The 253,656-nt window shown below is 42.7% G+C and overlaps 19 protein-coding genes across 34 annotated transcripts in view; 10 read left to right on the top strand and 9 right to left on the bottom strand.

Annotated features, from left to right (window-relative positions):
* Positions 1-24,402: 24,402 nt before the first annotated feature.
* On the top strand, positions 24,403-29,185 carry kmt5ab (lysine methyltransferase 5Ab). Its single transcript, XM_079357883.1, has 8 exons — positions 24,403-24,577; positions 24,784-24,890; positions 26,661-26,808; positions 26,972-27,182; positions 27,273-27,360; positions 27,499-27,558; positions 27,825-28,015; positions 28,631-29,185. Exons 1-8 carry the CDS (start codon positions 24,568-24,570, stop codon positions 28,839-28,841), a joined length of 1,026 nt encoding a protein of 341 aa, XP_079214009.1. The 5' UTR covers positions 24,403-24,567; the 3' UTR covers positions 28,842-29,185.
* Positions 29,186-29,625: 440 nt separating this feature from the next.
* LOC306820710 (RILP-like protein 1) lies at positions 29,626-41,973 on the bottom strand. The gene is made up of 12 exons (XM_079338640.1): positions 41,485-41,973; positions 40,946-41,096; positions 38,712-38,830; positions 38,361-38,630; positions 38,086-38,259; positions 36,505-36,668; positions 36,272-36,373; positions 36,057-36,147; positions 33,416-33,721; positions 33,190-33,341; positions 31,580-31,702; positions 29,626-30,100 (listed from the first exon to the last, which is right to left on the bottom strand). The coding sequence occupies exons 1-12, from the start codon at positions 41,806-41,808 to the stop codon at positions 30,079-30,081; spliced, it is 1,998 nt and encodes a 665-aa protein (XP_079194766.1). The 5' UTR covers positions 41,809-41,973; the 3' UTR covers positions 29,626-30,078.
* Positions 41,974-42,730: 757 nt separating this feature from the next.
* hip1rb (huntingtin interacting protein 1 related b) lies at positions 42,731-70,093 on the bottom strand. Its single transcript, XM_079370051.1, has 32 exons — positions 69,612-70,093; positions 56,800-56,863; positions 56,294-56,436; positions 55,828-55,884; positions 55,531-55,611; positions 54,796-54,872; positions 54,545-54,606; positions 53,880-54,020; positions 53,721-53,778; positions 53,344-53,419; positions 52,600-52,761; positions 52,458-52,513; positions 52,268-52,340; positions 51,022-51,205; positions 50,850-50,938; positions 50,632-50,748; positions 50,046-50,147; positions 49,630-49,824; positions 48,817-48,964; positions 48,605-48,691; positions 48,150-48,257; positions 47,895-48,031; positions 46,720-46,830; positions 46,558-46,616; positions 46,391-46,421; positions 46,219-46,281; positions 46,014-46,114; positions 45,369-45,474; positions 45,119-45,242; positions 44,973-45,034; positions 44,668-44,898; positions 42,731-43,831 (listed from the first exon to the last, which is right to left on the bottom strand). The coding sequence occupies exons 1-32, from the start codon at positions 69,702-69,704 to the stop codon at positions 43,823-43,825; spliced, it is 3,207 nt and encodes a 1,068-aa protein (XP_079226177.1). The 5' UTR covers positions 69,705-70,093; the 3' UTR covers positions 42,731-43,822.
* A 4,154-nt stretch (positions 70,094-74,247) lies between these two features.
* Positions 74,248-75,264, top strand: LOC306820626 (hydroxycarboxylic acid receptor 2-like; the record flags this gene model as incomplete). The annotated part of the gene is made up of 1 exon (XM_079338518.1): positions 74,248-75,264. One exon carries the CDS (start codon positions 74,248-74,250, stop codon positions 75,262-75,264), a length of 1,017 nt encoding a protein of 338 aa, XP_079194644.1.
* A 2,965-nt stretch (positions 75,265-78,229) lies between these two features.
* kntc1 (kinetochore associated 1) lies at positions 78,230-102,380 on the bottom strand. 3 transcript variants are annotated; one of them, XM_079355292.1, is made up of 62 exons: positions 102,218-102,380; positions 101,837-101,989; positions 101,427-101,547; positions 100,784-100,899; positions 100,540-100,618; positions 100,279-100,356; positions 100,155-100,189; positions 99,954-100,064; positions 99,440-99,533; positions 98,312-98,364; positions 98,116-98,228; positions 97,973-98,027; positions 97,788-97,886; positions 97,641-97,684; positions 97,223-97,285; positions 97,059-97,134; positions 96,416-96,541; positions 96,113-96,279; positions 95,890-96,001; positions 95,467-95,610; positions 95,319-95,375; positions 94,900-94,971; positions 94,274-94,393; positions 93,705-93,848; positions 93,500-93,595; positions 92,883-92,986; positions 92,682-92,784; positions 92,455-92,589; positions 92,258-92,377; positions 91,678-91,750; positions 91,514-91,581; positions 91,118-91,419; positions 90,811-90,983; positions 89,864-89,964; positions 89,592-89,733; positions 89,433-89,489; positions 89,190-89,353; positions 88,972-89,076; positions 88,742-88,870; positions 88,141-88,257; positions 87,653-87,762; positions 87,342-87,549; positions 86,879-86,968; positions 86,634-86,799; positions 85,813-85,871; positions 85,512-85,728; positions 85,358-85,431; positions 85,069-85,279; positions 84,153-84,265; positions 83,845-83,900; positions 83,663-83,741; positions 82,821-82,945; positions 82,575-82,710; positions 82,195-82,290; positions 82,032-82,088; positions 81,313-81,367; positions 80,830-80,893; positions 80,158-80,287; positions 79,975-80,064; positions 79,386-79,540; positions 78,785-78,887; positions 78,230-78,641 (listed from the first exon to the last, which is right to left on the bottom strand). In XM_079355292.1, the coding sequence occupies exons 2-62, from the start codon at positions 101,972-101,974 to the stop codon at positions 78,606-78,608; spliced, it is 6,636 nt and encodes a 2,211-aa protein (XP_079211418.1). In that variant the 5' UTR covers positions 101,975-101,989; positions 102,218-102,380; the 3' UTR covers positions 78,230-78,605. The 3 variants fall into 3 exon arrangements, with proteins under 3 accessions (XP_079211418.1, XP_079211420.1, XP_079211419.1); XM_079355294.1 differs by having other exon boundaries at positions 102,222-102,380; XM_079355293.1 differs by having other exon boundaries at positions 101,837-101,978; positions 102,222-102,380.
* Positions 102,381-103,590: 1,210 nt separating this feature from the next.
* rsrc2 (arginine/serine-rich coiled-coil 2) lies at positions 103,591-110,668 on the top strand. The gene is made up of 10 exons (XM_079355584.1): positions 103,591-103,746; positions 105,660-105,804; positions 106,038-106,078; positions 107,200-107,363; positions 107,487-107,618; positions 107,741-107,857; positions 108,423-108,508; positions 108,600-108,865; positions 108,985-109,074; positions 109,219-110,668. Exons 1-10 carry the CDS (start codon positions 103,741-103,743, stop codon positions 109,399-109,401), a joined length of 1,230 nt encoding a protein of 409 aa, XP_079211710.1. The 5' UTR covers positions 103,591-103,740; the 3' UTR covers positions 109,402-110,668.
* Positions 110,669-110,858: 190 nt separating this feature from the next.
* LOC306825479 (uncharacterized protein) lies at positions 110,859-113,774 on the bottom strand. The gene is made up of 4 exons (XM_079346246.1): positions 113,566-113,774; positions 112,271-112,400; positions 112,039-112,172; positions 110,859-111,692 (listed from the first exon to the last, which is right to left on the bottom strand). Exons 1-4 carry the CDS (start codon positions 113,683-113,685, stop codon positions 110,928-110,930), a joined length of 1,149 nt encoding a protein of 382 aa, XP_079202372.1. The 5' UTR covers positions 113,686-113,774; the 3' UTR covers positions 110,859-110,927.
* Positions 113,549-120,123, top strand: zcchc8 (zinc finger, CCHC domain containing 8). The gene is made up of 15 exons (XM_079346240.1): positions 113,549-113,610; positions 114,305-114,660; positions 114,768-114,807; positions 114,887-114,961; positions 115,625-115,727; positions 115,807-115,887; positions 116,007-116,110; positions 116,361-116,426; positions 116,534-116,594; positions 116,686-116,822; positions 116,937-117,079; positions 117,227-117,339; positions 117,486-117,572; positions 117,659-117,779; positions 118,536-120,123. The coding sequence occupies exons 2-15, from the start codon at positions 114,444-114,446 to the stop codon at positions 119,471-119,473; spliced, it is 2,286 nt and encodes a 761-aa protein (XP_079202366.1). The 5' UTR covers positions 113,549-113,610; positions 114,305-114,443; the 3' UTR covers positions 119,474-120,123.
* An 812-nt stretch (positions 120,124-120,935) lies between these two features.
* Positions 120,936-145,850, top strand: clip1a (CAP-GLY domain containing linker protein 1a). 5 transcript variants are annotated; one of them, XM_079346201.1, is made up of 27 exons: positions 120,936-121,083; positions 125,708-126,050; positions 126,493-127,049; positions 127,941-128,065; positions 128,157-128,373; positions 128,470-128,667; positions 128,787-128,878; positions 129,078-129,138; positions 132,017-132,121; positions 133,348-134,244; positions 134,402-134,518; positions 134,605-134,662; positions 134,757-134,840; positions 134,927-135,083; positions 135,171-135,336; positions 136,031-136,246; positions 137,171-139,573; positions 140,732-140,869; positions 140,975-141,081; positions 141,197-141,317; positions 141,415-141,467; positions 141,594-141,614; positions 141,999-142,116; positions 142,358-142,508; positions 142,628-142,680; positions 144,512-144,639; positions 144,803-145,850. In XM_079346201.1, the coding sequence occupies exons 2-27, from the start codon at positions 125,963-125,965 to the stop codon at positions 145,029-145,031; spliced, it is 6,660 nt and encodes a 2,219-aa protein (XP_079202327.1). In that variant the 5' UTR covers positions 120,936-121,083; positions 125,708-125,962; the 3' UTR covers positions 145,032-145,850. The 5 variants fall into 5 exon arrangements, with proteins under 5 accessions (XP_079202327.1, XP_079202325.1, XP_079202329.1 ...); XM_079346199.1 differs by having other exon boundaries at positions 126,490-127,049; XM_079346200.1 differs by lacking the exon at positions 120,936-121,083 and adding an exon at positions 121,116-121,629 and having other exon boundaries at positions 126,490-127,049.
* Positions 145,851-147,463: 1,613 nt separating this feature from the next.
* Positions 147,464-154,113, bottom strand: LOC306823433 (leucine-rich repeat-containing protein 43-like). 2 transcript variants are annotated; one of them, XM_079342951.1, is made up of 12 exons: positions 153,896-154,113; positions 153,572-153,784; positions 152,591-152,701; positions 152,227-152,366; positions 150,720-150,958; positions 150,476-150,639; positions 149,894-150,056; positions 149,341-149,480; positions 149,159-149,248; positions 148,494-148,653; positions 148,246-148,348; positions 147,464-147,683 (listed from the first exon to the last, which is right to left on the bottom strand). In XM_079342951.1, coding segments are annotated over exons 1-11 (1,599 nt in total). In that variant the 5' UTR covers positions 154,073-154,113; the 3' UTR covers positions 147,464-147,683; positions 148,246-148,346. The 2 variants fall into 2 exon arrangements, with proteins under 2 accessions (XP_079199077.1, XP_079199078.1); XM_079342952.1 differs by lacking the exons at positions 147,464-147,683; positions 148,246-148,348 and having other exon boundaries at positions 148,358-148,653.
* An 8,382-nt stretch (positions 154,114-162,495) lies between these two features.
* Positions 162,496-179,774, bottom strand: mlxip (MLX interacting protein). Of its 2 annotated transcripts, none has more exons than XM_079358031.1 (17): positions 179,183-179,774; positions 174,945-175,051; positions 174,576-174,661; positions 174,313-174,402; positions 174,193-174,234; positions 172,966-173,137; positions 171,949-172,038; positions 171,654-171,748; positions 169,978-170,539; positions 168,922-169,028; positions 168,314-168,419; positions 168,114-168,235; positions 167,849-167,956; positions 167,633-167,760; positions 167,366-167,489; positions 166,204-166,333; positions 162,496-165,063 (listed from the first exon to the last, which is right to left on the bottom strand). In XM_079358031.1, the coding sequence occupies exons 1-17, from the start codon at positions 179,488-179,490 to the stop codon at positions 164,957-164,959; spliced, it is 2,484 nt and encodes an 827-aa protein (XP_079214157.1). In that variant the 5' UTR covers positions 179,491-179,774; the 3' UTR covers positions 162,496-164,956. The 2 variants fall into 2 exon arrangements, with proteins under 2 accessions (XP_079214157.1, XP_079214156.1); XM_079358030.1 differs by having other exon boundaries at positions 162,581-165,063; positions 172,966-173,206.
* Positions 179,775-181,068: 1,294 nt separating this feature from the next.
* On the bottom strand, positions 181,069-188,796 carry cfap251 (cilia and flagella associated protein 251). The gene is made up of 19 exons (XM_079347270.1): positions 188,461-188,796; positions 187,911-188,051; positions 187,338-187,447; positions 187,141-187,249; positions 186,292-186,372; positions 186,113-186,190; positions 185,992-186,033; positions 185,629-185,894; positions 185,359-185,535; positions 185,027-185,277; positions 184,785-184,936; positions 184,062-184,235; positions 183,776-183,960; positions 183,580-183,685; positions 182,774-182,937; positions 182,606-182,696; positions 182,145-182,288; positions 181,825-182,053; positions 181,069-181,208 (listed from the first exon to the last, which is right to left on the bottom strand). Exons 1-19 carry the CDS (start codon positions 188,614-188,616, stop codon positions 181,084-181,086), a joined length of 2,781 nt encoding a protein of 926 aa, XP_079203396.1. The 5' UTR covers positions 188,617-188,796; the 3' UTR covers positions 181,069-181,083.
* A 1,102-nt stretch (positions 188,797-189,898) lies between these two features.
* LOC306829243 (rab5 GDP/GTP exchange factor-like) lies at positions 189,899-195,814 on the top strand. 2 transcript variants are annotated; one of them, XM_079352193.1, is made up of 9 exons: positions 189,899-190,164; positions 191,035-191,218; positions 191,611-191,738; positions 192,434-192,585; positions 192,814-192,883; positions 192,986-193,121; positions 193,205-193,299; positions 194,232-194,488; positions 194,731-195,814. In XM_079352193.1, exons 2-9 carry the CDS (start codon positions 191,061-191,063, stop codon positions 195,139-195,141), a joined length of 1,407 nt encoding a protein of 468 aa, XP_079208319.1. In that variant the 5' UTR covers positions 189,899-190,164; positions 191,035-191,060; the 3' UTR covers positions 195,142-195,814. The 2 variants fall into 2 exon arrangements, with proteins under 2 accessions (XP_079208319.1, XP_079208320.1); XM_079352194.1 differs by lacking the exon at positions 189,899-190,164 and adding an exon at positions 190,547-190,795.
* An 888-nt stretch (positions 195,815-196,702) lies between these two features.
* On the top strand, positions 196,703-198,734 carry psmd9 (proteasome 26S subunit, non-ATPase 9). Its single transcript, XM_079366022.1, has 6 exons — positions 196,703-196,896; positions 196,986-197,085; positions 197,413-197,606; positions 197,713-197,814; positions 198,303-198,391; positions 198,599-198,734. The coding sequence occupies exons 1-6, from the start codon at positions 196,771-196,773 to the stop codon at positions 198,624-198,626; spliced, it is 639 nt and encodes a 212-aa protein (XP_079222148.1). The 5' UTR covers positions 196,703-196,770; the 3' UTR covers positions 198,627-198,734.
* Positions 198,735-199,348: 614 nt separating this feature from the next.
* Positions 199,349-203,376, bottom strand: gtf2h3 (general transcription factor IIH, polypeptide 3). The gene is made up of 13 exons (XM_079366013.1): positions 203,114-203,376; positions 202,721-202,800; positions 202,241-202,347; positions 201,931-202,073; positions 201,705-201,767; positions 201,208-201,237; positions 201,095-201,123; positions 200,935-201,009; positions 200,764-200,817; positions 200,548-200,616; positions 200,134-200,269; positions 200,006-200,042; positions 199,349-199,844 (listed from the first exon to the last, which is right to left on the bottom strand). Exons 1-13 carry the CDS (start codon positions 203,121-203,123, stop codon positions 199,775-199,777), a joined length of 903 nt encoding a protein of 300 aa, XP_079222139.1. The 5' UTR covers positions 203,124-203,376; the 3' UTR covers positions 199,349-199,774.
* Positions 203,377-204,643: 1,267 nt separating this feature from the next.
* Positions 204,644-205,546, bottom strand: LOC306828488 (Rieske domain-containing protein-like). The gene is made up of 3 exons (XM_079350994.1): positions 205,289-205,546; positions 205,134-205,168; positions 204,644-204,956 (listed from the first exon to the last, which is right to left on the bottom strand). Exons 1-3 carry the CDS (start codon positions 205,503-205,505, stop codon positions 204,666-204,668), a joined length of 543 nt encoding a protein of 180 aa, XP_079207120.1. The 5' UTR covers positions 205,506-205,546; the 3' UTR covers positions 204,644-204,665.
* Positions 205,547-205,658: 112 nt separating this feature from the next.
* On the top strand, positions 205,659-219,929 carry LOC306828380 (uncharacterized protein). Of its 5 annotated transcripts, none has more exons than XM_079350825.1 (15): positions 205,659-206,913; positions 208,500-208,604; positions 209,568-210,332; positions 211,148-211,310; positions 211,486-211,583; positions 212,613-212,831; positions 213,453-213,540; positions 214,393-214,514; positions 214,638-214,743; positions 214,943-215,014; positions 215,113-215,222; positions 215,330-216,870; positions 218,013-218,499; positions 218,703-218,796; positions 218,895-219,929. In XM_079350825.1, the coding sequence occupies exons 2-15, from the start codon at positions 208,546-208,548 to the stop codon at positions 219,054-219,056; spliced, it is 4,086 nt and encodes a 1,361-aa protein (XP_079206951.1). In that variant the 5' UTR covers positions 205,659-206,913; positions 208,500-208,545; the 3' UTR covers positions 219,057-219,929. The 5 variants fall into 5 exon arrangements, with proteins under 5 accessions (XP_079206951.1, XP_079206947.1, XP_079206948.1 ...); XM_079350821.1 differs by lacking the exon at positions 205,659-206,913 and adding an exon at positions 206,924-207,381 and having other exon boundaries at positions 208,479-208,604; XM_079350822.1 differs by lacking the exon at positions 205,659-206,913 and adding an exon at positions 206,924-207,398 and having other exon boundaries at positions 208,495-208,604.
* Positions 219,930-220,175: 246 nt separating this feature from the next.
* Positions 220,176-233,724, top strand: LOC306827726 (ubiquitin-associated protein 2-like). Of its 3 annotated transcripts, none has more exons than XM_079349740.1 (29): positions 220,176-220,276; positions 221,459-221,597; positions 221,874-221,951; positions 222,081-222,191; positions 222,341-222,500; positions 222,687-222,764; positions 223,728-223,791; positions 224,007-224,095; positions 224,304-224,356; positions 224,560-224,624; positions 224,725-224,947; positions 225,058-225,301; positions 225,428-225,565; positions 226,028-226,167; positions 226,524-226,765; positions 226,891-227,134; positions 227,548-227,587; positions 227,790-227,910; positions 228,127-228,184; positions 228,288-228,507; positions 228,857-228,948; positions 229,335-229,385; positions 229,641-229,719; positions 229,797-229,997; positions 230,582-230,752; positions 231,754-231,858; positions 232,271-232,344; positions 232,559-232,750; positions 232,868-233,724. In XM_079349740.1, the coding sequence occupies exons 2-29, from the start codon at positions 221,502-221,504 to the stop codon at positions 232,961-232,963; spliced, it is 3,525 nt and encodes a 1,174-aa protein (XP_079205866.1). In that variant the 5' UTR covers positions 220,176-220,276; positions 221,459-221,501; the 3' UTR covers positions 232,964-233,724. The 3 variants fall into 3 exon arrangements, with proteins under 3 accessions (XP_079205866.1, XP_079205865.1, XP_079205867.1); XM_079349739.1 differs by having other exon boundaries at positions 223,722-223,791; XM_079349741.1 differs by lacking the exon at positions 231,754-231,858 and having other exon boundaries at positions 223,722-223,791.
* Positions 233,725-240,008: 6,284 nt separating this feature from the next.
* Positions 240,009-253,656, top strand: part of pcsk5b (proprotein convertase subtilisin/kexin type 5b) — an 84,995-nt gene continuing 71,347 nt past the window's right edge. Inside the window, exons 1-2 of the mRNA XM_079338404.1 lie at positions 240,009-240,731; positions 248,622-248,726. Of these exons, the coding sequence (XP_079194530.1) occupies positions 240,552-240,731; positions 248,622-248,726 (285 nt within the window). The 5' untranslated portion in view covers positions 240,009-240,551. The remainder of the gene's footprint in view (positions 240,732-248,621; positions 248,727-253,656) is intronic.

Genomic DNA, 253,656 nt, shown 5'->3' with positions numbered 1-253,656 from the left:
GGCTAGCCCGGAGAGGCCCGGAGAAAAGCCTGCAGCTCAAGAGCATGAGAGGCCCGGAGCTGTGAGCGAGCAGGCTTTAGAGGGGAAGGTCACCCGGCGCTCATCCTTGTTTACAGCGTGGATAATAAACAGCAGCCACTATCTGCTGCAGGATTGTGACAGCAGCTCGTCCGCTGGTTACAACTGATGCCGAGTGTTTGAAGTCATTCAGTGTGACGCACGGAGACTCCGATTGTTTTACTGTCTGATTATCGGCATGAGGAGGAGCCAAAGTGCAACCAGATAGCACAGACAGGCACACCAGGAAGTGACAGCAGGTATGTGGAGAGAGAGAGAGAGAGAGAGAGAGAGAGAGAGAGTGGACGAGACAAACGGAGAGGAACAAGAAGAGGAAGTCCAACAGACGGACAGTCCCAGCTCGGAGAGGCGGGATCGTCGTGCTGCAGACGCAGAGGAAAGGGAGTTATCAAAGCGACAGAAAATTAAATATCACTTTTGGAAATAAATCTGTCGATGAGACGTTCCCAAACGTTCCCTGAATCCGAGCTTATCCATCCGTTGAGTTCAATCAACACACACTCATCTTCCAACGTCATGACTTCATATGAGGATTTGATCTTTTACTCTGACATTGCTTTAAAGTAAAGAAACATTTTATGATCTATTTGGATTGTGATGATGATTTTAGTGAGAAACAAACGAAAGGTTTTTTAGAGGAGCAGCGAGGTCGCCGTGATGAACCTCACGTTTCTTACAGGAGCTTTAAATCACGCTGGTGCGACTTTAAAGGCGTCTGTAGTTTTTTAAAAACATTAAAAATCTGATTTGCATATCAGGATTTTTGATTCCTGCATTTGGAAATCTTAGGAGCTGAAACATGTCTCCCTTTTTCCAGATTACTGGAGACAGACCCAAACAGACTCGGGCAGTCTGTGTGTGTTGTTGTCGACGTGTACACGCTGTAACCTGACCGAGACTTGAAGGCCTCGTCGCGTGTCGTAAAGCCGTGGAAATGAGCTGCTGAGATTCAGTCCTTAAATTGACTTGTCGTCGGTGATCGATGCAGATTCTGCAGGTACAACGCCGCTCCCCGTGGTGCACGATTCAGCAGCCGCCACGAGAGAGTACACTGGCACCGTGCTTGACCCAGAAAAAAAAAAGCACTCTCTCTCTCTCTCTCTCTCCCTCTCTCTCACACACACACACACACACACACACGGCTTAAAAATAGCCCGCTCACAATAATCCTAGCATACGCAAGCAGAGTGCCTGACGTTGTTTGTTCAGAGAATATGCTCATTCCCTTCTAAAAATACAGACTCGTCTCCCCTCCAGGCAGTGACGCAACAGCAGCACACCCCAGTGCACAGCATCCTCACACAGCTCCACACTGAGAAGCCTCTCCTGCTGAGGCTGCTTTCAGATTCATCAAGACGGCACGTTTTGGGTTTTGTTTTTTTTTTAAACGATACAACCTCCGCTTTTCTCTTTTAAGGAATATCAACGTTCACTTCATTTGTCCCCGGAGCGGAAAAGTCAGAACAATGACAGGAGACAAGTGCAAGGACATGAGCAACACGGTGACAATGACAGAGACACCCAATACGATATTCACAGAGGAGCGAGCAGTCATGATCGCTGACTGACCCTAACCCCATACTCAAGAAACAATTCGACAGATCATCAGTCCCATCTTTAACCCGAAAACTGCATGTTTGGCTGCATCTTTTGGTAATAAAAAAAAAACAAACAAGAAATGGGACAGTATGTGCGTTGCCATGGTATCATAAACAGTTATTGTCATTCTTCTATTTTTACTGTAACAGTGTTCAAGTTTAAAGTCTGCAGGACGCCTGTTGGACACCGCGTGTGGGAACACGGAGCGTCCCATCGTAACGGCAGAAACCTGCTCGGTCCGAATGATCAGAACGTTTCTGTTTCTACATGAGCAAAAGAGCACGACACACACAAACACAACCCATCCACAGAGAGCCAGGCTTCAGGACTCTGAGAGGTGGAAACCTCACAGCATCTCTGGGTCAGGTGAGACTAGGGCCAAGAACTGGTCTTTGAACACGTGAGGCTTCAGGATGAAGTCGTGGAGATGTTAAAATTGATTCTTAGCGGTTTTTATGCTTGCTGTGATTTGAGCGGCCTCGATGTTCATCGGAGCAGATCAGATCACTCTGGCCAAAAACAAAAAAACATGAGGTTGCTTGTTTTGTCAGAGGGGCAGAATCGGGCCCAAAGTGCTCCTGATGCTCTTGTGGTGTCGCCCCTGCAGCACAACCAGCCTGACTCTTGTCACGATGAGAGAACAGAGCATTAGCAGCTCTGTCCGTGCGAAGGTGCGACACACAGCTGAGGGTTTGAGAGCAGACCGGACAGAGAGCAGCAGCTGCTGACACAACGCCGAGAAGTGAGAGGGAGGTGTCGGCTCCGAGGACGCCGTTTCCCTGAAGGCCATAATGGTGGTGCCCCTTTATATTTAGCCTTGTTGTAGGAGCAACACAGGAGGTGGTGAATCCCAGACCGGGGGAGGGGGTTCCCTCATGACTGTCTCGAGGTTGGAACCCTTTGGACCACAAGTGGAAAATGTAAGACCCCCCCCCCCTCTCTCTCTCCGGGACCGCCTGAAATACCAGAGATCAGACTCACATGACGCCGCGCAGACAAACACAGCGTCGGCCTTCCGCCAACAATCCTCGATCGAGTTGATGGGCTTATGAGCCAATCCAGTTAAAATGTCAGAGGGCTTCAGACGAGAGCGTCTGAGCTGCTCTGCGGTCAGAGCGAGAGACTTTAACCATCCATCTGCGTTTGACCAAAGAAGGCTGTTCTGTCCCGCTGAGCATCTCGTAAGGGCAAAAAAAACCGGAGGCATCATTAATCATGGCTGTAACCCAGATAAACAGACATTATTCGGCACATAACTGGATATCAAATTGATTTATATCCTACTAAATCTGCCCGCCTTCGGGCTCATGAAAAATTGCATCTGCCTTCTTCCCTGCTGAGCGCCTACTTTAATCACTTCTATTGATCTGTTGTGTTAAATAGGATCCTCAGGAGGTTACATTAGTGAAGGGTGCATGCTAATATGCTTCTTACAAGATTTTTTATTTATTTTTTTGACCCTAAAGCCTTTCAAACACTTCACAGGCCTCCAGTGTTTGCACTTCTAAAGAGTCTGCAGGTGTGAGGACAGAAGGTTCAGCACTTCAGATCTTTCTTTAAAAATGATGCAATCTCCGTTTATTACATGCTCCACAAAATAAACACCACAGAGTCTTTAATTTCCCTCAGGATCAATAAAGTATCTATCTAGCTGGATGTTCAATCCTGTTTTAAATCAAAGCTGCAGCTGGGATAAAAAAAAAAAGAGAGGGAGAGGGTTCAGTGACATGATGAAGATGCGACGCTACGTCTCGGAGTCTTTCAAAGAAAAGAGAGCAGAGGAGGCGGCAGCGAAGGAGAAGCTGGCCTGGCTGCAGAAACACACTGCCAACATATCTGCACTTAAACATTGCCAATGTATTTGTGCAGGAGTTTGTTTCCATTAAAAAAAGAAATGCATTTTTTATTATCAAGGATTTTTATATATATATTTTTTTTGATAAGGTATTGAAACAAGAATCATTTGCTTGTTTTTTTTTTGCGTGTGTTGTATTAAAGTTGATAATTTTCGTGTGCTGACGAGCTCACACAGGTGAGTCTTTGATTGACTTCCAAAAAGCACCTGAAGGTGAACAAACATTTATCCTTTCTGTCTTTAAAAAAAGAAGGTCAGGTCAGGTTAGTTTGAGTCACCAAACAATGAGAGAGAGAGAGAAAGGAAGGTAAACGCTCTTATTGTGTCTGATTGAACTCAAGCTGAGCACACAGAAGAGACAAATGGAGAGGAAATGTGGGATCTCTCTGGATCAGATGAGAGACGCTCAGTTAGCACGAGTTAGCACGGACGATAAAGTCGGAAACAACAAAAGACAATTAGAATGAATCCGGTGTCTTTTTTTTCCTGTTGCAACACACTGCAGGCGTCCATGTGTGGATCTGACCCTGGTGCGTTTCGCTCCTCCACAGGTGAAGGCAGGTGGGAGGCACAACCTGGCCTTGTTCTTTCCTCATCACTGCAGCAGCACAGGGGCAGAGCTAAAAATACAGTGAGCAGCTTCTCCTCCATTGTGTCCCTCCTCCTTCTCTGCCTCCTACAGGAGCCCTGCTTCTTCAAACCATCCTTGTTTACACGGTCCTGTGTGTGTGTGTGTGTGTGTGTGTGTGTGTGTGTGTGCGATGCCACGAGAGAAAGCAGAACTTAGAGAGATAGAAAGGGCTGAACAAGTGAAGTTGAAGTCAGCGTTCGACAAACATCCACAGCATGTCACGACTGAGTCCTAAAAATCTTTTTTAAAAAGTCACGTAGTAAGATAAATGAGTCATGAAGACGGCAACAACTGAGACAAAGACAATCTGTCTTTTTTCTATTAAGACTGGAACACAAAGCTGGATGTCTTTAAAGACACATTCCCAATGCTAAAGGGCACTACAGGTCGGATTTGAACCCGAGCCGTCCACTTTGAAAGACGACAGCCGCCGTACTTGGCGCACACACTGAACACTCCACGCTTCCGCTGCTCCATCAATCAATCACCTGCTTTCAAACCAAAACAAAAAAAAACTAATCATCAGCATGCAGCGTTGGCTCAGTCACTGTTTGGACTCCTGAAACTTCACCGTCCAATGTGCACGAAAAAACGGAGAACATATTTTGCTAAATGTTGAGGCAGCGTGCAGGTGGTGTCGTTTGTTTTATTTTATTTGGTAAATATATTGAAACAGATGTGCATTTCTAGAGCTTTGGTTATTATCAAACTATTGATCATGAAATGGAGATTTTATCATTTTAAAAACCTGTGGCATCAAACTCAAGTGAAACGTGGTGATAGTGAACTGACAGCGATCCTCGTGCGTGCTGAAGCTTTTGAACTTGTGAAAAGTAAAGTTAAGATGGGACCCCCCCGCCCCGCCCGCCCCCGCCCGCCCGCCCGAGTCAGCATGTAATTAAAATTCCACATACATAAATCTGCTGCCCGGCGAGCGCTGAGAACTTAAAGCAGCTTTAATAAGAAGAAGAGCCATTGTTTTGGCACGCCGCAGTGATGCTCATGAGAGCAGCGAACTAGACCTAGAACATACCAGCGTTATCTCCCATCAGCACCGCGCTTCACTGTGAAATCCAAAATTAGATAACCTTATATGCAAATGACATTTGGATTAATCAGTTATGTGCCAAGGTTAAACGAGGATCCCCTCCTCGCTGGCACTGTGTGCGAGCGCTCGCACAGCCTGCATCAGGCGGGGCGGGAAGCAGACTTATGTAACTCCAACGGAGAAACATGAAAGCATCCCAGGGCTAGCACTTTGTCCGTCCCATTAGCTAATTCATGTAGCCCACATGGCCCAGGGCGGGACATGCTCTGTAGGTTTGGACAATCCCTCTCTGAGCGTCGAAGCCACAGCTTGTAAAAATCGAGGCCTTCATGCTAATGTCGAGCTACCAGCTCACCACCGACAGCACAAAGGCTTGGAGGAGTAACACTAATGGATCTCAAGCATCATTGCCACTAGCAGACTCTCACGTCAGTGTGAAAGCAGCTTTGATGCTCTGAAGTCCTCCAGTGAGGACGAGGCTGGGACATGACGACACCTCCAGCAGACGTGCTCACCTGTCGATCCACATGTTCACCGACCACTTCAGATCACGCAAAGTGCAATGACTGAATGTGAAGTGCAGCTGCATGGTCCAGGTGGACGACCTGGCTTCAGATCGGACCTGTGGCTCCTTTCCCCGGGTCATTCCCTGGTCTCTGTCTCTGATTGTTGACTCAATCCACCTTCCTGTTTTTCCTCCCGATTTTTTTTTTTTTTCACAACTACATTTGCACAAATTAATGTGAAGGTAGCTGCTATCTGACGCTTCACCGTACTGCAAACAAACGGCGCAGAAGCCTCGCCTTCAAACCACCGACCTGTACGAGAGGAAACTACGGAAGCCCTCGGTGGACAATATGCATCGACATACTTCCTGTGTCTCCGTTTACTGGGGCTCTTCAGTACGTTGATGTCGACTTCGCTAAACCCCGTGTTGATAAATCCTGAGAAAACACTCCAAACACACTTGTTCACTGAGCTGCACGTCCTCATACAAACACCTTATTCACGTTACGTGTTTGTTCGTGTGTATTTGCACTCATTCAGATGAAGTTTATTAAAACTGCTCAAATCCTGATCATGTTAATACTATGATTAGTTGTAGAAGCGTTGAATCGTTAAATATTTCCAATAAACGTGACGCGTTGAAGCATAGAAAGTGTTTTTCTCGTCATCGTTATAAAAACGGAAACTTTCTAAATAATGGCGTCCAAGATGAGAAATCAAAATGATTCTACTGTATAAAAAAAGTTAAGAAGAAAATGTTTAGTGTGTTCCCTCTCCATCATGGCCTAAACGATGGGGGGGGTTACCATGGCGACACGGACACGGCTCTCTCCTCCCTGGTTCACTTAATGAAGTCAGAGTGACGGTGAAAGTGGAGTCGAGACGCCGATACGTCTGTCTCCCGTCTCTTCTGTCTCCACTTTCCCCGCCGCTCTTCCTCGCCGCGGCTCTGCTTTCACCTCGCTCTGCCTCTGGCGACGAGAACGCTCAGCTCACTTCCCTCACACTTCATCCTAAATACACGGCCCTGCTACGTGCTCTCTGTATGTCGGTGATGATTCTCTCAACGGCAGGAAGCAGGATTATAAAGCAGTGGTGGGTGGAAGGCACACGGCTAAATATAGTTTGCTATATGTGGGTTTCACAGCTCTCGCATGCTGTTTAAGGCACTTTAAATGTGCTAATGTTTGAACTGAAGACAGGCTAATGGATACCTGCAACACTCGAGGGGTTAAATATGACTTACGTCCTCCCGAGTTATGATGCAACTTCTTCATCAAAATTAACCAAGTATGATTGAGTCCCTTTGAACGATGCAGCGACTGAGAAACACGGGAGAATACCAAGATTCAATTTATTGAATCCTTGGGAAGAAGAGAGTCTCAGCGGTGTCCCACTTTCTCAAACTCTGAGAGGAAAATGGATCTCATCATGTAAATCAAGAGAGGGGGAAGAGAAGTAGACAGAACTGAATCAAAGGTGTATCAACAACCAGCAGAAGAGAGGGACGTCGTCCAGCCGCAGGGACGTCGTCCCCTCGTCTCCAACTCCCGCTGAATGTCCTCCTCTGTATATACGGTGAGCAAGGCCTGCACCTCCTCGTCAGTCCAGAGGTCCTAAGTCTTCTTTCCCGAATCCATCTCCAAAATGTTTCCTCACAGCACGATAAAGAATGTAAATGACTAGCTTGCAGCTGCACTCTTTAAACATGGCGCCAACCACGGCCAATCAGACGTTACTGCTCTACCGGAGCCTGGCCAATCAGACGCTCAGTCCTGCAGGCCCCGCCCCCAAAAGTCCCTAGACCCTCAGAAAGTACATTTTTTTCAGGGTAGATGATTTAGCCGGGTCACTCTGGTCGAAACACATGCAGTTCTTTAAAAAGAGCAGAGTTCTGGGGGGGGGGGGGGGGGGGGGGGGGGGTTCCTCGTTACGTTATTGATCGCTTGTTGTGAGGAAGCGGAACAGTTCTAGTGTCAAAGGCCTTTCAAATAACTCATTCGTACTTTAGATGTTTTGGTTCATCCAGAAGGATTTTGGACAGGATTTCAACCCTTCACACGTTTTGGATAAATGAAAGTAAACGTTGTGTTAACTGGATGAATAGTGAACAAATGGGCCTTTTTTATGTAACCATGTTTATCCTTCAGATGCTGAAATTAAACAGAGCTTTTGTGGTCTTTTGGTTCTTTTTTTTTTTTTTTTTTTTAATTTATATAAAATTTTCTGTAGTTATTGTCGATATGATGCATGTTAAGGAGTGTTTTGCAGAGTGTGAAAGGAATATTCGTGTGTGAAATGTGACACAACAAAATAAACAAACAAACAAACGTCGCTCATCTTCAAAGTTAGTCTGCAGAATCACTGTTGTGTTCATCCAATGAGAAGGCCTGTTTTCTTATTCACAGGAAGCCAAGCATCGAGGACACTCTGGGTCCGTCAGCTGGCCTTCGGAGGAATACCTTAAAGCTTCTCGAGCAGCACCAATAATGCAGGCTTCCCAAAAAGTGCTCGACACAGAAACCAAAGAGCGAAGCTGTTTCTCACTTTTGACCATAAAAGGCCGTTTTTCAGCGACGCTTCAGGTCCTGTGACTCTGAGGTCACGTTTACAGCTCCGTGGAAAACCAAGCTTTTTCACCCCATCGGAGCCGGAGCCAGAGCCGGAGCCGTCGGAAAAAAACCCCCACAAAGTCTTTATCAGATTCACAACATGAAGGATTGAGATGGTTTGTGTCACACGGACGGACACACGCCACTCTGAGCGGAAAAGAAGCGAGGCTGTGAATGGGCATAAGGCAGAGAGAGACTTCCCTTTAATAGCCCGTTCACTGGGAGAGGAGAAAAAAAAAGGAAAAAAAGGTGAGGAGGGCAGCGGGGAGGGGGAGCTAGGGTCTGAAGGAGTCTATTTTTAGCCTCGGAGAAATCAGGTGTCTGTGGTGAGTGGAAAAGAAAGGAGAGTGCGGGTAAAGTGACACGTTCACTTCACATGATCCATGAGATGATGCATGTGGATCAAAAAACGCTGTAAGGGTCGCGGGGAGGGGGGGGGGTCAGATGAGACATAAACAAATATGAAATGACGTGTGTGATCCATACTGACACGAACACACGATAACATTGTGACTGACTGGACTGGTCAGCTGCAGCCTCACATGGGGACACGTGGCGTGCATCAACCTGCACGCCTTAATGACATTTCTTTAAAACGTCCTCCTGGATTCAGGACCTTGTCTCAGATTACGTCTGCAGAACAATTAATCCCAGTTTCCTCGTCGCGGGCGGATATGAGCGCACGCTCGGTAATTGCTTCGCTAAAGTCTGAATGCAATGAACGAGAAAAGTCGTTTCACGTAAACAATCATTTCTCTCCGAGCGTGTGCGCTAAAGCCGGCTAACTGCTCGGGACCAATTCAGAAAGAAAAAAAGAAAAAAAACCTTTTTAGATTTATTTTGGATTCAGAAGAAACGTGTACAGCGAGCTGTAACGTGCACGCTGTCACGTTTGTCTGCTTCATGTGGTTTTCAGCGTGTTGCTCCCGTGTCGCTCTCAGACGAGGCAGACTTTGGATTTGAAATCAAAAACCACCACTGACAGCTTGTTTTTCCACGTCATCACTGTGATAAGAAGAGAACGCCTCTTTCTAAAATAACACATAACTGTCATTCACTTAGCTAACGTAGTTTATCCCGTCTAACGAAACGTCAACATCTCTGAAGCTCGTGTTAACCACAGACCTTATTTCAGGCGTCTAACCACGAACACGTTCAACATCCTGCACGTTTGAACCTGTAGCGCTAAAATGCTAACTCACTTCCTGGTTTTAGGGCTCGTTGTGTCAGAGTGGCGAAGACCAGAAACCACTCTGCCCCTCTCAGGCAGGATGCACATAACTTCCATTAAATCAAACTAAAGTAAGGCCTCCAGAAGACGATCGACAATTATTAAAAATCCGTTGAAAAAAACTGGCGTCCAAAGGAAACAGAGCGTTTAAACAAAGCGTTGGGCTCCGTCTCGTTTCCAGACGCCAGCAGCACGCACATTAGCAGTGATGTGCCCTTCATCAGCGTGCTCATCATCAGGGGAGGGGGGGTGGGGACAGGTTGCCCCCCCCCCCCCCGTCGTCCCTGTCAACAGCTCGTACGCTACATTAGCATCATCCGCTCTGTTCAAAGGGAGCTGCGGCGGGAGTCTGTGGAGACGACACAATGTTCCATTCAGCGCTTGGTTTTGCACGCAGGTGCATGATGGGAGCTCGTCTGAAGTACTGTCATGACGCCTCCGATTGTCCGCTCGAGATGAATTAAAGGAGAAATCAGACCTTGAGATGAAACAGCCAGCTGGCAACACGTTCCTAAACTCCCCGCTAAACGGGACGCTAGGATTTGAAAAGGAAGTCACATGGGATTGTTTTAAACCCCGACAGACGCTCACATGACTGAAACAAAAAAAACATACAAATAAAATGTGTTACAGGGAGGTGAAAGTCATGAAAAAAAACTATGTGGGGAGTTTTGAGAGATCTCTATGAAGTGCAAACCTGGAAGACATTTCTTTAAGGCAAGAAGGGTTAAAGTTACTGTCATAATAAATGTAAACATCAATCACTTCAGCGTTGATAATCCAGGTTTAATCATAGATTGAGTGTGTGTGTGTGTGTGTGTGTGTGTGTGAATAAACACACTGAAAAGTGATGACCACCTGTCATTGTTATTCAAATCAGAGGTCAGGCTCGCCTCGTGAGGATCACAGGGTTCATTTGAATGAAAGATGATGATCCACAGTCGCCGTCAGAGAGCCGCCGTGAACATGAGCGAGGCCTCGCCTGCACGCAGAAACAAGTCAGAGACCGCCTTCAGAGGGGGAAACAGCTCAACATGTGTTCAGTGTCCTGAATCCTGCTTTAAAAACATGTTTGTTTGTTTGTTTGTTTGTTTGTTTACACATATTTCTTGGTTGTCTCTTCAAAAAGAGACTGAGTGTTAAAACATGGAGGTTCATTAAACCGTCGTCAAATCAACAACACTAGACGAGTGACTTGTGTACAGAGGTGTCTCTGACAGTCTATCCTTCAACAAACAGGGATGTTTACCCGTCGACGTGACGTCCTCCTTTTTTGTCTTTTTGACAAACACAGACGGCGAAATGAAACGAAGCAGAGAAACAAAGTCAGCACGCACACAGAAGAAACATCAACTTAACGACACGTAAAAAACCTGAATTAAAATATATCTGAACAGGGGGTCGCCGGTGGCGCAGCGGCAGTGCGCGCGACCCCACGTATTGAGGCTCAGTCCTCGCGCGCGGGCGGCCCGGGTTCGCGTCCGGCCTGTGGCCCATTTCCCGCATGTCTCTCCCCACTCTCTCTCCCCCTTTCCGACTCTATCCACTGTCCTCCCTCTACAATAAAAAGGCAAAAGGCCAAAAACAAATCTTTAAAAAAAAAAAATATATATATATATATATATATCTGAACAAGAGTGAATTTCAACTTCCTCCGTGTGCAGTGAAGGATCCACGTGACGGAGCTGTTGGGCCTCACACAGACGACGGTTTGAATCACGCCCGTGTTTATGGCGGTGACGCTGACGGGAGGTTGATACTGGAGATAGTTCATTAACAGAGTGTGTCTTTTATTACATCATTTCCTGCCTCCTTAGACCCCCTCCTTCCTCCTCCACGCTATAGGGAACACTTCCTGCTGTGACGGCCATGTTTGAAAGAGCATATCGGGGAGTGTGTGTGTGTGTGTGTGTGTGTGTGTGTGTAAAGTTCTCAAGTCCAGAGTCTGGTCTGAGCAATAAGAAGAAAAACTATAGCCGGCTTACATAAGCACGATGTGTTAACTGTAATGAACACGTCTTACACACAGGACGTTACGCAACACTTCACTTTGAGCTTTTTATGAAATCACAAACTGAGCAACAGGATTCAGAAAACGTTGAAGCGGCCTTGTCTCACGATCAGGGAAGTGAAACGCAGCAGTGTGTGTGTGTGTGTGTGTGTGTGTGTGTGTGTGTGTGTGTTTGCACCTGAAGTTCCTCTGCTCTTCCTGTGCAGCTCAGCTCGTCCGATAAGGCAGAAACACAAACGATGTGGTGAGCAGCGACACACGTCATCCCAACTCTAACTGACAGGAAGTGCCTCTTTTTTTTTTTTTCATGGTTTCCTCCACTAAGACTGTTGTAACTCGATGCTTTTCGGTTTGTTTCAAAAGAGTGATGGTTGATAATGAAAGGGAGGGTTGTGGAGGGGGATCAGAAGACGCGTCAGTGAAAAAGCTCAGCAGCAGCAGCTCCTCCGATACCCGGCCTTGTATTTACATATTCTCACCGTGTTTCCCTCCTGACCGTCAGGAGGCCGTCAGCCTCTCCTCCAACTGAGCAGCATCAGTTGGAGTGCTGGATAATTGCAGTCGTATAACGGAGAGCCGTGTGTGTCACCATGAGCGAGCGCTCGCTTCGTATCTGCGCGCAGGAGGAAATGATTCTCTCGTTTATCCAGCAGGTCATCGCTCCGTGTCTGCGCTGCGTTTTGCGTTGGCTTGAGTTAATTCAACAAACACGAGTGGATCACGTACAGAATAAAAGCTCCATCAGCTTAAAGCTCCCCCCGGGAATCTGACTAGAAACAATAATAATAAATGCAGATGGGATATGTATCATTAACCTCGAACAAACTATTAGAAACTGTTTCCCAAGAAGCTTATTTTGCAGCTTTGGTTTTTTTCTCAGGACTGGGAGGGCGTGGCGGCTCACGCATTATTACACATTGTAAACAATCAGACTCACTTCCCAAAGCATGCTGGGATACCTAGCTACGCTAACGGAGGGAGCTGCATCATTTTCCCCCTTGTTTCCTCCACGTGTAGAAACATACGTGGAGACATCTATGTATCCTCTTTCAAACCCGAGGACGAGGCCGGCGAGCAGGGAAGCAGAACGCTGCACGCGGCGCTGGACGAAGCTGATTGTCAAAGCCCAGAGCTCTCGGCACAGAGCTGTCTGATGAGCATCGGGGGGGGGGGGGGGGGGACGATTGGAGAAACATGCGGGAGAGCTTTTAGCACGACTCGAGCACAGCTGACCAAAAAACGCAGCCCACCGACAAGCTGTCGTTCCTGACCGGTGGCTGTGCCGCCATGCAGGACCGGGCACGCTCCAGCGTGACGTCTGAGACGTAGGAGCAGAGGAAGTGTTGTGGCTCTTGATTGGACGGGACATGTGTGTAAGTCAGTTAACTTGTGATTCTGTATTTAGAGATTTTTGGCTTTAAATCACAACATGTGCAGAAGGACTGATTCTTCACCTCCACGTTTGCTCCCCTCTGTGATACGACGGAGACGCCCGAGAGTTTCAGAGCGGTCGGCTCTCTTCCTGTCTCTGGACTGCATCAAACCTGTCACTAATAAAATGACTGATTCAAAGCAGACAGACGTGAAGCGTCCGTGTGTGGAGAGTATTTACATAAAAAGAGCCAAACGAATAAATGTGCCGTCCTGCAGCTTGACTTGAAATCATCAACCAATAAATAACACAGAGTAAATATTGAAATCTGGGGACGGACTTGGTCTGCTGTCTCAGCCTAAACTCATCACGCCCACCTGTCAATCATCTACACGCCTAACTATGGATAACATGTATCATTTATCAAATCAAAACAGAGCAGTTTAAAACAAACCCGCCCCTGTGCAGAGGACCCAGGATGACAGTCACTAATCGGACCTGTTCTTGCCGTATAAAACGGGCTTTCTGCAGCCAGCCTCAACTCCACGGACTTCCTCTTCCTCGCCTTCATTTTCTAACACCAGACGTCAACACTCGGTTTGAATCCCCTGACAAGAAAAGTCGACGTTCTCGGCATCTAATTGGGGGTCGTTTCTTGGGATTTTATTGGTACAAGATCGACATGCATGTGTCATTTAGACGGTGCGCTCGCTTTCTCTCACAGCAGCTTCTGCTTAAACATGAATCAAGATCTGAAGTTGTTGGTTTTTTTTAACTTTATGAATCATTTAAAAAAAATGGAGATGTATTAATATGATAGGTGTGATATTAAAAAATATCAATGTAACTACAATCATACAGCAAAGCCGTCTCTGATAGTGCACTCAATCTGAACACAACAGAGTAGCATCAAATAGAAGCCACTTCACCTCCCACATCGCTAAATATCTACGTTACAGCTTTAAGAGGAGCGACAAACTCGAGTGTGTGTGTGTGTGTGTGTGTGTGTGTGTGTGTGTGTGTGTGTGTGTGAGCTTGAAGTGATTCGACCTGTAGAGTGTCACACAGTCCGCACGTCCCCACACTGACGCTCACAGCGCCCGTTTATTCCTCCACAACACTTTTTTTTTTTTGTTATGCCCCGCGTGCTCACTGAAGCAAGACTGCAATGTTGCCCAACTTGCTTGAGGGCATTACCCACAATTCATAGCGCTCTAATGGAAGGAAGAAGTACAATTTAAAAAAATGAGTGAGGAGTTTTGGAAAGCGGTGTAAATCATCATAGCGGTCTTTGTGCTTCTGTGCTGGGACGGTTTTAAACTCCTTCAATCTGATTGGACACAACTCTGTATATTTAGAAGAACAAAAAAATATCTGTACTAAAAATATGATTTAATGACAAGCGCTGGTGTATTTTTCACTGAGTTCTGGTACGTTTGCCCATTCACACATTCTCCCTGACTTCAGCAGATACGCCAAATAAACTTGGAAGCTGGGCTTGTTAGGCTGAATATTACAACACAGCCCCAGTTCTGGCCCGATGCCACCTGAACAAGCTTAGAAATGCAGCCTGCTGAAATGCATCAGGTCATAGCACAGCTTCTGTTGCCACTACTTCTATGCTTTGACTCAGAGTAGGTTTCTAATCTGGGAGGTAATTCGCTTTCATTTATTCAGACGTAAAAAAAAAAAAAAAGATTTCTAAAGCTTGCAGCTCCCAATAGAGTTTTATTTGCATTGTGCACACAGCCCTGCCCATGTACATGCACACACACACACACACACACACACACACACACACACACACACACACACACACTTATGTGTGTGTATATGGTGTCTGTTGGGGGAGGGAAGAAAGTCCCCGTCACAAAACTGGTTTGGCAAATATCTTGAGGAGCTGCCATGTTTACAGGAGAGAAACCTCCACATCATGCTAAAGGTCAGAGCAGGAAGGACTGCTCGCAGAGGCGGAGCTCCCATACGTGCGTGAAGATGATTTGAATTTGTGGGGTGGTCACCAGTGGTGGTGGTGGTGGCCGTTGTTGATGTTGTGATCTGAATCATTGCAGCAGAACTTCCGCGGCTGTAAAGAACACGATGCGACGCCAGCAAAGTGTGTTTATGGCGTGACGCGGACGAACACAACAAGCGAGTCCCTGATAGGTCTGAAATCAACAACGAACGCAGTTTCATATCAGAAATAAAGAACACAGGGAACACGTCGGACTAAAAACAAAGCAAAGGAAAGAAAGCATGTTATCTACTCGTGCACTCGATTGCACTTGCAGAGACCTTCGCCTCTCTCTCTCCACAGACTTTTATCATGTCGCGTCAAACGTTACAAAGCCCAGGATATCTGTAAGATCACAGAGCAGCTGATTGTGCGAGCCTGTTACACAATCCTCACAACCGTAGAAGGCAGCGTGCAAGTTCCAACATGTCAAGGAGAGATTACACCCTGTGTGCACACTGGCACCGCCAGTTCTTCAGGCCCAGAAAGGACACAATAACCTCTTTTCGGTGTGTGTCGGAGTAAGTGCAGACTAGATGTGGCTCTCTGAGGCTGTTTCTCTTCAAACTAGTGTCAGATTAAAATCCTGATGCAAAGAGTTCATGGGGGGGGGGGGGGTTGGGGGTTTTGGCCTCACAGCACAGTCGTCATGTGGACAACAGAAGCTACAGCTTCCTAGTCAGCGCTGCCTCACTGACTCATCCGGACCCTGCTGAGTCAAGTGGAGTGATGCTGAAAACTCATAAAGTCAGATTTAAACAGAAAGGGGCCTGGAGGGGAGGGGAGGGGAGAGGGGGGGGCAAATACAAGCTTGTGGGGCAGCAGGTATGTAGTTAAGTTAAGAAATGATCTGAGTCAAAGGCACATGTGGGATCTTCTTAATTTCCTTTCTTTCTTATGAGTCCCTGACTCTCATCCTACGGGTCCAAGTCCATGACCTACTTTATTTATTAGAATTAGGTTGTTTCTGACCCTTTTGATGATTTGAGTCCCTGACTATTATAGTCTCGGTAAATATCTACAATATCTAAATATCTACAGCTTTTTTATATATACAACATTCCTCATGCAAATACTTGACGCTGCTCTTTCATCCTGCACTACAACGAGCTAATGCAATAAAATTTCGTTCTCATCTGTACTGCAAAGTTCATTTGAATGACAATAAAGGAAGTCTGAGTCTAATATGTGTTTGTGTGCCTGTAAAGCACTTTGGTCAGCTGAAGCTGTTTGTAAATTTGATTTGACTTTTGCTTGGATGATTCGTCTCCCCTCTTTTTGGTGTTGAAAGGCAGACACACCCCCTGATTCAAAGATACACCACTGATGATGATGATGATGATGATGATGTGTCCCAAGATTTGCATCTTTGGCTCGCTGAGATACAGCTCTCACGCCACGCTCTCAACATCAAGGCAAACCTCATGTCTAATACCACCCATTGGCACAACGGATAGTTTTCCATCATGTCCCGTGTTTCATGGTTCTGCATAAAGCTACTTACTGAATCGAATAGCATGCTTTCAGTTTACCCTCCTGCACATTACAGCAGGCTGGATGTTACTACCACAAAGAAAAGTAAGCGTGCAAAAGCCCAGATACCAATGAAATGAGTCCACTTATTTCCATGCAGTGATAAGCAGTTTGTACAACAAAGTCAGAAGAGATTACACTGACTATAAAGAGGGAATATTTCATCAGCTTTAACGAGCATGTTTGTGTTACAGCCACCAGAGAGCCAAGAGCACATGCTTCAACTTCATCCGGCCACAGGAGGAAGAGAAACCCAAGCCTGAACACATTTTAAAAAACCAATACTGACAGCAAATGGTTGGTGATAAAAAAAAATAATGCCCATAATAATAAAACATATTTTTTGTTCTTCCTTCTTTTTTTGTTTCTTTCTGCATTTATATTAAATGTAGGTGTTTTTTTTGTTGTTGTTGTGTTATTTTTACTCTCCTGCTCTTTTTTCCGGTTTGATGGTTTTATTTTTTTTATTTGTTTTTGACTCCTTAGTGTTGACTTGAAAAGATACCTGTAGTAATCATAACATTGGACATGGGACTAACCTGTAAAAACCTAAACAATTACTTTTTTGTACCACTTGTTTTGTTATCTCAAAATAAAAAATAAAAAAAATAATAATAAAACGTGTAAAATAATATTTACTGACTGTGACTTTGCATCTCTGGAAAAAGGGGATGATCGAATTTGAACTGGAGTAAACCCACCGTCAGTTAGTTACCTAGCAACATGAGCAGCACGGTAACGACAAATAGATGGCTTCCAGTTCTCTCAACACATACCTGGACCTGATCAGGGATCCGGCACCTCTGGCTTCCCCGCAACTCCAGCACCCAGCAAGTCCAAGTTCATCCACCTTTTAGTCCGGGTTTTAATGGGGGGGGGGGAGGTCACTGCTTTCACCTGAGACGCGATGTTTCCCTTCAGCCTTCAGCCCGGAGAGCGCGTGACATGATATCAACCCGCCTTTCTGCTCCTGTTTACAAAGTATGAACACATCGTTTGCACGCTGGATTTCCTCAATCGACAAAAAAAAGGCCGAAGTAGCTATGGCAACGTTAAAAAATGTCCTTGAATATCCAAAGCTGCCCTCGCGGGAGTTGATGGTCGGGCTCGTGCGGGACTGTCGTTGAGGTTTCAACTCACGAGGACTGTGACCTCCGTCCAGTCCGGAGAGGAAGAGCGAGGCTGAGAAGAAGACGGATGAAGAGCACCCGCCATCGTAAGTTGTCACTCCTTCAAGTCTGAACCGCTGCAAGACTTCACACAGTCCCTTTCAGCCACGGCCACGAAATAACATCAAGATAACGCGAGAACACACAGACTTCCGCTACACACTTCAAAATAAAAGCTTTTATTTACCTTTTTTTCTGTTTGCAAAATGTGTGATTAGTTCCTCTTAAATATCCATTTCTGTGGCTCCCATTCTTGTTGTTCTTTGGAGGTTAGCTGAGTAGAGCATATCATTTAGATTGTGTTTAGTTGTTATGCTGTTATAATGACACAGGCATCCAAAATTAAATTAGATAAACATATAAAAATGTAAAAAATAAAAATAAAAAAAGCATCAAAAGACAGTTAAAAAGAGCCAATAGTTTCAAGATGTAAATCTGTAGAAACTGTATGAACACTATCATGCACACAGTCCATATAAGGATGGAAGATGTGATCGCACAATTTGTCCCATAAATCATTAAATTAAATTAAAAATAAAAAAAACAGATAAGATCAGGTGACATCTTATGAAATAAGTATATTTGGCACTGTGTGATTTACTTTTGCTATCTTGCTTTACTGCTGTAACACTGTAAATTCCTCAGTTTGCGAGATGAATAAAGGATTATCTTACCTTAAATTGTTACATTTTCCCCTGTTGCTGCAGTTGTTGTTGTTTTAATTTATTATTGTTTGTCTTAAACATCACAAGTCTGCTATGTTATTTCATCCCCGTCACATTCAAAGCAGCACCAACGCCACTTAGTAGCCTACTTTATTTTGACTGCCTACTCGCTTTATTTCTGGTGTTTGTTTTTACATTTGCAACTTGACGAAGTTCACTCTCATACAGCCGTTCAGCTGAGCAGCAAGTAGAGTATGGCGCCCCCTGCTGGACACTGAATGTATATGGTCTCAATCGATATCAAGAGTGGTAGATGTGTTTCAGCTGACATTTACAGAGCATTTTATTTGAATTTAAAGGAACAAATGCACTTTCAGAGCAATTAGGGCCTCTGATGTTGCACTCCTGGAAATGTTTGCTTGAATTGTGGCTTCTATAGGGAAAGACAAAACACATTTACATCTGGATTGTCCACATTCTTTAAGCATGTATAGGCTTGGTGTCTACTGAAGATAGTAGATAGTAGATAGTAGATTTCAAGTTGGTGTGGCATAACAGCAGAACTACAATCACATTTTCGTAATCATTTTGTTGTCGTCTTCAGGTTCACAGCCTCTACATCTAGTAACCTAGATCATATTTTATCATTGTACTTTTAATATATTTCCTGAATTATTACACCTGGTCTGCTTCAAGGGCAGAATGCAGTCCCAACTTAGAAGACATGATATGAGCCTACCAACTATTTTTCACAGTGCAAGGAACCTTTATCTTTGCATTGCTTCCCAACTAAACAACTTGTCAAAATCGCTCATTTTAATTTCCAACACCTTCAATTTTACTTTCAGTAGATTCTTTTTTTTACAATAAATAATCAGACTTATACCATCCATGATGTGGTGGTCATGACAGGTGCTCGTGACCTGTCTGTTGACTATGGACCAGATGAGGGACCCATAACACCTGCACTGTTTCTCATTGCTGTTGCCGGTCCCTGTAACTGCATTCCATTTAATCTCAGAGGCAGCTTCGTCATTTGGTTCCAGAACCAGGTCTGGATACATCAGAGACATTTTTAGGATATTTATCTGACATGCGATTGATATTGTGTTGCTTTGGAGCAACATTAGAGTTTAGATGAAAGTTTTATTAAAAATGCAGGTTTCACTTTTCTTTTTCTTTTTTTTGGTTCGTCTGTAGTCTCGAGCAGAATCCACAATAATACCATAGTCAAGGTTTTAATGTACCAAAACAGGGCAAGACAAGGGCCTTGTTTTAATATGAGCTCGAAAGATAATTAATTTCAATTAATCAGAAATGCACCTCCCCCTACTGCAATTTCTTAGAAAAGCCATCACAGGTCATCAGAGAGATTGTCTTCTTCCTATGACCTACATACTTTCCTGATTCACTAATTATAATCACTGTCAAGAGAGGCGGGGGAGGGGGGCAAGAAGCACACGTCATTTTACCACTCCAAGTGATTAATGTTTGAAACAGGGTTTTTATTATTATTATTATCATTATTTAATTACATTTAAGTTTTAGTTTTTATAGAATTTGATGATTATGACATTTTATGAATCTTTAGAAAATCCTGGCATAAGAACAAGACTTCTTTATTGTTCAGATGTTGACATGATACATTTTTGGCTGCAGATTCAACAGCAGTTCCTTGATGTGTGTAAAGCAAACTCCACAGATGTTATGAAGAGAGTTTGTAGTTTTATGTGTGGTGTGAGTTAAAAAAGGAAATCATGACACGCAGCTACCTGCAGTGTCGGGTAAAGTGTTTATTCTTTTATACTTTTCACTGCATTAAATTCTCACTGCAGAAATGATGCATCCAAATAAAAACGTCAGCATACAATACACAATATTCATCCATGTAAACATGTATATATACACACAGACTGCTTTTAGATCTTAATAGCAATCCAGTGTCAGGGGGACAGGCCTTTTCGATCTGTCCCCCGAAACTATGGATCTCTTTTTGGCTCATGTAAATGAACTGGTAAAAAAAAAAAATGTGTCCCTTCCTGGTGCATCACCTCACAGCAACACATCTGTAACATTTAAAAGGTTCCCCTCAACTTCAGTGCTTGGCAAGGTGCCCACTGTCCCCTGGTGTTTACAACCAATACAGAAACAAAACAAAATAGAAAAATGGAAAATAACAACAACAAAAACACCTGCTGACTCCAAGAGATACAAAGAAACGAGTTGAGGTTTAAAGTTTGTTTATATAGCGCTGTTCAGACACGAGGCAATTCACAGTGCTTTACAGAAATACATTAAAACGACGTTTAAAGAAAGAAAAGGAAAGGACGTGAGAGGGCAGCAGAGGGTCAGCAATGCATTTGATATAGCCACGAAGAAGAAGATAACCCCTGTGGATTGGGTGAACGATGTGCAGCGAAGAAGAAAAAGAAGAAGAGGAAGAGGAACGCAAACATGACCGCACACTCATGACCGTGAGAATAAAAGAAGTACATGTAGGCGTCCTCCTCGCATGAATTGAATTCATATTTATGAATGCTTGCACACACTGTCATGTAAGACTGTGAGGTTTGTCTTTGTGTTTTCAGCACGTGTTGCCTGTTTCAGGGAGATGTCCCCCCTCTCTCCGTTCATCCGCAGTGTGTGCAGGTGGTCCAGCCGGGTCTTATGGACACGCCCCCCCTCTGACCCTTCATTTTTGGGGAGGCTGCCACGTGTTTTGGCCGCCGGTAAAAAGGACCTAATAGACCTCCCTGTCCTGAACGAGGACGAGCTTGAAGAGCAGTTTGTGAGAGGATCTGGACCTGGAGGACAGGCAACCAACAAAACCAGCAACTGTGTTGTTCTCAAGCACATACCCAGTGGAATAGTTGTGAAGGTTGTTTTTTAAATCTATATGTTAATAATATCCACATAAAAATAGATGTGATGTTGATTTTTTTAACCATTAAATGTATGAAGATAAATGGACAGGGAAACGGCTCCCTTGGAGTGAAGTCAAAACATTAAGAGCGCTCCTGCTGACTTCCTGCAGTTCAGGTCATAAACTGATCGATGCAGAGATTCACACATGACTCAGTAACTGAACATGCTGCTGTTATTCCTGGCAGGCCAATTTATCAAACATATGGCATAATACATTTCAGCTGCATCTGCGTGTGACAGGAGGCCAGCACCACGTACCGCTCCAGAATCGGCAGTCTTCCACCGCCATCATTCATATGTACATTACAGTGAATGTTTACTTTTAGTCTTTGTTGACAATGTGAGTGCAACATAGTGAAGTTATATACGACTTTTCACGTGGGCTCTTTTGAAGGTTTGTCTGGTATCTCTGTGATGAAAGTCAAGTAGTTTCATTTACATTTAGTTTCCGATGATGGATGGATTGATGAATGAATGGACGGACTTTATTGATTGTTGTTACAGCAGCAGGACATCAAACACACGATGTTAGTAACAAAACAAAACAATGATACGGAATACAAAGTAGAAAAGCACTAACATGTACACAATATAAAAACTAAGAAGGATATACACACCAGGATTTAACTTAAACATTCCAACGAGTCAAAAAACGGAGAAATTAACAGCGACATTTGTAAGTTATGTTTAAGTGAACGTAAACATATTTGCGGGAGTAGATGAACGTGCAAAAACAGTGACGACGAGCAAAAAGAGAGAAAAACATGATGTGACAGAAAGCTCGTAGCAGAGCTCATTTCAGCTAACAAGCTTAGCCTAGCCATCATAACCAGTCACAGTAATGGATAGCAGGAAGTGTGATTCTACTTCTATACACCATGTAAACCTCCGCCTTGAGGAAACAAAAGTATGACGAAGAAAAACTTCAAAATGGACCTCAAAGTGGATCCTTTTTTTTGGGTCAACCAGTTTTACTAACATTTGTTTTTTATCCTTCCCCCTGCAGTGCCATCAAACCAGGTCTGTGGACATAAACAGAAAGCGTGCACGGGACATCATGAGAGAGAAACTGGATGTTCTGTATAAAGGAGAACTCAGTGAGGTAGTTGTGAAGAAGAAAGAGTCTGAAATGAGGAAACAAGAGAAGAGGAAGAAGGTGAACGAGAATCTGGAGAGGAAAAGACAATTTAAAGAAACACTCGCCACATCCTCTGAACCTGGAAACGACAGCGTTTGATTTAGTTGCTTCAATGTGAACTGAAGATGTAAATACTGAAGTTGACCCTCATTCTGTTTACAAAGACTTTGGAAGCAGAACAGGATGGAATTGTATTGAACTTGTATTTGCAATTTATTTTCGAAGTTGAAACACGTACATGACTTGATACTGTCAAAGAGATAAAGTGTGAAAATAAATAAGTAATTTGGGTACGGTGTAGCACATCCTCTCAGTTCCTAAAGAGGTGTTTGTCCAAAAGGAAACAAAAATAATCCTAATCATTTAGATTCTTCAGGTCACAGATGAAGTATGCAGTCTCTACCTGTAGATGTCTTTCAACCTTTTTGTCACCAAGTGGACGTTTGGGTTGCAGCCAGGTAAAAACCATGAAACATAAAAAAAACACATAGGCACAGAAAACATTGAAATAGAGGAATACATTGAGTACCAAACGAAACCATCCTGAGAAATACCATCAACAGACAGATCAGGTGTTACAGGGAAGATTGTTCATTCTGGTTCGTGATTGAAATTCTGTTTTACAGCAGTTTGAGTTACACATTTATTTTAATCCTGTTGGACTTTTCTTTTATGTCTGCCATGATAACATTTCCTTTTTATTGTTAGTGTTGTAGTTTTAGTTGCCAGTGTTTCGTGCTGCTTTAGAGCATCTCTGGTTTGCTTGTTTGACACTGAAAACAAAACAGAAAAAACCTTACAGCTCAAACACGGATGTTTTAATTTGTTTTTAACTGCTTAGCATCTCACCCTCCCACATTAATCACTGGATGACTGCAAAAGCTCTCTACTTGAATACCTCATGAGAAAACACAATCTGTGTGTGTGTTCGTTTTCCCAGACTGGGGCCTACTCCCAGGACTCTCATAGTACCAAACATGTATCAGCAGCACACTTATAAATACACTTTTAACAGCCAGCCTGGGACCGTATCGGCCCAAAGGCTACATCCTACTTCGTTGGTAAAATATGTGGGCACAAAAAAACTCTGGCTCCAGTTTTACACTGAGCTGAATGCCCAGATTAACAAAGTGATATAAAAACAACCCTTGCAGAAAGGAGACATTTTGAAAAATAGTTGACAAATAGTGGAATAGAGTCTGCACTATTTCAATGAATACAAATGAAAGGGAGGGTAAATTAAAACCATTATGATGAATAAATGACATAACTATGGCTAATCACAAAAAGTCGTTAGCATCACCTAAACAACATTCTTGTCATGGCAATATGTTGCTATTGGTCAAAATATAACTTGAATGAAGCACCAGAGGAAGTTTGTGACCCTGTTTAAACAAGCTCTCTCAAAATGCTCCAGTAGACATCACTCCTCTGTAGAGAGAACAAACATGGCGGACCTGTGCAAAAGTTTTGCTCTAGGCTGGAGTCCATTGGTGGAGATACCAGGGAAGGGGATTTTTTTTAATTTTTTTTTAACAGAATCCCACTGTGACATCACAAGGAGACCACATTTGAAATGGAGCATTTTTCTCTGTTTTAAGACTCATGCAGACCACAGACATAAGGACTGGATGGATTTATTTCACATGTTGTGGGTCGGTACACACTGTTACCCAATAAATGTTGAAAAAAAACACTAGTGGATTTTTTTGACACAAGTCTTAAAACTCTCTTGAATTAATAATTATTTAAAACCCGTACGATTTAAAATATCCTATAATTTAAAAAAAAACCTTGTTGACCCTGCAAAATATTTTTGGATCCTTATTTTTAGAAAAATAATATTTAAAAAAGTACAGGAGTCCATTATTCCTACTGAGTTTGAGATTTAACAACAGAAATTATTAAAGGGGACCAACTTTGTCGCAGCCAGTTCGGTTCGGCCAATCAGACAGTTCCTTTTAAAGAGCAGCCACGCCCACATAAGCGAAGCAGCCAATGAGAGGAGCCGTACGGTTTTTAAATCCTTCACCATCTCGCCGGCGCAGCTCTGCTCCTCCGCACAGACTGAAGGGGGGTCTGCTGTTTTCTTTTTTCGTTGAAGAAACTGTGAATGAAGAAACTGCGAGGAATTTTAAAAGCCTCCTCGTCCTCTTAGGATATTATTCTGGTAACTGACATGGCAAAAGGTAAACTTTAAAGCTTTTTTATTAATTATTGCACGTCACGCAAATGAGAGATTCGCTCATTGACATGAACGTAAGCTAACAGTCGACGCTGTCTGTGTTGAATAATAACAAAAAAGCTTAAATAAACGAAGCGTATGTTTACTAATAGTTATTGTCGGCGTCTGTTGTTGAAATGTTTGCATTTCCTAATTTCCGTGTTTACACAGGCAAGAAGAGTGTGCAGGTAAACAACAGAAAGCCAGAGGAAAACAGTGTTGAAAACAAAGTCAGCTCGCGGAAGGACACAAAGGAAAACAAACCAGGGAGTAACAAGGTCAGCTCATCTCCCAACACAGTCTGTGTTCAAATATCACATGAAGTCTCCTCCTGCCTCAGCTTGACCTCTTAACAACCTTCATACAGTGAACTGGTCTCTACCACGTGACAGGATATCTGTGTTTTATACCCACGTCTCTGTCTGTCAGGAGAAGTAAGCAGCATTCACACATGGAGACAACTCTAGGGATGTAACTATTTCACTAAACTTATGATTTAGGATTTATTTTACAAAATAAGACAAGGGGAGGTGATTGGAGCTTCTCATCGTGCTGGCCATTAAACGCTGCATCATGATGGTTGTGTAATCTGTGTAGTTCCTCGTCTTCTTGTGATATCTGCACACAGTTTTTGTCACTTTCTGTCAAAATGTTTCCACACCTCTGATTTTAAAAGACGGTGGTTCAACCTCAATTTCTAACTCTTGCTCTGCAGCTTGCTGACGCTCAACGTGTTATATTGAGATTCATTTTTCAGCACACAAAAGTGAATCTTGACACCTTGGAATCAATTTATCACAATTTTACAATTAGCATTAAATCCCTATTCTTTACTCAAGTAAACAAACACAACTTGAAATGCATCATGCAACAAGACATTGCTTAAAAATGAACAATATTTGTCAAAAGAAACAAGAAACAATTTATTTTGGGAGAAGAATGAAACCTATTTACAGTAATTAATGATAAAATGAAACGTACGATAGTTACAAAATAATACTAGTAATATGTACACTTTAACTTGTGGAAAGAAGGAATGCTATTAAGATGTTTAACTTGGGTATTGAGATAATTGAATTTATTAAAAGGCAGCTGTAAACGGGCGAGTCTTGAAGCTTGATGAAACGAGCCGTGTTTCATCAGCTCTACAGACGTGTGACGTTTTTACATTTTCACCATAAATCTCTTTGAGTAAGTGAGTTTTTATTATTGTAGATACAGAAACTAACAGCAGCACACACACTGAGAGAACCCAACCTGTTTCACTGATGTGAAATCCAACAACTCTCCTTCGTATGTTACTAAATGTAGACGACACTGTTACCATGGAGACGTTTACCACTCCAGGTTGGAGTTGGCAGAGAGAGAGTGAGGAGCGTTTTCTTCTTTTCTTGGATTCAAAGCGGTTTTTTTGGGTTTTTTTTTTGAAACCTCCAGTTTTTTTCTTGTTTTTTTTCTTTTCTTCTGATGGTGATAAAAAAGAAAAGAGCTCTCTCTCTGCTACTATATATATATATATATATATATTATCTATCTATCTATACACAGAATATTAAATGGCAATCAATTCAATTCAACCAACACAATCTGGGCAGACGCAGAGAAACTTAACGCTCTAGATTTAAGCTTTAATTTTGACTACTTTTTCACAAGTTATATGCACTTATTCGTATATACTTATAGAATAAATTCACAGTTTAATTTGTGTTTTGAGTCGACCTACTTTAATAGTAAATAGACATGAGCGCGTATAGACATTCACACACTGATGGTCGAGGCTGCTGTGTAAAGATCACGCTCGCACACATCGGACATGTGGCTGAAGGAGCTGGGGATCGAACCCCTGACCTTCCGGGGCGAGCGCTGACCGGCTCTACCATCTAAGCCACAGCTGCCTCACTTTACTGTTTAAAAAGCGTTGGTGTGTTATCTGTGTCTTTGACTCTGTTATTGTGTGTAATGATGTGTTGTTACATCACACATGCTTTGCCCGTTTATGATTTTATTGACTTTTTTTAAAGGAGTTTATTGATGATTTATTTCTGCAGGACTTCTTGGGTACCTTGCAGACTCTTCCTCAGGGATTAAGGACTCAAGGCAAACCTAGATCCCCACTGAGCGACAGTTCAAGCATGCTGATCCAGGAGGGAAACGAATCTGATGCCATCAATCCTGAAGTGACAAAGCTGAAAAAAGGCAAGTTGGTTTTATATATTCGGATGTTTTCCATGTGTGCTCTGTGATGTCCCAGTTTGTGTTGTTTTCGTACCTGCGTATGGTTTTTAAAAACACCACAGGAACAGGCCTGGGATATGCTTGTGACAGAACTTTGTGTCATTTTCATCTTTTTTTTTTCCAGACGGCCCTCATGAAATCAAATCTGAGAGTTGTGAGTTCAAAGAGCAAACACCTGAAGCAGCGGTGCACGGCCCCGGCGTCACAGAAACAGCCGCTGAGCAGCCGAAGCAGAAAGAGACCAGCGCGCACGTCAACGTCAGACCTGCAGCCGACGGCAAAGTGTCGACATCCAAACCTCGGAGTCGACCCGCTCGCAAACCCGGAGCCAAGAAGTGAGTTCAGGACCGTGCTGCGTCGCGTCCTTGTCTCTTTCACAGGACGCAACATTTACCGTAACGCACTGATGACTTTTCTCTTTCCAGGACGGAGAATAAAGCTCCCCAAAACAGGAAGGTCACAGACTATTATCCCATCAGACGCAGCAACAGAAAAACGAAAGCAGAGCTGAAGGTCGGTATGAGAAAAGCTGCTGTCTGTGTTAAACCAACAGCTACAGTATGTTCTTGTATTGCTGCTGATCACGTGTGTGAATGTTTATAAGGGTTATGCAGCCGTGCTCTTTAACCCAATTATTTAAACTGTCAACAGAGTGAAGAACACCGACACATTGATGACCTGATAAAGAACGGCATCGAGGAAGGAATGCAGGTAATGTGTTCATGGCTGAAAAAGAAATTTGCTGGCAGATTTTCAGAAAGGTTGTCGACATTTTTGATCCCGCGTGTTTTAAAGCATCGGTTCCAAACCTGAGGTCCAGGAAGAAAGGTTGGGAACCAGTGATTTTAAAGGGGAAAAAATGCCTTTTTTTAAAAAAAATTCACGGCATGGTCGTGTCGACATCAAATGCCACCTCATAAATTCTCCTCCCAAACGTAGTGTTAGTTAACTGAGTTTGTGTTTTCCTCTGTTGGCAGGTCAAACACATCGAGGGAAAAGGACGAGGGATATTCGCTGACAAAGACTTTCAGAAAGGAGAGTTTGTGGTGGAGTATCACGGAGACCTGCTGGAACTAGAAGAGGCTAAAAAAAGAGAGGCAGAGTACGCTCTGGACCCCCAAACCGGCTGTTACATGTACTACTTCCAGTACCAGACTAAGACCTACTGGTGAGTTCAGCTGTTTAAAGTGTTGCAGGAGAAAACTTCTGCATATCCACGGCTGCTTTTCATGTCTGCAACGTTTGTAGGGCGGGTTAAATGTCTCGACTTTTCCTGCCAGTCAGGGTGAGCCGTTGTACGAAGGCAGCCGGGAACATTAACCGTGAGTGTGAAAGGTGTTCCCTTCCTGCTTCACACTCTTTTCCCACTCATTCGATTTGAATGGGGAAAACATCGCAGCATTGATGTAAAGGCGAACACAGGCAGGCATACTCTGGAAGCCATCTTGGATATGTTATGACTTCCGCAGCATCCTTTTTATGCCATGTCCTAAAGGCTGAAGAAACAGGTAGAAAGACGTGTATTGGAATTGTTTTGGGGGTGTAAAGATGCTCTGGTTAATCAAGAATCCCCAATACTTGTACTAATCAGTGACACCTTTTTAGAAATGTGTTACATCAGTCCTCGTAGACCAGACTTAGGTTCAGCTTTAGAGTGCAGCTGATTTTAAAATGTGACATTTTGTTCTTCCTTTTCTGACTTCGAGGGCGGGGGAACCTTGTTTGTGTTTTAATGACAGTTTAAATCTTTATTTGTTTACCTTTTTTTTTCTCCCCCCCCCAGTGTGGACGCGACAAAAGAAACCAGCCGTCTCGGGAGGCTGATCAACCACAGTAAGAGCGGAAACTGTCAGACGAAGCTTCACCCCATCGATGAGACGCCTCATCTGATCCTGGTGGCCTCCAGAGACGTCCGAGCAGGGGAGGAGCTCCTGTATGACTACGGAGACCGCAGCAAAGCCTCCATCATCGCTCACCCGTGGCTCAAACACTGAACCCTCCGCCTTCATTCAACTGGTGCTCTGTGTGTAAAAAGATGCTAAAGATGAGAAGTCCTTCACATGCCTTTTTTTTTTTTTTTTTCGTCTTTGAAGAGGCTTTAACATGAACTCCGTGAACTTTTTTTTGCAAAAGCTTTTATTGTGCTTTTATGACTTTTTATTTTATTTTTTTATGATCTAATTGTAGTGAATTGATGCAAGCTTGAAGAGTATATTTCTCCTGGATATGTAAAGTGTCATATTGTACACGAGGTTACATTTTGTATGACATTTCATTTTCACTATTGTAAATTATTCAATGTGTTGTAAATTGAAGAATAAACACTGTTGAGATTTCATTCAAGCTTCATTCATACTTGATGAGAACTGATACAGGAAAAAGGGTTTTTTCTTCCCTCCTGCTTCCTCACAGACAGTGTGGAGACACGCAGGAAGCACGGAGCCAGGCATGCATTACCTGCAACAAAGCTCCTTTTGTGGGAGCAGAGCGGAGAATGATATTCACGTCCATCACGCAGCGCCTCAGATGATGCAACTCCTCAGCACATTATAAGTAATCACAAACGAGAGTCTCGCTGAATGCTCACGGAGTCATTCGATCATTTAAAGGCGAGTGGGAGAGAGTTCTTTCCAATGTTTTGAATTTGGACTGCAGTACACATTTATCTTCTTTGACCACAGGGGGCGCCAAAGTAACAAACCGAAAGTTCTCCCACAGGAGCTTTAACTTAATAAAATGTTTAGCTATCATGTTAATATTTGAGGCTGAATATCCCACTCGGGTGTAATAACATTTTATTAATGTTTTATATCCTGGAGGGTATAAAATCTAACAGTACAGAGTGATAGAAAATGTTTTTAAGACTTCTTCACCAACATGGAGCCCCTTTAAGACCTGATCTTGATTATTAAAAATCAACTTTTCAGTCTTATAAATAACATAATTTTAGGTAAGTGCATTCAACATGAGCTCCTATGCTTGTTAAATAATACTTTCCAGTTTCATGAGATATCTTCTTCAAACCTTCCTTTTAAAATATATTTCTCTCCATGTCATCACACATCATCTGACACCAACACTTCCAGTATTACAAACACGGTGCTTGATTGATTGACAAACACACATCGTAAAAAATAGTCTTTAAAAAAAAAAAAAAAAAAAGTGGTTAAAAGAGGATAAAGTGGTCCCGTCCGGCGTCTCGATGGTCCGTTCTTCTGAAGAGTTTGTTTCTTATTTTCTCCTGAATGAAAACCTAAAAAGAGAAAAGGTCCAGAGTTAGTTGAGGAAAAACACAAGTAACAGTGCTCAGTATGAGAGAGAAACTTTGAGTCATGGAAACATGTAATTACTGACAGCAGCAGCAGCAGCAGCCGCAGCTAGTTTCCCACTTTCTGTGTGTGTGTGTGTGTGTGTGTCAGCGCTCACACAAACATCCTCATCATCAGCATGAATTCATTTGGTCACAAGCATTTCATTAGCAGACAGCAGACGGACTGTGAGAGCCGTCTTCCTGCCGTCATGTGCTCTCTGCTGAACTTCGACTTGAAACCTGGCCATGCTGAGGTGTAAAGGCTTGTGACGGTTTGTAGCCAGAAATAAATATCTGAATCACTTCACGATGACGTTCATTTGACTCAGAGAATTCTAGGGCGACTAAATAGACTAGATTGTGAAAAAAAAAAAAAAAAAAAAAACGTGTTTATGGACTGGACGAGGCTGTACACAAAAACAACAAATAACTTGAAGTGATTGAGGATTTAAAAGATCTGTGTAATGTGTTACTGATGGAGGCCACAAGCCGAAATGCATCGGTTTTAATCTTCATACTGCAAGTCATGCTGGAGCTGTTTGACCTCTTGATCCCTCCTAAAGTCGTAGGCAGAAATATTTACATCATATTTCATTTTACTGATACGACTACATTTCATTTCTTCTGTTGAGATCTCCACTTTTTATTTTACATGTGTTTTTAAAATCTTTCTACTGTTAGTTTACACCGTGGTTTGTCCCGCACATGTTGAAAAATTGACAATAAAGATGAATTTGAGTTTTAATTATTTCACTATTTCTGGATAGCAACGCTGATAAGATATAACCAGTTTGTAAAGGGCGTCGTTCTCTTGAGAAAAGGAAAAAAAAAAGAAATATGTCGACATCTCAAGACAACAACTGACGTTTATTAATCGTCATCACAGGAAACTACAGTGGATTAAAATGTATGGATGTTTGTCCACTTGAGGCTTCCGTAGTCTGCCGTACTGTGAGTGCGTCATTACTAAAGTGGTCACTCGAGGAACTGCAGGAGTTCACACTTCTGCATCTGCGTCATTTTACAACACCAGAGGTTGCAAATCGAACTTTGATAAGATACTATGAAAAAAAAAATTCACAATAATGACACAAAAATAAAATCCCTACACCCCCAATATTGGGTTACATATTGTTTTGAATGACCAAACGCTGCACGCAAACTCCTTTTAATTGCATAAATAAACTGGCCACAGTTTATTTCTTGGCAAAACACTCTCGTTGTCTCCTTTCTGTTCTTTTCGATAATATCGGTCATTTGAATAATGGAGATTTTATTGTTTTAAAACACAACGTAAATCTAAAAATAGCCGAAATTTGACAACATAAATTAAAAAAAGATATAAAAATACAAACTTATGATAAGTTTATAACCTCGTCTCACACTCATGTTTTCATCGACTCGCTCGAGGCAGTGACTCACAGTTTGCTGATGGTCGTCTTCTCCTCTTTCACGTCGTTTATCGAGGTCGGACTGCTCTCTGTAGCTTCTTCTGACTCCAGGTCCACTTCCACCATGGCTGGTTCCCCCTGTGGAAGAATCCCACTGCAGAAGAGAGGGGGAGCAGAGCGTCAAACACAAACAGCAGGAGAAAAAAACAAAAAAACGCTCATAATAACGTTGACTTGATCTGTTCGCCTTCAAAACTAAAGATCAACGTCGTCAAAATCATTGGAGACGACACACTTTATCGTTCCCTCTGAGACGTTCGTCTTCGACTCAAAGTGCTGCAAACGAGTTGACGTTTATTTCAAAAGGACATAAATCAATGAAAGGTAAACTAAAGGTGAGTCACGTCTTCTCATATTACAAACTCGGGTAGAGAAAGGTACGAGCACAGAGTTGTTCAAACACAGACGGCAGCGTGGAAATATCTTTGATCAAGCCTAAAACATGAAATAATTCATGGGGATTTTTCTGCCTCTGGATTTGAAATAAATATGTTGAGCAGCGTGAAGAGGGTAAGACAGATCACCATGAGGACCAGCTGACAGCTTCTCGAGCCTGCATCAATGAATGCACTGATTGGGCATCCCTCATGTTGTGAAGCAGCTCTGCTTGATTCCTTCCAGCCTTGGAGGAACAGCATGAAGCATAAATCAGAGTGCTTTTATTGGGTACTTACGTTAATCTGTCAGAATCGACAGTCCTGCAATAAATCCTGCTTGTGCAACATGTGTCCACTTCTGTTGATACCACAGACTGTCCATTTAAATTATAATTATTATTTTTACTGTATTGTTGTAAACAGTTTATGGTTGATACTTATATGAGAAAAAAAAAACACATTCATCCATCATCGTGGACATTTCTGAGGCCGTACTTAGAGGCGGTTTTGTATTTGATTACACAATAGTCATTTCTAAACAACGCTCCGTTTCCCCTCTTAAGTAAGTAGAGGTGAACAACACCAAACTAAATAATATGTGAAAATAAATAACACGATTTAATGCTCCTGATGTGCATCAAAGATGGGGAAAAGATGAGGGGGGGGGGGGGGGGGGGGGGGGGGGATTGACATGCAGGACAAGAGGCTCCCGTACATAAGGTGCAACCAAACCACTAGGCCATCTGCGCCCCAGTGCAACACATTTCAAACAATACAAGGCACTATTAGAATAAAAGTTAATGATTTAATTCCCTTTCATACTCTTGCTTCTAAATGTGAAGGTTCATCAGGCACTGTGCAACAAAATCCATGGTGTAACTAACTAACAAACACTACAACGCATTATAAGAAAACAGATGACATGCCCTGTGCTCCTCGTGCATGTACAAGGAGCTTTAGGAACTTTTTTTCTAAATGTATTTTTTCTATATATGTCCATAACATGTATATGTATATGTATATGTGTGTATATAGTCTTTCTTTGCTTTTTATTTGTATTCTTCTTTGATTCGGGTTTTAAGCACTGCCTGTAAAGCACTTACAGTCAGCTGAAGCTGTTTTTAAATGTGTTAAAAAAATAAAGTTGGACTTGACTAATGCTTGTTAAAGAAAAAAGGAGAGAGGGGGGGTCAGAGTGTCTGACCTCTTGTACAGCTGCAGCTCCTCCTGGGCCACCATGAGCTGAGCCTTCAGCTGGTTCCTCTCCTGCAGGACCTCCTTCAGCTCCTGCATGGTGAAGCGCGGTCTGTTGGGGTCTGTCAGGTCGATCACCAGCTGGTTTGGTCCTGCTGTTTGCTTTTAGATAAACACATATACATCTGTGATCTGTCTTTACTGGACTGTACATTAGAGGGGGTGCATACACTCACCGTGGCCTCCCCGGACGAGCTCTCCTTCACGATCCGGTCCAGTTCGCTCTTCAAGTTGTCCCGCTCCATTTTCAGCTCCTCCACAGATAAGTTGTACTTGTTGACCAAAGTCTCGAACATTTCCAGCACGCGCACTATCCTGAACTGTAAATCCGACACTTCCTCCCCTCTGCTGCTTATTTTTAACAAATCTCTTCCGACGACGTACGAGATGTCATACACATCTTCCACCGTGAGCTCCAGAGCGTCCTTCTCGAAAGCCAAAGCTGGCGACGACTCTTCACCGAACTCCATGACGGAAAGACTTTAACAATAACTGGGGGGAAAGTTGGTTTTCCTTCCCGAACTTCGACTAAAAACACTTTTAAGATAACGCTTACTATCTTATTGCCTCCGGCTTTTTGAAAACTACAGACAGAAAGTAAGCAGCAGCACTTCCCCCTCCATCACTCATCCACCAATAACGTGACTGTGTGGACAGCAGAGGAGGGCAAAGTATCCTAGCGACAGGTGAGTGCAAAGATCGTGTATGTGTGTCGAGATGATTCACTCCACGCTGACGCCGTCACATTTACAGACAACAGTGTACCGGCAGTTTGAGAGACAGCTCACGATCAGGTGAGAAATCACGTGGTAGGTTTTTTTTGTTTGTGTTCTATTTCCTCTTTTTTTCATTCTTTTGTATTACTTTGATTGCATACAATTAGAGAGGGGAATAATTAATTTTATATTATATATTATATATTATATATATAATAATATATAATTATTATAATAATATAATATATAATAATATAATAATATATAATATTATATAATATTTATATATTATATATTTATATTTATAATTAATTTTTACATTAATGTAGTATTTACAAAATAAGGTGCAGATATAAATAGATATAAAACAAGAGCTATGTGTGAAATTACTATACAGATAAAACATATATTGCACGTTTAATGATATATTGTCTTATTGTGTTATGTCTAAAACAATGCAAACTCGTTTAATAATTAGATATCGATATGAAGTGCGATACTTCAGTACCAAGACACCAAGTCAAATTCCTCATAAATGTAAATGTACTTAACAATAAACTGATTCTGAGTCTGTTAAAGAAATGAATAAAAGGAGTGCACATCGGCTTTACTCAGTTTTTCCTCCCCTCGTGTGTTGCTGTCTTGTTAAAACGTAAATATAAAATCTTTTTACACATTGTTTTAATTGAAGCACATTTCAAAAATGTATTTGTATTTTTGGAAAGCATTTTGCGACCCCTCCACTCTTGGGAAACCATGTCATGGATTATTACTACTTATATGTTATAGTGATAAATGGTATCCACTTTTTAAAGTAAAAATAAGTTCACTAACCACACTTGATGTTCTAATGCCATTTTTTAATGTATTTGTTTTCTGTCATTAAAATTGTCTTTATAAAGTCATTCCTTCTTAAGATTTGTTCTGTGTGAGTGCAAACTGCAAAGTCAGTGTTGTTGAAGGTTGGAATGATGTCACAATAAAGTTAAAAACATGAAGGAAATTTTTTTCAAAAAAATGATAAATGGAGCACCTTATTGAAACATGACCTCTTCGACATCTGCTCCACTCGTCTAAGGCTGCTCAGTACTTGACAGTCACACAATAACAACATCAACAGATTGAAAAATAAACTTTATTTCATTTCATTTTGAACAAGCATTATTTTACAGGTGTATCCCAGCATCATTAACAGCCAAGAATCTAAAGCTTTATCATCTTATGGTAATAAGATCATAACCAAAGAAATCAGGTCAGCAGACATTTCATTTAATCACCTTGATTTGTAAATAAATAAATAGTAATCAAAATTATGGAAGGATGCTTTTCAATTAAAAGTAGATAATAAAACAGATACTCTGTCAGGACTTCTTTAGTGTTCAGTATTGCAGGGATGGATTTGACCAGTGTTTAAAACACAGACAAAGGACTTTCAATAAATAATACACATTCAAATGACAATTTAAACGTCACAAAAGATTCTTGGTTGCAGTTTAGTCAGGATCTCGAGCAGACTGAGCTCCCCCAAACCTTCAGCGAGGTGATCGGGAACTACGACGTCGACGTCTCCGACGCCCAGCCTCCATCATGAGACCGCATCGTCCCCACAACCACCGCCGTCCTCATTCATGCACGACCTGCTCCGACCTCCACCTCAGCGGCGAGGAAGTGAGGACGACAGGAACAAAGGAGAAATCCTTCCTGCATCTTATCCCATCTCCCACCAACCCCATTTTTCTCAAGCGTCTCGAGATAACAGTGTGATGAATTGATTGATATGATTTTGTTGCATGTATTAGAAGTTCAATGTGAAGCTACAATTCCAATTCAGAAAAGACTCCCAGTAAGAAATGCTACATGCAAAACTGCCAGGAAGACTTTGTACACTATGTCGCACCGTGAACACATTTGGCTTTTCAAGAAAACATTGTTAAAGCTGAAACCAGCAATGAAGGACTGAAGCTGTTCAGGACAGTTTTTAAATGTAGTAACACCAGAGATGTTGCCATTAAACCAAGAAACAAATCTACGTTGACCTGGTTTTGTTTCACAAGCAAAGAAAAAGCAACAAGAACAAGTTCACATTGTACACACTGATTCATACAAAATAAACTAGTCTTCTGATTGGCAACAACGTGGGGTCGTCTGCAATCAAACCGGCCGCCACCATGGGCATGATGGCCGTGAAGATCCTGTCGCAGGAGGAGCGGAGAGAGAATGAAAAATAAGCAGCAGACTCGTTTATGTAATCTGTCTGACATGTTTGTTTGTTTCTTTATGTATGAAAAACAAAGTCGTGTCAAAGTTGTTACTCACAGGCGTTTGATTCCTGATTCGGGCTGATCAGTGGAACTGGAGGAAGGTGGAGGAGGAGGTGGAGAACAAACCCAGGAGCTGACGTCATCCTCGAGCTCCTCGCTGGTGGAAGAGAAAACTGTCAATGAAGTCAAATGGAAGTTCAAACATGTGCTGTGTGCTCTGCACTTTATACACCAGGGATTCACGTATCAACAATCACGCAGTGCAGCTGACCTTCATCCTGACTGTACCTTTTATAATAAGCCAGCTCCTCCTGCAGCACAAACACTTCAGCCTTGAGTTCATTCCTCTCCTGCAGGACGTCACGCAGCTCCTGCAGGGTGAAGCGAGGTTTGTCGGACTCCTCCTCGGAGCTGTCCGTCTCCTCCGCTGGCTCGACATCGGTCCACGCCTCCTGCAGCAGAGAAATAGTTTCAGCCTTTCCTCCCTGGAGTACTGCATGCACATACAAGGTTCAAGGTTCAAGGTTCAAGGTTCAAGGTTCAAGGTTCAAGGTTTACTTTATTGTCAATTCCAAAATATGTCAGACACACAGTGAAATCGAAATTACGTTTCCCCCTCCCCACGGTGCAATGTAGTCGAGTAAGGTAACATTAGATAAAATAAGGTACGATAAAAATATGAAATATAAATAAATATTTACGCTAATAAAATCTAAATGTGCAATTAGTACAAAGTTAAATAAAATAGAATCTAAAACAAGATTGGAGAAAAAGTGAAAGTTGTGCAAGCGTGCAATGTGCAATACGGGAGGGAAGGAAGATACACCGTCACTAATGACACAGCCAGATCAGTTTCTTTGTTTTTGCACTTTTTAAAGACAAAATAAAAGACAGCTATGTGGCTATAAGAAGACTGTAAGATGATGTAAATGAGCAGTGATGACGTTTTGTGTGTGTGTGTGTGTCTCTGCTATGATCTCAGTTCAGCTCGCTTCACACGTGTACGACTGGTCTGCTCCTGAATTTTGTGGAGGTCTTAGTGTAATGTTAACAACACATCTAAGATGATGGATATGACCGCAGCAGAGTCTGATCTCATCAGGACGATGTAACGCGCGAGAAGAGAAAGAAACGGCTTCGTCACGACTCATCATCCTCGTGTATTTGCTTCGCCTCGGACAGATTTCTTGCAGACATGTTTCCTGGGCGGAAAGACTCAAGATGAGGTCGTGGTCAGACACACACACAAAACGTTATCAATGTCATGCTCATTTAAAGGGATACTTCACCCATTTACATGTAGCTGTGAAAAACATATTTTTCTCGTCTCAGGGCAAAATGAGAGTTGGATTCACGACCAGTCAACACTACTACCATGTTTCTAATGATACACAGCTACATGCAAATGGGTGAAGTATCCCTTTAAGAGCTGCATTAAAAAAATCACAGAAAAAACTCCCAAGTATTCACTCACTCATTCTCTTCAGTCATTTACTCTTTACCGTTTTTCATCTCACTCATTTGTTTTTGTTTTGTTTTGCTCCCTCTAATCCCTCCATGGGGCTGACGAGGCCTGTTGTTGGTGTGTGTGCGTGTCTAATGCTATTTGTTACTTGCTGAGTGATGTATGCTTTTATATATGTCGTTTTGTTGCCTGCCAACAGGACTGCAGATGTAAATTAGCCTCATGCTAACGCTGGTGCAATGCATCAAGTGGTCACATTTATGTTTTTTATTGCACATTGTCCCTCACAAATAAAGGTGAAATTGGAATAAATAAGCCGGCTGTCTGCGTTCGAACATGCGGCCCAATCTGTAAATGTGTGTAAAAAAGGGCTTCAGATTCTAGCCGCTGTGCACCGGTGTTACCGGTGACATCGCTGCTGTCTTGTCCTCCTCTGCGTTTCTTCTTTCGTGCGTCGACTCCGTGAGAAGAGAGGAACTCCTTTCATGCACAAAGGAGTTCGCCATGAAGTCAGGGTCTCCTCCACACTCTTCCCACACTGAGTTCGGCTCGATGGCGATCCGTACCGCTGCTGAGGACTGGATGGTTACACGCCAAAAAAGAAAAACTCACTCAGACACGAGAAAACCAAAACATGATCATCTTGATTCCATTCTTGGTTGCAAACGTCGGTCATTACCGTCCTCTGTGGAGATGATGACAACACAGATCTGCCAAACGATGTTTCTTCTATATCAGTGACCTCCCTCTCCAGCTCCCAGCCTCGGAGCTCCTCCTTTAACCTCCTGACCTCCAGCTGCAGCGCGCCCAGCTCCTGCTGCCTGGCCTGGGCCGCGGCCTCCAGCTCCGCCCGCTGCTGAATCAAAGCCTTCCCCTGAGCCTCCATCACGCCCGTCCTGTGACGAAGGTCCTGGTTGATTCGTATCAGACGATGCTGCTGCATCTGGAGCTGAATACGGAGAAGTTATGAATTTATCATTTCTGGATATAAAAAAGTGAATTATAACCTTTTGTTAAAAGTTGTCCTCACCGCCTCGACGTCCTCGTTTTTTAGTGTCAGCTCGTGGTCTTTGGCCCGGAGTTCATCCCTCTGTTTATCCACTAAGTCTTTCAGCTTCTTCATCATCTGCCTCTCCTTCTCTGACGTTCCTGCAGCCGTCATGAAAGAGGCACACTGATCATCTTTACGCACGCAACATCAGCAGATTACAACCGATTTTTTAATTTTTTTTACAGTGCCAGCTGAATGCAGCCGACCTGCGACCAAACTCAGAAACACTGCATCTTCAAAAGCTGATAATAAATCATCGTCTGGTCTCGCTCTTCTGTTGTGAAGACTCGATTTGCAATCAGGTATTCACATCTGGTGTGATTTGGATTTGCGCCGCTTGTTTTTTTCCCACTTGCAGCACGTCTCCATCATCATTGCATTTGTTTTGATGTTTTGCACTCTTTTTTTCTTCACATTTACAACGAACATGAATTTTCTGGCTCGTTGTTCCCTGAAGCAGGTGAGGAAGCCGCAGAACCCAAAGCTCCCCTCTCTCTCTCCTTCACAGAGCGAGCTACTGATCGGACAGAGACTTTTTTTCTGACCTTCAAACACAATAAAAGACTTGAAATGGGAATGTTTCCATCTTTGTTACAAATAGGATCCAAATTATAACAAATTAAAAAAGTTCGGCGTTCAGAAAAGAAGGTCAATAACAGCTGATTCGTTCTGTTTTGAAGGCTTGGTGACTCGAATGTATGAATGTATTTTCAAGACGTGCTTCTTCTAGCTGATAACAGTGTCATGCAGAGTCTATTTATGTGTGTGTGTGTGTGTGTGTGTGTGTGTGTGTGTGTGTGTGCTGTGGCTCTGACACTAAGTATAGCTTTAGCCACCGTTAACGTCTCAAACACAAGCTGTACTTCTAAAATCGTCTCTCGTGTGCACGCTGCTGTCTGCCTCCCTGCACGGCCTCCTGTCCTTTTCCACGCCAACACGAGAACATCCTGCACAAACTCACTGCAGCCGCACGCCGTCAGTAAGCGTAACGACCATCGACCAGCAGATGTCTGTGTGACACACTTCACACGGTCTGAACTGGAGCTCTTCCGCCGTGTCTGAACTCATCGTTTCTGGATTCATCACGAGGAAAACATGGCAGACATCATCACACATGATCAGAGAGTCGGGCAACTTAGAGCTTCATACGCTGTTACGTAAAATTTTAAATAGTTCAGTTTAGTTTATTAGTTCATTTGAGCAGCAGATAAAATAACAGAGAACAAATTTACTCACAGGCAATAAAAGAAACAGGGAGAAAATGCTCTCAAAAGGAGTAGGGTGAAGTTCCCAGAACTTATGTGACCCCCGACTTATCAAACATGAAAAAGCATTTTGGGACAATTAACTTGTGATCGTTCAAATTATAAAGAAAGAGAGGTATACAACATTTTTTACCATCAATTAATCCTTTGATAGGTCCTTAATGACACCTATTTTATCATTTATGATCGATCTGTATAATATGTACATATTCTGTATATTATCTGTACACTAGTATACGCATTTTCTCTGCACCTTAATCTGTATATTTAATCCTCTGAATACACTTATATTTATAGCATTTATTTATATTTATAGCATCCCAATAATCCATCCAGCCATATATACCTAATAATTCACTTTTTCTTTAACTACATCTGTAAATGTTTGTAATCACTGTACATAGAACGAACTCTTGCACTTTCTGCTTATTTGCACTTCTGGTGAGATGCCAAACCTCGTTTCGTTACCCTATACTTGTATATGTGTAATGACAATAAAGTTGAATCTCATCTCATGATCGTTCAAGTTTTAGAAAATGAAAAACAGAAATACAAAAACATTTACCAAGTATTTTCTTAGACATTTGATAGGTCCATAATACCACCTATTTTATCGTTTTTGAACGTGCAAATTGTTAAAGTAGAAGAGAGATACCAAACTTTTACCATCGATTCGAGCAGCATCTAGACTCATGATTCATGTTTTACTCGTTTTGTTCAGATTTGAGAAATATAAACTCTTTGTAAACCTTTTTAAAGTGTGCCAGGTTTTTTTGCAAAGTCTGATGTTTTCATCAAGATTATTCCACAGTTCAAATATGTTGTATGTAAAGCATTATGTGTTTTTCTGTTGGAAATAAAGGTGTTGTTAAAATGAAGTTGAGTCAACATCATCTTGTAAAATACCCAACGTCATGTGTCACACTCTGGTGAGGAGTCACAACTCACCCTGGTGTTTCTGCAGCTCCTCCTCTGTGATGGGAGACTCTTTGAGAGAGAGGCTCACTAACAGCTTCTTGTTGTCCGCCTGAAGCTGAGCGATTTGAGAGAGCAGGTCCTGAACTTCTCCTCTCCACACGTCCTCCACCTGCTCCAACTCCTGAACACAGGAAGAGCACAACGAACACAAAGAAGATCAAAGACCAAATCATAAGAAAGGGTCCGCTCGTAGTCATTGTAATCACTTTCTGCAGTATTGCACATTGGTAGTATTGGGAAGTTTAGTTCACTACATTATGTACTACAGTATTTTACAATACTATAGTACATAATAGATTCATTTTTAGAGGCAGCACATTAAAGAGTTAAACATCAGGGAGAGAGATGAATTGGTGAATGACATACAGGAAAGAAGCCACAGGTCGGATTTGAACCCAGGTGGGCGACAGTACAGTAAATCCTCTGTGGGTCGCGCATGGGCAGCAGGTTAAGGTGTAAAGGTATAGAGAGAGACCCACACACACATGCACACACACACACACACACACCTCCTGGTGCTTCCTCTCCTGGCTGAATCTGTCGCTTCTCTCCTGACGCAGCCTCTCCAGCTCCCTCCGCAGCTCCTCGGCCTCCTGCCCCGCGCTCCCGTGGCTCACCAGCGCCTCCAGCAGCTCCAGGACCCGCACCACTTTGGGCACCACACCGACCAGAGACTCGCACCCGAACTTGTCAATGATCCGCTCGAACTCCTGCCCGAGCACCGCCGCTATGTCGTACACATCCGTGACCGTGAGCTCCGCCGCGGGTTTGTCCAGCGCGGTCACGACGCACGACTCCATGTCTGCCCTCTGCGCGAGCTGCACCAGCGACATTAAACATACCTGTCTGCGGTCCTCTGACGCACTGAGACCAGGTACCTGTCGCGGAAAAGAACCGGTTCAGGTGAGCTAGTCGGAGCCTGTTTGAACATGGAGACAACTTGTTGAAGTTTGTTGACAGCTCAACTTCACCCACATCACTGTTACCTCTGATGCTGCATTCAATGTCTCAAAGAAAATCGGAAAAACGGATAACGAAAAGACTTCAAGTCCTATAAGACAAAATTAACAAACTTATCGAAACATAATTTAAAATCAGTAAATATTAACTTTTTTTGGGGACTTGTGTCATGATGAAATAAAGAAGAAGTTGATAGAGAAGGAATGTAATAGTTAAAATAATGTTACTAATGAATAAGTAGTTGAATTGCTGTTAATGATGCAATTCAACTACAGGTCCTGTTTCATGTTTACTGACTTATCAGGAATTGATGGTCGAATGTGAAAAAACAAAATTCGTATTTACAACTAAACCTGAAGGCAGCATCTCTCCCCACATCGAGGCTATTTAAAGACCTTCTGCGCATGCGTGATATAACGCGAATATGACCTTTTATGCAAAACAACCTAAATTTACGGTTTTAAAACGAGTAAAAAGTAAAAACTTAGTTTTTGCTATTAAGATATTTATCAAAACATTTTACATTAAATTAGAATTAATTTGAATCTAAATAAAAGTCTTGGTTGAATTCAAAAGTTAAGATTTAACTTCACCAGTACTTATGTTCATGTATAAATTAAAACAAACAAAAACACCTCAATGCACAAAAAAAATAGTTTGAAACTAAAATAGCAGTCTATAACATCTTCAACATTTGGAACTACATTTAAAAAAAAAAAATTACCATACAACATAAATGTCTTCTAATTTTGTTAAAATCCTTAATGAAGTATCAAGTACAGCTTGAACACCACGAGACTTTAAATCAAACATTTATTGTTTATTTTTGTTGGACATTTACACTTCTTACAAGGAGAAACCACCATTATCTTTACTAAAATATATTAAGAGATCTGAGTGTATAAAGACATTTTTAAACAGAGGAAAGATAGAACATAAAAAGATGCATTTTTAAGACCCTGTATGAAAAGCTCCCAGAGGCAAAGAGGACTTTAAACACCATCATATTATTCAGCACACTAACCCTGACGTCACCGGATTTAGCCTAAAAGAAGCCTTGATAATTACAGACGCCTACACCCATTAATTATGTACAAGCGTCGGTTCTTCATGCTTCAACAAAATGATGCTTGTGATGTGTGTGATGGTCACACGCCTAGACAAACTAAGCGTCTTTACAGGTTTCATTCAAAGCTGTGAGTTCAGTACTTTGCAAGGCCTCGGAGACAATCTTGTAGTGTTGAAAAAGAAATATGAGCGGGTCGTAGTTCGTCATGAAGGCAAAGCAAGAGGTATGTTAAAACTTTTGCAACAACATGTACGCACATTATGTGATTGCCTAGTTTCCTATCATAATAATAATAATATATAAAACATGAATAGAACACCTTTTACATTATGAAAAATGTTATGTGCTCTGCGCTGAATACCCCAAAGCAGTGTGCAAAGATGTTGTACAAAGCTCGATGAAAAATCTAGCGACAAGATTTGCTCTCATTTGTGATTATTAGACTTTTAAAATAAATCAGCACATTTAAATTTTACATTTTAATAAAGAAGAAAAACAAAAATAATTTCACACATCCTCAAAGTAAAAACGTTAACCTTTCCTCTCTTTGTTCTTGATCCCACATACTTACATTTAAAAAAAAAAAAGACTCTGTTGTGATGGCATACAGCGTAACTTTAAAAAAAAAAAAAAAGGAGGGGTAAAGACATTGTTTTCCCCTACAGGCATCCATCAGGCTTCTTGGCAGAATAAAAAGGAACAAAGAGAAAGGAAGATGCAGCCTTTAACTTAAGGAACAATCATTCACAGAAAGGCGTTTTGTCCTCCGTCGAGTCACACATTCGAGAGTGGAGCTTTTTTCCCTCTTCTGCTCGGCATCACTTCAACTGCAACACGAAGAAGAGAGGACGTACTTTGATTATTCACACACGGCATAAAGACACATTCAAGACACGTTTCCGACTGCCCACCCTAAACCGTCTGCACATCAGATCTTGGTGATGTGTTCGAGAGGTGTTTGCAGAAGTGGTTCTCAACGGGTGGGTCGGGACCCTAAAGTGGGTCACAGAGCTGTTGTCAGAGAGTCTGTGAAGGGCTTTTTAAACATGTTTGTTTCTTTTCTCTGTTTTGTCCCTTTTTGTGCCGTCTGAGGTCCAAACTATTTTTCATTAGATAATAACAGGTTAAAAAATGTCGATAAAGTCGGGTTTGGATTTTCCATGAGGGAGTTTGGTGGAGGGGTCCCGAGGCTGGATGCTCTTGATGCTTAAGTTATGATATGGTACGGTAAGAGAAACTTTATTGTCCCCCTAAGAGAAGAAGATTTTGACTCCTCTCCCTGATAGCAATTAAATGAGGTTTCATTTTGTTGGATTAATACTGAACTTTGATTAGACTTGTCACATTTTGTTTGTTTGGCACGTGTGGAGTGCTGCTCGTGTCGTGGTTAGTGTGTCCTATGCACAGTGCGGAGGCTGCAGCCCCTCGAAGCAGGTTCAAAGACGACCTCTCATGCATCTCTCTCTCTCTCTCTCTCTCTCTCTCTCTCTCTCTCTCTCTCTCTCTCTCTCTCTCTCTCTCTCTCTCTCTCTCTCTACAGGAGGGTTTTTCCCCCCTTTACAGGAGGGTTTTTCCCCCCTTTACCGTGTACCTGGACTTCTTCCTCATATGAAACATGTAGATTCTAATAAACAACATGTGGTCTGCTCGTTACTGCTCTCACCGGGGTTTTGGGTAGTATGTTGGGTTTCTGAGCCAGCGCAGGTTTTCTCATGACAGCAGGCTTGCTGGGTTTTGGAGACATGGTGACAGGATGGCCCAGCAAGGACGTGTCCCCGTTCCCCTCAGGAAGCTCCTCCAGAGGAACTCCGGCCAACTCGTAGTGCTTCTTCCTGAGCTCGCCCAGACGCAGACGCTCGTTCTCCAAACTGCTTTCTAACTCCAGCAGCTTCACCTGAGGAGCAGGAAGATTTACTGTCAACACACTCTGTATAAAACCTCACACACAGGCCAAGGATGAAGTCTCACCTGTGACTCCATTTCTTCTCTGCGTAGTTTGATGAGAGACATCCCGGAGAAGTCCATGGTGTCTGCACGGGAAAAGCATTACTGGACCAAATTCGCCAGCCACAGCCCCGTAAATAATTTAAGTAGGCATAATAATCTGCACTCACCTTTTTCCTCCAGGTGTTCCTGACCCGTCCTCGTCGAGGCCACCACATTAGCCGCCATTTCATTCACATGGCGAGAAGCCTGCTGGAGCGACGTCAGCTTCTTGCTGTTCCGGTCGGCCTTCACCTGAGAGCAGAGGAGAGACACGAAAAGACACCACGCTAAAACAGAGCGATCCAGAAGACCAACATGAGGGTTCATTAAAAGTCAGAGGACGCTGATTTAATTTCTTCCTGGATATGACGACGATACCTTTGACGCAGCGACCAGCTGGGCCGTGCTGGCAGCGATCTCGTGGGAGCAAACGATCAGCTCTTCGTACTTGCCGGTGTGCAGCACCACCTTATCAGCAGACTCCCTTTGGGGACGGAGGAGGTGAAGACAAAAAAAAAAAAAAATCACATCAATCCACTCAGGGCCGAAAAAACAGACGAACACTTTCTGGATGAAAAGGAATCACTCAGGAGACTTGATACTAAAACTGGAGTGACGTCTTTATCATTCTTGGCATGCGTTTGAAGAACTCTGCGTCCTTCAACAAACGATGGTGGACTGAAAGGATGTCAAAGACTTTAAGAGACAATCCAAGGACCTGAGGAACCACCGACTCGAGTCATACTTAGAATAAACACCATGTGACGAAGTTCATTTGTTGTGAGATGGCATTTTCTTTTGCAGTCAGCAGTGAAATACAGAGAGCACATGCAGCCCGCAATAAGCACACAACATATGACACCGGATCCTTAATAAATACAGCAGATAAAAAACAGGCTGCCAGGTGGAATCTGCAGCCTGATGGCAGCGACTTTAACTCCTCGGACCGAGGTTCACTTCACTCTGTATAAGTCCACTCACTGACACACTCCGATATAAACCGTAATGTCTTGTTTAACTTACACCATCTCCGTGGCTCCCCATCCCACAGCCTTGGCTGCAGAGATGAGCCCCTCGGTCCAGCGAGAGTTTCTGGCGTAGAACTCCTGCATCGATGCTGCACCCTTCATGACACAAGCATTACAAAAACCGTCAGTCCACATTGTTGTCGTTTTTAAAAAAAAAAATATATTTTTTTTTATTTCTGAATGAAGCAGAGCCGACTCACCTTTCCTCCCTCGACGATCTCCTTCTGCAGGTCCGTGGACGCTATGATCAGCATGCGGATGGCCTAACCGAACAGAAGAGATAAGAACAAAAAAAACAAAAAAAACAATGTTGATTATGATGTTATTTCAAAGTACGTGCAGTGTGGACAAGGGGAAACTAAACATGCGTACCTTCATCAGGTCTGTGCAGCTGTAGAGGATTCTATAAGAGAAACAGGAGAGAGTTAAGAGTCACTCAGGTGAAGGTAAAAGCAGTTAAATCATTTTGAAGAGACAGATAAAACTTTTGATCCCGACTTCAACGAGAAGGAAAGATGAAATAAAATGATTGAACAAACCTTTCATTGACCTCCAGTTTGATTCCCGACGTGTCTTTTCTGGCCTGATTCATCATTTCCTGAACACAAACAGACATTTATGAGGAACAGTAGCTGAGCCGTTCATTCCTGCAGGTACATGTGCTTTACAGTCCTCGTGCGAGGTCGTGTCACCGCGCTCACATCAATCCTGCGGACCGCCTCTTCTATAGCCGCCGAGGTCGCAGCCATTTCTTTATCGACCAGATCGCCGAGCTCGTCCTGACGAACGTCCATGCCTTTCGGTCGCAGCTCCTGGAAATAAGAATGATAAGTGTCAGCAACACCTACAGATATCTGTGCACTTATTGATCCGACACGTCACATGACCCTCAGTGGCTGCTGGAACTGAAACAAAACGCCAACTTCAACAAATCAAACCTGTCTACCGCCGGTCTCAAGTCAATGCAAAGAAAAAGTGAAGATTTTCAACATGACAAATAAAACATTTAATGAATCTTTCCTTTTTTTTTTAGAGAGAGATTAAAAGACAGTTTGTGCATCAGTGTTCATGTTTAACACCCACTGAGCCGAGTCCAAGCCAGAGGAAGAGTCGACATTCAGCGTTGCCCGTTTTGGAAACAAACTCGTAAAGCTGCTGTGAGGAACTTGTCCTTCTTTTTTGACCCCCCCCCCCCCCTCTCCCCCTCCTCCCCCCGCCGTGGACACAAAGCGGTGCGTCTTTTCTCTGTCCTGATTTTGTCCTTTTGCATTTCAAAGTCGAGTTTTCTGACAGCAAAAAAAAAAGTGTCTGCAGTGTAAAAATGTAAAGAAGCTGCGTCTTCACAGGGCAGAACATCCGTCTGACACCGTGTGGCAAAAACTACAACATACAAATATTCAGCGTTGTCGCCGCCGCCGGTCTTGTTTGCGTTTGTAAAATCATCACAACTATTCATCTCAGTCTGTTGCATAACCAGATAAAGAGTCGTCGCAGGAGCTTTAAAAACAAACACTGAAGGTCTCAAATGTCCTTTAAACAAACAAACGCTGACAGACAGTTATGTCACTGAGCCAGGAAGGAAAGGAAGCATTTAAAATAGGAGCTCGATCTAAAGCACTGTGCAGCATCTGTCTCTTTGTTTGGAGCTAAGCCACAGTTAGGTTTATGCACAGACGAGAAGAGCAGCTCAGTTCTGGCACTAAACCACAGATCGACTATGAGGGCGGTGTTTGTAATAGTATTTTTATCTGACACAAACGTCCTGCTGTAGCTGCCAGAAAAACACACTTTTAAACAGATTCAGAAAATAAAAACACAAAGCTTCAAGTCTGTTTAATTAAAGCTGAACACTGATTTTCATAGTCGTGTCTCCCACCTGGCCCAGGTGCAGGATCTTTTGAACAACGAGGCGGATGGAGGCCGGGTCTGCCCTCTGGAGGGAGGACTTGGCCTTCAGATCTTTGAAGAACTGCAGACTTTCAGTGGCACAGCCTCTGCAGTTCTCCGTCAGTCCTGCAGGGGGTCACAGAGCAGTCAAAAAATAAAACCTCACACGTGGACAAATGTCCTTGGAGATAAAAACACAAATGACAGGTGAAATGCCGAGAGCGTAATCTGAGGTATCTCTTACGGTCTGCTTGGTCAGTGGGCGCCATGTGTGCAGTGGCGCTGCCGTTGATGATTGTATCCGCAGCCAAGTGGGAGAACTGGGTCAGAGCCCTGAGCAGCCCTCCAGCATCTGGTTACCAGAGCAAACACATACAGAGAGAGAGCATGATGCCACATTATAATAATTACAACAGAGCAGACTGATAACATCTGAGAGAGGATTAATACTGAGAGTAAACACGTGCAGGAAGTGGGTTTTTTTTCCATTTTGTATCATGACGAGGCTGCTTTTTATGTGTGTTATTTGCTTTTCTCTTTTTTTTTCCTTGTATCGTTTTCGTCTCTTGATTTTGAATCCTTCATCACATCTGCATCAGTTTTACCTTTGTTTGAACCTTTAAATAAACTAGAAGGACACAAAAGCAGCTTTTTTTTTAAACAGTGAGCAGGATGAAGTCGAAGTCAGAGCAAACTTACCCCTCGTGTTACTCAGATAATCTGCATGACCCTTTTTCACTTTGTCTATGGAGCCCAGTGTGGCCTCCGCCCGACTTATGAGGTAATCTGCGTTATGAGGACAAACAGAGGATAAAAAAAAAAAAAAAAAAAGTAAGCTTTGTTTAAGTCTGCAGAATGAAAAAAAATGAAGAGTCTTTCTCTGCTGTGCGGCGGTTCAGCGGCGGTCGGACCTGGAGAGCTGGTGCAGCGGACGTGGAGAGGATCATCCAGCTTAGCTGCAGCATCCTGGATGATGTTTTCAGCCTCGGCGATGGTTCCCTGCAGCAGAGCGAACTGCTCCTCCAGGAGCTTCTGCTTTAGCTGCTCCTCCTGACTCGACTACATGTACGCAGAAAAACAACAACAACACTGAAAACATCTGCCTCGGAAAGTCTCACCAAACACATCTTTACAATTTCAGTTTGACGGTACAACAAATACACAAATTGTGTCGGACTTAAAGCTTCATCACTTTTCCAATTCAGGTGAAATGAAGAAACGAGAGAGCAGGAAATACTTTCACCGTACTCGTCTAATTCCTTATAAACAAATCGACACGTTTCAACTACGGAGGTTTTCCTTTATAAACACAGTTTACGTAGGCCGAGCTGAGCGCTTCACAGCTCTTCAGTTCATGTCCGGATGAATCAGTCAAGATTGCACTGCTGGCTGCTTCTCCTGCAGAGCACACAGAGCGTCCTGCAGCCATGTCGTGTGAGATAATGTACATGTATAAAATAATCTGTCACAGTGGAATCAGATGGAAGATTTGTCAAAGCACGTTTTCCAAAATGAGAGCAGATGAATGAATGAATGCATCATCTCGTGTTGCCTTGAAACTATCAGAGCACTGCAGTCCAGCTAAGTGCACAGTCACCCCTTGTGATGATTGTATTTCTCTATCTTGAGGAGGCAGACTACACATTCTGCTGAATGTAAATGAATGCACGCAGCAGAACAGAGCCGCTCATACTGCTGAGCTGGGCTCCACCGTCCCGACTGACCTTCTCCTGCAGTTTTCCCTGCAGCTCGCCAACCTCCCTGCTGCTCCTCTCCCGCTCCTGCAGGAGTGACGACTGCTGCACCTGCGCGGCCTGCCGCAGAGAGGACAGCTCAGCCTCCTTCTCGCTCACGGAGCGCATCAGACGCTCCTTCTCCGCCTGCAGAGACGTCAGCGAGCTGTTCACTTGCTCCGAAGTCTGGCAGAGAGACAAACAGAGAGAGAGAGAGAGAGAGAGAGAGAGAGAGAGAGAGACGAGGGAAGCCAGAAGAGGCAGATGGCATTAAGTGTCAAAGAAAACGTCCATCCGGAAATGTGTGACGCGCCTGAAGCCTCCACAGAGAGGAAGGCTGGAGGTGCGTCAGCTGATCTTGAATGTTGCAGACGCGTCGTTGTGAAGCAGCCGCGCACAGCGCTCACCTTCTCGCTGCTCTGCAGAGTCGCTCGGATGCGCATCACCTCTGCCATCTTCTCATCCAACTCTCTCCTCAGCTTTTCCATCTCAAACTTCTGCTCCTCCAACTGCAACACACACACACACACACGCACACACGCACACCATTTTAAACAAAACTCTTTGGATGCTTTTTACAGTACAAAACACCAGGGACGAAAACGAGGGGTGCAAGAGCTTTTTTTTTTTTTTTTTTTTTTTATCCCCGTTGCCATTGACAACCTACGATTATTCACTTTTTATTTCATCTTGATTATTCATTGTTATTTATTTAACCGGTACCCATTTCCACTTGGTTTCCTCTAAATGATGTTTTCAGCCTGTGAAGCTCTGTGTGCTTTGAATACGTCAGTGTTTAACATGAGCTGCGTCTGTTTTCACATTTCTGACGTCTTTTGTTTGTCTGTCGTGTTTTCGATGCCTGCTGCAGAAGTTAAAAAAAAAAAAAGTGCTACAGCTGCCGCTTAGATCGGGCATGAATAAAACCAGCAGCTTATTAAAGAACCTGGACGTTTTTAACTTTGAGTTAAAGGGAAAAGTTCGTTCACAAACCTTCATGTCCGCGTCCTGTTTTATTCGATCGACCTCAAACGACAGCTGCTGTTTGGTCCTCTCCACCTCATCCTGGGTCTGCTGGGTGGCTGACAGCATCTTCACAGTGTCTGCACTCTGTCCACACATGAACACGCTTATTGTTACAGCGCACAGCCGGGGCGATGACATCTAATTAAAACCACACATCTGTGCTCTGGTCTGCGGCGTGTCTGTACCTTCCTCAGGAGCTCAGCGTGGCTCGCCACCAGCTCCGTGTGCTTCTCCTTCAGCTTATTGTAGCGCTGCTCGGTGGCCTGCGCTCTGTCTGCACGCCAAACACAAATAAAGATTGTACAGCGTTCGACCCACATTTTGTCATCATAAATGTAAGACGGAGGTGTGCCTCACTTTCTGCCTCCATGAACGTGAACTGCGCACTCTCGTGCTCTGCGTTCCGGCGACGTGTGGCCTCCAGCTCCATGCGCAGTTGCTCGTTTTCCACGAGCGCACGTTGTTTCTGTGCACGCTGTTCTTCAAGCTCCGCCTCCAGGCTGTTGATTTGGGATTTCAGCTGTGTGATGTAGCGCTGAGCCTTTAACAGGGGAGAGACAGATCAGCATTAAGGAAAAAATCTACTGCAGTCAGTGCCAACTCAGTTAACAAGAGTCCCCTGACTCCCTTTAACACCGACTTTTGGAACATTTAACGACTTTACAATCTGGTGCTGCCCCAGTATTTGTTCTGCTAAGCCCGGTCTCAAAGGTCACATATTCTCCTCCTCTTCAGCTTAAATAAGTCTCAGAACTCCCCAAAACACATGTGTGAAGTGTGTTGTTGTAAATCCACTCTGATCCTGTATTTGATCATGTCTATAAACCCCTCTATTTCAGCCCTGCTCAGAACAGGCTGTTTCTGTGTCTGTAGCTTTAAATATGTAAATGAGCTGTGTCTGACCACGCCCCCTCTCTGGAAGGGCTCAGGCTTTCTCCCTATTGATAAACACTGTTGTTTACAGTGAGAAGGCAGACTCAGAGGGCAGAACAAACCCCTAGCTGTGGGAGTGTCACCCACCTGGGGGAGGGGCTACTGCCCTTTGTGATGTCATGAAGGGAAAATCTCTTGTGTCTTGTGCTCGACCTGTTTGAGCTCACATTTTCTGAAAAGTGGAGCAGGCAGAAGACGGAGAAGATGGACGTTTCTCATCATTGGGGAGTTTAAAGACATTAGTGTTTAAAAAACAGGGTGATATGTGTGACCTTTAATATGTTCAGTTACTTTTTCCTCTTTCATAAATATTTTTTTCCTCAAACAAACCTCTTATGATGTTGTACCCAATTTATCTATTATGTTTTTCTTGATGTCTCTTTTCAGGAAAGAAAAGATGACAGACAGCGACAGACAGCAAAAAAAAAAAAAAAAAAGAAAAAAAAAGACCTCATGACTCAAAGCAAGAGCCGGAAAAAAAGGTTTGGAGTTTGTGACATCAGTACTCCCAACTATCCGCCCTCGTCTCCTTCAGAGGTTACTCGCCACATTCCACACGTCAGGAGCAGCGTTTACATCCGCCCAACACATGACCCAGATTCCTAAGCACATAGATAGTCGGGCCACACAAACAAAGTCCGACACGCAGCACCACCACGTAATAAAGTACCTCTGCTTTGACTCTCTCCAACTCGGCTCTCAACAACTCCATGTCCCTCTTCAGACTCTCAATCTGGAGATCCCTGCAGACAACACACACACACACACACACACACACACACACACAGTCACGATGTGCTCAGACAGGCAGCGCTGAACAGCAACAACTACAAGTAACAGTGAAGGAAGGCATCACTCACCTGTCATCGAAGCCTCCGTTTGGAGGACCAAACGCCTGATCAAATATGTCCAGCTGCTGTGAAGAAAAACAAATCACATACAAGATGATTAAAATGAGTCCTTTAGTTTGATGCTTCAGGCCTCTGTGACTGAATGTCCTACCTGTGGTTGCGACTGGACGCTTGGTGTGTCGCTGACCATGATGAGCGGCTCGGGGTCGTCATCGTCGTCTTCTTGTTGCTCCGGTTCGTCCTCGTCGGGAATCACCACCACCGGCTTCACGTGTTTCGCCAACGAGGCCGCATGCAGGAAGTTGGGAGGGGACTATGAGAGCGAGCGAGCGAGAGGGAGAGAGAGAGAGACTTGTAAGTACGAGGCTGTGACTCAGCACTGGAGTTGTCCCCATGTTCCCCGCTCCCAAGTGGTCTGGTTCTGTTCAGCACTGTTGGGTCAGAAAACTCTGATCCCGTTTGAGTTTTCGGTAGATTTGAGGACACAAGCGTTTTCAATTCTTTGTTCTCGGCATGTGGACACAAGAATTTCTAAGCGCTGATATTCGCAAAAAAAAAACGAAAAAAAAAACAGCCTTAATATGACTCTCTTGCAATCCATGGGATATTTATATATGTCTTGAATTCCCCCTGGGGACAAATAAAGTTTTTTGAATTGAATTGAATTTAAACATGGCGCCTTTTGTGTCATGGACTGCAGAGCATCCAGCTCCACCGTTCAGTGCTGGTTCGGCACGCACTTGGGACGCCAACAGAAGGATCGTTAAAAAGGCAGGACGGTACAGATCGGTTATTTTGGTATCATTTGAACCTCTTGACGGTGAAATTCCCAATAAACGGGTACCGTACTGAACAAGACCAGGAGGTGGAAACGGGTCTTCTTCTGTGCTCTTACATCAGGCAGCTTTGGGATCTGGATCAGCCTCTTGAAGTAAAACATGTCTCTGGCTTTGTTGAAGAAGGTCTTAAGGCTGCGGGACAAAAAGGACAACATGTTTCACATGACAGCCAACGTCTCCGGGATTTTGTACTCGGACTTTTAAAGGAAAATGGAAAAAGCTATCACATAATGTTTGATGCAGTGAGACAGACCGACGCGTCACAAAGGCAGGAGGGAAGGAAAAACAATGATTGGAAGATTTGCATGTGTTTAAAGTGCTGTGGTGACTGGGCGAGGCTGGATTGTGTTTGCACACTTCCTTTAACAATAAAATGATCCCGTCTGCTCTCCTGTGCTGATTTAGTTATGGCCTAAAGGTGTGCGTGTCGTACCTGTGGAACTGGTCATGGAAGCGATCACGATGTCCTTGTAAAGTGTCGGCAGGTAGACCTGACATCACAGACATGACACAGAGTTAACATGCATCCAAAGTGCTAGCACAGCGCTGGCAGGCTCGACCTGCACTCAGACGAGCAGGAGGCGTTTCTTACAGGCGTGAAGCTTGAACAGCAGCTTGACGGTGAAGTGGTAGAGGTGACTGCAGTCCTGGATGACCTGGATGAGCGGAGACAGCCGGCACTGGCCTGACGTGAGGGTGGAGATGGCGATGGACGTGTTGAGCTGTCGGATCACTGTGGGGGGGGGGGGGGGGGGGGGGGAGGTTGTGATTCAGATTTCTCCAAGGAGCTTTCTCAAGAACACATTTAAGGGGAAACTTTGAAGATTTTTGAGGAATCTGTGCAAATGACACTAAAAGAATATTTCTGCATACTGAGAGAAAAAACTAGTTGGACCACAAGTTTACTCCTCTTCGAGTTCAGCTGCAAAATGGTGTTGAAACATGATCCTTGGCCTTGAGCCTGCAGGCCTGTGTCGTCTCATTTAAACTGAAGGAAATCAACTATGTGGTCTGATTACAGACATTTCCTACTGGGAGAGGAAACTAAACAAAGTGATGAAACATTAAGTCACGTGGTTGAAACTTCCTTGTAGCGGGCTTGTGAATTTAAAAAGGCCTCCTCTCTTTTGTACATGAATAGATAATGTCAGCAGGCAGCGGGCCCTCTGCTGTCGCTCAGGTTTCTCTTCCTTGTAAAAGAGACGGCTGAGGTAAAAAAAAAAAAAAAAAGGTGGGAGGAGGAGTTTTTGTTTTCACCTGTCTCTGCCAGCCTCAGCTCTGCGTCCAAGTAATCGAACACCTCCACTGTGAGCTGGAACCTGCGGGAGAGAAGGCGATACCTTCGGTTAGATAGAAAAGAGGCCCCACTGTGAGACACAAAAGACCATGTGACCTTGTGAAATTAAAAACCGACGGGCAGCTGATGTGCTTGAGGCTGACGATTGAGATCGAGATTTATGGCTGCAGTTACCTTGAAAGAATTTTTATTTATTTTTTTAGACACTCACACATTATTAATATCGGTTCCTGCAGTGCGCTCCAGGACTTCATCCGTGACCTCCAGGTTTGGTGGGATTTCTGAGTGCTGCAGAGAGACACATTTGAGGTTTCAGGGCTTCGTCCCATTCACATTTCACTCATTTCATTTCATCCATGACGTGTTTTTAAAAAAGGAACCCTGCATACCGAGACACACTGACCTTACTTATTTGCAAACGAGGCAGGAAAGCTAACACCTCTCTCCTCTCCTGACCTCTACTCAGGCTCTCACACTCGTGAAAAGCTTCTGATACTTTGAGGAGGAGCCGAATGTGTGAACGCAAACATCCGCATTTCTCTCCACTCAGACTTTATCGGGAGTTTGTCCTGGCAGCCATTCCTGCTAGTTTTTTTTCCCCCCGCAGAAAGTCCGGCTGAGCTGATGTGAGAACGCAGCAGGAAATAATCAGGAGAAGTCCCGTCGAGCGCGTGACAGAGGGTGGTGACATTTATATCCGCTGCACGAGCTTACTGTAGACCGCCTGCACTCCTCCACCACTGATCTCTCCACTAACACTGCACTTGTGTTCAAATATGAAACGGGGAGAAGGATCCAAGAGAAGAAGAACGCTGTGGTCTTGCAATGTAAACATTTGTATACGACATGACGTGTATTATTAATCCAGTAAGGTCAGCATGCTGTAACATACGGGGCTCCTTTTAACGTTTCATCAGGTGCCAGACATTAGACGGGATGCTCTCACCTTCACATGAAACTCCATTTTGGTGCAGAGCAGCTTGGTGTAAAGACCCACCAGCTGTCCGTATTTGTCGTGGAGGTTGCTCTGCAAGGAGCAGACGGGAGAGAAAAATGACATTTAAAAACAGTTTTTAAATACTAATAGTTAAAGCATCATTTGTGCCGTTCCTGAAGAGGAAACGGGACATCCAAGTTAACAACAACAACAACAACAACGCTCCATTTTTATGCTTTTTAAGTCAAACATTTAAAATAAAGCAGCGGCAAATTAAATTAAAAAAAAAAAAATGCGATGACTCACCCATAGTTGTCCAATTTCGACTAGAGAGCCGTGATGTCTCATGCAGTCTTGGAGGACCTGCGGAGGCGGACAGCTTCAATAAATAACTCGAGTGACAACGTACAATCAGTGCAGATTCACCAGGGAAACAAACGGCTACACTAAAAAAAAAAAAAGGGGGGGGGGGGGGTTCCTTTAGGACATGTCCTTTCTGTGCAAGTAGAACTGAAGCCATGTTCAATGAATGATGAGACGTAATGTTACATTCTGTTGCAGCACTAGGTGTCTGATTTTGCAGGGAGGTCACAAAAATGGAGGACTTGCAGACATTGATACTTCCTGGAGGGACTGATTTATTTCATGTCATTTTTCCCAGCTTCAGCTTGAACGACGGTCACTGTTTGCCGTCTACTCTTTGACAACCCTAAACTTCAACAAATATCACCCTGGCAACAGAGACGGTGAACACGGGCAGTGGTGGTCTTACGTTGCGGTGGCCGTCCCGCAGGACTTTGTGCAGTACGTGGCAGAACTTCCAGCTGAGGATGGAGCTGCTGGCGAGAGGGAAGCCCAGAGCGTAGGACCAGAACGTGTAGGCTCCCTTCTCCCTGTGGGTGCCGAGGATGATTCCTGATGTTCTGTTAAGGAAGCACACACTAACAAAGAGCTGATGGAAGGAAACGATTGCGTGGCTTTCCAGGAAGTTTTTATCTCTCGTATCAACTTACTTTTTCCAGCTCTTAATCATCACCCTGTTTCATGTAAATCTGCCTTTGTCTCCCTTGCTTTGTCACTTGACACAATACACCAAATATAAAAAATAAAAAGTGCTCTAACTTGCTGTCATGTGATCATTTCTCTGTGTGAAAAACAGAAACAAAAGGAGGCCTAAAATATAAAATGAGCTTACAGGTTGTCATGCAAAAGCATGAACCGATGACAAGCATCAGAAGAGCTCCATCAATCATCAGCAGTTTTTTAAAAAAAGGATACGTCGTGCATGTTTCTCCTTCACAGGCGCCTCAGAGGAGTTGATGGCTTTGCTGATGCTGCTCAGCTGAAAGAAAAAAACAAAAAACAACGTCTTAGTGTCTCCTCACCCATCCAGGCGTAAACTTGTAAGGTTTAAAACAGACGTTAAAACAAAGAGCAGGAACCAACGAGACGATAACAGGCTGCACAGTAACGACTGTAATGAATTAGAGAAACAAAGACTCAGGCACTGTTCACACTTCATTCTTCACGTCAGTTCAAATCATTTGGTTTTTTTTAAATATTCTTTTTATTTAGAAATGTTGACAGAGATGAGAGTACAATAAGCATGTACCGTCCCTGACATTTCCATTTTTTATTTTATTTTTACACACACACACACACACACACACACACACACACACACACACACACACACACACACACTTAACCGCCCACCCTCATGCCTACCTAAAAAAAAAAAAAAAAGTTCAAATCATCTGTGTGGAAAGATAAAGCTCAGGTCACAAGGTGGTGAATCCAAAGTTAGCATGTTTTGAAAAGTCGAACAGAGATAGCGAATGTCACCTGAGGCACAAGACACACAGCGATCCGCTCTGTAACCGGCTCGGCAGGTAGAACGAGTGTGGCTGAAAAGGAGCGACACACACACACACAGTCTGGAGTCTGGATCTCTATCCTCGTTTTAATAAAGCTCAGGTACACGTCACCGTGTGACACCAGCCTGCCTATGTCACACTTATTTCATTTCTCCTACATCGAAGAAAAACACCAAAGCAAACCAAAACTCACGGAAGGAGAATGTATCACTGAACGTTCAGAAAACAAAGAGAAACTTAAAATATGTGACCACGGTTGAAAAGTGGAGGCGTAAAGAAGGTACAGGTCAGCTCGCAGACTTTAAATCCTTCTCCAAAAGAAGAAGGAGCCACTGCGCATTGTGTTCCTTTTCCTGTTTGTCGAGTCCACACTGTGATTGGGCGTTTGGTTTTGCTGCCCCCAAAGAAGGGGACGTTCTCCTGAATGACTCGAAACTGGAAGACCTCCTCTGGCTCGATCCAGTCGATGTCACGCTTGAGCACCAGCATTAAACCAAAACACTCTTTGGCGACACCTCCGATATTCTGAAGCCTCCAGCGACCTCTCTCCACTGGCTTTTGACTTAAATAGTTATCCATTTGTTGGAAGCTTTTTGGAAAATGGTTGTCCATACTTTAAGTAAAATCACAGGTATTCAGGTACCCTGCTTAGCAAAACTTTGTATCTTAGGGATATATCCAAATAACTTTCCTTCTAACTCCCAAGTGTAAAACTCGGATCAACTCTGGCCTCCTGCAGGTCAGGAGGATGGTCGCTCTGTCTTGGAGAGAGACTGAAGTATCTTCTGCACAGTCCTGGATTAGAGACATGGCATTGTGTGTTACATTAGAAAAGCTAACCCAGGGGTGTCCAAAGTGTGGCCCGGGGGCCATTTGTGGCCCTTGAGTAGATTTTTTGTGGCCCTTGACTTCAAATCGAAGAATCAGAAGATTTTGGCCCCAGGCCTCATCAGATGGCATATTTCGTTCTTTTTCATGTTAGCGAGGGAGACCTATAAAAGCCTGACTATTCTTTCCAAAAAATTAGAACACAACAGTTTCCCACTGCAATTAGTTATTGTGTATTTACATAATTTTTTGAAGAGGTCAAAATACAAAAAGTTCCTTCCAATATTTAAAAAAAACAAACAAAAAAACCCAATGGCCCGTGAGCGATTGTAACGTGACAATTTTGGCCCGCAAGAAAAAAAGTTTGGACACCACTGAGCTAACCTATGTAAATAGGGGCAAAGCACAAGAATTTGAAGGTGTGGACACCCTTAAATGGACTTTCTAAGGCAACTATAGATTCTATTTAGATGCATGGCTGTTGGGTGTGATGACTTTTTTTTTTTTTTTTTAAATTGTTTGTATTATTTATTTATTGTATTTATTTAGTTTTCTGTCATTTACTCTTTTGTGTGTATACGCAGAAAGACTAGCTTGCACTCCATTGAACAATCTGTATGGTGCGTGTTGATGTGTTTTATATGTTGTTCCTGAAAATCAATAAAAATATTGTTAAAAAAAAAAAAAAAGTTATCCATTTGAAAACACCATCATTAAGAACCACTTCCAAACTTCATTTGATCTGCAGAGTCCCTTTGCACCTTTAAGACACAGCTCTTTGAAGCATACCTGCGACCTTAATGACGATGATGCTTTTGTTTGATGAAGACTTTTAAGATGCTTTATAAACTGGTTAGAGCTCTTACGATTGTTAAAGGCAAAAAAAAGCCCCAAACACACTTTCAAAAATGGTTATTCTACATCTTATATTTCTATAATCCCTGAAGGTTGTTGATCTTTATCATCATCCCTGATCCTGACTTCTCATTCAGATTTGTTCTAAGGCTTTAAATCTCCTGCTCTGATCTTCACCCTCAGCAGAGCAAAGTGATGTTGCCTTTGAGATCTGAATCGGCGACTCGCTGAAAACATAACAATTACATAACGATCAAAGCTGAAGGCAGACGGAGCAATTACCCCGTTTAGTGTGCCCCGCCTTGAGTCTCAAAAGGGTGCTGGGTTGTGTTTTGTTGGAAGGAAGTCAGCTAAAAATAAATCGAGTTTGTTTTCATAAAAACTTTAGACAGGTGCTGTTAAGGAAATCTGAGAAAATCCCCGTGATGCTCAGCGTTGATTATTGTAAAGAAATATGTTGGTATTTCTCCTTTAACACATCTATCTGACCTGAATGTGTCTGTATGATGTCAACAAACCAGCTACAGCAGCAGCATTACGTAAGAGATTAATCCAGCGTACAGTCTAAGCGCTACAGCAGCCACATCTTCAACCTCAGCTGCTGTTTCTGAACACTAAATCTCTGTGTGTGTGTGTGTGTGTGTGTGTGTCTCTCTCTCTCTCTCTCTCTCTCTCTCTCTCTCTCTCTCTCTCTCTCTCTCTCTCTCTCTCTCTCTCTCTCTCTCTCTCTCTCTCTCTCTCTCTCTCTCTCTCTCTCGAACATTTGAAAACAACCACGCCCCTGAAACGTTCCTCTTTCACACAAACACGTCCCTTACAGCCGGAGATATTCACACTCTCAGGAGAGGAGACATGGACTATCAAAGATGCTGCAGAAGTCATAAAAATCTCCAAGATGGCAGACGGAGAAACAGATTCTGACCCCCCTACTGTATGATGACTGTTTTTGCATTCATGCTGGTGAGCATCTAGATCTATACTCACCCGGGGGGGGGGGGGGGGTAATTCACACAGGCCGTAGGTGTTCAGGAGTTTTTGTGCATGTGTGAAAGTCGCTTTAATTTGAAGAAGAGGCTGCACACAGCAGTGAAGAGGAGACCCTTGTTCTTTGATATCAAAACAAAGGCAATCTGAAATCTGTCACGGTACAACTTCAGAGTATTCAAAGAAGCTGGACGGACAACAGGAAATAGTTTTGTGAGAACTTTTTTTTTTTTTTACTGATACACGTAATAAAATCTAAAAAAAACTATCGATGAAGTCATGCAGACAGGCTGATAAAGGGCTCTAAGCTCAAGCTGGAGGTAGGAATTCTTGGTTTCAATTGAAATTCAGTTTCACAGCCAACTGAGTCACTGAAAGTAGCCAATAAAAATAATCAGTAAACAAACAGTCACAGCAGCAATCAGACAATCACACGCCAGGAACAGACGACAAGGTCGATTAATGATAAAGCCAGAGAAAGTAGAACAGCAGTAATACAAGGCCAGAAACGTATCTCATGTGTGTGTGTTTATTGTAGAGATAGGACAGTGTAGTCACAGAGAGAGAGTGATAAAGAGAGTGAGAGAGAGAGAGAGAGAGAGAGAGAGAGAGAGAGAGAGAGAGAGAGAGAGAGAGAGGAGAGAGAGAGAGAGAGAGAGAGAGAGAGAGAGAGAGAGAGAGAGAGAGAGAGAGAGAGAGAGAGAGAGAGAGAGAGAGAGAGAGAGAGAGAGAGAGAGAGAGAGAGAGAGAGAGAGAGAGAGAGAGAGAGAGAGAGAGAGAGAGAGAGAGAGAGGCCACAGGTCTGATTAGAACCCAGGCCGTCGGCTTGGAGAACAATAGCCTCAGTACAACAACTAACAGTTGTCGCTAACCACGACTAAATATTATTACGATTTCAATGTATGCATTTGTAGGCACAACATAAGACGCCATAAAACACCTCACAGGAGAAATCTAAGACTGCTCATCTTTAGAACCATCAGAACATCGTGACCTCTCTTCGTCTGGTCGAGGAGGAGAATGACGCCTGCAAGCGTCCTGATTATCTTTGTATTGTGTGTTCATCAGGCCCACGTCACATCTTTGAAATGTAATCACATATCAGAGGCCCCTAAATGCACAACAGAAACCTCGTTCACACACACACACGAACATAACCACTGAAACATACACGAGCACAGAAGGGCTTCTGTGGCGTTCAAAGCGAGAGAGGGCTCCGCCTGCTCCTGACGCACATGCACTGCTCGTTCCTCGTTTACTCAGGGCGAGTGCAGTTGGGCGAGCGTGCAGGCCCCGTGTGACAATGAGGGGTTTGTTCTGAGGAGGAAGGCCGACAGCTGGGGGAGAAGATTGGGTTGGATGGGGGCCGCGGTCTGGCACACAGAGGCTGGCACTGAGGCCTCAACAGATGGCCGCTGAGCAAGGGAAGGCTGCGGGGAGACGCTCTGGGTACATGCAGGACGCCCGTCAAGTCAGAGCGCAGGGAGAGAGAGAGAGCGAGCGAGAGAGCGAGGAGGACAGAGAGGAGGAAGACGAAGAGTGAAGGTGACCATATACTGCAGACAGTTAATAAAGCACAGACACAACATATCCCCCCCAAGGGTTGAAAATATCATGACAGAGCAATTTATCATTGTCCCGACACGTATGACGCCATTACCAAATCAATGGTGCCAATGATCAATCATTTCATTGAGAAAATAAAATGCTTGTGTCATCACTACTTCATGAATTTAAAACGGCTCTTCCTCACTTAAACTGTCTGATCCAGGTCGACACGCCGTCCCGCTCTCGACGCTCTGATACAACTTCACAACACGAAGACGCCAACTCCACTTTTCTGCTCTGTTCCTCCCTGGTGGGGGAACAGACTCAAATCTGCAGAGTCCCTTTTGCACCTTTAAGAAAAAGCTAAAGACCCAGCTCTTTAAAGGATATCTACGTCCTTAATGAGGATGATGATGATGATGGTTTTGTTTGATAAAGAACTTTAAGATGGTTTCTATCCTGGTTAGAGCTCCTAAGAACTTCCATCAATGTTGTGCTTTGTCTCTGATCACTTCCTGTCACTTCCTTATATGATTGTCTTGCTATATATGAATTATCGAAGCATGGCTGTTTCCTCATATTATTGTTATCCATGCATTTACTGTCCCATCTTGAGTTACCGTGTAAATCCCACTCCTAATGTTTGCACAGGGGTCAAATGGGATTTTTTGGCAACACTACAAAAAAAGCCAGCGGGGGCACCGGAGCCCTGGTGGTTGGTTTGCACGCCCCGTTGGGCAGCTGTGTCTTTGAGCAAGACGCCTAACCTCAAAATGCTCCTGCTGTCATGTCAGCACCGTGTGGTTGTTTATGATTGGGATTACGTTAGTTAAGACTGATGAACAATCGAGATAGCGGCCTCTGCCTTCACTGTGTGAACGTTCAGGTGTGACCTACAGCGTAAAAACTTCGATACGTCAGAAGAGTCGAAGAGCCCCGCCCAAGCCCCATTATCCAACGTACAGATGTCCAAGCGGGCATCCTGGGTTCAAATCTGACCTTTGACCTTTCTTGCATCTCTCTCTCTCTCTCTCTCTCTCTCTCTCTCTCTCTCTCTCTCTCTCTCTCTCTCTCCCTCTCTCCCTCTCTCCCTCTCTCCCTCTCTCCCTCTCTCCCCCTCTCTCCCTCTCTCTCCCTCCCTCCCTGACAAAAAGGTACAATAAGCCCAAAAAGAACAAAAAACACCACATTCGGCCCCGGCTCAAAACAACCTCAAACCACGACAACCCCAAAAATATAACACACTGTAGATAGTTCGAATAGTTCAAAAAAACAGTTGCTGTTAGTTAAACTTCAGAATGCATGCAGTCATTTATGTTTATTCTATGTGTCACTCCTCGCAGAGAGAAACTTCTGACTTCTCTTCTCCTTCAGGCTCGAATCATCCCAACGCCTTCGTCAAGTGGCGCCCCGACACCACACATGCTACAGGTATCTGACTGGTACGCAGGCAGCTGTATTCTGTCACACGCACGTTTTAACCAACCCTGTGAGAAGCCTGTGAGAGAAAGTATGAAAGGGAAAACGTATACTGTATGTTTGTCACATTCATTCATAAGAAAGCTATAAATGCCAAAGATTTTAAGATGACCCAAAATGCTAATTTTATTATTTTACGTTTCAGCCCTCAGTAAAAGGTTGTTTTATACGGTGCTTCGTCAGATTGGTCAATCCTCTAAATGTCACTACTCAACCTGTTCGATGTTACTTCCATTATTTTACTTTGACTGTCGCTGATCAAATTCTTTAAACCTCTGCGTTCACACAACACAAAGTGTCACATCTAGCTACACACAGGTCAAACAAACACTCTGATACCGTCTCCTTCGTGCCGTGTGCCAAAAAGTAAATCCAAAAGTTTGTACTAACAGAGATTGAGAATTTCCTCCGAAGCTTTTCAGACATGCTGACACCGTCGACCGTGTGGCAGCCGGACAAGTCAATGCTGCATCTGGTTCAAGCGTCGGTAAATCCCCGAGCAGCAGAGAGGAGAAGTGAGAGGGAGGGGAAAGCCTGGACTAATCCCTCAGGCCCGCCATAAGGTCTACTGCCAGCGAGCATTACTGTATCCACACACTGACTCCACAGTCTGCATCCAGACCTCCCAACGCCTCCGCGTACCTCGTCACCTCCGCCTTTCACCGCGTGCTTTTAAACCCCGGTGTGACTGAAGCTGAGGTGGAAGCTCCAACGCTACACCTGAGCTGCTTCACGTCGGACATAATGCACCAAGACAAGAGCACTTATTGCAGCTCCTTATCAGCTTAATTCAACAGACTGCTGCAGGGGATCTGGCCGACAAGGACGCAAACAGACTTAACCGCCGCGGCTCACAAACACATAAGGTGAAGCAGCTACATATAGCACAAAGAAGAAAGCCAACAATTCCATCAATTAAGGGAAGTATGTAAAATTAAAAAAAAAAAAAAGAGTCAAAGTTCCTACAGTGTAGGTCTGTCGAGTGACTCAAGACTTTTACAAGTATTTCATTCAACCTTCACAACTATTTCATCTTTATTTACAAAATCAAATGTTTGCACTCAGATGTTTTAAAACATGGACGTAGTCTCAGTGTTGGTTTCTGAGGAGGCATTTCAAAGCCCTACGACTGCAGAAACACTTTCTCCACCTTTTTTTTTATTTTTTATTAATCTAGATAAAAGGATAACGAGCATCAAGACATCTGATAAACAACTACAACACCAATCTGTCAGCCAACTCTGTCATGCCCCTTAACATGCAACTTTAAACATAAGATGACATGGTGAACCAATAAAATATTAGCTATTTATACCAAAACCATATTTTTGTTCCAGGCTGTAGTAAACATGTCCTTTCTGGTGTAAAAAAAAAACTAAATGAAAAAAAAAAAAAAATCACTTTAATACTGGACCAGATCGAGATTCTTCAAGTAGAGCATCAAGGAACCACAGTTTGTTTTTGTTTTTTTTGCACTTCCACATCGGCTTCTCTTTGAACACCACAGGTTGTCCCTCGGTTATTTTCTTACTTTATTAAATTCTATTTGTGGCGCTCTCGCCTCTCTTGTATCCGCTCCAACATCCCAAGCAATTTATAGAAAACTGTTGAGCATCCATATAAAACTGTTTCACAATCAGGAAGGACACAACACACATGAGATGTAATATTTATAGCAGAGACATTCCTCGTCTGTTTTGCAGGTGAACGATCCTGAGATGATGCTAGCTGACTTAATGCTAAAGATGCTACCAAAGTGTATGACACGCACAAGCTAAATCAACAAACACACTTAAATATGACATATTTATTTGAACACTTGGCTTAGCTAAGACGACCTGTTGAACGGCGGACAAATAAGTCAACAGCTACAACATTAATACACCTACTGACATGCTAAATGAGATGTTTGCAAAGCTTGTTCATGTTCCTGGGATTCATTTCTCCATGACAAAAAATGCTAAATGGAATAAACCATAAATTCAATCACTGAGCTCAGTAAAGTGTCCGTCAGTATTATTAACCACGTTCACACGCCGACCATGAAGCAGCAGGAGCGAGAGGTTAAGAGTGGTTTCACATCCGGGACCGGGATCAGAGTATGATGGACCCCCTCAATGTCCGGTTTATTCGATCAGTCAGTGTGAACCGAACCAGACTCAAACAAGGAAGTCGTCACGATATGATGTAATTCTGTCACGTTAAAAAAAACTGTTGCATCTGCGCGTCATCCTCTGAGCTGCACGGTTACATGTGGATGCAGAAAGCGGGTCGCTTCAGAAACTACAAACACACCCACAGCTAGTAGGATGGACTCATGAGTGGTTGCCATGGTTACTTCTTCTTCTGTATATGGCGGATTTGCAAACCAATTATGTGCATGCCGCCACGTGCTGAATCAGACTGTGAATATACGCAAATGTACTCTGGTACAGAACAACATTTCTAATGCGAGCAACTGGCTCAGATACGATATGAAACAAATCGCACCTGATGTGAAAACGCTCCAAAAGTGACACATCATGTCACTGCAGGAGTTGGGGATCGAACCCCAAACCTTCAGGTAGAGAGACGATAAACTCAAAACAAAAAACAAAGTTTGAGCTGTCAAGGTTCAGATTGAACATAGATCAGGGTAAACGACCGCTAGCTTCACATATTCTGGTCTTTTCTTCTTCTAAAGTGGTGCATCACTTTGGATGTCTGATTTCATTCTGATATTTAAGGGGAATACTCAACAGAAGATTAACAGTCACCAGTCACCAGATTGCTTGTTGGCCCAATTAAAGGGGCCGTCAGTTAGCTTGTGATCCACATGATGTTCATAATTAGGAGCCAGGGCACAAAAATGCACACTGGAGCGTGATTATGCTGCGATAGCATCTTTGATGGGCGTTTATTTTCAGTGAAAATACGAGGACATCATGAGAACATGTTGTGTAAATAATGCACGGGAATTACACGTGGACTTTAAGTTAAAGTGTGACTCTAAAACAAATGTAATCCATGAAGGTGTGGTGCTGTTGGAGGCAGAAAGATGTGTAAAACTTTTTTTTAATAAAGTGTTAAAACAACAGTCTCTTTATTAGCCGGTTAAACGATCACAGGCAGAGTGCTTTTAATTCACCGTCCACTCCCACACTCAGTAGCTTTCTGTGTTTACCCTCCAGTGCTCCCATCCCCCCTCCATCTCTCATGGGCGCTCTCTCAGGCAACATGAGCGAGGGAGAGCAAACACTACACACACACACACACACACACACACACACACACACACGACGCTGTGTGGAACGCTTCACCTTGGTATCGAGGTCGATGTAAAGAGCAGCGAGCACAGGAGAGGGGGGGAGAGAGAGAGAGAGAGAGAGAGAGAAGTTCAGTCAGCCTGCTGAATGAATCAGCAGTTTTGCCAAACTACCAGAAATAACAAACCGCAGTCCAGTAAAAAAAATAAATAAATTGCAGTTTATAATAATTAATGGAAGATTTCCTTTTTCAACAAGACGCATGTTAGCTGTTTTAATCAGCAGGTTTAACTCCTCCATACTTATTGCAGTGAGATCCTGCAGGAGGTCTCCACATCTACTAGAATACTCTCAAAATATGCATACTTTACTTCAGTAAAAATACAGACACTACTGTATCAAAAGAACTGCCCTGCAATCTTTTCAACATGAGCACTCGCAACTTTATCTCAATAAAAAGTGAGATGATTTAAGAGATAGAAATTGTTTTAAAAAAAAAAAAAAACATACATTTTTAAAGGCTTGTTGGGGGGGTTTATTTAAAGACAGGACAGAGGAAAGAGTCAGAAAACGGGGAATAACATGTAGGATTCAAACCCGGGCTGTCCACTTTCAAGGACTTTAGCTTCTGTACTTGGGGCCACGCACTGACCCTGTAGGCTATCGTCGCCCACCAGCATCTAGATCTATTGGATGGGTGTTTGGTTTTAATGGTCGTGTTTTCACATCACATTAATTCTGTCAAATTAAACTCAAACTACCTATCTAGATGTGGAAAAAAAGGACATTATTTTCGATTCAAGAGAGAGACTAGTCGAGTCGTGACTGTCTACAATGAGCGAGAAGTCTCGCTGGCTGTGTTGATGTCAGGCTCGTGTTTACGCTGAGAAAAGAAGAACATACTCACTGCTTATTTGAATGTCATATAAGTGTTCTTCACGATCATACTGTGTCAGTTTACATGCAATGTGGAGCTACAAGCTAACTAAAGTGTGCTAACATTAGCATGCTAACGCAACAACAACACGCAGGCAGCTAAGAACGAGTTTCTCAACGCTAGCGCTTTAAAAGGTGCTTAACCATTCGATCGCTCCTTGATGCGAGGGCGACTGGAGAGGTCGTCGGAGGCGTGTCGCTGGAGGAAAGCGGAGGCTTCAGAATAGCGGAGGTGTCGCCAAACAGCAGTTTGTTTTGGTTTCATGCTGGAGCTCATTTACTGGATCAAAAAGTCACACATTCTTCCTTTAAACAGATACACCTTTTTTTTTTTTTCAATTTCGCAACTTGAACTTGACGTCACGGCCAATAATAAATAAATAACTACATATTATTGACAGATTGGAAATAAGATCACACCCCACAGATTAACACTATAGTCATATGCTGACCAGGAGGCCGAACAATAAAGCTTCTGCTCTACTGTTTGACAGTAGCCAATCAGATGCCAGGATTCGTCCTTACACTGCACACTTGATTTGAATGTTTCCCAGTGAGAACATCCAGCTGAGCAAACTGCACCAATCAGTCATATTAACAAGAACAACCACCCAGAGCAGCTGATCCAACTAGTTGACACACAAAATGCCCTGTGAAACATTCGTCACACAGCATGGGAACTATTGAGGCAACAATGATTAGCCATTTACTGTTCTAGTTTTAAAAACAGGACAGAGACTCAGGGTTTGAACACCACAGATCCACTTCTTTTCACTCGCTTCAAAAACAAATACGAAAGTAAGTGATGCGAAAGCTCGGCCGTTCTTAGATAACAAAATAATGAAAGTGTGTGTGTGAACTCCAAGGCAGCTGTTTAACAGTTTGTTTAGTTACTCAACCTCGTCTGAGTTTCAGGTTTCCAAGTCAAAGTGGGGTGTGTCGTGTGTGTGTGTGTGTGTGTGTGTGTGTGTGTGTGTGTGTGTGAGAAAGTGTGCTTCATTTGAAACTGAAGCTCCGAGACAGGCTGATCGTCTTCAACAGATTCAAGCCTTCCCTCAACAATCCAGTCAATCTTAAAGCCTGTATCTCCTCTATTATTGGAGGTCAAAGCGCATAATTTACTTGAATGACTGCAGTGAGGAAAAATGCCAAAAAACAAAACAAAAAAAAGCACAGCACAGCACCTCCTCCATGATCCTCATTCCTTTTGTTCACATATTTAAAGGCTGACTGAATGACATTTGATAGTACACCAAAAGGGTAACAATCACAAAATGAAAGCTCTTTATCCAACAAAAAGAGGTTTAAGAAAAAGGTGGTCAAACAGGAAGGACTTGATCAGCATGACACACATGGACACACTCCAGTGAGGAATGAATGGGGTGAATATACAGGATTGACGGTGTTACACTTTAAATAGCTCGATCTCTTGGAATCAAACATTTTAGCAACATTTGGTCTCTATGATTAACCATTTTCTCCTCATTTTAAGCTTTTTAAAATCACACATTAAGGCTCCTGAGGGGAGTTTTTTTTTTTTTTTTTTGACCTCATTACGACTCCAATTAATACTGTTCCCTCCTTATGGCCTACAAAAACAAACACCACCATCAGCCAGGGTGATTATTATCAATCTATGTTGAAAACGCCAGCCACGAGGCAAGTGTCAGACAATGCCATAAGAAAACAGCCTTTTTAAATATATATATTTCATGTCAATGATTTTTATTGAGTGTCATATATGACTGATAACGTCACTAGAAAACAAACTACAAACACATGACAAAAACAGCAAACAGACCCAAAAAAAAGGCAACCTCGTTGTCCACCTGGGGCGCCATAATTCATAAAAAGCACCAAAAAAAAAAGTTCATCAGAGGAGCTTTAAACAATTTTCCCACCAGGTGTTTCGCTTTAACTGGCGACCCTGCTAAATGGTGACTTTCCGCCGAATTCGACTTTGGTTGCCATAGTTACTATAACACCGAAAAGCGCGATCATCTATGCCTACCTGTTTATTTTTGTCATCGAAGACAAACCACATGAGTAGCCAAGCTATATTTTGACATTACAATGCTAAAACTAAGCAAATAGCCTCACACAAAGACTTTTTTTTGTTTGAAACGGGGGAGTCTTGAAGTTCGACGACCACAGCAGAAAGTCACCAGTTAACAGGGTCACTCGTTACAGCGAAACACCGGTTCAATTAGTCAGGTGGATATTTGGCCTATGCGGTAGGTAGGCTCCGTTTACAAACGCAGACATATCTACAGACACCACAGCAGGCCTGACTAAACTCTTCATCCCACAGTGATAATTAAATGTGTCATAAAATTACCTGCTGTTTGTCAAAATGCTCCCTCTCGGCTCCCAGGTTGGCCTCAGTTCGTCTGCTTTTCACCCGACCGGGCACATGTTTCATACTGTTCATCCTCGGGGTTTGTTTTTTCTCACAACGACGGATTCAGTAAAAAGGAAAAATAAAAATCGTCCACAGAATATCAGCTTTTTATCTCCAGCACAGGTTACATGTGTGAAGCATCTCTCGACTGCGGCTGCATGAACGCTGGAGCTGCAGCTTCTGCAGAAGGAGGAAGAACGAATGAATGCAAAGCGAGCGTGAGTTTGCGCTGCGTTACGTTCACGGATCCTCCCCCAAGGTGGAGGCAACCATCATCATCATCATCGTCATCATCTATGATCATCATCATCATCATCGTCCGCGTGTCTCCTGTTTACACCGACCTCCTCCCACACGGATGTAAGTTTTTTTCCATCCACCTTCAACATGTCAAGTGATTCAAATCGGTTTTCTCATTATCACACCGCACTATGATGACATGGTCGCTCTTCAATTTGGCTGTTAAACAGTGACGTCACTTCAATGAAATCAAAACCCCATGAGGATTATTTCTCTCTCTCTCTTTTTTTCTTCTTCTCATAATCCGCAGGTTGCATCTACTTTTACAATAACAACAGAGGCAATGATGCCAAAGGCTGAAGCAGGAAATGAAGCAGAGATTAAAATCAGAAGATGAGCTCACATTTGGGTTGGACTGCTGCTGCTGTGATGCGCCAAGCTATTTCATCAAATTGTATAACTTCAAGGCGGATCTTTCTTCTTCAGGCATCTTTACAGCATAAAATGAAAACTTTTACTTTGTTTAAGTTGTTAAAATGTGACGCATGGAGTTAAATTAATTCATTGGGTTGTATACATGTGCTCCTGCTAGGAGTTTTTTTTTCAGATTATGAAATGTGACTCTTTATGAACTGTAAAAGCAAACAAGACCATAATTCAATCGACAAGGACCCGGGGCCCCTCAGGAGACAGGACTTGGCGTAAAAAGGATCAGGCAAAAAAAATGATGACGATGCAATGATGACAATTATTTTTATTTTATATGTTTTTATCAACGCTAAAGGCTGCATATGCCGCCTCACAACATGCACAATGATCGCCGTTGTTGTTGTTGTTGTTTGATTTAAAATGTTTTTCCCCAACAACGTTCAACACATTAATTCACCTCCACCTCACGCTTTAGTTTTATTTCAGAGGCTGGCGTTAAGTATTCTTGGTAAATTCGGGGGTGAAAAACTTGGTGCTTTGCGTTCACACATGCAGTTTTATGCATGTGTGAAAAACACCACGAGACTCATTAGGTGACTCTGTTTTTCCATCTGTTGCTGATTTCTCTCCAAAGTCAGAGCATTTAATTCAACTTAATTCTGTTTGTGTTAAAATGACCTCCCCATCATACATTACTAATATGTTTTATGATGCGTCTTGTGCTTTGCCTAACTTGTCTTGGCTGATATACCGTATGGCCTCAGGTATGTGGAAGAGCCAGTTTTGTTTTCTTGATCCACTGCTTCCTTCATCTGTTATCATTTCACTGCTAGAACTTTCAGATCAGAGAAACGAGATACAGATTAATGAGAGAGCTATACGTTTGAGTAGATTAATTTACATTTTGGGTTCAGGTATGGACAGAAGGTCAAGGTTGTAAGACAGGAATTTCACGTCTGTTAGGACCGGCGGTGCAGGGACCATGATGCTTTGTTCCAGTGTTCAGGTGGAGGAATCATGAGGGCGGATGGGACAAACAGGAGAAGGGAACAAAAGGGCGAGTTTGCCCTGCAGGCTGGACCAGCTCTTTCACATTTTTCCACACTTCAACACTCTATCTCACACACACACACAGAAACACACACACACACACACACCCCACACAGAGAGACACACACATTCTCCAGCAGTTTGTGAACCAACACACATGCTTTAATAAGCATCAGTCACACTGAGTTAAGTCAGTGTGACTGATGTAATAACATCCTGACTGATAAGTCATGTGACAGTAAGTCTGTGTGCAGCTGCTGCTTTGTTTTTGTCTGTTTGTTTTTTATGTTTTAACACCTTGTCGAGTTAACTGCTTTATTTTACAGGAAGACACTCAACATTTATTTTTTATTGTTAATTCAGGTTTTTATTCCCATTTTGTAACTTCAACACCATAAGTATAAGTGTTCTTCCTCCTTGTATAGTAGGGCTGGTTAAATGCATTGTAATAGTTATTTTCCCAGTTTATCATCGATTAAGGGAAATCCAGAGATAGATTTGTTTATGTTGTAGTGACGCCCCTCTCCACTAGAGGGCAGCTCAGGCACTTTAGATCATACTGTACTTTAATGTTTTATTCTTTCTTAAAGAACAATGCAATGATAAAATACATTTTTGGGTCAGTTTGTTCTACACATTTTACAAACAAATATTCCTGTCATCTGTGTTATTGAATTAATATCAAAGCATATTAATCGATATCGAATCCAATCGTGACCGAATTGAATTGTGAAGTTGTGGATAATTACCCAGCTCTATTGAATATGGTTTATTATTAAAAATATATATTTAAAATTAATGTGAATCAAAACTTTAATCCATGCTCAATGCTTTGAATAAATCCAAGAAATAATAATAATAAAAAAAGAGAGAAATAAAACATTTTTTGGGAAACAGGAAGTGTTTGTGTAGAGGAAGAATTCCATCTCGTATTTTAAACACCAACTTAACTTTTTGTTTGTCTGTTATCTTATCCAAATTGTCTTTAAACAAGAATCTCTACACTTGTCACGTGGTCTCTTGAAGAAGATTATTCATCCAAAAGTGACTCAGGAGACAAAAAGATCATGCCTCACATGACGCAGTTAATTTAAATAAATCTCCACTAGGGGGCAGCAGAGGTTCAACAAACTGTGACTGTGAGCTCCCTGAAAATGCTACTTGAGTGAAACGATGATCATTTCAAACACCAGGGGCCTGTAGTGAATTTATTGATTTCTAAAAACCAATGACCGCTGTTCGACTTCACAAAAATATATTGAATTCAAAAGAAAAAAATAATAACTTTTTTCTAGTTGGATTTTTTGCCTTTACTGGAGAGGACAGGTGAAGACAGACAGGAAATGTAATGGGGAGAAAGTGGGGGTTGATCTGCATCACAGGCCCGTGTTGATTATTAAATTATCCATAATTAAAACATACTGCTGGATCATATTAATGATATATGCACACCATGGTTTTGTGTCCTTATCTTATTTATTGGTAGCCCATGTCCCCACATGTGTGAATGCTTAAATTGGGATATGGGTTCTGTTATTATTTGGAAATGTTTCCATCCAAGTACGTCACAAATATATCCCAAAAGTAAAAATGGGTTTGACGGCTGATCCCTAAATCCTGAGCTGTCTCCCAGTTTGTTGTATTTTTGTGCTGGGATGCATTACAACTGCATGATGCGTCATCGCAGGTGGAGTTAGGGATCATATCTGTTCTTCTGTTTTTGGCTTATTTGTTGTTTTACAGTTTGTGGTTTACGCATTAAAATACGAGTTGATGTTGAGGCTAAAATTGGTCCCAGAAGTTTCTTGGTTTCTTGAATTGCCACCCGGGGACAAATAAAGTTTTTTGAATTGAATATTTATTTTGTCACGTTCTGAATATCCGGCTGAATGTGACAAGTGGTGTATTAATAAAACCACGTTGGTCTCTTGTGGTTGTTAATGCACGAAAGAAAGGCAGCTTCGCAGAAGGCGTAATGGGCCTGAATTTAACAGGAAATGCAGTTGAATTAATATGCATAGAATCGGTCTCATAGAATCTGTCATATAAAATGTATCTGAAATGTCTTAGAACACTACATGCACAGCATATTGGGTGTTTTGTTTCCCATCATTTCGTTCCCTTTATTCTGTTTCTCACACTCTGTACATGTGGGAAGAGTCACCCAGGCTCTTCCTCACTGGACTCCAGCTCCTTCTCAGCCTTGGGAGATGAGTAAATAGTCATGTAGTCTCTTCTCTCACACTAGGGGATAGATGGTGCCCTGCCAGGTGGGCAGGGGCTCTATGTGGCGTGATGGGGGAGTGATCTGTGTAATGTGATGGAAATGTTTAAGTTTTCATGTTTGCCTTTTCTCAGGGGCCTCTTTCTTCGAATAAATGTTCATTGAGACCAGATCGATCTTGGGGTTCTTTTCTGAACAGATCTTCTCACTCTTTATTTTCACTCTTTGGTAAACAACTCTGCAAAACAGGTTATGTCTTTCTCGATCTGAGGATGCTGCTTCTCCACAAAAAGGAGTGAAATCAAGATAAGAGCCCCGTGCTCTGGTGATCACAGACTTAAGTAGATTGCTCTTCGATGATATGAGTCATGAGATAAACATTGAGCTGCGTTGCCACAGTGTTTAGTACCTTTGTAATTTGACACACACCACACAAACCTTTAAAAAGGAGAAGCAACTATAGAAAACCACAAACACCTTTTTTTTTTCAAATTCAAAAAAACTTTTGGTCCCTGCAGTACAATGCAATGATTCACTTCTCTCTTTTTAGAAAATCAGATAAGGTTGCTCCCTCTTCAAAGCGTCTCTTTATTCATTTCTGCAGACATGACAGGCAACATCTCTGACAACATGAAATGCAACTTTAACGGGACTCTGCTGATCAGTGTGCTCCCTCCACTGCTGGCGACCGAGTTCGTTTTGGGAGCTGTAGGAAACGGCTTGGCTCTCTGGATCTTCTGCTTCCACCTGAAGCCGTGGAAAAGCAGCACCGTGTTGCTCTTCAACCTGGCCGTGGCTGATTTTCTGCTCTGCATGGCTCTGCCTTTCAGGGCCAGCTACTACAGCTCTGGGATACAGTGGAGGTTCGGCGAGGCTTTTTGCAACATCTGCCTCTTCTTGCTGGCGATGAACCGCAGGGGCAGCACCGTCTTCTTGATGGCCATTGCCTTGGACAGATACATGCGTGTGGTGCATCCACATCACCCCATCAACTCTCTGAGCGTCTCTAAAGCCACGTGTGGAGCTCTGGCACTGTGGCTTATCACCGTCTGCATGACCGCTCATGTTTTGACCTTAAAGCACGTCAATACAACGTACTGTGAGAGCTTCATGATCAACAGTGATCCCAGCCGCAACCTGACCTGGCACAACTTTGAGTTCATCTTCTTCTTCTATTTGCCTCTGCTTGTGATTCTCTACTGCACGATCCACATCGTCGTCTACCTGAGAGGGAGGCAGCTGGCCAAGCATGCAAAGATTAAGAAGACTCTGTTCTTCCTCTCAGTGGTGGTAGTTCTCTTCATCGTTTGCTTCCTCCCGAGCAACATCATGCAGCTGCTGATTTGGATCAAGACCAAGGAAGCACACAGCACGCTGCAGAAATCGGAAATCTGCCCGGCGATGGAGGACCTGACCACAGCTTTTTACCTCAGCATCAGCCTGACTTATCTCAACAGCGCCTTGGATCCTGTGGTTTACTACTTCTCCAGCCCTGCCGTTAAGAACAGCTGCAGGAAAGCGTTTCATCAGCCCCAAGTGGACACGGCAGAGAGCAGGGAGAGGAAAACTCGAGAGACCCAGTCACTCAGTCAGCTGGCTCACAGAGAAAGTACTGACGGGATCATTGACATGGAAGCAGTAAGATGAAGAGCACCATTGTGAGCTGTACTGCCGGGTTGGATGGCCTGCTTTGGCGACCCGTATAGGCTCTTACAAGGCAATTCTTGGTCTGCTTCCCTGTTGTCTATGTGTGTTTATCATGCAGACAGTATTCTTTGCGTTCTCAGGACCTTTTTATGCTCTCTGTCCCAAACGCTCGGACTGAACTTGGGAAAAGGCTCTTTGGGTTTTCTGCACCTTCGGGCCTGGAATCTGTTGCAGAATGACTCAAGGAGCCTTAAATGTTTTTAAATCTAAAATGAAAGACTTGAAGCGGACTCTATACGTTGTCATTGTTTTAGTCCGGCTGTCTGAACACCTGAAAACTTTTTGATTCTTCGATGGTTCTATTTTAATCCATGATGCTTTTGTATCTCTTTGTGTCTCCGTCTGTAACTTCATGTTTTTTTTTTTTTTGCTGCTTCCTGTCTTGGTCAGGTCTCCCTGGGAAAAGAGGTTTTTTAATCTCAATGGGACCAACCTGGTTAAATAAAAATAAATAAAAAATAAAAAAAAACCTAAGAATAGATCGTTCTGACATTTATTTAAGTTCTGCAGCAACAAATGAGAACATTTAACATTTTTCATACAGCACATGTCACGTAAATATTTTCTGCACTTAATTTAATTTCCTTTGCAAAACATGCTGGCAGGGTTACTGATAAGCTCAGCACTTTAAGCAGACCAGTGCTGGGTAATAAGACACTTTATCAGTTGTGAACTTCTGCAGGAAGCAGCCAGCAAGCTGTTTTATTCAGCAGTATGAAGAATGGTTACACAGGAACACGAAAAAAAAGTTTTTTTGGGGAATTCCTTGTCAGCAAAGCGATAATAAAGATAAAATAATTTGTTTCATAGAGGGATTTAGTGAACACGGAATCACAATAAAGTTCCTTTTTGGAGCGTTTTTAAAGAAATCTTTGATCAGTTATATCAAACATGATGAAAAACATGAGACGAGAGTCTGAGAGCTTAAAGAAATTAGTTTTGGTCTGAAAATATGTTTCAGTCATTGTTTAGTTTTCTTTTTCAGAGTTTAGATTTCTTGTCTTGTTTAAGTTCTCAGTGTTGTTTTTCTGAGTTAGTTGTGTCTTTAATAATGTGGCCTGTTTTACTTTTAGTCTAGCAGCAGAAGCCCTCAGATTTTGATACACAAAACACAACCATGTTTTTTCTCATCTTTAGGGTCTCCCATTAATGAAATGGATTGTTGTGAAATTTCATTTTGGTGCAAAATGTGTTTTTTGGTCTATTGTTTAAACCTAAGCCAATCTCTGAAAAAATAGGCCAAAAGTGACAAAAAAGCCTATAACTTGAGAATAATCACTCCTATCTTCATAAAAGCTGCTGAGGTATGTACCATGTGTCTATCCTACATCACCAAACAGTTAGAATGTAATTTATCTAAAGAAATATTGAAATATAGTCCTTTAAACATAACATTGTTTAGGCGGAAATTGTACTTTTGTGGTGAGGATACCTGTAATTTCTCTCATTTACAAAAAAACAAACATACATTCATGTCAAATAAGCTGTTACTGCATTGCCTAAGATGCTATGAAACAATAACCGGTGGTTGTGTGGATATATCTTGTACAGTTTTGTTGCAAATGAGACTTCTTTAGCTATTCTCTGAAAACAGCCAAATTAAGTCACTTGAGATGGAAGACAGTTGGCATTTGTAAGTTTATAAGCTGCTGATGATGACGGTCATCATATTTTGCTAAAGAAAGTCCAGGTGTGTGTGTGTGTGTGTGTGTGTACACTCAGAATGTGAGCAACCTACTAAAACGTATCTCTATTTAAGATCTATGAAACAGAGAAAATTACAAGGCATAAATAGAATTAGAAGTTTTATTGAAAAAAGAAAATCAGCGTCTCGACCTAAAACCCAGTTTGATGAAACATTTCAGAAAACAAAAACAGGAGAATGAACTGAAAATGGACAAGTCAAATATCATGCTCTTCACTGTCTTCTTCAGCCACATCTGGTGACACATGTTGACATTTTGCACAGCAGTTGCAGAACTCCATACAGAGAGGCACTGGCACTTTCCACTCTCTCTACAATTTCCACCTTTGCAGGACAAATGAGTCATGTCTCTCACCTCTGTAGGTGTGTGGGGGGGGTGGGGGGGGGGGTTCTTAAATTGGACTCCACAACGTGGGTTTAGGGATGTGACTGTGGCGCCATATCGCTGTCTGGTACATTGCTCTTCGTACATGTTGTTCAAATGCATCCTCTGTTGGTGGAAGATTTGCAGAGGCTGCATCTGTTGAACCTCAGTTCATCCAAGTTGGTGCACATTCGTCCATTTTCTTTTTGCCGTAAAGTCGAAGTGCAAGGATGTAAAATCTCCAAAATGAGCCAGATCTTTGAGTTGGCTGAGATGGGTATTCAGTTTGTTGAATGCTGTACTTTTTCCAATCCTGAACAAACTGCTACTGTATGGTTTTTTTTGTCAATACAAATAAGAACATTACAGTCTTACTGAGTTATATTATAGCTATAGATTGTCCTCACCTGTCTCATTTGTCTCACCTGTGTCTGATTACCCCATGTCAATTAAGTCTCAGTGTTTCTTCCCCTGTGTTGGTTCATTGTGTTTCGTATCCTGTCTTTTGTAACCCAACCGATCTGCTCTCTCGTAATTGGTCAGTGACGCCGTATTTTTGTAGGCCAACCCGGAAGTGTCTTCGTCATGGGTTCGAGCGAGAATTCACCTGTAGGATTTTTAATCATTGCAGAAAATAATCTGTGTGTGATGCGTAGCTGTTTTGTTCAGCTGGATAATCTTCACAGATAAACACCACTTACATGAAAGTTTGAAGCGTTAATGCAGCCGAGAGAAGTGAAAAGCTGAAGTGATGCTACAAGTGAACCTGTTTTGTCAAGGTGGGGAAAAAAAAGATTGACTTTGCAAAGAAAAGACATTTTTGTAGGAACAAAGGCAACATTTATACAAGCTTTATTTGATGTGCGTCCTCCTAAGAGGAGAAAAAGCCAAGCGGTCCTTCAAATATACGTCTGACCATACGGTACATTTTATCACTGACATGATTGTTGTCCTGTTTTCTTCTTACTTTACCTCACTGCTTCTCCACGCCATGTAAGTCGTCAAACACAACACACACACACGTTTGAACAGCCAAGAGATAATACAATAGTACGTTTTCTATACAAGGTGGGTTTTTTTTTTTTTATCTTCCTCTATACAATGAATAAAGAACATCTGATTAAATAGGACGAGAACAGGAGAGGTGCAAATATTGAGCCTCAAACAGCAAAAAAAAAAAAAAAAAAAAAAAAAAAATCTGCAGGAGGAAGTTCAGCTGGAAACGCCGTTCTGCATGTTGAGAAACTCCTGAAAAAGAAAGAAGAATTTAAAGATCGGACGAGTTAAGAAGATGACACTAAATGTCTTCCATGCATTCGAGTATAAATATATTTGACTGTCATAAAGCCACTGGTCATCTGCGTCTCAGATTAAGGCGGCTGATTGGTTACCTTCATGCTGCTCAGTGAGGGCGGGCCGTTAGTCGTCGGTGTCCCTCTCTGGTGCTCTCTGTGTTTCATGAAGTCACGAGCGAGCGAGTTCGCGTCGTCCTGACTGAGAAACAGTTTGACATGTCGGACAGTGAACACCAATACTGAGTATAAAGACGGAGCACTCAAAAAGTACGGTGGCTGGTAAGGCAAAACCAAAACGTCAAAGTATGAGACACTTTTGCAGAGCTTGAGAGAAATTTACATTCAAAATAAATGAAACAAAAAGTAAAAACACTTTCAACAAAAGATTTAACAAATGTACATTTTAGAAGAAAAAAAAAAAAGAGTACAAGATCTCCTTCAAATTTAAAAAAAGGCAGAAACTTTGCAGAAAGGGAACGTACTAAACGCCAGGAGTGAGCAGGAAGTGACACCTACTCTGCGGCTAAAAAGAAATGAACCCGTCTTCTATGGGATTTGTCTCCTTTGCTTTTCTGACTCATAGAGAGGCGTCAGTATCAGTTTAAGTCTGTTTAATCTCATTTATAATCTCACGTGAGAACAAATCACAGATCAGAAAACTTTGATGGATAGTCATGAAAACTGCAAAAGAATTTACCAGTTGTGGCTGATCAGGAAGTCCACCAAGTCCTTCACCTGGTTGGGTTGTCCCCGCGACACCACCAGCTGCTTCAGGCGCTCCAGGTGTCGAGTCTTCAGCAGCTTCTGGTAATCTCCGTTTTGACCGATGAAGGTCATGACGGTTTCCCTGATCTGAGGAAACATGAAGGTGATCATGTCAAACGAAGCAGACGCAGGGAGAGAGGTGCACGGGTGTCGAAACGTTTCCCTCTGGACAAGAACCTCACACCTTTAAAACCACAACTGTTAAGATCTTCACACCTTCACACCATCGCTGCAGGAGGATAGCAATGACACTGCTCCTTAAACATTTGAGTCAGCAAACAGGAAATGATGTAAAAGTGATGCTGCAGAAGTTGCAGGGTAATAGGGATAAGATGGGGGTGCACAAAGACCGCACTGTGACCCATCGTAAACCCCCCGTCCACATCTTGCCGAATTCGCACATCAGCTGATCTCAACCCAGAAACTTTAAGGACGCTTCCAGGAGTGAATGTGTTGAAGGGATGTGCGTGTAAACCCTTCTTTTACTCTGAAAAAAAAAAATCGACTAGATGTCGTCTGACCTGTGAGGGGATTCCTGCCAAGTCTCCCGTGTTCATCAGCTCTTCCACCTGCTCCAGGACGGCCACAGGGTCACACACTGACAGGAAGCCCTGGAAGCAACGACGACACACCGATGAAGGTCACAACAGCTTCGTTTGAATTATAACTTCTGGTTTTTTTCCTTCCCCCATTTCGGTCCTCACCTTGATCTGCTGCGCCTTTTTATCAGCACACGGGATGAGCAGCAGAGTTCCCAGAGCGAAGGCGGGAAGATTGAACTGTGCAAAACGATTTGCTATTCCTATCAGGTCCAGATTTAACAGGAAAGGACACCTTGGGAAGAAGGCAAGTTTAGCGTTGTTTGTACCTGTAGGGTGAAAAGCCCTCCTTCAAGAGTAAGGAAGGATCCCGTCTGTCTGTCTGTCGGAAAGATCCCAGAATAAAGTGCAGGAGTTTTTTCCTTCCAAAGTGCCGGTTTGATGTCCTAAGCACCTGCCTTATGAGAAAGTCAGACGTGTGAACGCCTCCTTTAAAACATTGTTGGGGCCGAGGTATGAGTCGTGATTCTCAACAGGTGAGTCGAGACCCAAAAGTGGGTTGAGCTGTTTTCAGTGTGTCACCAATTTTTGCCCCCCCAAAAAGGTCGATGAAGAACAGTTTACACACGTTAGTTTCTTCGCTCTCTTTGTTGTCTGAACTCCACTATTTAGATTTGTGTTGACATTTTTTTGTGAGTTGGTTCCTGAGACGAGACCAGCTGATCTAAAGGACTTGCAGGAGCCCGATCAGAGGCTCCATTTTGAGGGCTTTCCCAGCGTTCAGAACAGTCGGCTGTAAATGGTTCTGATGGCAGAAAAAAAAAAAAAAAAACTTACTTGAGAAGAAGAACAAAGGTCCGGTACAGTGTGGCTTGTTGATCCGGACTCAGAGGAACAGAAGCTGTTGACAAGAGGAACGTTAACTTAACGTCATAACGTTCGATCCACCGGAAGGTTCAAAATTTCAAAATAAAAGCAGGGAGGACTCCAAACAGTAGCTACTCTCAACTTATTCTAGATAAAACAAATCTTATTATCATTATGACATGTAAAATAACAATCTCAAATATGAGCTTAGAAATTGAAATCATTTAAAAACCTTTTTTTCTCACGTCTTTTCAAGGCTGCACAGGTGACACATTTTTGTTATTAAATTTAATGCAAATATGAAAATATTCACATCCTGGTCTTAATGTATATAAAACTGAAACATGAGATAAGTTGGAAAAGGAGTCTGATTACTCCTTTGTGGATGATCATCATATTTTAAATCCTTTTGCTGAACAACATTGATCATGAATCCACACTGTCAAAACGTACCTGAGACAAACGGTGCCAGGATCATACTCCTCCACGTCCTGGAGAAACTAGAAATCTGAAGAGCAAACAATAACAAACTGTAAGTTTGATTTTTGATGTTATAACGAGAATGACATTTAGTGTCACGCTGTAATACTCCGGTCTTAGTTTGGAGACGACTCTTTGAAGGTCTCATTTCAGAATCAAAAGCATTTCTTCTCGGTCTTGTTTCAGACGAGGTGGACTCTGGATCAAACCAGTCAAGACCACGACTGAAAGGCCTTTTTTCCCCCCACATCATTACTGTGACGGAAAACGCCTCTTTCCAAGAGAAGAAATAACTTCAATTCATTTGTAGTTTGACTTTTATCCCCAGGTGACGTCTTATTGTCTTACGGTCTTAAAGTGACGGAAACGCCGCCTGCACACCAGACGATGATTTTTTCAGAAATAGTTTCAATCCTGGTGTTGCCTCAGTCTCGCCATACCTCGGTCTTGATTCCTAAATGTCTTGGTCTTGACCCGGTCTTGGAGCACTCTGGTCTCAGGTATGTCTTGGTCATTGTCGTCTTGACTACAACACTACTGTAATGTTTAAACTCTTAAACTTTCATTTTACCCGACTCATGAAAACTCAGTGGGATTCGTTGGCTTGGAGTTTGAATAACAATGTTCCTCAACATGTTCGTATTATTTGCGTGTTAATTTTATGACAATAAATATTCAGTCCATCACGTTACCTCCCACAGAGCGGGCACGGCCGTTACTGCCTCTAACACCCTCTGAAGGTGGTTGATCTGCAGGGGGGGGGGGGGGGGGGGGAATCAGAAGGATGAAACTTTACTCATCGTACACCTTTGTTTTATTTGAAGCACTTCAAACATAAAGTTTCTGTCTCCTCACCAAGTTGAAGCCCAGCAGCTTCTGCAGCAGACTGTTCCACAGCTGGGCGTCGTACACCTGATACTCCAAACACAGGTCTGCAACCAGCCGCACCGCCTGAAATGACAAAGAGGCTTCAGGCTCCACGCTCGCAGTTTTCACAAAGAGAAGATCAAAATGAAGCGACCAGGTCGTCGGCCTGCAGTACGGCACAACAAAAGATCTGACATGCAAGAACATGGTTCAATATTATGAGAACAAAATGAAGCGATACAGACACACAACAGACGTGAATACGAGCTGGAACTCTTGGTTTTTTTTTTTTTTTTTTACAGACAGTGAGCAGAGAGAGAGAGACGTGCAGGAAAGGAGCCACAGGTCGGACTCGAGTGAGAAAGTACCTGTGGCTCATGGCTGTGGTTCTTCCACAGCCCTTTGACCAAACCTTCTTTGGGACTGTTGAGGAAGGACTGCACTGTGTATGGGATGTTTAAGGCCTCCAGTTGAGAAACAAAGGTGTAGCACTTCAGGTAATATCTACACGGAAACATGGCAGACATTAGAACATCCTGCACTCTGACTTAAGCTAACCGTCAATTCATTATAAATGCAAGCATCACATTTAAACAGGTTTCCTGTTCTCTTACTGGATTTTGGTGCTTGGGATCTGCAGCTGAGCCTCCAGCGTTGCTGCATCGGCGAGGCGGACAAGACAAAGCAGCACTCGAGTTCGATGGCAGAAGGTGAGACGAGGCCCAGAGGTGCTGAGAGGCTGCAGGAAGTGAAATAAGACACTTAGGATATGTGGGTGTCTCAAAGAGTGAAGGCCTTGTTTTGGGATCAAGCTTCTGAACTGTAAATTGACCTTTCTGGGTTCTAAAAAAAGAAACTTCTTAAAACATCTGGAGCCTTTCTGTCTTACCTTCCTGCTGGACCTAATTTATCAACATATTAATTCCAATGCTTGTATTTGTTTTTTTTTTTACTTATCTTTAAGTTTCACATAGAATAAGATTGATGCATATAAAAGATCAAGATTCTTATCTTCTGAGGTTTTGAATTGGTTTCCGTTTTTTTTTTGGGGGGGGGGGGGGGGGGGTGTCACTCCCTGCTAAGTGTTAAGACTAGCTCTTTAAATGCAGCCAGTCTCACAGATGACTGGACTGGACCCTGAAGTATGAACTCATTCAAAAGTCTTTGAATCATAAATCCAGAATCGATAATAGATTCTCAATCGAATCGTGACCCCAAGATTCAAAACAAATCATGAAACACCTAAAGATTTCCAGCCCTAGATGTTTATTTGTTGTATATTTCTTCGTCCTCTTGGTTCTTGCACTTCATTAAAAAAATAAATAAAAACAGTTTGAAGACAAAAGTGTACCGCTCATCTGCTGAACTGTATAAAAAAAATGATCCATGATTAAATAATGAGTGACTTTCTATGAAGGATTCTTCCAGTGTTGTCTCTGTGCAGTGGGTAACTCACCCAGGTCTCTGCAGACAGGATGGGGCTTAGAAGACGCACAGCATCCTTCATAGAGTAGGACCGCAGCATGTACACCACCCTGTGGGCGTCAAACACACAAAAACCAGACACCACAGGAAACAGAACATGAAGTGATAACTTTCTATTTTAAATTCTGCGGGAAGTGACGGTGACGTCTTTACCTCATTAAGTCTGGATCCTCCTCGATGTTGTTGACACATTCATAATTCCCGACATCCTTCATAAAAGACAAAGATGGACTTGGTGAGCGGACTTCAGCTCGTGTAGTACATTCACACACTGATGACAGAGGCTGCTGTGTAAAGTGACCATCACTATTAGCTAATCCCATTAATACGCCGGAGAAACTCAGGACACGTCGGACATGTGGCCACAGGAGCCGGTGATTGAACCCCTGACCCTCCGGTCACAAACCGTGACCCGCTGATGCAAAAGGAGGGTTAGCTCAGGGGGGGGGGGGACGACAAACCTTGGTCACAGCAGGTCCTGTTTTGCAGATCCACTTCTCCAACATCATGTTTCGGATTTTCAGGACGTCCACGTTGTTGATGGAGGCTATTTCCTTCACGGCTGCATGGATATCTGTTTATTTCAAAGGGCGTCACACACAAGACATTAAAGGCATCGGTGAAGAAGAGGGACAAAAGAGACATTAAAATAAGACGTTTGAAAAGAATGGACACAAAGCAATAATCACATTCAAACGGGATCAATGTTAAGTTGTAGAACACGGAGGAACTGCAGGATCCAAGACGGGGCAGGAAAGTGAAGTGATGCATTTAAGTGCATCTTGTGATGTTTCCCTGCAGCAGCTTCCTGTTCAAATGATCCGTGTAACGCTTTCATACTGTCAAACCGTTAAAGCGACCATTTACACGACAAAAACTGTGAAATTCTTTGCTGTGTAAATTGAGATCAGCTCATTTATTCCCATGAACACATTTTCCAGTTGTTGCTTTTTTATTGTCGTGTATTTTGGCTTCACAGCGAATGATGCCTCTTCCTGCACAAGCAGTCTAAGTTAACGATCTATTCAAATTCAGCCCAACATCATGTCCCGCCCTCTGTCTGATGACTGGCTCTATCCCGTTTCTGTTGTCTCCGGCTTTGATAAAAACATGAAGCCGATACTGAAGTACAGCTAGAGACCTAGAAAACTAAATCCCATCCCATTTGCAAATCTCTGCCTGGTTCAAATCTGATGTATGGGGAATGTTTATCTTGTACTCGGCCTGTTCGATGGCCACGTCTGGCCCACACAAGAATCACGAGTTTGGTATAAATGCACATAAAGAGGGGTGTGGCTGAGTGTGTTGCAGCTGTTTGCAGGGAGGTTTAAGAGCCGCCTCTGCAGCCACCACAGCCAGGCTTCATAACGTGCTCACCCGGGTAGGTTTGACCGGCTGTGTCTGTGTATCGCTGCTCCACACTGCTGTGTTCATACAGGGCCACGATGAGCCGGGCCGGCAGCCCCGTCAGCTTGAGATGCTCGGGGCTGTTGAGCTGGCTGGAGATCAAGGTGTTCTCAGTCGCAGTGCGCTGGAACTGCAGCTTCAGCTTGGACAGGAAGGTCTCCCCTCTGTCCCTCGCTGCCTCCTGCTCAGGATTTAAACGGGTTAAGATGTTAGAGGCTGTTCTGTTGCACTTCTGCAGATGAAAATCTGCTACACCCACCTCAAGGTTGGGATCTTTCAGCCAGGCGTCTCCCAGGGACAAACAGAACTTCAGTGACTGGGTCTTCTCGTAGCCTGGAGAAAGGAGAAAAACATTTAATCACTACATAAGCACAGCAGCAGTGAAGCCGTGGTGTCGTATGTTCACGTCAGACCTGCCGGCAGCTCCTGGGTGATCTTGTGCGCTGTGGCCGCGGCCCACTCGGGGCTCTGGATGCAGTGGATGTACTTCATCATGGTCTTGGCCACCTTAAACGTCTCCTTGTTGTAGCCGTGACCCTGACCCTTCTTCCTCTGCTCTAAGAGTAACGGCTTCATCTTCTTCTCACACACGTGGTTGGCTGCCGACATGTAGAGTTTGTCGAGGCTCACCTGGAGAGAGACAGTCGGGTTTAAATAAAACATAAACAGAACAGCTGAGAGATGTGCTGGAAAGGAGTCTTCATTTGCTTTGACCTTCATCAGTTTGCTGATCAGAAGAAGTGTAGGGAAGGTCTCCTCGCTGAGTTCAGGAGCTAAACAAAAGAAAAAAAACATTTACATTTCCTCTTTACTGAAAAACTTTTATTCACTGTTGAAACCAAACAAATTAAATAATCAATAACAGAATGGAATTTAACACAATGAGCTTCAGAAGGTGAGCACAGTGACGCATGTTTAAATCTTTGTCTGTCAATCGTTTCAGTATCTCAGCTTCAGGATGTGAAAAGCTCTATTTTAGTTTAACTAACTCAAAATAACTAACAGAAAAGTAAAAAGTAAAACAATGTTTGAAGGTTTATTTTGGGGGATTTTCATGACTTTATTTTAGAGAGAGAGAGAGAGAGAGAGAGAGAGAGAGAGAGAGAGAGAGAGAGAGAGAGAGAGAAACAAACATTATTTGGGGTAAATTTCAAACATACTTGTATATATTGTAGAATCAACCCTTCATAATCTTTGTTTATTTGTTATTTCGTCAAGTAAATAAAGGCTCAAAAAACTTTATCCGGACGTCTGAATACTTGCTTTTTTTGTTGCAGGTCACTACGCTGCAGAAAGTAACGTAGCTACTCTACAAAACAAGAACTAAAGAAGGATCCCTTATTAAAATCTGCAGCCTAATTTTGTTTACAGATAAATATTCTTACAGGATTGAATCAACCGTTTTATAATCGTTCTCCTCTTTGCTGTGCGTGAGCTTCGATAAAAAAATAATTAAAATGCTGGATGATGATTTTATAGACAACAGCCCAGCTCAGTGAACGTGTTGAGTTGAACAAACCTGCAGTCTCACTTACAGATAATCTTCCAGTAATGTTTGGTCTGCATGAGCAGGTGGAAGGGCAGCCTGCTGGTGGACAGCAGGTTTGGCAGAAGGCTGTTTTCTAGAAGATAAGTGCTCTCCACGTCTGACAGGGGAGAGACTCGCTTGTATGACTTCAGGTGCTGAAGGAGGCCCATTGCCTGTGGATTACAAGAACGATATATAAGATACAAGCATCTGCGTACCAGCTCATGTGCCACTGTGTTGTTGTTGTTTTACCTGACTAACAGAGAAGCCGGTCACGTTCTCGTCTGCCGCCTGAATGATCTTCAGCACCACTTCAATCCGCTCGTAGTTGTAAGGGCTGAGCTGGAGGATGGATGAGCAGCTTTGCATTTAGTCTGAACACTTTGAGCACAGTGCTAAATGTTTGTTTTAACCGGGGTCATCTGTGTTTTCAGTTTTTGGTTTCACGTTGTTGTTAATGTCGTCTTGATATAGAAGGGCACACTCACACTCAGCCGTGAACGCTTCACCCCTAAAGTCCAGTTTTGACTAGTGCGAGCGCTCCTCGCACGCTTGGAAGTGGCGAGGTTCGACGTGGTACAGTTCATGCACGAGCACAAGCACGCGACTCATCAGACAGACTTCATTATGCAGTGGGTGAAGGTTGTAACGACTACTCAAAATAACTTGCAACAAAGAGTTTGTTTGTTTTCTGTTTTGTTGTTTAGACACGAACCTTGAACAGAGCAGCACACAGGCTGTCCGTGAGCTCGCTGGTGCTGTGCAACATGGGGATGACCTGCAGGACTCGCTCCAGTAAATCTGCATGACATAAAGGCTGCATCACTTCCTGGTCTGTGCTTAAAGCCTCCTCGTCCTCCTGCAGCAGCAGTAAGGTGATGATGTACTGGTTGATCACGCCGTCACGGTCCAGACCGAAGGTGCTGCAGATTGAGTTGGAAAAAAAAAAAAAAAAAAAAGGATTTATATATTTTACACTAAGCGTGATTAGGGCAGGTTTTTGACGGTGCAGAGCGTGCAGCTGACCTGCAGTACTGGAGGATAATCTCCGGTGTGATCTTCCTGTTTTTCACCAGATCTGGGATCAGACTTCCCTTCATTTCAGGCCGCTGACGGAAAACTGGCTGGATGGAAATCTGGAGCAGAGCAGGAGTAGACGTGGTAAAATTATCATCTCAAAGCTTTGGATATGAAAAAGTTGATCAATCTATCTATCTAGATCCACATATAGAATCACATAAAACACATTTAGAAAACATAGCAGCTTCTTATACATGCTAAATATTAGCTGTGGCAGGTAAAACCTTCAGAGCACCTTCCAACATGACAGGTCACTTTTTAAAAAAAAGGGTGTCTGATGTATTTCACATCATTTTACACGTGTTCTTACTGTAAAATCTCTTCAAACAGTTTCTCATATGAAAGTAAAAAAAGCATTCAAAAAGGGATCAGTCTAATCAGTCACACTCACTCATCATGAGAGGAAGTAAATGAAAAGCTTTCTAACTTCGTACCTCCAGTTTGCCGAGCTTGATGCCCCACTCAGCATCGGTGATCACCGAGAGAAACTTCTCTCGTTCTTCTTCCTCGTTGTAGAGGCAGCTGAGATTGGCCCCGATCCTCGCCACAGCCTGAAATCCCCCAGACGCAGTCAACCCGTTAGAAATACTTCAGAGTTGGGATGCTACACAGGGAACGCTCGGTGCCTTGCTTAAGGTCGGGAAGTGCCCCGGCACCTCTTCAGCTACCAGAACAACTTGAGCGGGCGACCCTCCGGTTCCCAACGGACTGAGCTAACGTGGCTAACTGACACACAGCTGGAGTTACAGGTCTCTGGTGTTTCGAGCAGCCTGAGCTCTGAACACCGAGGGATCACTCAGACGTCACTTTAACTCACTGACGTGAAACTCCGCCCACATTTTGGTTTGAAAAATGAACGTTGTCTCAATGAATTTATGTGAGAAAATATGGAACTGCCTAATACCACGCTTTAAGTCTTTAACTTAGCCGTGTACAGAATAACTGCTTTCAGGAGTCTTATTAGCGTTTAGCACATTGACCTGATTCAGTACAACAATAAAAGGTTTGTAGACCGATAGACGTGAAGATGCCTACCAAGATTTTGTCGTAATTTTGCCAGGTGTTGTCAATAACCTTCCACAGTATCTTGAAGACTTCTGCGTTGGAGAGGAGCGTGCAAAGTCCAAACGCCAAATCACAATCGACCACCCTCCAGTTGAACACCTGTGGCCCATTGGGGAAAAAAGAGATACGGTTATTCTTTAAAAACGAAGACAAAACAAAAAAGTAAAAAAGTTACACAACATCTGACTCAGCAGACTCACCTTGTTCAAGAGAGCCACAGCCACAGTGTTCAGAGACGAACAGGTCGTCTTTCGGAGATTAGTCAAACATTTATTGTAGTTCTTGAGCTCTTGGGTGTCGTGAAGCTGGAAGAAAAAAAGGTTACGGTGAAATGTTCAGTGCACACACACCAAACCCTCCCTGATAAGCATTTAAAAATATCACTGGCTTCACACTGGAGCGCCTTATCTATGGGCACCTGCATACTGAGCGTCACGTCCATAATGTTGGAGGTGACGTGCTGCAGGCAGCTGCCGTACGAGTTGACCAGCACTCTGAGGGCCAGCTCCAGCTGACTGCACTCCTGTAACATCTGCAACATGTTGACCAGGGGACCCAGGAGGGGCCGTAGATGATTCGAGCCTGCATGAGAACCGGTGAAAACACGAGGTCAACTTTTACAATAACAGCGTCCTGGTAAAAAATATAAATGTATACATACCATCTTCAAATGAGCAGTGTGAGAGGCAGGAGCAGTCCAGAGGGTAGAGCTTAGTATCTGCAAGATTGGGAATATTAACACATGACATCCAGACCGATCTCGTTCGGTGGTTTAACCGTAAATCAGACATTAAACAGACGATGTATTTGGGCATCCTACCGTGAGAAATAGGCAGCAGGCAGTTGGTTATTTCATATTGGACTGGAAGCACAGACACCGGGTCCAGAACAATGCAGTCTTCGTTAAAGACATCCTGAAAACTCTGAGAATATGGATCTTTTTCTGCCCCCAACGTCATATCCTGTAACAACACATCATTGAAAGAATAAATAAATAATAAATAAAAAAAACACACCTGGTAGATCTCTCTGATGTTTTTAAAAATCGCTCCTTAAATTGAAGCCGGTGACGTGAATCCCACAGATACTGACCTTGGATAGAAAGCCGTAGTTGTCTGATAACTGACACTGATGATACACGTCCATAGCTATGCGTGTGCACTTGCAGAGCTCCAGACAGTCCAGCAGCAAATCTGCAACAGTCATCAACACTTCAGGATCAGCTCGAGGACAGAGAGCAGCCGAAAGCTCAGGACTCCGATTTTTACACAAAGAAGCATTTATCTCATGTGGACTCTTGATTTAATTATGGCTAAATAGTTGATGTTACTGCAGGTGGGTTCCAGATTTTGTCAGCGGATTGCGTACCACCTTCTCTGCTCTGCACACACAGACTGTTCGTCACTTAAGACGCCTCTAAGTTTGGACAAAGGGGACATTTTAAGTCTCGTTTTAGCTGCAAAGACGTTTTCTTTTTGTCACTGCAAAATCTCAGCACATCTGAGAAAGACCCAGGATAGATTCAAATGATTATTATTATTATTATTATTATTATAGTTTGCCATTTCCTGTTATTCCTTCAGGTAGAAGCACCAAATGAAGACATTTATAGGAGCAGCCAAAACCCCCCCCCCCAAAAAAACACATTTTTTTCAACCAAGGTTAAAAAGATGATTTGCATCGTGGAAGATGAACAAAATGGAAACTACTTTAAAAGCGTGCTTGGTCAATAATAAAGGTTCATCCCCACAACTTCAAATGTCATTTCCCCTCGTCTGCCATCTGCTCTGACAATCGTGCAAACGATGAAGTGCTGTATACCGAGCCCGTCTCCTCGAACCTTCAACTTAATCTATGAAATTGTAAATATCAAATCATGTTGCTGTTCTGTAACAATATTTATTTTTTTAAGACGTGCAGATGGTCGCTCAATCCCCGCTCTCTCTCTCTCTCTCTCTCTCTTCTCCGTCCTCTTTAATAAAAGAGGCCTCAAATAATTCCCTAAACATTCAGACAGTTTAAATGTGCACGTTCCTCACCAGAGTGGCACACGGTGATGGCCTGACATGCCAGGTTGTGGATGACTGCTGGCAGGTCCATGTCATCAGGAAGCACCATGGGATCGTCTGCCTCCAGCATCTGGCATAAGGTCTTTGCAGCAGTGAATAAAACCTTCCCTGTGCTGGTGTTGTAGTGATGTTCATACAGCTCACTGAAGACAAACGAGAACGAGAACAAAAAGGGAAAAAGGTTTTCTGAAAACTCAAGAATAAAAAAAAAGAAAAAAAAAAAGCATCTCAATCCGTTTCCCACCCGGGGATTCATTCAGCAGCACATGATGCAAACCTGAGGATCTTGAGGGCCTTGTCCACCTTGCCCACACGCAGAGCTCGCAGGGCCAAGTCCGACCAGAGCTCCGGCTCCGAGCGCTGCAGCTGCCTGCCGAGACGACGTAAGCCAGCTTCCGTAGAGATGGTCTTGGTTTTGCCATCAGGGTCGTTCGCCACCACTGGAGTTGCCGCGGCCTTTGCTTTGGGAGGACGGCGGCCTCGTGTGTTTTCATAGGCCGTGATGTGATGCTCCTGGATCTGTTTTTGGATGTTTGGATCCTCGTAGTTGGAAGGGGTGAAGAACACGTCAAAGTCCTCCTGGGGGAAAAAATAAATAAATAAATAGGGGAAGGTTTAGAAACGGATTCGGGGACAGATGGAAACACTTTCAAAACCTTCATAGGAGACGTACTTGTAGGTGGGCGATGGCCTTGAACATAACGAGGTTGTTTTCACACTCCATGCTCTTAAGCACATCATCTGCAGAGGACATGAAAGCAGCTCTCACTCCTGGATATTCTCACTGAGAGCAGTATTTACAGTCTGGAAGCTCACACACTGAAGTACAGTACTCACATTTCTGAATGTTATGCAGGTATTTCAGAGCCTCCACCATCACCTGAGCGATGACCATCTGCTGCTTCTTGTGCTTTTTAAGACACAACAAGACAAAGTTCAGATCTCGGAGATACCCAAACTGTATGTCACGAATGTTGGTATCATGTATCAGGTATCAGGTATCACACTATAAACTGTTTAAGTATAATCACAAGAGCTCAATATTAGTGCAAAGGGAAATCACGTGATTCAATTCAAACAATTTTACCAACACAGTGAAATACAGACAACAAATTAAAAAGAGCTAAAAACATGAAACAGGACCTAAAAAGATTACTGATAATAAAAAAGACTGAGTAAATAAACGCGCTGAATAAAAACAAATAACAGGAGGATAATCTAAGTAAAACATAACCACATCCAGATAGCACGAGCAAAAATGAAAAGCAGATGACCAGAACAACTTAAGATACATGCAGCTTTTCGGTTGGCAACAAAAAGTTACCAAATCTCTCTATTTCAAAAAAAAAGAAAAAAAGAAAAAAAAGAAGCAAGCTTTAATGCTCAAACGAGACTTTAAATCTCCCCTTGTCCGAACCTCGTCTGATATGTGACGTTTGTCCTCCAGCTGCAGCCGAGCCCACGACGTGAGACGCTCAATCACACACTCCGCTTCTGCAGAGGACAGCTTCTTCAGGACGGTCATGCATTCCTCCGTCTGAAAGCAGCGGTGTGTTACATACAGGGAAAAAGAGACGACGATCAGATTGCACGTTTGAAGGTGCGAGAGCAAACCTTTCCGAGGCCGATCAGCTGGACGAGGTACAAGTAATTTATCTGAGAGGTGGGAAGTTTGTAGGCTTCGGCTAAAGTCAGCGAGTCTCCCAAAGACATGGGCAGGTCTTGCTTCAGGATGTATCGAATCAGTGTCTGTGGAAGATACGCAGTTTGTGACTAGAACATCAAAAAGGAAGACACAGCTGGAGTCATCTGTCACTTAAAACATCAAAAAACTAAATTACCATAACTTGGGTGCTGTTGGAGAGGTTGAAGTTTCGGATCCCGTATCCTCGGAGAAGTTTCCTGATCTCCATCAGACGGTAGCTCTCCTTTAAAAGCTCCTGTCTGATGAACATACAGGGTAAGAGAAACGTATAAAGACACGTTATTATTATATATTTTTAAATATTAATTAAAAAAAAGTTTGGAAAACGGAGACACACTTTGGTCCGTCCATCTCGAGGTACTGCTGAACCAGTTTTTCTATCACATTACTCCAGGGCACCACGGCTTTCTGCATGATCTCCAGCACAGCGTCCACCATCAGCTGCCGGGAAAAACATCGATGTAAGATTCAAAGAGTCAAGTCTTGAGTTTACGCCATGCTGCTGTTGCTTTTCATGAAAATGTTTGTGCTCTTTAAAGTGCACGCACGTTGCAAAATGATTGAGTGAAACGGGGTCAAGGAACCAAATATTTGCAAGGGAGCGTGTGAGCTCTCGTCTTGTGAGTTCTTTGGGACCGTTAGTGGGGAGCCCCCTCCACCCTCGCTCTTCTGTGCGAGTGTGTTAGAAGCTCAGGACTCGGGCGGCCTCGTCCCAGCAGCAGAGGCTCCAGTAAAGCTTCAGCGAGGTGATCTACACCTCCTCATTCCATGCACGGCCTGCTCCGACCTCAGCAGCAAGGAAGTGAGGACAACAGGAGCGCGACGAATATGAAAAGGAGAAAACCTTCCTCTTTCTTATCCCATTTTTCCCAACGATGACTTACGAAGCCCCTCGAGATAACCCTTCTTGTGAATTGGCCCTTTACAAATAATGATTGATTGAGAGAAACTTACATCTGTGTCAGACATGCAGCCGAGCACTGCCACCGCTTTGGCTTCCCATTCAGTGAAAAGTGTCGTTGTCTGAGAGCTGCAGCGCTCCAAGAGATCCTAGTGAAACAAATCTTATTATTCATTCTTCACTTACGGTATTTTAATGCCCCGCCCCCCTCCCCTCCCTCCCTCCCTCCCAGTTGGCTTCGCAGTGGTGTAGTTTTACCTTGATGTACTGTAGAAGAAGCTCGTCGAGAGGAATCTTGTGCTCTTCAGTGTACGGCAGGATGCGGCTCTCCACAGTGGCGGCGATCAGCTCTGGAGCCGGCACTTTGTCCAGCATGAAGAACGCCACACTCCGTACACTTCCCTGTCAAAGTCAGTTCAATTGAAATGAAGGACAGTGAAAGGATTACGTCCAAAACAGTTTAACTCATGGATACACCACCACGAAGCAAAGGTGGGCATAAATATAGATTAAGAATTCATGTGGGAGTAATTATCTAATGGCAGACGCTGCTGATATCAATATTTCAAATCTAAAACAAAAACAAAAAATGAGATGCGCTGAAAAGATTTCTCTTATAACTTTAGTGAAAGGAACATGAACAGAGTCGTCTGTTTCCCCCTCGGTGTCTCAGTTAGGAACCAGCCATCACCTCCAGACAGAGACCATCTTTGATGACTTTTTATAAACACCTCAGCTCTAGTTTTCCTGCTGTTGATATCACATATTTGTTTGAATGTGTCATATTAGATATCGTAAAAAAAAAAAGAAGAAAAAAAAAGACAAACCTTCTCAAAGACGGACAGTGAAAGTCTACAGTTGTATTTCTTGTGCAGGTCCAGGAGCTGACGGAGGTGGGACACCAGGGTCTTGAGGTTCTCCACCTCACTGGAACCGTAACTATCCTCCTTAAAAAGAACAAAATTAAAACATAGGTCAGAGAATCCCAAAGTCACTGCGGTTTCATCGTGATCCCGATCAAAGGAACAAATGCATCGCAATAGAACAGAACAAACGATGCTTTCTCTCTCAGCTTAAATGTTCCTCATTGGATGGTCCAGACCATGTGGTTAAATGTCAGTCGCATACATCGTTTGCATTGCTCCACGTGCACAAATAAAGTTTTTTTATAATTTAAATCATCCCTCGCTTGACGGATACTTTCAGCAGATATTAGCATATTCAGTGCCTATCGGTGTCGGCTAATTTTATCACCGATATAATAAAATAATATTTGTATTTCGTGACCATATTGTTTATATCCGTCACGAGTCAGGCCGAGCACCGTGATGTAATTCAGGGTCAGGGTTTGACTCTAAAAAGGCTCTTTGCCCCATTTTTAAGCTTCTCAGACCCAGAGATAAATTACAAATGTGAGGACACAGGCAGACAGAGAGAAACGTGGCGTACTTACAGATCTTATCCAGGTCCACAGAGAAGGAACTCCCAGCATTGCCAAGTCTAACCCGTTCTGAGGCCAAGCACCCTTCAACGAGATTCAAGATCTTTGGTTCAACTATTGGGATTAATATGTTTTAGTTTATAAGACTCATGATTGAAAATACCAGCAAAGGGAGGCTCATTTATGTAACACATTCAACAACAAGATCATTCAAAGTGCTTCATATCAAAACAAAGAAAAAAACCCGTTGAATGATTAAATGACTGCCGAGTCATGTTTTTGTAATGTAATCTCTGCGTGCAATACTTCAATACATCACAAACCATCCAGAACTTCAGACAAACTCGTTCCAATCACCTCTCGGGTTTGACCATCATGTCATGTTTTTACTTTAAGAGTTGAGTTTGTGGTTTACATGAGTTGGTCTGTACCTTTTCCGTTAGCTCAAGATTCCTTGCCCTCTGCTCCAGCCATCGAGCCAGCAGTTTCTACAGAGACATCAAAAATAAAAAAAACTGTTCACAGGTTCTGCATGGAGAGGATGACACTGACTCAGGTTTCAGAGGATAAATCCTGTACCTGTCCTGTTGGAATCTCTCTTCTCACGAAAGGAACAAAAACTGTCCTGAACCACGGACAGAGGTGCTGAGAAGGCAGGTCTTCTGGGATGGCGCCGAGCACGGCTTCAAGCTTGCTCTCGTTAAATTCTGCAGCGATTTGTCCCTGTCAAAAAAACACAGCAGCATCCAAAAGGGCTGTCTGAAATTCTGACTTCAAAATGAAAAAATAAAATAAAATAAAATAAAAAATCGAAAAAAATACTTAATTTTGTTTCAAATATACATGAAATATAAAACTGTAAAGTCAAAGAAACGATGGCCCTACAGATGAATGATAAATTCAGGAACAAACTTAATTTAACACACATAAAACGACATAATTGATGCATTTAAATAGTCATATTCAGAGGAGTGATTTGACGACACAAAAAAGCTCCTTCACCTCATATCTGAGCCAGAGGAGTTGTGCACCCTTCATGTCTCCTTCCCTCAGGTGGGTCAGAATGTCTCCTAGGTCATCCGTGCTGTTCAGAAACTCGATCCAAGCGATGCCACTAAGGATCATAGAGAACTAAAAGTCACACACACACACTAGTGTGAACGATAAACAAGTTTTAGAAAATGCCATTTAAAAACACAGGAGTCCACTGAGACTCTGGGTTTACTTGAAATGTTCTGGGCTGTGCAGGCTGCAGAAGGTTGCCAGCCTGGCTAAAGCCTCTTGGATTGGTAGCGAGGAGTATCGTGCAGCAGCGTGGTTCAGCATCTTCTCTGCCGTCTCAAACGTCGGCCACGGTGCTTTGAGGCAGTACTCCACCACGTAGTGCTCATCCTAGATAACACCATTTATTAACCTCTATTAATCAGGAGTTAAGACTCAATACGTGTTGAAATTAAAAGACGTTCAGAAGATTCATGTTGAGGCTAAACTTCATAATAAAAAAATATATTTTATTGGTTAAACTGACCGTGATCTTCATCAGGTTGGTCTTGGCCTCCTCCACAAGTTCAGACCACACGTCCTGTCCGTAACCTCCCACTGACGCAGAGGCCAGCTGCTCCAGCACGAAGTCCAGCTTCACCTTGTAAACGAGCTGAACAAAAAAAGATACATGTCCACAGCTGATGCAGCATGGTTTCTACAGTAACAAAAAAATGTATTCTGCTTTTCCTCACAAACAAGTTTTAGGAGTGAGGAAAAAGTGTATTTCCCTTTCCCTTCTTTTGTTGGGATCTTTAAATTTTAAGGTCACATATTATCCTCCCTTTCATTAGATTTCATCAAAACATGCGTGAAGTGTCATGTTATTTGATCATGTCTATAAACCCCTCTATTTCAGCCCTGCTCAGAACAGGCTGTTTCTGTGTCTGTAGCTTTAAATATGTAAATGAGCTGTGTCTGACCACGCCCCCTCTCTGGAAGGGCTCGAGTGTACTCGGTGCTTTCTGGCTCCATGTCCTATTGCTTACGGTGAGAAGGCAGACTCAGAGGGCAGAACAAACACCTAGCTGCCTATAAGATAAATCTCTCTCTTCTCACACATCAATATTATTTTATTACATTAAACTAGAAGGCTGAGACGGACAGCAGTCAGCCACACAGACGCTTACCTCTAAATCCAGCTCAAATGCGATGGCAAACTTTTCGGCCTCTTCAAACATGTGTTTGTGCAGAAGCCTGCTGAGTCTGGGAATCAACAACGAGTAAACGAAGTCAAAATAATCAGATCATATTAAACAAAATGGAAGAAATGCATCCACATAAAGTTAAGTACCTGTTCTCGGGCAAAGCCTCTGTAAAGCATCGGACGATGACAGAAGAAATTGGCTCTGATCGACTATTTGTTGAGAAACAAAAAAACAGACAATTGTAAAACTCTCATCACATTGTTGAATAGTTATTGAGCAGGTGAGGAAAGTAAAAAAAACATTCTGCACACCAAGAAGCCCTCTCGTTAGAAGGATTTATTAAGTGGTGTTTGCAGCCAACATGCTCTCCGTTAGACTTGAGAAAGCGTCACTTAATAAATCCTTCAAACGGGAGCTTCTTGGTGTGTGGATCTTGGTTTTACTTTCCTTACCTCTTCCTATTTTTTTGGATCCAGCACCCACTGAGGGATGTGCACGTACTCTCCCCCCCCCCCCCCCCCCCATCATTATTGAGCAGCTCATCAAAAATAAACCACATCTTACCTTTCTGGGTTCTCACAAACACCTTCAACTAAATAAATGGTATCCTGAAACCAGAAAGAGTAAAATATGTTACTTAAATGTGCAGACATATTTTGATTTAATGCATGAAAGATCCATTTAGCACTGAAATACGTGTTGATTGTTTACCATGCTTATTTTTGTCTGGACAAGACAGGAGACTGAGGACACATCCAGACTGTAACAAACTGTCATCGAGGGCAGGAATCTAATTTGGAGCGAGTTGATCTGAAAATAATCACAAAGCTTTGAGTTCAGAACAGCATTGTAAAACTCCCACATCAACGTTCTTTAAAAAGATTTGTAAAATGTACCTGACAGTTGTCTCGTTTGGTCAGTGTGATCATCTTCATGCTGCTTTTGTCTTGGCTGTGAAACAGATATCTGATCATTATTTGAGTCCCCCCTCCTCTGCATTAATCACAGCAGTAGTATGTTTTAAAAAACTGATACATACGCCACCATGGAGGCAGAGCCGCACTCTGTGGCAAGTTCAAAGTCATGAACGACCAGATCGGGCCAACAGTGAGTCATGACCAGGAAGTGAAGGTCCCAAACACTCAGGGTATCCTTAAGCAGCAGAAACAACAACAACAGGCTCAAAGAATAGTCCAGATGTGAATCCCAGCATCATGTGAGAGCACAGAACTCACCTCACTGTCAAGAACATACAGAAGATTATCCACCACCACCATCTTCCTCACTCCTTTAAAGTAAACCCAGAAAAAGAAAACAAGCGTCACACAATCTTTCCCAAGAGGCCTTTTAACTTATTTTTGTTAGACTTTCTCTTTTACCATTAACATTTGTATTTATCAATAAGCATGAAGACACAGAGAATAAAATGGAAACTAGTGAAACAAGTGGTGACTTAAGGAGACTGTTGCATGTCTGGCAGGCGGTCTGAGACGTGATGCTCTGCTAATTCACTGCCAACTGTTCAGTCAGGCTTCCCTGCTCCTGCCAATCAGCAGCTGGGAAGCTCATAAAAAGGCACACTCATCCTCTCTCAGTCAGTCTCACTGTGAACAGTACGTGTTGCCGGTTTGACGGCAACACGTGTGTTTTTAAAAAAAAATTCAGTTTTCACTCTGCATTAATGGAGATGTCTCAGAGTGAGGGGGCTGCCCACAGAGAGCGCTCCAGAGCAGTTTTTGGGGTTCGGTGCCTTGCTCAGGGGCACCTCGGCAGTGCTCAGGAAGTGGACTGGCACCTCTCCAGCTACCAGACCAGTTTCCGGACTTGGTCCGTGCCGGGACTTGAACCGGTTCCCAACCCAAGTCCCTACAGACTGAGCTACTGCCGCCTTGTTGAGAGGTTGGACTCCGGGACGTTAGGGTGCCCCGACATTTATCCATCGACTTGTTAGACGCACTCGGTAGAAGAAGTACATAGTCAGACCTTGTTTTTCTTTTTTATTTAAAATCTGTGTACGTTTGTTTCCGGGAGTTTTTTAATATCATAAACTCTTTGGCAAAGTTAAAAGTAGACGTGCAATCATTACAGTTTCTTTGGTTGTCTTATTATTTCACTGTATTTAAAATAACTTCAGCTCGAGTAAAACAGCATGGATAACACGTCGTTAAAAGAAGATAGTGACGTTGGCAGATCGTTTCACAGCTGCAGAGCCGGAACAGAAAATGCTCGTCTCTTTTGGTTTTAAGGTTTGTTGAGCCCATTAAATGTGTCTTTTTGTCTGTTCATAAGATGATAATAAATGTTCAGGAGTCAAAAGGGAAACATCGTTTAGCTTTATACTGTACTTGTAAAGAAGAGCGTACCTGGAATTAAGCCGTCGCTGACAGTGTGAGTGAGACGCATCTTGGCCTGATGAGGGTCCATCATCCAGTGAGTCAGGACATTTTCTTTGTCCCCCTGTGAAGACAACAATGATATAAAAATCTACACCAACAAATACAAGATGGTTTTCAAAGAAGCAAACATTTAAATTCACTTATTTATCATTACTAATTTAAAAAACCCCATTGTTTCACTTTCAGTTAGCATGCACATTAATTTGTCTTACACGTGTTGATTTGAGGAATATTTATATTTTATGTCTAGAGACAAAACATTGTAAGAAAAAGAAGATGTCCTTTATCAATCCCACAGAGGGAAATTACTTTTACTTTTATTATTGACACGTTGACCCATCCAGACTCGCTCTACACCAGTTTTGGAACCAGCGACCCTCCGGTACCCAACCTAAGGCCCTAAAGGTTGAGTTCATGCTGCCCAGTTACCACATGGATCATAATTACAGGCGGTTAAAGAAAAAGAGAAAAAAAAACTGACCCCGATCACCAAGTGGATTTCACGGCCCAGACTGAACATCACCGCTGTACTGCAGCCCTCGTCGTGGTAATCCTCAGTCGAGCAGAAGTCAATCTTGATTTGAGACTGCAGCTGAACGTGTGGAGAGGTGGGAAAAAAAATTCTGAGTATCAGAAACTAAAATTTGCTCTAAAAAAAAAAAAAAAGAGGGTCTCAACTAACCTCTTTTAAAGATCCCACATCCATTTTTTCTACAGCTGTGATGACAAAAAGAGGAATCAATATTTCATTTGGTCAACAATGATGCTACGATAAAAACAAAAAAAATCTAAAGTGTCTTTGATACCTGTCTCGATCTTCGCCAAAGCAAGCTTTGAAATGTGGAAAAAGCCGTCCTTTACAAGTAAAAACACATTGTATATCCCTGTTGACAAAAAGATAACACATATTAGTATGACGTCACACACTAACAAAACCGTGCAGAGCAACGATTCAGAGAACAACCCTGAAACACAGATGGATCAGATTCTTAACTCCACAGTGTTACATTGTTTTTTTTGTCTTTTCTTATTAGTACAGGGGTTTATCAGAATCATAAAAAGTTTACCTTCAGATCCCTCGTCCTCCTGTGTGACGAGATAGCGGTACGTTTTCACGTCACTGCTGGATGGTTTCTCTACCAAAGCCTAAGAAGAAAAAGAAGAAGAAGAAGAAGCCACATCTTCAGCTTATGAAATCCTCTGGGATCATTTCAACTGGTGACACCCTCAAAGCCACAGGTGAAATCAGACAAACGTTTCATGGCCAGACTCAGGCCTTCACCTGTACTGTGCCTTATAAAACACTGTTACCCTGGTGAGAAGGATTCTCTTCTGGGGGACATAGATCAAATGGAGGTTTCCACTTCTTTCACAGACCAACAGAAACTGTCCGTCCAGGCAAACGTCAACGGCGTCCACATCCGTTTCTGAAAAGTAAAGAATGTGATTCTTCAGTCATCATTTACAGAATCCTAAAGAATCAGTTCAATGAATTATTTCCAATACTAATATTTTTTCAATAGGTACTGTATAAAGAAGAGGAGAGATCACTATCTCTGGTTAAATTGTATAATTTGAGTATTTATTTTCTCTGGTACGATAGCTGTTCCTCTTTTCAACCTCTGATATGGTGCTTTGCATTGTGGGAAATCATAAGTGAGAATATTGCCCTGATGCATACTGTAGATTTCTTCCGAATCTTGGCATTTTTTTCGTTGTACTTGTACCTGTAACAATGACAATAATTAAACGATTCTAATTCTTTTTGCAGACTGCAGATCTCAAATCTGTTCACATACTGCATTTTGGCCAAAGAAATCTGTAAGTACTACTAATATAGTAAATGTTTCAAAAACGGCCTGAGAGTTTGTTGAACCCTTTTGGTGAAACGGACCGATGCCAGATAGCCAACAGTGAGTCAGAGACCAGAGGAGCATACTGAGATGACGCATACCGAAGTGAAGAAGCAGCAGGATGGTTTGATAGCTCTGATCAAACAGGATAACCGTCTTATCAGCAACAACAATACTCCAGTTTGAACCACTGGAGGAGGAGAGACTGGGATCTGCCTGCACCTAAAAAACAAAACAAAATGAAAACAGCATTTTCACACAACTACAAATCAGCACAGTCACTCGTGTCTACATCAATTTGATTAATGATCAGGCTTTATTGTCAGACAAAATTTGAATTGTGTAGCATCTCAGCAACTCTGCAAATGTAAAAACAACATTAAACATTCAAAAACCAAAACCAAGGACACAAACCTTATATTTGGACCAAAGTACAGCACGTTTCATTTAAAGCACAGGGGACTGTTTAAAATGTGAAAATGGGGGTATAACACATGTTGACATGCATTACCTGAGTGGTGGTGGAGATTTTGACCAGAGTGTCCACCTGGTACAATCCGCTCCCATTCTCCTCCCGCGACACTCCGCCCACACGGACCGTGTTTGTGTCCTCGTTAGCGAGAAGCTCCACGTCGCTCCACATCGCCATGTCACTGTCACAGAGCTATTAAGTTATTTACACACACAAACAAACAGAAAAAGAGAGAAATGTAAACGTATGTTAAGTTTTCCACGCGCTGATTCAGCTCTACTCAGTCGTTGCCATGGCAGCAGAAAGTTACGAGACCGACACGATTAGCCGTTTATGTCTGAAAACATTTGCTTAAAACTTGAAGAACACAATGTAGATAACGATTAGAGTAGATAGAAAACGTTAGACTAGATAGAAAACTCACCTCTTGTGTTATTATTGTGTAATATTCATACAGTTTACATTACAGCTAGGAGTAGAGCATCAAAACAGTGCTGACAGCTTTATAATTTGGCGGTTCTTCTTCTTCTTCTTGATGCTTCTTGACGGCTGAAAATAAAGGTCAAGGTGCCACAGCGCCACCAGTCGGTATGGAGTATATTTAGATATATTAAAAAATAATCCTTCTACACATGATGTAGTGACCATAGACATAAGTATATGATAATATAATATACGTATGTATATTATGTCTATGGTAGTGGCCATCTGATGCCCCTGGTTTCTTACAAAATAAACACATGTCCACTATTAAATTACATAGTGAAGTTCCAGGAAACATACGGATCAGACAAACCTTGATGATAATGATGTGATGAGTTGTATATATATATATATATATATATATGGTGATTCTTCTTGATGATATTTCACCTCTTAAGTAAAAAACAAACAAATAAACCAGATGATAACCACACACAAGAACAGATCCGTTACATGAAGACACCAGACCGTACACGTGGAATATACAGAATAGCACAAGATGGCAAGGTAAGACACATCTTTTTTTTTGCTCCATGTCCTATTGTTTACCATGAGAAGGCAGACTCAGAGGGCAGAACATACACCTAGCTGTGGGAGTTTCACCCACCTGGGGGAGGGGTTACTGCCCTTTGTGATGTCATGAAGGGAAAATCTCCAAATGGCCTGTTTGAGCACACTTTTACTGAAAAGTGGAGTAGGCAGAAGATGGAGAAGATGGACTTTTCTTATTTTTTGGGGACACAGATTATGAAGGGTTGGTTCTACATCATATACAAGAATGTATGAAATTTACCCCAAATAATAATGTCTGCAATGCTACAATAACCAGCTTCGGAAATCAGGCCAAAAATGTTTACAATCACAAAATAAAAAACCTTTTTAAGCTTTTGTTGGGAGGTTTGTTGTTAAGCTCCTCACACAGAGGGACGGGGGGGGCTGGCCGTGTTGCCAGGTTGGAAATCCTCTTTCTAATGATTTATATTTCAAGTAAAAGCACATTAAACAAATTAATAAGATCCTCTAAGAAATTCAACATTGACAAAGCTCATAATCAGCTTTATTGGCCTTACACGCGTACAGCTCTCTTATGTACAAAGTACAACATTAAATATCAACATTAATACAAAATAAACACAATAAACAACTACAAACATGTAAAATACTAAATAAGATGCTGTTTCTTCTATTGTTTTATGCATGGGTGCATACATATTATATACAGCCTATGATCTACACATTAATCGACCACTTTTATTCGTTTATTAGCACTTTTAATAAGGGTTCGTCGTCTTGTGGTTAACTGTATTAAGGGGGATGTAAACGGACCTGGCAACCCAGATCAACCTGACTCGGGGCTCCTCACACAAACGGCTGATCTGCAGCTAGCTAGCTAGCTAACTCTCCTTTTTCACGGTGAATCAAAAAACATCCTCGACATAGAGTCAACGCCTTCGAGGATCATGTCTGTAAGTATTACTACCCAAACGCTGAACGAGGCATACATTATTCTAAACAAAGTAAATTAGAGTTTTGTAGTTTTTCTGTCGCGATGTTTCTCTCTCTCTCTTAAAGATGGCGGCTAGCTTCAGTTAGCTTTAGCCATAGCCATCTGGTATGAATGGTGCGCTAATGTGGTTAGCATAAATGCTAACTTTAATCTTTCGTTTCGGGCTCATGTTTCGTCTCTTTCTTCAATTCTGGCCACACGTTTGTCTTGTTATTCACTATGTGATCAGTCACTAATGACCTGAGAGTGTGTGTGTGGGTGAATAAAAACATACTTTTTCTCGGGGATTTCTGTAAATGTTATTGTTTACATGGATGTAGTGGAAGGAGTGTTAGTATCTACTGATTTTAAAGTCTCCATAGAGGGTATAGCCAGCTCTAAATCCTCTATGATTCACACGTTTATGCTGTATTTTTTAGGATGGGGAAGGGGAGACCCTCACTACTCAGTCGCCAATAGTACACAACAATCAATAAACAAAACATAAACAATCAATGTAAGGGGGAAGTTTGAGTTTTTAAAGGTACATTAAGCATATATGTGAGGTTAGTCTGACATGTCACTGTTTATCCTCTGCTGTATGAGCCACTAAATAAAAAAGAAAATAAACATTTTCTCTTATCACGTCTTTAGGCACCACTACAACACTTTCTTTAGGTAATCAGTGTTTTGACGTGGCAGATTTTAGACCCTTAGTCACTAACTCAAGTTTACCAAACTCTTAAGCAGCTGCATCTGTTTGTTTATCAGTTTATTTGTCTTGTACTTTTGTAATACGTTTGTATGCATTCATATTATATTTATATTCTATATATTGCATGGCAGCATAACTGAATATTGCATTTATTGCACTATATTATACTTTATAAGTGTCAAACTGCCTCTGAATACACTCAACTTTAAATCATCACTGGTCACTTTAACCTGCCATCCACTGCACATTATTTCTTCATTGTCCTGTTGAGTTTACCCCACTATGTATATTCGTCTGTATAAATCCTTCTACTATTTCTCAAATTGTATTTATGTTGCTATTTTATTCAGTTTTTGACTTCTTGATATCTGTATTGCTGCTGCAACGCCAGAATCAATAATGTTTCTTAATTATCTTAAAGAGACAATGCGATTTAACACAGTTTCACTGATTTTCTGCAGAGTACCGGTATATAGCGTTCGGTAATTTCCAACTCTTGTCTCGAGTTGGATCCTGACCTATCTGTCAGGGACAATACATGTTGTCATTGTTATGTCTTATTAAAATGAACTGCTGCAACGTTTATAGGACTTGTAGCCATGACTAATGTGCAGATCTTGTCCCTGGTTAGGCCTTTAGGAAATAACAACACTTTAAAATAGACATAATAAGGGATGGTTGCAGCAGATGTAAAATTAGCAGTAACATTGATGCATAAAAACAAAAAGTAAAGCAGACACAGACGGGCAGATTGACAATGATGGCTAAGAATTAAAATAAGATGCATAAATCAAAACAAAAGCAACCTGGTTAACATTACGGTTAAGTAAGTTAGTTACCTTACTGAGTAAATAAGCGTTGTATTTCAGCACAAACCTAGCTTAGAAATAAATCTCATTGTAGTAAAAACAGTCTGGATACACTGACATGATGACACTGTGCAGACCGTTATTATTAATATGTATCTGGTTTGCATTGAAAAGATTGATGCAAGGAATCAGTCCATAGTCACAAAGTCATCATCATTCCTCTCTATTGTTGGTGTCATTCATGTTAAGGTTTTCAAGCGGGGCTGCCTTGCCTTTGGGAGGATCACTGAAACTAGGACATGGATTCTTGAGCGTACTGTACCTCGTTAATTTGAAGACTGGTGTTTCCTTTTTTTAAATTTCTTTCAGGCCAGTGACAATGACTCGGACGAACTGACCAGAACAGAGTCCCCCGTTCATCACCGAAAAAAACACAGCATGGAGGCTTCTCGATCTCCAAGAAGCTCCAAACACCACCACTCACGGTCGAGGTCACGCTCCCGAGACAGAAAACGTAAGACGTAACGTGGGATGAAATCAGTCACACTCTCATGAGAGTTCAGTCGCCCAATGATTGAGCCACAGATTTAATTGCATCACAGGAAATGTTATTCCCAAACTACTCTATTTTAGACTGTGGTCAACCAACCACATCAAATACAATGTGAGACAGCTTCAGTATATGTTTTTATTTGTGAGTTTGTTGGAAAGGTCCGGTGTGTAACGCTCCTTCTCTGCTGTCTCCAGGTGACAGAAAAAACAGACGGAGTCGCAGCAGGAGCAAAGAGGTAAATAAAACATTTCTCTCTATGACTAGAAACACATTTGATGTGATTTTTAAGGTCATAAGTTGTATTTCTTGTTAGTTTTTTTTTTTTGGTCGAGGTGAGTATGTTTTGTGACATCATAAAAGCTACCATAACCAAATTTAAAAAAACAGAAGACATAGAGGGGCTTGTTCAAACGGAGGGGCGGGGTCCTTTTTGACCCTCCCACTGTTGACATGCCTCCTTCTATATCGCTCATCATTTGTATTTGCTGTATGAAATGGTGAAGAGTAGATTTTTTTTTTTGTTAAATCTTGTGTGTAGATCACATGATAACATTTCTACAATAAATCATACTCAGCGTGCTAATGCACGAAGAGACTGAACAGAAGACCCTCCTGACATAGCAAAATAATATGTCTACTACTGGGACAGGTAACTATCTGCCATTCAAACTCTGTATGCCTCACACTTTTAGCACAAACATGATCATTTACTCTTTAAGAAAGGGATGGGCTTAATTATGCTGGGAGTGATTCATAAAGTTTCCCTGTCAGATTAATTCATCCATATTGAATTTGATGACCTGTTCCAGCTCACCTGGGAAAATGATTGTGATCATTTCACTGAAGATGTAACGGAGGAAAGTTAGAACTGAAAAACAGGACGAATTTTGTAGTGATAGATTTTTGGTAATAAAGAAAGTGATTCTTGTTTTTTTTTCGGTGCATGTGGTTTGATTTCGGTGAGATGAGTTAAGCAGCTGTAAAAGTCCGCTGAATGCCCATCCCTATGTCTCCTCTGTGTGGGTTGAGGTTCAGAAATGTAGGTATCGTTTTCCCTGACTGGATTGGCACATGTTAAGGTTTGCATGCACTCAGTTTAAAGACCTGAGAGCTTCAAATCCTGATGCTTTGATCGATTCCTGTAATTCTGCTGATATTTGTGTAGTGAAAAACTCGGAGCATCACAGACCTCTCACTCTTGCTATCATGGTTACAGAATGGTATCCTATAAATGTTTTAGCAGTAGGTTTTTTTTCAGCCTCTCAAAACTGATGACATACCTTCTGCTGTAAGCCATGGTACTAACTCTTTTTGTTGCACTATTTTCCTGAAAGAGACAACTTCTTCTTAAAACAGGCACGAAAGAGGGACTCAGAGAAGCCAGCCAAGTCGCACAGAAAAACAGACGAGCAGGAAGAGCCCGAGAGACTCTCAGCTGAGAGAGGCGAGGAGCGATCCAGGCGCAAAGACAGAAAGCCCTCCAAAGGCCGAAGCACGTCCAGGTCACACTCCAGAGAGAGGTGAGCGTCGAGCTGTGAAGATGAAGCTCCTTCTTCATGAGGAGGGATGGACTCAAGTTTCTCTGTCATCGTTCAATATAGTTTTATTCTCCGCAGTAATCACTTTGATTTTTGATTCTTCAGGCGGCATCACAGCAGAAGTAAAGACAAGCGGCGATCAATATCACGCAGCCGGGACAGGAAGAAGAAGGCCCGGTCTCGCTCGGGTTCGAGGAGCAAACACCGTCATCACAGCCGAAGTCGCAGTAAGAGCAGGTGGGTTGTAGTGCGTTAAGTGTTTGTGAGCTTCTTTCACACAATGATTCCACATTTAACTAACAGGTTGGGTTTTTTTGCTTTGTGATTAACTTTAAAAAAAAAAAAAAATTCTCCACCAGAGAGCGAAAGAAGAGGAGCGAGAAAGTCCGGAAAAAGAGTCGCAGCACGCCAGTTAATCCGCCAGCCTTCCGAGGCCGCAACACGGCGATGGATGCACAAGAGGCTCTGGCCAGAAGGCAAGACAACAGCTCGCATGACCTTCCACTGTGCTGGGTTTTGCTTTCCGTTTTATTGAATAAGAAAAAAAAAGTGCACGTTTAGTTTTTTCTTATTCACAAAGAATACACCCTCATAATAACCCACCCAATAACCAGGAAAAAGCAAAGCGTCAAGTCAGTTTAACCGAGGAGTTTTTCCAACATGAAAAGATTAAACTGTTTAAATCGGCCAGGTTTCTTTATGTTTGCATCATTTTGAAACCCGACAAGAAGGAAGCCGGAGTACAGATGAGGCCGAGCTTTAATCCAACCAAAATACCTGAAGTTAATCTGATTTGTTAACAAAAGAATTTTGTGGTTGATTTATAACTGTGACACTGACAGTACAACTTACACATCCACATCTTTAGTTTCAATCCATTTCAATTCTGAACTCTCCCCTGTTCGTTAGGTCACACATTGTGTGCGTCTCCAACTTGTGAGGCTTTGATTTATTTTATTTTTTTTAGTGTAAAGTTGTATTTTGATGTAATGTATGTTAAAATCCAATGAGTAAATGCTCTTCACTTTTTTTTCTGCCCAGACTGGAAAGAGCCAAGAAACTGCAGGAGCAGAAGGAGAAGGAAATGTTTGAGAAACAGCAGCAGCAGCAGCAGGAGATAGCTGCAGGTAAGAGGCGATAATCCGCCTACGTATTTAAAAATCCTCCATTACTCGAGTCTGTCACTTATTTATGCCGATCCATGCATTTTATTTCCAGTGACTGCACCCATTGCAGTCGCTGCTGCTGCTGCAGCCGCAGCTGCCTCGAACCCAGGCCTCAACGTTGCCGCCCTGCTGGCCTCTGGGACGCAGGTGACGCCTCAGATTGCTATGGCGGCGCAGATGGCGGCCCTTCAAGCGAAAACACTGGCAGAGACCGGCATCGCTGTGCCCAGCTACTACAATCCATCGTCCGTAAATCCCATGAAGTTTGCAGAGCAGGAGAAAAAGAGGAAGATGCTATGGCAGGGAAAGAAAGAAGGGGTGAGACTGGGTTTTCAAATTTCAATATGTACTCTGAAGATGACGGTTCTGAAAAACATTTAAGGAGATTTTCAAACATTTGTATATGAAGCTCATCATTTTCCTTTTTAATCCGTAAGGACAAGTCCCAGACAGCCGAGCTATGGGAGAAGCTGAACTTCGGAAACAAGGACCAAAATAATAAATTTCGCAAACTCATGGGCATTAAAGTAAGTACACGTTTGTTTCTTTCTCCTAATCAGCGAGGCGTTACACAAATCGTGTGTTTTAGCCTTTCAACATTAAATTCACAGAGCTGTTTTTTAAAAAAATAAAAAAATATTTTTATAATTTGCGTCTCGTTGCCTTTGCAGGACGATGAAGCTGAAATTCCCAAACCACTAAACGACGAGGGCTTGCAGACTCTTCAGAAGCAGGAAGAGATGTTCAGGAACCTTGACGTTCAGTACGAGATGGCTCGCTCGCAGACGCACACCCAGAGGGGAATGGGCCTCGGCTTCTCCTCCTCCTTCTCTCGAGGGATGGATTCTATCTAAAGCCAGACGTCCGTCGTCCGCAGTTGTTGCCACCCGTCTGATCACATAGGACCATAAACTCATCGCTAGCCTTCAAAGCTTGCATGGATGTCGCTCTGAATCTGCAAATAATTTAATGACAAACGTCTCACACATTGGAACATTTTCATGTAAATAGCCGGATGCTGAGTTTGTCTCGGTGCTTGTGAATCTGTACATCTACCAAAAGAACGCATCAGTTGGACTGCTCGATGCTGCTTACAGTTAGACATCTGTTTGAATAATGTGGTAGCTTTTTTTAACCTCAAATATATGTTAATGTGTGATTGTTTGTTTGAGACTGAATATAATGTGCACACTGTTTACATCCTTTTTAAAGACGGCCGCTGAAGTCAACGTGGAACAATGTGGCGCCCGGAGGTTGGCGTGTTTCCTGTTGGAGAGAGGGGCGGGCGACAGAAGGTTATAAAAGATGTTGTCTTCAGGACTGCTGCAGAAAAAAAGATGTGCGGGAGAGGAGGAATCACATGTTTCAGATGTTGAAAAAATAAATTAGTTTTGTGTCTAATAAGGTTTTTTTTTTTTTTTTTCATGCATAATCTTACTTCATCCTTTGTGTGGCGTCCATTTTTCACCAGCAAGGAACCACGCCACAGCAATACACTTTTAGGCACCATGTCTTTAAACAATCTAATTTTAATAAATCAATGGTATCAAAAAGTACCAAAGCTTTAAAAAAAAAAAAAATCTTGATTCTTATTTTGTTATCCAAAGCTGCAGAAAGAACGAAGGCAGTGGTGATTCTGTGTTCAAGATTCAAAGGTGGAAAAATCTTCAATCTTTAAATCCTTATTTTGTCCAATAAAAGAACAGAAGTTAAGTTTATGTTTCTTACACAGCAGAGGAACTAACAAACAGGTAACATCACAGAACTGTGAATTTGTATTTGTGCTATTCAGATCGCATCCACAGGCGTGCCGGTCCTTTTCTATTAATTCATCTGTTTAATCAAAAACTTTACATGTTAAAAACCAACACGAGAGTCGTGTGGTCAAAGTGTTCGATACTCAGATACTTTTCTGTACCGTGTTTTTTTTTTTTTTAAAGTGCAATCTCTTAATTTGATGAGTTTTAAAGAGTATCCAAGCTTTAGAAAGAAACCCATCAAAATAAAAGCATAATAAGAATAGCACAAATACATTGGCCACATGTTGGTATGTCGATGTGCTCACATGTTTATACTTTTAAACAGTCTGCATTTTATGATCATTAAAAACAACCCATGATATTTGTTTGTTGCTGTGGTATCCATGACATCTGAGATGTACTTGTATTACATCACAGGTAAAAAATGATGGTATCAAGACAAAACTGCAACGTAATAGAATAATATTGGTTATGGTAACAGGATCCCCCAACATCTCACCAGGCCGCCCCTCGTTACAAAACAGGGTTTAAGAATGCAGAGAATAAAGACAGAGAGAAAAAAGCAAACGCGTTTATTAGAATAATCAAAGTGCAAATCTTTCTGTTTTCTAAGTCCAGCTCTATTTACATATAAGACTTGAGTAGAGCACGTGAGCCACGCCAGTGATGAGGTTGCGGTTGGCGAACTCCAGGATGAGGAGCAGAATCGGGTACTCGCTGCGTCTCTTCTCCACGGTGGACTCCTCGCTCAAACCCATCCAGTGAAGCAGCAGCGTCTGCATGGCTTCTGGGAACAGCTCCGCGGTCAGCTCCTCCGCGGGAGGCAGGTCACTGATCCTCTCGATGTGGTGCACTTTAAAGCCCTCCACTTTGTGACTGATGCTGTTGTTGGCTGCGTGAAACTGCTGCCCGAGCCAGCGTCCGATACAAGCGAGCAACGAGCTGGAATAAACACAGCCCCAGTCTTTGGCCTTGAGCAGCGCTAACACCGTCTCTTTCACATCTCTCTCTTCCAGGTTCCCATTCATGCATTGATCAACAGTCTCCAAAAGCAGCAGTATCGTCTCCAGAGAGTCCGTGCGGCTTTCAGAGAGTTTGTCACCCAATTCCTGCAGCTTGTGTCTCACTGTGGAAACTGCTTGACTGCACGGCTCAGTGTGCAATGTTTGCTTTGGATGCGTACAATAATCGTGATCTGCCGATGCTGATGCGTCACCGGCGCACGCCTCCACCGGGTCTTGGCCGACATGGCACAGCTGAGGTAGTGACACTTCCTTCTTTGGGCGTGCATCGTGCATGTTGATGGACGGTGTAAAATCCAGCTGCACGCTGAGGCTGTAGCTTGTTTTCAGAGGGCTGGCATTGATCTGCATTTTCCAAACATCCTAATAATGAAAAGCATGAATTAACATCAAAATGTATTAAGTATTTATACATAATATTTCTGCAATATTTATTTATATTTCTGCAATAGTTTACATTTCATACTGTGCAAACATTTATTTTAGATTTATGCAATATCTATCCATAATTTACAATGCTGATACCTGTAAATAACTTTACCATACATGGCCCAGGTAACCTTAATTAGAGTTTTTTTTATATTCTTCTTCAGTTGTTTTTCTTTTTAGCTGTGTGCACTTTAAGGTGAAGCCAAATCCTTTCGTTGTACAAATGTATAATGACGATAAAGACATTGTATTCTATTCTATAATCTCAGCTGCTCTGTACCTGGAAGGTCTCTAGCACAGCGAGCTGCTCTTGCTTACTGTACATTTCGAAGGCGACTCGAAAAAGTCCTTCAACACTGTAGAACCAGAGGCTGTTATTTACAGTCGGCACCTTCAACCCATGGAACCTGAAATCTGACGCAGAGGGAGAAAAAAAAACAGTAAAATGTTCCTGTGTGTAGGCGTGTGCATTGATTTTATATGTATTTGTTTTGCCCTCTTGTGCATGTTACCCGAGGAGAAGTGAATCTTTGTTGCCAACCCTTTTTTGGCAAACTTGGCATGGTGTCTCGGATGGTTCTCTGTGCGGATGTCAGTGTTGGAGAAGAGATCGGCTCCTAAATAAAGAGGGACGGCAGAGCTCTGAAACAGACACAAGACATGAAACGTTTAAATCTGGTATGTGCCATTAAGAAATGGAGAAAAGTAAAATCATGTACGAGATCATTTCAGGAAAAGCAGCTAGGAATTACATGAAAGTTGTTGCTTACAGTTTGTATACATGAGATCAATGATAAAAATGTAAATGCTCCTCAGACAGTCCCAGTTTCAGATTTGGGATGTCAAGTTATAAAGTTGGAAGACCTGCTTCTCATCTAGGGAAACTGGAACCGTCCGTGGAGTACTTGAAGGCAGCATTGTCCTGTAAAACGTGTTGGTCGTGTATTCCGATGAAAAATCTCATCCTTCTGTCTTCAGTGAATATCACTCATTATCATTATTTGCTACGGGAACTTTCGTAGGCTGTAACCGGTTATGATAAATAGATAGATAGATAGATAGATACTTTATTGATCCCGAGGGAAATTCAAGGCATCCAGTAGCAGTATACAGACAGGCAGGACACAAGACATTATGTTTACTATGCTGTGTTTATTGACCTCTGAACTTGGATCTTGGCACTGGGTAGGAATGACCTCAAACACGAGTTGACCAGTCAGAGGAGCAACATGGACTCCTCCAGGACTGCCTTTGTTTTCTTCGCTAAAACTAAAATATAACATCAACATGTCCACAGACAGAACTGGCACGACACGACACAACATGTAATCATACAAAAAGAGGAAAATACAGCGAATAAATGTGACAGCTGATTCATGTAGCAACCAAGTTGGATTTTAACTCGGGCTAGTGAATATTTTCAGACTTTCCGAGACGGATTCCAGCTTCAGAGGGGAATTAATGATGGCGTTTCAGACCGGAAACTTGGAATTTCCGACTTTTGAGAAGAATTTGAACGCAGCATTATCTCTTCTGACACGACCCGTGGCAGCAGTGAACAGGTTTAAAAATTAAGTATGTAAACATAATCAATCACACTGCTGATGGTCATGTTTGTTTTTCTAGCTCATGCAGAGGCATCAATGTTAATTTCAGATTGTTTCATAGCGTGCAAAAAACTTCCTCACAGGAGCTTTAAGTGAAGCGCTCAGGCTTCTGGGAAATGAAGTCATACAGAACAGAACTATCCCCTTTCTTTGCAGATTAAGGAACATTTTAAGGTCTGCAGCAGGAGCACCAAGCTCACCTGTTCGGGACTCTTTGTCAGGCTGAAAGAGGTGAGGTTCACCAGGTAAATGAAACGAACTTTCCGCGTGCCCCCCTCCCACTGAGGTAAGGTCAGGTGGATGGTTGAGCTGCTCGACATCACAAAAAGCAAACAAAGTTCCTTACTTCGTCATGAATGCGTTTGAATGGGTTCTGTCAAGAAGAAAAACTGCGCATTTGACAAAGCTAAAGAAGTCAAACCGAAACAACAGCGCAAGGAGGAGTTGAGTATTTGTGTGCCCTCAGTGCTGTCTTACAGAGCTCGTAAATCTTGATAAATTAAGCGTTTGTATAAAAAAAGGGAAGATAAATCGTATCAGACGAAGAACATACATCCATGCATTATATTTTAGTCCATGCAAACAATTTTTTACTCGATATTTTAACGAATGACTTTCATTTTCTCGTGCTAAAGAAACTCTGTTTCCCTTACATTTGTTGAAGAAATAGCTGCAATTAACTCCTAATTACAGGAAACCCACCGTTCCCCCAGTCCCACCCCCTAATTTCAACTTTATGTCTTATAGTTATGACTTTTTATCTCATAATTATGACTCTGAACTCATTATTCTCAATCTCAACATTGCCTTTTTTTCATTGTATTTTTTTTAACTGGCAGAAATTAACTTCTATAAATGAAGCAGTCATGAGTTGAATTTGGAAAATAAAAAATAAAAAAGTTATTATTTTATTTTTGTTTATTTTTTATTTACGTTAAGTGAATCTGGAATACAACGTTGAGGGAGACACTTCACCTCTTTTTCTACTGGCTGTCTCGTGACACCAGGAGGACCAATGAGCGCGAAGTGCCGTTGATTTCACCTCTGAACTCTGCTGCGTGTTAAAGCGGAATAAAAAATGGCTGAAGTTGATTTCGGGGACAGTGAGCTCTTTGAGCAGCTCGAGGATGACTGCGCTCCTCCACTCGTCCCGACACATATCCGCTTCACAGACGACGATGAGGAGGAGGAGGAGGAGGAGGTGCAGGAGGAGGTGCAGGAGGAGGAGAGGAGCCGGCTCCAGAGTAGACTGGACGAGTGTGCTGAATACATTGAGAGACTCACCGAGGAGAATATCCTGCAGCTAGCTAGCTAGCCTGTCTGTAAACACTAACAAAACAACCTGAAAATGTCTGTTTTTATGTACGCTTTGTGTCGTTTTTCTTAACTCTAAGATCACATAAAGGTTTGAGAAGAAAGTTAAACATCCTCACTCGACCAAGGTAATTTCATTAACTTCATAATTTAAATAAAACAAACTGATGGATTATCACAACGTTAAGCGTCCTCTCGACCTTTCAGCGGGATCACAATCGAAGATGTCAACACTGACGGACCGGTTCTTCAAATCCTTTATGCAAACAACGTCATTTCCAAGTAAGCATCTTTAATTTGACACATATGTTAAAATAAATCTATAACATTTAACCGAGCCATAACTACGGAGGCCCTGAAGTCCCAAAATGTAAAAAATAGAATAACTTGTGCACTCATCTTAAGTCCAACCAACCGAATATTAGGCTAATTTGTTTCTTTGTGTTTTCTAATGCAAGATAACTGCTGCACAATGTCCAGATTGCACAGATACATCTGCAGCATTTTGGTACTAAAAAGATTGGCCATGTATTTGTGATAATTAGACCTTAGTCTTGTGCATGTTAGTCTTTGATTACCCATTTATATTTTTAATCGTTATTATTTAATCTACATTGTACAGAGAGAGCAGAGTTTGTCAGAGACTTAAAGGAAACTCTTCATGAGTTACAAACGGAGCAGCAGGCAAACTTTGAATTAAAAAAAAACCCACTCTTCTCTCTCACAGCAATTTTGGATTAAAATATAACAGATTTTTTTTTTTTTTAAATTTTGGGTATTTTTTGACGCTTCAACCATCAAAATCCGAGATTGTATCATTCTGAAACCTGTGGTACTGAAAAGTATCGAACAGTGACAACCTTACACAACCCTAATAAGCTGGTATTACAACATATATTAATTTAGTATAGTGTAATTAAACAACATGACATGTCTCCCCTTTAGAAAGTGTCGTCAAGAAATTGAAGACGGTATCTGCAGTGTGATTTTGAAGCATCAGCAGCTGGACAAAGAAACGAAAAAAACCACCTATCAAATAAAGGCTCAGGTATGAATCTGAAATGTGAAATGTGAGGGAGAAAAGGTCAGCTCTGAGTGATAAACAACACATGTTCTTGTCTGTGAAGAATTCAGCTTTTGCTTTTGATGAAGAGCCACAGAAGTCGTCGTCTTCCGGTGGTGTCAAAACAACAACAGAATCCTATAAAGTGAGTTTATTCTTGTTGTTTTTGGTGGTTTGAAATTTCACAAAATGTCTGTGTGACACAAAAGGGAGCTTTTAGAATAAATCAACATGTCTAACTGATTTCTTCTTTTTCTGTCTCAGGTGGTTGGGAGCGTTTTACATTTCACTACATTCAGTGTCGACAAACTTGGCCAGCCTCTGGTGAATGAAAACCCCCAAATGACGGATGGCTGGGCTGTTCCAACGTATCTTTAAAATCGGAGGAATTTACGCATCATCAGAAATCGGAAGCTTCTGTCTGTCAGATCATTTCTTTACCAGTTGTAACGCCAACATAGAAAACAGTAGAAACCGTGAGGAAAGAGAAGACGTCAGTCTTGTTTTCAAACAGTGTACTATAAGATTTAAAGTGTTAAAATAGACGGGAGGACGTATCGTTTTTTGGAGGTTTTCTCTGCACAAGTGTGATTAAAAACTTCCTGAATTGTCAAAAAGCTATCACCAAGTTTTCAACCAAGTCATTGGCACGGATGGAGTGGATGTAGAAATGAAAGATAGAAGGTACGTCTGGTGTTACTTAATGAGCCTCTATATATGACCTGCTTTGCTCTGTGTGTGTGTGTGTGTGTGAGCATATAATAAGTCCAACACTTCTCTGTTCACTGCAGACCAAAATCGATTTGTTTCAACTGCGGTCTGAGCAGCCATCAGATGAGAGACTGTCCCAAGGTAAGAAGCGGTAAATATTTATTTTGTGAGTCGAGCTCAATCCAAATGTCATCACCGTTTTAACCGTTTGTTCACAATGTTACCTTCCCAGCCTAAAGACATGGCTGCAATTAATGAGAGAAGAAAGGAATTCAATCAGGGCAACAACCAGGCCATGCAGAGTAACCAGAGATACCACGCTGACGAAGTAGAGGAGCGCTTTGCTAAATACAAGGCTGGAGTCATGAGGCACGAGCTTTATTTTATACCATCACACAAATCTATGAAACACACAGTATCCACTGTATGAGTTTAGGTAGATCTTGGTCATTGACTGTTGTACACTGTTGTGCTTTATGATAGCGAGGAGCTCTTGACTGCTCTGGGACTTGACGGCAAAACCCTCCCTCCTCTGATTTATCGCATGAGGCAGCTCGGCTACCCGCCAGGCTGGCTCAAAGAGGCAGAGATGGAAAACTCAGGCTTGGCTCTTTATGATGGAAATGGTACGTTTATTATTATTATTTATTTTTTTTTTTAAGTTTTTGGAGACAGATGTTTTCCTTTTTGAATAAACTTGTGTGAGTCATTGAGTCGTGATTCTGGAATGTGCAGAGGTTGAGCTGAAACTTTATTTTTTCGTTTGTTTCTAGTTCCCAATGATGGTAATGCAACTGATGGTGTCAGTTCCCAAAACATCTCCTATGATGTTTCCAAACTGGTGGATTTCCCAGGTTTCAATGTACCTGCACCAAACATAAAAGATGTGAGTCTGACAAAGTGACCGTTTCTGATACGTCGCTGAGTTGAAGCTGTTTATTGGTCCGTTCTGTCGTCAGCCCTATTCAGACTGCTGTTTCAAGGTGTGATATTTACGTCTCTGCTCAAACTCTCTCTTCTTCTGACCTGCAGGAGTTTATGCAGTACGGCTCTATTCCAATGCAGGGCAGCCACTTGAAGCAAAACTACGCAGCCTACCTGTCCAACAACTTCCCCATGGTGATTATCTAATATGAGGTTGTGTGATGAGCTTAGTCGTGACTTCAGTACTTAAAGTCGACATATTCTTCTCCTCTTTGAAACAGCCTGGTGCCAACAGCAACAAGAGACAGCTTGAATGTGACTCATCTCCCCAGCGGAGGAAGAAGACGAGGTCCAGTCCTGATCGGACCTCTGACAGAAGCTCAGACATGGATATTGAATCAGGTAACTGTTTATCTAAAGACACCTTTTTATCAGCAGTCAGATCCTTATGTGCCATCCCAAGTCCTTCAAAAGAATGCAACACAGAGTGTGTTTATTTCAAGCTAACTAAAAGGCAGTTTGTAGTCTTCCAAAAAAAACATGATTGTGAAAGAAGCATTCACTCAGTGCCCCATCTACACCCACCCCCTCCCCTTTGTGATCCCTCAAAAGCCACGCCCCTCATTTTCATGCACCAACGCCATTGGATCTAGAATTGGATTTTCTTCGCTCCTCCGAGCACACGTCAGGACCTAAAAGACAGTTTCAACCAAAATCTTTAAAATGACCAACCCTGCCTATAAGAGCCCCGTATTTTTTAGATAAAACATGTAGGTGCTAAATATACTGTATATAGCAGTTGTCTACCACAGGGGGGAGTGTAGCTTGGTGTGGCAGGGGATGCAGGATCATCACTTCACCATCACGTAAGAAACCATAATGTTGTATGAGATCCGAGTTTAAATTAAATGGGAACCTCACCCAACAGCAGACAGTGTTTGGACATTGATTCATTCAGAGCGTCAAATCCCAAGATCTGTTCCCGCACCCAGCTGAGTGGCCGATCATCTGATCGTCACTACAAAACAATTTATATTTGGAATGTGTGATTCGATAATTCCAGATATATTCCAATATGAATACTTTCCCCACCCCTGTTATAAATGTATTTTGACTTCTTTGATTGTCTGACTTTGCACTCATGTCTTCCACTCTCAGACCCAGGAACACCTTATCATCCTGGCTCAGGTGACTTCCAGTTCCAGACTCCTCTACCCCCTGGCTCTCCTTGCTTCAGTTCACCTCCTCCTTTACCCCAGGGCACTCCTCCTGCTACACCCACTCCCCCCCCTCTCCCTAAAGGCACACCTCCTCCCACACCCACCAATGGCTCTCCTGCTCTGCGCGGACAGAGCTGGACAGTGGTTGATGACGCTACGGATGGAACGGAGGATGAACTGTCCCTGGAGGAACTGGAGGAGCAGCAAAGGTTGATATGGGCAGCTCTAGAAAACGCAGACACCGCCACTAACAGTGACTCTGAGACGCCGGCGACGGGAACTCCTGTACCCAGTTCACCAAGCGTGTCCACACCTGTGCATGTGGACACCGAAACGGAAGAGGTCGAAGACGCGATGGACACAACGAAACCTGAGGAATCTTGTCAGAACAATGACAATCAAAGGGAACCGGAGACTCAGAGCCCTGGACCAATCAAAGTTGAAGAAGATAGTCCTCAGAGTCCTGAACCGGTTAAAGCGAAAAATGACAGACCTCAGAGTCCAGGTCCAGTCAAAGTCAAACATGACAGCCATCAGAGTCCCGGTCCCATCAGAGTCGAAGATGACGGCCATCAGAGTCCCGGTCCCATCAGAGTCGAAGACGACAGCCCACAGAGCCCGGACTCGATGAAAATCCAGGAAGACATCCAACAGGAGCCGGATCAAGGTCTCCTGCACGGGGGTGCTGGAAATTGTGCTTCCCCTGAGCATTTGGAGAAGATAGGAGCTGTTCCTCATCGGAGCAACTTCGCAGCTGGTATTGTTCAATTTGAAGACACGCCAGAATTCATTGAAGTTGCAGAAGCCACAGGAACGTACCTCAAGATCAGAGACTTGCTGAAAAGTTCCCCTCGAAATTTGGCAAAGAAAAAGTAAAAAAAACAAAAAAAAAACGTTCATGATTTGGAACACCAGGATACCATTTTTAAACAAATACTTTTATTTTCATGACCATTTTGTCGAGTTTTAACTCTTTATTTTTTTATCACACTGAATGTCTGTGATTTATGCATTTGATCTGTAAACATACAACAAGGGGGAGGGATGTTGTAACAGCAATGGTTTAGTAGCCTGGGGCCAATTAGTTGATTTTTATTTTTTAAGCAGTAATGTAACTCATGCTGTTCATTTTATTGTGAAATTGTCAATATCCCACCTGCATTCTTTTCAGAATCTCTGTAAATGTTTTTTTCTATTTGTGTCCCTCTTACATTGCTCTTAAACCATAAATCAAACATGCTTGTATTTCGCTTGGGGCTCTACTTCATTCAGCAGACATTTTTAAATACAGGTCGGATTTCATTTACGTTATGTTGACTGGACAGATTACCACATGTGAGCTAATGGCTTGATTGTTTTAGCCATTTTAAGAGCTTCGTGTACAAGTTGATGCTGTATTGCTGTTATCAGCTTGTGTTGATTTTCATGCACATCAATGTATGGGGGAAATAACCAGCCATAATTGTTAATGACATAATACTACAACCGTTTGCATTTTTTCTATGGCATTAAACATCTGGTCTTTATCCTTTTTGTTATGCAATTCATCCAAAAAGGGACATAAAGTCATTATCCTCCTTTCAACTGATCAACCAGAATCACATTCAACATTCAAAGTTTTAATACAGATTTGTACACTCAACAAAGCCAACACAAGCATGCACACAGCTCTTGCACCTCTTGTCATCTGTAAATGACTTGCACATAAATGCATACTGAATGCTCACACACACACACCTACAAACTATGCATACTTATGCAAATGTCCATTCAGAGGCTCATGTGCATGGGTGTGCAGAAAAGGTCAAGACAAGGGTGGAATAATTTTACCATGAACTTAGGACATTTAGTTCTACCTGTGCATTCAGTCTTACTCAAATTTAATAGTTAAACGCAATTTCTGTTTAGTTTATTTGAAAAGGGGACAGTGCACAAATTGGATTAGTCTCCGAAGAGAAACGATTCTTAGTATCAGATTTGTGTAACTCTTTCCATACAAAGGTGGTATAATACATATCAGCTAGTTATGCATGCACACATTTTATTGGAGAAATTAACGTCTGACGGTTTTATTGGAGTTTATATTTGTTTGCTTCTCAGATGTAGTTTATACATGAAGTTTAAGCGATGGGAATCTGCATTACCCCAAAAGCCTAAGATTAATCGTGTATAACTTTGTCAAATCATAGCATTATTTCATGGCCACAAATGATAACATTTTCACCAATGTCACCAGAGGGCTCTGTAGAATCGTATCGTGAGTTCAGTGAATCGCTACATCCCTAGAGAGTGTTTCTGCGTAAAATCGTTCTGCTCTTTTTAGAAGTGACGGAGTGAATCATCTTCGCTCAACATACAATCTTTGGTCGGCACCAAAGCGTTGACGTTCCGCCGTTGGCCAGCCTGCTCTCGTGCACGCTGGGCTGGGTCTGATCCGCGAGCGGTAGTCGCTACTCACACAAGACGGAAAGAAGAAGCACATCCAGGTCGGTATTACAGCGGCTCACATCGGGGGGGGTCATGTATTTTATTACTCAAAAAACTTGCGGGTCATTTCGCCGCTGATAAACCAGGAAGCTTAACGCGAGGTGAAAGTTGTACAGGTGGTTACTTAAAGGTGTTAAGTTAGCTTTACTAGCTAACCAGCCCTTCTTCTCCTTCTCACCGGGCCTTTTCTGCTAACGTTACCTAGCAACTAATCACGTCTGGTACTTAATGTCGCGATAACAAACCGGGATTCGTTAAATGGTTACCTATAGCTACCTTAGACGTTAAATCGCATTTCAGGTGATGCAACCTTTCATAAACAGTTTGTTTCGGTGACTCCTCTGAACTTGGAGCAGCAGTGTGCCCTGCTGGATTTTCCGTGACATTGCTGAGACTTTTGGTCTAGTAGTGGGGGGATTTGCTTCACACTCTTTCAGTCGGTCAGTGTTTGAACATGTGGAAGTACGTACACGCCGTAATTTCATCCTGAACGACACATTAGCTCACCAGGAAAAAAAAAGGCGTAGAAGAAGATAGAGAGGAAGGTGAGTTATCATGACACTGTTTGTTATTTTAAAAATAGGCTGTGCTCCTCCTTCCAGATGTTGCCACCTCATCGACAGCTCTCAATCCGTTAGCTAGTGGTTGCGTTGACAGGGCGAGGAAGGTAGGCAGGCTGGCTGGCTGCATTTACTGGCCAATTCGTCGGACCAGTCTATTGAGTCACAGCGCAGGAACACCTTGTATTTATCAGACAAGCTGCTGTGCTAGAGTCGAGTCTGCGGTTTTAAAGGTGTGACCGAGGCTATTATGACCGAGGCTTGTTTTTAAATGGAGACTAATAAAGGCAGTTTAACTTGTTTTGCGGTGGTTTTGATCACCTCAGCTTTGATGACATGCCCGTACTTTTATTTCTGCTTAGTGCTAGAACTTATTTGAACGGTAGAAATCAAGCTCAGGATGTGTGAGACAATGGGCTTACAGTTGTGGGAGATTTTAGAGTACAATGGAAGAGAACAAGAATAACATCCTTTTTTGTTCTCCATATGTGGATATCTTGCTGAAGGCTCTCCAGATATAGAGTATCATCAAAAGAAATCATTCAGGCAGAACACAGAGCAGGTAAACATTAGACATGAATAAAAACCTTTCATGTCATGGTTTGGATCTCATCAGTCATTTTGTAAGGTAAAGAAAGCTTATTACACTTAAAGGACTTTTTAAATACATGTTCAGTCAGACCCAGAGGGACTTTATTATGTCTCCCTGAGCTGAGAGGCTCAAATGGCAGAAGAGAAGAGATGAGAATTGTCTGCGAGGATACTCCTCACTTTCTTCCTTGTTCTTGCAATAAATAGTTGAGACAGAGGTTTTTTGTGCTTCGCCTGCTATTTACATTTATAGAGAGTTTAGTTCTTACATCAAATACAACAAAAAGAAAAACGCCAACAAATTCAGAGCTGTTGATGAGGGACTGTCTCTCTCCCTGTCTTGCATGACACACACACGCACAAGCTGTGTTTTTTGATTACAGACCATTGTAGATGAAACCGTTATACATGGTTTTACAAGTACAATCCATATAATTAAAGAGACGCTACATTTAATGAGGCACTAATAGAGTCGATGTCATTGACTTTGGAAGTCACAGTGGAAAACCTTGACTTCTCTGGTGTATCATCTATCATCGTTTCTGCTCTCATCTCTTCTTTTCTGGGATCAGCACCTGTGGCGGACAGAGCATTGTTTATTTATGCTTCCTCTGAAATAGACTGAGTACTGAATATCAGGTGGTCCAGTATTATTCACACAAAGATGAGGTGCAGGATGCCTCTGGGTCTTACTGTGCAGTTCCGTCCTGTTGGTGCTTTTCTGATCCGTCCTCTGAGTGTCTGTCTTAGCAGAGGCCTACGTTAAGCCTCCCAGCAGATGTTTCCTCAAAAAGGAAAGAGCAGAGCTTACTTTGGCCTTTTGAGGGCAAAAAACAAGAGTGTCAGAATGAGGCTCACATAATTGAAGGCACACTTTTTTTTACAATCCAAATCAATTTTTCATCAGAAAAGTCGCCAACATTTTGTCTTCTGTAATACAGATCTCTGTCCAAAAAGGCCGACTGACTCTGTGTTGAACAATAATTCAGAGGGATGGTTGTATTATCCACCGAGTCACAGCTGGACCGGCTGTAGAAAAACATTTCAAGGAGATCTGATTATGGTTTGATGTTCTTGATGTCAGAGGCTAATATTAGACCGAGGGCCCGCTGGCTTGTGTAACCAGTGACACCCTCACATCAGTTGACAAATGCTTCAGAGGCCGACGTGCGAGGAGAGTGTGAATTGTTAGAACAAAACATGCAAGCAGATTGAGCTGACGTTGTTTCGTATGTGGTTTTAAACTCCTGCAGTCAGCAGAAAGGCTCAACAGACGTTTAAAGGCGCTGAATATCCTCGTCAGTCACTTACTATTTTTTTTATGTAGAAGTGTCGCACAGATGTTTCTCTGCAGATGAATTTTTAGGGTGAGGCTGGATGACCAAACATGCACTGCTTGGATTGACCCGGGTTACCAAAAAGGGAAGCTGATTATGTCTTTGCTTTCATTGTGGAGAAGTAGAGCAAATGTCAGTTCTGTTTTTAAGCTTCCATCTACCCGTTTCTGTGTATTTATAAAAGACAAACAGTAACGCCTGACTACACACAGGTATTGGAGTCTCGCTCAGCACCGAACACAGTGGAGTTTGACTTTTTAGCATGGCTTCATTCATTTATTTGAACTTCTGCGACACGTCGTCATTTGGCTTTCTTCCGAGCTTCAGATTAGAGTAAGGCTGAAGATTAACGCTGCTGCAGTGGGAAATTCTCCAGACTAAGTGGATCATTTTCAGCTGACTGCTCTGGAGCACCAATCACAGATGAAACCTGGTTTTGTAAATGTTTACATGATACTCTTAGTTAAGCCCGGTGAGGCTCTACCAAAACATCAACATGCGTATGATTTTCGTGACACAGGCGTATCCCTCAGTTGGAATAGATCCATGTCACACACTGTAAAGGCTCTTTTTGTGTGACTTTACTGTCAGCTGTGCAGCCTGCAGGCAGTCAGTCTTTTCTTTCTACGGCCTCCTCCTGACCCGGGGCTCTAATCAGCATCATTCAAAGTCACAGCGGGACAAAACTGGAACAAGGAGTCTGAACTAGGTCGCTGTCTTCTGATGGCCACCCTGTATTCACTGCTCAGAAAAATACATGGAGGCTATGTGTGTGTGTGACAGAATTCTTTGTGTTTGGTGAAGCTCCATGCTGAAGCTCTTAAAAGCATGTAAGGTATGTTGAGGCTGTGTGACAAGTTGTGCATTAGATTTCCACTCTGTGTGAAGTCGTGCGTCTTGGCTTACTGAAAACAGTTTGACTTTGCAGGAGCTGTAACGTTACGTTCAAACTGTCTTCTCTTTATTTTCAAGAAGATTTGAAGGGAGAATGAAGTCACTGAAGCACCCGCTTCTTTGGAAACATTTCTGTTATTTTGCCCCGGGACCTGAAAGCCCTTTTTTAATCGATGTTTGTGCTAATGACAGAAAATAATGGAGTCATTTTTCTTCAAATAATGCATAAAAGCCATTTTCATTTTGTGTACAGTCGTGGCCTGTGGCAGAAGTCATTACAGGAAGAAGCAGAGCTTTTAGTTACAAACCTTTAAACCCCCTCTCATCCATAAGACGCAGAAACAAATGTACATGAACTCTCAAACTGTCCACCACTATCTGTACGTGCTGGTTAATCTCACACTGTGATGTGTACGTTTACTTCATGTTTGTACATTTCTGTGTTTGACCACAAAGCAGCTCATGGCACCTTCAGGCTGCTTGTGTGTAGTGAGCTGTCACTGACTGTGGTCGCTCGGTCTCGTCGCCTGCTTGCTTTATGAGGCTTCTCCTGCACCTGTTCTGTTGGTTTGATCTAACCCACTTTATTTATTTATTTATTTTTTTGTCATTGATGAAAGAAATGGGCTTCTAAAAACAGTCCAAAACCACACTCGCAATTCATTTGTCAAACTGCCAACAACATGGGGAGCGTGTTGGGTTTCCTCGGCCAATCAGTTTCTGCGGTGAGGTAATCTGACAGAGAGGATAATCTGCTGCTGCTGGTGGTGGTCTTGTTTGTACTGTAATCCTGTTTTAGAAAAAGCTGCCAACCAGATTTATACGATTTTGTGTGCCTGAGTGATAGATTGATTGAGACATTGTTTGTGGGAGGTGCTTCCCCGTGCGTTTTGTGGTCAAGGTCGTAGGTGATAAGCCAATCGCGGGTTCACGATGGGGGCGGCATAGACGGCATATCGGCTGGCCTTTTGACTGTGTATTTTTAGGTCAGTGACGTGGAGTGTGCCGAGGAGCTTGTTGTCATAACAGAAACAACATTCTCCCATTAACAGAGCAGTGCCATTCACAAAGTCACTGAACATGTCTCAAAGGCAGAACTGTACCGGCCTTTTATTAAGTCAAAATGAGATGATTGCAGCGTGCAGCTCGCAGCAGAATCAGAGGCAAGACAAGCCAACTGAAGTGCTGCGTGGAGACAGTCCACTCAATGTTTCTCTTTTCCTTTTTTTGTCTCCAAACAGGGTCCTTCTCGTGAGCAGCACTTCTTCCTCCCTTCTCCCTTTTTCCTCTTTTTACTTTTTGCTGTACTTTTTTTTTCTGTTCTCTCTTTTTTTTTTTTTTTTTTTTTTTTGGGTTGGTTTTTTTTCACATTTTGGTTTCGGAGCGAACAACTTCACCTGACAGAGTTGCAACCAAGTAGTTTTCATGGTCTGGGGTCAGTCTGCACCCACTGCCCGACACGAGCCTGGTGAGTCTAACAGATCACAGGAGGAAACATGAGCACAGCGAAGCCCACGGGGATCAAAGCGCCCAGCAAGATCGCTAAACATGGGACAGGAGCTCCCAAGACCAACCCCAGCACAGGTAACCACCTCCCAACACCTCATGAGGCACTGCACTGTTTACACATGAATCTCTGTGGCAGCTGATTGGTTATTGTATTACCAGTGATGTGAATGTGACATGCTCTAACATGCTGTGACACTCTGTTTATACGTGTGTTGACACATCTTTGTGTCACGGCAGGTTACGGTTAAAGTTATTAAGCCAATGAACAAGTCTGTTAATTCATCAAATAATCGATCTCTTACAAACCATGTTATCTGTCATCAGAAGGGATTGGGAGTGGTTTTAAGATTCAGCATCACCGCTTCGAGGTATCTCACCAAACAATGAGTTTTAGAAGACTTTGAAAAGATGTGTAAACCAACACACTACAAGTCTTTTTGAAATGTTGACCTAGTCTCCCTTATGAAGATATCGTGGGATTACATTTAAACGTTTCTCCTTCATTATTTCTCAGCAGGAGCTAAAGTTACTGCGTCTGACAAATCAGCTGCAAGTGCCAGTGGAGGAGATTCCCAAAGTGGCGGCGAGAACTTCCAGGTTGGGGAGCGAGTATGGGTGAACGGGAATAAGCCCGGCTACATCCAGTTTTTGGGAGAGACGCAGTTTGCCCCAGGGCAGTGGGCAGGGATCGTACTCGATGAGGCAATCGGGAAAAATGACGGGTCGGTGGCAGGGGTGCGGTACTTCCAGTGTGAAGCGCTACGAGGAATATTCACACGTCCATCCAAGTTGTCTCGCACCGAAGGCGAGGCGAACGGAACCGAGACGGCGCCGCCCTCCCGCGCTGGATCTCCCACTCCGTCGGTCGGCAGTGTGGCCTCACATACGCCCGCCACCAAATCAGCATTACCAACGACAACTGCAGCCAAGAAGGCCTCGGCCACCGCGCCAGCTACGCCGGCTACACCGTCCTCCAACCTCGCACGCACAAACAGTGAATCCGTGTCCAACCTGTCGGAGACTGGATCAGTGAAGAAGGGGGAGAGGGAGCTGAAGATGGGCGACAGAGTACTGGTAAAGTTACTTTATACGACAAAACTTCAGAGTATCAGCAAAGTGACAGAATCCCAAAAAATCAACCTTTTTGTCCTGGCTTCATTAAAACTAGCAACGAGGATTCTTTGATTTAAGGGTCTCAGAAACCTTTTGAGTAGTTGTCACATAAAACATGACCACGTTATGTCATCAGACGTCCACCTTTGAGTAAACAGTAGCTCTCGTTCTAACAGTTGTGTGCAGTCCTTCTACCTCTACCTCTTCCTTAGTCGAGCAATCACCCGCCTGCGTCCGACCCCTGATAATTCCATTTTGTTTGTGGCGTGCTGTTCCAGCTCGTGCCTCGTAGAATCTGAAAGGTCACTTTTTGCACAAACAACACTCTTCCATCTGCCCGTCGATCCCACCCTCTCTTGCAAAACACACTTATAATTAGACGGCCCACGTGTTTACCCAGATCAGTATAACATGACTGCACAGTACACTCTCAGCAGAGTGTAAGAACAGTCATGCTTTTGTGCTTTCCTCACCCTCCACCTGTGCTCGGTGTCGACTGGTGCACAGGCCCAGCTTGTCCTTACGGATAAATGTCGACAAGAGCATGGCGTCCATGATTATGTACAGATATAGAAGTTTTTTCCCAGAACATGCTTACACATGAATGTTTTTCTCTTTTCTTCAGCCTAGAAACTTTACCGTATAGAAAATAATAAATAAATAAATCAACTTCATACATGTCCAGTTTGACATTTTCAACATTACGTTAATAGCTGGTACGTTTGATCCTGTTCTCTTTGATGGTGTTATCTCTCTTAGGGTTTATTACCAGGGAAAGCTGATTACTCTTGAGGCCTCTCATATCGGTTGAGGAGATTAAAACCTGGCTGATGTTTGGTGTTTTCTTCCTAGGTTGGGGGTACAAAGGCGGGAGTGGTGCGTTTCCTTGGAGAAACCGATTTTGCAAAAGGCGAGTGGTGTGGAGTGGAGTTGGACGAACCCTTGGGAAAGAATGACGGGGCCGTCGCAGGCACGAGGTACTAAAGCGATCAGATCAGTGAAGAACCTGAGACCGTTGTGATTCCTGTTTCTTGCTTTCACACCGTGACTTCAATGATCTTTCACCAGGTATTTCCAGTGCCAGCCCAAGTATGGCTTATTTGCTCCCGTGCACAAAGTCACTCGCATTGGCTTCCCTTCCACCACACCGGCCAAAGCTAAAACAACCGTTCGGAAAGTGGTGGCCACACCGACGGGGCTGAAGCGAAGCCCTAGTGCCTCCTCCATCAGCACCATGAGCTCTGTGACATCATCAGCCAGCGCAAAGCCCAGCCGCACGGGCCTGGTGAGACTTCCACACTCTTTAGTACCGACAGCCTCAGAAAAGTTGGTCTCGTCTGTTTTCAATGCTGTGCTCACTCATCATTCTCTTCTTCCACAGTTAACAGAGACGTCATCGCGCTACAACCGTAAGATTTCAGGCACCACAGCCCTGCAGGAGGCTCTGAAGGAGAAGCAGCAGCACATTGAGCAGCTGATGGCTGAGAGGGACATGGAAAGAGCTGAGGTTGCCAAGGCTACCAGCCATGCCGGGGAGATGGAGCAAGAAATCGGCCTGCTCAGGGACGATCAGGAGCAGGTCAGCTCGCCATGGCTTTACTAATCAACTATATACAAATGTCCATCGTAATTAGGATCTCTCTTAAACGCCCTTCATATATATTGATTTTCTGTCTGATTTCAAACTCTCCGTTAAAGATGGAGGCTAAGATGGACCAGTTACGTGCCTTGGTAGAAGCTGCAGACAAAGACAAAGTGGAGCTGCTGAATCAGCTGGAGGAGGAGCGTAGGTAAGGACCAGGACCTGACAGAGACGCACACTGGTACAGGTTCAAGTCGACTGGCTGCTTAGATCATGATGCTCTTACAGTGTTATTAAATCATTATGAAAGCTGTGTGGCTGAGTCGGCTCAGCCTGGCTCAGTGCAATCACTTCCCCAGTCATGTTGACTGTACAGTGAAGGTTTCTGTTGTTTGTCTGTCGAACAGGAAGGTGGAGGACCTTCAGTTCCGTGTCGAGGAAGCTTGCATTACCAAAGGAGACCTGGAGGTAAAAACCACAACACAGATTCACATGATTAAAAGTAGCTTCTTCTTCTTTCTTTCTTTTTTTTTTTTTTTTTTTTTTACTGTTCCATATCAAGATTCCAGTTTACCATACACAAGCCTTGTTCTACGCCTTTAACTGTGAAGTGATCTACCTTTTCTTTACCTTGTTCTGTCCTCATGGATGAAGGTCCAATTATCATTAAGGACTGCAGAGCTCTTCTTATTTGCATTATCTCTGCCTACTGTTAGCAATATAAGGCCGGCCCTCTGCAGTCCCAGGAGGCTGGTTTGCATGGGCAGTTTGATACTGGCTTCATCTCGCATTAGATGACGTGCTGTCAAATGTACCCAATGCTGCACGAACACTGTGCCTTTGACGACAGTGCCAGGCCTCGTCTGAAACCAGAACAAACCGAAGCCCAAAGCCTGAAATCCATGAGGCCTTCTGAATTGGCACATTGTAATGTTGCATTAGGAAAAACCTACTAAATATCAATGTGTCACTTAAAGGTTGAATGACTCTTCACAAGAGCATTTGGCTATTTAATTCACCTTTCAGGGTAAAAAAAAACATATTATGGTGCTAGTTTAATACAGCAACTGGTGGCATTGTTCTAAAAACCTGCTTTTTCCTTTTATAAGTATTTCCGCACCAGTTTAACACACTCTGTTTATGTTCTCAGGTGAGTCATGTCCTCGTCCATAGTTACATGATATGCAAACGACTGGTGCAGAGTGGTGTTTACGCTATTATCTGACCAGAGGATTTGTCATTTATTCCACAGTTCTTCACAGGGATCATCTCAATTACCCTTGAAGGCGTCCGAGCTCTAAATAGATGTTAGAAAATCAGGGTTAGAAGATCCCTTTCTATTCTTTTCACTGTGTAAACTAACAGATTATTTCTAACTCACAGCTGTGGATTTATTAAAAACTTGCATGCAGCTTGAAAAAAGCACCACCACCAACAACAACAAAAAGGCCCATACTAAAAAAAACTCAAACAAGTGCTTTGTTGACTTGAAGCTGTTGAAGGTGTACTAATGTTGTGCTGTAACCCTCAGTGCCTCCCTGTTTAAGTGATGTGATGTTATTGCTTCTTCTTCCTCCTCCTCGTCCTCGTCTTTCATGTCGGTCCAGTGCCCAGCATGGAACCACTAGAGATGCTCCCTTGTCATTTCACTGCCCAGTCACAGACCTGTATTCTGTTTCCCCTCAGCAGCTAAAGAGGAAGAACACTTTACTTATGAAAGGTTATTATATACATACAAAGGCCGATCTGCCAGGCTTCATTCACTAAGAACAGCAGGTGTTTGATAATGTTTACTAATCACGTTCTTATCGCCCTAATTATTCAAAGGTAATGTTTAATGTACTGTAGTACATCAGTTCAACACGAGACAATACAATTACAATAGTCAGATTGTACCCATGAAAGACTTGAAGTAAGTTTGGTGTTTTTTGGTAAGTGGGCTCGTACGAGGTGAAAAGTGTTTCACCCACAGGAGATGGAAATGTGTTCCCTGAGCCCAACACTTCACAACCTCGTGATCACACCTGCAGTGTTCCATAGCTGAGACCAGAGGAGTCCCTAAGTGACGCTGTTTAAGAGGAGGGTGGGCGGAGGGGTCGCCACATTCTTTCCAAAAACCTATAAAAAAAGGAAAATGGTTTTTAAAATACCATTATTTCTTTTTTTTTGCCTATTATGGGAAAATGTATTTTTTTTTTTTAAAAAGAGAGAGAGACCTGGGGGGTCCCGAGTCTCTTGCTCCGTTATATTGAAACGTTTTGAAACCCCGACACCCTAGATCTGCTGACCATCATCTCCTTTGAGTGATACACTTAACATGGATTGAGTACCTCACACAGCCCAGTTTAAAACACATCATCTATTTAAAGCTTTCTGACTTGACGATAGCATCTTCAGCGTTCAGCGGTTTATAGCAGCTAACATTTTACAACAATTTATATTGGGTAACACAGAGCTCAAAGTCGTGTCTGGAAGTGCTTTCATAAGTTTCCATATAAGCTCTTATTCATCACACACGGAACAAGGAGTCAGATGAGAATCCTAAACCGGAGACTGATTTCTATGAAGTCCTCCACCAGTCCTGCATATGATGGTCTGATCACTGGGGGTCTCTTCTTGGTCTTACAGCCACAGAGAGAAAGCAGTCAGGGTATTGATTATTATCTTTGGACACTTTTATGAAGACGTGATGAAGTCTTTGCTAAATAAAAGATAAAATGCAAGAATTTAAAGAACTTTAAATCAGATTTCTGTTGATAAATCTCTTCTGTGTGACAAACTGCAGTGAGCTCAGAGTGAAGTGTCTGACTCAACAAACATCCATCACTGCTTTCTCTTGATCATGTGGGGAATTTTTTTTTTTTTCTTAACTGACTTGCTGGCTTGACACACATTTGAAAAACTTTCTATGGATGGTAACAATGAATGTGCTTTATTCACCAGGTGTCAAATTTTTGCACGAGTACATCCAAACTGTCTCCAAACGCATACTCACATCCACACACATGCCCCGCCCCCTCTCTCTCTCTCTCTCTTTTGCTGCTTGTCTCGTATTTTTCCACCATTCTGTCACAAACTCTCGTCCCCGTCTGAAGCTGTTCATGGCACAGCCTGAGAGTTCTGCATGGGGGTGTCTTCCCATTTCCACTCATCCACCACTCCTTGCTCCCACCCAGTACCTCACACATGAAGACACACACATTCAGTACATACACACACATCCCTATTTCCATTGTCCAAACCCATCCATCCTCTCTCCTGTCCCCCTCCCTCTCTGTCTGCGTTGGGCTGGCATGTGATGGTGGCACTGGTGTGTTCTCTTCCTCTCCCCCTTGTTTACTAACAGACGCAGACCAGACTGGAGCATGTCCACATTAAGGAGCTTGAACAGAGCCTGCTCTTTGAAAAGACCAAAGCTGAGAAACTCCAAAGAGAGTTAGAAGACACTAGGGTAATGATTTCTGCTCTGCAGTGTGCTGCGCTGGATTTAAACCAAAAAAATAAAAAATAAAGGGCTGGGAAGGTGGCCCCCAAAAAAGAGGGGAGAGAGGTGCAGAGAGGTGTCGAGCAGTAGAAGGATCTTTTGCTTTGTTTGGGCTAATGGTGAACCCTACAAATGCATTTTAAAGGCTTTACATAGAAAAATAATCCGACTAAAATAAGAATCAAACTGGAGTATACGGCTTATTGAAACGCTTGAATCAGAAATATTAGCACCACAGGTTTGTGGTTGTGGTGACGGTTACATCTTGGATCTACCACGTCCCTAATATTTCTCGTTGTCCTTCAAATAAACTTGCATCAGTCCGTATTTTTTTGGCAGGTAGCTCTTTTTACTCGTACTATTTTCCCCCTAAGATGCAAATCTGAACTCACTCTTGCTTAACTGGCATCACTGCTTAACCAAGACAGACAAATGTCTCCTCTGTCCCAGCTAATCATGTTCAGTTATCCTATGTCCTACTTCCCCAGTCCTTCCCAGCATCCATTTGTCCTGCTTATTTGGTGTCCCTGCGTTTGGCTAGTCTAAAATCAGACCTCAACGCCTTTTGCTCCCAAAGGCTTTTTAGAGCTGTGAGCGACATTAGGATATATATTTGATTATTTTAGTTTCACTGGGATGAGGGCGAGAGCTTTTCCAGCTTCTGTTTTGTGTAATTAATTTATAAAGAAACTGTTGACATGTAAGAAATGATTCAACTGTCCCGACGAAGCTTCAGATGTTGACTTGAAGCAGAAAATGAGAAATCATAAATTAGACTGATAAATACATCAATAGATATTAAGATGGATTAATAATCAGGCCTGATCCTGAGTTCATACTTCATCTTTATCAGGACATCGAATGAGGTAGAGTTGGATATGTTTGAGTCTATTGGAAGTCTTAAAGTGTCCTACACACTGCCTATAGCTCCATACATGCTTTCAGTGTTCACTCCCATTATTTGGACCATACTCTCTTTAACCACAAGAGGTCAGTATAACACCTTGGTTTTAGGATCGCTAGATTAAACAAATTGTTTCTGTCAGGGTTATCACCATGTGCCTTGTTATCTATAGCTTCAGATTTTCATTAGTTCAGTCCTGTAGAATATGATTAAGACTTTTGTAAGTACACTGAGGCTCATTGTTTCAGATTTGGACATGTTTTTGACTACAAGATTTCTCCTTTTAAAGGTCGTCACAGTGTCCGAAAAATCGCGTATTATGGAGCTTGAGCGGGACCTTACGCTGCGAAAAAGAGAAGTAGCTGACCTGCAGCTGCGTCTCGGCACCCAGCAGGGCTCTGAAGACTCAAACTCGGCTCTTTCTCCCCTCCTGGAAGAGATCACCTCTCTGAGGGATCAGCTGGCTGCCCAAGAAAGCAAGCAGCAAGAAGAGCTGGCTAAATATAAGGAGAAGCTCGAAGGTCAAGAAAAGAGCCACACGGAGGCCATCGCCCAAATTCAGGCCACATCTGTAAAGATCTCCGGTGACAACGAGCAGCTGCAGATGCGCTTGAGTCAGGCGGAGAAGGAGAACGCTGGAAGTGTTGATCAGTGGCGGTCCAAGTTGGAGTCTGCTGTCGCCTCTCACCAGCAAGCCATGGAGGAGCTGAAGCTGTCCTTTAGCAAAGGTGCAGGAGCTCAGGCAGAAGAACTCGTGGAAACCAAGAGTGCGCTCGAGAAGCTGAAGTTAGAGCACCAGCTGGCTCTGGACGAACATCAAGCTCACGGGGCCGCTTGGACTCAGGAGAAGCAGGCGCTGAAGACCCAGCTGCTGTCTTTAACCGAGGACAAGGAGCGGCTCGAGGACTCGCTGCGCTCCAGCGTGGAGAAAACGGAGGAGCAGCACCTGGTGGAGATGGAGGATGTTCTCGGGAAGCTTCACGCTGCTGAAATTAGAGTCAAGGAGCTTGAGGAGAAAGAAGCCGTTTCTGAGCAGGAGGCTCAAAAGAAGGAGAAAGAAACCAAAGAGCAGATGGCAGAAATGGTGGCTCTGCGCAGTCAGGTAGCACAAGGTAACCAGGAGGTCGAGACCCTGAAGAGTCAGTTAGAGGCAGTTCAGAGCCAGGGAACCAACCAGGATGCAAAGGTTGGTCCTTCTTTCACTACAGACTCTATTTTTGATTATCTCTGCACGGCGTCCCAAGAAAATGATCACCAGCCATCATTTGAAAATGTTGTGTTAGCTTCCTGTTTGTTGTTGCTCTTTCATTCACTGCATGTTTTCCCCTCGACATGTGACATAGGTGAGTGAGTTGAGCTCTCTGCTGGAGAGCAGACAGCAGGAAGTGCTCTCTTTGCAGAAGAGTCTGACCACCACACAGCAGGAGAAGGACTCCCTGGAACAGGAGCTCGGAGGCTTGGTGAGGCCTTTAGTTTCACGTTAAGATGTCTGTACTGTGCTTCCTTTCAGATCACATTGAAGTAACTGTCTTTTTTTTCTCCACAGAAACAAAAGCTGACTGAAAGCACAGAGCAGCAGACGAGTTCATCTAAAACTATGCAAGGTAAATGATACAGACAGGTCAAGTAGTTTTCTTTGTAAGATTTCACCTTTTTCAGCCTACAAAGCTTTTAAATGTTTGTTGTTTTTTTGACCAGAAACACTTGAGAAGCTGAGTAAGAAAGAGGAGCAGTGCACATCCCTGAGCACAGAATCAGAGTCCCTCAAGAGTCAACTTTCTGGTGAGGACACTTGAGCTGTTTTCTTCTTTGTGAAACATTTTCTCACTTTCACTGATCCTTCAAACTCGTGTTTTGTTCTCACTCAGGGCTGGAAAGGAAACTGAAGGCTGCAGACGAAAAGCTTGAGCAGCTGTCAAAGGACAAAAGCAAGCTGGAAAATGACATTTCAGACATGATGAAGGCATCCGGTGATAATTCAGTGCAGCTGACCAAAATGAATGAAGACCTCAAGCTGAAAGAAAGGTTAGGCGATGTTCCCCGGCATGCTTCACTCTCAAACTCCAGTTTGTTTGACTCGTTTGTTTGTTGTTGTTGTTCTTCATCGCTCAGGAGGCTCGAGGAGTTACAGAGTCAGCTGTCAGAGGAGAAGGAGAATGTGGCACGCTTGGATGAACAACTCCAGCAGGAGCGATCCCGCAAAGAGCAGGAGCTGAAGGACACCAGAGAATCCCATCAGAGTGAAATCAGCAGCCTCCAGGAGAAGATCGCAAACTTGGTTAGCACTTCTAAACTTAGAAAGCTGTTTATATTCAGCACATTGAAATAATAATTTATACTTTATTAATCCCTCGAGGGGAAATTCAGTTTACACTCCTACTAATGAACACACACACACACAGGCCGAGATACACACTCACGCACAAACAGGATCCTCATGACGTGCATTAATGGAGAGGTCTCAGAGTGACGGGGCTGCCCACAGCGAGCGCTCCAGGGCAGTTTTTGGGGTTCGGTGCCTTGCTCAAGGGCACCTCGGCGGTGCTCAGGAGTTGGACTGGCAACCTCTCCAGCTAAAAGAAGTCGCAATGCATGCGACCCTCCGGCTCCCAGCCCAAGTCCTAACAGACTCATTTATTTAATTTAACCTGTAATTTACCAGGAACTTACAAAATGTCCCAAACAGAGAGCAGAAGTGACGTGAATCAAAGATTTAGCCGTGGTCAACATGTTTTAATCCTGCTTTTAAAATCATCCACCTTAAAGTAATCCTGGAGTTTAATGTTATTCTGTGTCCCGCACCAAACAAGGATTCAAAAACATATTGAAGGTTACAGTTATTAATTACTAATAAAGTCACTAAAATAACTGTCTACCTTGCAGAAAGACTTATAAATGGTTTACTTTAAGAGAGCCTTTTCCCCAGGAGAGGATCAATATGTTCTTATTGGCTGCTCTTCCCTGTGTTCCAGGAGAAGACTGTTGAACAGAGTGGGACTCGGGTCGAGGAGCTGAAGGCCTCACACCAGAAAGCCACCTGTGACGCCTCGGAGCTCCACGTGAAGGAGCTGGACGTGCTGAAGACTCAGCTTGACAAGATGACGCAGGAGCTCACCTCCTCGAAGAACAAAACCCAGGAGCTGGAGAAGTCTGTGTCCGAGCTTCAGCCGTACAAGGAGCAAGCTCAGGTAAGCACCGAGCCCACCGAAAGCACGGGGACATTAGCCAATCACAGACGACGTCATGTTTCGTGATGACTCGTTCTCTAAAGTTCATCTTTGAAATTCACCAGAAAAAAAGGTGATCCCTCCTTTTTCTACCTGAAAAATGTCCACTTAGAAGATTTGACAATGGATTCTTAGTCGTCCTTTAACATCCACAATAAGTCTACATGATCCACAACATTTTCATTGTTCATAACCATCAGAAGGATTATTTTCTGTCGCTCATTTCCCCTGACATTAAGCCAATTAAGATCTTTTTTTCATCTTCCCCTCCCCGCTGTATTTCATGGTGTCGGGGGCTTTTCATGCTTGCAGGGATACAACTGATGAAATGATTCGCTCTTGAATTGTCCAATCAGATACCTGCTTGTCATCCTTAACAGGGATGTTGGTTATTTATTTTCAAAGAGCTGGATTCATCTGTATCCCTGCTGGCATTATTTATGAGCCTGACGTTTCAGCGCAGTGGAACATTTTCACTTTAAAACAGTTTAATTGAGTCACTGACAGAAGTCATTGATGTCTATTTTAATTGATTTAAATGAATCAAATAAACAATAATTCATACATGTCATTAAGACAGAAAAAGGAACAGTACTCATGTCCGCTGCAGACACTTTTTCTTTATGACTTATTTGTTAGTGTTTCAGTCATTAAATCACCTGTTAGACAAAAGTGAAAATGTTCTACCTTTACTGTATTTTTAAAAATCATTTCAGAGTGAACTTTTACCGTTTTGAGCTTTTCCCTGCAGTTTAACCTTCTTAATGCATATCACCTTTGACCATGTGCGCTTGGTTTATTTTTGGATTCATCTTACTTTGTCGCTGTGTCCACATTCCCCTCTTCTTCTTTTGTTTTTTTTTTTCTTCATCTTTATTTCCCCAGTGTCTTTCTGCTGAGCTTGACTCCTCCAAGCATGACGTTGAACATTTGCGCAAACAAGTGGAAAACCAGAGTCTAGATCTGGACAAACGGTGTAAGGAGTCTGAGGACGTTAAGACGGAGAGAGAGCGTCTGGAGAAACAGCTCTCAGGTTTACAAACGCAGCTCTCCGCCCTCGAGTTAAGGCAGCAGGAGCTGTCAGTCCAAAATGAAGAACTCGTCGTCACCAGAGATAAGCTATCCAAAACTCAGGAGGAACTGCTCGCCGACATAAAGCGGTCAGATGAAGGAAAGGTTTCTTTGAACGAGGAGCTGGAGAAGCTGAACAGTTGTCTTCAGGAGGCGCAGACTGAAAACAAACAACTGAAACGTGTTGAAGGAGAACAGGAAGCTCAGATTGAGGAGCTTCGAAGCAAACATGCAGAGATGAAGGACTCGCTGCTGAAGCATCAACAAGACATCAAGCAACTCGAGGCTCAAAATAAGCAACACCTGGAGGACTATGAGCAGTCCTGCAAAGAGAGGACCCGCCTTGAAGAAGATCTCAACGAAAGCAAGTCGAAGCTCACGTGTGAGAAGGACAATCTGGTGTTGGAGAGAGACTCTGCCAGAAACGCAAAGAAGTCTCTGGATGAAAAGAACGCGACGTTGCAGGAAAAGATTAAATCCTTGAACTTGGAAAAAGAAGATCTCACAATGAGGAACACCCAGCTGCAGGCTCTCACAGAAGCACTGACGAAAGACAAGTCAGAGATGTCCCGTGAAATCAGCGCGGCTGCGTCGGACAAGGAGAGCCTGGAGGCCGCGAAGGAGGAGCTCCAGAACAAGCTCGGCGCCACAAAGAAAGATTTGGAGAGCGCCGCCCGTGAATGTGAAGAGCTCAAAGCCTCAAAAATGAGCTTGACCAAGATGCTGGAGGAGTTCAAGACGAGCAGCCAGGTGACCGACTCCGAGAGGCTTCACCTCCTGCAGGAGAAAGAGAACCTCCTCGCGATCCAGAGAAAAGTCTGTCATGAGAAAGAAGAGCTCCTCAGCGAGGCACGAGACCTCCGAGAGAAGCTCCAAGCCGCAACAGAGCAGCTGTCTCAGTCCAGCCAGAAACTGAAAGAAGCACTTTCATCTTTTGAAGAAGAGAAGAAGAAGTTTCACCAGCAGCATCATGAGACGGAGATGGCTCTTCACGCCGCGAGGAAAGAAAAGATGAGCGTAGATTCAGCGCTGGACCAGCAGAAGATGGATTACGAGCGTTTGGCGGGAGAGAAGGCCGAGCTGGAAGAGAAGCTTGAAAAAATCCTGTCTGAAAAAACGTCTCTTTCTCTCGAGCGGGATAAATTAGCGAATGATATCCGAAACACTAAGGAACAGTTGGACAGTTTCTCCAAAGATAATGCCGCCTGTGTTCAGGAACAATCTAATCTAACGGCAACGCTGGAAGAAACAAAGCGGCAAAAAGACGAGGTGGAAGCAGCGGTCGCGTCTTTGAAGCAGGAGAAAAGGGAGCTGAAAAATGAAGTGCAGAAACAAAAAAGTGATATTGACCTTCTTGAGAAAGACAAAAGTGAACTGCTTCAGGAGCAGACCAAACTGAAAAAGGATCATGAAAAGTCTCATTCAGAGTTTGTGGAAAAGGTTGAAGAGCTCACGAGGGATCGTGAGCGTCTGCAGACGCTGCAGACTGACGCCGAACAGAGAGCGCAGGCCTCGCAGACGGAGACGCAGACGCTGCTGCAGCAGATCCAGGAGTTGAAAAAACAGACCGAATCCGTGTCCGAGGCCAAGATCCTTCTGGAGAGCCAGTTAAAGGCCGAGTCTGGTGAAAGGAGCAAAGTGATGTCTGACAAGGACGGCCTTTCCAAACACATCGAAGAGCTGCAGAACAAGCTGTCCAGCGTCACGCAGGAAAACAAAGAGATCTCCTCCAGCCTGAAGAGTGTCGACGAGCTGAAGACGTCTTTGGAGGCCGATGTGGAGGCACTGAAAACACGACTGCAGCAGCAAGAACAAGATGGCCGCCAGTTGACGGACGATAAGGAGCGGCTGCAGTGGAAGCTGGAGGAGATGGGCGAACAGATGAGCTCCCTGACGGCAGAGAAGGAGGAGCTGTTAGCCGGACGATGTAAACTGGAGCGAGACATTTCTACCGTTCACCAGAACGAAGAGAACTGGCTCGGCGAGCGCTCCGCACTCCTCGGAGAGATGGAGAAGTTGCGCGTCGACCAGACGCAACTGGAGACCGACGTGAGACGATACAAGGATGAGCTCGCAGCGCAGCAGAGCTTACACGACGACGACATCGCAGAACTCCGTGCGAAGAGAGACGTCTGCGAGGCGGAGAGAAATGAAGCCATCCAACAAGTCGGCCAGCTCGAATCCAAACTAAAACATACCGTTTCTAAGCAGCTCGAGGTACTCTTCCTCCTCCTCCTCCTCCTCCTCCTCCTCCTCCCCTGTAGTAATCACTGACGCACAAACAGAGCACCTTAGAGAGGCTGGGGCTTCAGCACAGACTCACTGCATGCTTGCTGGTTCGTCTCCCTCTCCTTTTTGTTTTTTCGTATCTCACCTTCATCTTCCACTCACTAACAGCTGCTCGCTCCTCTCGGCTCCCAGCCTGCACCTGTGGCTTCATAACGTCGGCTAACTTTCAATCAAATCTCAATGAATAGGTTCCCGATCACACTCACCAGCTGATGGGGTTGGTTTCGTGTTTCAGTAGACGTCCGTGTTATTTGTTAGCTCCAAAGGTAGATGTGGGAATTTCTCAACTTATTTTATTTTTTAGTACATCACCATCTTTACAATTGAGTCCAACTTTTAAGGTTTATGGATTCAAATATACAAATTCACAATCATTTATTTTTGCGTCTCCTCAGCTTGCACAGTTGGTGCATGAACACAAATCTAAATGAGTGAACGTTGTAACTCGAGCACGAGAACACGCAGAACAGAAAGACGTTTGTGAGGAGCTTCAGTCACTCGTTTTGTGACGGGCCCTCGGAAAGTTCAGACTTCTGTTTCCCCGACAGGATCGTAGACTCACGGTGTAACTAAGTCCAGGATGTGACACAGAGATTCATTTATCCCTTTTATCTGATTCAACAGAAGAATTTAAAAAAGTACAGAGCAGGATGAACGTTTGATTTATTCACTACAATGTGCTGAATATCTTTTCTTCACTGCGGTCGAATATCATCTTCCGCTTCCTGCGTCCATGGCAACGGATGTTATCACCATGAGAAACTCCCACAGACACGACCTTTTTAAAGCCACTAAAAACACCATCACTGTAGTTTTCCATCAGAGCCCAGTGTCCGTAGTGAGGCCACAGGTTGTAGAGTATTGTTCACATCATGCTAAATGAGTTTTCCTCCTCAGTGTAATTCTTGTTGACTAGTTAGTCGAAATCCGTCATTTAGACGGCAGCATGCAGCTAATTCATTCAATCTTGAGACTCCATGATTGGTTGAGGTCAAACGATGGATTGTTCATGTTCTGTTTTTTTGTTTCTTCTTCTTGTGATTTTAAAAGTGTTCTGAGAAAATAACCCGCTTGTGCACCGTTTAGGCCGTCGAGGCCTCCGGCAAGACGGCCGAGGCTCTCGAACAGCTGACGAAAGAGAAGTCCAGTTTGATGCAGGAGAAGAAGAAAGTGGAGTCGATGCTGAAGGAGCTGAGGAGCGCCAAGGAGGAGGCGGAGACTCAGGTGAGAGTGTCACGACACTGCGGTGAACTGTCCCCCGATCAAGAAATAAATCAAGTAGAATCTGTGGTGTTTAAGAGTTAACCGTGTGTGTGTGTTTGTTTTCAGCTCAAACATTTGAAGGAAGAGAATTCAAAGTACCAAGAAGATCTGAACGCATCGAAAGAGCAGCTTTGCACGGAAACTGAGAGGACGAAGAGTCTGTGCCAGGAAATGTGAGTTCATCATGTGCTGCTGTTTGAATCCAGAGACGAGGAGGAAGGACGACGTCTTTGTGACCTATTTCTGTGATGATTGTGATTTTTTATTTTTGTTGTTGTTGTTGTTCAGTGAGGAGCTCAAAGAAGCCGTTTCTGTGAAGACGCAGTCCCTGCAGTCGCTGCAAGACGACCACAGCAAGCTGACGCAGGAGCTGGACAGCAAACACAAAGGCCAGAGTGACGTCATCAAGGTGCCACACTTTGTCTTTGTTTACCAACCTCCACCATCACATATCTGTGTCTGAGCCTTTGAATTGCTCACTGTGTTGTTGTTTTTTTCCCCCCCAGCTCAAAGACGAGCACTCCAAACTAAAGAAACAGCTGAAGGAGATGAAGCAAAGGTAGGAGAAGGTCTTTTCATGATTGGCTGACATTTGAAGTTTCCTGTTTGGGAAACATTCAGTAACGTGGAAATATGTCGTGCATGTTTGAGGAACGATATTTCATGCTGTTCTTTTCCTTCAAAGCCTGCCACATAACGCCTTCAGGTACTGCACACATTTTAGTATCCTCTGATAGGATCATCTGCCACCACATGATACGACACATGTTGTTTATGTGAGCAGATATTAAAGAACATGTACAGACAATGTTTGTATTTCATACCGGCTTCCTTTTAGACCCATGAGTGCACATGTTTTTAGGTTCGAAGCATCGTTTGACTGAAGTCACATGCTATTGAGTTAGCATGCATGTTTGTTTGTATTGTGCGTCACAGCTCGTGCTTTAGTCCCCCGCTCACAGTATATCATATAAATATAATAATGAAGTTTAAAAAGTGACTGTTTTCAAACTAAGGTGAAGAGCATGAGAGTGCTGAGTCATGATGTCAGCCTGAAGCGCTCGTTGAGTTTGTCTTGTGCGTTTGACAGTGAGAGCACCTTGAAGGAGAAGTTCGACATGGAGAAGGGCGCCCTCCAACAGTCCATCAATAAAAACAGTGCCTTATTATCAGAGAAGGACCAGCAGGTGGAAAACCTGAAGAGCGAGGTGAGAATGTGTGACTGTGCTCGGCTCATGTTGGTGCCTTATCACAAAAACACAAACAACCCCGAGTCCATGCAGACGAGGACGTGACGGCTTGTCGGAGTGTTAAGTTTGTGTTTGTTTGCTTCCTCTGAAGTGGCAGATCGAGGAACGACAAAAATGCGAGCGGGTGATGACATCAGCATGTGCTGTTTTAAACGGAACGTTAAAAGGTTTTTTACTTCCTGTGTGTTCCTCCTCCCAGCTGGCTGTGCTGCGTGGAGAAAGTGCCTCTGTGAAGACTCTGCAGGGTTCAATCAAGACCTTGGAGCAGGACAAGGCCGACCTCCAGGAGCGGGTTCAGAGACTGGAGAAGGATCTGAAATCCGGGCCTGGAAACAGTGACCAGTCCTCAGGTTGGACCGCCCTCCGCTTGTGACTCACTTTATCTTTGTGATATGGATGTCAGGTAACAAACGTAAAAACAAAATGACCCCCCCCCCCCCTCTCTCTCTTTTTTTTTTTTTTATCCAAGGTGATGCAGTTTTGGATCAACTAAGGGAAGATAAAGAGGATGCAGAGAGTCAGGTTTGTGCGTCTTTCCTCTCTGGTCTGGTGTCACACCGAACAAAGCGTGGATAGATCAGAGTTTGTTTTTCGTTCATACATTAAGACTCTTCCCGACCACGGGCTCGATCCTCCTTAAACCATGATCAGCGGGGTCGGTGGTGCGGAAACGGTCTTACTGAACGCCGTTTGTGAAATGACTCGTTTACTAACAAATGCTTCATCTGATGCAGCATCAGACTCTGGAGTTTGTGTTGCTTTTACAGTATAATGTTTGTTACGGAGGTGTAATTCAATAAAGAGTAGTGAGCGCCTGATAAAGCCTCAGCTCCTCCAGGAGTAGTGACTATCTATGTGTGTGTGGCGGGCAGGTAACAGGGCGTGTCCTCCTCTCCTCCAGGCGCTCTTCACTCTGAAATGATATACTGTATTGTTGGTGTCAGTGATGACTTGACTGTGTTGTCTGGCGGGAGTCAGGTCCTAATGTGTTTTTTTTTTTTCTTCTCCTCTCCTCTGCCCTGTCTCTGATGTTGGCAATGCTACACCACCATCAGGCAGCGGTTTGTTCATGTTTTTCATCAGCTTCACTTGTGCATGTTTTGTCTGTCACTGTTTCGTCTCGTCCACTAGATCACGTTCAAGTCGGTGTCAGAAAACACTAAACTGTCTTCCAAAGAAAAATCAAGCTCGATCCAAGGACCTCGTTGTTTTTTTGTTTTTTTTATGCCGCCTTTTTTTCAGGCGGAGGACGATGTAGAGATTTAAAATGTCCCCTTCATGAGTGTTCTGAGCAGCACAGGTGGCAACACACCTAAATAGAGCAGCAGTACATACGGACATGATCAGGATACATGATCAGGATACATGGTCACCATACGTTTTAAAAAGAGCAGCTTCTCTACATTCATCACAGGCGCTGAGCAGACAGTTGTGTTGTTGCTTCTTTTTACTTGAAGAGGTCAAAACGCTTCAGCAGCATTTGGAGTATGAAGTTTAAAACATTAGAGCCGTGGTGTCCAAACTTTTTTTTTTTGTTTGGGGCCAAAATTGTCGTGTTAGAATCGCTCACAGGTTTTGTTTTGTTTTTTTATAATGTAAGGAATTGTTGTTTTTTTATCTCCTATAAAAAATAACAAAAATACACAAAATATAATAATAATAAATAATTACAGTGAGAAACTATTGTTCCCATTTAAAAAAAAACAAAAAAAAACAGTAAGGCATCAAAATTAAAAGGTTTGCTAAAGAAACCCTTTAATATAAGGACATCAGATTTCAGACTTCAATTTTTCTTTTTTCAGAATGTTTTTTTTTTTTTTTTTTTTTTTGCAAACAAATATGCAAAGGTTCATTTTCACAGTTAGCAAAAGTTGAAAATCTGAAAACCTTCTGATTCTTTGATTGAAGAAAGGGGGGGGCATCAAATGGCCCCCGGGCCACACTTTGGACACTCCTGCATTACACGGGCGTGTTTCTTGAATTTCCCTCGGGATCAATAAAGTATCTATCGATCTATCTTCAGCACGTGGCCTTCACCAGGGAGCTTTTTGACCTCTTCAAGCCTTTCACTCTTCATGCACCTCGATAGTCAGTGAAGAGTCAATCCCACTGCTTTTTTTTTTTTTTTTTTACTGCTTCGGTCAGTGATCCATCCCAGGCTTCGGTTTTTCTTTGGCTGACACCTCACTGTGGCATATTTCCCATCTGACTCGTTTTGTGTTCTTACTTCGGGAAGTTGTCACAGCACAGAGGCCGAGTGCTTGCACATAACACATTCAATGTTTAGAAAGGACTTTGTATCAGATAGATGCTTCACTGACGCACCTTTTTTTTTTTTTTTTCTCCTTCACAGATTGAGTTCCTGAATTCAGTCATCGTCGACCTCCAGAGAAAGAACCAGGAGCAGAAGGAAAAGCTGGAGAAAATGGCGGAAGCTGCTCTCAACGGGAATAACGCACGTGAGCTGGATAACTACGATAGGTGAGTCCCACGCATGGCCGACTTTCTCAGACGTCCTCAAACATCAGCGTGTGACTGGACGCTCGTGTTGATGAATCTCCTGCGTCTGTGTTGCGGTCGTGAAAAAGGAGCAGCCGACACGTCGTGCTTACACTAACATGGAGCTTCTTTAATTCTCCCGCAGCCATGACAAAGAACCCGTGAAGAAGAAGCTTCCCCCGAGACTGTTCTGCGACATCTGCGACTGTTTCGACCTCCACGACACCGAGGACTGTCCCACGCAAACGCAGATGCCCGACTCGCCCGAACACAGCACCTACCACGGCACCAAGGGCGAGGAGCGGCCTTACTGCGACATCTGCGAGGTCTTCGGCCACTGGAACGACTCGTGTAACGACGACCAGACCTTCTGAAAGCTCCCTTTTCCTCCCCACCCTCGCTCGCACAATCAATATATTTGCACATCTTCTTCGATCATGCAGTGCTTCTTTGGGGTTTGTTTTTTTTGAACGTGTGCGTTTGGTGTGCTCGTTTTTACCAAGCGTCATTATCGTCCTCGCCGGTCCTTAAGCGCTCTAAAAGGAGAACACGTTACGATCTCTTTCAGTCCTCCAGAACAAATAACACTAAGCTGTTAACACTCGTTATTGTACAAAACTTCAGAGGACAAATGTTTGTGTGAGTGAGGACTTCCTGTCGGTGGGTGGGTGCACGTCGAGGGAGAAGCGGCTGTCTGTTTCAGACTTTTTAATTTATCAGTTCCCCATCAGTGTTTGTTGGGGGATTACAAAGAAAATAAAGTATCATAAAAGGTGTTTATTTCAAACTGTAAATGATTGAGTGGAAAACAAATATCAGTTCACGCAAAAAAAAAAAAAAAGAAGAAAAAAAGCGAAGGTGAGCCATAGTTTATTTTTTTAAGCCTGGAAATATGATGTACTCTTTGAAGCTTTGATAGGATGTGTGTCTTTTTGTGAATGTTCAAGGGGAGAGAAAACCCAGGGCTATGTGGCTTTAAGAGGAACTTTTTTTTATGGTCTCTCTATGGAGGAGGTGCTGGATGATGGGGGAGAATTTGAGCACTTCGCACTTCCTGTAACCCCTCAGTTCCAGTTAAAGGGCCTTTCCTAAAAATGTGTGTCAAGAAATGGTTGAATACTGAGGCATTTCTTCAAAAATGGTTTTGAATATCTGTAAAGAAATAAAGGAATTTATGTATAAATTAAATCAAATATCCCTGTGTTGACTTGTCATTTAGCCGTCTGAACTGAGGTTATTAAAAAAATGATTAAAGGAGCAAAATGAAACAGTGACACCTGGTGTTTAAAATGAGCACTACAGGCCAAATTCATCAGAGAGAGCCGTCTCTCCCTCCTTTCTGGAGTCGACGCTCACGCAGGTTACTGATATAAATAAAAGTCTGCTCTATTGATTTAAATTTTACTGTATGCACTTCATTCTGCTGGGATTATTAGCCACTAGTATCACTTTTTTTTTTACTACAGATATCAACTTCTCTACTGTCCCTAAACCTTGACTTATTTCCTCGAGGTAACCTTTTTTTTCTCAAGGAAATATCTCTATGACAACGTTCAACATGACTGACACAGCTCTCTTACTTTGTACTGTTTTTTTTTTTTATGTTAGATTGTTTTTTTTCCCCCCCAGTCAGACAAGGAAAAAAGAGGATGAGGGTACGAGACTATGGGCCTTTCTCAGTTCCCTTATTTGCACCGAGTGTCCTCCGAGTTGTCTCCTCCACTTGCGTCTTAGTCCCGCCCACCAGAGATGCACGGAGGAAACGAAGCAGAGGAGAGAGGACCGAGGAAATCGGCTTTAAGACACCTGAGACGTCGTTTCCTCGACAGCGTCACATGACGCGACTTCAGCTGATCACGTTCAGCTGTCAATCAGCCGAACAGCTGTTTATGTCCACACAAACACGCACTGTATTATTTCTAATCAAACACACACACACTGTATTATTACTAATCAAACACACACAGTTACAGTGTTTAGTGTCTTTACCTGATAAAAAAAACACCTGAAGAACAACCTGCAGTCTGTTTCAAACCAAAAGGACAGTTTCTACTGACTAAAAGTTTTAATTTGGAATTGTCTATAATTATTGATTATTATTAAACAGTTTGGACTGAACCTCGCCTGTATTTAGACAATGAACTCTGTATTTTATAAACACAGATATTTACGTGTCAGGATACTGAAAATGATTGATTAGAATCTAAATGATGAAACGTTCAGAAGATAAATAAGTGAGAATATAAAACGGACTCCTCTTCATGTCAGACTCTTTTTAATCCCAGCTCATCACAGACCGACTCTTTACAAACTCACTGATGTTCATCATCTGTTTAAATGTCCCACGCTCCGTTTCGCGTCTTTTTAATGTCCGTCTTTTCTCCGGTATTAAACTCTAGTCATGTTGAGAAGTTTCACTGAAGTCTGATCCTCTGCAGCGTCCAATCAGTGAGTGATATACGAGAAGGGGGCGTGTCTGTCAGTGAAAAGACTTCCGTGAAGTCAGCTCTCGTGTCTCCTCGGTCATCGCTCCTCGGATCAGCCTCCTCTCTCCTCGATCCTCTCTCCTCGATCCTCTCTCCTCCGTTCGCTATAAGAGCTTTGGGACGATCCTCAACATGGCGGCTTTGGAACTACTTCCGGTTCGGCCGAGGACCGAGGACCGAGGAGACTGCAAATAAGCAAAGTGAGACGTACCCTATGTAGGGACGATAACAGTGCTTTTCTGAACACTTGTCAACTTGAAGCAGTCTGCGCAGCCGCACAAAGAAGCTCTCTACCCATTAAAAACAAGGGGAAAAAAGCCTTGGTGGACAGAAGGCCTTTATCAAATATGTTGACACGTCTGAAGCCAAGTCTAAAATCTGAACTCGGGATGAGTCGACTGTTTTAAGAGTCTTGGTGTGAGCTCAGAGCTCGCTGAGCTTCAGACGCTGACTGCCATTTGTCCAGCTGCACTCTGAACTCCACGCTCAGCGGTTCCTGTCGGTCGTCCTTCTCGCTCTCCTTCCTTCCTCTTCCTTTGCCTACGGAGAGCGACGAGAGACAGGCATCGCATCAAACAGCACCAAAACGTATTCATTCATTTAAAGTGTATCGTTTTCATAGGACAGGCGTTCAATGGAGGAATGAGTCCATCTAGTTTGCAGGTGAACTCCTGCACACATGGCCAACTTTTCACTGTTGGCAATTTTGACCATGTGCAACAGGAGTTTGTTTGCAATATGTGGAAATAAAAACAAAGAAATGGCCAAATATTGGGCGCTTAGGACTTCTACTTTCGTGACTTGGTCCACCCATTACGTCTCCGTACGCCTCCTATACGTAAACACTTCACCTTTGAACATGGTTATTGACCTCACTGACACTCCTGGTGTCGAAAATGGAAACATATACAGCCATAAATGATTCAACCATCAGATCAAATCAGGAGACGAATCTTTACTAAAGGGAGAAACAGCTTTATTAACCAGCGTCACCAAGAAAAATCAGTGGAGATTTTGAGAAAGCATCATAAATTAAATCCTCATGTCTGCTCAGGGCTTCCGTAGAAATCCGATTTAATTTATTATCTCTGATTTTATTCACCTTTCGAGGCGGCTGAGTTCCTCCGTCTGTTGCTGCTGCCTCCTCTCTGCTTGGTTTCCTTTTCGTCCTCATTCTTGTCCTCCTTTGTTTTCTTCACCAGGTCCTTTAAGTGTGAAAAATAAACAAACGGAAAAAAAATTATAAATTCCTCCTGATCTCTGCTCGTACGGTGAAAACGTGTTCGGCATGTGAACTTGCCCTCTTAAATGTCCCCAACTCTGAGTCCGCGTGCAGAACACCAAACTCACAGAGGACGTCGACCCTTTGACCTGCTTTGAGCAGGTTTTGCAGGGGGACGTGGACAGACGCCAGGACTCTTGTGACCGGAGCGTCTTGGACCAGCTCCTGGGCTGATTTCTTCTTTTTGTCTTTACTCTTGTCTTTGTTCGGACCAGCTTTGTTCAGCGTCTGAGGAAAAGATGCTCAAAGGTTGTCCCAAACCTTGTTTTTATTTATTTTTTAACTTTTATACTTTAACTCTTCTCAAACAGCAGAATGAACACTCTGAGGTTCATCCCTGTTTGCTGTGTGCATGCCTTCCACCTGTGCAGCATTAACTGGAAGATCAACACTGCAACCTACTGGGTGTGAATGAAGACGAATGAAGAGGCAGGAAAGTGAACTCTGACCTCAAGTACTCAATGAAGGAACATTGCTAAGCCACTTGTCACTTGTTGTCACATCACCTGAGATGGATGGGAAGTTGTAAATGACCTCGATGTGACTCTTCTACCACTAATCTCTCTCTTTCTATCTTTCCAATTCGTGCAGCTTTGGATTACACGTTGAACTTTCTGTACTTTTTGATACCATCAAATGAAAGGAGATAACTATTTGTTCCACATTTTTTGACCAGTTTGTGGGTGTGGGTGTGTGTGTGTACACACTGACTAATACCGTTTGTGACACTCACTTCTTTTCCTTTCCCGCCTCTCTTCTCTTTCACAGCTGGGTTTGGTTTGGCTGTAGGTCCGTCCTCCGACGCTGCCGGCCACGACAGGACCTGAAGTGTAAAATCCCCAGATATGAGTCCATACCACATTCCTCCAAAAACAAAAACAAAACTTTAACCCCTCAAAACTTTGTCTCCTGTACCTTCTCCTCCTCGATCCTAAGATGAAGTCCTTGTTTGAGGAATCTCTTAAACCTGCTCAGATCCCCGACGGCGTGCGTCTGCGCGTCACTGAGGTCCACGCATTCGGCCCACGGCAGTTTTGATGTGCGGCGTCTCGACACTGTGAAAGAAAGAGGATATAAGAAAAGCACACAGGTGAACGTGTGTTGGAGCTGCATGCACGAAAACACACATTTAATCGAGGCCTTTAAAAAACACACGACATTCAAAAACCACAGACTGACTTTTAATCTCGATATATGATCAGTCAGTTAGTCGAAAGCTCTCCACTGGCTGGTCTTTTTCTCTGAAAGAAACCCTCTAAATTCCTTCGAAAGCGATAAGAAATCACAGAAATACAGGATGCATGACTAAGTCAAAATAAGTTGTCATAACTCTGACATTGTTTCCAAAGTGAATGCTGAGTAACTTTATCTTCTTGCGTAGAGTGACTCGGCTCTATCTGTGTTTGATGGCGGGGCAGGCGTAAAGGCTGCTGTGCAGGTCACAAGGGGAAGTTGTCCGTGTTGTTACCATGAATCATGTCACAGCAGGTTTCCTCGTCTGCATCCACCTCTTCCCATGATCCTTTTCCTTGTGCACAGTTTCTCTTTGACGCCATGTTGACGTCGCTGGAGATGTTTTCTGCAGCGTTGGCTGCGGATGCTTGGAGAAAGTTAGGCTCACGGTGCGACGTCTGTGAACAGCAACGCACACACACACACACACACACACACAAACTATTTTAAGACATTTAAAGTGGAAAACATGTTGCCTCTGTGCTAGTGTCGCTTTTTTCTCTTTTAAATGATTCTAACATGTTGAACGTTGTCTCAGATTCCTCAGAAGAGTTAAAAATAGAATTTAAAAAGGCATCTCAACCAGATCGAACACGTTGTTGACATTGTGCCAGGTAAAGGCAGGCAATGCCCCGACATTTTTTGAAAGTTTTCAGGAGGTTTTTTTTTGCACGTGTGAAAAAACTACTAAAGAGGATTTCAGGTAGAAAAGTGTCCTGAAATGTTTGAAAGATTTTAAGGAACAAATGTGGGTAAAGTGCTCCTCTGTGAAACATCCAAAGCTGCAAAGAGACAGGGAGGATGTACTGTACTTCACCAGTGTGACAGCACTTTGATGACTAAAGGAGTCGTAGGAGACGTAGTAGCTGTAGGAGACGATGGGGAACTCGGGAGCATTTTCATCCACACTCATCGCGGGATCTGGGATTCCCCTCATCCTGCCCACGGTCACTGTGGCTGATGCCCGCTCCTCCATCAGATCTGCAAAGGAAAATGACGGTGATGAAATAAATGCAATGACACATCACAAGCACGCGCTCGAAACTCATCCACAGTCCCACCTCTGACATCAGCCAGGCCCCTGTAACGACGCCTGTCCTCCAAGGAGATCCACGAGGCGTCCAGGCAGGAGAGCTGTGGCAGACTGTCCACGGTGAAGCCGGGGTAGCAGGACGCGAGAGTGAAGGGGTTTCCCTCCAGCGCCAGCGTCCTGAGGCGGGGCAGCGTGCTCAGAGCGGTCACAAGGGCCCGCTGGTCCTGAAACTGGCAGTCGCTCAGGTCCAGACACACCAGCTGAGGCCTGAGGTACGATAAAAACAAGTGTTTTCTTCTGCATGACTGACAACGTCTCACAAATGTATATGAAGAAATAGATTTACTCTTTTTTTTTTTCTTTCTGATCCCAAATAAACCCTGTGACATAGACAGAAGATTTATTTTTCCCGCTATTTTAGAGGTCGGGCCGTGGAAAGAGTCAGATACAGGGCAGAGAGAGAGAGAAAGAGAGAGTGAGGAACGACATGCGGGAAAGAAGTCCCTTATCGGATTCAAACCCAGGCCGTCCGCTCTCAAGGACTTACACCTCTGTACACGGGGAGCAGCCACTAACACTCAGCTACTGTTGTGTGCAGACAGAAAGGAGTTATTTCAAAGTGTTACTTCGACATTTGTTGATGTATTTCAATAAAGAAAGGCGACTTCAAAGAGACACATTTAAAAAAAAAAAAAAAAAGCACCAAAAAAAATCACATTTTGGATGTCGTCATGAGTCAAATTATTTCCTATTTATTAATTTGTCAAACTAGTTAAATATCTTGTAATTGTTTGTATTCGTGTACAGGGTAATCACTGAGGCTCTGTGAACTCTTTGTAAAACAGTATTAAAGTGTTTTCATGTGATGATGAGCAATAAACTCGATGAAGAACAACCTGAACTTTTTGGTGCATGTTGATTAAAAAAAAAAGAAAAAGCATCAAGGTGCCACTCAGCTGACTAATGGGAGAGTGGGAGTCACTGATTTAAACTTCTCACTGCAGGGGAAACCACATTTAGCTGATGCGGTTTGAAGTGAGAAATCTGTGAAACGCAGACATGGTAAAGGGTAAATGGACTTGAGCTTGTATATCGCTTTAACAATAATAATAATAATAATAATAATAATAATAATAATAATACATTTTCTTGACATTTTTGGCAGAGACATTAAAAAAGGAAAATGTTTTTTAGGCCCTTTTCAAAGCGTCCACTGACTGTGGTGCCCTCACCTGATCGTCAGATTCCCCCCCCCCCCCCCCCCCCCCCCACACACACACACACACACACACACACACACACACGTGGCTGATGCATAAACTCTCGGTTCAGAGTCTTGAACCCCTTTTATTTATGTCCTTCACAGCGGGGGATTTTTGGCAGCAGGGTATTAACGCCATCACCTCTGCGTGATGACGTTTCCTGCTGTGGTCACACCTGAGTTCATCCTGACGTCTTGCAGAAATGTTACTTTGAGACTAAAAAGGGGCTTATGTTTATTATGTGTGTGTGTGTGTGTGTGTGTAAGAGCTAACCAGTGGCGTCCTGTAAGATGGGAAGCGTCCTCATGGGAGCCCAGTCTGTTTGAGCCGAGGCCGAGGTGCTGCAGACGGGGAGGCGGTCGACTGGTGAGGGCGTTCAGAGCGGACACCTCGTTGGCACAAAGCTCCAAAATCTTTCAAAAGAAAATACTGACGACAATCAAGCAGCTTTCATCACCACACTCGCGACACCTCGATGACCTTTAGTCATGCCGTACGATGACGTAGATAACCCAGTTACTTCAAAGTAAGTTACTGGTGACACGTCTGTTTGAGTGTGGTAACTTCCTGTTTGTTTCGTGAGTTAAACCACCCTCACTATGAGAGAGGACAGGATCTTAGGCTCTACTGGACTCACCTTTAAAGTGCTGGGAAGGTTTTCTGCAGGGACTTGTGAGATTTTGTTGGCGCTAAGCACCAACTCCTCCAGTTTCGAGAATCTCAACAGGCCGTCATCGATGACCGACACCTGAAGGACGACACAGGAGAAACATCAAGTTTAGTAACATTCAAAAGCGAGTGCTTTGGCACCAGGAATAGGAGCATGTTGTTGTTGTTGTTGGGAATAACTCTTACTCTTCACAAGATAAAAAAGTAGAAACATGAAACACGGGACGTGATGGAAAACATGAGGTTTGCCTTGATGTTGAGCGTGGCGTGAGAGCTGTATCTCAGACGTGGGAAAGATTTTTAATCTTGGGAATCCGAGCAAAAGTCAAATCAAGTTTATATGGCAGATTTACAAACAGCTTCAGCTGACCAAAGTGCTTTACATGCACACAAACCAATACCTACCTGGACTATCAGTCAGGGACTCAAATTATCAAAAGGATAAGAAACAACCATTCTTATAAATAGACAGAATAGGTCATGGACTTGGACCCATAGAAAAGAGTCAGGGACTCCTAAGAATCATGAATCACGGGACACATTATCAGTAGTGTACCTTTGGGGTGTTTCGGCCTTTTAACACTAGACGCCCTCATCAAAGGCGGCCAGCTACAGGCTGATCAAACCTCAGCTTGTGTCCCATGCCCAATCATGAGAACTGCCCAGTTGTTTTAACTGGTGCAGCTCATGGCACTATGCGAGGCAGGGGACGCCCTCTTCCCTGAGTCAAGCTTGGAGCTGAATTCAGGTTTTATTTCCCTAACATCCTAAATTTATTTTTATTTCTTGTACGTCCTATACTTTTTCTCTTTTAGTTTCTTTTATGGCTTTTAGATTTTACTTTTTTTTTATGAGCCCTCAACAGCAGGAAGGATGATGATCGACCGGTTTTGACAAAAAGCTTGAATCTGTTTGAGCAGGTTACATATGGTCACATAAGGTAACTCACATTCTTGTCCACGATGCGAAGTGTGGTGAAGTGTCTGTGGACAGAGTCAGTACGCAGGCGTTCAGGTGTGAGCACAGCCATCTCTCTCAGAGCAGAAGCCTGAGGGCTCCATGATGCGTCGCTCCGCCACGGAGAGTGACAGCAGCTCAGCATATCGAGGAGGGCGTCTGTCTCCTCCGTCTCTGCAACCTCTGCATTTGTATTTGTTGCTCTCTGAGAAAAAAAAAACTTGATTAGTTGCACTGTAACAAGCATGCATGCATGCAGCAATGTGGACATAGGAATGTTTTATTATCCATAATTCAAATGCTGACAACAACTCACCCAGCAGCCGTATCCACAGGGAAAATCCTCCAGACACAGGCGGTGAATGAGCTTCTTCAACACTGTAGAAAGTGCGTTAGAGGTCATGCTTGTACACAGAAGTGTTTTTTTTCCCTTCTCCTGCAACGTAGAGGAGAAACACAGCATAGCATCAGTATGTAATGTATGGTCAGTCATGAAGGGAACAAGCCCCTGGTGTTTGTTTACAAAAAGCTGCCTGTTGCCTGGCAACAGCCTGGACTCTCTCAAGGAGAACTGCACTTTGACTCTTTCATGCGGTGACAGTTCTGCACTGGAAAAAGTGTTTCTTCTCTACTATTCCTACTTATTATCTTGTCTATGTGAAGTCATCACTAGCATTTTATTTATCCTTACTATTTACATGAGAGGAGTGAGTCTAACTTGACGAATTGTTTGTGATGTTTTCCTCGTCTTTCAGGTGTGTGAAACATCCCCTTCATTGAACTTCAATTGAATAAATAAACATGTGTTTCCATGACTGAAGTATCCTGGATTGATTTGTGCATCCTGACTTTAAAGCCCATGAGGATAGTCACACCATGAATCTACTTAACACCCTTTGTGAGAAAGACTTTAGCACATGCTAACAGCTCTCGCTGTCTGTTTTGTGTCACTTTTTCTTTGCACCAACACCAGCTCGTTTACACGCTCACAGATACATTACTGTTTGTGACAAAGTCCTAAGATCACTACGTTAAAGTTTGGAGTTAAGCATGAACGCACACGATTTTGGCGCCAAACTAGCTTACACCGAGGTTATGAGTTCAGTTAGCGTGCCTTTCATTTTCTGTTGCTTTGAGCTAAACGCTAACATCAGCAAATGTGCTTATATTGACTTTACTAATAAGTTTTTTTGAAGAAAGTAAGGAATGACATGCAGGAAAGGAGCCCAGGCCCCTGGCTTAGGATGAAAGCCTGAAACGTAACCTGATAGGTCATCGGCACCTCAGCCTCATGTTTGAGTAAAATTAGCATCTTAAGCGTGCTAAAAAACAACGTAAATTGGAGATCATAAGTTTAGCATATTAGCACGCTGAAATATTTTAAGTAAAACTGTATCCAATGAAAAGGCAAAACCAAGGCACTCTTCTTAAAATAGAAAAGCTTTATGTTAATTCATCATGGAAATGATCTAATTAAGCCAACATGTTACAGTCGACCTTCGTCAGGGCTAGCTTAATTTCATCGGTTCCACGATGATCTATCCTTTACAATTAAGCTTTTATTTATAAGGAGAGTGTCTTGGTTTTGCTTTTTTAAATTCATTTTTCTACCAAAGATCCCATTTTTTATTGTTAAGTTGTTTCACCTCACTAAATAAAGCCAAGCTCTCCTATTGTGTTTCTAAATAAAAACTTGGTGAAGATTCAGAACATTTTGAAATGACTTAGAGGGACATATGGACGTCTTTCCTGACCATCACAAACGTTTGATGATTTACCAAAAATAAATAAATACCATTTCTTGTCTCATTAATTTTTTTTTTTATGTTTATTTGACAGGGACTGATGCAAGTGAAAGTGACAGTGGTAATAGCTGATGCTATCTTGCTACTCCAGTCTCTAGAAGGGCATCTGTGTGACTAAGAGATTCAAACAGTAAAAGGTAAAAACAGCTGAAGAGAGGTTATGATACCTTAAAGCCATCTAACGCAATCCATCTGATAGTTCTTCAAGCCTTGTAGTCCGGTTTAAAAGAGCTGGAGGGAAAGGTACACCAATGTTTCAATGATTTGGTTTCAAAATAAAGTTGATAATACAAAAGCTATGAATCATATTTCTAACCTTTTCATCAAATTGTGGATTTTGTCATTCAAAGTTTTACCCTAAGTAATGACTGCGAGGTGGACTTTTTTAACCAACAAGAATTAATCATTTCCACTGTGGAGTGCAATGTGTGTCTTACGTGACTCCTGCATCAGCTTATTGTTATCTCGGTTTGCTGTTGACAGTGCTGAAATGAATGATGTAAACATCCTGTAGAGTTGATTATCCAATGTAAGGCCGTTGATCTTGACTTGTCATTAGGAAATGTCTTATCGGATAGAGCATCTTTAAAAACCTTGCATCATGGTTTTGGATGTCGTCATGGGTCAAAGGAAACAAGAATTTCTGAGACTAAAAAAAAGGAAATAAGTGAAACAGGCGTATGATCAAAAGAAAAGGATACGATTAAGTATGACTTTAACCACTTAATAGTAACCAGGGTGACTGTGCCTTGCTTCCTCAACTTTGATCTGAATGTTTCAGGCCTTCTCTTGAAATATTTGAACGACATCGACAGTGTGATTTAAACAGAACAAAGTTAAGTGTGTCAAACCATACGTTTACTTCATACTCCTTTTAAGCATCATAAAAAAACATTTCTGAGTCAAATGAGAGGACTGAGCAGAGGTTTCCTTTTTTTTGTCAATCGACTGATAAGCATCAGAATTCTTACAACTCTGTGCGTGGCATCACCACAATGAGCCACCGCCTGGCCTTTCTCGAGAAGTTGCAAACTAATAATCAACCAAATGAGGGCATGCTTGGAAAAAGTTACATGTGTACTCTCTCACACTGCATATATACATATATGATGCCAGCCAGTGCCAGTGTAGGAGCAATCAGCAATAAGACCAAATATATATGATGTCTCGTGGTAAAGGTAAGTTTTCTTTAACACTAAAATGTTATTATAGGTGTTGAGAAAATGAAACGCGTCACTCTTCAGTGCTCATGTAAATAAATGCTTCTTTGGTCAAAGATTGGTTGTAGAGATTACACGAGTATTGAACTGTCGACAGTTACTCTTTCAATCCACAAACACCCTGAACAAGTCAAATACAGTTTAGCTCATGGTTAAAAACTAAACAGTTCTTTCAGGAGTGTTGACTTCATTAATCGATTATTCTGTGTTATTTCAATCTCGACTTTTGACTCTCTGATTTTGACATAATTATCACTTGAGAAAATGTACCGTTCACCTTCTATGCAGATGACAACGTCTTTTCGGTCTTTATTGCAGAACACCTGCTATGTTGCATCGTGATGCTGCACGTCTCATTTGTGGCCTCTCAACCAATTCGTGGAGCAGAAGAAGTGGAGAGTGCCGTGGAGAATCTTCGGAAAAACATGAAGAAGGTGGCGATCACTTGGTGTGATCTACTGATGGCAGAAAATGATTACGTATGTACACACACAGCATATTTTATTAGCAAATATTCTTGATAAAGTTCACAGAAAGTGATCCTTGAGGTCAATAGATCTTGACTGGTTTAGCTTCGGGAGGACCAACCACAAAAATCACAACCCCCATTTTTAAAATATTTCAACCAATCAGATTTATTTAAAAAAAAAAAGAGGTAAACTTGAGCTTGTATAGTGCTCTTCTAGTCTTCTGACTTCTCAAAGCGCCTTTATAACGCACGCCAGTCACACCGACTTATTCACAGGAGCTGGGGATCAAACCCCTGACCTTCCGGTTGAGAGACGGCGGGCTCTACCAGACAGTAAAAAACACGTGACAGAACAAAGAGATGAAACCAAACAAGCATGTTTAAAAAGACCTTTTGGCTCGATTGGTTTTCCCATATTGGCGACTGCCTAAAAATCCCTCTGCAGCCCACTTTAGGTTCCCAACCCACCACTTGAGAACCACAGCACGAGATTGTTAAAGATGCTGCTCTGCATTTTTGACTTTATCATTTTGTCCTGTCTCTAGGTGAAGGTTATGTTTGACGATGATCCACCGAATTACAAAGCAAATGGGACAGAGCCTCCCGAGGGAATAACGTTTCCAGTGGGAACCAACGCCACAGAAGTCCTGGACTCCGTCTGTGAAATCAACCACTACTTCAAAGACCATCTGCCAGAAATCATCAAGAATCTCACCAGGCAACCCGAGAAGGAAGATCTCACTCAGCAAATCCTCGATAACATTACAATGTTTTACCACCAATTCAAAGCAGCAGTCCAAAAGACAAGCAGGGATTTAAAAACCTCTGACAAACTGAGCTGTAGTTACAGAAGTTTAGAAATGAAAGATGATTACAGTTTGAAAGTGCTTGGCATTAAAATAATGTACTTTTCCAGACAATGGCTTATGAGTTTCACAGGCAAACATCCCTCCTGTATAAGTCAATGAGTAAATGTGGAAAATGTTAAAATGGTCTTCTGACTGCTCAAAGCGCTTTTACACCGCAGGTCACAGCCGCCTTTGTGGTTAATGTATTTATTTATTTATTCATTATTTATTTGTTTGTTTTGATGGTATTTAAGTGTTTATACTGAATGATCTGCCCTGTATTGCTACATTTTGATGTACATAATAAAATAAAGGCATTAAAAAATAATTGGTTTTTTTTCAATATTTGTGAAATAATTACACACAATGCTAACAACTTAGCTCCCACACACCCATTGATACAAAGTGGCGTCAAACTCCCTAACCTGAAATTAACTTCATCAATCAATCAATCAATCCATATTTGCAAAGTGTCAATTCATAACAAATCTAAAGACACTTTACAAAAGAGCAGGTAAAAGACTTTATTCTTTGATATGTTACAGAGACCAGACATTAATCCATCATGAGCGCTGAGAAACATTTAGCAAAAAGCAGAAAGCAGGCAGAAATGTCCAGCAGAACCAGACTCATCATGAACAGCCATCTGCTATAAAAGTGGGAAAGAGAAGGATGCAGGAAGAAGGATTTACCTTGACACTTGTACAACACATGTAAACATGTACAACACATGTAAACATGTAGGCTTGACCTGCAGGTTGTACTCTAATACAAACATACCATTTAATTACAGGTTATTTGTATAGCACATTTCATACAAACATAAACTGTGCTTTACAAACAAAATAACAAAGTCATTTAAAAAAAAAATCAAATCAACACAAACAAAGGCACGAGAGAAATACAATGTCATAGCACTAATGTCACTTTATTCATCTAGTTTTATATAGCTCGAGTATATATTTAGACTTGTTGTCACACAGCTCTCTTCCATATATATGTGTGTATATATATATATATATATATATATATATATATAGAGAGAGAGAGAGAGAGAGAGAGAATTGCCTTTAATTTACTTTAACTTCAAGATGGGTGAGTATAGTGAAAGAGCAGATCATTTTTTTGACATGCTCACTCTCTTCCATGTAGGTTACTGCGCTTTTTAACAACACAATGTGCGTATATCTCTGATATGTCGCGTGCCTTTGCAAATCACATAAATAATCATGATGGGCTGCCATGGTCAAACATGTCAGGGCCTTTTTTTGGTCCCAGTCCAGCCCTGTCGGACTGTATGTCAGAAAGATACTGAGGTGTTATTCCATGTAATGCTCTGTGAACCAGCAGTAGTATTTTGAATTCAATTCTGTTGTGAACCAGAAGCCAAAGGTTTATTAGGATTGGTGTTATGTGTTCTTTGTGCTATAGCACTCTGGCTGCTGCATTTTGGATGAGTTTGAGTTTCTTTATGGATTATAATCACAAAAACAACATATCTTTTATTTTATTTGCAAATCTGTTTTACTTTTACTAGTTGTGTCTGAGGGACTGCAGATGTGAACTAGCTCTGAGCTACCTCCGGTGCAATACATCAAATGGCAACATGTATGTTAATATTGTGCATGGGTTTTTTTTATTTTTTTTTTACAAATAAAAGTTAAATAATAATAATAAATAAAATAATAATAATTTTGAATTCTGAAAAAACTATCCAGAACATGTGAAGCATGAATCTCTTTCATTCTTTTTTTATTATCTTTATTTGTTTCCTTTGGCACCTTTTGGATTATAAAGCTGCATTCAGACTTTTGATGAACTCCCACGCGATATTAACGTTTCTCATTTTTCCCCACGAGGAAGGGATTCCTAAAACTAAGAGGAAACCCCCCATAAAGTCAAAGTGAACACCCCCTTTCTGCGTAATAGAAATGATCAAACTTTGATTTTTATCTCAGGATCACTTATAAAAGTGATCCTCGAAACATGGAGGACAGAAAGTGTCACATTAGAATAAACCTGCTGCTGACACACCAAAGCACACCAGCGAAATGGATTACCGTAATACAGGTAAGAGAAGGGCAGCTGTTTTCATTCTCGTTTCCAGGCAGACCTGGACACAACATTCAAACTCTCTGTGGTGACTCTCTCTCTCCCTTCATTCATCTCCTTTGTCTGCTGTTGCATGTTATTCTTTTTAGTGCTCTTCTTCATGTACCTGCTCGTTGCAAAAGGCACCTGCGGACCTGTGAGAGAAAGACGGGACACCGAGGACGAAACTATCAAGATGATGCATAGAAGCATTAAAACGACTCTGCAACAACTGGTAAGATTTCTTTTTTTTTTTTTTCTTCTTTTATTATAACAGGAGATTATGTCCAGAGTGTGCGCTATTTATACCGAGGGTTTTACATTGAGGGTTTCACTGTCCTTGATGGAAGAACATCCAGGCTCCAAACGTGTTTGCAGTAGTTAGAAAAGAGTTGATTGCGTTTATTAAGCTCTCGTTGGGGAAAAAAAGGGAAATTGCCGCCGATCAGAAAATTGACCACAAATATCCTTAAAGTTGAAAAGTAAACTTTTTAATGATGAGTGCACATTTCTTTACATGGATTTGAGCATCTCGGGTTATAAGACCTTATCCCGGTTTTGATCATATTCAGAATATGACGTTTACATGCTCACAGAGGAACCTTGATTAGTCATAACACTCGTGTATACATGATCAATAATACTATCCTGGTTTCTGACTACTGCGTCTTATGTGCACAGGTGCACAGGATGTTTATTTTTTCACAACACAAACCGCGACATTTAGAAATCTTAGAAACATGACAGCGCGATGGCTTATACATTAAAAAAAATAAATCATAAAAAAAATAACCCTTTACTTTCCCCCTTTATGATCCAAAATGAACTAAAAGTCTCGAGCAAACAAAAAAAAAAGATTACATTTGGTTAGAAAAATGAGGGCATCCGCCGAACGCTTCCGTTTGCTCATCCAAAACAAACTCAGTCCATCCAGTAAAGGTCGATCGATCACTGATATGCAGGGATAAACAAAGAAGAAGAAGCGACCTCACCAGGACAGGGAGGATGGATGATCTGGCCGCTCAGCCTCTCCGTGCGTAAATGACGCGCGTGAGGAGACGCGTCTCTTTCAGACACTGTCACGGGCCTTCAGCGCTCTTTTCTTTAAAATACACAACTTTTAAAAAAAACAAAAAACAAACAGACTATGAACACAGGCTGACAGCAGCTGCATCAGCGTTTTTTCTGGCGCATTACTTTTCTTAATTCTCTGCTCTTTTGCGCAGCGCCACATCCTGCCCTTATAACCTCTGGATTCATTAAACCGGGATTTTTACATTATTATTCTGAGGACATTTTGCCCCTGTGTGTTCTATACTATAGCCAAACTTCAAACTATATTCTAATTTGTGTTGGCGAAACACAAATCGCATTCCTCTCTCCGGAATAAGACACTCTCGTTGCCGCCGTCATGTTTGTTTTACGCGTGCGTCACTTGGCTGAGTGTGCGCCTGCGCAGGTGTTGGCAGCGCTGTCACAAACTGGGGTTAAGAGCGTGCCATGCAGAAATCAGGATATAATGTTTGCATGCATAAATACAGAAACGGGATACTTAAAACCCCCAATCAAAACCAGGATACTTAAGTCCATGTAAACGCACTCAATCGGCCTATAACAAAGCCTTCCTATAAGTTATGACCTTCAGTATTTTAGGCTATGTGATGCTGTTTCCAAAAAGTTGTGATGATATGAAAAACGGTGACATATTTGTGAAATAGCACAAAGGCCCAATGCTCCAAATGTTACTACTATTGTGTTTTACATCCATTGAGAAATCCATTTTTACTGGGTGACAATTCCATGGAGAACAGTTTATCAACCAAACTGTTTTTGTTTTGCTGTTAATCAGTAATTTAAACGTCAAAGTGAATCCTATGATCTGACACGATGAAAGAGAAATCTAAATATGAGACACAGAACGATGCTCCTGTGAACGTCCTTTAGCGAGTTTGAATCCTAAAGAACGTCTTTTGTGTCCTGCAGACTTCTTCCCCACAGCTCCCCAGCACCCCCTGTCTGTCCCAGCAGTTCACAGAGCTGGTCGGGGACGGTGATCAGCCCATCACTGCCAGGCACCTCTCCTCCTTCAACTGCCACCTGCTGAAGATATCCGAGCTGATCCAGGGAAAAATGTCAGAACCCCTGGACTACATCTGCCAACTCGCTCTGGACCTGCACAAAGACGTGCAGGCAATGGAAAACTGCAGTCTGCCCACCTTTCAGGAGCACACAGAGCGTTATGTGTATGCGACGTGTCTGCTGCACACCATGGACCGGAGGCTCAGCTCAGCCACTTATAACTCCATCTAATACAAATGATCACTGTTTGAAATTGTTGAGATTCAAAATCCAGAGAGAGGAAACGTTTTCTGGAAGACGTTCTTACCTTTCACTGTCAGTATCTGATTATAAAGTCATGTTTATTTAAAACAAGATATTTATTTAATTTATGCAAAATAAAACAATAAAAAAAAAAAAAAAGATTTGTATCGTTGTTGCTTTTATTGGAAGACATCCTTAAACCTGAAGACATGAACTCCAGAAGAGAAACAAAACAAAACACTCAGATGCAGCAATAAAAATATCTTTACTTCTTCAAAACAAATAAAATACTAAAATCTGTCTGCAGTGTTATACTGTACATCATCGGTTCAAAAACAAACAAACAAAAAAAAAAACACAAACATTTGCACAAACAGCAAATGGAGGTTTGAAATACAACCAGGTTTGACTTTAACATAAAAGAATGAGAGAAAAGAACATCATGTAAATGCACATCTGAGTGGGCAGGAGGCGCTACGTCATCACGTTTGATCATGTCTTACAGAAGATATTAAGAAAAACTAACAGCTTAAAAAAACTCATTCATAACACTAATAGCTACATTCAGATTTCCTTTTTGTTAACGTAGTTTCATTAAGTAATTGGACTTAACACAACTGGACTTTTTTAAGATTCATTTCACTTTTTTTTTTACACTTTAAAACATCAATGCAAAGTGTGCAGCCTCTATGTCAACAAAGACATTTTTAAGATGTATTAAAAAAAAAAAAAGAGTAAAATCTTCTGTTTAAAGACATCTGCATCCACATTTAAAAAAAAGAGCTGCACATTCGTCAAACAGGAACCAATGGGAGGTTCGCTTTTTTTTTTTGCTACCGTAAAACTCAGAGTAAACTCAGTAGTTCTGCAGAAAAAAAAACAACTTAAACACCAGTCACCAAATCAATGTCTGCCTGAGGAGAGCTGAACCACACACAAAAAACAAAAGGACACAGACTGACTGATCACCCTGCACAGAGACGAGTAAGGCCACTTCATTGTTAACACTCCCGACCAAATCTGAGGAGGCCGATCAAATCTGAGGAGGCCGATTCTCCAGCAGAGAGTGAAGAAGTGAGAGGACGGGTGCTCTGCTCGTCTCATATGGCTTTTTGTTCCGTTTCTCGTGTCTTCCATCAAGGCACACCGACGGCTCTTTTCTGTCATTTCCAACCTTTATAAATTATTAACAGAATAAAAAAAGTGTGGTGTAAACCGTACCCTCGCAGAAGAGAGCGATCCTCACTCCTTTTGTTTATGAAGGAGAACGATGACGCTGACCAGCGCAGCCCTGAGTGCTCGACAAAGACCCTTAAAGACCCCCTACAGCTGCTGTGCATTCAGCTCCGCTCTTCTTAACACTGTACATGTAAATGTAGGTGATATAATAAGTATCTGTACTGGACTTTCATTTATGCTCCCTAAGGCGGCCTTGTCCATGTGTGAATGAGAACAGACGCAGTTTGGGAACCTTGACTTGAAGCACACTTTCTGCTGTCGGCCTCTCAGTGGGAAAAAAAACACACAACACAAGAAGTCCAGGTGAGCTGAAGAGTGAACGCAGCAAGAAATATTTCGATCCTGCAGTTTGTTCTTTTGTTGCATCATCCGCCGTCTTTGTAAACATTACATCGCGACTTCTGCAGCGTCCACTTTTTTATTTATTTATTTATTTTTTACGTTTTTGCCTCCTGAGACCTCCCTCACTCGTTCCCTCTATGAGGGGAACTAAACTTTGCAGGAGCAACTCGGGAAGATTTCGGGGGGGGGGGGGGGACGTTTTCTTTAAATTAGCAGGAGAAGTGCATGCGTGAACTTATTTATTAGTCTTTGCTTACTTGTTCATATTTAATGTGGCACCTTTGTACAAAGTTAAATTCCTTGTGTGTAAAAGCAAACCAGGCCAATAAAGCTGACTGTGATCCTGATCAAGATGACTCTTGGTGGACACGGGCAGAGAGAGCGGAGCATAAAGGTCGACAGAAACTACGGATGCAACTTGCAAAATAACATTCACCTGAGTAAATGAGGGACGGATTCTCACCTTTCTTTTAAGTACTTACCAATCTTTCAGGCGACCCTCTACATCATTATATGAAAAAAGCCTCTTTTAAAATCAAAACAAAACAAAAACAACAACTGTCAGCTATTGTTCTGAAAGAAATCCAACATTCATGTAGTTTTCCTTGTGAAAAAAAAAGCTTCACATCCAAACACTTTGTACATCTGAGAGAGAAAAGTGAATGAAGGAGCACTCAGCATTTCCCTTTTTTTGACACCTTGCTCTTAAATTGTAAAAAGCAAAATCAAAAATATATTTCTGTTAAAAAAAAAAAAAGCACACCGTCCGATGAGATGCTCAGAGAGTCTGCAGGCGTCCGCTCTGGCTGTCGTTCAGATGCAAAACGATAGGAGCCACTTTTTTTGCACCGTTGTTCTTGATGTCAGATAGAGGGAGGCTTCCTGCGTGTGTCAGTCTCACCACAAAGTCACTGAGGCTCACCTGCATGTCGTATTCATTACTGAGGGAAGCGGGCGGATCTGTGGAAGACGTGCTAAACCCCCCCTGAGTGAACAGGAGGTAAGCAGGCGATATGTGTTCCTCTTCCTCTGAGAGTGACGCTACACATCCGGCTGTGTGATGGCATGGAGGGCTTCTTTAGGTAGCAGCGACGGATCACTTAGAATCGATGTTTTTGTGCTCAGCTGGCGGAGGGTACTCAGCACCACTGAAAAACAAGCAAACAAAAATCACAGTGCGTCCGTCAATCTGTACAGAAAACGTCCTGCAACTGTTGAATTTGCTTTTACTATATTTGCATTTCTTTTTTATCACCATTTAATCCATTTATCATATAATCATACCTGCCATTTGCTTTTACATATACCATTATTCATGCATGCATCTTTAATATAATCCTGCGTCTATGGTGATACAAGCAATATCTTGAGCAAAACCACAAAATGACCTTGTTTGAGAGTGTGTGGGTGTAAAAAACGTTTCTGCAAAATCTGATGTAGCTGCATCGTTCACGTTTAGAAGTTTCTGGACAGAGAGAATTTGGCTGTAAAAAGGCAAATTAAAAACGATGATCAGGAGGCTCTATACGCTCTTGTTAAAGAGTGTGCAAAGCAGTAATTAGAGCAAAGGCTGGCTACTTCAAAGAATCTAAAAAAAAACAACAAAAAAAAACAATTTTCACTGCTTCGTTTACGACATACTTTCATGTTTTTATTCATAGTTTCGGTGTCGTCTCTGAAAACCCGCCAAGGAGGAGAACCTGTACGTCTGTTTGTCATTTCAGGACATTTCCACGACTGCAGCATCCAAGTTTTCCCGGCTCCAGAGCCCTCGGTGGTTATTGCGCGTCTCCCCATATATGGGGGCTAAAGTCCTCAACGCAGGCGGCTCGGGTTCGACTCCAGCCTGTGGCTCCTCTCCTGCAGGTCAATCCCCACTCACTCTCTCTCCCTAAATTTCCATCTCTATCCACACTGTCCTATCTCTCCAATAAAGACAAAATGCCCCAAGCATAAAACAACCTATGATGCTCCAGAGTCCTGAATGACAGGCTGAGAACAATGACCCAAAGAAGAAATTCTTCTCCAGCTGATGACGTGACTGCAGAGCCTTAAAAGATTTGAATCATTTAGTCAATCAGTATATTTTAGGGTAAGGTTCCCAGCAGCGGCCCAGGTCCAGCAACCTAAAGCTCAGCAGGGAGTTCCTTTTTTGAACTGCCCCCTGTGTACAAATAAAAGTTTCCTGAACTGTTTTGAATTTAGATCCTGATTGTAATTATTAGTTTTTTTAACAGTCACGTGTCAGAGAATTAACGGCCACGCGTGAGGTCGTCCGTTTGACTTACTGGGTCTCAGCACCGGAAGAGAGCAGTGACGATCGAGCCACTGCAGCGTCGTCTGACACAGCTCTGCTCGGGTCGAAGTCGACACCATCCCGTTGAACGAGTCAAAGAGCGGCTTGATGATGATGCTGAACTGGAACGGCTCCAAGTCAAGGATCATCATGAACTACCTGATTCATCTTTTGTTCGTAAATTACAGGATTTAGTAACAAGACAACACGCGGAATATAACGTAATGGTCAACTGTGGTCAGAAAAAATGGTAACAGAGTTGGCATCTCAAACTGTAACACATGACTTATAAAGCCTTCATTTTCAAAATGTCGTCATCAATTTATTTATTAAACGATGCTGGAAGTCCCACAGGCTCAAAACTTCTCTGCTGCATTCACAAGGAACACATTCAAACATCACACACTTGTTTCTTTGGGTCAGTTTAAAAACTTGTCTCAACTATCACCTGAATACACCTTTTAATTGGCCGTCAAGTTAAGCAGCCAGTTTTCTGGTTTCTCTCTCTTATAAGAAAAGTCCATCCTCTCCGTCTTCTGCCTGCTCCAACTTTTCAGAAAAATGTGTCCTCAAACAGGCCGTTTGGAGATTTTCCCTTGATGACATCACAAAGGGCAGTAGCCCCTCCCCCAGGTGGGTGACACTCCCACAGCTATGTGTTTGTTCTGCCCTCTGAGTCTGCCTTCTCACCGTAAACAATAGGACATGGAGCCAGAAAGCAGCGAGTACACCCGAGCCCTTCCAGAGAGGGGGCGTGGTCAGACACAGCTCATTTACATATTTAAAGCTACAGACACAGAAACAGCCTGTTCTGAGCAGGGCTGAAATAGAGGGGTTTATAGACATGATCAAATACAGGATCAGAGTGGATTTATAACAACACACTTCACACACCTGTTTTTAATGACTTATTTTAACTGGTTGAAGAGAAGGAGAAAATGTGACTTAGAACACTCAGACCTCATTTCACCCTTTCATCAAGCTAAACATTGACTCATTGCTCACGGGGACAACTCAACTCCACCTTTACAGTGAACATCACAGGATATCATCGTTATGACGACGATCAGACCAGATGCCTTCTCTGTACCGCGTGTTAGAAATGAGCTGTAATCTGCGTGGGTCAATGAACGCTCTCCGACTAAAAAGGATACGATCCAGAACTTCCAGTTCTGCAGAGTTCGGTTCTTCACGTATTCGTTGAACTTCTCCTGCATGTGGTCGATTCGTTGCCGCCTGATTGGCACACCGGTTGCAGGAAGCTGCTCCTGACTCACGCTGTGGATAAGCAGAGAGAGAGAGAGAGAGAGAGAGAGAGAGAGAGAGAGAGAGAGAGAGAGAGAGAGAGAGAGAGAGAGTTAAGCACCAGTCTAATTTTGTATAACATTAAAAAGCAGATGTGATATGATGTCTTTGCATACTTTATGGAGGTGTTGAGCTCCTCGATCTCCTCTCGTAGTCTCCTGACCTCCTCCTGTAACTGCTGCCTCTCCTGCTGCAGCTTCCCGATGTGCTCCACTGTCTTCTGCAACGTGACTGCATTACTGATCTAAAAAAAAAAAAAGGGAGGGGACAAATACATTGAATAGGTAAACAAACACTCCGCACACACTGTGAAGAAAGAGAGCTGCACCTACATTTGATTGTGACTTCAGAGTGGGGACCAGGTTCCAGAGCGTTTTGAAGCCGATGTTGATGTTTGATCGTCTCTTTTGTTCGGCAGATATGTGCGTCGTCCTCCGACCCTGTCGCCCGCGAGCAGGAAGAAAATACGACATGTGAGAGTTCATCATCGTCTATCACAAAAGGAGAAGAGGAGATTCTACGATTTTGACCCGCCATTAAATCCAACACAACAATCACATGCTGATGATGTAAAACATCTTAAGACAGCTGACATACCTGATTATGTTCACTCTTTACCAGCGCTGTGCTGCTGCTGCTGCTGCTGAGCAGAGCCTGGGGACTCGGGACTTGGTCTAAGCCGCACGGCGACCCTTGACCTGATCCTGGCTCTCTGTGCGCTGGGAAAAGAATGAACACATCTTGTAAATGAGCAGTTTTTGAACTCTAATTTGCTTTTGTAAATCCTGATCTCTCACCGACACTTGATGAGGCTTTTTGATTTTTGCGGCTGGAAGGATAAGACTTCTCTTTGTGCGCAATCGGCTGGGGAGACTGCTGGGACATGACGTGAAATCCGGGAGCCTGAGATACGTAACATGAGCAAAAAGGTGAGGACCAGGACACGTTAAAGAAAAGTTAAAGCTCTTGTGAGAAGCGCTCTGCAAAGTGTGCCTCTAATATCTTCAAATGGTACCTGTCCATATTCAACGTACCACTCATTGTATTTGCTTTGAAAAACGTTAGCTGGAGTTTCAGGCATTAAAAAAACCACTTTACAAAAACAGTCATTCTCGTTGCTCATGGTCTGATTTGCTCGCCATGAAGACGCAACAATTATATTTTCAATCAGTTTTTTTTTCTCTTTTTTTTTTTACTTGTTAAAACTTCTCACAGGACCTTCAACCTGAGTTCCCTCTGTCGTGTGTCGTCCACGTAAATGAAAATAAGGACTTGAAGTGAAGTAGAGGCGGAGCTTGGAGGAGAGCTTTGGTTTTGAACTGATGACTGTGTTTTTGTTTTGATGAAAATCAGCACTTAGTGGTGTCAGAAGTGAAAAAACAGTGGGACAGAGATGAATGTTTACCCCTGCGAGATGAGAAGGTGCGATGACCACGCCCGTGTTCTGCACAACTTCTGCTTTCAGAGGCGACGGCGTCACAATCACAGCATTCGGGTGACCTGGGAAAGGAGCTGAGAGAGCAATCAGCGGCAGGAAGAAAGAGAAATGTTCATTTATATGTGAACACATGATCACTTTCATAAGATGAATCCAGCCTCAGTTTCATGCATCTGTGACTTTTCCTTTATTGCGCGGCCCCACCTCGCAACTCACAGGACTTAAAGGATCAGCTGCAGGGTTGCAAAATTCCAGGAGTTTTCAAAGTTGGAAACTTTCCATGGGAATTAACAGGAATTTATGGGAATAAACCGGGAATTAAGAAAATTGAAGGTCCTGGCTCTGAACAGAGAACGTAAATATCCTTGGGGGAAAACGTATTTGAGCATAATCTTCTAGATTAAAACAACTACAGTTCATGCACGTAAACTTGAAATCACATGCACAACGCTTACTGCGGGGCTGCTGAGGCCACGCCCCCTACATGCACTGTGCACACCTCCATCACATGCACTGTTGATTTCTAGACCACACTTTGAAAGAGACTACTGAAGCCACACATGTCATTTTGCATGAATGTCTGCTAAGGACAAAACTAAATGTGAATAATTATGCTTGGATATAACACAGTTAGATAAAATTACCCTCAATTTCCAGTTAATTCCCATAAATTCCCAAGGAAAGTTCCAAAATTCCCAAGCTGAACTTTCCACCCATCTGCTGCTCCCGTCCTGCTGTCAAATTCCCACAGCACACCTTCAGGGAGGAGTGGAGTCCATGCTGTCTCGTCAGGTCGGGATCACAGAAACCCAGACCAGAGTGACGACTACAGATGGTCATAATGTTATTCTAAATCTACATTCAATTATCTATATAAATATAAAAAGAGATTCCTCATGATCAATAACAGTGGGTCTTATTTTTTAAGGACATTATCAAAGGATGGAGCTGCAGGAATTCCTAAGTGCTATATTGTGGTATAACAGCATCAATCAGTGGAGAAAGCCTCTTGCTCCTACAGACCTGTGAGGATGAGGTGGGAGGCGGGGAGTGGATGAGCAGGAGCGATCCTCTGCACGGGCCGGTTCTTGTTGGAACTGGATGAATGAAAGGGGCGAGGCAGGGCGAAAGTCTGAGGGTGCTGCTGCACAGGAGCAGCGTTCAAAGGAGCCATGGGCTGGAGCTGAGTAGGAGGAGGAGGCGGAGCTTGGGAGGATATGGAGCTGTACTCGGAGGCGTGACTGAAGGTGGTGGCTGCGTTGCTGGGTGGGACAGCGGGGGAGGCTTTCGCAGACGGGACAGGCTTACCCAGCGCTGAGGCGCCGTCCAAGGGGGAGGGGACCATCGGTGATGCTGAGGTCATGTCCTGACCTGACAGGCACTGTGCCAGAGGATCATGGGATAACGGCTGAGAGGAAACTACAGTTTCACTGGGCGCCACCTGCCCGGGAAACAGAGGCATGAAGTTCTGTGCAAAGGCAGCATCACTCCCATCAGTTCGGCTGCTTTGAGCGGCCATGGGAGAGGGGAGGGGCAGGGGGCCAGGAGGGGGGATGTGGTTGGTTGGGAGTTGCATGGAGACCAGCTGTGTCCAGTAAGGGATGGGGGGGAAAAAAAAGGAAAAAGGGAACACAGTTAGTCCGGACTTTAAGAGAAATGATGATGATTCAGAAGAGACTCAGATTTATGTTAACTCATATTAATGCTGGGTCAGATTGAAACACATTAGTACGCTCTGAACTTCTCATGTGCTTTTTTTTTTCTTTTTTCTTTTTTCATAAATTCGAATGCAATGACATCGTCAACAATTTGAATTATGAATCTTTTAAATACAGATAAACATTTGTTCTGCTCAGCTGTTGAATCAGGGATGTGATAGGCTGAAGACAAAAAAAACATAAAAACAAGCACCGCCCCCCCGAACACGTTTTCTTATGGTGTGTTTTCTAGTCTTGTGCATCATTGAGTCTTCAACAAGTAAAAATCTTTACTTCTTATTAAATGCATCATTTTTTTTTTTTTTACAAACATGCAGACCTCAAGAGCTCTTTTGTTTCTGCGCTCTGTAACCCTGCAGTGTGTCCACAGCTTGAGTTGCTGATTGTGCACGCCACGTGTGGTGTACTGCTGAGGTTTGGGACTTAATCCGAAATCCCCCTCGGAGGAGCTGCCTACATATCGTGTCTTGTACCCACATCCTTTTTTGCTCCTCCTCTGATCGGGGGGAAGAAAAAAAAACGCTCTATAATCCTGCTGTCAAGTTTCTTTTCGGCCAATCAACTTCTAATGAGGCGATGAAACGTGGTGAATTATACAGTAGTACCTGAGAAATCTATTAATTAATATTTAAATAAATTTACCAACTTTCACCAACAGTGGCACAAAAAAAAAAAAAAAAAAAAAAAATCAAACAAACAAAAACTTCTGGTAATGCTTGAAGGGCGAGAGCAGCTTTAAAATGAGTCACTGATAATCCTAACAGAACATCCATTAAATGTTAAGCAGTCTGAGCAGCAGACGTCATGTATGAAAGGCGCCATGACATCAAGTTTAGTAATATTATGATTTTTGTGTCGCTAAATTCAGGCAGACTGATGGTAAAAAGATCTGGCAGAAATCAAACAGCTGAAAATGATGAAGTCTAAACACTGAGGTGAAGGTGTTGTGTGTTAGGGACGGTGCCTTGGCTCGGTGTTTACCTGAGTCTGAGAGATGCTGCTGGGTAGAGGGGTGACAGATGATGCAGTGGGGGAAACAGAGGGGAAGATGGGCTGACGGAGGCTGTGAAATAAGTCTGGAACAAGAGTCTCTATGTTAGCTCGAGGTTAGTGAAAAAAAACACACACACACACTACTTTTTGAGTTAGGCTAAGCATACTGCTGCAGCTGAGTTACCAGAGTAACACGTGTGCTTGATTACAGTAAAGTGTGCTCTATAAGCTTGTGTGTTGATCTGCTGCTGCTGCTTCTACGGCCGGGGGGGAGGACCGCTACCTTGAAGCGGATCGAAGGAGTCCATGAAGTCGAGGTTGGGTTGTAAGGGGATGAGTCCTGGTTGGATCATGTCTGCGTTTCCCGCGTGAGCTGTAGAGAATCAAAGGCAGAGGTTGCAAGATTAACCAAACATGAAGGAGCGCCCGTATTCAGGCTCTCACTCTGCCACAGAACCCTCAAAAATAAGAAAATTGAATTTTTTTACGTGGCTTTATCAGATTTCTAGTTAAAATGTTTGCGTGAGTAAAGGATGAAGAAATGTGACGAGGTTGTCGTGCTCGGACTCTCCGTCTAAAAAAATTACGTTTTTTTTACTCAGTCATATCTCGCTCTCATGCTGGGCCGACTCCAGATTTTAAACTCCAGTAAAAACCACCACTGAAAGTTTATTCTTCCACTTCATTACTTTGGTTAGAAAGAAAATGCACCGAGAACAGATAACTTCAATTATTTTGGAGTTTGATTTTTTTTCCCCTTCTGGTTGCGATCGAAGCGATTGACACGACTCCTGAACACAAGATGAGGATTTGTCAGGTTTATGACCTTGGTCTTGACTCAGTCTTGATCCCTAATTGTTTTGCTCTGCTTGTACTTTTCTTGAAATTATAAGAGTGCATAATGAAAACAGCGAATTTAGAGAATTGTATTAACCAACGTACAGAAGACGGAGTTCATGAAAAAACTGGAAAAATCGAATGTTGAAGATACTAAGAATCATATTAGGATGATTTAACTGAGAAGACAACTGAAACATTTTCTCTTATTTTTTAAATTTTATTTTCTGTCATGCACCCTCTCTCATTTTTTTTATTACATTTTGTGTGTTTTTTATTATTCTTTATATTTGCATTTTTTTAAATTCTATTGTATTTATTGGTAATTGCTTCTCATATTTTATTTTATTTAAGTACTTGTTATTTTAGACTTTTTTTTTTGCACCGATGCACCAAAACACGAAGACAAATTGCTCGTATATATGTAAATTTATTTGGCAATAAAACGGATTCTGATTCTCACCTATCTCTCTGGGATTGGGCCAGGCTATGGGCTGGTGCGACGCCAGCGTGGAGAAGAGCGTGTCGGAGAACTCGGACATCAGAACGTCCATGTCGAAGAGGTTGTCCATCTCCATGGGGGCGGGCGTTTCATTGAGCTTACGAGGGAGGCGGCGTGCAGCCAGGTCTTCATCCTGATAAAAGGAGACACGGAGCATGTCTGGAGAGACTTCCCCGAACAGCGACAGCTGCTCCTCTGGTCCCTTCGAGGGTTCAAAATGCAACACACATGCAGCGAGAAGCACAGCCGTCATAAGAGGAACTTTACCACACTTCATGCACTTATCTGAACAGTGAATTATCTTCCTTTGGTGGATATATTTGGTGCGTTACAAGCTCAGTTAGATGCAAGCTGTCAAAAGCACTTTGAGTGAAAAGTTGCAGATCTGTAAAAAAAAAAAAAACAGCTTCGGGAAAATTAAGAGACCACTGCAGAATTATGTTCTTCTTTGGTTTTACTGTTTAAAAGGTTTGTGTATGAATAAAATACACATTTTATTTTATTGTATACAATCCTTTTCCTCAACTTCCAAATAAAACCGAAAATTCTCATTTAGGTTGTTAAAGCTCCAAAAATATGAAACGATTAAAAGAACAAAACGACGCAGCATTTCTCAGACCACGAGAAATGAAAAGTGAGAAAAGTTAACACGAGTCAAGTCATCTATATTTGGTGGAATTAACTCTGAATATCGTCGTTTAAAACGCCATGTCTTATTTTTTTTTAGAAAAATTGCTCTGTGCTCCTCCGAGTGAAAAATCGTACAACTTTTCAGAAAGGCGCTTGTTGGACATCTCGGGCGCTCTTTTCAAAATATGATTTTTTCCCTGTATTTTTTTCTCTCTCCTATGGATCGTACCCACGTCCTCCTCGCTCCATGTCAACAAACATCCTTAATTTGATGCTGGAAAAATCTCAAAAGACAAAACATATATTGAAAAGGCTGCGTTGTTTTTAAAGTGACTGTTGTCATGGAGACAGGAGGCACGTGCAGCTCTTTTTTTCCCCCCCCTCTGTGCACAAAAAAAAAAATCGGCCTACAGAAACATCTGGAGGGGATCTCTTAATTTTTTTCACTGGGTTAGCAAAGGGTTAAACACTTCATCATCATCATCTTGTTGAACAGATGATGACTTTAGTGCTTAGTGTGAATCTTTGGTGAATTTTTCATAATGTCCTTGTACACACCTTCAGTAAGCTGGAGAGGTCGTCGTCCTTGTGCTTGTTTAACTGCGAACGATTCAGAAAGCGACATTAAAGATTAAACTCCTTCAATACAACATCAAAGAGAATAAAACAATGCTTTACCCTTTTCTTAAAATACGTCCTCCACTTGTGGTATTCTCTGATGACAATTTCAATTCTTCTTTTCCAACACTTCCCCTCTGCTGCCGTCGCCTGATCAGGAAAGAGAAGGGAAGGGAAACGAATCAAAACACGCCAAAACAAACGGCACAAAGAAGGGAAGTGCCACTTAATGTGAAGTGCTCAGGAGACTAAACAGAGAGTTATTTATCGGCTCAGTCGGGCCGTCACAGGACTCCGTAATAATTACGCTCGTCTATCTTTACCTCCGCAGGACGGTTGATGTCCAGGTCCATGGTCCCATCCAGAGGAGTGACGAAGTGACAAACAGGATTCTCCCTTCTCGCCACATCTGGAAGTAGAAATGCAAAAGTCAAGGTCACCTTCGGTTTCCTGTTCCTGCAAAGAGAAATCAGCATCTGGCGCTATGGCGCACACTGGATCATTACCTTTATGTGGACGCTTCTTTTCTTTTCTAAAACACACATCTGCTTTTTTTAAAAAAATGTTTTCACACTGATGATAATGCATGCTGCAGCTTGTTTAAAAAAAAGGGTGTTAAATTCAGGTCAATCTGGAGTCCACAGTAAACTACAGTATGTACACAAGGCGGTAGAAGGGCGTGGAGCGCTTACACTGCATGTACCAGGCTCTCCAGATGGCGTTGTTGAGGCGGATCTTATCCCTCCAAAGCAGTTTGAGACCTTTGAAGTTCTTCCATTTCGGAGACACCAGCTTACCACTAAGAAAGTCAAGAACAAAAGAGTAAAGCTGATGAGCGACATCTCATCATGTAGCACAGCGACATCTTCTCAAACATCAAGATCACGGTCCCACTCTTCTTTTTCTTATCAACAGAATTACACCTTTACTGTCTCCTGACTCTTCCCAAATTATCACCTGGTTTTCATATTAACACGGACACGTGACAATCACCCCTAGCCCTAAGAGCTAAGGCTGCTGCTGAGTGTACTTCTGGTTGATGTTGGCGCCCCCTGTGGACTAAGCAGTAAGTCTACTTTTTTTTTTTACTGATTTTGTGTGTAATTTATGTTTTCTGGACTTAGAGAGAATCTTTGCTGTTTAAATCGTGTTTTGGCTTTTAATCTTCTCGTCAGACACCCAGCCCCTTTACATGCAATAAAATCATTCAAAGAGTACAGAAATAACCAATATTTAAGCTGATGGTCTGGTTTGATTTTGAGGCATCATCATTTTTGTCAGTCCGTTTTATAACCAAATAAAAACTCCTCACACTACAGGTCACCCTGACAGACAATAATCAGAAGATCGAAAGATCAAAACAAAGGACGTGGAGTCGGGAGGAATCTATGAAGGTCAGCGTGACATGGATAAGTCAAAGATTTATGACATGAGGAGATTGCATACTTGTGTCCTGCACTGACTACAGTGAGTGAACCAGTGAGTTGTATAAATGCAGCTGTGTGTGTGTGAACAGGGGGCTCATCATTGTGAGGTAGAGTCGATCATCAGCTATGTCGATGTAAAGGTCAGAGGACGAGCCGACCTGCTGCTCTTGTGACTCTGAGATCACGAGAAATGGAGATGAGCGCAACGTCGACGTTTGTTTTAGAGCAGTTTTATTTTCACTGTTTTGGACATTATCCTGCTGTCTTCTATTCTTTCACCCGTTAACTTCCTGCTAATTTATTACAAAATGTTTGGTTTAATTAAGGAGACTGCTTGTATAAGACAGATGTTTATGTTAAAGGTCCAAAGCTCCTCAAAACACATATGTAAAGTGTGTTGTTGTAAATCCACTCTGATCCTGTGTTTGATCATGTCTATAAACCCCTCTATTTCAGCACCTGCTCAGAACAGGCTGTTTCTGTGCCTGTAGCTTTAAATATGCAAATGAGCTGTTTCTGACCACGCCCCCTCTCTTGGAAGGGCTCGGGTGTACTCGGTGCTTTCTCGCTCCATGTCCTATTGTTTACGGTGAGAAGGCAGACTCAGAGGGCAGAACAAACACCTAGCTGTGGGAGTGTCACCCACCTGGGGGAGGGGCTACTGCCCTTTGTGATGTCATGAAGGGAACATCTCCAAACGGCCTGTTTGAGCTCACATTTTCTGAAAAGCGGAGCAGGCAGAAGACGGAGAGGATGGACTTTTCTTATAATTGGGGGGTTTGTAGACAGACTGGGGTCACATGTTAGTGTTAGAAAAACATGGTGAAGTGTATTTTGATTGACTGTTCTAAAAGCATGTTCTTTAATTCCCCCACATTTTATAGATATAGATAGTTTTAGATAACGGTTTAACTGTAATGACAAGAACATCTTGAATCTTGCACCGGAGATCATTTCCATCGAGAGAAACCAAATCTGGTTTCCACTCTGATTAAATGCGTCACTTTGTTGGTTCAGAGTTTCCCTTTTTCCATCCTCAGTGTCAGTTTTAGAGGTCTGTATTTCCTTTCCAGTCCTTTCCTGCTGTCACTGTGTGCTTACTTTGTAAAAATTCTGTCAGGAGAAGTGAAAAAAAAATAAAAAAAAGTCTGATTTATGAAGTAGGGGAGCAGGTTGGGAGTCTAGCTGGGCGCACTAAAGAGAGGCAGCGTTAGCGGGGGAAAGTTCACAGAGCCTGCAGAGTAAATAAGTAGACACCAGCTCTCCTTTTTCAGATGAATGACAACAGCAGAATAGAGACCGCTCGTGGTGCTTTCCTGGTCTAAAAATAAGACCAAGTCCAAAGAATCTAAGTTGGTGCAGTTTGTAAAGTCAAAGGGAATTGTGGGAGCAGCTGGCGGTGCACAAACATAACAGTTACACGCTACATGTGCAAACAGAGAACCACGGGCAACACGACGCCGGGAGCGTCTGTTAACTCATAACCTTTAAATGCTTCATTTTAGACAAATCTAATATTAGAAAACCCTCCTTTTGGTTTGGGTTTGAGAAACAACAGTGTTGACTTGATCAAGTGGTTTCTGCAAGGGGGGGTTTTGAAGTCCCATCGATGGCGGTCTCCACGCTGGAAATCCTGTCTCAACATAACGATCGCTCACCCTTTATTGTATCTTTTTTTAACCCCTTAATTTAATTAGTGTAAATGTTCTTTTTTGCTATTGATGCTGTTTACGTTACCTGTTTTTTGGAGCTGCTGTAACACCCAAATTTCCCCAATTGGGGGATCAATAAAGTTTATCCATATCCTTAAAGAGCTGGAGCTGAGGCAGGTTTTTAGTCACTTTTAGTGACACATCACTCGTCCATCAGTCGGGTCAGCTACCTGCTTAAAATATAATCAGACCTATTCTAGTTGTTTTTTTTGTAACTGGCTGTAAACATGTTCATTGATGCTGTAAAAACTGGCTTTTTTGAACGGGGGTGTGTATGTGACTTCCAGCGCTCTCGCAGCCAGCCTCAAGCGTTCCCATGACGACCTGCAGGATTTTGCACTTCTGCATCATTTTTACAGGTCTGAACGATTGTTGTTGCATTTTTCGTATTTTCCAGACACTGTGATTAGACAAAGTAAATCTGTTGAAACAAGCTAAACATTAAAATGCCACAAACACATCATGTCATCAGCAGCAACAGCCTGATAGTGACTCATAATAATAATAATAATAATCATCGGTTATTAAGTACATTGCGTCACTTCTCTGCTGATTGTTTACAAGTTGAAGATCATATCAGGGTTTTGAATGCCAAACTTTGTCCCGGTACTTAAACACAGCTAAGAGCCTGAGAGCTTCTGTCACCGCTGCACTACAGCTGACAAATCACAGACGGCCAAGCAGGAAGTTACATGAAGAGGATTCTCGTGACTGCAATTTAAGAGCAGGGAGTCCCGTGCCTTAGATGACTTCAGCGTTGTAAAAGGTGTTACGGTTATTCTTCTTTTTGTTTGTTTGTTTTGAAGTCTCCTTAAACTACTTTTTTGTCTGATTTATTTTTGGGGGTTTTCTGTCATTATTTCAGAGGATTGAGTAGGATATGGGGGGGGGGGGGGGGGGGATGATGTGCAGGAAAGGAGCCTCAGGTCAGGCTTGAACCCGTGCCTCTTGTCAGGAGGACTTCAGCCTCTTTACGAGGGGCGTGACCTAACATATAGGTCGTGCCCCAAACATTATCTTCTTTCAATTCTGACACACACAAACACACACACACACACAAACACACACACACACACAGGACATGTGGATTGTCTCTTCATATGCAACAGTCGTTGATATTTGTCATCCCCTCTGCTGTCTCTCCCCCACCACAGAACTGACTATATGTGTTACATTAACCAACACTGGACTGGAAGAGTTTCTGTTGACACTGCACTCTTGTTATTTTCACTGTAAATCATGGACATACCTGCAGAACTGCACACTGTGCTTGAATTTCCCTCGGGGTCAATAAAGTATCTATCTATCCTCCACTGTTTTAGCTTTATTCCTTTAATTCCCTAATTATTTTTTGCACCAAGTTCAGAGCTTCAGTCATATTTAACCCAGACCAGAAGTCATTTTTGCACAAATATAATGGCAACATGTTTGTGCAAAATAGATAGTGCGTGCAGGATTTTGCCTGCAGATTTGGGGTGATTAAAAACAAGAAATTGCTCCAATATTGGATGCAAATGTCTGGTATTTGTGCTGCCATTGCATCAAAACATTGTTTGATTTGAAAAAGGACCCCATCGAGATTATTGCATGGATTATCTTGCACATTTCTGCACAGCTGTCCAACTCAACTATCCTCAATATTCAATGTTATTGTTTTTAAATCTGTTTACTGCTCTGATTGTTATGATTTATATGTTTAGATATAAAGTTGACCTGAGTGGAGTTCAGGACACAATCACAGCTCACATGGGAGTGCAGTGATGGTCAGATCAGGTGTGTTACGTCACTCACCTGTACGCCAGCGTCATGCACTCGAACAGCTTGGTGAGAGAGGCGTCGATGGAGATGTGCGACATGCTCGCCTTGCCGAAGTGGTAGGTCTGACAGGTCTGCTTGTTGACAGTGTCGAAGTCGTAGCCTTTCTTCGGGGGGTGCTCGCTGTGCGGGGAGGACACCATGAAGTGTCCACTGTGGATGATCTGAGACTCCAGCCCGTCGGACCTCCGCAGACCCAGGTGAGTCTCCTCCGCGTCCGAGTCTTCGTCCTGCTCCTGCTTAATGCACGCCGGTGGGCGACGATACTTCTGCCGGAGAGACATCTCTCCTCCGGTCGGCTAATCGGTAACTCACCAGACAAATAGCTAACGTTAGCCACCACCAAGCTAGGACAATAAAAACTCTCCCTTTCATGAGGCTTCTTCTCCGCAGAGGGTGCGACACAAGCGGACTTCTTTGTTAAAGTTTGTCAACTTCGAGCCGCTGAGTCCGGGTCCTCGGTTGACTCATTTTTTTAAAACCCGCTGAGGAGGGTTTAACGGCCTAAGTTAATTTGTCCTGGTGGGGACTTGAAGTATTTGGTGCCGAGGAGACCAGCTGACTAAAAAAAAAAGGGGGCTCGCTGGCTTCTATGTTCCTGGCAGGAAGTTGTTTAGTTGAAGCGTTCTGATTGGTCCGAGTCAGAGCCCCGCCCACCAAGAAACTCAAAATAAACCTGAAGCTCATGTCAACACAGCTCGGAGTAGATACTGTACATCTGTAGTGGAAACATTACCCACGTTTTTAACATAATATCACCGCAGACAGAAGTAGTTGATATAGAATTATCTACTTTGTATTTCAATCAGGGAATTTTATGAGATAATCGGCAAATCTGGGAATTAATAACTCACTCGTAGATGTCTTCCCACATGTGTTCATAAAGGTGTCTTATAACATAAAAAAACATTTAAATCCAACTCCTGTGGGAAAATCCGTGAGAGTGTCTCAAAGTCGGGGTAAGTGGAATATTGCTGGTGAAAAATGAAATGAATTAAAATGTTAATCTTTTCTTTTGTTAGCTTACGAGGGGTCAAATTAGGATTTAGGATTCTGAATCCAAAAAATCCCCTTCTTGGTGGAAAAATGGCCTCACAATGTTTGCTGTTTCCTATATTCAATGGTGATTTTTAGAGTCTGGTGCGGTCCTATAGGAAAAAATCATTTTGGGGCCCCTCCAACCGGTGTTCATGTAATGTCTGCCAGTTTCCCTTGCTTTTTTTCGTATCATATAATAATTTCAGTCACTAGTGTGAGCATGTTTTGTGCTACACATCTTCTCAAATCTGGAGTGCATCCGTGAGACTGCCACTCCATGTTCAGCTTTGATTTGTATTTTTTGGTGATTCAGAAAAATGAAGAAAAAAAACAAAACAATCTGATACAGGAAGGAAGATGCAAAAGAAAGTGGATTGGAAGGATTGTGGTTTTCTCTGTCATCACCTGTTGTACAGGTGAAACGGAGGACAAGATAGGACTCTTCACATTTGTGTTTGTGTAACGTCTGCTGTAGATCATTGTCAGCCTTACACTGCCCTTACTGGCTCCTTTACATTCTCTCACTCTCAAACTGTATTTCTTTTGATTGTTAGATTTATTTTCTTTAATAAAGCATTATAGACATTTATTCGACTTGTGTGGAAAATTATCAAGGCTTTACTAATTTCCCCAAAAAAAGGAGACAATCACTTTCGGGGAGGAAACAGACTTCTTTGCTCTGCAGAGGTCGGGAAACCCAGGATGTGATCTGTGAACGTCTGCAGAGATATCGTCTCTGGGATCGCACACTGCAGTGAATATTCCTCACCTAGACACACACAAACACACAAACACGTGCACAACATGACGTTATGTTTTTCAGCTGTGACTTGCAATTACTAGATAATGTTTTCAGACTTTACTTTACCTCCTTCTTCTTCTTCCTCCTCCTCCTCTTCATCTTCATTGAGTCCCAACAGTGTGGTGAAATATTCTGCCAGTTCTTCCTCAGTCATGTGTTCTCCTGTCAAAGTGAAGAGCAAAATAAAGATTATTTTCACATTATCAAATGGCCACTGATCCACTGGCTGAAGAAGCCCATGCAACACTGTGCGTCTTTTAAGAGTTATTTGGCAAACAGAAGAACAAAGAACATCCCGGCTCCTGCTGCCTCTTTTGTGTCAGTAAACAACCTGCATCTAAAACCTCAGCGTGCCTACAGAGTTACCCAATGACCAAAGAAAAGGAGGAAAAAAAATCATGCAAATGCCAAACATACTAAACAAGTAAATAAAAAATCAGAAATGTTACCATAAATCTGATCAAAATACAGGAAACTTCCAGGATAACCGAACAATTAAACGTATTATTGTCTGTATAAGTTTGATCATCAAGGTCATAGGAAATCAAAGTTTGATCCAACTGGACCTAATTGAAGATCTTGAAGACGTTTCACTTCTCCTCCGAAAGGAACTGAAGAAGCCTTTCGGAGGAGAGGTGAAACATTTGCAAAATCCAGTTACATTTGGATCGAGCTTCGTTCTACTTATTGTTGTTATTAAACTAAATACGCAACATCCTGCAGTTATGTCACCAAAACAAGCAGACTCATCATTTTGTGTGGAGAGCCTGCAGCGTACCTCGAGCCTGCAGGACATCAAGCAGCTCATGCCTCTGCAGAGCGGGCTGACTTTTATGATCACCGCTGCCGAGGACTTGAAAAGCTTGCGTAAGCTCATCGAGACTTATGCCAAAGGTGGGCCGGTGGTTGACGTACAGCTTGATGAACTCCTCCAGGTCGATGTCAGTCACATATTTGGCAGTTTCTTCATACTTGCTGAACTTGACCTCATTTTGCATGTCTTCTATCTGGTAAAAAACAACATGTAGAAAAAGCAATGTGCAAGTTAAATGAGAATGTTATTAAAAAAGATGATTGCTTCATTCACACATACTGTACCTCCTGCTCAGTGTGGAAGCAGCCCAAAGCTCTCATGAGCGATGGCACCTCTGACACAGGGATTTTGTCCGACACCTGTCGTTTCTCCATCGAGTCAATGCCTTGATGACGGATTTGGCAGAACAAGAAAAAGTCCTCCATCTCCTACAGGAAGAAAAGTTCAAATAAATGGAGAATCGTTCCAGATTAACGCCAAGTCAATTCTGACATCTTATGTGGACCTCTATAAGACTGAAAAGACAAGCAACTTTATTGTCAAATCTGCTGTATGTGCAAAGGATCAATGCAACAAAGGATGAGTAGAGAATCCTTCCACCACTGCATTGAAAAACCAACGTTTTAATAAAACCATGGTAATAATATCAAGTAAAGAATATAAACCCTAACAGTGCTGTGGAAGCTTCTTCTTGAGAGTAAATGGAATCATCTGTGTCATCGAGACAAGTCAAACTTTTTCTCACCCTGAAGAACTTGCCGTCTCTGCCTCCCTCTAAAAGACTGTAAAAGGGCTCCATGTCTTTTCCTCCCAAAGCAGCTGCTGCCTCCAGACCGCTGAATAAATACAAACAAAGGATTATCACCAGTTCACGCTTCCCTTTAGCTTTAATGCGGGTTGCATCAAACATTACTTTATGTTGATCTCCCACGACAGAACGGTGCAGTCGGATCCTCCTGCGGTGAAGATGAATCGGCCGTCGTAGGAGCAGGTCAAAGCAGAAGTCCCTGTCGGGTGGCAGATCAGAGCGTTGGACTTGTAGGGGTTCCCGTCCAGAGGCAAAATCTGAAGACCCAACTGGAAGAACAACACAGTCCTCGGGGGGTGATTGGAGTTTTTGGTGGAATTTGTGGTGTTGTTTTTTATTTTACGCATGAGACAAGGTCACTCGTTGTTTTGTATTAATGCATGTAATTCCAACGTGGAACAGCAGGTGGAGCCTTGGCTTGGTGTTTATAACTCAAAGGCTCCAGGTGTGAGAATGGAGCAGTCAGAGAATCAGAGCGTTTGCCATACATCTGCATCTCAATATGATGATTCTAATACTACAATCTAAAAAAGGGGATCAAAACATCGTGATTGCTATGCCCAGACTGACTGCTTGTTTTCTTCTATAGTTTTAAATCTACTACTTCTCTCGTTTCTAATGGGCCTTCTTTGAACTGTGACAACAAACAAAAGAGATTTAAAAAGAGAAAAGACAGCAAGTTAAACATGACAAATAACAACCCTCCCTGACAAAGGTTAACCCTTAAATATACAATACAAAACCTTTTTTCAACAAAAACATAAAGTCTTCTGACCAGGCTTGGCTTTTGTCAGATGTTTTCAAAGAAAATATTTGCAGCCCAAATGTCTATTATTCAGGCTGGATTATTTAATAGAACACAATGAAGCAGATTTGAAAATAAAAAGACTCAAAGGAGTCCCCGCACTGACCTTATCCTTTGTGATGAACGCCAGGTAATATGAGTTTACTTTGGACCCAGCGAGGACGACTACTTTCCTAATGGGAGAGTCATATGTTGGGCCGAGGAGCGTCTTCCTGTTTAAAAAAAAAGAAGTAATAATTTACTCATTTTCTATGACAAACATTTGAGAAATGATTAAAGAAGTATCAGAGGGTTTCACACACCTGCACATCTTGGTGGTGCTGTTAAAGAGTTTCATCTTGTACTGGTCAGAGGCGACCAGAAGGAATTGCTCGGCGCTGAGGGGAGGATACCAAGTCATGCACGTCGGCACGGCACTTTGCTCGATGCGCTCCGAGCTCAAGATGTGAAGGTCATCGATGTCGCTGTTTTCCAGATCGTACTCCACCTAAGATTCAAACCCACACAAGCACAAAGAGGTATGAGAAAAAAGAAAGAAAAAAAAAAAAAACCTCCACAGACCGTTAACATTGTAAAAAGCACACTAACCAGCCGGCGGTCCATTCCCAGAGAGAGTAGTCTGGGTCGGTGGCTGTCCAGGTGTACACCAAAAAGAAGGTCTACGATGGGCTTGTAGTGAGACTGGTATCTGCCCAGATGCGTCCAACGAGGCAAACCTTCATTAGGCCATAACCAGAACACCGTCACTGCATTTCCATCATCCTGACAGAGAAAAGGGAAATTAAACACACAAGTCAAACTTAAAGTCAAATGATTTATGAGAGACTATAATTGCCATGCATTGTTATGGCCACATGTTAGTGTTTCTTAACCGTGTTGATCATTATAAGCACGCCCTCAGCAGTCATGCATCCATGAATTGCATTTACTCTGTTTTCCTGTGATGACGAGCAGTTTCAGGTTGTTTTCTCCAGATCTTGACTCATTTATCTCCTATTCCCACAGTTGCAAAAGCTTAATAAGTAGACATAGAAATAACATAATCAATTTGTTTAAGGCATCTTGGCATGTCGTGGTCTGCTCGAACATTGTGGTCAGCCTTATTGTTTTGTTTTCGAGGTCGCCAGAACATTATCCCGCTATCAGGAGAAAATGTGCTTTGTTGTACCGACAAAACAAGACATATAAGTCAAGCTCTCAAGAAAACAACCAGAAATTACTTCTTTTTTTTATCACAGGACAATAGAGAGAGAATGACGTATTGATGTATGTCCGCTTAGGGCAACCGTAACTTTAGTAACTTTTGCTCACCGCTGTAGCAAAATACTTGGAGTTAGTGGAGAAAGTGATGTGATGGATGCCAGCTTTTCTGAAGTGGAAACATTCCTCCGGAACACTTTGCAAAGTTTTGGGATTCAGTATGTGAACAGCCCCACTGCCAAAGCCAACTGCCAGGTATGACCCTGTTCAAAAAAAGGCCTCAGATTAATGACATATAACAAACTCAAACATCAGCTGGGTAAACTGCTATCATGTGTGTTTGTCAGGCTAACCTTCAGGATCAAAAGAGAGACACTGTATGTGCATCTCTGTCTCAAAGACTCGGCTGCAGATGATCACTTTGCTGTCATAATCCCACACTTTCAAAACACCCCCGTCATTCCCCATGGCCACAACGGGCTGTTTGGGGTGACAGGCCACAGCATGCACATGCTCGCTGTCCTCATCCAGGAGGAGTAGAGGGCTGCAATTTTGTGCATTAACATGCACTACTTTGGAACTGTGTGTAGAGACGACAAAGTTCCTGCAGAGGAGGAGGACAGCTCGGCTAAATGCACAGAACACAGCAGACTTCTGAGGTTTTATATTGGCGGGTGGTTACTACCTGAAGATAAAGGGTGTTGGCCTCAGAGTGTATTCCTGCAAGTATCCCTCTGTACAATCTTTGGAAAAGGTAATGGAAACAATAGCATCCAGGTGTAGGTCAGAGTACACAGTGAGAATCAAGAATAGTTCGTTATAAAACGTGATATGGCCTTGGGAATCCCCGGTGACGAAACAACTGTGGTGTAAAACAAAACAGAGAAATTAGGACATTGAGGGTGTTTTTTATAAAAAGCATTAACGATGAATTATTCTGAGTTAGTCTGGCTACCTGTCGGCCACAGTGAACGCGGTGATCTTTTTTGGAACTCTATGAGGCTCGATGACCCAGAATCTCCTTTCCGGGACGTCTTGGTCTGCAGCAATGTCTCTCATCACATTCCACACCAAAAAACTGCCTCTTGCTGTCACTGTTACGACCTGAGGCGCTCTCCAGTGAAACACAGAGTGCCCACACATGCCGACAGCTGCAGTTGGTTCAGGGGAAGGCCAAGCGATCATGTCAGCGTCATATTCACTCCCTGCTGCATCATTCAGCTGCAGAAATTGACAGTTGAACGACCGTATTTATCAATATATTAGTTCCCATAAAAGACAAAAACATCTCGTCTGATATGTTTAGAAGGATCTTTACCTGGTTCAGTTGCAGGGCATATTGTTGCAGAATTCCCTGGGCCTGAAAAGGACCAGCTGATTATTAAAGTAAACAAACATTTTGTATTTCTTTTAGGTAACAGAAATAAAACAGGACTTACAGTGCTGTAAAATAACACCTGGCTTTCACTTGTGCTGAGCAGCTGACTGCTGTCATTTGGATTAAAAATGATGTAATCCTGGAAAAACAATCCAGCATACAAACAATTTGAACCCCTGAATACTACATCCATAAACTGGTGCTGACATTTCATTGTTAAAAAAAATGAAAATAACTCACATGGAAACCACAGTCAGGATGTAGCTCAGTGGACCACAAAGGCTTTTCTGTTTTATCTGTCCAATCCCAAATACACAGGTGCTGAGAACAGTTAAAGAGGGTTTGTAAACAGTAATAGGCTCCACAAAGACATTTACTGTTTCATACATTCACAGACAGTTAGCATATCCTCTCAGCTGTCTTTGTGCCTGTATATCTGTTGTTGTAAGATTTTAAACAGAGTGTAGTTCTTTGGATATTTCATCAAATACAACCCACTTTGTATTCTTGAGAAGATGCGATAAAGACATAGCATCAATATGTACAGTATATACTGTATAGCAATATTTTGAAATGTGACAAGGCGTGCATTTTCAAAACACTTAAAGCCCCTGTTTTTTTTAATAGACATGAAACAGATTGACATTCCTTCTGGCTTTCTCCAAGGCCAATAAGACATCATGATGGATGATGGTTTACCATATAAAACACAAAAAGATCATTGTTCTGGCCAGGTGTGACCTGAGAAAGACAAACGCATTTTGTCCTCTCATGTTTGGAATATGTTTCTTTAATGTATATAAATGAACAGAAGAATAAAGGAACTGTTTTCAGTGCTGGTCTGGCTGCTGTGTTGATCAGTTGTTGATTACAAACCAGCCATGTCAGTCCTGGGTGAGACCCCCCCTTGTCAAGCAGAATCAGACTATTCTCCTTTGACTGTGTCTGTTTCATTGAAATCATTATCAGAGCTCTGAAGAAGCTTCTTTGGCAAAACAACGTATAAAAACCTGTCACTCCTCCACCTGGATCAGTAATGCACAATGATGCATTTATTCCCCTTCACTCAAATCGTGCTGTCATACTCACTTGAACTTCCTCACCCCCGAGGGTTACCAGATATTTTGTGTCACTTGAAAAGGCCATTGCGACGACGCCCCTCTTAGGATGGCAATCAAACATTGTGTGCACAGGAATGCTGGAATATTGATCAGACATGCTGGATTCATTAACAGCAGACAAAACTATACAACATACGCTTTGATGCTCGTTAAATCAAGAGCTACCCTGAGTAGGAGTCCCAAATCATCACTGTGCTTTTCAGGCCAGTGTCAGCTGTGGCAATCCAGCGTCTGTCCTCACTCACACATATACATGAGATGTTGTGGGAGTGACCCTGAGCAGATGGAGAACATACAGAGTACAATTAAAAATACCTCCTTTGCAACCTATTTATTACTTTATAAAATAAGGTATCTATTAGCGTTGTGACGATAACAGAATTTTAAACTTTGAAGCAAAATGTGTAAAAATCAAATCTTTATATCGGTAACTTAACAAACAATAGGTCCTAAAATGTCAATGAATTCTGTTTTCTGATTCCCAAAAATTGCAAGCAGGCATTTGCACATTGTCTCGACTGCACAAAAGAATTGGCAGTTTCATTTGGAGAAGATGTAAACATAACTTTTGAATCTTCGTGAGATGCTAAAAGGAACTGAGAGACATCAGTACATCAGTATTTATAAGACATTTCCTTGAAGAATGCTCAATGAATTATTCTTAAAGTCACTATAACTCTCCTTCTTGTTACATTTTTTTTTTCTCCATAAGTCAAATTTTACAGGACAGATTTGTACCTGAAGTAAGTGCTGGGAGTTTGAGGTGTGATTGTAAATGACTCCGACATGAGCTCCAGCATAGAGAACCACCAGATCATCGTGGTCTTGCAGAATGAAGGGAGGAAGTTCTGGATTCCTTCCAAACATCCAATCTAGTGACTAAATTAACAGAAAATATGCAGCATTCAGGGACATGACACATAACATTTTTACTAAACATATTACCTACAGTTTATGTTTCAGTGTTAAATATCTATTGATCTATCTAAGACCTCCCAGTTGTATCAATTCTATTATTTTTGCTGACTTCAGTAATCTGACTATTTTTTTGTTATTGTCCTTTCTTGTCTTTAATTTGTTTGTCAAAGCACTTTGTCAACATCTATGCTATACATGCACATACCTTATTATTATCAGTAATTTAAGGATAATTATGAGCAAAAACATTTTTACCATCGAACAAATAAGAGTTTTTGATTTGAAATATTTTTTTTGTCACACAAAATATTACTAATTTAAGCAACAACAAAAAAAAGACTACAATGAGAAAAAACAAAGATGTACTAACCAGTGCATGTGTCTTGGTTTGAGTCATCTTCTTTGAGAAAAGTGTTTCTGCCGTTGCAGAATAAACGTCAGACTGTCTGCTCTTCTGAACGAACTCAGCCTCTGGTTCTGACCCGGAATCATTCACGCACTCTTCTTTAACTTCAGCTTCAGCCATGATGTCGAACTACACCTCGATTTTTTTTTTTGGGGGGGGACGTTTGATGTATTTGTTTCTCCTTGTTTTTGTCGTCGTGTCTCTTCTCATTAAACGATTGTTACAACGTTAGGCTAAGCCAGCCGTTTACAATACTGCTTCGCTGATGTATTTCGTTGCCTAGTAACCGCTGAGCGATAGAGAGGACCACGAGCGAGCGGATGTTCCGGGCATTTATTTCAAAATAAAAGTACAAGTCATTAATACTACTACTTCTACTACCACTACTACTACTACTAATTATAATAATAATGATGACATCTTAATGAATTAAATTTAAAGTATCTTTGCACATGTATGTGTATATGTGTGTATGTTGCTTCTCTGACCTGGCCAAGGGGTGACAGGGAGGAGTGTCGCTCTAGATTTGCATTCAGCTCGGCTGCAGGAGTTATTCTGCTCATAATATTTTAATAATGACTTCTCGAGATATGAAGATGCTCAAGTTTCATCGAGTAACTTCTATAGTTTTCACATATAACAATATCTTCAGAAAATGACTAGTAGTCTAAATTAATAAAATGTAAATGTTTACCTGAAGTACAGTGAATAATCACACGCCCACCTTCCGTTTCCTTTACATATTAAACATACATCATTTCTGTGCAGTATCACATTTTCATTTCCGTACATATTAAAGGTGCACTATGTATATTTGATAAGAAATTTTAAAAGTTGGAGAAGTGAAACAGTTCTATACAATATCTTCTGAACTCATTACTCAAACTTTGTTCATAGGAAAACATGGGACCCATGAACACAGTTTGGAGCTAAAACACGACTAATGAGTGTTTTGGTTTTCACTGTTGTGGGCCGACCACCAACTGTCTTGGGACCACATGATCTTCTGAGGATAGTTTAGAGCTATAAACATATATTGCATAAATTGTACACTTTGTACACAATTGTACACAATTTTCAATTCATTAAAGGTTGGAAACGCCAAAACATATTAGTGTGTGTGAGTGTGGGGGGGGCTCTTATACATTGCTTACAATCACTAAGTCCAATATTTCCCCCTTTCATTGATCATATATGCTTTGTTTATTGATTGTTGTTTTGTTTTGTTTTTTGTCAAGCATCTTTGGGTATTTAGAAAAACGCTATATTAAACACATGTATTATTATTACTACATGCTAGTGTGCAGCTTAAAGTTCATACACATTCATACACCACTGAAAAAGCAGTAGGAGCACTCATTGTTTCAGAGAACCGGGGTTACTTCCTTAACCTAAAAGGTTCCACTTGTACGTTTCGATGACGTACTTCCGGTTGCACTAGTTTTGAAGCAGCTGATATATACGGCCTGGCTCTGGTCGGATCAAGTTTGTTTTTACATTTAGTCATAACTTTCACCCTTTTTTTTCTTGTTAACGCGTAATCCCGTCGACGCCGGAGGGAGAATTGGTTGTTTATCGGCGGCGTTTCCAAGTTATGAAAGGATTTAAACGGTTTGGACACAACGGGGAGAAATAGGAGGATACTCCGATAAAGGAGGAAGCTGACAGGTGAGGAGCAAGCGGCGACAGAGTCTGAATTCATTGGTCGGTGTAAGTTAGGTACACAAAGTTTAATTACTGTGTTTTATCGACACAACGTTTGCTAATTAGCCGCCGGTGGCTCTTGCGGTGCATTCAGTTAGTGTCGGACTTTTCGGAAAAACGAGTTTCCGAGTTATATAATGCCCACAAACACCTGCTAAATTAAGGAACAACACCTCGGAAAATAATGAGTGGCAAAATATGCTGTGTTAATGTTAAAATACTTTTGATTAATTCACGTATTGCATATAATCAACTATGCTACAATGTTTGTTGCTACAAAAGATCGACTTCCCAAATTCGGGAAAATTCGTACCGCCCGAGCGAGCACTTGAATGCAGCATTATCTCTGATCCCCTCAGCTGACTGTCAGCAACCGCCGAGCTCGTTAGCCAACAACTTTAATCAACTTTCAGAAACTCTTAATAGTGCTTTAAATATGGGGAACACGATCCAAAGTTCAATAGTATAAAGTGTAATTCAGCTCCAGGTCGCATTAGATGTTGTAAAAAAAAGTTTTCCAAATAGCTTATAGAGCAAATAGCCGGTCTTAAAAGAGAGTTTAAAGGATGAAAATAACTTGTGCACGATCAAGAGGGTAAACACTCTTTTCTTGTTTTTCTTTTCGAGGTAGCTCAAACCTTTATTCCCTGTCAAGTGTAGGTGGAAACTTCTTCTAAAGCTACTGGAAGACAAACTACTACAAATTTAACTTTTATTCTTCTTTGCTGCATCTACTTAAACCTTCAACTGGTTTTACTCAGGAGTTACAATGTGCATGTTGACTTTGAGAGACATTGTTTGTGGTTGACGTGAAGTCTTTTTCTTTTCCATTAGGTGGGAGAAGCATTCAAGATCCTACAATGTGGACTGATAAGCAGAGAGGAATCCGAGTTTCTCAGCAGGAGCTGCTCTGCAAGAACGCCTGTGGGTATTATGGAAACCCTGCGTGGCAAGGTTTCTGCTCCAAGTGCTGGAGAGAGCGAGCGCGACCAGCCGCTGACCAGAGACAGGACACGAGGTAAAACCATCGATTATCAGCCTCACGTAAGAGAGCTTTGACTGCTTCATATTTAGTCGGCTTTAACAAGATGAAGAAAAAATAACAAGAGGTTTGTGTGGAGACAAAATAACACAGGCTGGAAACGTCAAAGTTACAGGATCAATTTTTGCACAAATAGACAATAGAGAGCATGTTAATAATATTCTTAATAATATTTTAGTTTGTAGCACCGATTACATGCTGATGTTTCTATGTTGACAATAAAACGATTCCCAATCTATGAACGGACTCATGAGCTTAAAGGTCTGTTGATATGAGTGTCTTTTAAAACATTTCAAACCAGGCTAACTGAAGTGTCATTTGTTCAAACCGTATTTCTATCCGGTGCCAAGTGTTTTTGTATCTTCTAGGTCGACCAATGATGGAACACCTCTCACCTTCTCCAAATTCGAGGAGAAGAAAAGCACAGAGAAAGGTCGCCGAATCAACACGATGAGGAGACTCTTCTGGGGCAGCCCATCGCCTCCGAAACGTCAAGGTAGACGAGTTCAGTGTCCTCGACTCGACTCCATCCGGGCCAAAAAAAAGTATCTGCTATAAAATGTAGCTATGTCGCCTGAAGGTAAAGCTAAACGTAATAAAAAAACAAACAAATGACTTGAATATAAACACTCCAAACTGCTGAGTCAGGTAGCAGAGGGAGCAGATTATTTTTTTTTTCTATATTCTTTTTGTCGTGCAGAATGAACATGATATGACAACAAGCAGTTTTTAGATTGTTCTCATTTTTTTAATGTGCACTACTTACCAACACTCTTTAATAGGATTTCCCCCGGGCAACCTGAGGACATAATATCTAGTTCTTATTGTGAAATAACATCAAGACCCAGTAAACACTTTCCTTCTTGTCCAGCACACTGGACGGCTTCCTTGTGCTAAATATGTTTGTAGAGAGGTGGACTTTACCTCAAGGTCCAAAACCGGTCAAGGACTTAAAATCAGCCCTGACTGGAAGTCCAACATTCATTACATCAGTTGCATTTTAGTTAGATGTAACAATGTCTAAATGTATTGATAAATAACAGATAGAACCTGGGTGTCTCCGGGGATATTTTGTTCCTTGCAGTGATGGAGAAAGTGTTTAGAAAATGTCTCTCTGGTTCTGAATGTTTCAGTTGAAAGAACATAAATGTATTTTCAGGGATAACAACTTTTTTTTTTCTGTCCCTGCAGAGTCTCCTGAAAGCCAAGCGAACGTATTAAAAGCCTTTCAGAGCCTTGAGCCCGGCGACTTCACCGGTTTCCTGAAGATCCTCCGAAGCCCTTCCTCTCAGCGCTTGCAGTCCAGATGTACAGCTTTCCTCAACACAATGGAGGCTTATCACGTACGTATCTGTTAAAGGAACTCTTATGTGGCTGTGGATCAGTGGTAGTGTCGGTCGTCCTTCTCATGGACACTTTACAGAGCAGCCTCTGCCGTCAGGATGTGAATGTGTAGGTGTGACCTGTGGTATTTTTTATTTTCAGAAGACTAGAAAAGAACTAAACAAGCTCAAGTCCATTGATCATTTACTTGATGATAAACCACAGCTCATTGGTTCTCGTCTTTACAGCATCTGCCGGTACAGAAGCAGTCAGACCTTGTGCAAGATTTCTACCAGTCTTTCGCTGAATATTTTAGCAGTGAGTAGAAATCTTTTTTTTGATTGTATTTGAAGCTGCCTTTACTGAAAACATGACGGTATTTAATGTGTTTTGAGTTTTTTTTAATTATTATTATTCCAGCTTTCCCTGAGGCTCAGGTCACTCAGATAATGGAGCATGTGGAGAAGCTGATCATGACACGGCTGCACAAATGGGTTTTCTGCCATGACAGCTGCGATGATGAGCAGAAGGATCTCATTCTGCAGAGGAGGATACGGTAAGGCTCACATGGAAGAGACGTGTTTTCTGTATGTGATCAAAACGTCTGGTCTAACTCCCTGCTTTACTCTCTCTCTGCAGCTCCTTAAGCTGGGTGACTCCACAGATGCTGAGCGTTCCTTTTCCTGACAAACAGACTCCAGTCACAGGCGACCCCTTTCTGCCTGCCATAACAGGTGAGGAGCCGACTCAAGGAAATGTGCTTTTATTTGCTTCCTTGAGGAGAGACGTATCTCCCTGTTCAAGATTATCACACCACGTGTAGGGTCAAAGTGTGAGACGTCATTTCTGGGTTTGCTCCAGTTAAACAGGTGAATAATATATATAAAAAAACTATAGAAAACAGTTTTCATCAAAATAGCAATCTAATAAAGAAAAACAAAAAATAGATGTTTACACCAGAAAATGTGCAAATACAGAGGCAAGTGTTACTCAAGGGGAGTTTAGACCAAGAAGCTTTCATGGTCTGAACCCAGACGGCTCAGGGGCCTTTTCGTGTGGATTTTAAATGTTGTCCCTGTGGATGTGTTGGTACTCAGACTTCCTCATAGAGTTCAGTACACTTCTCTTTATGTGACTTAAATGGCCTGAAGGTGTGAGTGTGAGCATGAATGGTCGTTCAGCTCCACGTCAACGTTTTAAAGCCTCGTCTCCGCCAAGCGCTCCGGCTCAGTTCGGTCTGGTATGGTGCCCATTTATTTGGCGTTTCCACCCTCTAAAGTTGGTAATTGACCCAAAATCAGAGATCCATAGTGTCCTGGTTTTGTGGTAACCTTCTGTTGGGGTGCCAAGGGTACCGATCCGACCTTTTAAGGGTCCCTTGTCTACTGTGTCCCTGGTCTTCTTGAATGTTTAATGTTGGGCTGATGTCACACGCAGCGATCTCTCTGCATTACATGCTGCTTACCAAACAAAGGGGACCAAACCGGACTGAACCAAACCGGACTGCTTGGTGGAAACGGGGCTTAATAAATGACTGAGGGGGGGTTAAAAAACATTTGCACCCACCTTGGTCAGACTTTTAAACAACGGTTCTTATTCTGTGTGAGTTGTGGAATCCTCATTATTTTGACTGAGATGCTCATGTTGTTGTTGTTTTTTTTAACAGCCATCATTGAAATGGATGCCAAAAGAGCTCCGCAGGACAAACTGGCATGTGTGTCCAAATGCAGTCAACATGTCTTTGAAGGGCTCTCCTCCTCGAACAGTGAGCCCGCCAATGCTGACGACTTCCTGTCGGGCCTGATTTACGTGGTGCTGAAGGCGAATCCACCTCGTCTGCACTCCAACATGCAGTATGTGATTCGTTTTGGACTCCCTCACAGTCTGATGGCAGGAGAGAGCGGCTACTATTTCACAAATTTGGTACGTTTATAGCACACTTACTCATCCAGCGTACACACCAGTAGCATGTTGCACCTGCTAGGTTGATGAGTTTGGGTGTAAAGTCGACTCTGAATCACACATGAGAACAGTCCGTTTGTTACTTAGGATGTTCAGTGGGGGTAAACCTCGTCTTAAATGAGAAGTTTAGCTCAAGCTAGGTCAAACCATGTGCAGGTTTCTTTTCTTCTCAACGCCTTTTCCCCATGCTCTCTCCATTTTAGTCTTGTGCTGTGGCCTTCATTGAAAAGCTGGACGGACCAGCGCTCAACCTCAGCCCAGAGGAGTTTGACGGCTTCATGCTGCGTCAGCGCGCTCCCGCCGTCAGGGCCAAGAGGCTGCAGATCGCTAATGACACGCAACACCTGTTACAAGAGCTGCAAGGCCGACAGGAGAAGCTCGACCAAGGGATGGATGCTCTCAACATGCAGCTGCAGGAGTGGGTCCAAGCTGTTCATTTTCAGCTGGATGAAGCCACAGCCCAGTTTGCTGTAGTGCAGAAGGAGATCACGGCTGAGCTCTCACTAGATACTTCATCCTCTTCCTGTGATGCATCGAAGCAGGGCGTGAACACGGAGCAGTCTGTGCTCGTGCTTACTGATAAACAGGCCGGTCCAAAAGATACAGACTGTTAGCTCTATATCAACATTAAAAACACCTAACCTGGTACTTGACTCTTTTAAATCATCAGCACTAATGTTTTTATTAAGGCTGCAATAGAGGTAGGGATGTTTATTGTGATGCCACACTTGCACACGTTGAAACCACAGAAACATGAAGGAAAGCTTCTTACAGATGGCGACGGCGGCGCAGAGCACAGAGAAGTTTTTAATGACTGTTTTTAAACAGGAGTTGCACTTGTATCCCGTTCCAAGGTGAAGGCCATTAAAAATGAAAAAAAAAAACATAATTAATATTAAAGCACTCAGGATACTCTGCATTTCCGCCGCCTTAAGGAGGTTAGATGTTTGATATTTACTTTTTTTAAGTGCTGCCGTGCCTATCCATAGACTACTGTGAAATTACTGCCGGAGAAATGTTAGACAAAAGGTCAGGTGTGGGTGTGTTCATTTAAATGTTTGTTTGTTTTTTCAGTTCTTTGTGATGGTTCCCATTAAGCTGCCTTCGTTGTCTGTACAGAGATGCAGACAACCCTGGTGGAAAACTCATTTTACCGTCTGCGTATGTTACCAGAAGGTACTCGCTGCTCACAACTATTGAAGGGTCTCTGAAGAAATTAAAGGACTTTGTGTAATTATTGAATATTTTATGGAATATGATATTAAAGTGACATATGATTTACCAAAATGACTTGTCTTTTTTTTTTATGGAACATGTTGCAAACATCACACTTTTCATCGTATTGCTTCTTTGCAGAGTTTAACTTCTAACAGTTCAATGTATGATTAATTTGCTCATTTTCATAAATGACACAACATAATACAACAGAGTTATCACCACTAAAACAAATGTACAGATAACAGGATCTTACCGGGAAAGGAATGTACCAAATGGAAGTGATTGATGGTTTAGTGAGTTATCAAGGATGGCTGAGAAAAATGTGTTGGCAATAAAAACAAAATCAGATTCTAAAAGTGTTCTCATCTTGTTAATTTGCTTTTTTAAATAAATCTGTTTGCCCTTCGTCAAAGTGTATTGTATTTATTCATTTGTTTCATAAAATGATTTTTAAAAAATGTAAGTTAGTCTCAAGCTTTGTAAAAGCGTTTCACCCCTTTTCATTTTGTTTGGCACTTTACCAGCCACTGTAAATATGTCTTGAAGTGGCCATTTGAAAAGATCTGTACTTCTGATGTACTAATTACTAATGTAATTCTGTATTAGTAACTTTGTTGTTTGCTTGTTCCTTTTATTCCAATAAATCATTTGTAAAGTTTAAATAAAGTCTTATGGATGATAAAGATGGTTTATTTGGGACAATAAGCAAAACAAACAAAAAAAGAAATTCCTACAGTAGCTCCTGCACCAAGGTGCATGCTGGTCCTCTACCTGAGTTCTTACCTACAGTCTAGTCTAAATAAAAAAAACGTTTTATAATAATTAAACATTTCCTAAATTAATAACTCCCACATGTTTGTTTACATTACTACTAAACGCCTGCACAATGAATGCCCTTTATAATGTCTCTTGAATCCGTCCAGTAGGGGGCAGTAGCTGCGAACAAGACCAACGTCACTGAGCGTTACGTCGGAACCCGGAAGTACGTCGTGTGTTTTCTTCCGACAGCAGTGAGTGGAGCAGCCATGAAGATGACAGAGGAAAACAGCGCAGGAAAGTCTAAAATATCCATGGAGGACGTGAAAAATCTGGTGAAAAAGAAAGATGACCTTGAAGAGCAGATAAAGGCGTATTACGACGTGTTGGAAGACGTACGTTTATCTCTCTCACGCGGGCGGTTTTTATAAAACGTAAACACGTGACTGAATAAATATTAAAAACAGTTTCTTCTTTTTCACAGCAGGGTGTCGGAGTTCAAGGTCCTCTGGTTGATGAAGAGGGCTTCCCCCGAGCAGATGTGAATTTATATCAGATCAGAGCAGCGAGACACGAAATCTCATGTAAGCATTTCATATTTATTTATAATATTTAATACAATATTTAAATGTCAAAAATGGTTAAATAACGTAAAAGGTAGACAGGTTTTTTTTTAATTCTGATGTTTTGGGGACATAATGTGAAGAAAATATGACAGCAGTACCTGACTGAAAAGTCCTCACAGGAGCTTTAGGTAGGTAGGTGTTATTAAGCTCTTTCAGAAGTTCACGTCTGTACACTGTGATTTAAAACACAAAGCTTTGGGGATTTATCTAAAAAAAACAAAACAAAAAAAACTTGAATTTCCCTCGGGATCAATAAAGTATCCATCTATCTATCTTGTTCGTCAGGCCTGCAGAACGATCACAAAGCCATCATGGTGGAGATCGAGGAAGCTCTGCACAAACTGCACGCTCGGGAGAAAGCGAAGCGGGAGCAGGACGAGGCTGAAGCTCAGGGCGAGGCGATGGAGCACCAGGTCACTCTGCCTTCTCCGTTTGCTCGGGTGGATGCTGTGACCCAAGGCTCACCTGCCTGTGGAGCTGTGAGTGACGCCCAACTTCACTTTTTCTATCTATGGCTGTTGTTACAAACACATCTTTCCTAATTCAAGACTTTCAATGTTTACATTTATTGTGTAATTCCAAAAGGGGCTCAGAGTCGGCGATGAAGTCATCGAGTTTGGGTCTGTGAACACGGGGAACTTCCAGAACCTGCAGAACATCGCATCTGTGGTGCAGCACAGTGAAGGGGTACGAGACTGACATCACCCAAGACTATTTTTCTTAGTATTTTTTCTCGTTTTGTTGCACAAATAAAACAAATGTTCATCATTTAAGACCTTTTAACAGGTTTATTTTGGGGCCTTTAATGGTTTTATTTAGAGTTAGGACAGTGGATAGTCAGAAATCAGAGGAGCACATCCTCCGCAATAACCACGACACCACCAGCGCCCCATCGTTTGGCACTTTTCCGTGTCTTACAGTTTGAAGTTTAACGTGTAAAATGATGGTAATACTTTAACCTATTCTCTCTTGAAAATTACTTAAAAATAAAAAGAGCTCATATTCAGATCAGAAAAATGTGGCTCGAATTAGAATCATTAATATTAGTTTCCCCTCACATGGATACAGACCTCTTTTAGGTTATTAAGCCGATCTCTCTTGTGTCTTCTCTTCCTGCACATCCTCAGGTCACATTTAGCTAAACACACTAAACATCCTGTTGTGTTGTTTTGCAGAAGCCATTGCGGCTCACAGTCATCCGCGGTGGCCAGAAAGCTCAGATGAGTCTGACCCCACAGAGGTGGTCAGGCAGAGGTCTGCTGGGGTGAGTGAAGCTTCATTCACACATGCACTAAACGGCACAGTCTTTTAAACAGTAAGGTACACACAGGTGTGTGGGTACGATGCCTTCCTGTCGTACCAGTATAATGTGTACTGGAATAATGTCCTGGAAAGTGATGGTCAGAAAACGGGGAAACTTGTTGTATCACGTGGTTCACGTTTGTCTCATTTTTCTTTCTCTCTTTTTCAGATGCAACATTGTTCCGATCCATCGATGAACTCGCTCATCGCTCACTTTTTTTGGATGGTCTCAAACAAACTTTGTACATACCACTAACACACACACACACACACACACAGCTACTGAATAAACATTCATTCCTTTACCTGCTCTCTGAAGAATCTTTTCTGTTCACTGACCCGACTCGAGGACTCGATGCCTTCAGGAGCAACTTAGTGAATGTCTCTGCATTCAACCCATTTCTTTCATGGAAGTTCGTGCAGCGGGTTTTTTTTTAGATGTTATGATGAGGAGAAATGTCAAATATGAAAGAGGAATAACAAGAAGTCAGGGAATCTTGTAAGATGATGAACATTGGAAACAGTATGAAGGGAGCTGGTGGCCTTTTTTAAAGAAGCTATAAAATATTTTCAGGTGAACTCTCATGATTTTGTCTTCAGGTTTCTACCACACATCACGTACACCCAGTGGCGTAGTGGAGCCTTAAATGGGTATACCTTTCATTTTAACCTCCATTTTCTGTGTCCCATCAAGCAGAAGGTAAAGGCCCTCTGTTAATAACATGTCGGATTACTCTTGCATATTTAGTACGGAGTAAGGAGGATCATCCCTTCACACAGTCCTGAATATTCTAACTGGTGTTCATCAGAGGGGATTTAGAAGTATGAACAATAAGTGGGTGTAGACCTTTGCTTTTCAGAGCTGAACCTGATTCAATGAATTCATTCAGAAACACATTTCCATCTCAACACTGATCGATAATAAAACATCTGAACACTTCAGAGTATATTTATGTACAAACTTCAAATAAAGAATCAAAAAAACGCGTCTCAGAACATGCGTGACATTTTTTATTATATAATGAAAATCCCAAATTTACAAAAGGTTTGTATACAAAAAAACAAAACTGTGGTTAGGTTGAAGCTTGAAACTCTGGAGAGGCAAACGGTGGTGTTGTAGTCGAGGACCACACACCGAGACCAAGACATACCTGAGGCCAGAGTGCTCTGAGACAGAGACCTTTATCCTTGGAATTATAAAGGTGTCAGAGTCTACGCACACTTAAGGTCAACATGTGCATCCAGCTGCAACGTCTCAAAGGAAGTCCATCATTTAGTATCAGACGTCCATCAAACAAAATGACGTAATCAAAGAATCAAAAGGTCAGTGTGAGGCCAGAGGACGTCAGGTGGCCTGCTTCAGCTTCTTCTTCTTGGGCTTGACCATCTGGGGGAGCTGGATTTTAAAGGCAGTTCTAAAAAAACGAGAGAAAGATATTTCAGCACAAAGCAAAAGATAGAAAACGATGAACTGAAATCGTCTTTGTAGATTCTCCACTGATTGTTCAGAGGAGATACACTCAGGATAACGTTTTCTGACTCGGGGAGCTGTTTCACTTTAAAAGAAGAGACTCACTCGCAGGTCGTACAGATCGGGCTGAAGTTGCAGAATACTTGAAGAGAAGAAAAGAGAAAGCACCACGGTGAAAACATAAAATCACTGCAGCCTTTGACACTTACTTACTTACTCACTCTGACACTTACTTGATAGGCAAACTGAGCACACGTAACCGATCTCGATGAGGTTACGATGGCAAAAACACGCAGCTCTGTAGTCCACGTGAGCAGGCGGCGGCAGCACCAGCTGTGAGCGCTGCTCAGAGTCGGGCAGGAACACCCACTGTTCAGAAAACAGCAGATGAGCTTTAGGCACTCGGAAATAATGCTTCCATGTACCGATGTGCTGCCATGTTGAGATTATGTCGCGCTTTTTGGAGAGTGAGAGAGAGTGAGGGAGAGGGAGAGAGGAAGGACATGCAGTAAAGGAGGTTGGACCTGAACCTTCGCCTCCCGCTCAGAGGTCCACAGCCTGCATAAAGGGGCGCCCACTTACCAGTTATTAAACTAAAGTGAATCATTTTGAGTGTGCAGTATACTCGTTACAGCTTTGCTACTCACCAAAAGGTACTGTGCAAGAGCAAGTTTCTGTGGTATCTTCAGGTACAATCCTCCAGTTATATCGCAAGCCTACAAGACAAACATCAGGGATTGAAACACCCAGTGTTAACAAGGTAGGAAGAAAACGTAGGAGGGATAAAGTGAAGACAACGTGATGTGAGAGCAGCTTCCCCTGAATGACTTTATGTTGCTTGGTTTGGTGTCAGAGGAACGTACCTGCTGAAGAAGGCCAGAGTCTGAGTCCAACACACAGGCGTCGATCAGGATGTTCTGTTTATAGAACACAAAACACATCTCTTATTTATGTGGTTTTCCTTTTCGGGGGGAGGAGGGGGGGGGGATACTGATACAAAATGCAGACAGAAAAAAAAAAAAAAGAGATTTGACCTGCTTCTGGGCGGCGAAAATGACATTCATGAAGTTCATGTACTGGAGCGCACAGTCTGCTGCTGCTTTAATCACCTGCCGAGTAAAACACAGTCACAGTGTTTCTAATCACGGAGAGAAGAGACAACTAGTTCCTTCAGCTGGACCATAATGGACTCACCAATATTCTTGATTTCATCTCCTGTCCCGCTAAAAGAAAAAAAAGAAATATATCACAAACAATCAGGCCATTAAAGAGCATCATGTCGCTCGTAAATAAAGGCAGCTGGTTACCTTCCAGCTCTTTGGACACCCTGTGAATATCTGAATGGTGAAGGATTAAAGAGAAACAAAACTCCACTGTGAATAGAGAGAGAGAGTATCTCTGTCAGTCCAGGGAACCAGACACCATCTATAAACCACTAAGCCAGATCCAGAGGTCTACAAGAAAGCATGGCTTCACGTCAGGGCTTCTGTGCAGTTGAAAGTTTTCTGCTTTCCTTTAATGGATTCGTTCCTCTTCTACAAAGCGTTTTTAGAAATTAGTCGCAGTGTTTTGCAGCTTTTTTTAAAACTATTTTTAGATTTAAAAAAAGTGGTATCAAAAAACCATTCTGGAAACCTAATCAGGACTCTGAGCTAGCAGCTCATCTGTGATTAATCTTAATGCTACGCACATTATCATGACACCTTATATAATTCTTAATGAAGTGAATAAACCGTTCTCACTAAACACTCTTCTTTGTGTCATAATTGATCAAACTCTAAACAGTGCTTCATTGAAAGGATACAGCAGAGAGCTTTAGCCAGAGATCCAGCCAGCAGCGTGTCCGTCGAGTTTCCCCTCACTTCAGCTGAAAACACACGACACACAAAGTTCATTTCCACACGCCAACAGCACTGCACATATGAAGACAACAGCGTTAACACAACTCCAGGATAACTCCAATGAGAAACCATTTCTACTTGTATCATTTATCTGATTCATCCATCATCCCTACACAAACTCAGACTCACTCTTTGTCATAACACTCCGGATCTCTTCAGCGATGAGGTTATTGGTGACTGACAGAAGCTCGTACTTCCCGTCCCCGCTGGAGGATGCATCCTCCACAGCGCTGTCACCGTTACTCCAGCTCTTACTGGGAAACAGGAAGTGACTGAAATAAAAACAAAAGACACTTTTAACGTGGAAGCAGTGACCTCATTACCTTGTTCAAGGGCTGAAAGAGACACTGACTTTGGGATTCGTGAGTCAAATCAAAGAACAGAAGAAGATTTGATCTGATCGCTACAAACGACATCCCCATGATAAATAAATCGTCACCTGTCTTGACAGTGGCTCGCAATGACAGCCAGCTTGTTGGTCCTGGCCATGGCCATGTGAGAGTTTCCCATCACCATGACTGCATCCAAACACTTGGACAGGGTGAACTGGACGGAGACAAGAGGACGGTAAATTGTGTTGTATTGTGAAGTCACAAACTGAGGACATTTGACATTTCTCTCTGTGTGGTAATACTCATGCAGACTCAGTGTGCATTACACTGAGGATAAAGACATTGTATTATTGAAATTCATTTCAGAGTACAGACGTGAACCATCGATTTATCACGATTAATCTTTGCATCCCTTGTAGAGATAGTAATTATTAAACGAGAGTCAACAGAGAGGGAGCACTGGAACTAAAGACCTCCACTTGGTGACCTGGGAACCCTGGTCCGGTGTTTGTCTGTGATCAGATCAGAAGGATACCTGGGACCTGAACCACTGAGTGTTTTAAGGTTCTGGATCGGTCCAACTTTACCTCAGGTTCACGTTGAGCTTGCTGTCCCCACCACAGCGGATTCACGTCCACGACGATGACCAGCTGATTGATTTCTTCCTCTAGAAGAGAGAGAGAGAGAGAGAGAGAGAGAGAGAGAGAGAGAGAGAGAGAGAGAGAGAGAGAGAGAGAGAGAGAGAGAGAGAGAGACAGAGAGAGAGGGAGACAGAGAGAGAGAGAGAGAGAGAGAGAGAGAGATACTTTATTGATCCTCAAGGCATCCAGTAGCAGTATACAGACAGGCAGGACACAAGATATTAGTTACAATGTCTAAAGAGACATTTCACAAACTATTCAACACACAAACATCACTGCTCCTCCTCTGAAGGACTCGTTGAGTATAATAGCAGGTATGAATTGGGGTTAAAGACCGACCTGATGCCATCACGGTGTGAAACACGGAGTGAGATAAGAAGAACTGCTGTTGTCATGGAGATTTATCTTCCGTTAGCCGCCATTCTTATCTGAACATTTACACAACATTCATGAATGTTAGTCTATGTTTAGTCCTGATATAAGTAAGCAAACACTGTGAACTTCACATAAATACAGACAGTTTTGTCGTTTCTGTCACTAAACGCTGCAAGCGCGCTTTTTTAGTACGTCATCAGGCTGCGACTTTCTGTAGTCCTTTTCTTCTTCTTTGAGGTTTTATGGAGGTTGATAAACAACGAATCGGCCCATTTCTGCCACCTACTGGTACAGACTGTGGCTCAGAAAATCTAACACAGAGATTCCCATCATTTTATTTTTTGAAAACCTTATTAATAATTCTGGTTTTATACTGTTATTTCTTTTTTTTATTATTATTTTTTTTTCCCCACACACATTGTCCTCACATGCACAAACAGGATGTGTGTACATGTATTAATATGAGATGTCAGAGTGCTGTAAATGCCCTGGCACCTCTACTGCTACCAGAACAACTTCCATATTTTTCCGTATAACAAAAGCTAAATTTGTTGAAAGTAGACCGTAAATACTTTGTAGCTATGATTTTGTTTTTTGTACTTTTTCAGGACCTTTAATGGAAGTCTTCTGTGTACAGTTCCGTATGTCGGTTCACATCGGGCCTTGAACCGATGACCCCCCCAACCCAAGTTCCCCACAGACTGAGCCACTGCCGCACCAACTTGTCTTATCAGTGTACCACCGTTCAGCCAGTTGCAAGACAACCTGATCAGATTCATCGACCTCACAGCAGAGTGGATTTATTTGGAACGATCTATTTTATATCGTTTAAGCCTTGTCTTGATATTTGTTGTATTTATCTCGTCATTTGCTGTTAAGAGAAAATTCAAATGATCAGTTTTATCTTTTATTCTTATCAACAAAAATATACAATACAGCAATGAATGTACAGAATATTTAAGTAGTTCTAGTTGAGTTAGAAAAAGTTAAGAAATCTAAGTGTCAGACAGCTTGTTCATGTTTGCAGTATTGCTCTGGTGTTGATAAAACAAACCGACCATCAGACCAACAAAACACTCAACAGTTGACGTAAACAGAACGAAAAATAAGGACGTCAAGATGAAGCAAATACACCCACAGTGGCACAAGCATCCTGTAACCACTGTTTGAAATTCCTTCATCTATGGCTCCTGTGGCTCAGTGGTTGAGTCGGCCGTCTCTCAACCGGAAGGTCTCGGATTCGATCCCCAGCTCCTGCAGCCACTATCTGATGTGTCCACTTAACCCCAAGTTGCTCCTGCTGCTTTGTAAGCAGTGTGTTAATGATGGTATCTTCACACAGCAGCCTCTACCATCAGTGTGTACATGTGATTTTAATGGTGTGATAGTCGAACCAGTTCATCTGCTTACACTTTTCATTTATTACAACAAGAACAGTGTGATCTTTTATAACAAAATGTCCCTGAAATATTCCAGATGCATTGAAGTATAGTATATATAATCAATGAGCGTCGATCTATTTCCTGGGTTTGAGTTTTGGTTGAGCCGCCTGGAACATTGTCCTATATTTCTCAGTTTGGTACGTATCTGACTCGATGGTAACGTCGGAGTCATTCAGCGTTACATACACATCTCCGTTAACCTCGGTGACCTTGTGTATCCTCTGTTTGACACCTTTCGAGCGCCAGTGTGTCCTCAGAGGTCGAGCCGTTGGATTGTCCACAGCTTGGTAAAGTCCTTCCCCCTCAGCCAGTGTGATCTTGTACTTGTGCCATGGACACACGATGCACAGCAGCCCGTTGAACTCCTGCAGGGTGATCGGAGACACAACATTATTGCAGCTGTTACAGTGTGACAAGAAAAGTTCAAACTGACCTGTTATCTCTTTAACACAAACTCTGAAACCTCTGAGATATAAACTGTTAAAAACATCAGAGCAATTCGCTTCTATTTCATGGAATTAAGAGAAAATAAAAACGATTACCTCGATGTCTCCATTCTGTAGAGCACCACCTGCGTCTGTGACAAAATGGGTGTCATGAGAAATATGCACGTGTCTTAGTTTTAATTTTCTTCACGCAATAAGGGATTACAAAAGTCCATTTCAAAACATTAGGAGGTGGAAGACAGAACGCTCACGGTAGCAGTGTTTGTCCATCGCATAAAGCCGCCCCTGGTGGTGCAACACCAGCACATCTCTGCATCCGTTCAGCAGCTTGGTCACACGGCCAGCTCCGACGATGTCCTCCTTCCTCCCGATGAAGTGGGCGACAGGGGGGGGCGGTGATGAGAAGGACGATGGAGGCGGGGAAACGGAAGAAGAGGAGGCGTGAGAGGTGTCCTCCTCGGAGGACATGTTAAACTTACAGCAGTCGTCCTGCAAAAAACAGAACGTTGACAAGTAAAGCAACTTCGGAGGGATATTATTTACACCAAAACAGAGATACAGATACTGCGCTGTCTGTTATGTTCACATAGACTAAGGTTGTCAAAATACTTTTTCATACATTTTCGGACACTGTAAATCTTAATTTATTATTGATCACATTTTACACTGTTGCCTCTCTTCAGCTACCGATGTTGCATTACAGAAGCCTCAAATTAGAAACAAACATTCGCACCAAACAGGTGACGTGTCCATCAGAAACTATAAAAGACAAACTCTTGCATGCTGTCTAACTTGCAAACAAACTTAACAATAGGCAACAAGTTTGTCAAAACTTGCGGGACATCCTAAATAGGAAGTGGCTACAAGCCTGCAACCAATCACCATTATGCTGTCAGCTCTTGATTAACAAAACAAATAAACAAAATAAATAAATCAGCTTTTTGGTTGAGATCACGTACAACAAAAAATGTAAAGAAACTGACGAAAAACTTCAGATTATTTTAGCATAAAAGAAGCCAATTAAAATGAGTATTGAAATATATATATTTTTGTCTCATCGATTTAAATTGTCCTTTATTTATACGGTATAATGAAGTGTTGTTAAATCCCTAATCAAATCTGAGTTTGGATTTTCATCTATCCAAAGCTGGGATGAAATGTGTCCTGGATCTAACAATGAAAGACAAGTGTGAAGGAAATCATAAAGCCTGAAAACAGGAATGTCCATGTTACAAAAATCCATGTTAGTGGGTAAATAACTCAACTGATTACAGTTTGTGCGAGCATATGATGAGCCTTTCTTTCAGGTGTAACTTTGCTGCCGAGACAAAAAGCAAATCAGAGGAGGATTGAAACTGCAGTGGATGCTATTAAACGTTTTTGGACGTTGTTGCAGAGGGAGAATTATGTGAGTCAAAATCCAGAGGGAGACAGTCATGCAACTTGGAGATGCCAAACGCCATTAAAACCACAGAAGAAGAGGACTGAAGCACCGTACAGAAACTTGATATTTACAGTCTTTGTACAAAATGCATTTACAATCAGTTTACCTGTTAAATCCCCTGTTAACATCTCTGACACTGGATGTCCCCTCGATGTTTGTTTTTTAAAAATATTTCTCAAATTAATCCTACAAATAAAACAGGACAGCTGCAATTACAGCTCAAAATATATATATATTTGTTTTAAATACTGCAAACCAAAAAAAGGCTTTAAGCGTTTCAAGAAATCCCCTTGTGCAGAGCGCAATGTTATGTGTTACCTCTAATGTTGTCCCTCCTGAAACAACTTGCTGATGACCAGGTTCCTCTTATGTCGTTCTAAAATATTTGCAAAGTAGCCTATTAAGAAGTTAGAAGTATAATTATAATGTAAGGTATGTAATCTTTTTTTTAAAAATATTGTGCAGAAATATGCCCCGCAGGATTAAAAAACATACGAGCAATTGCAGGTTTTTAAACGCAAACTACAGATCATGTAAAAATAACTTAAGTATAAAGGAATGTTTTATTGTCTTCATGCAACGCCATGACTTTCTAGACTTCTCATCTCTTTGTATTCTGTGTCGTTAAAGCCAGAGGACCAAAATGTTTTTAATGGTTTAGTAGTCTAAGAAGGCTTTGTGTCTCAGCAGGTTCTGGTGGGCTTTAAGCCCTTTGTGGGATTATCTCTCTCTCTCTTTTTAATGCTGAACTGAGCGTCATTTGAACGCCTGTGTCTCCGCAATGTGTGTCTGAAATTACCTCATGTAATCATTGTTTGTAAGCAAAACCCCGAGGAGCTGCGATCACCCACCGTCCTGTCTTTAACCGTAAAGTGACGTCGCTATGGAGACCAGCTCTGTGTACGGAAACCATGCAAGTTTGTGAAACATTCATGCACTTTGTCAGTTCAGTTTGCTCGGAGATAAAAACCCTCTTTTTTCCAACTTGTGTTCCTCAAAGGTGAAAGGTGAATCAGGTAGGATATGTACTGTATATATATTATTGTATTTTATTAATGTGTGCTCATATTTATACATACACTTTTCATTGTAAACACCTATTAAGGCCCTACATTATTATTATTATTAGTTTTTATTTTAAACATTACATAAATGTTGTACACTGGATAGTTTTTGCACACTCAATGTGTTAATCACATATTTTGTTTTTAATTTGTACATTTTAATCTTTTAAAAAAACAGATCTTTTTTTTCACGTCTTGTTTTTAGGTCTAAATGCTCTTTGTCCATGCATGGTCTGCCTGCCTATTTAAATAATAATTTTGAATGCCTGGTTATGCAGCCAAAACGATAGGTGTCAGATGAGCCGATACAGCATACAGACCCAAAGCTCCTTTGTATAAATTGTCAGCCAGCCGTCTCTGAATGGGAATTTAAACCTGCCTGTCCCCCTCTAATTCAATTTGCAGAGTTAGCAGTTGCTGACACTCGAATCCCAACGTGTCCTCACCGTGGCACAGTCTCAAGGAAATATCGACCACTTGGAGTTGGTGTCGTGTTTCATAAACACCGTAATGAACTGCACCCTCATATTATGTATGCACACAAAGTGCAGCTGCTATCCCATCCACTGCAGAAGTCAAAAACGCGACAGTTGCATGCCTGTGTCTGCTATATTTATCATATTTGCTACAGTACAGAAATGTGTGACATGGCTGCTCTGTGCTGCTTCCTGACCGAGTGTCGGATTGCAGCATCATACCAGTGTCCTGTCACACCAGTGCAGGGTGGTGGGAATGACACATGGACTTAACAGACCACTGGGCATCAGTCTCGGACAGGGGAAGGAAAACGACAACGATAACAGTCTTATAGAATAGTTCATATAGTTTGCCTGCAGCAGGTTGTTTGTTTAGTGCAAGAAGGTCGATACTTTCAGTTATTTCTTTTGTATAAATTTACTCCAGTCGAACAAATATGGAGAAACAAAAACTAAGTATCCACCTCTCCCAGGACAGGCGGAGAAAACTCAGAGAAACAGGACGCAAAAAGGAAGAAGAGGAGATGACAGTTTGTCTGCAAGACTGTCTGAGAGCTGTTGGGCTTCAGCATCACTATGACAGGTAATCTTACTATCACTCACTCACTCACTCACTCACTCACTCACTCTCTCTCTCTCTCTCACTCACTCACTCTCTCTCTCACTCACTCACTCATTCACTCACTCTCTCACTCACTCACTCACTCACTCTCTCTCTCTCTCACTCACTCACTCACTCACTCACTCACTGCCTCAGTCACTCACTCACTCTCTCACTCACTCTCTCACTCACTCACTCCCTCACTCACTCCCTCTCTCACTCACTCACTCACTCCCTCACTCACTCCCTCTCTCACTCACTCATTCCCTCACTCACTCACTCACTCTCTCTCACTCCCTCACTCACTCACTCACTCACTCACTCCCTCTCTCACTCACTCACTCTCTCACTCACTCACTCCCTCACTCACTCACTCTCTCACTCACTCACTCACTCACTCTCACTCACTCACTCACTCACTCACTCCCTCTCTCACTCACTCCCTCACTCACTCACTCACTCACTCCCTCTCTCACTCACTCACTCTCTCTCACTCACTCTCTCTCTGCCTCACTCACTCACTCTCTCACTCACTCACTCCCTCACTCACTCACTCACTCCCTCTCTCACTCACTCACTCTCTCACTCACTCACTCTCTCTCTGCCTCACTCACTCACTCCCTCTCTCTCTCACTCACTCACTCACTCACTCCCTCTCTCACTCACTCACTCCCTCTCTCTCTCTCTCTCACTCCCTCTCTCACTCACTCACTCACTCACTCACTCTCTCACTCCCTCACTCTCTCACTCACTCACTCACTCACTCACTCACTCAAAGTCCGTCATATCTTTCTCACATTTGTATTTTATTAATTTTTCTTTCAGCTTTAACAATCGTGTGAATTTATTTGACCTTTATATTGACCGTTCTGACTTCCCACCACATGACGCCCGCGCCTCACTCTTACTCTACTGATCTGTCTCAATTTCTCTCTTGTGATTCAGGTTTACCTCAGTGGGAGTTTGTCGTGCCGTCCACCTCTCAGCGCTCACCATGGAGGACTTCCCCATCCTGGGAATCCGCTCTATGGAAGACAGGACTCGACTCTTCAGTCTGATCCAAATGGTGAAGAATCTCGACCCGGAGAGCCTCGAACATGACGACGGTTACTATGCCGATGGAGTGGACAGAAGGAACTTCATTGGTGATGACTGTAGAGGTGATGAAGAAATATACGACGATGAGGAAGAAAATGGTGTTGATATGATGAAGGTAGAGCGTTCTTCAAGTGTTCGCAGAAGGCTAGACTTCAGTAGTAAAGACCCCGATCATCATCAGAAGCTTTTTTATCACCCCATTTATGATGACCGGCACAAAGCCACAGATGTTCAACCTGACTGTAGCAGTGAGCGTGCCTGTGTATGTGGCTGCAAAGAAAACAACAGCCATTCTCAGGATGAACATTTTCAACAATCTGACCATCACACAGGAGCAACCAGCGAGCCCGACATCACACGGAGAACTTCCATGTTCTACTCACACGTTAGATTATCACCACACAAACCAAAACCCAGACCTGCAGCGGTGTCATGGCAGAGGATTAGCAACAAACAAGCTGCGCTCAAAGATAGCAAAGGTATCTCCAGGAAGGAAACACGTAGCGACACGACCTCTGGACACATGTGTAAACAAACACCTGTGTATGAATCCAAGAGAGCAGCTGGCTACAACTACGGACTGCCTCTGAGTTCTCCTGCAGCTCACAAGAGGTGAGTGACTGTTTTCGCTTCATATCACAAATCAATGAACAATCCTTTGCAATGCATGGATAACTAAATGTGTTATTGATCCTGGCCCATCCAGCACATCTAATAGACTAACATTTGCTGCCCCCTTTACAATGTGTTCATGTTAAATCTGTATCAAAATTACAATTAAAAGTTCATTTTTCAGAAGAAATGAAACCTTTATAGTCTGTTACAAATATAGTTCATGTCTTTCTTCACACACACTAACAGGGCGGGGTGGTGGATTTCTGTTTGACTCTGTTTTGATTACAATTCGCCGAACACTTTTGCATACATTTGCATAATCAGGGTTTGAATTGATTTGACTGACAGATGGATTAAGGCCCGCCTCAACTCCAACTCTTTGCCTGTTACCGGATTTATCAAAATGTAGTTGCACCTTTGCCTTCAAATAGTACAAACCAATGGGTGACATCAGTGATATGACGCCCATGTTTTATTTAGGAAATAATTATAAAACTGCAAAGAAGGCACCACAGTGTCTGTACACAGGTAATCACACTTAACAGCATGTACGAAGAATCAGTGCACATTTTAAGGTGGAATTTTAATTAGATGTAAAATCACGAGTTCATCGCTAACAGCTAAAAGATTTGTAGAGAAACAAGCTTTCATGAAGTTACATTTTACATTCCGTGTATTTGTCCGTCTTTGCATCGGGACATTTGCATGACGTTTACATCCGCAGAGGTTCTTCTGTGGATGGGATGTTCCTGTTGTTGATCTTATGTGCCTCGTGTGTGTGTGTGTGTGTTTTTTGTGTGCGTGTGATGCAGGCGAGCAGGTGGGCAGCGGATCAGTGTGTGCGTGAGGAAAAGACCTCAAACACACAGAGAGTGCAGGAGAGGAGAGGCAGATGTCGTCACGACTCCAAACGACGAGTGTGTGATTGTCCATGAGAGCAAAGAGTCTGTGGATCTCACGCAGTACATACTACAGGTGGATATGATGTTGAGAGAGGGGACGATTATACATCTACATGTAGCCAAGTAAATGAACTTTAGTAACCCCTGAAATACAAACTGAAGCTTCTCCTAATGATCTATTAAAGTATGCTGCTCCCCGACCTGTTTAGCTCTTTCATGACTCCCCTCTTTATGATTTGTCCTTATAGCACAGGTTCTACTTCGACCAGGTTTTTGGGGAGGAGAGCTCCAATGAGGATGTGTATCTAAGAACAACATATCCTCTGGTCCAGCATGTGCTTAATGGGTAAGGTTTTTTTTGGATTATTGTAACGATCTTCTCCAAATGCAGCCTTTTAGGTTCATGCTTCTGGCTGGTTTTTTTTTTTAAGTGGTTTACTTTGGGCCTTTGGATGCCTTTGTTTAGAGATAGGACAGTGGATATATTTGGAAATTGAGATAGAGAAAGTAGGGAATGATGTGCAGAAAAGAAAAGAAAGGTCAGATTCAAAACCAGGCCAGCAGCTTGGAGGACTCTGTACATGGGGCGTGCACACGAACCACCAGATCACCGCCGCCGCCGGCTCCATGTTTTTAAGCCCCTTTCACACTGCTCATCTTAAAATGTGGCTGCATGTGTGGACATGCTGTCCTTAAAGGGATACTTCACCCACTTACATGAAGCTGTGTATCATTAGAAACATGGTAGTAGTGTTGAATGGTCGTGAGTCCAGCCCTCATTTTGCCCTGAGACGAGAAAAATATGTTTTTCTTTGCCTGAAACTTTTCTTCATGTGATGCAAAAAGCGTCATATTACATCACATGAAGAAAACCCTCCAGGCAAAGAAAAACAGATTTTTCTCGTCTCGGGGCAGAATGAGGGCTGGACAGTAATGATACACAGCTTCATGCAAATGGGTGAAGTATCCCTTTAAATATATCTGAACACAATCAAACACATTTCTCACCCTGACTTTAGCCGTGCTTTTTTTTCCAGCAGCCTCTGATTTAAATTTCTATAACATGGTTGGATGAGCAGAATTGTGCACGTAGCAGGCATGGAGGAGAATTCAAAGTAAGCCGGTGATAAAACCTGCGAGAAACCAGTGTGATCCTCATGCATGATACAAAGCTGCTTAGTCCTCTTTTCTGCTTCTCATTGTTTGGAAGATACTGTGAATATGTCCCATTACATGAAGCTTGGATGAAGGCAGAAACCATCACGGGACGACAAACCATCATGCTTCGTCCACCGTCCTAATCAGAGGCGGGCTTTCTGGACATTTTTCATGTGGTTCATTATGACGTTTTTATGCTGCTGTTGTGTGTCCACAGAGGCAAGGCCACCTGCTTTGCATACGGTCAAACAGGTGCAGGAAAAACCCACACCATGTTGGGTTCATCTCCCAGGAGACCGGGCTTGTACGCTCTGGCAGTCCGGGACATCTTCACTCACCTGTCCAACACAAACATGCACTCGCTGCTGCAGGTGTACGTCAGCTTCTTCGAAATCTACTGTGGTCAGCTGTATGACTTGTTGGACCACAGGAAAAGGTGTGTGTGTTCAAAAATCTCATAGTGGAGCTTGCAGTAAATTTAGATTAGTTTATTAATGTAGTTGTCAGGGACCATCTGACCATCTAATCTGACCAGATTACAGCAGTCTGCTAATCTGCAGGTCAACACAGAATACATAAACACAACAATAAATCATATAAATTCATATCATATCACAATACACATAATGCTAAGACCTAAGACTCCACTCAAAAGCTGCATTTAAAATAATGTTTGCATTGTCAAAGTGTAGGATCAAAATGTGACGAGGAAGAAACTGGTAAACAATCAAAGTGCATTTTGAGGAAATTTGGTTTAAGACATTTTTTTTACACTGAATAATCAGCTGCATGTTTACGTTATATATCCAACAGCAAATAAACTTATATACTTACTCGTAGTAGTAGATTATAAATAGGACAAAGTGCATTTTGTGTCCTTGAAGCCCACATTGTCTAACAAGGATCACTCATTATTTAGTAACATCATCAGATTGAACCAGTGTGTCTTCTTTTAACACTTCACTATTGATTATTTTATAGCTTGATTCACTTCTTTTTAGACTATTTCCCCATCAATATCTCTCTCTCTCTCTCTTTTCCTTAATTTCTCCCTCAGGTTATTTGCGAGGGAGGATGGACAGAAGGTGGTTCATATCGCCGGGCTGCGTGACATCAGAATGGACTCAGTCAGCTCACTGCTGAAGGTGAAGCTTTGAGCCTTCGGTCCTGCATGTCGTGCGGTTCAGAGAGAAGCCCTCAAGCGTTTTCTTCTTAGGTTGTATTTGGGGTCATTTTTGCCTTTCACGGATGGGTAGTTTGAATAGAGACAGGAAAGGTTGGGAGGAGACAGTGGGGGATGACATGCAGCAAAGGGCCGAGTTTCGAATTCAAACCCAAGGTCACTGCGATGAGGACTATAGCCTCTGTATGTGGTGCAAGCAACATAACCGTGCCCTTTAGCCCTCCAACTTAACAAAACGCCATAATCTTGCACATGACATTTTACTTCACTGTGACTAATATTGCACATTAAATCTTATTACATCCTATCAAGCAAACATGAAGGCTTTAAAATGAACACATTTTACATATTGTATCTGAAAAAGAGAAAAACAAATATCTGTCTTTAATTTTGAGCAAACTTGCAAAAATTCAAATTCAGGGCCAAGAAAACAACCAAATCCTATAATTTATCAAATGTTTTGTTACCTTGAAACCCAAAATAAAATAATAAAATTGTAACATAAAAGACAAAATCCCTTCATTCAAAATCAAACTTCTTCTTTCTTTTTGTAACAACAAACACTCGTTTGTTATTTTTGGTGCTATTGTATTTAGTGGATTAGAAAAGTGAATACTTTAAAGTCTATTAATTGCAAGTCACATGACATGAAACATCCCTGGTTGTCTACCAGGCCCCTCAAAGAAACTACTTCTTCTGTGCTCATAGATTTACAAGTGAACTACTGACCGCCTGCAATCTCTTTAAACATGCTTCAGTTCTCTGTGGCTCTCTCTTGTGTTCCTCCACCTGTAACTTTCATTGTTCTGTAAAGGTGATCGCTCAGGGCACCGAGGAACGCACGCAGGGGGCGAGTGGAGTGAATCCGCTCTCCTCTCGTTCTCATGCGCTGCTTCAGATTCAGCTCAGAGGTCCAAACCAGCAGGTCACTGGAAGGTGAGTGAGGCGATTAAATCAACCAAACCTTACTGATGTGAGATGTTTTGAATTGTAAATAATGTGGGTTTGTGTGTGTGTGTGTGTGTGTGTGTGTGTGTGTGTGTGTGTGTGCCTGTACAGAATGTGGTTTGTGGATCTAGCAGGAAGTGAGAGGGCGTCAGATACCAGAGAACCCGACAGGCAGAGTCGAATGGAGGGAGCTGAGATCAATCAGAGTCTCCTGGCTGTAAGCGACACACACTGGTTGTCACATGAAATCAAACAGACAGATAGATAGATAGATAGATAGATAGATAGATAGATAGATAGATAGATAGATAGATAGATAGATAGATAGATAGATAGATACTTTATTGATCCCGAGGGAAATTCAAGATGTGTTAAAGTTGAATATTTCTGATCTATACGTTTGTTTTTTCGCTCAGCTTAAAGAATGTATCCGCTCCCTCGATCAGGAGCAGTCTCACACACCTTTCAGACAAAGCAAACTCACTCAGGTAATTTCACCACTCTTTGTTGCTTCTGCAGTTTGTGGTTTGATGGTTTGATCGATGAACTCTCTCTCGTGTCTTCGGTGGTGTTGACCTCATTTTAGGTTTTGAAGGACTCGTTTGTTGGAGACTCGATGACGTGCATGATTGCCAACATTTCGCCTGGTCACTTAGCAACCGAACACACGCTCAATACACTGAGATATGCCGACCGGTAAGTGTGTGTGTGTGTGTGTGTGTGTGGATATATGATACAGAACATGTAGCCTGTGAGTATAATCTATCTGTTACTTGATATGACATTGTTCTGATGTGTTGAAGGGTTAAGGAGTTGAAAGGACAGGGAGGACTTAGAGGAGGAAGAAGAGGAAAAACCTCCCCAAAACGGAACCTGTCCAAAAGCGGCAGCAGTGGAAACAACCGAGGGAAAAGTCCCCCTAAAAAGCCAAAGTTAGGGAGGCAAAGAGAGCCTCCTCTTCCAGCAACACCTACCACGAGGTTGGCCACGGGAGGCCCAATTTTCTGCTCCACACCAAAGAGCAGCGGACACAGAGAGGACACCAGGGCACGAGAGAGAAAGGAACAAATAACAGCAGTCAGAGATTTACTTGGAAGAGGGGACGGTAGGAAGACGGCGGGTGGGAAGGAAGGACGAACAAGAGGAAGGTTTGAGGAATCTGACAGCGCAGTGTACTCACTGGCTGACCACATCAGGGAGTGTAGAGTCGACCAAAGAGAAAATCAACAAAGCACTTTGAAAGGGGGAATAGAAGGAGAAAGAAAATCTATAAGAGAGAGACGACAAAAACAAAGCAGTGGGGACTCATCTGGTGAGAGGGATGAGGAGAAATATATGCATCTGAAACGTTATCACCAGCAGCTGCAGAAGTTCGTCCCCTCAGCTGCTTCTTCATCCCTCCATCTCTTCTCACCTTCTTCCAACCCCGCCTCTCTTTCATCCTCTGCCTCTCCGTCTTCTTGTTCATCTCTCCGACGCTCTTCCCGCCTCTCGGCTTCTGCACTTTCACGTCAAGGTTTGAAAGACGTTTTAGATTCTTACGGAGCCAGGGCTGATCGTAGCAGAGGACTACCGTCTTCTGTCCCCACTGGAGACGCCCCTGAAAGCTGTGGAAGTGAGGATGAGGTTTGTGATGAGGACTCGAGTGGAAGAGTAAGGCGAGAAGTTTGGAGGCCAGCTGGGATGGAAGGAGTAGGAGGGAGGAGGTGGGCTTGGGAGGCACTAACAGAGACAGAAGTGACAGGTGTGAGACCAGCTGCTGTACAGGCACAAGTGTCTTACAACTGTGATTCAGAGGAGGGGAGAGCAGCGGGCGAGGACTTCTCTGATGTGCCGACTGATGGATCACGGAGCAACGAAGAGCACGAGCGCAATGACAGCCTTTTCACTCACCCTGCTGTTGAGTCATCCCATCATCGCGCTCCAGCAGAGCGACCTCTCTCCCCAAGCTGCGAACACACCCTCCGGAAGTCGAATAAACTCAGCGAAGCCTCTGTTAGATCATATAGAACCAAAGCTACCTCAAAGAACCCGCTACTACCATCACAGAAATCCACGATGGGACTGTCACAGAGAAGCTTCAGAGAGAAGAAACATTTGTCTTCTCCTGATGCCGATACAAGACAGTTTTCAAGTCCTCCATCAGACGCATCTCTTACCGATTCCGAAGCCATAAAGTCCGGCGTCATTCTTCCAGAAGATTCTTTTAGCCCTTTCATGGACCCTCTGAGTATCTCCTTACTTCAAGTGGACCAACAGGCTGCCACATCGTCTTTCCTCCAAGGTGAGCCAAAAACCAGCTCCCTTTATTGGCCTGACAATGGGAGAGATGATCGCAGGAAGGGTGAGAAAAAACAGCGTATGGCGTGTTTGGATGTGGCAAATAAAAATGAAGAAGAGGAATTTTGTCTTTCACGTCTGAAGGTGACACAAAGAAGGACTCATAGCCCTTCTATGTCTAACCTCGTAACAACGATCACTACTGAGGAAGGTCTGAAAGGTTTTTGATTTTTTTTTTTTAATTTTGACGTTTTGCTGTTTAGTTTTACTATAAACACATCTAAAAAAAACCAGCCTGTATTTAGGACAGAAATGAGGACGTTTACAGCCTGGTACAAAAACAAATTTGGTCTGACCAGCTCGCGTCTCAGGGGCTGAATTATTTTATTCCCGCCTCAGCTTCAGCTCTTAGCCTGGTGTTAGACTGACTGAAAGTTAGGCTGAGACAGCATTTCCAAAGCCCCCTTCAGTAACCGATGTGAGACTTCACACAGGCTTCATCCATGTTTATTTAGATTCTATGTTCAGAGGCATGAGCCTAAAAGGGCCAGAAAAAAAGTATGTGTAATACAAACTCCAAACATTACCATTACATTTTTAATTTAAATTAAATACAAATAAAATTGTGAAAAAGTGCAGTTCCTCAAGTGTCCACTTGAGACAGACCTCAAAAGTCAGATTAACACCCGTGTTAAAATGCCCATTTTACAGCAAAAATAAACATGTGTTCTTTAAAAACTCAATCCGATATCAACAGCTCATATCTTTATTGGTACACACAGTATGGGTTTTTTTCATTTAACTTGTATTTAAGGCTAAGAGTTACACATAATTAGGGGTGAGACTGATTTGTGATGAAGACTTCTGTTTGTTATTTAAACACAAAGCAGTGTCACATAGTTGTGTTTATATTAAAGTATTTACTATTGTATTTATTGAAAATGTTTTTTTACGCAAAGAAAAGTCACATTGCACCACACAGGATCCACTTTGACTGAGCTCGTTAATGAAATGTGAGTGTTTGCACTAATTAGTGCTCATAAATGAGTATTTTAGGTTTTCACATTTGTCATGTTCTTGCTGTTGTTTTTGCTTTTTCTGTGTCTCATTTGTTCTTGTTTTTGATGATTGCCAAACTCTTTGTAAACCTGTGTTTTTAAAGGTGCTATATGAATAAATAAATGAAATAAAATGTGTGTCTTTCAGATATCATGAAGCTCCACGTCCCTGATGCTGTGCTGAATTCTCTCCGGGACCAGGAGATCAACCAGAGACCTCAAACAAGTCCTACTATTGAAGTCCTGAGTATCCAAGACCTTCTTAAACCCTCGACAGCTGCTGCTTCTGTCACTGAGTCCCTCTCATCATCTGTCCAACCCTCCAGGATCTATCGCACTCCCATCCCACACAATCTTAAGATAAACGGTGCCGCCCAAATGCAGCCCGAGTGTGCCCACAAGATGCACGACAAACTCCCTCTTTCAAATTCAACAACACCGTCAGAACGTGTCTCTGGCTGGATAAATACATCTCCAAAACAGTGTCACACTGTTCAATCCAGCACCTCAAGCAACTCCAATATCTCTCAGCGATCAAATGAAAGGACAGAATCAAATGTTCAAGGGAGCACCGGCAATAACAAAACTGGAAACATGATAAATCTGCCTGAAATTGAAGACTTAAACATTTCCCAGTAAGTACCAAAAATCTCACATTTTTACATCACAATCGTCCTAGATTGATGCTGACCAGCTTGTGTTTAAGAGGTCTAAACAAATAATACTGAAACCCAAATGAACTTAAGGGATTTTAAAGTCTGTTCACATTTTCATCCGTAATTTACAGAAACAATATAAACTTTCTTAATATATATTTTTTTATCTAATCCATCTCCAGGTGGCATGTTGTCCAGGCCCACTGGGAGCAGCTGGAAGAGATGGAAGCTTTATTTCATAAAGAGGGGAATCTTCTGAGTCAGCAGCCTGATATGGTCAGAAAAACTCAAAGCCACATTTTGGTTTAATTCTTTCTTTCTTTTTCTTTTCCTAGAATTGACTACAATTTTCTCTCTTCTCTCCATCTTAACAGGCATTTTCGGAGTATGTTCACAAACTGGAGGAGATCATGGAGAGAAAGGCTCGGTGTGTCAAAAGCCTGATGGCTGAGTTGCAGCCGTATCTACAACTCGGTCCCTCTCACTCGGCACATAATCGCAACCAAAGAGAGAATCATTATGATCAGAATACTTGAATGAGCTAACACAATAAGTTGCTCATTTTAAAATGTGTGTGATCTAAACAGAGAGAAAATCGTTATTACAGAAAGTTGTGCTTTTTTTTTTATTGTGCGATGTATTTCCTCACATAAACAATAAATGTTTTTGTTTAATTTAACAAGTTACTTGGACAACTGGACAAATCTGACTTGTGTGTGGTGATTTTCCGATGGATGCCGTTATGTATTAGTTTATTAAGTTAAAATTAGGGAACGTTATGTCCATCAGTATTTTTATGCATACATGTGTGCGTGTTTGTTTGTGTCGTTTTGAGGGGATTTTCTCTGTATACATGCTGAATCAAATACAAACAGAATTGTATTAAACTATTGAATACTTGTTTTACTAAGTTAAAACCTGAGTTGATGTAGTAAGAAATGTTATTTTGTTGTTATTGTCATTTTAGTCGCTGCTTTTTAATGATTTCACACAGTATCTTTAAATTCAACCTATTCGAGTGGCCTATACTTTGAACAAGCGTTGAAGTTTATGCCCATACTGGATTTTTCAAAAATTATTATTTATTCTCCATCTCAGGCCTGCTCGTCAGACAAACAAAAGTTTTTTTTTTGTAAATCAAAGCAAATATATAACCATTTTGAGACATGAACGTGTGTTTGTTTACCTACAAATAGCAATTCGTACAAGTAGCAATTTGTACAAGTTTTATATCATTTACATAATACAGATTGTACTTAGTTTTGACTGTCAGGTCATTAGATATATTTTCTAGTAAATTTAGACAATGGAAAAGCTGTGTTGCTAGGATAAATTGTCCTTTTTCCTGAAATAAACGTGCTCTTTCAGTCTGTGGGAGATTTGACTGTTGCTTTAAGTGTATAAATGTCGTTTTTTTAATTAAATCAATAAACGTGTGTGTGAGCCTGCGTGTGTGTCTGTATGTGCGTGTGTTTACAAGTTGTCTGAAAGACCGAAACAGATTTTGATTCAGTTTGGGCCTTTTGAGTCCTCTACAGGAAAAACAAATTCAAAGTTTTCACCATCAGGTACACAACAACATGTCAACGAAGCGCGCTCCCCAATTTTGGAACGCGCACGTAAAAAGGTACGTCGCACAACCACCTGACCATGTTTGACGGGTTTCTATTGGCCGAGTCAGCTCCACAACGTACAACAACGGCGCGGTGGGTCACGTGACAGCATCTGCTGCTGGCTGAGCGAAGCGTGTTAGCAGGTAAAGAAAGAATAAAGATTTATTGCGCTTTAAATATCGATTTCTAAGACATTTGGGCAGCTCAGATGTCAATTCGTATAGTTGTTGACGAAGTTTAGGAACATCCGGTGGATTAACTCGGAGAAAAAAATCTTCGTCTTGTTCGGTGAAATGCTAACTAGCTGCACGCGCTGCATTGTAAGCGGGCCGTTCACATGCCCACCTGGTGTCTCACCTAAACATAAACGAGGACTTTTTTTCGACGACCTTTTTCCCCCCTTCATTTTTAGCCAAAACTCTCGTCACCACAACACAAATGTGTATCCGACTTGAACAGTTTTAAACGACAACGCCACACGCGCGTCGCTTTTCCTTTCAGTTAAGATGCTAACGTTAGCATGGTTAGCGTCCCTCTCCGCTTTTTACACAAAGGGATTACAGTCGTCGTACCTGTCACTCCAGTTTTATTTAATTGTGTTGATGAGTGTACATGCCCAGTCGAGCGGTGTTACCATCGAGTGGTGGATCGACTCTGTGTTTTTAGGCTGATAAAATTAAATCAAGAACGGGGGGAGCCGTGCGTCGATCTCGCCGAACAAAAGACGAGCGGTTAGCATGGCCAGAGCTAGCGTTAGCCCAGCGCAGCTCATGTTACAGACTTGTTTTGAGTTTCACTTCGACGCGATCTGGATTAACTTGCTTTGAGTACGGGCGGACTGAAAGAGGCTGGATTCAAGCAAGTTACCATCTAATCCTCACAGTAGTTCGCCCACACCCCATTTTAAACCCCCGATGTGTTGTCCTCTGGTTCTTTAGCAACGAGCAATAACATAATATGAGGCAGGGTGTTTTTTTTTTTTTTTCAACCAAGAAGTCATATCACATCTCATATTGGGCAAGGTGGTATTTATAAAGATTTAACATATGCTTGAGCATACTCACTGCCCTTTTAATGTCTGAAACCAAGGGAGGATTGTAAGATGACACCAGTACAGTCCCACTTGGCTTGCTAAATTTAAACTGGGAGGTAGGAGGTGGATGTGGGGGGCAACAGATGGGGTAGTAGTCTTACATGGTATACTTGACAACAGCTAGTCTTACTGATGATATAAAGTTAATCGTGTTGTCCCTGTTTTAAAATTGTACCATGTTGTAACTGGTGTCATTTGACTCCTGTGTTGTCCTCTTTATTTCCCTCTTTAGATTTTTTCTATTTTGTACATACATTGTTTTGTATATACTGTATATGATGACTTCAGTGGTCAGCAACCAATCCCGGGGGACTCGGGACAAAACGCTGCCCACCACCACACAAACAACACAACCACAGAAACAGATACAGGTGGGTTTTCACCTTTTTTGCATGCAAAGTTGTGATCAGGCAAAGGGAATTGTCCTGCTTAATTAAAATACAGTTAATTGATCATTTTTTCAAAATGAAAGATTGTCATGTTAAGCTGTAATACCAATAATGAAAGTTGAAAGTGTTAGGTACACTTAATTTCCTGCTTTTAATTGACAACTTGTTATGTTTTGTTGTTTTACAAGGATTGTCTATAAAGGCCATCTGTTTTGTATTATGTTTCTTACTGAATTTGGGTTGTTTATTTTTTATCAGGCCACAGCAGAACAGATTCGTTTAGCCCAGATGATCTACGACAAAAATGATGCAGACTTTGAGGACAAGGTCAAACAGGTAATCTATTTGTGCATAATCACAGTATTTATAACATGTCTCCTTGGATTTGTGGTGCATGCGATCCACATTGTATCACTTGTTCATATATACATTATAGCATTGTGTTCCTGTTTTGCACTGTCACAGTTGATTGAGGTTACTGGAAAGACTCAAGATGAGTGCATGGTAGCCCTCCATGACTGCAACGAAGATGTAAACAGAGCCATCAATTTCCTGCTGGAGAGCACCTCTGACACAGTAAGTCTATATGAGATCCTATCAACATAACAAATTGTTTCCCCCTTTCATATGCCAACTCTCGCTGAAATTAATGTGAACTATTCAAAACCTAAGTCATGAAGGTGTATTTTTTGAGTCAACCTAATTCCTTGGTTTAAACCTGCCAGAACTCCTGGGAAACTGTGGGGAAGAAGCGGAACATTGGGAAAGAAGGAGGACCCTCAGAGATTAAAGACAGCAGGGAGAAGAGAGGACTAGACAGGGAGACCAGCCGTGGACGCGGGGGGTCTAACAGGAGGGGCAGAGGCATCAGCCGAGGGCGTGAAGGTAAGCTCGGACCCACCAATGTTTACTCTGTCTGAAGGATGAGTAGTCTGGATTGTGTCGACGCCTTTGTGTATGAAAGTCTGCTGTGTGCGATACATGTTTAAAATGTCGATTTCTTTCTTTTTGTTAATTAAACAGTGAATGTGATTATTAACTAAGCTGCTTATGTCTATCATTTCATTCCAGGTCGGGTGGAGGAGAATGGGTTTGAGGTGGCTCCTGGAGAGAGACGGGGAGACCCGGGACGTAGGGGACGGGGAAGAGGTGAGCTTTACGGAACAACAAGACCTTGATATTTGCTCATGACATCTCAGTAATGTTTACCAAAGAGAATAACATGCTATCTAATGCTTCCAGTTAGTTCCCATTTATCCAAAGTCTTATGAGATGAAAGATTTTAAACTTCTGTACAATTATAATCTTTGTTTTTGAGGGTGTCTTTATGAAACGTGTGTTATGCTTCGTAGTTGTTTTGCATATTTTGGTGACGTAGTTGGCAGCTTGTCTATTTGTGTCTGTGGGCATTTGAAGCATTGCAGCACTCAACATGTCTGGAATGTGTTCATTCCCCACAGCTGCTTGTGTGGGCCAGTGTTTGTCTGACGCAGTGTGTGTGTGTGGGGGGGGGGGGGCGGGGGGGTCGTCACTAGTACAGGAAATCGTGCGGAAGTTTGACTGGATTTGGAGGCTATCTAATTTATTTAAGAGAGGGAAGGGTCGTCTTCAGTAAAAATGCAAGATAGCAGTGTATGCTTCATCAGTGGAGAAATTCATATATTTATAGATTGTCTTTGCTGTCTTTTTGTGTGGTTGTTAAAGGTCAGCTAAAACCACAAGGAAAACGTGTTTCTGGGTCGAAAACAAATCTTTGGTTATTGAGATAATTTTAGGCTCTTGCAAAAACAGTAGCCGTTTAAATTTGTTTGCTATTCCTGTTCATTTATGCTCTTTTAGTGAATATTAACATATTTAGCACATGCTTGAACAATTGCTACATTTTAGATAAGAAAATCAGACGTGAAATCATTTCAATAAGTGCGATGAAGGTATTCAGCAAAGAAAACAGGCAGGTCAACATAAAATCATGTTTGTGAGAAAACAGCAGTAAGTTAAAGTAAGGCTTGTGTTCAGTAGGTGTAGTTGACTGTGTCCCGGACTCTTGAGGTCATCTCAGAGACATCATTGAGGAAATGTTTGCTGATGTTTTTGTCTTTTCTTCAGGGACAGGGACAGGGACTCGTGGAAGAGGAAGAGCAGCTGGTGGCAACAGATTCTCCTCCCAGGGAATGGGGTAAGAACATCTTCATACTGTAAATATTACACCTGAAGTTGGACATGGAGGTGATGATGGTAAATTCAAGCACATATCTCAATGAAATCTGTGGAAAAAAAAGAATTCTGAATCTCCCTATTCTGCATGTATTAGGCTCAGTAGACCAGAATTCCTTCCCTTTTCTTGATGTTTGTTATATATTTCTGTTTTATCTCCACTCTGTACTTATGCAGCACCTTCAATCCTGCTGACTACTCTGCTAACTCTGGAACTCGGCAGGAAACATGGGAAGGCGATGGGAACGAACATGCAGAAGGAACCGGTAAAGGGATATAGCAGAATCATGTCCTGGCATGCACTCGCCTTGAATCAGAGATATTTTCAAGTAAAATGAATCTGCAGGATTGGATTGAAAAGCCACAAAATGTTTTGTTGTAAAAGAGTATTTGTGGTGCTATTTTCTTTGTCACAACACTACTTTGGGTGCTGACAACATTACAACCAATCTGACTGCAGACCTGTATTTTTAGGACCATGGACAGGAAATGTAGAAGACTGGACTTCAGAGGAATGGAATGAAGATGTAAGGCAGCCCCTTTCATTCATCTGTTTTAATGAGATTCCTTTCATTGAATCTGATTGGCTGCAGAGCATAATTAAAGAAATCACTTAATGGTGTTTATTTAGAGTGTCTCTAAGTGTGGGTAATACAGATTAAATCTCACACGACACGCCTGTATTAATGTGATGGATGCCTGTTTTATACTGTACATCATCTTTCCACAGTTGTCTGAGACCAAAGTATTCACCGCCTCTGCTGCTCCTGTGAACCACATCACACCTGGTCAAAAGTAAGAAGCCCCCTTCCAGTCAGTTTAACTCGCAGAAACAAACAGGCCTAATTTCTCAAGACAACACAAACTAAACACTCACTCCCCTGCTTCCTCACAGTGTGGACTTGGCTAGCCTGCTGCCCAAGGCTGGAATGACTTCCATGGACTCTGACTTGGGGGCGATAGTTGACGGCCCCTCAGCTGAGGATTTGGGCCAAAGTCTCGTGTTCACCAATTCCCACCACAACGGACGCACTGCAACACACAGCTACGCACACGCCACAGCCAACAGCTATGCCCACGCCGCCTCTGCTGGTACCACCTACGCACACGCTGCACTGGTATGGACAGCCAATTGTACATCACTCGCACGTGTGAAAGCACCAACCAAAACGTTAACTGATCTGTACGTTCCTACACAATCCCATATGAGTTCTTTTCTCTCTCACAGTCCTCGGTCCTGGGTTCTGGGTTTGGGTCCCTTAATGCGCCTAAGCCAACGCCTAGCTCTGACATGAGGACTTCAGAGCAGCTCAACGGCCCTCGGCTCGGCCAGAGAGTCAGCCAGACGTTGGCCACAACCAGCAACAGTAATGTTTCCAAAGATGCAGGACAGAACCCTGCTCCTGCCCCTTCTCCCTCCATCGAGGTCAAGGCTCAGAGGATTGAGAACGGTCCTGTTACTGCCCAACACTGTGAGTTGATCTCGCATTAAAATGAACACCCGACACAGAGGTTTATGGAAGGACACAGTAAGAGCTTCAGTGAACCAAATCACTGTTTTAAAATGTGTTAATATATATTCTCTACTTCATTTTTAGTGGAGATGAAGCTTCAGCCAGAACCATCAGCGGTGCTTAGCCAGCTAGCTCAGAGGCAACAACAGTCGTCCATCCTGTCCACCACAGAGCCTCTGGGCCTGTCGCAGTCACACGCTCCACAGGTCCCCACACCACCAGGTAGGACGAAGAATAGTGTAAGCAGGGTGAAAGTCTGCAGAGGATAACACATGACATAAACACATAAGCTTTCATTTATTATGAAACTGATTAACATAGTTGCTTCAAAGCTGGTTTTAAAGGTATGAAGTTAGCGTTTCCTCAGCTGCGTGCCCGACTGTGGACTGTTTTAGTTTGCTGTGAATAAGAACTGTCAACACTAGTGTTGCCTCAGCTCCAAGCACGCTAACTTGATGTCAGAAGGCAAACTACAGTTATGTCAGAGATAATGTTTTATTTATTCACAATAGCATGCTGTGGACAATGAGCTCAAGCTGAGCCAGTGCGTTCTCTGATAAATACTTGAGTTCTGCTAATCCTCCAGAATACGATTTTGTTGCAGGATAATCATCACTGACCTGTTTTCACTCACAGCTTTCATTAACATTGTGAAATCACACTGTCCCCTTCAACCTCCTTCAGGTCACGAGTCCTCCATCCCTCTCATGAGAGACGGAGCGTCTCCTGGAGTCAAGCTGCCAGGCATGGAGCCGCCCATCACAGAAGCCCCTCAGACACGGCAACTAAAGGCCCAAAGACGCAGAGTCCCTCCTCCCTCGAAGGTACGCTCCACCCATACCTGAACTTTAACTAGCTAGTGGAAAAAAAACCTGGTTCAGAAACTAGATCATTTTACTCATCCATATAAGATCGTCTGTTAGCTGGAGAGGTGACCGTCCGCTCAGTTGGATGCACGTCTATAGGATCTTGTGGGTTTTTTTTAGCCTATATATGTGCAGCATGTTCAAAAACAGTATAAAACAAGGATTTCTAATTGTTTGACAATCTCACCAACTAAACAGATGAATTTACTGTTCATCACCATAGCTTAAATATTCATATTAAAGTTGATTTTTCTGCTTTTATGAACACACACACCTGGACACACATCTACTCAACTTCCTCTTTGTTTTCTCAGATTCCGTCGTCAGCGGTGGAGATGCCAGGCTCTGCAGATGTTCCTGGTCTGAATGTTCTGTTTGGAGCTCTTGACTTTGGGACGGGGGCCGGTAGTGTAAAAATAGACTCATCACAGGCCGAGTCGGCCAGAGAGCAAGCCCCTGCTCAGGCCCCAGCACCTCCGGCACCCATGTCTGTCCAAAGCACTGTTCCCATTCAGCAGCCACAGAGCAGCATGTTCTCCAAACCAGGAACTGTGAGGTACGTTTCACTTTTTTATTGACTGCTGAAACTGGGTTTGTCTGTTTACTTAAGCAATTATTCGTTACTAACATTCCTATTAAAATGTTTTTTTTGTATTCTTACCTTCTTCTTTCTGTTGGTAGTGACCACATGAGCAGCTTACCCACCTTACCTCCAGCTGTATCAGACCCCAGCTTCCCCTCACCATCCGTGGGCTTACCCAGTGCCACGCCCTCCCCTTCCCTGGGTCTTCCCAGTGCAGCCGCTCCACCGTCGTCCTCGGCTCCTACAGCAGCCAACCGGGTGGAGAGCAGTGGCCCAAGGACCCTGCCGCCTCACCTGGGCTACTCTCAGAGCAAAGATATACAGTCAGCGGTGACTCTGACAGTAAGAGGAAACCTTTTTGTTCTCTTTGTAAAACTGTCAAGGGCCTGATCCCTTAAAGATTGTGGGGCTTATGCACCTTCTGAACCTGTGAAATGAGTCATGCATACACGCGGGGAGGAGTAAATGCAGCCCAGACTGCACAGCGGAGCAAACAGCGGCATTTTAATGAGCTTCACTCGCAATATACTTGAAAAAGCTGTGTCCAATATGTGAAGGAAGTAGTAGTCGGTCATAAAACATGAGCAGACTGCACAGAGAGGGACAGCACTTTGAGCACGTTTGCACCTGAATGTCACGTTTATGTTCTGTGAATCGGACTTTGAGATGTTGCTGATAGTGGGACAAACGATGCAGTTTTCAGTGTTTGTAGTTGCAACCTATTAAGTCACCTTTTTAATGTCTTCTTCTCACAGAACGGCTACAGTGGGATGAAGACACAGAGCACTCAGGACTGTAAGTACCCTCAGCATTGTCCGTGCTGCAATAATATACAATATAATATAATAAGGATGGATTGCTTAATGCATTTGAGAGGAAGTGGAGAGAGTTTAAAGAGCAGCACACTCGAACAGTCTGTCATGAATTCTGTTTTCATCTTCAATCTCAAACTGTGTTTTGCTCGTATATAAGGTTTTTTTTCTTTTTTTTTAAACAGCAACGTCAAGAACAGTGAAAACGGAGTCTCCTGTCATGACGAGTGACGGTGGTCCCAGCCACCACATCCCCTCCCCTGCAGTTACACCTTCCCACTCCACAGCCATGCCCTCGCTCAGCAGGTGAGAAAGGATTCAGACGCACACTATTTACATGACCCAGTTTGTTTGTTTGTCTGGAGATAATGATGGTTACAAGCACATATCTCAATCATTTTATGTGGAATCATATTTGACTGAATCTCCCATCTTCCTGCTCGCTGCACCCTTTAAGTTCTGTGAAAGCTTCATCAGATGTAAGCAGGCTGGCTCAAACGTTTTACTCTCTCTCTCTCCCAGTCACGTGACCAGTAGTCTGTCGTCTGGATCATCCCTCACCACAAGCTCGTCCCTCACCGTAAGTGTGTCGATGCTTCTAAACAGACACAAGATCGATGTAAGGACCGTTTGAAATGTAGAAATAAAAGATGTATTCGACCTCTCTGCTCCCGTTTCATCAGATCAGTAACGAGGACAGCAGCAGCGCCAGCCTCCACGCATTTTCGTCGTCATCGTCGTCCAGCCAAGCGGTCCATCCGAGTCCTGCTCCTCAAGCTGTCAGCAGCTCCACCACCAATGGGCTGCATCTATCTGGAGCACCAGGACTGACTCCGAACGGCCTAAACGCCACGCTGTCAGCCGCAGTCAGCCGCACGGCTCCTCTGCTCACCACCACATCAGGTAGGTACACGGGAATCGAACCCAACCCCAAAAACAATCCCACGTCATGTTGACCTTCGTCTAGTCAAGTATCGATGTTTTCTAAATGTGAACAGTGTAAACCCAAAGATATGAACATACTTTATTTGACCCTGAAAAAAGGCACAAGTGGATTTGAACGTTTGTAGTCGTGTGAATTAAAGGCCTTCCATCCCGAGTGCCTGGACGTGGACTGTTTTATAAGGTTTCCTTCCAGCATCACCGGGGGTTTGAAGGATACCAGAAGCGCTCCTGTTGTCTCTCTTCTTTACTTTATTATTGAGTCCCTCTCATTCACCTCAGTCGAGCTAAATAAGAATCTCTTTTCCAGGAAAAGCTCCTCCAAACCTGGCCCAAGGAGTGCCACCTCTCCTGGCTAACCAGTACATCATGGGCCCTGGCGGCTTGCTCCCAGCATACCCGGTAACACTCCTCAGGATTTCTTTCTTCCTGCCTGTTTTCATTAGACCCCTGGGCTCCAGTTTAAAAAAAAAAAAAAAAAAAGATTGCCACTGAAACATGATTTGTGTTGATGTCATGCCACAGTTATCCCTGTTTTTATTTGTACCCTTTAAATCAGTGTTTTTTTTTAAAGTGGTTACATTTCGTTAAACGACTCCAGCAGAAAGTTTTCTGCTTTGTTTTTAGTTTAGATGAGAAATGATAACTGGGGAACACACTGACACTAAACAGAGCTCTACTAGAAGCTACATGGATATGAAGATAAATATAAGTTAGTTTGTAAAAGTCCTAACATGACTCTCAATAATTAATCACTGGTTTTTCTTTTCTTTTCTTTTTTTCAACAGCAGATTTACGGATACGAAGATCTGCAGATGCTGCAGTCTCGTCTTCCAATGGTGAGTCTGTTTTTGTTTTGTTTTGTTTTTTAAACATGTTAAACATGTTTTAATGTTCTTTTCCTGCTAATTGAATTACAATGTATAGCATGCACTCGATGTGCTGGTCTGTTATGTGGACTGTTCAGATGGAGGTGAATAGTTTGGATGTGTCCAGCAGGGCCTGCTCTTACTTCACTCTGAACATTTATTTGGCAGCTCGTTGTATTTGTTTGGATACTTTGAGTCTCAATGTCGTCTCGTCTTCCTACACAGGACTATTACGGTGTAACATTCCCTGGTACCACGGCCGCCATGCCTGGAAGAGATGGCCTGGCTAATAATCCATATTCTGGTGAGTCACATTTGATGTTGAGTTAGGATTCACGATGAGGTGCCAACACACCGTTTATTGATTTCCTCTCTGTCCAGGTGAGGCAACAAAGTTTGGCAGGAACGACGCTTCGTCTCCGGCTCCTCCAACCAGCCTGTCCACAGCGGGAGTACAATCGCAGCCCCAGCAGGCTCCTCAGGCCGGGACACAGGGGCAGGGCCAAGGACAGAACCAGGGTCAGCAGACGCAGAACCAGGCCTTCCTGAACCCTCCTCTTCCCCCAGGCTACGGATACACCGGTAAAGAAACATGTTTTTTTTTGTTAATGAGTCGGATGCTGCACGCAGACCACTTTGAATGAACTCTTAATTAGACTTTTTTTCTTCTTGTCTGAAGGGAGACTGTTGAAATGTCGTGATTTGAATTAAGACTCTTCCTGCCTCTTAGTTCTGGGATACGTGGTGAAGAGGACCAGAGTTTTGGACTTTTTATTCCTGCTTTAATAATGAAGCATTGAAAGAAAACTGGTAATGAGTAAATCAACCTTTAGGGGTGCTAGTTTGTTTAAAAGGACGTCTCGAGCCAAGACAACAAGCGACCACCGTTGGGCGTTGCAACTCTTTGGCTGGCAGTGGGAACGCTGTACGTCACAGCGTACATACACACCCAGCATACACCAAGTCAGGGGGTAGTTTGATGAGCAAGATAGAAAACAGACAGTCATAGAAAGAGCTGCACAAACTAATGGAAGACACTTTGTCCTTTCTGGAGACCCAAAACAGACTCCGATCTTATCCCAGTGCGCCTTTTTAAATTCCAGATTTGTGTGTTGACTGTTAGTGAAGTTTTGTGGCTTTAATTCTTCTAATTGTCCAACCTTTAGGTCTGCCGTACTACACTGGTGTGCCAGGGGTTCCCTCAGCCTTCCAGTACGCCCCCACCGTCTTTGTGCCTCCTGCTTCAGCCAAACAACCCACGATGGGCCTGGCCAACCCGTCCAATCAGTACCACCAACAGCATCAGCCCAGTTATGGACAGCATGCATACAGCACAGGTACGACCTGGACCAAACCAGCAGGACTCTGTCGGTCACTGATCAGGGTGTTAACACATCCACTTTTTTTTTTTTTTTTTTTTTTTTTTAATTCAATTCAGTGAGAATACAAGAGTTCCTTTTAACAAGCTGCTCTATTTCATGATCTTACTTGAGTTAATCCTGTCGGGCTCATTGAGCTTTGACAGTCCAGATTTAACCTCTCAGCATCCTGTCATAGATGAACTTCGATACCAGTGGCATATCTGTCCCAGTAATTCAGTCTGCTGAATATTGATCTCTAGACAGCTTTGTCAGACAATGAAGGTCATCACTCTGGATACCTTTCAGCAGCACTAGCTTTAAAGCCTTTCACTCTGTTCTTTCCACGACTGATCATGAGAGAAGAGTAAAAAAAAATTTAAAAAAAAGTGACCTGAAGTTGCTGCAAGCAGAAGACAGCACTGTCTAAGTTGCACAAATACATGACATGTTTGTGCAGTTTAAACCGTGTGTCTGCAGCTTAGCTCTTTGGGTTTTTAATGTTGCTGCTGTGGTATCGTTTGCTTTCTGACCAGAATCATATCAAAGTAAAAAATATCTGCTATCTAGACGAACTTGGCAGGTATATTCAGAGACGATGTGGTGATGGAGGAGTCTTAAGACAACGTTTACATTTTGTTCACATGTACACCAAATGCTGCATGTGCGTGTGGAGTTGGGCCTGAGTGTTTTTTTTGCTTGTGCTGCATGCATAGCTCAAACCCCCTGCTGAAGTTGGACACGGCTCAATATAGACACCTCTGCCATGTTAGTCAGGTTACCTTACTGCCTCTCTCTCCCCTCCCCCTCCTCCTCCCCCCTCTGATTCTTCCACCCCCCCCTCTTTGCTCTTCCTGTCCTTCTCTTCACATCATCTGGTCTCCATCTCTGTTCTCTTCCATCCCCACCACCTCCTCCTCCTCCTCCTCCTCCGCTCACTCTGCCTCCTCTCTTCTTCTGTACTCCTCCTCCTCCTTCAGCCTTTGATGACCTATCTCAAGCCCACGGTGGGGAGTACAGTAAGGGAGGGTACGGAGGCTCTGCCCAATCACAGGCCAAGTCAGCGGGCAGCGGCCCTGGGAAAGGTACACACACACAACGTGCGCACAGTCTCACAGCATACACCAAGTCAGTGGGTATTTGTCCCCATGGGAACAACAGATGTACTCACAATTACAGATGATGCTGCAGTCAAGAATGTGTTGGAAGAAGGTGTGTATATGCATGTGTTTGAACGCACTGTGATGGATACATGCAAGCGGTGAAAGGAAGTGAGAGATCTGGCTCTGCACCTCCTCACTTACTACGCTTCCTCCGACTGGCTGGCCTTCCCCCCCTTTTCTACTAACCGTGGAAATGAACAATCAGTGCATAATGTTCACGCAGTTCTTCTTCTCCCCCCTTAACCCCCCATTTTTCTCTATCGCTATCACTTCCTTCCTCTCTGTTATTCCTCCCTCTTTCTGTCTCTGTCCTCCCCATTCTTTCTCCTCTCAGCACCAGGACTGTCAGGGTCAGGTACTGGTGGAGGAGTACCAGACATGGGAGGTTCAATCTACAGCAAAACTCAGGTGAGTGACCTCGCTTTCCTCTGTTCTCTGCATGTGTCGACACCTTGTTGAAGTAGCTTTAAAAGACTGACTGATCTTAATCAATCCAGACCAGAAACCATGTTTAAACAGCTCTTTATCTTGAATAAACAATCTGATTAATTTGAATGTCAACAAGTTCCTGAGCTTTTTTTTTTTTTTTTTAAACCTCGTGTCTCTCTCTGTTAATCCTCAGTCATTCGACAAGCAGGGCTTCCACACAGGAACACCGCCTCCCTTCAGCCTGCCTTCAGCATTGGGGGGAACGGGGCCCCTGAACCCTGGTGGGGCTCCTGGCTACGCCCCTGCTCCGTTCCTGCACATCTTGCCGCCACACCAACAGCCCCACTCCCAGCTACTGCACCATCACCTCGCACAGGACGGACAGGTAAACTGATCAATGCGTTTATCATTTTATGATGTATACAGAAACTCTGACCGCACATCAAATATACGTCTTTAACAAAGTTGTTTTAATGAAACGTTTTCTTGTCGTGTTGTGCAGGGTGGTCCAGGTCAGCGCGGTGCGTCCAGCAGCATGCAGCAGAAGACCCAAGGCAGCAAGTCCAGCTACGGCAGCTCCCCCTACTGGGCCAACTGAGGAATGCTTTCCACCACCCTCCCCCTAAAGGCTGTGTGCGTGTGTGTAAAGCTTAAAGAGAAAAAAACAAAACAAAGACACACTACCCTCACAATGAGCAACCATGGGCTCCTTGGCCCTGCTCCCCCCACCTCCACAAGTCCTCATAAGTCTTTTGGGTTCTCTCTTCCCCCCCTTTTCAAAATTGGTTGTACATGTAAGATATTTATGTATGTATTTATATATATATACTGTATATGTAATAGTAGAACATGAAATGTGGTTGCTGCATTTTATTTTTTGAAGGACTTTTTGTTTACTTTTTTCAAAGCTGCAGAAAAAGATGTTACATAAAGCGAGACAGAATGAGAGGAAAATGCTCAATCCGATGGCGAGAGAGTGAAGAAGATAAAGGATCTAAAACTTCCTGTAAGAAACCAGAATAAAGGAAACCGAGAGAGCTTTAGCACTGATTGCATATGAGGACATTTCAGATGGGGGTGGGGTTTATAATAACTAACTGCATCTGTTTGTTTTTTTTTCTTCCTTTTTTTTTTTTTTTTATACATAAATAACCTGAATGACCAGGCTCATCCCCAAAACATCATTTTGTAGATTCCTGTCTCCCCTCCTTTTCTCCCCCCCTCCAGAGGGCAGCCTGCTCTCCTCGTTTCAACACTTGCCCGCAAACAGGGACTTGCCCCTCTGAATTTTATATTTTAATTTAATTTTAACCATGATTTCCCTCGAAATAAACGTTCTGAGCAGTTGGAAATATTTAACTGGTTGCATTTTTTTGTGTTGTGTGAATGTTTGCCTTTTTTCCCACAACTTCATCCTGAGGTTTCAACATTTTGACACTTGAATATTTTCAGCTTTTAGAAAAACAAAAGAATCTGTAAGTGATAGTTGGTAGCGTCATATTGGTTCAATTGTGCCTACGATATACGTATTGATATTTTACCAGTATTATATGTAGGTATAAATTCTTGTGTAGTCACAACCCAGACTTGTACCTGAGGCAAAAATCCTCACAGGTGGTAACCAAGGCAACACAAAGTTTTTCAACTGGCACTCATTTATATCTGTAATTTTTGTGTGAATAGTTTTGGCATTCATGATTCAGATAGTGATTGATTTTATAGCGTCATGATCACTACACAAATATTTTGCATTTCAAAGTAATGAAGAATATAAAGTGTTACTGAAAGGATACAGTAGACCTTTTCTCTTTGTAACAACCACAGAGTCGTAAATAGTAAAGTGGCTTTGCTTTCTCTGTTTCCTGGGATAAATTAGTCTATCTAATAATTATATATATGCAAATAACAGATGCAATAGATATAACAGGTAGGTATGAAGAGGCAGTTAAATAAAAATAGTTTAAAATCAACTAGAAGAGAACAAATTAAAAATTGAGGGATGAGATCACATGACAGGCTGGAAGCAGAGTGAGGATAAAAAGAAGGGGATAAACCATAGATAAAAACACTGGGACCATTAAAAGTTAGTCTCATTTAGTCTCTGTGGCTGCACGTAGCTGGATTCATATCTAAAATATCTGATAAAATCGGAATGTAAATAGTTAAACGTGTTAAAAATAATTAAAAACGTGTCTGTGTGAGTGTAAAACAAGGTGGGGGGGGGGGGGGGGTCTGTTGCTTAATGTTGCGAATTTTATTTGTGAAAGATATTACAATATTTGTCTCAGATAAATATTTATTTTTATATACATATTCCTCAAATCAACATGTAAGCCAAATTAATGTGCATGATGTGAATTCTCTCCGTCGAGGTCTCAATGGCGACCTCTGGTGGACAGAGATGTTACAGCCAATCAATGTCCTGCTGGATCGCTTCTTCAGTCAGGTGTCTGCAGCCAATACTGAAGGCCCCAACACAAACCTGCAGGTCTCAGATCTCCATCCTCTACCAGGCAGCCGTGAACATGTGGGACATGTTTGAGTTTATTTATCTGCTATATAAGACTCATCTCTGTGTGCAAGAACTGTTCATTTAATAATAAAAGAAGTCATTAGTTTATATTACTAATTTGAAATGCTTGTTGGTACCACAGTAATATAGATATGTTCGATCAACTCTGATGAAAGCTTTAAATACAATTGATTAATCTTATTATTTAGTACAAAATAAAAGTAAGTGAAATCTGGCCAGGGGAGGAGTTGTTCTTGTGTGTGTGCTGTGAGGATGACCTGTGTGACCCCGGTATGTGTCTGACAGAGGAGAGAATAGACGAGCCGAGCAGTGACGGGAGGGTCGGGATGCAGACCGGATGAAAAGCCGGTGAGTGGCAGGCGCCTACAGCAACAAGGTCACAAGTCAAAGTGAAAGTGAAAAGGTCAACATCGACTCCCAGGAGGGGCCACCTAACGAGAGACACAGAAAAGGGAGGGGCTTAGAGAAGACCATGGACCTCGAGGACATCACTGAAGAAAAGGATTCAAGACAGACGAAGTTTTGAAAACTCTGACGTCTTTATGTCACTTTCTCAGAAGTCTCACTGTGATAATAATGTTCCTGTTTTCTGCTGAAGTATGGAAACTGTAACCAAATACTCAGAGACTAGTCTAGTCTCTTTTTTTGTACTGAAAGGCCGGGTTGGTAATTTTCTCCAAATCCCCTTTTTAAGATTTTGGTTGGAATTGTCTTTAGGTCCTGACAGAAATGAATAACTCTGAAAAAAGAACAAAGAAAATCCTTCTTTTGTATCAGTTTGTAAGCCTGTAAAAACCGATCTGATGAACCAATCACAGCCTTCCTGCTCTGGCTCACACTCAACGTGTCACCGATGACGATGAGTTTATACTGTGAGTTTGTTGTTGTGGTGTTTTTTTTTAACATGTTATAAAGTTTTGTGTTTACTGAATGAGACATGAGACCACGTAGTTTCTAATCAATGCAAGGGATGATCTGAGATCCACTTCTGGACCAATGGCGCTCGTGCATGTAAGTGAGGGGGCGGGGCTTCTGAGGGAGCACAGAGGGGGGGTGAAGTTGGAGCACTGAAGGAATGCTAGTTTTCAAAAATATGCTATACTAGCATCTTATTTAAAGATTTTAAAGTTTATTTTCTTGAAATAAGATATTATTCTTACAGACTTGACTTCTTATCCGACTGATTTATTGTTTTTACCTTAATTTGTCTTTTGCTCTTTTTAAGGTTGTGACTGTTCGTCTGAATATTAACCGTTTCTGTGTGTGAGAGATAACATCAGTTATAAATTGGAAACATAAAATCAAAGATTGATGAATGTATTGATTGATTATCGTGGGATAAATGAGTAAATGTTTGGATGTATTTATTGTGTGTGTCTGTAGAAGTTGTCTAGTTTAATGAGAGACTAGAGATCAAGCACACAGCTTTGAGTCTGTCCGGTTTGTTGGAGACAAGATGTTGCTCATGTCTAGTAACAAATGTCTCAGTTTTAAATCACAGAAGAGCCCAACTTGAAATGGAACTAAAGAAAAAATCGTTTGCATAAAGTGTAATTCATTTTTTGGAGAACGGATCAATTTAATTTTATATAAATTAATAAAGAAATGACTGCTGCAAAGCTTTTGTTTGTTTTCTTTTACTCATGTGCTTTATGTTTGTGAACTCCTCTCGTAGATAACATGTGTGTTTGATATGTAAACTACCTTGGATACAATTTATTAAAATGTTTGCTTTAAAAAAAAAAAGTATATGTTTATTTACTTTTTGCCTTTTTTTGATTGGACAGTGAATAGAGTTAGGAAATAGGGCGAGAAAGAGAGAGAGGGTGTGGAAGGACATGCGAGAAAGGAGCTGCAGGTCAGACTTGAACCCGGTCCACCCGCTTAGGGCCCTATAGTCTCCGTACATGATGCGTGGCCTGCTAAATGTTGATTTAAAAAAAAGAAGAAGAAACATTTGATTCAGATGAGAAAAAAAAGGAGACAAAATCTGAAAAGAAGTTGTAAAAATAAACAAATAAAATAAAAATACAGAAAGGAAGGGGTGAAAGATTAAACATAGAGGTAAAGAATTAGGTTTATGGTGCTTCACACTTTTGCATTAGCTGCAAAAAGACACCAGGCATTTCTTGGCAGGGCGAGAAGATCATGTGGGAGGTTTCCTCCCGTAAATGTGGCTTCATACTGAATGAACAAATTAGCCGTGTCCCTTTGAAACAAAGCTCGCTGGCTGCAGTGTCTTCTTAGGGCCGTCCTTTATGTTGTTTCATGGGGGTTGTGTGATTTTTTTTTTTTTTTGAAGTTGTGTCTGGTGAAAAACACATGAGTCTCGCTGTTATTTCATTGAAGAGGCGCAGGAATGCACAGAGGAATGCCCCTCCGAGAGTTTGTTGACACTCACGGCCGCTCGGCTCTCAGATGTTGACAAAGACGTTTTGTTGGGGTTCACTCGGTTCACTCCCTGGAGAAAACTCGGAGAGCCGTGAGGCCGTCATGCAGGATATCACAACGTTTAGGATCTGAATGGAAACTGGGGCCCCTGGTGCTCTCGGTGGCCTCGTGACCTGGGTACTTGATTTGGATACTCTGATCTATTTCTGGCGTGTTTAGTCTCCGCTCCATTTTTTTTCTTTAAATTACAAGCCCTTCCATCTGGCTGAATGGAGAACCATCAGTGGGTGTTTTTTTTTTTACTCCCTTTCATCTCCATCTGGGGGACCATGAGATGTTCCTGTCCCCCCCCCCCCCCCTGCTTGTTGTGAGACGTGACAGCAGGGTCCTTTCAGGGAGAAATTGGCTGCAATTAGTGCAATTATGCTGATTTTCACTTGTGTCCCATGCAGAACAGAGTTTTCGCTGTGCACAGTGACATCCCCGGGAAACTGCTGCAAAACAAAAACCCATCAATCAACAAAAGGCCCCCGAATGAAAGGCTCAACTGCAGATAATACCGGGCGCATTCCATAATGACAGCGTTTAGTCAGCTGTGACCTGTGCTGCGATGGGGGGCATGACATCGAGAGCTTCACTGATTCAGGGGAAATAAGCAGGAAATCCAAGGGCAGTGGGCCTGCTTTGCAACAGTGGACGTATAATCTGGATAGAAAGTCACCCGTTGGGTTGTCGTGCAGCTATAATTTTAAACTTCCACATGATTCTGGAGTAAATCAAACATCTCTTTAGATGTCACTGCATCCACACGAGCACGAGCGTACACCTCGATTCAGGAAGTAAGTTTACTCCAGAGCTGGCAGGACAAAAAAAGAAAATGGGATTAGTTGGGATGAAAAATGTGTTTGGGTTTACGTATCTCACCCTGAAAAATCCAAGAAATCTAAAGACTTGAAAGTCGACCCAAAATTTCATCCAGCTGGATTTTTAAAAATGTTTGTTTTGGGGCTTTTTATGACTTTAATTCAAGACAAGACTAGAATCAGGACTATTAGAGAGAGAGAGAGAGAGAGAGAGAGAGAGAGAGAGAGAGAGAGAAAGTGGGGAATAACATGCAGGAAAGGAGCCACAGGTTGGATTTGAACCTGCAGGGTCACACGCTTGCAGGACTACAGCCTCCACACATGGCGTGTGCACACGAACCATCCTGCGGGCTTTTTACATTTTAATGTATTGTAACAGCAGTTGTTTCGCGTTTCGTCTGACACCTACCATGCGTCATCAGTTTCAAACTTAATCCATGACATCATAGACATGACCAAGAAGATCCATCTTCTTCCTGATGGTCTCGTCTGCTCTCGGAGGTCATAAATAGGCATCACGATGAATCTAATTCTGTTTCATTACTCGTTAAAAATCCCTCACAAGAGCTTTAAATTAATGAATGCATTTAAAGTGAATATGTAGGGACGCTGTGTCTGGGCTGTTTCCCATTGGATGACGACAGAGGTGGAGGTCATAGTTTACCCAACTTTACATTGGTATGTCTGTGTCAATATTGCCCAGGAGACCGACAAGGCCTGCATTCAACGGCAGATTTCAAGCTGTAGGAGGGGAGCGTAGATCTGAAATGTACTGAATCCACTTGTCAGCTGCAAGACTCTTAAAGAAGGAAAGCAACGTTCAGCTTGAATCATCTGTTAGAGTGAGACAAACAGATGGAAAGGTGTATAGTATAGTTTGAGGTTTTAAAAACAGTTTAGCTGTCTCCTTAAAAGGGTATTTTAAACACACTTTGGTCTAAAAGCAAAATACACACATGTAAGTTTATAGATAGTTTTAGGCCCTGACGGTTTGGGAAACTGAGAACTGCAGAAAATGTTTTGCATTTGGAAAGATTCTCAAAGCTCTTCCTTTTGCATAATGTACGCTCATAAATGGATAAATGGGGCCGAGTGGTGAGTGCATGAGCCCCATGTACAGAGAGACCCACTCTCTGTCCCTGATGTCCTCTGTCCTATCTCTTCTTTTGGTAATGTGCAATGTAAGTAAAACACTTTTTGATCATTTCAGCTTCAGATTGTTCTAATCAAACTGTTTATTTGTGCTTTGTTGTCGCAGCGTGAATTTGCACAAATGTGTTTGCAATATTTCTCTGCTAAAACACCCAATATTGATGCTCAATCTCAGTTTTTGTTGCCGTGGTATAAAAACGGATTATTTGATTTTTAGTCGTTTCATATCTTGATTGAAAAATGTAGGTATACTGACAATCCTGTAACAGGATGTAAAACCTTCATCTGTTCAAACACAGTTTTTATTTTGTTCCTTCCTTCAATCACTTCTGTTTTACATGATGGCTTTATGAAAAGATGTTGGTCTCTGGTTGAAGTTGGGTTAGGGTCAAACATGAGGCTTCGTTTCCTGAGGGAGCAAGCTAAACATTTGAGGGTAATTGTCTTTCAAAAGAAGTAACCACAGATGCACAAACTTGTTATCTTCAGAAACAGTTTCACATGTTCATCTTTTTTTCCGTAGTTTAATTGAGGGCAACAGAAATGAAAACAAACGGAAATGTGTTATTGTTTTTAACCTCCCAGTTAGCTTTTTAAATACTTATTTTGACAACCGCTTTTCCAGAAGAAAGCTCATTTCATTGGTCGAGAAGTGGCTCTATTGCCCCCAACTCGACCCCCCTTATGTGTTTGGGGATCCAAACAGAGTGTCTTTAAGACCCAGAGGAGCTCGGGAGGGAAACCCCGCGGCTTTAGTTGTTTCTACTCTCCAGAGTGTCAGCTAGTTATTTGTGGGGAGGCGCTGTAGCCATTTCGCCACATGAAAGCCCGATGAGCTGAACGACCAACATCCGAGTTGTTCGTGGAGAAGCGAAAATCAGCTTTCAGGAGCTCCGCGCGCACAAGTACGGACACGAACTCGCGCGCAAAGACGCACGGCGCGCAGACACGTACACTTCCTCCTCCTCCTCCGCGGTGGAAAAAAGGGAGAGAGGGCACACGAAACGCAAAACTTCCAACTCTCCCATGTGGAAAGCGGAGGTTTGAGGATAAGGTACACATTTTCCTCTTCGGGGCTCCGTTCCTTCCCCCCCGTCTCCCTCTCGTTCTCTCCCTCTCTCTGTGTTTTTGCCCGGATAGTTGTGTTTCTATGAGAGTCTTGCTCGGCGAGAAGAGAAGTTTGGTTGTTTGCCTGGTCGGCTGAGGAGGAGGTGGAGGAGAAGAGTCGGGTTAAAAGTGGGGGAAAGATGGTCCGCAACGGCGCTTGGAGAAGAAGCTTGCTGTGCGTCCTGGCGCTCAGTCTCGGCTTCGCCCTCCCGCCGTGCAAAGCTCGGATTTACACCAACCACTGGGCAGTCAGGATAGCCGGTGGATCCGAGGTGGCCGAGCGGATAGCGGATAAATATGGCTATAGGAACATGGGACAGGTAGGTCTCCTTATACTCCATCCAACTTTTGTCAGTGTGTCATTGTATTTTCATTGCTTTGTCAACTCTTTAAACGCGTGTCATTTTTAAAGTGCTTGTTAATCCGTTAACGGCAGACTGACGGGAAACTAAAGGGTTAAACGTCAAAGGTCTGAAGTCCAAACGAGAGCCATGAACCCAGTGTGTGATTCTCTTAACTCGAAATGTGTGTGTGCGTGCGTGCGTGCGTGCGTGCGTGTGTGTGTGTGTGTGTGTGTGTGTGTGTGTGTGTGTGTGTGTGTGTGTGTCTGCCACACAAAAAGAGACAAACTGCAGGGAACAAACAGAGGAGGCTCGGAGCAGGATGGCACAACAGGTGCCTCCTCGCTCGGTTTCCCCCGGTTCATGTTCAGGTTGCAGGCTCGAGGATGAGCCTCAGCAGTCTCATGCGCGTGCTCCTTCTGACACACAAGTGAGACACAATGCTGTTTGGTTTATGGGCTTAGATTTGGCATCCAAAGAAAGTAGGTGAAACGGATTCTCAAGTTGTTCGTTTTGTAATTTCTCGTTTGTACCGTTTATTAGACACACTGATCCTCCTTCACTCTGAAACTTCACACTTTGGACTGTAAAACTTCACGAGGTGATTTGTGTCGCATAAGACCTGAAATTTGGGGTCTTCAAAAGTCTTCTCTCAGCCTCCTGTCTCGGCTGATTTTAAAAACAGCACTTTTTAAGCTCATATTTAGGAGGAGAGGATTTTTTTTCTTGTCGAATATTTTGTGTAAATGGATCCGTTTCTTTAGGAACAGTGAAGCACAACCACTGAAGGGGAAGAAATGTACTGAATGGAAGATATAGAAAGATCTTTATTGCCATGAAACGAAGAAGGAAGGAGAGGCAGCTGTTTGGCAGCTCAGACAGAAACATTAAAAACCATATACATGCCTGTACTTTTCTGTAGATTTCAATCTTAATATGTGCCAGAGCTCGGCCCAGGAGAAATGATCCAACTCTCCAGCTGGAGAAATATTCCCATCCAGAGCAAGGAGAAACACATTTTTTTAATGTTCCTTCACATCATGTCACTTTATCAATCAACAGACGTCTCCCGGGGTCGGAGAAGGAGGGCTTTAAGCGGCCACATGAAAACGTGTTTTGACAGAGTTTAAAGAGAAATCCTGAGCACAAAAGAAATCCGCCACACAAACATGGACCCCACACACACTCCGGGGTGTCGTGACCGAAATACGTGGGCAGTTCAAGCCTGCACTTGCCAGCCCTCGGCGTGAAGACGGCGTGGAACAGAGGGGGGCATTCTGACAGGTTGTTGTGGGGTAGCCTAGTCAACAGCTATTGAACCCCCCCTCCTCGCCTTATCCAGCCCGCCCACCCACTATACTCCCCAGAGAGCAGGCCTTAATGGCCTCGTTTATCCCCTCTCTTTGACGAGAACTAATGTGTAGAGTCCCCCCCCACACACCACCCCACCCCTTTCCATACCAGCCCCCAATAGGAATCCCCCTGTGGAGTGCAGTGTCGCCACCAACCCCCACCGCTCGCCCTAATTTCCATCTCAATATGGAGCACTCATTGGACTTTGACACCTCATAGACAAGAGTTTTACTTCACTTCCTGGTTTAGGGGTCAGCTGAAAGCCTCTCCCATGGGAGCGATAACAGCACTGGCATCCCCATCATCACCTCCCACACACACACACACGCACACACACACACACACACACACACACACACACACACACACACGCTCATTGCTCCACTTACAGAGGATGCAATCAAGTTCATTAGGTGAGTTTTAATGCTCAGCTTGGCATGTTGGAGCTCCTGTAGATGTTTCAAATTAACTTAAATTGTCTAAGTTGCACAAATATGTTTGCAATTTTTCCAAACATTGCCAGCATTATTTACAAAGTAAGATCGTCAGATCTTTGATGCTTTGCTACGTTTACAAACCACCATGTTTCCAAACGATACAATCTCTGGTATTTATTTTTACAATTGGTAGAATAAAACCGACTGAAACTTTAAAAAACTGCGTCTATCTTATGGACATGAGAGTAGGAGAGGAAAAAAACTGCATGCAAACTTCTGCACACTGTTTAAATATCTTTTAATGTTGACAATGTATTTGTGCAATTTGAACAGTCTGCAGGACTGCCTACAATTTATGGTCATGAAAAAACATGAACTTCCCAATATTGTATTGCCTGGGACTTTTATTTTTGCTGCCTGCTATCAAAACAGATTTTTGTTAAGTTAGATCTTTTTTTTCTACTATATTTAGGAACCCTACATAGACTATAACCAAGGATGTGAAAAGTGAGGAAAAAGTTTGTTAAAGAGAAAACACGAGGTAAACTGTGACCTCAACAGGAGAACAGATAACCATTCAGTGCGACATGGAAGGAAGAGGAAGGAGAAGAAGAATGGGCACGATGAATGAGAAGAGTTTGTGTGGAGTGAGAGAGCATCTCCGTGTGGATTTCTGAGTAATCCTCTTAACCATGGAGCCCCCTTCCCGCTCTAAGACAGCGGCCTCAATTAAGTCAAAATCAGGTGACAAGCTGGAGACTTGGATTTCTGTTCACGTCTGTAGAGCAGCGTTTACCTGAGACCTCCCCTGGTTATACAGAAAAGAAGCCAAAGTAAACCTGTGACAGGTGCTGACATCTTGAGACTGTGCATTAGATATGTATTTAAGCCCCGCCCCCATCAGCTAACCATAACGCACATTTAACTTACCGATAAAACCTCAAAGATTCCCGTATCGGCTTGAAAGAGTCGTCACGGTTGTAGAAAATATCACAGTGTTTGTGGAAGTGTTTCATTCGCAGACAGCAACATCGGAGCTCCTGTGTTCTCGTTTGTCAAAAGAGCTGTCAATCATGACGTCATACCGCCTTTTTATAGCCTCAGATAATAAATGAAAACTTTTCAGAAAAGTGAATGATGTACTTCAGTTACAGAAACCATGTTTGAGAAAGTGTCATTGAAGTGTGTTTTGATTTGTGTTCACGTGCGTCACATTATGATTCATACCGTAGCCAGCCATAAGGGGGCGCTCCAAAATGTTTGGCTTCACTTTTGAGGAGGCTGTCAGGCTGTCCATCTTTCTATACAGTCGATGGTGTTTTAATATGGCTATGATTATTTTATTGTCCTGACACTTTTTTTTTTGGACAGATTTATTAAGAGCGTCAGGAATTAAAATTATTTTTTTAACCCAAACTAAACCTCCATCATCTCCTGTGAAAAGTTCAGTTATCTGTTTTTGATAATGATGATTTTAATTCCTCTTCTCAACCCGTCGGGGCTCGAGGGGCTCGAGGGTGTTCTGACATGTCTGTCTGCGCCCATGAAGCCCAGAATAGAGAAGGTCTCTCTGTGTCAGATTTATGTGCAAGATCAAGCAAAAAATTTTTTTTTTAAATCAGCATTAACCTTGATGTCGCTTCAACAACACGGCGGAAGTAAGACTGCAGCATCTGCACAAGGTGGCGAGATGTCAGGAAACGCCAGCGTGTTTTGTAATTCAGTTCACTTTTCTGCAGACACACGGTCCTGCAGTGTGCGAGCGCTCGTGTTCACGTGTGATGTGCATGGACAGCGTTCATGTTTTATACGTGAAACACTGAAGTGTAGTTTGAGGTTGTGATGATACCAGATTTACAAATTCAATGATATTAATGCATGTTTTGATACCAGCAGCAACAAAAAAAAAAAAACAAGTCCTAGGCATCCAGTATCAGGTCGTTTCTTGTTTTTAATTTGCAAAAAGTGCCAAAAAAACCCTCCTGTACTCTGTTTTAATTGCTCAAATAAGTTGCCTAAGTTTTTGTGCCAAAATGTTGCAGATGAATTTGTGCAATTTCGACGATGCTCGCTCTCTTCTTAGAATAACACAGATTTTATTTTACAGCACGAGGTATGGAAAGTTATCTAAATATTGACAACCCTTTCTTGTATAATTATCCCCCTTTGACATGCTTCATTTCAGTACGTTCTTGAGAAGAAGAACATGCTCTAAAGTCTGATGAAGAGAAAACTTAAAGCAGCCGTTTGATGACGTGCACAGAGATCGATGCAGCGTGCAGCAGTCACAGGATATAAACGACACTCCCCCCCCTCACATTGGCTGGAGATGAAATCTCCGGAGAATCTCCCGGTCCAGGTGAAGTGCAACCAAACAAATCTGTCTGTTTGCATTCACACATGCAGCTCCTCCTGCAAATGTGTTCTTCAGGAGTTTTCTGCAAGTGTGCAAGTATTGGCTGACTCGTGTGTGCAGCAAGTGTTTTCTTCTTGAGCTGCTCTGTTGTGTCACTGAAAGGCTAAAAAGCATGAATGAGTCATTTGACTCATTAAGGTCAAAGGTGCAGAATACTTATGCAAAGTCACTGTATCTGGCCCACAAGACTTTGGGGGGGGGGGGGGAGCCGGAGCTTGTAGCGTGGTGGTCTGACCGGACTCTGACCCCGTCTAATTGATTTCCATGGAAAAGTTTTCTCACTTTTGGAGATTCCTGGTGGAGTCTGCATCCAGAGACGGGGAGGTTTGATGAACCCGGAGAAAAAGTCAGTGATGCAAGACATCATTAATCACTGCAGAGCGAGTGGTTTCAATTCCCACATTTGTTTCAACATAATCCCCAGTTACCAAAGGTTACGCTGATGTTTTTTTATGATTCACCATGTGGATTTTTTTTTTTTTCACTGTCACTATATAACCCTTTAATTTCCTTCCTGAGCTGATGTAGTAAAAGCTGCCACAGCTGAAGCCGTACTTACAGAGCAAAGTTCAGGAGAGAGGTATTTCTGTATTTTCACAGGAGGATGTAAAAGAATAGAAAGCACATACAGAAAATGAGAAAAGCATTTTGTGTGGGTGTGGTGGAAACCTGTAACCACACCCAGGAGACGTTCACAATGTAAACCATCAGCACCAAGATATCAGAGTTCTGGTATGAAGCTGCAGAAATAAACGAATAAAAAGCACAAATGATACTGGGGGGGTTCAGGGAAGTCGAGTGAGTAGTACGTGCGCCACGTGTGCAGAGGCAAAGTCCTCTAAGCGGGCGTCCAGGGTTCAAATCCGACCAGTAGTCTCGGAGCGGACGAACCACTCGGCTGCCGGTGTCACATCAGACCCGAGTGCAGAATCGGAGCAGAGTTCTGTTTATATGACGGGAGGAATGAGAAAGATCAGCAGAGCTTTTCTATTTCAACAGGAGGGACCACTCGGATCAATTTAAACACGTCTAATCACATGGCTCATTTAAAAACAAAAACCAAAAAACCCCGACATGAAGAATTATTGAAAACAACGTTGTGATTGGACGCATCTTTACTTGGCTTGATTTCGTATTTTAAACGTGCATCTGTAGTTACACACAGAACCTTAAAGACGGATCTGAGCGGCGGCCATGTTGGAGACGATGGTGTTAGACAGAAGCACTTTAAAATGATCCCAGTGATCAGCCTGGTGTTGTGTTGTTGGTGACTGTGAGAGGAGCACGCTGGCAGGAGTTTAGGCCCGAGCTTAAAGGGTTAGAGCTTTTCCAGCAGCTCCTCGTTGGCAGACACTCCTACAGGGAAGGGTGGCTCGCTAATGGCAGTGCAGATGTCGGGTAGATTAACCAGGCAGTGGAAGCACGATATGTTGAGACCTGTTGAGACCTATGAGAAGCATCCAAAGTGGTAGCCGCCTATAATGGAAGCACTTTTTTTTTTTTTTTGTACGTCAGAATGCCTTTTAATCCGAGTCCTCCAGGCCGGTAATGTGTGTTGTGTGTTTTGATAATGTTTCATGTGTGGTGGTAATTGTTTGCTTCACAGCGTTATGAAAAATGCATGTATGGGTCTATTCCATCCTTTAACTGTAAGAGCAGCTGTGCGTTACAATAATAAACATCATGTGTCAGAGTCGAGAAGGTTTCAGAGAAAATATCTTTTAAAAAAAAAAAGCCTGAAGGAAAATGAAGCGGTTGTAATTTCTTCAGTTAAGAGACTCTTTCTGCCGCTGCGTCAGAGACGAAGCAGACCGGAGATCCGTCAGTCACACGTGGAGGCAGGAAACTCCTGATGTTTGCAGGACGAGCTGTATGTGTGAATGCAAACAGCCAGATTTGAGCTGATGCGAGAGCGCAGCAGGATGTTCTCTGGAGAATTCACCTGGAGACAATGTGAGGGGGGAGTGACTGCTGCACGGTGCACAGAGCGTGTGCATGCGACCGCCACCATCTCCGTGCGTTTACACAATGTGTCTTTTGTTGTTCTCATGTCGCTCTTTTGTTGATTTGGTGAATATGTAGATCTGCAGAGCATTGATTTTAAAGGCAAATATTTTCATTATAGCTTCATCCCCCCCCCCCCCATCTGACAGGGATGGGGTCTCGCTGTGAACAGCTTGGTCAGGAGAATATCCCGAGCAGTCTCCCCTGAAATGATCTCGATATTTTTAACAGTGCGTTTTTGAAAATGGCTTTTGATTGTGTCGAAGACGTAAACATGGATGACGTGAGCTGAGCTTGAGACACTGAACGGTGGTGGACTCGGGGGAACGGCAGAGGAAACTCTGGATCAGATTTGCTCACCTAAAGATATAACAACACTACAGCGATGAATATAGAAGTTCGAGGCGCCTATTTATGCTTTTTGATCATCACAAACTGCCTGCACACTGTCCATACTGCACAAATACACGACAGTGTCTCCTCCTTTGTTCTTTGTCTGTTTTTAAAAGACGTAAAAGAAAAGTTTGCATCTTTATCAAATGCAAAAAAAATCTGTTTGTATTTGCTGACCTGTGAATCAGACTCTCACGTCCTCAGCTGCAGCTTTGGGTGATGATGATCTGTCGGTTTTTAAAAGCGTCAGAGCTTCTTGATCGCACAGAACATTCAGGCGTCTGAACGTGGGGAAAATGTCGACCTGCCTTCAGCGAGCCGGGCGATTTGAGCTGAAAGCCGATCTAATGGGATCTGTGGTGGAAGGTGGAGCTCAGCCGTGGATCAGTGACACATCACAGGAGCCTCGGCAGCCATGACAGTGTGATCATCTAAAGGGATTGTGTGGTCTTTATCAATTATTAAAACTAATCAGCTTCCTGCAGCAGCCTGCAGTCTGTCTGTCTGCAGATCCTCTGTCACTTCAAGTCTCTGTGTGACAGCCTGTCTCAGTCCGTGTGGTCTCGTACGTCTCTAACAGCCCCGGGGATTTTCTCTTCTCCACAGAAACCCTAAAAAATTAACCACAGAAAAAAAGGACTTCAGTGCTTCTTGTAACATCTCCACATGTATTCCCAAGAAGAGTGTGGCTCACTGTCGGCCACAAGGAGAGAACAATAAACAATATCACGATACTTGAGTCACAAATCGATTTATTACTGCGATTTGAAACATTTTGTGATGTGCTGAGAATAGTGATACAACTGTTCTGTCCACAAAATGAATCTACACCAAGAACTCGTTTGTCAAACAGGAAACAGTTTTCAGCTCGTTGATCTCAGTCTTTTTGTTTCTACACAAAGTCCACAGACGGACCGACAGCGTCGCCTGTAAAAGGCGTCTCGCTCCTCACGATGTGAACTGTTCGTCTTTCAGTCTAATCCATGAAAAATTAAAACGCAGATTTGCGATTTAATATCATCAAAATATCGATACGTGCCGGCCATGAATTGATAAATATGCCAAATATCGTGATGCTATGTTGTTACTGTGTGTGTGTGTGTGTGTGTTTGATGTTTCTGATATCACACTCATTATAATGAATGTTGTCTTTTTTGCACTGATTTAATTTAACAGGGTTAAAGGGTCATTAAATGTTCATGGACTTTTTTTTATTTTTATTTTTTTTAACATTTGTTGATTTATTTATTTATTTATTTTTTTCAGATCGGGGATCTCAAAGACCACTATCACTTCTTCCATAGCCGGACCATCAAGAGGTCGACTCTGTCGAGTCGTGGTCGCCATAGTTTCATCTCCATGGAGCCAAAGGTAAGCTTAATGAACAGGCGGACTGATGTGAGAAGGCAGCAGGTCATACTCCTGGAGGTGAGCGAGTGGGCAGCGATGTGATCCTGCAACCGATCCATCTTTTTTCTGATGTTAAAGCTGCTTTATGCTCTTTCCTGCTCGTCGGTATACGTTCTGTTTTCGCTCCTTTGTTGCTATTGGGAACGCGCCCAATTTCAGGTTTCGCTGCTATAAAGGCAACAACAGACTTCGGTGCGTCATCCTCCTTTTGAAGGTTTATTTTGAGGCCTTTTATGTCTTTATGTAGAGACAGGACGGTGGAAAGTCTCAAACATTGAATAGAGAGAGAGAAATGAATGACGTGGGAGCCACAGGTCAGATTTGAACCTGGGCCGCCCGCTTACAGGGACGACAGCCTCTGTCCACGTGTACGAGGCTACAGGCGGGCCACGTCCACCTTGTTGTTAACGGTCTCCTCAGACCCTCTTCCTCCTGTTTTTCTTTTTTATTAAAGGTGCGCTTTGTGAAAAAGGTCAAACAAATCTCTTCCTCGTGTCACATTTAAACGCGCTTCTGCTTATTTATGAAGTTACTTGAATATGGCGGCTCTACATCCTTCAGTTTTTAGAGGCCGTGTTGATCTGAGCGCTGCTGTATCTGAAGCACGAGCCTGAAGGAGGGACACGGTGTTTGTGAGGACAGGACACTTTCTGACATTTCATGCTGTATTTTAAGCTGCTCGAGCGAGTGGATTGTTATAAATGTAAAAAACAAACAAACCCGAAGCTCGATCCGAAGGCGACCGAACTGGTTGAAGATGTTTCCCCTCTCCTCTGACCCGTCTGGTGGACGGAGCTGGATTTAGCCCAGAGTCGTTACCATGTCACATGATCACAGGTGGGACTGGGGCTTCAGTTGTTTTAGAGGAGATTTAAAACAGCGTGTCAGACCACCACCTCGGTTAAGGGGGGGGGGTCTTCATAGATGGCTTTTTAAAAACGCTTCGAAACGACGGCCCTGAAGCTGCATCGTCCAGGGAAAAGAAACAAGTCCATCTTGATAAAAACTTTAATGACACAAACTCTTCAGTGGATATCGGACTGTTTGGCTATGTGGGTCACTTTTTTACACATTTTTGCAATGACAAGCGAAACAAAGAGGTCAAACTCTATTATCCTCTTATCCACTTGTCCTCTATGTCCTTGGTTCTTTTTTCTCCTGATTTTCTTTCCTCCGTCCACTCAGCTTTTTCTTTATCCCCCTGCGCTCCTTACCTGTCACCCCTCTTCTTCTTTCACCTTCCTCCAGCTCCTTTTCTTTCTTTTCCTCACTGTTGCATTTAGCGCACTCATCTCCCTCTCTCCCTCTCGGGCCTGACACGGTGCCACGGTGGAAGAAGGTTTGCGTTCCGATGCCAGCTGGCCGAGAGGCTGAGATTTTAGAGGAGTAGATCAGAGAGAGGAGAGGCGAAGGAAAGGAGGAGGACAGAAATGAAGAGGGGGAAGATGTAGTAGAGGAATACGACCAGCGGGGTGAAGAGGGAAAGGAGCTGTAAGTGTTTCCCGGTGTCTCGCTCTGCTTTCAGTGTAATCTGCCGACCTGTCTGTGGGATCCACACGATGTCTCGTTTGGCACCGGCGCTCTTTGGCACGCTGCTAATGATGTTTTGCAATCAGGTTTTGTAATAATGACAGCCGTGTGTGTTTGTGTGTTTGTGTGTGAGTGAGTGAGTGAGTGAGTGAGTGAGTCAGATGGGTGTAGCGGTGCCATGAAAGGCGCACCCTGCCATCCACAGTAGTTATTGGCAGGCGTGTTACCATGGTGATGCAGCACAGCAGAGATTACCGCTTTATGGCAGTGGCCTAGCTGCAGTTTTGCTCGAGTCTCAGGTCAAAGAGCGATCACTGTGAATGAAACTGTGGCGACCTTTGACCCGAAGACTGTCGCCATAATAACGGCTGCATGTGTCCTATTGTTCCTTTAAAACAGAAACGTTTACAGTGTCGGGACTTTCAGCTTCTTAGGTTTAAAAAAACAAAAAGTTTAACCGTTTTGTTTGACACCATGAATGCACAAGAACGGTTTCACAGACGTTATAGGATAAAGTTTTTATTTCTCACCGTTTAAATCATCTTATAGGACTGTTTCTGCTTCTTTTCACATCTTCTCTGTTTGTTCTTCTTCTGCTAAATGAAACCAGTCACAGTCGCATTTAGCCAAAACTCGAATACGATGACCTTCTTCTCTGATCAGACATGAAGGAAACAAGCAGCAGCCAGTATGTCCTCCTTCGAACTTTAGATTCTGCTCCTGAATGCTCTGGATTTGATTGGACCAGAGAAGGTAGGCGGGGCTTTGAAGGCTGTTTTGGACGCCCCTGGGTTTGCCAGATATGAGAGCAGTTATCAGGTGAACAGGTGTTGCAGCGATGGAAGCGGGCAGTGGAACTGCTTCAGATAGAAGTGATTGTACCCGAGCTAAAAAGCCTCTGCATGTTTCTAATAAGCTCCAGCAGCAGAAAGCCGCTCAAACTAGGATCAATGTTGGAGATGAAACATGGAGAGAGGTTAGAACGCAGAAAGCTTTACAGACCCATGCAGAGCTGGCTAAACACTGAAGCTACAGTGTCCACCACATGCAGAGCTGGCTAAACACTGAAGCTACAGTGTCCACCACATGCAGAGCTGGCTAAACACTGAAGCTGACACACAGCGGTACATGAGGAGACCTTTTGTGTGTCTTTAGCAGCACTCCACTTGCACCTTGTCGTGCAGACATGACTCATCCATACGGAGAGATCCAGGAGAAATTAGACAGCCGCAGACTTTTCTGCTGCAGACCTGCACTGTTTTTTTTTTTTTTTTAACAGTCTGCTTTGTTTTCATCTATTTCAGGCAAAAAAAACTATTTCCAGCAATTTGGAGTGGACTGTAAACAACAATTAGACTACTGGAATGGTTATTTCTCCTTTTTAAACACAAGTCTGCGCTGAGATTAGTGGAGAAAAACCACTGCTGAACTGAACGCCTCCACGACCGTCTGTCGCAGGAGCATGTCGATTCCAGCCAGTTTCACTTAGCAGGACGCTTGTTTACTCCAAGTCATTTATCCAGACATGTGCAGGGGGAGCTGAGGGCCAGGTGTTGGTCTGCAGCTGAATCCTCCCCAGGATACACTGACACACACAAAATAGCTGTTTGGATCAAATTCAACTTGAACAATTTGTGATGTTTACGAGACGTGAGTCATCCCACAAGAAAGAGAGGATATTCCAGCACACAGCAGAACTTCATCAATGAGCCCACTTAAAACAGTGTGATGCATTCATGGACAGCACTTTCTGCTTCACACCGCAGACCATATAAAGGGCTCTCTGGGATCACTTCAGAATATAAAATGTGTTAAAATTTGCAAATGTTAGGAAGGGGTGACGGTGGCCTAGTGGTTAGAACGTGTGCCCCAAACATGGGAGTTGTAGTCCTCCAAGCAGGCGGCCCCAGTTCAAATCCGACCTGTTGCTTCCCTTCCACTCTCTCTGATTTTGAAAGGTGTTTTTTTACTTTTGGGGGCTTTTTGTGCCTTTTACTATAAAGATCAGACGGAGGGAGGAACCAGGCTGTTTGCAGCCTCCGTCACCAAACATTCATTGAGTTGTTTTCTTTACGTTTTTGGATCTGTAACAAGTTCCTTTTTCAGCGGTTAAATGAATGTCGTAACCTTCAATTTACTGAAAGGTCTTAGTTTATTTAAAACACAAGCAGGGTTGAATTCAAAAATAAAGTAAACTACAGTATTTAAAAATAAATTACATGTTGATATTTGGCTCCAGGGATTTAATAACTGTATCACAAGAGTCAGGACGACTATATATTGATATATTGATATATTTAGTTTCACCTCTCACCCACAGAAACAGTCAAAAAGGATGCGACCTCCTTGGCTCCTTTTTTCATTTCACAACCCTTAAAGCTCGCTGTTTGTCAGACAAGGACAGTCAAACCCTGTCAGGACCTGAGGGGGGGTTAAACAGTCCCAGGTACAGGTGTCCCAATGTGTTCGTGTTCATCATCATTTTAACACGCGGGGCTCAAACTGCAAACTGTTTTCCACTAAAGAGAGCCGAGGAACGAGTCCTGAGCTTATTCTGGGTGTTGTGTTGTTGTGGCATGTGACCTTCCAGCATTCAGCCCGTTTTCAACGTAGCTCAAAACGGAGTCTAAAAAAAACAACCCAAAACCACAAGGGGATCAATTTGTTCCCATTTGTTCTATTGAAATGAACTCTTCCCCAGTTTCCCCTGGTTACTGACCCAGCCAGCGAGAGCCACCTGCAAACCCTTACACAGAGAGCGAGCGAGATACAGAAACAGGGAGAGAGAGAGAGAGAGGGAGGGAGGGAGGGAGGAAAAAAGGGGGTTTGAGTGGGAACCAGAGAGGCGATCGCAGAGAAAAATGGGCATCTGCAGAGTAGAAGAAGAAGAAAACCTGAAATGAAACCAGTGAGAGTGAGTGAGTGAGCGAGCGAGGGGGGAAAGAGAGAGCGAGATGAAAAAAAAAAAAAAAAAAGTGAAAGATTAAAGGAAAAAAATCTGAAAAGAAGGCTGATGGGGAGGTACAGGTGCTCGCAGATCATTCCTCTGCTCCGCCAGGCCGGAGTTAAAAGAATGGAGCAGATCCAATTGTCATGCCCCAGAGCCTGCCGGCAAATTGGCACTGAAACAAAGGCAGTGTTACATCGGCAAGTTTTATAAGCAATAACAGAGGGCAATATTGTCTTTGTTTGTTTGATGTGGTTCACTGATGGCTGATAGTAGTTAGTGGTTTACTTAGACGGGACAACAAAAGGATAGCAAGCTTTTAAAAATGGTTGATCTCTTCATCTGTCTCGGATCATCCTGCAGAGAACGGATCAAAGATGAAGAAGGAAGTAGGACACGCAAAGCCGTCAAAGT

Source organism: Symphodus melops, assembly GCF_947650265.1.
Source record: "Symphodus melops genome assembly, chromosome: 1".
Lineage (NCBI taxonomy): Eukaryota > Metazoa > Chordata > Actinopteri > Labriformes > Labridae > Symphodus > Symphodus melops.
Note: the sequence above shows the minus strand (reverse complement) of the source record. Positions and strands in the feature narration are given on the sequence as shown.

Excerpts from the sequence above, each read along its gene's own strand:
- hip1rb (XM_079370051.1), bottom strand. The coding sequence starts at position 69,704 with ATGAACAGTATGAAACATGTGCCCGGTCGGGTGAAAAGCAGACGAACT. Across the intron at positions 46,422-46,557 it reads AAACTGGAGGTCAATGAAAG|AATCCTCTACAGCTGCACAG; the intron begins GTTTGTTCAATC and ends TTTCTCTTATAG. Across the intron at positions 46,282-46,390 it reads GCTGCACAGACCTGATGAAG|GCCATCCGCATGCTGATCAT; the intron begins GTACGCATGTTT and ends CTGTTCGGTTAG.
- cfap251 (XM_079347270.1), bottom strand. The coding sequence starts at position 188,616 with ATGGCTGAAGCTGAAGTTAAAGAAGAGTGCGTGAATGATTCCGGGTCA. Across the intron at positions 183,686-183,775 it reads AGCACCACCAAGATGTGCAG|GAAGACGCTCCTCGGCCCAA; the intron begins GTGTGTGAAACC and ends TTTTTTAAACAG. Across the intron at positions 182,697-182,773 it reads TCGTGGGAGATCAACATAAA|CGGTCTGGAGGCAGCAGCTG; the intron begins GTAATGTTTGAT and ends GTATTTATTCAG.
- kntc1 (XM_079355292.1), bottom strand. The coding sequence starts at position 101,974 with ATGGCGATGTGGAGCGACGTGGAGCTTCTCGCTAACGAGGACACAAAC. Across the intron at positions 97,286-97,640 it reads GTTTGTGAGAACCCAGAAAG|TCGATCAGAGCCAATTTCTT; the intron begins GTAAGATGTGGT and ends CTCAACAAATAG. Across the intron at positions 85,280-85,357 it reads TGAAAGATCCCAACCTTGAG|GAGGCAGCGAGGGACAGAGG; the intron begins GTGGGTGTAGCA and ends AATCCTGAGCAG.
- clip1a (XM_079346199.1), top strand. The coding sequence starts at position 125,963 with ATGAGCACAGCGAAGCCCACGGGGATCAAAGCGCCCAGCAAGATCGCT. Across the intron at positions 141,082-141,196 it reads AAGAGTCTGTGCCAGGAAAT|TGAGGAGCTCAAAGAAGCCG; the intron begins GTGAGTTCATCA and ends GTTGTTGTTCAG. Across the intron at positions 142,117-142,357 it reads TGGAAAACCTGAAGAGCGAG|CTGGCTGTGCTGCGTGGAGA; the intron begins GTGAGAATGTGT and ends TCCTCCTCCCAG.
- LOC306823433 (XM_079342952.1), bottom strand. The coding sequence starts at position 154,072 with ATGACTGACCATACATTACATACTGATGCTATGCTGTGTTTCTCCTCT. Across the intron at positions 149,249-149,340 it reads TTAGGATCGAGGAGGAGAAG|GTCCTGTCGTGGCCGGCAGC; the intron begins GTACAGGAGACA and ends TTTACACTTCAG. Across the intron at positions 148,654-149,158 it reads GAGGCGGGAAAGGAAAAGAA|ACGCTGAACAAAGCTGGTCC; the intron begins GTGAGTGTCACA and ends TCTTTTCCTCAG.
- LOC306825479 (XM_079346246.1), bottom strand. The coding sequence starts at position 113,685 with ATGTCGAGCAGCTCAACCATCCACCTGACCTTACCTCAGTGGGAGGGG. Across the intron at positions 112,401-113,565 it reads TGACAAAGAGTCCCGAACAG|AGCTCTGCCGTCCCTCTTTA; the intron begins GTGAGCTTGGTG and ends TGTCTGTTTCAG. Across the intron at positions 112,173-112,270 it reads AAAGATTCACTTCTCCTCGG|ATTTCAGGTTCCATGGGTTG; the intron begins GTAACATGCACA and ends CCTCTGCGTCAG.
- psmd9 (XM_079366022.1), top strand. The coding sequence starts at position 196,771 with ATGAAGATGACAGAGGAAAACAGCGCAGGAAAGTCTAAAATATCCATG. Across the intron at positions 197,815-198,302 it reads TGGTGCAGCACAGTGAAGGG|AAGCCATTGCGGCTCACAGT; the intron begins GTACGAGACTGA and ends GTTGTTTTGCAG. Across the intron at positions 198,392-198,598 it reads TCAGGCAGAGGTCTGCTGGG|ATGCAACATTGTTCCGATCC; the intron begins GTGAGTGAAGCT and ends TCTCTTTTTCAG.
- LOC306828488 (XM_079350994.1), bottom strand. The coding sequence starts at position 205,505 with ATGTCCTCCGAGGAGGACACCTCTCACGCCTCCTCTTCTTCCGTTTCC. Across the intron at positions 205,169-205,288 it reads GATGGACAAACACTGCTACC|ACGCAGGTGGTGCTCTACAG; the intron begins GTGAGCGTTCTG and ends ATTTTGTCACAG. Across the intron at positions 204,957-205,133 it reads TACAGAATGGAGACATCGAG|GAGTTCAACGGGCTGCTGTG; the intron begins GTAATCGTTTTT and ends ATCACCCTGCAG.
- LOC306828380 (XM_079350821.1), top strand. Across the intron at positions 208,605-209,567 it reads CTTCAGCATCACTATGACAG|GTTTACCTCAGTGGGAGTTT; the intron begins GTAATCTTACTA and ends CTTGTGATTCAG. Across the intron at positions 211,311-211,485 it reads TCACGCAGTACATACTACAG|CACAGGTTCTACTTCGACCA; the intron begins GTGGATATGATG and ends TTGTCCTTATAG.
- kmt5ab (XM_079357883.1), top strand. Across the intron at positions 24,891-26,660 it reads ACAAACCAGGGAGTAACAAG|GACTTCTTGGGTACCTTGCA; the intron begins GTCAGCTCATCT and ends TTATTTCTGCAG. Across the intron at positions 28,016-28,630 it reads TACCAGACTAAGACCTACTG|TGTGGACGCGACAAAAGAAA; the intron begins GTGAGTTCAGCT and ends TCCCCCCCCCAG.
- mlxip (XM_079358030.1), bottom strand. The coding sequence starts at position 179,490 with ATGTCTCTCCGGCAGAAGTATCGTCGCCCACCGGCGTGCATTAAGCAG. Across the intron at positions 169,029-169,977 it reads CTCCCACCTCATCCTCACAG|CTCCTTTCCCAGGTCACCCG; the intron begins GTCTGTAGGAGC and ends TTGCTCTCTCAG. Across the intron at positions 167,761-167,848 it reads CTCTGAAGTCACAATCAAAT|ATCAGTAATGCAGTCACGTT; the intron begins GTAGGTGCAGCT and ends TTTTTTTTTTAG.
- zcchc8 (XM_079346240.1), top strand. The coding sequence starts at position 114,444 with ATGGCTGAAGTTGATTTCGGGGACAGTGAGCTCTTTGAGCAGCTCGAG. Across the intron at positions 115,728-115,806 it reads CCTATCAAATAAAGGCTCAG|AATTCAGCTTTTGCTTTTGA; the intron begins GTATGAATCTGA and ends TTGTCTGTGAAG. Across the intron at positions 116,111-116,360 it reads GATGGCTGGGCTGTTCCAAC|CTATCACCAAGTTTTCAACC; the intron begins GTATCTTTAAAA and ends ATTGTCAAAAAG.
- LOC306827726 (XM_079349739.1), top strand. The coding sequence starts at position 221,502 with ATGATGACTTCAGTGGTCAGCAACCAATCCCGGGGGACTCGGGACAAA. Across the intron at positions 224,357-224,559 it reads CAGAGGAATGGAATGAAGAT|TTGTCTGAGACCAAAGTATT; the intron begins GTAAGGCAGCCC and ends ATCTTTCCACAG. Across the intron at positions 228,949-229,334 it reads GCTTGCTCCCAGCATACCCG|CAGATTTACGGATACGAAGA; the intron begins GTAACACTCCTC and ends TTTTTTCAACAG.
- LOC306820710 (XM_079338640.1), bottom strand. The coding sequence starts at position 41,808 with ATGTCGCTGGTGCAGCTCGCGCAGAGGGCAGACATGGAGTCGTGCGTC. Across the intron at positions 41,097-41,484 it reads AGGAGAGGAAGCACCAGGAG|GAGTTGGAGCAGGTGGAGGA; the intron begins GTGTGTGTGTGT and ends TCCTGTGTTCAG. Across the intron at positions 33,342-33,415 it reads GCTCGTCCGGGGAGGCCACG|CAAACAGCAGGACCAAACCA; the intron begins GTGAGTGTATGC and ends TTTATCTAAAAG.
- LOC306829243 (XM_079352193.1), top strand. The coding sequence starts at position 191,061 with ATGTGGACTGATAAGCAGAGAGGAATCCGAGTTTCTCAGCAGGAGCTG. Across the intron at positions 192,884-192,985 it reads TTTCGCTGAATATTTTAGCA|CTTTCCCTGAGGCTCAGGTC; the intron begins GTGAGTAGAAAT and ends TTATTATTCCAG. Across the intron at positions 193,300-194,231 it reads CTTTCTGCCTGCCATAACAG|CCATCATTGAAATGGATGCC; the intron begins GTGAGGAGCCGA and ends TTTTTTTAACAG.
- gtf2h3 (XM_079366013.1), bottom strand. Across the intron at positions 202,074-202,240 it reads GCGAGCCACTGTCAAGACAG|TCACTTCCTGTTTCCCAGTA; the intron begins GTGACGATTTAT and ends TTTTTATTTCAG. Across the intron at positions 200,617-200,763 it reads ACTCTGGCCTTCTTCAGCAG|GCTTGCGATATAACTGGAGG; the intron begins GTACGTTCCTCT and ends TTTGTCTTGTAG.
- rsrc2 (XM_079355584.1), top strand. Across the intron at positions 107,619-107,740 it reads CGAAGTCGCAGTAAGAGCAG|AGAGCGAAAGAAGAGGAGCG; the intron begins GTGGGTTGTAGT and ends ATTCTCCACCAG. Across the intron at positions 108,866-108,984 it reads GGCAGGGAAAGAAAGAAGGG|GACAAGTCCCAGACAGCCGA; the intron begins GTGAGACTGGGT and ends TTAATCCGTAAG.